Source organism: Salvelinus fontinalis, chromosome 38 (genome assembly GCF_029448725.1).
Source record: "Salvelinus fontinalis isolate EN_2023a chromosome 38, ASM2944872v1, whole genome shotgun sequence".
NCBI lineage: Eukaryota > Metazoa > Chordata > Actinopteri > Salmoniformes > Salmonidae > Salvelinus > Salvelinus fontinalis.
Window position 1 is genome coordinate 26,272,774 of NC_074702.1, and position 285,605 is coordinate 26,558,378.

Genomic DNA, 285,605 nt, shown 5'->3' on the forward strand with positions numbered 1-285,605 from the left:
TGCTTATTGTGTTCAAACCTTGGTGCCAAAGTATGTGTCCGGACAATATGATTTGTTGCATTGGCATTTGAGAGGGTGCATGGACACAAATAGATGGCGGGGGGGAGGAGTGATAATCAGTGTGATAATTTTATAACAGAATACAATAGAATCCGCTTGTTTAAACACAACTGAGTAGTGGCACTTATTGTACAGGAAAGGGAAAGAGGAAATTGCACAGCTTGAAAACAAGGTGACGTCTAAGTACCTAACTGGCTGGACCTCACACAGGGAAGGGCTGAGAGTACAAAGTCCTGCACCAGACTACAATCTATCAGAGCAACTTTTAGTTCACTCCAGCCTCTTTCTTTGGGTTGTCTTTGATGGTTGACATTTTTTCTGTTCCATCTGCGTAAGGATTTTTTTGTTTTTATATTGTAAAACTGCATCCAAGCTTCCTGGCGTGCTGTGCCCTACCCCTTAAAAGTGGGCTTCCTTTTGAATGAATGCACCTCCTGCCACTTCCAGACTCATAATCTCTGACTCATAATCCATTGTACAGCTGGGAAGGTAAGTGCATTTCAAACTGCTGCTGACTTTGATCCAGTGCAGATCATTGTCTATGCACAGATATAGACCGGTTCCTTAAGGCAAGCTACTAAGTTAGACTTTGAAAAGGAAGTGAAACAATGACCTCTTCTTTGGAAAACTGGGTCTCTATCTGTGTCTTATCAGAGAGGTCATGGGAACCATCCAAGACAAACAAGACAAACGTCCTCTGTCTGTTATTCCTCTCTCTCTCTCTTTCTCAGTCTCAGACTCTGTCTGTCAGTCTGTTATTCTCTCTCTCCCTATCTCTCTCAGGTGCCATGAGGCTGCAACACTGTCTCTCCTGGAGCCTCTCTTTGCTACCGCTGCTCTTGTGTAAGTGCTTCTGTGCAACATGATACACTATGTAAAAATGTCACACTACTGTATCTAAGTGTATTGGTGCAACCAGGCGCAGTGTATTTGACTGCTCTATTTGACCATTTGTGTATGTTGTATTTACCACATTAGTATTGGACTGATACATCATCAGTAGTCTCACGCGACAGCCTTAACATGTGGTTCTGTGTGTTGAGATTACATGTTTTCCAGTTTGTGTGTGATATACTGTCTTCAGTGCACAGTACTATTGTATATGTCTAGACCGAGCCAAGGAGCGTGCAGCTCTGGTCATCTGAGGTGATTGAGACAATAGGGTGTGTTTCAATCTGCGTCTTCTGAGGAAATGGTGTCTTTCCCTGTGAGAGATGTAAACTTCCCTTTGTGTTAGACGGAGGTTTCCACAGAGGGTTAGTCAAGTAACAACAAAGCTTGACAAACATCACATCAGGCAGAACTATCATGTGCTCTCAGTTACTGTTTGACTACCCGATGAAAGTCCTCTTCACTTCATACTAAATACAAATGTAAGAAATCATGAGCTAAGTCATGAAAAACATAGAAACCAACCGTATCAGTGGTTAGCAGTGGAGGCTGGTGTCATTTTAAATCGGACGACAGGCTCATTGAAATGGCCATTCACTCCACTCCTGCCATTACAATGAGCCCTTCCTCAAATGTTTCTCTCAATCAGGCTCCAACGAAGGCTGGTAATGTATTGATATCCTATCACCACAGGCGATACAATAACGTATGCTCATGTTTCTGTCTCCAGTGTCTTGTGGGTACCAGTGCGTGTCGGTCCACTTCCAGACCCCGCAGCCGGTCAATGTACTCCCAGCCGGACGTCTAGTTCTCCAGGTCCAGATCGATCGCGGTCCCAAAGAAAAGATCTCCATGATAACCTGGGAACGGGAGCCAGAGAACGCAAAGACTCCAGGGAATCCTGGGAAGGTGACGTTGATTACGTTCCCCGGTCAAGGAAAACGCTTGGACGGGCGTCTGAGTTTGGAGGAGCAGGGGTCAATACTGAAGCTGGAGGGCTTTGGCGTGGCGGACAGCGGGGTGTACATTGTGACCGTCACTGACCAGGCTGGCATCAAGACCGCTGGACAGTGTACCGTCAAGGAGTACGGTACGACGGTCAACATGGTCTAAGTAGAATATATCAATAGTGACATTTAACCGTCGTTCTATGTCACCTATGCTGACGTATTACTTAAAATGTCACTATAATGACGTGTTAGTTATGTGACAACACAGACTGTCTGATTACGTTGCCGTTTTGAATACATTCCAAGATATTCCTTCCTGTCCTCTGGAGTTATGTTCTTATAGACGATTAACTGTTGGGTCAGTTCTGCCTAAGCTCATTCTTTGTCTTTATAATATAAATGTATGCTTCACTGCAGTCCAACACTCAACTTTGAGTCGGTAATATTTCAGTTTATCAGTCCAACGACCGTCTCGTTCTCTGTCAAATGTCTTCTCTCTAAGTTTCTGATCTGTTTTCCTCCTCACAGCCTCATACTTCTCATGTCACTGCCACCAAGCCTCAGTAGACAACACGCTCAACTCACACTGTTACTTCATGACGCAACCACCCTCTGTCTCTCTCTTTCTCCTCTTCGAGACAATTTTCAGTTCCAACTTCCAAATCTCACCTTTCTCACACCTGGTCTCATTCTCTTTTCTCTGTCTCTTGTCTTTCCTCTCAGAGGCTGTGCACCACCCCTCAGTGAGAGTGAACGTGTCCCACTCCTCCCTGTTCTGTGTGGAGACCTGGGGGACAGACCTTAAATTCAGCTGGCTCCACGAGCGGGCAGCCATCACCGATGCTGTGGGACACGTGTCGCCTGATGGGAAGACCCTGTTCGTCTCCTCCGCCCCCATCTGCGGTCACTTCACCTGCATGGTGAGCAACAAGCTGGGCCACAGCTCTGCCACCTACACAGCAGGTATGGAACCCCACGCACTAACTAACTAAGCCCATCTGTCTCTCAGTCTCTACACAAACCCCATCTGTCTCTCATGCCTGATTCACACTACAGGGCCAAACCGAGCCAAGCTGCAGTGGCACGGCCTGGTTTCGCATCCACCATACTGTTTTTGATGGAACCGTGCTAGAAATAATAATGTCGGCCCTATAGTGTGAATCAGCCATCTGTCTGTTAGTCTCTATGCCAGTGGTCACCCACCCTGGTCATGCAGAGCTACAGTGTATGCAGACTGCTCCTCTAGCTAGCTAGCGCAGCTCAAGGCTGAATCGGATGTGGTTGTGCTAGGTTGTAAGAAAGCCCTGCAAACCCTGTAATTCTCCAGGATCAGGGTTGGTGACCAATGTTCTATGTAATAGTACTAAAAAGCATGGGTAAGAAATCTCATATCTCCTTGACAGACAGAACAGGTAGGTAACTTTTCCTCAAAGGCAATGCTGAATGCAGAAACAGTCGAAGCTAGTGCCCACACCATTCATATCCATTGAATGTACAGCCTCTCTGTGAGTGTGAGTGGTATGCCCTATGTATCGTTCATGTTAATACTGTATGTACAGTGTCCATATTTCGAGAGCCAAGTCCGAGTGACTCCGAGGCTGTCCTATGGAGACCATAACATGTCTCCATATTGTTTTGTCGTGACCTTGTCCTGTCTGGTCCGTCAGAGCCGTGTGAGAGAGAGGGCAAGAGGACCACGGTGGCGGTGGTCTCGCTCGTCATCCTGCTGGTCTGTGGAGCAGCGCTCGCTTTTCTACTGTGGAGGTACAACACACACTGACACCCTAGTCACGCGGCGCAGATACACATTTCATTTTGAGCTACGGTACATACTGTAAGATAAAGCCATACATAGCAAGGACACGGAGGTCGCTGATAGACTGCAGAATGGGAAGAGAGAATGGATGGGCACCTCAAAATGGGAAGCTACAATATCACATCAAGGCATTGCACGCTTGACATTCAGTTGATATTACAATTATTTTGTTTATTCTATCAGTACAATATAGGGTGGCAGGTAGCCTAGCGGTTAAGAGCGTTGGGCCAGTAACCAAAAGGCCGCTGGTTCGAATCCCCGAGTCGACTAGGTGCAAAATATGCCGATGTGCCCTTGAGCAAAGCACTTAACCCTAATTGGACCTGTAAGTCACTCTGGATAAGAGTGTCTGCTAAATGACTAAAATGTTAAAAATGCACAGTGTGTTGTTGTATTTACACATATTAGAGTTTCTGTTGGTTTCTGTTTAGGAGACACAGGCGATACAGTAACAGAGGCGAGAGGCTTCAGGAGGATTTTGAGGACAACTTGTAACGGTGAACCATTGATTACAGTACCCAAGTACTTTCGCTACACTCCCCTACTCAAAGATGGACTCATAAAAGGACAGTAAGTGTACAAAACGCTTTGGGAGGAGCTTCCTTCCCTGTGAGCAGCATGACCTTTCAATGCATTGGAACAATGTGGAGAGTGAACTGCTTGTTGGCCAATTGACGAGTTCTAAAAATGGAAAGAGCAACTTTTGCCCAGTGTGTTGCCTGTTTTTGTCGTAGCTATCATTTTTACACCACCTCTCATTGTACTGAACTACACATGCTATTGTTTTTATATAACGCTCTAAAATAATTTGTTTGAAATTAAAAACAATTCCTTGTTTTGTAACTTTTGTATATTATAAACGTATTGTATATTTAGCTGTGTATTCTTTGTAATAAAAAGCAAATTTTAAACTGTGTGAGGCTTTATTTAAATTGATCGCTATTGTAAATCCACAATTCAGTCAGGGAATGGGAGTCAAAGTACAACCGCTCCAGACATAGTGGATTTCAAAATGATTTATGGCCATGAATAAAAGTGTGCGTGTGTGAGTTCATGTGTGTGTCCACCTCATCAGTACATCTCTCTGGTGAAGCCGGGCATGGGGACGGCTGTCTCAGCCTCAGACAGGGCCTCCAGGTGCTGGCGGATGAGGTCGCTGCGCTGCTCCAGCTCCAGGGCCTCCTGCTTCCTGGACAGGTCGTCTCCCATACAGGCTGTTGCTCCCCTAGGGACTGCAGAGAGTGCCTGGTACACAGGGTCACAGAACAGCAACACAGGGTTAGATGGTGTGGGGGGAGTCCTTACATTAAATGCCAATGTGTTATGAAAGTGAACACATCATATGTTCAATAATGCTGTGAAAGAGTCATACGCGGCAGATATATGATGTGCTCACTTTCATAGCAACTCAATAACATATACATTCACATAGACTTGGCTAGATTCTGCTGTAACGCTTCTATGGTGGCTCCCAACTGCTTAGCCTCTTCCACCAGTCCAGAATGCACCTACAGAGATCACAGAGTCAAGGTATGGACACACATTATATACTGAACAAAAATATAAACGCAACATATAACAATTTCAATGATTTTACTGATTTACAGTTCATAGAAGGAAATCAGTCAATTGAAATAAATTCAGTAATTTAAGGATTTCACATGACAGAGCAGGGGCGCAGCCACTGGGAAGCCAGGCCTATCCAATCAGAATGAGTTTTTCCCCACAAAAGGGCTTTAAACACTTTACTCCAGTGTTTAATTGCTAAATTGTAATTACTTCGCCACTACGGCCTATGTATTGCCTTACCTCCCTAATCTTACTCCATTTGCACACACTGTATATAGATTTTGTCCTATTGTGTTATTGACTGTATGTTTGTTTATTCCATGTGTAACTCTGTGTTGTTGTTTGTGTCACACTGCTTTGCTTTATCTTGGCCAGGTTGCAGTTGTAAATGAGAACTTGTTCTCAACTGGCCTACCTGGTTAAATAAAGGTTAAATAAAAAAAAATAGACAAAAATATTCCTCAATTTTATCAGCTGTCCGGGTGGCTGGTCTCAGACGATCCCGCAGGTGAAGAAGCCGGATGTGGAGGTTACACGTGGTCTGCGGTTGTGAGGCCGGGTTGGACGTACTGCCAAATTCTCTAAAACAACATTGGAGGCGACTTATTGTAGAGAAATTAACATAAAAATCTCTGGCAACAGCTCTGGTGGATATTCCTGCAGTCAGCATGCCAATTGCACACTCCCTCAAAACTTGAGACATCTGTGCCATTGTGTTGTGTGACAAAAATACTCATTTTAGAGTGGCGTTTCATTGTCCCCAGCACAAGGTGCACCTGTGTAATGATCATGCTGGTTAACCAACTTCTTGACATGCCACACCTGTCAGGTGGATGGATTAACTTGTCAAAGGAGAAATGCTCACTAATGGGGATGTAAACACATTTGTGCACACAATTTGAGAGAAATAGATTTTTTAGCATATGGAAAATTTATGGCCTCTTTTATTTCAGCTCATGAAACATGGGACCAACACTTCACATATTGCGTTTCGATTTTTGTTCAGTATCATATGACAAAAAGAGACATAGCTCCTTTTCCATGACAAAATCAACCTTTACCACAACTCAGGTCCTCTGAAGGGTCAATCTGTGCAGGCTTTCATAGAACAAACGTCTGAACCTCCAAGACCAAAGAATACCCATTCTTGCTTCACAAGTTAGAATCAACCATAGAAATAGAAGTAGTAAAATAGACATAACCATTCAAGTCAATTTCCCTTGACGTGGGCGTACTGTCAAATTGCCCTGGATTGAGGGGTTTTCCCCCATTCCAGTAATTCTATTATTACGGTTCTACCTGGTCTCTGCAGAGGTCCACTCCGGGCCTCTCGTTCCTATTCTCCAGCCGGGTATGGACCAGCTTCAGGGGGCACTCTGTAGGCAGCAGCTCCTGCTCCAGACAACAGATGCCCCTCAACAGCTCTGATCTCCTCTCTGGTCTGGTGGGACAGACAGAGCCAAAAGAGCACAGAGTCAGCACTGAGAAGCCCGGAGAAACCTCCCGCAGCTAAGAAGGGCCGTCTAGAATTGTCCTCCTTGCTTTCTATGCTAGTCAATACTATCTTATCACCATCTATGCTCTCTATGGTTCTAGCCTCAAGCTCTCACACAATAGCTGATTCATAAATTCCACTTCTTGTTCGGATCTACCGTACTGTATATATGACGTTACTGATCCATAACACATTCATGAGAAACCTAGGCGATCTGCCTTCCCTGCATTGACCCCAGTCTTATCTAATCTCTCCCCATGCATTCCAGACACTGCTATTGTTATTGCCTTTGGAGTGGACTTCCTTACCAGGACTATAGGTATTCATGTCGATGGAGATGGATGGGGCCCAGCGGAGCTCTAACAAAGGAAAAAGGCTGTGCTGCACTGATTAGAAGGGAGATCAGCTTTAGGTCAGTGCGTGTCAGAGAGACGGGGGGAGGGCGGTCTAATGGGTTTAGTGGATGTATAGCATGAGAAGGACCCGGTGTAAGAGCTATGCATGTCATTAATGCTTAACAAGAGCATTTCTAAGGCTTAGCTCTGGATACATGGTAGTCTTCCCCAGGCCTCTATCTACATCTGTCCTCAATATCAATATTTAGTCAAAGCAGAATTGTTCATTTTGCATTGAAATACATTTTCCATTTTGTGCCCTAACGAACAGGACTCTGTACTCACAGCCGTGTGCTGCCAGCGCAGCTGACTGCAGGCCTGCTGGAGCTGGTGGGCCCTCTTGTGCAGGTTGAACCCAGCGTTGATCCGCTGTCCCTCCAGGTCATTCTGGCTCTGAAGGGACATAAGAGATGGGGGCATCAGAGACCACACAGAGGAGAGAGATATAAGTAAGAGTCTTACGGTGCAGTTATAAGGAATATGGGGCACGTATTCAGAAAGTCTCAGAGTAGGTATGCTGATATAGGATCAGTCCTGCCTTTTAGATCCTAATGAATAAGATGATATGGACCTGATCCTACAGTAGATTAGCACTCCTACTCTGAGACACCCTGGGAGAGGATGATGTTGCTATACTAAGTCAGTTACACTTCAGTTCATGGAAATGGCCACTCATGGCAGTTTTTTTGAAGTAACAAGTCCTTAAAGCTTATCCCAAAAACATGCTTATGATGTTTTCAAAGGGGATGACAATGTCCTCTTCAGACTGTGTGAGGGAGAATACCAACAAGCCTCAGGCACACATTACAATCGCCTCGTAAAGATGATATACAGCATTTATAGATCAGACTCCCGTTCCTGTTGAATGCTTCTGTACTGTATATCGATCAGGATGATATTCTTCGGATACAGTTTACACCGCTTCGGCCTGAGCCAAATAAAACAAGTGCTAACGCACGCCTTTAAAATAAACCCATATGTCCTCCTCAGCTTAAACAATCCCCTACACCAGTATTCCAAAACAACAGTTATTAAAGTCCACTTACTAGTGTGTTTGCAATACCTTCTTGTCCATAATTATTGAAGTATTGTTAAAGATGAGCAAAAAAGGCTGTTTAAAATAAATAATACAAATACTGAGCTATGGCGTATATGATATTTGACCATAGCACCGCCTGGAGTTTGATGAACGCCATTGGCACTTGAATTGGAACCGGTGCTATGGTCAGATGACATGAAAATAGAGCTCTTTGGGCACACACACGAGCATATACAGAAGCATACAGTGCATTCGGAAAGTATTCAGACTCCTTGACTTTTGCCATATTTTGTTACGTTAAAGCCTTATTCTAAATTGGATACCAAAAAATAAATCATCAGTCTACTGTACACACAATACCCCATAATGACAAAGCAAAAACATTTTTTTAGAAATCTTTGCAAATGTATTAAAAAAGAAAAGAAAAAATAAAATAATTTCAAAAAATAATTTCAATAGCAATTACAGCCTCGAGTCTTCTTGGGTATGATGCTACAAGCTTGGCACACCTGTATTTGGGGAGTTACTCCCATTCTTCTCTGCAAATCCTCTCAAGCTCTGTCAGGTTGGATGGGGAGCGTCACTGCACAGCTATTTTCAGGTCTCTCCAGAGATGTTAGATCGAGTTCAAGTCCGGGATCTGGCCACTCAAGGACATTCAGAGACTTATCCTGAAGCCCCTCCTGCATTGTCTTGGCTGTGTGCTTAGGGTCGTTGTCCTGTTGGAAGGTGAACCGTCGCCCCAGTCTGAGGTCCTGAGCGCTCTAGAGTAGGTTTTCATCAAGGATCTCTTCTTACTTTTTTCCATTCATCTTTCCCTCAATCCTGACTATTCGGCGTTTTCAGCTGTGCTAACATAATTGCAAAAGGGTTTTCTAATGATCAAAAAGCCTTTTAAAATGATAAACTTGGATTAGCTAACACAACGTGCCATTGAAACACAGGAGTGATGGTTGCTGATAATGGGCCTCTGTACACCTATGTAGATATTCAATAAAACAAATCAACCATTTTCAGCTACAATAGTCATTTACAACATTAACAATGACTACACTGTATTTCTGATCAATTTGATGTTATTTTAATGGACAAAAAAATTGCTTTACTTTAAAAAACAAGGACATTTCTTGGTGACCCCAAACTTTTGAATGGTAGTGTATACAGAAGAATGTGCCTTTCCAAATCATGTCCAATCAATTGAATTTACCACAGGTGGACTCCAATCAAGTTGTAGAAAAATCTCAAGGATGATGAATGGAAACAGGATGCACCTGAGATTAATTTTGAGTCTCATAACAAAGGGTCTGAATACTAATGTAAAATATGGTGGTGGATCTTTGATGTTATGGGGCTATTTTGCTTCCACTGGTACTGGGGCCCTTGTTAAGGTCGATGGCATCATGAACTTTTACCAAGTAATAAGTACCAGGACATTTTAACCGAAAACCTTTTTGCCTCTGCCAAGAGACTGACACTTGGCCGCAAGACAATAACCCCAAGCACTAATCAAAATCCACAAAGCAATGGTTAATTGACCACAAAATCAACATTTTGCAATTGCCATCTCAGTCTATGGACATTTACATTAGTCATTTAGCAGACGGTCTTACAGCGAGTTACAGGAGCAATTAGACTTGAACCCCATTGAAAACCTGTGGTTGATTTGAAGAGGGCAGATGAAGGATATCAAGGATCTGGAAGGATTCTGTATGGAGGAATGGTCTAAGATCCCTCCCAACGTGTTTTCCAATCTCATAAAACATTTTGGAAAAAGGCTCAGTGTCGTTCCCCTCACAAGGGAAAGAGTACTGCTAGAGTACTGAAAACAGAGGTGCCAATAATTTTAAACCCCATTTTAGTTTTTAGTTATTCCTTTTTGAACACAATCTCTTTATCTGAGCAATTGTATTAGTATAAAATAATACAATTTCCACCCCGAAAATGTGCATGCAATATTGCTCAGTACTTGTATTATTCATTTGAAACAGTATTTACTCATCTTAATTAAGACTGACAATAATTATGGACTGTACATTATTCATATTTTTTTGTGGCATATCAAGAACCTGATTAAACAGCATGATATCTACACAGGTGCACCTTGTACTGGGGACAGTAAAAGGCCATTCTAAAATGTGCAGTTATGTTACAGAACACACTGCCACAGATGTCTCAAGTTGAGGGAGCATGCAACTGGGATGCCGACTGCAGGAATGTCCACCAAAGCTGTTGCTAGAGAATTTAATATTCATTTCTATATAATAAGCTTACGTATTGGCCTCACGGCCTTCGTCAGAGCTTTTGTGAGTAAAAATGTATTTTGCACCCTTTTGTAGACCTAGCCCCACTCACATCCGTTCCACGAATCAAAAGGGGTTGGAGACGCAGGAATAACAAAGTGCTACCATAAATAACAATATGCATTTCATAAATATTCAAATAAAGTGTGTAAATAACACGTCTATAAAATCACAATGAGGACATAGACCTACCGAGCAAGTTCTCGTTAATCATTGGGTACATCGTACGAAAAACAGAGTAATCTTAAATAGGAGCATAATTCATGTTCAAATTCACAACATAACATACATAGGCATTTCATAATTAAGACCTTTACGGAAATAATGTCTGGAGGGTGAAAATCCCAAAACATTCTCTTTTACTCAGAGTATTATTAATGTCACCTCCCCTGTCTGATATCTTAACTTTCTCTATGCCACAAAATCTAAAGGTAGAAATGTCATGCTTCATGTCATTAAAATGTCCTGCGACTGGATAATCCCTGTCGTTTCTCCTGATTGAACTTTTATGTTCACTGATTCTCTGTTCGAGAGAATGAGAGTTTTTACCTACATAGCACAGCCCACATGGACATTAATAATGTAAATAACATGGGTGGTGGAACACATAATAATGTAATTTATTTGGAACCGTTTTCCTGTATGTGGGTGGCAGAAATATTCACACTTCATCATATTGTTGCACTGTGCGCATCCTCTGAATGTATAGCTACCATTTGGAAGAGGGCGTGAAAGAGCCTGGCTGATTTTCTTTTGTGGCTGGCAGTTGGCATGAACCAATTTATTGCGTAAATTGCGACCTCTCCTATACACAATAAGTGGTGAATTTTTTAATTCAGCCGGCAAAGCTGGGTCCGACGATAAAATATGCCAGTGTTTCTTGACCACACCTCCCACTTTTCGCGAGTTCAAAGTATTTGTGGTTGTGAACATTACGGAGTATTCTTCAGCTTTAGCGGGTCTTTACTCACTTTATTCAAATATTTATTAAATGCATATTGTTATATTTGGTAGCACTGATTTGTTTTTCCTGCGCCCCCAACACCTTTCGATGCGTGGAACGGATGTGGGTGGGACTAGGTCTACATAAGGGTGCAAAAAAAAATGTTTTACTCACAAAAGCTCTGAAGGCGGTGAGGACGATACGTAAGCTTATTAAAGATCAGTGAAACTATCAAGAGCAGTGTGCGGTTTTTCCTTCATATTGTTCAACTGTTACCATGCACCTACAAAAACGATTGCTCAGATGTGTGAGTGCCTTCTGAATTTTGAATATTCATTTCTCTACTATAAGCCAAAGTAATTTCTCTATTGGAGGCCAACATCATTTTAGAGAATTTGGCAGTATGTCCAACCGGCCTCATAACCGTAGACCGCGACACGTTTCCACGACATGTAACCACGCCAGCCCAGGACCTCTACATCCAGCTTCTTCCCCTGAGGGATGGTTTGCGACCAGCCACCTAGACAGCTGATGAAACTGTGGGTTTGCACAACAGAAGAATTTCTGCACAAACTGTCAGAGACCGTCTCAGGGAAGCTCATCTGCATGCTCGTCGTCCTCACCAGGGTCTTGACCTGACTGCAGTTCGGCGTCGTAACCGACTTCAGTGGGCAAATGCTTACCTTCTATGGCCACTGGCACGGTGGAGAAGTGTGCTCTTCACGGATGAATCCCAGTTTCAACTGTACCAGGCAGATGGCAGACAGGGTGTATGGTTTGCTGATGACAACATTGTGGAGGTGGGGTTATGTATGAGCAGGCATAAGCTAAGGACAACGAACACAACTGCATTTTATCGATGGCAATTTGAGATACCGTGACAAGATCCTGAGGCCTATTGTCGTTCCATTCATCCGACGCCATCACCTCCTGCATGATAATGCACAGCCCCATGTCGCAAGGATCTGTACACAATTCCTGTAAGCTGAAAATGTCCCAGTTCTTCCAAGGCCTGCATACTCACCAGACATGGAGCATGTTTGGGATATTCTGGATCGACATGTACTGCACCACAGCGTGTTCCAGTTCCCGCTAATATATAGCAACTTCGCAAAGCCATTGAAGAGGAGTGGGACAACATTCTACAATCAACAGCCTGATCAACTCTATGCAAACGAGATGTGTCACACTGCATGGGGCAAATGGTGGTCACACCAGATACTGACTGGTTTTCTAAGCCAGCCCCTATTCCCAGTCATGTGAAATCCATAGATTAGGGCCTAATGAATTGATTTAAATTGACTGATTACCTTATAAGAACTGTAACTCAGTAAAATCTTAGAAATTGTTGCATGTTGCATTTATATTTTTGTTCAGTGTTATATATATTTATTTTTCAAGTATTTTCTTTTTATTCAAACAGGGCTAGCATGAAATGAGAGGGGAGACAGAGAAGTAGGGAGATGCAGAATAGGGTATGGGCTGGGATTTGTATCCACTCTGGCTAGACCAGCCTCAGGCACGTATAGAGTTTGAAATGGGCAGCAAGCATATTATTAAATTGCTGTCCAAAAACACTTAGAAATACCAAACAACCCATTTTTTTATTAGTTTGTTATGGGAGTTGTCCTATACGCCTAATGAAACCAATTTCCATACTGCATAAAACAGTCTCTGAGTGTACATCCACACATACTCTCTTCATGGTGTCCTCATGAGCCCCCACCTAGCCAGTTTCCCCAGTTTCCATTCCCCGACCCGGCCTTCCTATGCTATTAATAACATATCCCTCTCCTCCTCCCACAATACAGACAGTCCCACCCACACATTATTTTGTAGGAGTAGGTTGAAGTTGCCATTAGACACTGATTTAAGCTCAGTCTTGTGTTTTTACCTCTAATGGTTAATGTTAGTTTGGGGAGGGTAAACCGATCCTAGATCAGTCCTCTGCTACCTGTATCCTTGTATAGGTCATGGTCTCCCTCAGCTGTAGGGAAGCCTGCATCGCCTCCTCAGCCTGGGTCATGTTGTAGTGGGTGAACTGCACCGACTGCTGGTGTGTGGAGGCACTGCAGGGTACAAGACATAAATCAGCCACAGTTATACATCGGTAAGTACAGTACACTATAAGTACTGTGTTATAAATTAGAAAATGTTTTAGGTTTAGAGGATCAGAAGAGGTTTAGTGATACAAAAGACCATACATCTAGATTTAGGTAAAGGCTGAGAATTTGTCTGCCATTGAGTGTTCTGCTATCTGAACACCGAAACAAATTATTTAGTGGTGACAATTATGAAAAACAAAATTCCTAGAAATATGCTAGAACTATACAGTATAATTTCACTCATGATTATCTCATTATCATCTCCTTTATTCTACACATGTTGACAAGGCACTATTCTGCTCCCGTCCTTACCTAGTGGGTACGTGGGTGGGGTCAGGCTTGAAGGATATGTCAGGTGACCTGTCTAAGTGGCAGGCATGATTGGTTCACATCCAGGGCTTCACTCCTGTTGGTTAGGTCAAAGGTCAGCTGTTGGTGGGCTTCCTTGAGACAGCTTAAAATGAAATGGAATAAACTTTATTGATGCTACATTGTTAAGAAGGGAAATTAGATGCATCACCCCCATAGAACTATAGACAAACAAGCATACATTGGTAGAGATTCTATTAAATTACTAGAGGGGATATGTCAAACTCTCAAAGCTCTAGAACGGTATGATAATAGAAGGGAGAAATCCAAATGGACAGTAGAGGAATAGGTGATACTTTCCTGCTTTTACTTATGCAGGAAAATAAAAGAAAGGCATGTGATGTATCAGAAATTGTGTAATAGAATTGTAAACCTAAAATATTGTCATATAATTATGAATACAGTTTCTACGTGTTTTAGACACATTTTCTGTATAAATAGCCTCTAAAATATCATCAACTGATTTCAGCCAGTGTATGGCTGTGGATTGACTGCATTGTTTGTATGGATTATTGGCAGTTAATTTGTAAAAAGATTGGAATCATTCCAATAAAAGTGTCTGGCTAGTTAGCTAATGAAAATACTTTGAAGATAATCTTCAAAATGATTGCTTTCACAATATTTTAATCACAACACTGGCTGCCCAACTCCCTGACCAAAATGGCTGACCTTTTACACCGTCATAAGATAGTTCATGTCTATTCTAGTATTGTAAATACTAATTATAGGCATACATCAGCACACATAGGCTACAGAGCACAGTGGAATTTTAACGTTTCCTGTCAAATTTGCTGCAATACGTCTTCATGAAGCAATGGTGAAATGAAATTTAAGACCTCATACATGCCCCCAATTGTCAGTAGCATCCACCCCTTTCGGTTTCACATCACATTATCCTTTATTTTTAAGAGCAACACAACTGTCTGTTCGATAGAAGCCCTTTATGTTCCATGGATCAATGAAACCATATCCTGAGACACATCCAAAGACCTACGGCAGTTAAATCTCTATCTTGGCTTACCAGAGCTGCTCGAAGGCCTTGTTGATGTGCTGCTGCAGCTCTTGCTGCGTGGTGGCAATCATCTGGGCCTCCCTCTTCAGATGGCCCTGCAGGGGGTCACTGACCAGCTCGCTCTCCCTGCGGGCCCTCTCTTTGGGTCAGACACTCCACTACCACTTCCAGGGGCATGGCCGTGTCAGCCAGGGCCCGCTCCGCCTCTTCCTTCACCTGGGAGGGAGAGAGAGAGAGAGAAAGGGAGAGACAGACAGGGTTGACAATACAGTTTGTACTAAACGCCTGAAATACAGTGCTTTGCAAAAGTATTCATCCCCCTTGATGTTTTTCCTATTTTGTTGCATTACCACCTGTAATTTAAATTGATTTTTATTTGGATTTCATGTAATGGACATACACAAAACAGCAATATCTGCAATATCACTAAGCAAGGGGCACCAGCAAGCAAGCGGCACCATGGTGACCAAGGAGCTCTCCGAACAGGTCAGGGACAAAGTTGTGGAGAAGTACAGATCAGGGTTGGGTTATAAAAAATGATCTGAAACTTTGAACATCCCACGGAGCACCATTGAATCCATTATTAAAAAATGAAAAGAATATGGCACCACAACAAACCTGCCAAGAGAGGGCCGCCCACCAAAACTCACAGACCAGGAAAGGAGGGCATTAATCAGAGAGGCAACAAAGAGACCAAAGATAACCCTGAAGGAGCTGCAAAGCTCCAAGCGGAGATTGGAGTATCTGTTCATAGGACTGCTTTAAGCCGTACACTCCACAGAGTTGGGCTTTACGGAAGAGTGGCCAGAAAAAAAGCCATTGCTTAAAGAAAAAAATAAGCAAACACATTTGGTGTTCGCCAAAAGGCATGTGGGAGACTCCCCAAACATATGGAAGAAGTTACTCTGGTCAGATGAGATCAAAATTGAGCTTTTTGGCCATCAAGGAAAACACTATGTCTGGCGCAAACCCAACACCTCTCATCACCCTGAGAACCAAATCCCCACAGTGAAGCATGGTGGCAGCATCATGCTGTGGAGATGTTTTTTGTCAGCAGGGACTGGGAGACTGGTCAGAATTGAAGGAATGATGGATGGCGCTAAATATAGGGAAATTATTGAAGGTAACCTGTTTCAGTCTTCCAGAGATTTGAGACTGGAACAGAGGTTCACCTTCCAGCAGGACAATGACCCTAAGCATACTGCTAAAGCAACATGTGAGTGGTTTAAGAGGAAACATTTACATGTCTTGGAATGGCCTAGTTAAAGCCCAGACCTCAATCCAATTGAGAATCTGTGGTATGACTTAAAGATTGCTGTACAACAGGGGAATCCATCCAACTTGAAGGAGCTGGAGCAGTTTTGTCTTAAAGAATGGGCAGAAATCCCAGTGGCTAGATGTGCCAAGCTTATAGAGACATACCCCAAGAGACTTGCAGCTGTAATTGTTGCAAAAGGTGGCTCTACAAAGTATTGACTTTGGGAGGTGAATAGTTATGCATGCTCAAGTTCTGTTTTTTGGTCTTATTTCTTGTTTGTTTCACATCTTCAGAATGGTAGGCATGTTGTGTAAATCAAATGATACAACCAGCCCAAAAATCTATTTTAATTCCAGGTTGTAAGGCAACAAAAGAGGAAAAATGCCAAGTGGGTGAATAACCTTCGCAGGCTCCTGTAGATCCTCTAGATGATTAAACATGTGTGCTATAATTCATTGTCAACAAGCACACATACTTCCAGAAAGAACAAAAATAACACCCTCAGGCATAATTAGATTACGATTAGGTTACCTAATAAGGGTAGGATTTAGGTAGAGTAGACTGCACCAGACGACACAACAATGCATACAAATAGCATAGTGGATTGCGGATTCCCAAAGCAATTTGAGAGGTTCCTGAAGTTAACAAATTAGGGACACTGACAGATTGTGTTCTGTGACATTGTCACGCCCTGACCTTAGAGAGCCTTTTTATTTCTCTATTTTGTTAAGTCAGGGTGTGATTTGGGTGGGCATTCTAGTTTTTCTATTTCTTTGTCTATTTCTTTGTATGGTTCCCAATCAGAGGCAGCTGTCTATTGTTGTCTCTGATTGGGGATCATACTTAGGCAGCCTTTTGCCACCTTTAGTTTGTGGGATCTTGTTTTTGTACTGTTGCTTTCCAGCCCTACAGAACTGTGCGTTTCGTTTTTTTTCTTTTTCTCGGCGTCATCAATAAAAGAAAGATGTACGCCTACCACGCTGCACCTTGGTCCAATCCTTCCATCAACGAACGTCACAGACATGCGTACGACAGTATACGTGTTGATTATGTTTTTGGTTAGTAAAGGGAGTTGAACATTAAGTAGTTCTCCCACATTTTCTGCCATATGAAGTATTAGTGACCTGTGTCAGAGCTTCGATCTCTATCTCCATTGCCTGTACGCAGAACTGCAGTCTGTCCTTCTGTTCAGTGACCTCATTGATTTTGTCACCCATCCTGTCTCAGCTGTCACTCTCATCCCAGCGTGTCTGACAGAGAGACGGAGAAGAGCCCACAGTCACACACAGTATTACTTTGTTATTATGGGGTATAGATATGAACATGAGTTGATCATCTCTCTGTCAATGCATCGCCTGCTGCCTGGCATCAGACATCCATAGCAGTCCCTGTACCTTACAGGCTGTCTGGTGCCTCAGGGCCCGCCTCTCCTGCATTGTCTGCTGTGATTGGTGGCGTTGGTGCTCGGCCGTGTCCGTGAGCAGCTTGTTATTGGTCTCCCAGTCTGTCATCCACTAACGCTGACCGGGCTTCCTACTCGTAGTGGCCACTCCTACCAACATAAATAGACAGCTTGAATTGAGTTAGTCAAAGGTTGTATAAACCTGTATGCAGGTCTCGATCCTTCCATCAGCAAAGGGAAATTCCTTTCCACTAAAATTGACATTTTTGCTAGTGTTATGACCCAACCAGAATGGGCACACAGGCTGTTATAGCACTTCCCGATGTTTCTACATTTGTTTTCTTATCATCATATGTCAAATAGTAGGGTATGAAACCTGGCCATGATCAATTGAAAAGGTTCCATAATGCTTTAAAGTAAACCTTTTCTAATCTTTTCCATGGGAGGAACGGGTCGACACAGAATAGGAAGGACGGTAGTAGTCATGACTGCCACGTAAATGTAACTAAAAACCTACCCGTCTATCAAATGATGCATGAACTGTGAAAAACCTGGGGTACAGTTAGCTATGGTGGAAAAGCCATAAACATGCACACCGGAGACCCTGTAGCTACGTGGCACTACCAGAGCACTACACGCCTGCAGAAGTAGCTGGAATGAATTCTGGACAGTAGTTTACATGTTTATGTGATCTCCTGATTACTTTACATTCCAGACAGTTATGTGAGGTTGTTGGCCCACTGTCACAATCCCATCTTTGTGCACTGACTGTTCCACGGCGAGATACGAGTTTCCTTGAGGATTCACTCCGCCATAGACTTAGTAATGGATACATGTGACTATAAATGGGATTTTAGGAGTTTCAATTCAACCCTTCCCATATTTTCCAGGAGGGTTGAACTGGTAAAGTGCACTCGGGTACACTTTCCATTTTCATTATGATCAGTTTGTTATGATTCATTTAATTTGAAATAAAGTTCAGTTGGTAGACTAGATTGTATTCTGCATTCTCGTGGTTCTTAACCTGAAACGGTGACAGTTTCAGATTTCCAAAGTAGGCTAGACTAGTCATACATGCTTATGACAAATCTTACAATGCATTATAACGGCATCATAATGGATTGTACATGAGTATAGTTGCAAAGCTACTGGTAATTTACTAAAGTTACTGTAATCTTAGGTAATTAGCAGGTAATCTATGGTAATTTATACTTGAATAACTTAAAATGTATGTAAGTATGTATATACACTACATGGCTAATTGTATGTGGACACCTGCTTGTCAAACAGCTTATTCCAAAATCATGGGCATGAATATGGAGTTGGTCCCCCCTTTGCTGCTTTAACAGCCTCCACTCTTTTGGGAAGGCTTTCCACTAGATGTAACAATGCTGATGGGACTTGCTTCCATTCAGCCACAAGAGCACTAGCGAGGTTGGGCACTGATTTTGGGCAATTCGGCCTGGCTCGCAGTCAGCGTTCCAATTAATCCCAAAGGTGTTTGATGGGGTTTAGGTCAGGGCTCTGTGCAGGCCAGTCAAGTTCTTCCACGCCGATCTCGACAAGCCATTTCTGTATGGACCTCGCCTTGTGCACGGGGGAATTGTCATGCTAAAACAGGAAAGGGCTTCCCCCAAACTGTTGCCACAAAGTTGGAAGCACAGAATCGTCTAGAATGTCACTGTATGCTGTAGCATTAAGATTTCCCTTCACTGCAACAAAGGGGACTCGTCCAAACCATGAAAAACAGCCCCAGAGCATTATTCCTCCTCCACCAAACTTCACAGTTGGCACTATGCATTTGGGCAGGTAGTGTTCTCCAGGCATCCGCCAAACCCAGATTTGTTTGTCGGACTACCAGATGGTGAAGCGTGATTCCTCACTCCAGAGAATGTATTTTCACTACTCCAGAGTCCAATGGCGGTGAGCTTTACACCACTCCAGCCAACGCTTGGCATTGTGCATGGTGATCTTAGGCTTATGTGCGGCTGCTCGGCCATGGAAACCCATTTCATGAAGCTCCCTACAAACAGTTCCTGTGCTTACGTTGCTTTCAGAGGCAGTTTGGATCTTGGTAGTGAGTGTTGCAAGCAAGGACAGGCAAGGGGCAGCTCCCATTCTGTGAGCTTGTGTGGCCTACCACTTCGCGGCTGAGCCGTTGTTGTTCCTAGACATTTCCACTTCACAATAACAGCACTTACAGGTGACCGGGGCAGCTCTAGCAGGGCAGACATTTGATGAACGGACCTGTTGGAAAGGTGGCATTCTATGACTTTGCCACATTGAGCCACTGAGTTCTTCAGTAAGGCCATTCTAATGCCAATGTTTGTCTATGGAGATTGCATGGCTGTGTGCTCGATTTTATACAACTGTCGGCAAATAGCCAAATCCACAAATTTGAAGGGGTGTCGACGTTTTTGTTTTGTTTCTAGTGGATAAACCATACGGTTTATATGAAAATTGACAAATTAATGAAAAAAAAAGCAACTAGTACACAATGCCATTATTTTCAATTAACTCTGCAATTCTTCCAAATACTGCCACAAAACATTTTCATAACACATAGACAAAGTAAAAAAAAAATAGTGTAAAAAAATAAAGGATCTCATTGTGAAACCCTCATTAATTCACTAAGTTGGTTTATATTTAGGGTTACTGTTGTATACCGTTGTCATTCAATGGTTTTATTTTACAATCTTATTAGATTTTAAAATATATATATATTTTACATGTGATAAGGCCAGAGTGCCAGAGATTAGACACCTGTGATAATCAGATGTACCCAAAACTGCCACTAGGTGTCATCTGATAAAATTCCATATTCCTTGAAAGTTACCAAATTCTCATAGTTTACTTGTAAACTTAGAAATTTTCCAGTAATATACACTCTCTTTGCTACACTATACAGGAGTTACTTACCAAAAAAGATGTTCCGACTACTTCTCAAAACTACTTCTTTACATTCCTTGAAATGAAGACTAAATACCACAATGGGTACAGGCAAATGTCTGGTGCAACAACATAGAATCAGAAGAATAATAGAATAGAATTCGAACACAGTGCAATGACATGTCAATCATTTAGTAACAGTACATCTGTGCTGAACCTACCTTCACTAGTGGCTACAGCCAGCGTGGTCTAGAAACAAATATCATGAAGAGAAAGGTTTTAAAGCAAAGCTTTTTATTACAAGTATTAGTGAAAGATACACTTCAAATTGTAGCAAAGCTAAACTAAAGTCCTAAAAGAAAAAATTATAAGACAAAAGACATTTAAAACTGAAATAAAAAGACCTGTTGGTACAACAGAGAGTTTGAAACATACAGAGTAGTAAGGGAGAGAGATCGAGGCATGGAACTCATGTGGCTACCTTGTTCGTATCATCAAACACCCATTGATTTTAGCTGGTGCCTCAGGACTCAAAATGGTATCACAGCGCACAATCCTAACTGACGCACGTCAAATACAAAAATAACCTCAAGATACCGATGAAACATATAGGAAACTCTTTAAAAGTCCAGCATTCTTGGCCACTGACGAGATCGGTCTTCAAACCAGTGTAACATTGGGAAAACAGCATCCGATAATCTCTCGAGCAAATGTTATTTCAAAATCTTAACATGGACTGCGAACGGACTGAAAACAAGCAGCATCTGCTTACACATCAATCAGATAGCTAAATGGAGTCAACATGTCTTAAACAAAGTATGTGTCTGTGGGTATTAGGTAGAAAAGCCTATTAAACGTTTTGAACAGCTTTGACGACCCCTTCCAAGCGCCATGCCTCTGACCTCTGACCCTAGAATGAGGTGGGAACAACTAACAGACACTGTGGGCAAACAGAACAGCAACTAATTATTACAACACCTTGATTCGTTATACAGGTACAAGTACAGCACACAGAACCCTCGGGCTCCTGTTCTTACATCCATACACGTGGGGAAACAAAACACTTTTGTATGTTGGGGCTCACCAACTACTGTAGCACTATTAGTGGTTTGAAAAGAAACACGAGGATGCCATTTTGGAGTTAGGCCATTTTTTTGTACTCAACTCAGGCATTCCGTAGTCGGAAATAAAACCCAACAACGAAGTAACAACACACTTAAGGCGGAGGCTTGTATTTGAGCGGAACGAGACTTTACACTCCACTCCTTACTGTGTAAAAGTCTCTGGCACAAGGGGGAAAAGTGAAAGGACAGAAGCCACACCTAACCTCCTCTGCCTTAGCACAGTCACCATCATCCTCTCCTTTTCTCCTCTATTCTCACCCACCTGTACTTCACCAGGCCTGGGGAGTTTACATGGCTAACATGTTGGCAGCTCTGGATGAGGATGTGAGGTTTTTAAACAAGGCTCAGCTCAGTCCATGTGGTTCAGTAAAGGTTCCCCAACCCTACAGGAGATGAGACGCAACATGTGGGGGTGGCCTCTTCAAGATGGGAGGAGAGAACCGGGGAGGAGAGAGGGAAGAGAGAGTACAAGAAGGTGGTAAGAGGACATATGAGAAGGCTTCTTCCCTTCACGAGGAACCAAACCGCTAGACGCAGGGGTCTACATAATTAATACCTCATTTAAAAAACAGGTCCCCCTGCTCAACTGTGCCCCTCTGTCCGCCCACCACCACGTTGCTGTGCTTGCGTGTCTGGGGGAGGATAAGGCTTCAACATGGAGAGGGGGGGGGTTTAAGGCCTCGTCCCCTAGCTCCACCTCCACCATGCTGCCAATGAGACTCTAGCTAGCCGCTCGTTTATGCACTCAATAAATACAGCATAAAATATTTTGCAATATACATTTCATATACATATTAAAAATAACGACACATTTAAATAGGACGACAACATAAAACGTTCGGCTCAAGTCAGATAAGTGTTAAGACAAAAAAACTAAAACAAGAATATCTTACAGTTATACTTCTGTCTCTAAAATAGTTATAAGAATATCATAGTCAGGTATTAATCAAGCATTATACTGTAATAACCAAAGCAATATTTGCAGTTTTTCCTCATGTAGTATAACATATGCAGCATACCAAGGTAAGTGAGGCGCATATATATATATATATTTTTAATCGCTTGTAAAGGTATCACCCCCCTGGACTGACGGGTACCCCAAATGACTCATACAGACCCCCTCGGAGTCTTATTCTACACCCAAACTGCCCCAAAACGCCAATGAAAGTGGGCCCACTATCCTTCCAGTAAGGACAAGACAGACACACGGCGAGGCATTGCACTAGGATGAGAGAATGCCATGGGCCAGACAACTGCCGACTTCCTAATATGGATGCCCTGCTTCCTAATATGGATGCCTTACATTGGAACACTTAAAAACCGTTGGTGGTTTCAGATTATTAAGGAGAAACCATATAAATGCAGGCCGACTCAAAACAGAGCCATCATCAGCGAAGTCACATGAGCTGGAGGCACGCTTTTGAAAATGACCACTTAGTAGCGATAGCAACCATTTTGTTTGGTGTCGTAATCCAATTCCCTTTCCCAGAGGAGGAAAATCTCCTCATTCACATAATAAACAATTCTTCGATACTAAACTGTATCTGGGAGGCGGGGATTGGAGGAGGAACAGAGACAGAAAACCTCTTGGTTTCATGTCCGAGAGAGAGTGGCAGTCTATAAAGTGCTGTGCTATGTTTGTCATTCGTGGGCCAGGCTGTGTCACACACACACACCCCGGTTTTAACTGTGACCTCGCTTGTCAACGCAAGTTCCACTGTACCAAGTCCATTGGTCCAGACTCAAAATGCACCACTAAGTGAACGCTCAACCACAATCATATACTCTAATGTCTTTAACAAACAGACTGCGGGTCCTCAGTATCAATCTTGGTGTGTGTGTGTGTGTGTGTGTGTGTGTGTGTACACTGTGCATAAAACGCAGGTGTGTTTTTTCTTCTTCAAAAATGAGACAGATGTCTTTTTGATTTTCCGTTTGACTTTTGTTTTACAGCACCACCATAAAGAAAGGCACTTTCTGTGGACTTCGTCGCTCTGCCATAGATTTACCTTCCACTCCGGAAAGAAAGAATATACAACACAAAATCCAGTATATCTGTGCGTCACAGGCAATGGAATGAAAACACATATAGCTACTGTAAATATAGCTTTTCCATAGAGTATAGCAAACTCTGGGGTGATGTTTTGGACCTAGAAAGGCCTTGCTCATAAATATCCTTATAAACTAAGCAAAAAAACTGATGAAAACAAAACGAACATCTGAAAAACGTTACGGATGACGATGTAGCGAGTTATAATGTTATAAGGATGTTAGGCAAACACATCTGCTATATGTAAACATGTGTTCTTTTGCCCAGGAAAATCTGAATGTTCTATAGTCCTTGACGTTCATCATAATGTCAGCTTAGATGAGAGCTACGCTTGTCGCTTGCTAAACAATGTCCCGATCCATACATGCCACCTCCCTCAAATGGCACTTAGCCCTACTTCTCACTTCACATACACCAGAACCAGCCACATGCACAAAAACCAATCTAACTACAATACCCTACTCTGTACTAACCAACACACACTAGAGGAGTTTGGAGGAGTTTTCAACACACACAGTTAACTTTGTCTGTCCTCTAGTCTTCCATCTTTTCTCCACTTCAGGGGAATCCGATGGCAGATCTACTGGCTATGGAATGTAGTCCTCTGGCAACGGGACGCAAAAGTCAGGAGAAAGTGGGAAAAACAAATGAGATTATAGACTGTCACATTGCAGACTTACTGGAGGCCTATAGGCTTTGTATTTCTGAGCACAAGAAGTGCCCTTGGTTGCGCGTGGAGAAAAGCAACAGTTTCAGGCCAAGTCTCGCTCTATAGGGGCCTCATAACCCACAAGGCTCAACCTAAAACACTGCGGGCCACATCGGTACTAAACGTTCAAGATGACCAGTCAAGGTAACCATCTCATTCTTTAAATCAACTACATCTTTTTAAAAGTGGGTCTACAAACACTTTGACAAGCCCCGGTTTCTCCCGCTCTCCCCTACTCTACAGGCGTCAACTCCCGCCTGAGAAAGACGATCTGGATCAGAACAATTATGCTCTTAAAAAAAGTCTAATGATTCCATTTGGATTCTATGACAACAGGGTAGATCTGACAACAGCTGCCAAGAGTGACAGAAATAGAAGCACCTCTTACTTCTAGAACTCAGAGGAGACAAGTCCACCACATCCCGATCCATAACAGTCTAACAATCCAGACACACGTTACATGTCGAAATACATTCACCGCCACCGTACGCACGCCAAAATAAACAAATTAATGTTATACATTGCCACAGGACACGAGTCAACAACAGTCTATTGCATTATCAACTCTTACATATTTTATTACCGTTTACCTTTAATGATATTATTACTATGATGAATAACTATATATGTTAGATTTTTTTGTTAGCAAAAATAAGTGGTGTGAGCATTACAATAAATGTGAAATGTACATACACACATCTTCCAATCTGGCTTTTTAAAAAGGCTTTTTGGACACTAGTGAAGATCATGAAGGCTCAAACTCATTGGCTTCCAGCCAGGGGAAGGCTAGAGTTGGGAAGGCAGTCAAACGCAACTACAGGGGGACACAGGATTCTACCATTGGAGCACACTACCGTTCACCTATTGGGGCAGTCCTTGCCTTGAGAACTGTGTCCTTGTATCATTGTAACGTCAAAACAAGAGATTCTCAAATGGCAACCGTTTCCACTAACAGTTAGGACGAGAATCCCTACAGTGCCCCACATAACAGACCCTCTCGTTTACCTCATTGGGAGGTTTACTACGGTACCTTTGTACCCCCCCCCACCAAGGGCCCACTCAGACTGCAAATTCTCAAAGGGGTGCGGCAAGGAGGCCACCCCCCCATAGCACCAGAGGCATGTGTTCGGTCTGACACACACTTCTTTTAGTGCAGATTATTGTCTTTCTCTTGAACACCACTAGGCATGCCTCACGTCACAGAGCAGAGGAGCTAAGCAGCGACCACACAAGTCACTCACTCAGTCAGTCTCTCCGACTTCCAAGATTCATCGAATTGTTGACTCTAGAAGACAGCTAGCTACTATTGGTTTGGATGCTCAGTTATATGGCGGGGAAAAAATGAAATGTCGGCTTAGCTCTCCTGCCGCTCATGACTGAGGCATGCCTCGATTCTTAGTCACCTTGAGTACATGTAGATATAGCAGCTAGATCCATGTCTGATGAGGATAGAGAGAGTGCAGCACGACTTGATCTGCTAAAATACTGCTGCTATTAGGCAAAGACAATAGGATAAACTATCAAACTAACACACACACAGAATATATATATTTTCTATCATGAGGATTTCAATGCGATGCAATGTCTGTCAAAAAAAAAAAAGAGGCAAAATGTAGCTTAAAGTCAACTTTCCCCAGCTAAACGTTGCCCTTTAACTTCCTTGTTTGAATACATTTTAAAGGCTAGGATGTCCATGTCATAATCCATCCATACAACTTCCATTTAACTGTTCATTTCCAAAACCAGGCACTTGATTTCTAACCCATGACACACTCACTGGCATAACCATTAGACCTCTGAGCCCCTCTACCCCTCTTCATAAAGAGGAGCAACGGGTAAGTGCCAATTGTGTGAACAGAGTTCTCATAGGAGATCAGGGTTCTGCTACATTCTCGTAACTCACTGCTACAGACTTCCAGATATTCAAAGCGTATCTTCTAGAAGAAGCTTCCTTCTCTCAGCTAAAAGATTATTGCACCAGGGGAAAGCAACACGATCTGTCATTCAATTTAGGATCTCCCACCACAAATTAAAATCCAAGAGAGCGGATAGATCGAAAGAGCAATGAGATTGAAAGAATGCAGAAATAAAAACGCTCGTCTCATGTTAAATTACTATATCTTGAGCGTACTAATAAATACTGGAAAGAATGGTAAAAAAAACAAACAAGCACCTTAAATATCAAAACACATGATGTACAGGAAAGAAAATTCAAAACAGGGTCACATTGCAATGTAGTTAGTTGATGTGATAGCACATTAGACCTATGTCATAGGGAACTGACCTAGGGTGTGATATCATTGTATTACCCTCTACGATGTGTGCCAGTGTATACGCACAGCACTTATTGGTTCAAGTCAAACGATAACGAGTTGGAAATCATATGATTAGCATCATAGCTTATTCCCCAGACAGGTTGGGACTTTTGAAGAGAGCATTTACACCGTTCAGACTCCAGGTGGCACTGTGCTCACAATAATAGCTTGTGTTCGTCTCCTAGTACACAGTGTCCATTGACACGCTCACACTTTTGATAAGTCACCATTGGCTAAAAGAAAAGCTGGAGAGGAAAGGAGAGGAAAATACCAGTGGCAAGCTTGTGCGCCGTGATGGGTCTGCACCGATAGAGATCCACCCTTCACACTCCTGATCCTTTTCTTCTTCTCTCCTCAACCTTTGATAAAGAAAAAGTCAAAACAGAACTAACAAACGAAAAAGGGCAGAAGTGCTGCCGTTAAAAACTGAGCTGACGTAAAAGGCATGATGACGAAAGGGAACGATTTCTGCAACGTTGACCACACACATCCGGAATCTAAACAGATCTCCTTCATGACCGGAGAAAAGGAGGGAGGGACTGGAGGAGGGTGGGGGCGGAGTTGGGGTGCCCTGGAAAAGCAGTTGGCTGGTTTAATATTGCATAATAGTGCCAAGTTCTTCCTCTCTTGTTTTAAAGCAGCGTCTGTCTGCATCCTCAGTCCATTGCGGGGGGCTTCCCTCACCACCCTCTTCACAGTGTCAGGTCCGGATTGACTGGTTGTGGGGGGATGCAACCCTCCTTGACTGGCAGGCGGGGTTTGTGTGTGTGTGTGTGTGCTTTAAGTGCGGTGATGGTGGTGTGGGGTGGTGCTCAGGCGAAGTACATGGTCCTCAGCGTGTCGTGGTGAATCTGCACCGCCTTGGCCAGAGCCTGGGGGTCCCGACCGTTACTCTGCCCAGAGACATGGCTGCCCTCCGCACTGGGAGAAGAGAAGACATTCATCAGGACAGACACATACATGAATGGATCAGAAAGACAGGTCAACTATCATACACACACTTCATTGAAGCTACAATTTTTTACGTAGAAAGCTAGCTTTCTGGGGCAGTATACTACCTAGCGCTGTTTTAGGGGGGGGGGGGGGCAGTATACTACCTAGCGCTGCTTTGGGGGGGGGCAGTATACTACCTAGCGCTGTTTTAGGGGGGGGGGGGGCAGTATACTACCTAGCGCTGCTTTGGGGGGGGCAGTATACTACCTAGCGCTGCTTGGGGGGGGGGGGGGGGGGGGCAGTATACTACCTAGCGCTGCTTGGGGGGCAGTATACTACCTAGCGCTGCTTGGTGGGGGCAGCATACTACCTAGCACTGCTTGGGGGGGGGGGGGGAGCAGTATACTACCTAGCGCTGCTTGGGGGGCAGTATACTACCTAGCGCTGCTTGGTGGGGGCAGCATACTACCTAGCACTGCTTGGGGGGGGGGGGGGGCAGTATACTACCTAGCGCTGCTTGGGGGGGCAGTATACTACCTAGCGCTGCTTGGGGGGGCAGTATACTACCTAGCGCTGCTTGGGGGGGGGGCAGTATACTACCTAGTGGCGCTTCTAGTGGCCGGGGACTTTATTGCAGGAAAACTTAAAACCGTTTTACCCAATTTCTATCAGCATGTTTAATGTAGACCCGAGGGAGAAAAATTCTAGACCACCTTTACTCCACATACAGAGACATGTACAAAGCTCTCCCTCGCCCTCCATTTGGCAAATATGACCATAATTCTATCCTCCTGATTCCTGCTTACAAGCTAAAATTAAAGCAGGAAGCACCAGTGACCCAGTCAATAAAAAAAAGTGATCAGATGAAGCAGATGCTAACCTGTTGAGGCTGGGGGCGCTGTTGTCACTATTTATGGTAATCTTGTAATTTTTGAAACGGCTTCCTACAAAACTCTTGATCGTACAATATGCATATTATTATTATTATTGGATAGAAAACAGTCTATAGTTTCTATAGGAGTTGAAATTTTGTCTCTAAGTGGAACAGAACCCATTCTACAGCAATTTCCCTGACATGGAGTCAGATTTCAGAAATTTTGGCCCCTGATCTGGAGTCAGTTAAAAGGCCACTGTTATTGCTATGAGTATACGGACACTGCTTACGTCTTCCCCTGGATGCCTTTACGTGATGACGATTTGAATGGGGTCGATTGCGCGTTCACAGGCACTATAAATTAAAAAACCCTGTAGCTAGTAAGACTTTTGGAGCTGCGTTATGCGCGTGGAGGACACCGACCCGCACCTGTTCCAAGCATTAGTGTTGGGAGTAATCTTTCTCCGGTCATGTTAAGACTCGTTATAGGAGTTAAAAACATCATAAGGTAGTTAATTTAAAGCGTTTTATAGCAATTTATATCCGTTTAGTGCGATTTTGGGACATTTATTTCTGAAACGCTGTGAATCGCCGGGCACGCTTCCAGTTCATGCTGAACGCAGTTGGCATTTCCACATGGCAAGAGGACAGCTTTCCACCAAAAGACGATTAGACCCAAGAAAGGATCCTTTGCCCAAGATACTGATGGAAGAACAGCTCAAAGTAGGACATTTTTATTATGATAAATCGTGTTTCTGTCGAAAAATGTTAGTGGCTTAGGACGCCATGTTTTTTGACGTAGCTTCGCTTGGCGCAAACTGTATTGAAAAGTAAGGATAATTTAAAAAATGTAATTCCGCGATTGTATTAAGAATTAAATTGTCTATCAATCGATGTCCACCCTATATTTTTTAGTCACGTTTATGAGTATTTATGTATAAGAGTAGATCACTGTCTAATATGGCGCACGGACATTTTCTCACCAGCTGGGCTACTTTCCCCATTGTCTAACCATGATTTTGGTGGCTAAATATGCACATTTTCGAACAAACTGTATATGCATGTTGTAATGTGATGTTACAGGGGTGTCATCTGAAGAATTCTGAGAAGGTTAGTGAAAAAAATAATATATTTTGGCGATGTTGACGTTATCGCTCACTTTGGCTAGAATTAATGCTGGGGTAATGTTTGCACCTGTGCTATGCTAATATAACGATTTATTGTGTTTTCGCTGTAAGACACTTAGAAAATCTGAAATATTGTCTGTATTCACAGGATCTGTGTCTTTCGATTAGTGTATGCTGTGTATTTTTACGAAATGTTTGATGATTAGTAAGTAGGTAAACACGTTGCTCTATGTAGTTATTCTAGTCCATTTGTGACGGTGGGTGCAATTGTAACTTATGCCATCTACCTGAAATATGCACATTTTTCTAACAAAACCTATCCCATACCATAAATATGTTATCAGACTGTCATCTGATGAGTTTTTTTCTTGGTTAGGGGCTATAAATATCTTAGTTTAGCCGAATTGGTGATAGCTACTGGTGTTGGTGGACAAATAAAAGATGGTGGATTATGCTAATGTGTTTTTAGGTAATAGATGTACATCTTTACATATTGTGTCTTCCCTGTAAAACATTTTAAAAATCGGACATGTTGGCTGGATTCACAAGATCTGTGTCTTTCATTAGCTGTATTGGACTTTAATGTGTGAAAGTTAAATATTTAAAAAAAATATTTTATTTGAATTTCGCGGCTCTGCCTTTTCAGTGGGGGTGGGGGGGGAGTGCCGCTAGCGGCACCCTCAGCCTAGACAGGCTAAGCTACAGAACTGTTTTGCTAGCACAGACTGGAATTTGTTCCGGGATTCTTCATATGGCATTGAGGAGTACACCACATCAGTCATTGGCTTCATCAATAAGTACATCGATGACGTCATCCCCACAGTGACCGTACGTACATACCCCAACCAGAAGCCATGGATTACAGGCAACATCCACACCGAGCTAAAGGCTAGAGCTGCTGCTTTCAAGGAGAGGGACTCTAACCCGGAAGCTTATGAGAAATCCCACGATGTCCTCCAACGAACCATCAAAGTATCAATACAGGACTAAGATCGAATCCTACTACACCGTCTCCGACGCTCAACGGATTTGGCAGGGCTTGCAAACTATTACAGACTACAAAAGGGAAGCACAACCGAGAGCTGCCCAGTGACACAAGCCTACAGAAGAGCTGAACCACTTCTACGCTCGCTTCGAGGCAAGTAACACTAAAACATGCATGAGAGCACCAGCTGTTCCGGACGACTGTGTGATCACGCTCTCCGCAGCCAATGTAAGACCTTTAAACAGGTCAACATTCACAAGGCCACAGGGCCAGACGGATTACCAGGACGTGTACTGCGAGCATGCGCTGACCCACTGGCAAGTGTCTTCACGGACATTTTCAACCTCTCCCTGTCCGAGTCTGTAATACCAACATGTTTTAAGCCGACCACCATAGTCCCTGTGCCCAAGAACACTAAGGTAACCTGCCTAAATGACTACTGTCCAAATGCACTCACGTCTATAGCCATGAAGTGCTTTGAAATGCTGATCATGGTTCACATCAACACCATTATCCCAGAAACCCTAGACTCACTCCAATTTGCATAACAGATCCACAGATCCACAGATGCAACCTCTATTACACTCCACACTGCCCTTTCCCACCTGGACAAAAGGAACACCTATGTAAGAATGCTATGCATTGACTACAGCTCAGAGATCAACACCATAGTGCCCTCAAAGCTCATCAATAAGCTAAGGAACCTGGGACTAAACACCTCCCTCTGCAACTGGATCCTGGACATCCTGACGGGCCACCCCCAGGTGGTAAGGGTAGGTCACAACACATCCACCACGCTGATCCTTAACACAGGGGACCCTCAGGGGTGCGTGCTCAGTCCCCTCCTGTACTCCCTGTTCACTCATGATTGCACAGCCAGGCACGACTCCAACACCATCATTAAGTTTGCCGATCACAACAGTGGTAGACCTGATCAACGACGAGACAGCCTATAGGGAGGAGGTCAGAGACCTGGCCGTGTGGTGCCAGGACAACAATCTCTCCCTCAATGTGATCAAGACAAAGGAGACGATTATGGACTACAGGAAAAGGAGGACCGAGCATGCCCCTATTCTCATCGACGGGGCTGTAGTGGAGCAGGTTGAGAGCGTCAAGTTCCTTGGTGTCCACATCACCAACAAACTAACATGGTTCAAGCACACAAAGACAGTCGTGAAGAGGGCACGACAGAACCTATTACCCCTCAGGAGACTGAAAAGATTTGGCCTGGGTCCTCAGATTCTCAAAAGGTTCTACAGCTGTACCATCGAGAGCATCCTGCCTGGTATGGTACCTGCTCGGCCTCCGATCGCAAGGCACTACAGAGGGTAGTGTTTACAGCCCAGTATATGACTGGGGCCAAGCTTCCTGCCATCCAGGAAGACTCCAGCCACCCTAGTCAGACTGTTCTCTCTGCTACCGCACGTCAAGCAGTACCGCACGTCAAGCAGAGGCTTCTAAACAGCTTCTACCCACAAGCCATAAGACTCCTGAATATCTAATCAAATGGCTACACAGACTATTGCCATTGCTGCCCCCCCCCTTTTACACCACAGCTACTCTGTTAATATCTATGCATAGTCAGTTTAATAACTCTACCTACATGTACATATTACCTCAATTAACCGGTGCCCCCGCACATTGACTCTGTACCGGTACCTTCTGTATATAGCCTGGCTATTGTTATTTTACTGCTGCTCTTTAACTACTTGTTACTTTTTTCCCTTAACTCTATGTTCTTAAAACGGCATTGTTGGTTAAGGGCTTGTAAGTAAGCATTTCACTGTAAGGTCTACCTACACCTGTTGTATTCGGCACATATGACGAATACAATTTGATTTGGGGGCAGTATACTATCTAGTGCTGCTTTGGGGCAGTAGAAAAATAAAAAATAAACAGTATTGCAGTGCTGTACATTTCACCCAAAATAGATAGGAAATATGAAACGTTATGTTGAGCACAACAGAGGCGAAGCATGCAGAAAGACTAAACTAGCCCAGATTGTTTTGTGCAGTGATAGAGTAACACCCAGCCCCATCCCTGCCAATCACCTGTCGTGCTCCTTGTCCACCAGATGGTAGCGGGCACGGAAGGCCACCAGGTGGGCGTAGTAGGCTGGCGCGGGGATGGAGACGGAGCGGGTACAGCGCACGTAGGTGTGGCACAGCTGGTAGGTGAGCAGCTGGAACTCATCGGCCGTGAAGCAGTTGTCGTCCCACAGGACGTGGTAGTGGGAGGGCCGACTGGTCCCCTGGGGAAAGCAGACGGCAGACGTTACACATATTACACAAGCTCTATTATTGGATTTAATGGAGCTGTGGTATAAAAAGTTATGTAGAAAGACAATGACAATTGGGTTTTAGAATGAGGTATAGGCCCCTTTGCAAATTTAGTCAAATTTTTTTCAACTTCAAAACCAAAGAGTATTTGGTAGTTTAGCTTCAGTAAAGAACTGTTTACCTTCCAAAAACCAAAACACGCAGTGTGAAAAAAGTGCGTTTAAATTCTAAAAAGACAGCGTATTTCCTGAGAGTAAGGTGCAGTGAGGCAGCAGGCTAGATGAACAGATAAATGCTGCAGTACCTGTATTCCAGCGTGACTGCAGAGGTAAAAGTCAAACTCGTAGGGGTGCGTGATGTCCGTGTCCACCGTGGTGCCAGCAGGAATGTTTCCACTACGTCCAACCTGAACCAAGAGAAGATGTCGAGTTGGGGTTATTATTAATAACTGCCAATGTTAAAAACATCCTTCCATCAGTCCTGTTCTACTTCAACACCAGACACACACATCCATTCATTGAACTTTCCCCTTGGACTCATTTAATGACGTAAGAAAGTGAACGAACGGAGGGAGGTGTAGTGTTTAGTTTTGATATTTACCTTTATTTAACTAGGCAAGTCGGTTCAGAACAAATTCTTATTTACAATGACAGCCTACCCCGACCAAACCGTAACGACGCTGGGCCAATCGTGCGCCGCCTTATTTCCACAGCTCTGAATGATGTAGTCTACAAATGACCAGAATAATGACTAAATTGATTTCTCCCTGTCCGTCAAAGTTCACTTCACTTGTAAACAAGGTGATAACTCCAAAAGCCCTGCTCTCCCAGGCCTTGAGTGGCACTCCAGGTCCATCAATTCACATCAGGCCTAATGCTATAATGGAATATAATTACCAGGGGTGAGGAGAGCAGGCCCATTGACAACAGTCTAATTGGATAATTAGGACAACCATTTAGAGCGGTAAATAAAGACCACGGACCAACTCTGTAACACACAGTTCCCCCCCCTAATCTATAAAGGGCTTATCACACTGCTGTGCCAAACAGAGTTGAGTCAAACTGTAGTGAGCTGGCCTGGTTACGCATCTACTGAAGCTGTTGGAACGGTGTTAGAAGAAAATGTAAGAGTCAGCACAGTTTGGGTGTGATTTGGCCCCATAGTGTGACTCAGGCATGGGCATTATCTCAGAATGACTCTAAGGTAGCTGGGAGGGTGGCCGGAAGGAAAAGTGGGCCCACTCACCCTTTCGTTGCGGTCGGCACAGAAGAGGCGGGTGTGGTGGCGTTTCTGGACCACGATGTAGGTGATGCCGGGCTGGTACTCCTTCTCTAAGCCAATGCAGGCCTCGCGGATGGCCAGCAGCTCGTAGTACAACACCTGGGGTGGGCAGAGGGATAAAACGGGGTTAAAAACATTCATTATTGACAATATGACTTTGAATGTCCTCCATCTCCGTTATGGGCAAGTTTTTCCTAGTTCGCACCTGTTGAGGCGGATGATATAGGCCTCAACATTGCACCCTTTAACCACCATCTGACTAAGGGGCAGGTAAATAAGTGTTTACACTTACACACAGGTCACAGCCCATGCATGTTATTCTAATGTCCTCTTAGTGGATCTTCATGATGTGCATCAATGGTTTACTTACACAGATAGGTAGATGTCCTAACTTTAACAGCTTATTTAAAGAGGGACAACATTTGACATGCAACCTTTGACCCTCTGGTTTCTGAAGTTCTGGAGGTGGAGAGAGACTTACATTTTTTTTGTCCCCAGGATAGTCACTCGGTCTTTACTCACCTGTCTGAACTGGCCCTCTGACACTCCGTCCCTGTAGAAGATGATCCTGGTGGGCTTGTAGCGGGTCGACTTGTAGAACTGGATCAGCAGCTCTCGGACCATAGAGGCCAGATCCTGGATCACCTCCTGCCTGGGCCTCTGGACCCTCACTGTGGCACAGTACCTGCTGGGGTGGGCGTCCATACTGCCTACCACCTGGAGAAAGAGAGAGATGTATAGAGAGAAACAGGGTGGGGGAGAGAGAGAGAGACGTAATAGAGAGAAACAGGTTGGGAGAGAGAGAAATGTATAGAGAGAAACAGGGTGAGAGTGTGTGTGTGTGTGTGAGAAACAAACCAGCGCTGCACAAATTGATTAGCTCGGCACAAACATTATGAACTTGAATGCAGTGGCGATACAGTATAGACCAGGCCACAGAAGTCTCAAACATGTAGTCCTCACGCCAGATGAGGCCCGCGAGCCTATTTAATGCAGCCTGCCGGTTGTCTTAGTAAATGTGGACCATGGTTGTAATAGTAAGAAAATATATAAATGTGGCCCCTGGGCAAAATGAGTTTGAGACTCCTGGTATAGGCCAATAGGAGTTAAGTGAACTCACTGCAGCAATGGAGGGCTTCTTCCCGTCTCCAGCAGGGGGGTGTGTAACGTCCGCCCCCAGGAAGATGATAGGCTGCTGGAATACTGAGGGTCTGGGTGGAGGAAGAGAGAAGGACAACTGAGGAGAGTTCAAAGAAAGGGCCTCTAATATGATTAAGGGTTTAGATTTCACACAATATGTACAATCATAAATTGAAAGATACTTGATTGGGAGATTGAAATTGATGGAATTTGTGTACAAATAAAATAAACATTCTCAAGACCAATACACACAGTATTTGAAAACAGATATTGACTATTGTAGTAAGGGCTAAGGCCTAAAAAAGTGAATTTACTGTTTAAACGGATGCCCCGCTTCACAGGTCTCAAAAAATAAATACATTTGAACAATTAATTTGATTCATATGAATGATTCTTTGACAAAACAAACGATTCACTACGTGATTATAGTAGTTGGGATTCGGTTTAATCGCAGTGATCGAATCATGTGAATAAAATGTTTTATTTGTGAATTGCAAACAGTAATTTTAGGAAAAAATATTAGCTGTAGCCTCCCTTTTGGATTATGTGGCGACAAAACTTGTTTTCTAGCTACTTCAAGCTGATTTATGCACACTTCTAAAGGAAGATAAATATGACTAAATTAAAAAAGGTAAATACATTTCCAAAAGAAAATGTGCTTGCTTTAGCTGAATAAAAATATTTGTTTGGTCATTCCACAGTCCTTCTATCCTCTAGCCACAGTGGCCACATACCGTTGGTGGGGCACCAGGATATTGTTGATTCCCCCCAGCTTGACGTTGATCTTGAGGCAGAGGTTGGAGAGGGTCTGGGGGGACGTCTTCACCACGTTCTTCACCTGGACACACTGAGTGGCCATTCCTAGGAGAGTGTCTCCCACCCTCTTCACCTCCGCTACACAGGACCAGTAACAGGAAGTGATCAATCAATCTCTGTGCAATTAACAGTCAGATTAGGGAAGTAAAGATTAAAGTACCACCTATGCTTTAAAGGGAAAGTATTGATAGATACCAGACAGATGTACAATATCTGTTATTAACACACAACAGCACGCATCCCTTATCAAAGCTGCTTCAGCAACACAAGAGTTTCAAAGAATAGCAAATGCTTTGGTAGAAGTATTATATAGATACAGAAAATGTTAGACCGTGAATCAGCACGGATAAGGTGATTCCAATGAACATCATGTGAATATGTACAGTTGAAGTCGGAAGTTTACATACACTTAGGTTGGAGTCATAACTCATTGTTCAACCACTCCACAATTGTCTTCTTAACAAACTATAGTTTTGGCAAGTCAGTTAGGACATCTACCTTGTGCATGACACAAATAATTTTTCCAACAATTGTTTACAGACAGATTATTTCACTTATAATTCACTGTATCACAATTCCAGTGGGTCAGAAGTTTACATACACTAAGTTGACTGTGCCTTTAAACAGCTTGGAAAATTCCAGAAAATAATGTCATGGCTTTAGAAGCTTCTGATAGGCGAATTGACATCATTTGAGTCAATTGGAGGTGTACCTGTGGATGTATTTCAAGGCCTACCTTCAAACTCAGTGCCTCTTTGCTTGACATCAATGGAAAACCAAAAGAAATCAACCAAGACCTCAGAAAATAATTGTAGACCTCCACAAGTCTGGTTCATCCTTGGGAGCAATTTCCAAACGACTGGAGGTACCACGTTCATCTGTACAAACAATAGTACGCAAGTATAAACACCATGGGACCACGCAGCCGTCATACCGCTCAGGAAGGAGACGCGTTCTGTCTCCTAGAGATGAACATAATTTGGTGCAAAAAGTGCAAATCAATCCCAGAACAGCAGCAAAGGACCTTGTAAAAGATGCTGGAGGAAACAGATACAAAAGTATCTATAGCCACAGTAAAACAAGTCCTATATCGACATAACCTGAAAGGCCACTCAGCAAGGAAGAAGCCATTGCTCCAAAACCGCCAAATAAAGCCAGACTACGGTTTGCAACTGCACATGGGGACAAAGATGATACTTTTTGGAGAACTATTCTATGGTCTGATGAAACAAAAATAGAACTGTTTGGCCATAATGACCATCGTTATGTTTGGAGGAAAAAGGGGGAGGCTTGCAAGCCAAAGAACACCATCCCAACCGTGAAGCACACAGGTGGCAGCATCATGTTGTGGGAGTGCTTTGCTGCAGGAGGGACTGGTGCACTTCACAAAATAGATGACATCATGAGGAAGTAAAATTATGTGGATATTTTGAAGCAACATATCAAGACATCAGTCAGGAAGTTAAAGTTTGGTCGCAAATGGGTCTTCCAAATGGATAATGACCCCAAGCATACTTCCAAAGTTGTGGCAAAATGCAGGGACAACAAAGTCAAGGTATTGGAGTGGCCATCACAAAGCCCTGACCTCAATCGTATAGAATATTTGTTGGCAGAACTGAAAAAGTGTGTGCGAGCACAGAGGCCTACAAACCTGACTCAGTTACACCAGCTCTATCAGGAGGAATGGGCCAAAATTCACCCAACTTATTGTGGGAAGCTTGTGGAAGGCTACCTGAAATGTTTGACTCAAGTTAAACAATTTAAAGTCAATGCTACCAAATACTAATTGAGTGTAAGCAAACTTATGACCCACTGGGAATGTGATGAAAGAAATAAAGCTGAAATAAATCATTCTCTCTACGATTATTCTGACATTTCACATTCTTAAAATAAAGTGGTGATCCTAACTAACCTAAGACAGGGCATTTTTGCTGGGATTAAATGCCAGGAATTGTGAAAAACTGAGTTTAAATGCATTTGGCTAACGTGTATGTACACTTCCGACTTCAACTGTACAATACCGTTCAAAAGTTTGGGGTCACTTAGAAATGTCCTTGTTTTTGAAAGAAACGCAAATTTTTGGTCCATTAAAATAACATCAAATTGATCAGAAATACAGAGTTAATGTTGTAAATGACTATTGTAGCTGGAAACGGCAGATTTTATGGAATATCTACATAGGCGTACAGAGGACCATGATCAGCAACCATCACTCCTGTGTTCCAATGGCACGTTGTGTTAGCTAATCCAAGTTTATCATTTAAAAAAAGGGTAATTGAGCATTAGAAAACCCTTTTGCAATTATGTTAGCACAGCTGAACACTGTTGTGCTGATTAAAGAAGCAATACAACTGGCCTTCTTTAGACTAGTTGAGTATCTGGAGCATCAGCATTTTTGGGTTCGATTACAGGCTCAAAATGGCCAGAAACAAATAACTTTCTTCTGAAACTCGTCAGTCTATTCTTGTTCTGAGAAATGAAGGCTATTCCATGCGAGAAATTGCCAAGAAACTTAAGATCTCGTACAACGCTGTGTACTACTCCCTTCACAGAACAGCGCAAACTGGCTCTAACCAGAATAGGAAGAGGAGTGGGAGGCCCCGGTGCACAACTGAGCAAGAGGACAAGTAAATTAGTGTCTAGTTTGAGAAACAAATGCATCACAAGTTCTCAACTGGCAGCTTCATTAAACAGTACCCGCAAAACACCAGTCTCAACGTTACCAGTGAAGAGGCAGAGTTCCTCTGTCCAGTGTCGGTGTTATTTTGCCTATCTTTTCTATTTATTGGCCAGTCTGAGATATGTCTTTTTCTTTGCAACTCTGCCTAGAAGCCCAGCATCCCGGAGTCACCTCTTCACTGTTGACGTTGAGACTGGTGTTTTGCGGGTACTGTTTAATGAAGCTGCCAGTTGAAGACTTGTGAGGCGTCTGTTTCTAAAACTAGACACTAATGTACTTGTCCTCTTACTCAGTTGTGCACTGGGGCCTCCCACTCCTCTTTCTATTCTGTGCTTTTCTTTCTTTCTTTCAAAAACAAGGACTTTGCTAAGTGACCCCAAACTTTTGAACGGTAGTGTATGTCTATGGGTGCCGCCTACCGTAGACTGGGGTCTTTCCAGGCAGGATGACGATGATGAGCTGCAGTCCAGAGTAGGTGTTCTTCAGGTGCCTGAACATAGGCTCCACACTGTCGGCTCCCTGGGCGTATTTACAGAAACACGGCTGGCCCTGGATGGGCATCCCAGCATCCTTGGAGATCTTACGCAGCTGGTCTGTGAAACCCCTATAGAAGGAGGTAGGTAATGGATGGAGGAAGATAGAGGGATGCAGAAGAAAGTGATGGAGGAATGAGGGAGGGAAAGATGAATGAGGGAGGGAAAGACAGTAATGGAGAAATGAGGGAGGGGGAGGAGGGAAAAAGGAAGGGTTGTAAAGACCAAATATAATCTGGTTGGTTAGGGAATGGTTTAGTAATGTAATCCTTGAGAGTCACTGTGTAAATTCTAAGGTTGTATCAGAGGCGTAGAGGACAAACTAATTACACAAGGATCACGTTCTTATCTGGAAGGCCATCTCCAACAACACAGGGAGGGATTCCTTTCCATATATCCCTGTGGGTATGTGAGAAGCTGCTTCATGAATAGGAGGGGGGTATGTTTATTAGGCACCAAATGGAAGAAAATGTACTGACACAGGGCAGGACTACAGTTGAACATTTTGCCACGGTGTGCCATAACGAGCATAACCCAGTTGTACACATAGTAAGTGGGTGAAACAGATAAGACTGGTTGGTTCTTACTTGAGGATCTCCTCGCGACACTGCCTCTGTGTGGCGAAACATGCGATGGCCCACATCTTGATCTCCACTCCCGTGTGGAACTGTTTGCCCCTCATGTCCCACACCCCGTGACTTGGGGTGGCCACCGTCCGGTTCTGAAACCACAGTGTAGTACGGTTGATCTGCTGCGTGGTGTACACACACACACACACACACACACTTCTGCATGCACACACACTTGTTTTTCTATCCTTGTGGGGACCTAAAATGTATTACCATTAAAAAGAAAATCCCTAACCCTTACTCCAACCTTAACACCTAACCTCCAAGTTTAAAATAGCCTTCGTTCTCAGAGGGATCATTTTCCATATTGTACAATCTTTGGAGACATTCGAGGATTTCAGGTCCCCACGAGGATAGAAAAACAGTGCACAGTAATCACATACACCCAATGGAGTAAGACACGCTGTACAGATTCAACAGGCAAGACACTTCAGAAAGTCATGCAGGCACACATGTAGAAATTACACAGGAAATAATTGTGCGTAGACACCAACACTTATTGGATACATTTAAAGCAAAACACACACGAAAAAGTATGTGAACCCTTTGGAATGACCTGGATTTCTGAATAAATTAGTCATAAAATTTGATCTGATCTTCGTCTGTCACAACAATAGACAAACAGTGTGCTTAAACTAATTACTACAAATGATTGTATTTTTCTTGTCTATATTGAATACATAATTTAAACATTCGTAGTTTAGGTTGGGAAAAGTATGTGAACCCCTACGCTAATGACTTTTCCAAATGATAATTGGTGTCAGGAGTCAGCTAACTAAGCTTTTTAATAATAATAAATAAAACACCTCACAAAATTTCAGTTTGCTATTCACAAGAAGCATTTCCTGATGTGAACCATGCCTCAAACAAGAGATATCTCAGAAGACCTAAGATTAAGAATTGTTGACTTGCATAAAGCTGGAAAGGTTACAAAAGTAACTCCCAAAGCCTTGAAGTTCATCAGTCCACGGTAAGACAAATTGTCTATAAATGGAAAAAGTTCAGCACTGTTGCTACTCTCCCTAGGAGTGGCCGTCCTGCAAAGATGACTTAGCATTCTGCACCTTGCTCTTGCAATGAGGTTAAGAAGAATCCTAGAGTGTCAGCTAAAGACTGACAGAAATCTCTGGAAACTGCTAACATCTCTGTTGACGAGTCCACAATACGTAAAACACTAAACAAGAACGGTGTTCATGGGAGGACACCACAGAAGAAGTCACTGCTGTCAAAAAAACAAACATTTCTGCACGTCTGAAGTTCGCAAAAGAGCATCTGGATGTTCCACAGCGCTACTGGCAAAATATTCTGTGGACATATTAAACAAAAATTCAGGTGTTTAGAAGGAACACACAACACTATGTGTGGAGGAAAAAAAAAGACACAGCACATCAACATCTTGGGGCGGCAGGTAGCCTAGTGGTTGGACTTGTAACCGAAAGGTTAAACAGAAGAAAATATGCCTTCTGGAGTGGCCCAGTCAGTCCTGACCTTAACCCGATCGAGATGCTGTGGCATGACCTCAAGAGAGCAGTTCACACCAGACATCCCAAGAATATTGCTGAACAGTTTTTTAAAGAGGAATGGGCAAAAATTCCTCCTGACCGTTGTACAGGTCTGTTCCCCAACTACAGAAAACATTTGGCTGAGGTTATTGCTGCCAAAGGAGGGTCAACCAGTTACATACTTTTCCCACCCTACACTGAATGTTTACACGGTGTGTTCAATAAAAACATTAACATATAATTGTTTGTTTTATTAGTTTAAGCAGACTGTTTGTCTATTGTTGTAATTTAAATTGAGATCAAATCACATTTTATTACCACTTTATGCAGAAATCCAGGTAACTCCAAAGGGTTTCCATACTTTTTCTTGCCACCGTATTTAGGCCTAACATGTATAGACTGAAAGACACAGGTGCAGTGTTGTTAAAAAAAAATATATCTTTATTTTTCAAAACAGCTTATAAAAAGGTCAAATTTGAGCATATCTTTTATTTTTTATTTTTTTTATTTAAAATAAATTGTATCCCATTTTCTCCCTAATTTTCGTGGTATCCAATCGCTAGTAATTACTATCTTCTCTCATCGCTACAACTCCCGTACGGGCTCGGGAGAGACGAAGGTCGAAAGCCATGCGTCCTCCGAAGCACAACCCAACCAAGCCGCACTGCTTCTTAACACAGCGCGCCTCCAACCCGGAAGCCATCCGCACCAATGTGTCGGAGGAAACACCGTGTACCTGGCCCCCCTTGGTTAGCGTGCACTGCGCCCGGCCCACCACAGGAGTCACTGGAGCGCGATGAGACAAGGATATCCCTACCGGCCAAACCCTCCCTAACCCGGACGACGCTATGCCAATTGTGTGTCGCCCCACGGACCTCCCGGTCGCGGCCGGCTGCGGCAGAGCCTGGGCGCAAACCCAGAAACTCTGGTGGCGCAGCTAGCACTGCGATGCAGTGCCCTAGACCACTGCGCCACCCGGGAGGCCCAAATTTGAGCATTTCAACACTGAAACTGTCAAAATTGTATTGGCCTTAACCTTTACATTAACCCTTCAAGGTGAGGCAACAGAGGCTGAAATTACATTTTTGCTTCTACTTTTTGGTATTTAATATTAGTACTTTCAAAAAGTAAACAAAAATGTCAAACTATGTAAATATATATTTTGTTTGTTTATCACACGACCATCAAAATGTCATGAATATTAACCACATTCAAAAAATGGACATAAATACATAATTTCAAAGCTCACATTTAAAAAGGCCATTACAAACGGGACTACAGAGCCTTTGGAAAGTATTCAGACCCCTTGACCTTTCCACTTTGTTACATTATAGCCTTGTTCTAAAATTGACAACATAAAAAAAAAATCCCCAGCAATTGACACACGATACCCCATAATGACAAAACGAAAACGGGTTTAGAAATGTTTGCATAAATATTCAAACCCTTTGCTATGAGACTCAAAATTGATTTCAGGTGCATCCTGTTTCCATTGATCATCCTTGAGCTGTTCCTACAACTTGATTGGAGTCCACCTGTGGTAAATTCAATTGATTGGAAATAATTTGGAATGGCACGAACGCACATGTCTATATAAGGTCCCACAGTTGACAGTGCATGTCAGAGCAAAAACCAAGCCATGAGGTCGAAGGAATTGTCCGTAGAGACACGATTGTGTCGAAGTACAAATCTGGGGAAGGGTACCAAACTATTTCTGCAGCATTGAAGATCCCCTGGAACACAGTGGCCTCCATTTTTCTTAAATGGAAGAAGTTTGGAACCACCAAGACTCTTCCTAAAGCTGGCCGCCAGGCCAAATGAGCAATCAGGGGAGAAGGGCCTTGGTCAGGGAGGTGACCAACCTGATGGTCACTGACAGAGCTCCAGAGTTCCTCTGTGGAGATGGGAGAACCTTCCAGAAGGACAACCATTTCTGCAGCACTCCACCAATCAGGCCTTTATGGTAGAGTGGCCAGACGGAAGCCACTCCTCAGTAAAAAACACATGACAGCCCGCTTGGAGTTGGCCAAAAGGCACCTAAAGACTCTGACCATGAGAAACAATATTCTCTGGTCTGATGAAACCAAGATTGAACTATTTGGCCAGAATGCCAAGCGTCACGTCTGGAGAAAGCCTGGCACTATCCGTACGGTGAAGGATGGTGGTGTCAGCATCATGCTGTGGGGATGTTTTTCAGCTGCAGGGACTGGGAGACTAGTCAGGATCGAGACAACTCTCGCAAAGTACAGAGAGATCCTTGATGAAAACCTGTTCCAGAGAGCTCAAGACCTCAGACTGAGGGCGAAGGTTCACCTTCCAACAGGACAACGACCCTAAGCACACAGCCAAGACCATGCAGGAGTGGCTTCGGGACAAGCCTCTGAATATCCTTGAGTGTCCCAGCCAGGGCCCAGACTTGAACCCGATCAAACTTCTCTGGCGAGACCTGAAAATAGCTGTGCAGCAACGCACCCCATCCAACCTGACAGAGCTTGAGAGGATCTGTAGAGAAGAATGAAAGAAACTCCCCAAATACAGGTGTGCCAAGCATGTAGCGTCATACCCAAGAAGACACAAGGCTGTAATAACTGCCAAAGGTGCATCAACAAAGTACTTAAAAGGGTCTGAATACTTATGTAAATGTATTTTAAAAATATATACATTTGCAAAAGATTCAAATAACCTGTTTTTCCTTTTGTCACTATGGGGTATTGTATGTAGATTGGATTCAATTGGTGTTTTTTCCTCATTTTAGAATAAGGCTGTAACAAAATGTGGGAAAAGTCAAGGGGTCTGAATACTTTCCAAAAGCCCGGTATATGTAGTAACTTCATTTGAAGAGATTGTGATTTGGTCTCAATAGAGGTATTTTGCAATTGGTAAGCTAAATTCATTGTACTTTGCTTTAATGGCCATTTATTTCCTGAAAGTCAGACTCTTCCCACACGCCAACTCATTTCTCAGCTTCAGAATCTGCATTCTCCAAATGTAGCTTTCACAAAATTGATCATAGTTAAAATCAAAATTTGATAACATTTCATTTGAAAATATGCACCAAAAATGCTGTTTACGTACATGGTGTAGTAACTTAGACAGGGTAGAAAGATGAAAAGTCAGGTCCTGCAGTGTCTTAACAAAATTAAACCAGAAGGCTGACCTCATCCAGTGTCCAGAAAAACTGTTTTTGTTTTCCTTCCTAATCAATTTAAATGTTTGAATGCAAAACTGGGTCTGGGATTAAGGCTTAAATTTGATTTGACTGTTTCCAGTAAAATCCCGCTAATGTGACATCTACTCTTACAAATCGCAAAAAGTGAAATTGCAAACCAAAGTGAGTGGGCTAAAAAAAAAAAAAAAAAAAGGGAGGAAAAAGCATAAACACCACAAAAGGAAGCTTAATTGAGTCATAGCATAATGTCATCACGATCTGTACTATGCATTCTCAAAAAAAAAGCAGTAATGAAAAATGATGTAGCCGTGTTAGCATTGAGCAAAGACTACGGGCTTAAATTAATCCACACAGACAGGCCTGTACTCAAAGTGTCTTCGAGTAGCCGTGCCAACCTAGGATCAATTTTGTCTTTGAAATCACTATGAATAAGAGGTGGACCAGATCCTAGATCAGCACACCTACTCCTGGATGATTCACAGAGAGAAAAGACAAACAGATCAAGTCAAACCAAAGCAAGGGGGTTAGTTCCCTCATATAGCAAGGGTAGGTAGCGTGTCAAACAGAGTATGGAGCGTGATTTAAAGGAAGGGTACCATAAAGTGCTCTGTGCTCACCCTGCCGCCGTATTGCAGCATGGGGGCAGGCAGCACACGCCCCGTCACGTGGGCCATCTCGTCGCGCACCTTGAACTGGAACTCCTGCACAAAGGGGTCAGACTCGTAGTTGGCACTGCGCACCTGCAGGGGTCACACACAGAGAGACAGAGAGAGGGCGAGAAAGGGGTGTTTAGGGTGGTGAGGTAAGATGGTATCCAGTCGGACAAAACAGAGATGCTTGTTCTAGGTCCCAAGAAACAACGAGATCTTCTGTTGAATCTGACAATCTTGATGGTTGTACAGTCGTCCCAAATAAAACTGAAGGGCCTCGGCGTTACTCTGGACCCTGATCTCTATTTTGACGAACATATCAAGACTATTTCAAGAACAGCTTTTTTCCATCTATGTAACATTGCAAAAATCTGAAACTTTGTCCAAACATGATGCAGAAAAATTCATCCATGCTTTTGTCACTTCTAGATTAGACTACTGCAATGCTCTACTTTCCGGCTACATGGATAAAGACCAAAATAAACTTCAGTTAGTGCTAAACACGGCTGCTAGAATCTTGACAAGAACCAAAAAATTTGATCATATTATTCCAGTGCTGGCCTCTACACTGGCTTCTTGTTAAGGCAAGGGCTGATTTCAAGGTTTTACTGCTAACCTACAAAGCATTTCATGGGCTTGCTCCTACCTACCTTTCCGATTTGGTCCTGCCCTACATACCTACACGTACGCTACAGTCACAAGACACAGGCCTCATAATTGTCCCTAGAATTTCTAAGCAAACGGCTGGAGGCAGGGCTGTCTCCTATAGAGCTCCATTTTTATGGAATGGTCTGCCTACCCATGTGAGAGACGCAGACTTGGTTCTCAACCTTTAAGTCTTTACTGAAGACTCATCTCTTCAGTAAGTCCTATGATTGAGTGTAGTCTGGCCCAGGAGTGTGAAGGTGAGCGGAAAGGCTCTGGAGCAACGAACCGTCCTTGCTGTCTCTGCCTGGCTGGTTCCCCTCTCTCCACTGGGATTCTCTGCCTCTAACCCTATTACAGGGGCTGAGTCACTGGCTTACTGGTGCTCTTCCATGCCGTCCCTAGGAGGGGTACGTCACTTGAGTGGGTTGAGTCACTGACGTGGTCTTCCTGTTCGGGTTGGCACCCTCCCTTGGGTTGTGCCGTGGCGGAGATCTTTGTGGGCTATACGCGACCTTGTCTCAGGATGGTAAGTTGGTGGTTGAAGACATCCCTCAAGTGGTGTGAGGGCTGTGCTTTGGCAAAGTGGGTGGGGTTATATTCTGCCTGTATGGCCCTGTCCGGGAGTATCGTCGGACGGGGCCACAGTGTCTTCCGACCCCTCCTGTCTCAGCCTCCAGTATTTATGCTGCAGTAGTTTATGTGTCGGGGGGCTAGGGTCAGTCTGTTATATCTGGAGTATTTCTCCCGTCTTAACCGGTGTCCTGTGTGAATTTAAGTACGCTCTCTCTAATTCTCTCTCGGAGGACCTGAGCCCTAGGACCATGCCTCAGGTCTACCTGGCCTGATGACTCCTTGTTTCCCCAGTCCACCTGGCCGTGCTGCTGCTCCAGTTTCAACTGTTCTGCCTGCGGCTATGGAACCCTGACCTGTTCACCGGTTGTGCTACCTTGTCCTAAGACCTGCTGTTTTCAACTCTAGAGATAGCAGGAGTGGTAGAGATACTCTGAATGATCGGCGATGATAAGCCAACTGACATGTACTCCTGAGGTGCTGACCTGTTGCACCCTCGACAACCACTGTGATTATTATTTGACCCTGCTGGTAATCTATGAACATCTTGGCCATGTTCTGTTATAATCTCCACCCGGCACAGCCAGAAGAGGACTGGCCACCCCTCATACCCTGGTTCCTCTCTAGGTTTCTTCCTAGGTTTTGGCTTTTCTAGGGAGTTTTTCCTAGCCACTGTGCTTCTACACCTGCATTGCTTGCTGTTTGGGGTTTTAGGCTGTGTTTCTGTACAGCACTTTGTGACATCACAAAGCAGCAGAGGCTGAATGAGATGCCGTCTGATGGAGTCTAATGGCGTCGATGGCAGCCTATCTCATCCTCCAGAAAACACCATGGCCAGGCAGTGTGCTGGTGACAGCTAGCCACCATGCCGCAACAATGCCATCTCCGACCTGGCATTTCACTGACCTTAATTAACACTGACCTGGGCCCGTATTCATTAAGCGTCTCAGAGTAGGAGTGCCGATCTAAGATCAGTATAGCCTTTTAGATCACAATGAACAAGACAGGTGACCTGATCCTAGATTAGCACTCCTACTCAGACGTTTTGGCAAAGCGTAGTAATATATCCTCCAAACACCGGTTGAGGGCATTACGAACATATTCAAATAATGATTGACATAGTATGAATAAATTAATAAAAATACATTTTTTTATGACAATTTTATCCTTCCACAAGATATAGTCCCGACAAAAATCTATGGTTGCTACCCAAGCCGGCTGGTCATTTGTTCTATCGGTTTGGTTGCCAGCGACCCAGTCGTTAAGTCTTTTGTTCTAAATCTATGGATGCAACAGTCGTTTGTTCTAAATGTTCCGTTGCCATGATGGCTAGCAACATTTTAAAAGTTTTAGCTAGCCAGCCTACTATGACTAACACAGTCACGTCAAACAGTGCAGCAAACTAGCTGCATTTCCTTTCTTTTCTATTGACCTCATATACAGTACCAGTCAAAAGTTTTAGAACACCTACTCATTCAAAGGTTTTTCTTTATTTTACTATTTTCTACATTGTAGAATAATAGTGAAGACATCAAAAGTATGAAATAACACATATGGAATCATGTAGTAACCAAAAAAGTAGTAACTAAAAACAAATCAAAATATATTTTATATTTGAGATTTTACAATGTTGCCACCCTTTGCCTTGACAGCTTTGCACACTCTTGGCATTCTCTCAACCAGCTTCATGAGGTAGTCACCTGGAATACATTTCAATTAACAAGTGAGCCTTTTAAAAGATAAAAAGGAAAGAAATTCCACTAATTAATGCGTTTGAGCCAATCAGTTGTGTTGTGACAAGGTAGGGTTGCTATACAGAAAAAAGCCCTATTTGGTAAAAGACCAAGTCCATATTATGGCAAGAACAGCTCAAATAAGAAAAGAGAAACGACTGTCCATCATTACGTTAAGACATGAAGGTCAGTCAATCCGGAAAATGCCTTTGGTCTGATGAGTCCAAATTTGAGATTTTTGGTTCCAACCGCCGTGTCTTTGTGAGACACAGTGTAAGTGAACGGATGATCTCCGCATGCGTGGTCCCCACCGTGAAGAATGGAGGAGGAGGTGTGATGGTGCTTTGCTGGTGACACTGATTTATTTAGAATTCAAGACACACTTTACCAGCATGGATACCACAGCATTCTGCAGCGAGACGTCATCCCATCTGGTTTGTTTTTCAACAGGACAATGACCTAAAACACACCTCCAGGCTGACCAAGAAGGAGAGTGATGAAGTGCTGCAACAGATGACCTGGCCTCCACAATCACCCGACCTCAACCCAATGAGATGGTTTGGGATGAGTCGGACTGCAGAGTGAAGGAAAAGCAGCCAACAACCGCTCAGCATATGTGGGAATTCCTTCTAGACTGCTGGAAAAGCATTTTTGTGGTTACTACATGATTCCATGTGTCATTTCATAGTTTTGATGTCTTCACTATTATTTCTACAATGTAGAAAATAGTAATAATAAAGAAAATCCCCTTGAATGAGTAGGTGTCCAAACTTTTGACTGGTACTGTATATATCCATAAAAACAATGCTGATTCATGATTGACTGGCTGAGAAAAGTTGCCAGCTTGTCTCGCCCCGACACGTTCATTACCAAAGGACAACTGGAGATCGAATTTCAATATTGAAACAATGTTGCAAATGTCGGAGAGACAGAAAGGTTATTACAAATATCCGCTGTTGAAAACTAAATGCTAGTCCAAAAGAAAATGGGAGATAATGTCTAGATGCTTTTTAATAGTGGAGATCAAGTTTAAGCCTGGCTGAACTGACGAGACAGTGGATTCCACAGTCAGATGGAACAGAGTAAATAGGCATTTCAACTCCGTAGATTTAGCCGGTGTTAACTTCTGGAATAGACAACGCCTGGAATGGGGTTAACCAATCAGCATCCAGGATTACACCCACCTGTTGTATAAAAGTAAACAAGCCTTCGTGCCACCAGGCGACACCACTGACTCACCAGCCGGCTGATTTCCTCCTGTCTGTCAGGTGCAGAGCGAGCCGTGGCTTTGATCATAGTGGACGTCTGATTATCTGTCAGTTTCTTGATGCAGCGCTGCCCTGCTACTATGTTACACACCTGCAAGGACACAGCACCAAAGCATTGAGTATATTGCAAAGCATTTTATTCACCAATGCCTGAATCACACTATTTGACTAAACTGAAGCCACGCTAAAAAGGACAACGTGAAAAGACAATATCCGAGCCATCACAGTAAGGTTTGGGGGTCAGCCCTGTAGTGTGAATCAGGCAAAGAAATGAATATTTCTCACCTCCAGGGGCAGGTAGGTGTGCTTCTGCTCCTGCCCCACCTGGAGGCAGGGCAGGTGGGGATATTTGAGCTGCAGGCTGTACTTCTCTCTGAAGTACTGGGCCACCGTGCGTTCCACCGTTTGACCATTCTCCAGCTGCAGAGGGAACCTGACCACAACAGGTAGATGGAACGGCAAAGGTTAAGAACATCTTTAACATTGAAAGGGGCTGTGCAAGAGGGGCTTGTCTGGAGCTCGAGTCTTCAATTTCTAGTTAAGATCAATACAGTGAAGATACAGAAACGGCCTCACAAAGCTATCAAAATGTTGAGCATCAGTAGATACTGGAAAACAAAGTAGCAGCAGATAAACAGCTGCATGTAATAGCATATTGGCCAACGATGACTAACACCCATTGACCTCGAGACAAGGATCTGACTCAGACATTTTGTGGTTCTGGTGAATTCTTGTGAATTGGTCATCCTACATTTAAGTGCTTACTCCCCTCTCATCCCATCCCATCCCGCCCCACCCCACCACACCACACCCCACACATACAAACAGACCCCAGGCTCCATGCTCGTCTCCCAGTCTCTCTGGCCTCTCCTTAATCCCACTCCACCTCATCTACGTCTAGTCCCACCCCACCATCTCTTTGGGGCGCTCTTGACTCACGTTTGATGGCTGGCGGGCCGACGGGTCACATTGCAAACACGGTACTTCCTCCGCATGGTGCCACAGTGTGTGACCTCCACCTTCAGACCTGGACAGGACAGTGACAGCTTTTATGACCTCAGGGACGTGGGAATGACACAAACGTGTGTACAAAGGCACCCCCAAATCCTAGTTTACATCCGCATTCACGCACACAGACAAAACGCACTACCTTTTATTTCTTTGGTGAATTTGACCCGGTGGGAGTCTGTGAGAGGTCGGGGCTGCTCGTCTATGTTGTGGATGTCCAGGACCTCACACATGAACTGGATCACTGGCTGGGCTTTGTAGAAGGCCGTGGCAGACACTGCAGGACAGGCAGGGCCATCAAACACAAGACTCGATCCCACTCATTCAGATTTACTCATCACTGGCACTACCTGCCAAAACCGAGAGTAATCTCACTAGCTATTTACTGTAGATGCAAAATGTGAATTGATATTAGTCTGTCAAATACAGTTGAAGTCAGACGTTTACACACACACGTTAGCCAAATACATTTAAACTCAGTTTTCCACAATCCCTGACAATTAATCCTAGTAAAAATGTCCTGTCTTAGGTCAGTTAGGATCACCACTTTATTTTAAGAACAAGAAATGTCAGAATAATAGGAGAGAGAATTATTTATTTCAGCTTTTGTTTCCTTCATCACATTCCCAGTGGGTCAGAAGTTTACATATACTCAATTAGTATTTGGTAGCACTGACTTTAAATTGTTTAACTTGGGTCAAACGTTTTGGGTAGCCTTCCACAAGCTTCCCACAATAAGTTGGGTAAATTTTGGCCCATTCCTCCTGACAGAGCTGGTGCAACTGAGTCAGGTTTGTAGGCCTCCTTGCTCGCACATGCTTTTTCAGTTCTGCCTACAACATTTCTATAGGATTGAGGTCAGGGTTTTGTGATGGCCACTCCAATACCTTGACTTCGTTGTCTTTAAGCCATTTTGCCACAACTTTGGAAGTATGCTTGGGGTCATTGTCCATTTGGAAGACCCATTTGCGACCAAGCTTTAACTTCCTGACTGATGTCTTGAGATGTTGCTTCAATATATCCACAATTTTCCATCCTCATGATGCAATCTATTTTGTGAAGTGCACCAGTCCCTCCGGCAGCCAAGCACCGCCACAACATGATGCTGCCACCCTCGTGCTTCACGGTTGGAATGGTGTTCTTCGGCTTGCAAGCATCCCCCTTTTTCCTCCAAACATAACGATGGTCATTATGGCAAACAGTTCTATTTTTGTTTCATCAGACCATAGGACATTTCTCCAAAAAGTACAATCTTTGTCCACATGTGCAGTTGCAACCCGTAGTCTGGCTTTTTTGTGGCGGTTTTGGAGCAGTGGCTTCTTCCTTGCTGAGCAGCCTTTCAGGGCATGTCAATATAGGACTCGTTTTACTGTGGATATAGATACTTTTGTACCCGTTTCCTCCAGCATCTTCACAAGGTCTTTTGCTGTTGTTCTGGGATTGACTTGCACTTTTCGTACCAAAGTGCGTTCATCTCTGGGAGACGGAACGCGTCTTCTTCCTGAGCGGTATGACGGCTGGTCCCATGGTGTTTATACTTGCGTACTATTGTTTGTACAGATGAACGTGGTACCCTCAGGCGTTTGGAAATTGCTCCCAAGGATGAACCAGACTTGTGGAGGTCTACAATTTGTTTTCTGAGGTCTTGGCTGATTTTTCCATGATGTCAAGCAAAGAGGCACTGAGTTTGAAGGTAGGCCTTGAAATACATCCACAGGTACACCTCCAATTGACTCAAATTATGTCAATTAGCCTATCAGACAGAAGCTTCTAAAGCCATGACATCATTTTCTGGAATTTTCCAAGCTGTTTAAAGGCACAGTCAACTTAGTGTATGTAAACTTCTGACCCACTGGAATTGTGATACAATGAATTATAAGTGAAATAATCCATCTGTTTACAATTGTTGGAAGAATTACTTGTGTCATTCACAAAGTAGATGTCCTAACTGACTTGCCAAAACTATAGTTTGTTGAGATGAAATTTGTGGAGTGGATGAAAAACGAGTTTTAATGACTCAGTAAACTTCCGACTTCAACTGTACATCACGCCAGAAACAGCCATTTGTCATCAATTATCAACCATCATCATTTTTTGCTATTTAGGCTTATATCTCAAATCAGACCAAGTACAGCAGCACAAGGTCTGTTTCATAGCCAGGGACACCACCTAAGTACCTCAGGGAAGGGACATGCCAATATGGCTCTCAAACATGAAATAAAACCTAGGAGGAACATCCACATCCCTCTGGTTTTATGTGCCGTTAGAGGAAGTTGGCGCCTAGATGAAGGCCCTAATGCTTTTTCCACCTGAATGGAGAGATGAGTAGAGAGGAAACAGATGCTTCACTGACACTGGGATAACTTCACAGTGACGTCAGGGCCACATCTGACAGCGACAATCGGAGCATACATGCAATTATAAATGATGTGGAGTGCAGGTGACGGTCACTCTCCCCGGAGACGGTAGGGTTGTCATCCCCATAAACAGAAATGTCATGTATGTTTTGATGCTTGTGATAGTGGTGATACACTACTCTTGGGAGTATGAAAATGAAAGGGTTTTTTGTTTGTTGCTTACACACACACACACTTTCTCAGTGTTGCTGTATCTTCAGCTAGGATGTGTGTGTGTGTGTGTGTGTGTGTGTGTGTGTGTGTGTGTGTGTGTGTGTGTGTGTGTGTGTGTGTGTGTGTGTGTGTGTCCGTCCCCTGGTGAGATAAAACAGATCATTGGCGCCTATTTGCTTTCGCGCTCTTTCAGGGCCTATTCTCCTCATTGCTTGAGCACACAATGACTAATGAAAAAGAGAATAATTTGCAGACGCCTGGACTTTTTCTGCCTTTTGGTGACGAATGGGCGATGGGCTAGACGAAGCCAAATGATTTGCGAGAGAGGGAGAGCGGGAAAACCGCCTGAGAGAGAGGCACTAAGACAGAGAGAGCAGTCAAACACTCCCCAAAACAAAAGCAGCCCACCAAAATCGCTCCCAAACACAAAGCGCCCCTCAGATCCCTGCACCTCCGTCTCCACAGCAACCGCCTAGGCAGTTCCCACAAAGCAAGAGACACACCCCCCACCACCTTCTACAAAGGCTATGGCCAGCCCACCCACCTATAACCAGAACCTTCCTTCCAAACCACCCTGTTGCCAGCATGCGGCACAACACCCACTATGGAGTCCTCCCATATTAGGTAGAAGTTGCCCCAAACACCGATACAGGTTCAGGGCCTGTATTCATAAAGCCTCTCAGAGTAGGAGTGATGATCTAAGATCAGTTTAGCCCTTTAGATCACATTGAATAAGATTACATGGACAGGGGGACTTGATCCTAGATAACAACTCCTACTCTGATCCATATGGCCCCAGATTTGTTTTTTTCCTCCCACTAATGGTTAAGGTTAGGATTGGTGGCAACGTGATGTGCGTCGTCCTCACCGTCAATATTGAGCATCATCTTCCACATGGCGGGGCGTACAGACTGGTGGAAACCAAACCACACCTCTCTCCCCCCTCCCAGGGGATGGTCGTAGCCCTCTGGGGCTGAGAAGAAGGAGCGACCCACTGGAGTGTACCTGGAGAGGGGGAGGAGAAATAGAGAGATAGTGAGGGGGGAGAAGAGTGAGAGAAGAGAAACAAAAACAAGGGAAGAGAGATAGAAGGGGGACATACAGGAGAATGGGGAGGTTAGTTTCCACAACCTGGACAAGAATCTTGGTCAATAGCACTTTGCACAGTGACAGTCTGACAACAATCTATTTTTCAATTGACACTGAACATCAATGAAACGAGAGGGTGAAAACTCCACACGACCTTATCGACATCCTATCACTGAGCGGCAAAGACTAATTAATAACAACATTTGCGTTTCCTAGCAAGTCCTGGACACATTCTGTCAATGCAGTAGCCTGAAGCTATAGCAAACATATCCTTATGGCAGGTGTTTTTATTTAAGACTTAGGTTTTATTCAGTATTGGTAGGCATGCTGATAACACATTGTTTTTGAGTGGAGGAGGCTACGAGTGAAGTCTGGTATGAAGGCATAGGTAGTCACTATGAACTTGATTTCCTGACTGATTATCGTCAGGCCATGAAAACAACCACATTTTGTTTTGCAAGGGCATACATTCACGCGTTTCATTACCAATGTGGCACTAATCGGAAGTGAGTCCTCACTGAAATTCAGTACTTGATTTGTCATTCAGAAATGATCTTGGAATAAAATCAAGTCTCTCGGGCCAGCAAATTAAATACCATATGGGTTTATTAGGCCTACATCTCCAGTAAATAAATCTGCCTCAAAAGTAAAAAGAACGTGTAGCAGAGTTGCGTCGTTTGCTTTTAAATCAGTTTACTGAGGTTTCCAGGAATAAATGGTCAACTTTTCAGAAATGCATCCATCCTGTTTATCAAATAATTAACCCAATCACAGTTCTAACAGTCCCTATTATGACCACTTGGTTGGCGACTGTCTAACTCACTTCATGGAGGGCAGGTGTCGCAGCACCACGTCCACAGCGTGTACTGGGTTGGTGCTGATGGGCTTGTCCAGCTCCAGGGGCTCAGGCACGCTGCGGCCCGTTAGCACCTCGTGCAGCATGTGCCAGCTCACCAGAGACACAAACTTGATTGAGACCTTAAAGGGCCGGTCCTTGCCCCCCTCACCCGGTAGAGTGACATCCAGATCCACCTGTGTGTGTGTGGGGGTTGGGGGGGGGGGGGGTTAGAGGTGTGTGCGTGCATTAACACATCAAGAAGTGTGGGAGCGTGAGTGAGAGTGTGTTTTCGGTCTTGTAGGAGCGCCAGGTAGGTTTGACTGTGTGTGTGTGGCTGGGTGTCAGTCCACATCCATCTTACCCCTGCGGTTGCCACAGGCAGCGGGTTGGCTGTGTACAAGCTCCTCTTCCCATCGTAGACTGGCCGACGATCCCCAAAGATGGTAACCTTGAAGTGCTGCACCATGGAGTCCACCACCTCCCTACAGAACACAAGACCAAAACAAGTTGACCTCTTTAGACTTGTCCAATGGTCTGCAACCTGTGGCTCTTTATCTGCCCATATGTGGCTCTATAATTAGTGTTCAAAGTAATAATAATAAATAAAACACAAGTCGAATAAAACATCAAATTACCTCTAGTCACACTTCAACAACCACATGAACAACCCATGATCTGATACCATGTGAAACAATTTGGAGATCCTAGCAAAAGGCAAACTCCGTCATTCTAGGCGTACCTGTTGACGCGGCGCGGGCACTTCTCGGGCTTGATGTCCACCTCATAGAGGTAGACGTCTATCTTTGGGATATCCACCTGGAAGCAGTTGGCCAGCAGCTTGATGGGCTTTCCCATGGTGCCATAGCCAGGCCGCCGAGGCACAGTGAACAGGGGCTGGGCTCCAACGGCTCCTAGAGACGGAAGGAGGGGGGAGAGAGGGAGAATGGAAAAAGGGAACAATCATTCAATTTCCATTACAACAGACCAGTTCTTTGAGGAACAGGCTTAGATTAGTAAATTGCTAAATCGGCTTTGTAGTGGCCACTTTGACGAAAAAGTTAGGTCTCAATCACCTGCTGCCTGTGTGTCAAGAAGATAGAGATGTTGGCTGAAAGAATCTACTGGAAGGAACCATTTTAGAAAGTACAGAGACAGCGAGGAATACTATGGGGGGGGGGGGGGGGGAATACAAAGGTTTGGTTTCACTATGAAAAATTAAACCGAAACAAAACACCCAGACGTGTGTGTGTGTGTGTGCACACAGCGGTGCGTCCCACACATTGCCACCCCCAGGCACAGGATGTCTTACACAGTAATCACTTTAACCCAGTAGACAGAGTTATTTTAAAAACACCCCGATGTGCCACACTCATCCCAGTGCCATTTTGGGTCTGCCGTCTCGTGGCCTGCCCATCAACATCAGCTGATGTAGAAAAAAATAAAAATAAACAATTCGCCTTTTGAAACGTCGCGCTGGTTTAGCCGAACATTTGCTTTGACGCTGTTGTTCAGATGGCCTACGTGAGACGCTGAACTATTGAGCAACACTCAGTCTAACAACTGAGTTCAGATGAGTCAGTATATTGTTTTTACATCCTAAACTATACTGAACAAAAATATCAAACGGAACATGTAAAGTGTTGGTACCATGTTTCATGAGCTGAAATAAAGATACCAGACATTTTGCAGATGCACAAAAAGCTTTTGTTAACATTCTTGTTAGTGAGCATTTCTCCTTTGCCAAAATAATGCATCCACTTGACAGATGTGGCATATCAAGGAGCTGATTAAACAGCCTCATTACACAGGTGCACCTGGTGCTGGGAACAATAAAAGGCCACTCTGAAATGTGCCGTTTTGTCACACAACACAATGCCACAGATGTTGAGGGTTGAGGGAGCGTGCAATTGGCATGCTGACTGCAGGAATGTCCACCAGAGCTGTTGCCAGATATGGTAATTGAATGTTGATTTCTCTTAGCCGCCTCCAACATAGTTTTAGAGAATTTGGCCGAATTATATAAAAAAACATAATAATTTGGTGAAATTGTTGCATGTTGCATTTAAATGTTTGTTCCATATACATATCACCCCTATTCAACACTCCCATCTCCATCTCGCAACTCAAGAAGACAAGCAGAAAGTAAACCATGGGAGTTTCCCCCTCAGCCTCTCTCTGGTACTCTCCACCGCCAAAACCAAACTGCCCCAACGTGTCATTAATAAATGAGTGTCAGGGCTATGAATGATTCACCTCCTATTGAGTCATGATGAGCATACGAGTGGGTGTCAGTTCATTCGGAGCCCCAGCGCAGGTGGGGGGGGGGGGGGGAAATGGAAGAAAAAACATTACAGAACCCTCTCTCAGGTGCTGCCAGCTCATGGGCCTAGAGCATGAGCAAAAATGTTTGTTTAGGGCTGTCTTTCAGAAGCTGGAGCGTTCATGGTTCTCTCCCCTTCTGTTTCTCTCGCCTGGTGGACCTTGAGGGGTGGGTACAGGGGTGACAGATGCAGGTTGGGTGTAGGCTAAGGCTAGACCTTGGGTGGGTCACAATGACAGCAGAGAAAGGGGGAGAGAGAAGTCTGGAATTCCAGCCATAACTGTCCCACGGACACACACCAGCCCTTTGTGATGGAAATTATCCAGGGGGCCGAGGGGAGACTAGTGCAGGTCTCAGACAAACAGAGAGAGCGAGAGAGACACATGGGTTTACTCATACCGCCACACAAAAACACAATCAGACCGTGAGAGACACAGGCGCTCTCTGACACACAGATTGCTTTTCCTGTGCTGCGGTGGGGGTGAGTAAGCCAAGGAGGAGAAGAGGGAGGAGTAGGATGGCTGGGGGAATGGGCAGGGAGGGCTGGTATTCCTCTCAGGCACGCATATTGTACTACTAGCCTCCACGCTGCATGAGTCACTGGGCCAACGCAGAGAGAGAAACACAGGAGGAGCAGCATCCTGCCTCTGGACATTGTGCCAGGCATTCTATATAAAAAGACTAATTTTAAAACACTTTCCTTCTAGTCCTGATGTTCTTTTACACACACACACCTAACAAGATATTGCGCGCGCACACACACACACTCTCTCACGCACGCATACACGTCCTGCTGATGTGCGTGTGTGTGTAAGCATTTCACGGTAAGGTCCCCACCTGTTGTATTCGGCGCATGTGACGAATACAATTTGCTGCTGTCTTACAGATACACGCACGCACAGGTGCCTTCTGACACGCCCTTACCGAAACACGCAAGCAAGCTCGACCAACCATACACACAGGAAAGCAGCTGCAGCGTCATCATCCCACCATGCAGCGAGCGAGACACAAAGAAACACCAAGGCCACAAAGAGAAAAGGAAAACACACACCCACAAACAGCGGATCAGAAATGCAGAACACTGCAACAAACTACTCAACATTTCCAAGCTTCCGGTTATTAAACCTAACCCTCCTGGCCATTTCTCCCTCAGACGTTCAAAGAAATGGATTCAAAACACACTCGTGTGCAGAACTCAACTTGATCGCAAAAATCCTTTCCAAGGCATGTTAGCCTATTTTCTGTCACTGATCATTCAGAATGCTTCTCAAGCACACACACGCCTAGTATCTCTCAATTCTCCCCCCCCCTTCTAAACTATTTGAGCCCCTTGCAGACAAAACAAGTACAAGCACGCCCCTGGGAACTGTAGAGGGGAACGTTGTGGAGGGATGCGGCTGTCCGGGGCCAGGGCAGGGAGGTAAGTAGAGGGGGGAGCTGACTACTCTAGTCTGAGGTTTCTCTGACACTGTGTAGGCCAATGGCCCCGAGCTGGCACTGTCCTCAGGTCACCCACTGCCCATATAAGGCATGCTCAGTACCAAGCAAGCAACATAGCAGAGACCAGTGGCTCAATGGAACACACACACAAAGGAGTGCGAAGCTGAACTAACTGCTCATATGACCTCATTGACCTGAGATACACATCAATGGATCAACCAAAAATGTTGAAGTCTACAAAACTACAAAGTTGATGCCTAAAATGCACAACATGATTAGTACTCAACTATCCTGGAATACCATGACCTGTGACCTATAGGCCTTCCCATAGACATAACGAGATTACTGACAATGAGAGATGGCCTACTCAAAAGCCCATGTGGAGGCATCAAAGGCTTGTGGTCTGCGTCATTGAGCGGTGAGAGGGAGCAGGTTCAAGGAAACCTCCCCCTCGTGCGTTTACTCTGAAAGTGTGTGTGTGTGTGTGGTCAGAAGAGTCGTAAAAGGAAGTACGTGTTTTCCAAACAGAAAGATTCTAGGTACTTTCAACGCTGTGTCTCGTTTTCTTTCCTGACCGCATGTTACGGACTACAGTACAGACACCAACTAACAGGCGGTAAACTGGGTAGTATTCGTTAGGGCATACCGTAGGAAAACAGTGTACAACAGAAAACTAGCGTTATTGGACAAAGTCAGATAGCGGTCAGAAACAGGGAAGAACTTTCTTCAGTTTGATGCCTAATGAATATGTCCCTGATATTAGAAAGGACAAGTCAGTGGGTATGTGGAGAGATAAGGAGGCATCACAGAACTGACCTTGTAATGACAATTTCTCAGTCAAACTGTAACAGAAGTGGATGTGCCAAAATGGGACCCAAGCGATAAACTCGACAAGGTTGGCTTTGTGCAATTGTTCCATCATTTATTTTATTTAAGTGTCTTATGAGCAAGCCGGCATTGGATCTCAGGCGACCTCAGCTTGCTACACTCAGACTGGATGCTGTGAGGTGAAAAATTACTAGGCTATATCATCACAGGCTAGGAGAGAAACCAGTAACATCATCCCTGAAAAGCAGCGGATATCTACACTGATTGGGGTCTTGTTCAGTAGGCATGGAATGGATGCAAACACTCCGAAACAGACTCAAACAGAGATGCATTCTACTACCTGAACTCAATCAACTCCAACAAGAAACTCTTAAAACATATTGCAACGCTGTGCCCTAATGAACATTACCTAGTTACCATTACACATCAAGTCTGGGCTCTCCCCTCTTCGGTCCCGCTGCCTTCCACAATGATTGTCTGAAAACGTACTCACACAGACGCAGGGCAGGCCCACACACACAATACAGCTGTTGTATGTCTAATCCGGATAGGCCTGGGCTGTGGGAACAGGGCTAGTGCTCCGATGCGGGGCACAAAGGCGTCAGTCACAGCAGGCAGCGGCCCAGGCACACGAGGACGGACGGACGCACACAGTGACAGAGCGCCGCGGGCTGAGAGGGACTGATGCGTGTCAAACTAGTTTATTCCCCCCCCCTCTGTCACTTTTCCCATCTACCTCAGTGCTCAGAGAGTGTCGGGCACCAACCGGAGCCACCACAGCTGAGGCCACTCACTCCACAAACAAACACAAGCCAAAGCTGTACAGGGAGACCAAGGAGGGAGAGGCAACATGAAGTACCCTGAGGATGGATGGCAGGGGGGGGGAAACGAAAAGGCAGGCTGGACCTTGAGCGGATACGCACACCAACACCTGAATGAGCTAGCTCTGTTAGCCTGGTCAGAACATCAGGGTACTAGCGGAGGGGAGGGGACGATAAAACATGTTTAGTGGTCAGGAAGAACCTCTGACTCTGTGATTAGGACTAGGAAGGAGGGAGAGATATGGACTGGCATTAGGCCAGGGGTCGCGTTAAAGCAGAATTGTGTGTTTGTAACGACAAAACATTAAAAACGCAGAACAAATCTCTTGCTGTGTTTTGTAAACGCAGATCTAAAATGCTTCTTATTGGAGTTTCTGCTGGGCATTGGACTCATTTTGTGCTTCAGCTGCACTCATGAAAGGGCATTCTATCAGCTGACAGCGCTCTGACTGATGTGCAGCTGCTTTTCTCCGCTAAATTGCAAGATGAACTTCTAGCAAAACATTAGGAAATGTAGCTGGCTACATTCTTTCCATGATAAACATTAGAAATATAATGGCCATGCATCGTTACACTTATGAAAATTATGCTATTTTCTGACAAATGTGTTGCACTAATGTATTTTCTGTGAAGGAAAACTACAGTTGCAGGCCCCTGATCACTCGCAGGTGAAATGGTTTGAAAACACAGGTTGATGGTCTGTGGGCTCATCTCAATGAAGTCAGTGACATAAAAAAATACCTACTAGTGCCAGCCAATCAAATGCGTTGTTTCAGGGCAGCACACACAACAACAATAAAACTTTTCTGGGATAATTTCTCACTTTCAACAATATCAGGCTCTGTCTTCTCTCCCTCAGTTCTCCCACAAAACAAGTTTGGTTACCCCCTTAAGATACTCCCCTCACATCAGTCCTGGGTCCCTCACTTCTTGTCTGAACCCACCCTCCTGAACTGTGCCACTCCATGTTGTGTTCCCCCCCCATAGATTTAGGCTAAATGGTCCTCACTAAACAGAGCTCAGGAAGGAGAGAAGAGTGCCCAATCCAGGCCTCCTCCTCCTCCCACAGAGCTGAGACAGACATCCCCCAGCCTTTACAGCCCACTCCTACTGACTCTTTCAGTCCTCTCCATCTATCCCCACGCACTCTCCCTCCCTCTCTGGCTCTGTGAGTCACTCGCTCTCTGGCTCTCCCACTGATGTAGCTCCCTCCCCCTCCAGCTCTCACACAAAGCCCACCCACATGAGCTCAATACTAGCCACACTCACAACATGTGAAGGTCGACACAGACAGAGATGCTTCTCAATCTAGCACACATGCATATGGGCTGTTTTAATTTACTTCACTTGTTAGAAGTGAAAAATAACATTCCTTTCTAGGCTATGGGGACACAGGCTGCAAGATCCTAACGAACACATGGCTCAGCAGGGTTGTGTTCAGCAGGCGCGCAATGAAAAACGCTTTGTAACGGAAAGAGAAATGTAGTATTTCCTCATCGGACAACTCCAGGTTGTCCCTCCCTGTTGTCTGTTTTCTTCCGGTCGGTGCCTAATGAATACTACTCAGGCCTAGCCTGTGTGTGAATATTCTAGCTGATTGACCCACTCACAATCTTGTGATGTTGACTATGTGTCCTAGCTTTGGACAAGGATTTGAAAATCAAAGGGGGTTATCGACTTCGCCTTTTTTTACTCAAATAAAGTGAGGCGCTACAGAGGCAGGAGAAAGAGAGAGAGAGAGATCAAGGAGGGAGGATAAGAAAGGTGGTGGGCAGGGGGGTTAGGTGAAACAAAACAGAGCGGGAAGAACAAGAAGAAGGAGAACAGAAGGAGCGGGAGGGTGTGAATCAGAAAGACAAAGAAAACTACCATATATGCCTATTCAAACATAGCTACTGCTAACAAACTTTAAGTACCTCAACCACATTTACCTAGAAGACCCCCTTGATAGTTAGTAACTGAGTCAATCACCCTTGGGAGGGGGGGGGGGGGTCACCTGTACTGCCTGTGTGGTGTCCCCTTTTCTTTCGGTAAGCCCCACACAGGTGTGTGCAGATGACTGTGTGTATGTCACGGGCGTATCCATTACAACAGGAAGCAGCTGCACTTCTCATGCACTATTAAGCGTGCTAGGTTACACACCCAAAACCCCAACTGACAGTAGAACTCATCTTAACATCACATACTGAACAAAAATAGAAAACTTTTGGCACAAATGTTTGTTTGTTTTTTAAAAATGGGGAAAAAACAGTAAAAAGGGCCTCAGGATCTCGTTACGGTATTTTTGTACATTCAAATTGCCATCGATAAAATGCAATTGTGTTCGTTGGCTGTAACTTATGCCTGCCCATACCATAACCTCACCATTGGGCACTCCGTTCACAACGTTGCCATCAGCAAACCGCTCGCCTACTCGACACCATACACATGGCCTGCGTTTGTGAGGTCGGTTGGACATACTGACACATTCTCTAAAAACGACTGGAGGCAGCTTATGGTAAAGACATTAACATTAAATTCTCTGGAAACAGCTCTGGTGGACATTCTTGCAGTCAGCATGCCAATTGCACACAAACTACTCATTTTAGAGTGGCCTTTTATTGTCCCCCGCACAAGGTGCACCTGTGTAATGATCATGCTGTTTAATCAGCTTCTTGACATGCCACAACTGTCAGGTGGATAGATTATCTTGGCAAATGAGAAATGCTCACTAACAGGGATGTAAACAAATTTGTGCACAAAATTTGAGAGATTAGGTTTTTGTGCGTATGGAACATTTCTGGGATCTTTTATTTCAACACATGAAACACGGGACCAACACTTTACATGTTGCATTGATATTGTTGTTCAGTGTAATATCCAACCTCATAAGAACAACGTTTTATGATCATGTGTTGCCTTTCAAATACCATACAGAGCTACAACATGTACTGTGTGATGGATGTGATTTTAAGGTTTAAAAGGTCAAGTCATATCCAATGAGCACTAGCTAATCTGGTCTGTTTCTCCAACGGCACAAACGTTGCATGCTGCCAGACTACCATTGGAATGAACAGTGTGTTAATAAGCAGGCCAGGCAATCAATTAGCATTTTCTCACGCCACACTTTTCTTAGCAACGAGGGCCCCCTTTCAATCATTCACTGAGGAATCAAGTCCACTGTTCTGTTCCCCCTCACGGGTACGCAGCTGACGGAGAGAAAACACCTGCCCTGTTCAGGTTTGTTTTTTAGGGCACACTGTAGCAAAATGTTTGGAAACAGAAAAGCAAAAATGAGCGTTTCTTATCAGTCGAAGTCCAGATAGTCCCACCCTGTTGTAGCCCGCAGTCTACCATTTGGTGCATAATGAACATGGCCCAGTTATCCCCCTTTTAAAACCTCTACAACCTGAGGAGGCGTGGAGGTCAGTTGCCAGGGGGGACCTCCTCTGGAGGGAATGAATATAGCTCTGTCTGGCCTGGCCATATCAGGTGTCACTCACTGGGTCTACCTGCTAGGGTATTGTTGCAGGAGAAGTGGAAAGTTTCCGTTACGACTACAGACAATGCAAACTGTAAAGACGGTTTCCCTGGCTGTCATTGTAAAAGACAAGGAGGAACAGTCTGACCTAGGCTACCATCTAGGTTATACAGGGTCTACTCTATTATGGATGCTTCCCTTTTTGATTTAGGCCTAGCCTACACGTCACCACTGTTCTGCAGTCTACTCATGAGAAAACATGACCAACAGGACCATGCAGTACCACTTACTATTCAAACTAAAACGTGTTGAATAAGGAATAGTCAGTAATTTTGCCTCTCCTGAACTAGAACCCTATAAAATCTAAATCAAACTTTTTTAATAGAAACAAAAACAGAAATGTATGTTCTAAGTCCATAACAATGCTTAGATATCAGGAGACCACTTTTGAGGTCTGGGGGGGAAAAAATCTAAGAAATGTTGGTGTAGTTACCCTTTAATGCAAGTGTGCACCAGCTAGAGACAGTTGTTTGGCTTGCGGTGTTTCTGTAGCGCTAATGTGCATGCAATTAGCTAAACAAATTGTCACTGGATTGATGCAAATAATGATATAATTCTGCCAGGTAAGCACAGGCTACTTTGTGGTTAACATTTAGTTGAGACGGTTTTTGGGAAAGCCTTTCCATCTACCAGCAAACGGTTATCATTAGCATTATCACAAACGCTAGACTAGACATATGTGCGCACCGCCCACGGTATGTAAGCCAGCGACATACCACCCTGCATCCCACTGCTGGCTTGCTTCTGAAGCTAAGCAGGGAAGGTCCTGGTCAGTCCCTGGATGGGAGACCAGATGCTGCTGGAAGTGGTATTGGAGGGCCAGTAGGAGGCACCCTTTCCCTAAAAAAAATATCCCAATGCCCCAGGGCAGTGATTGGGGATTTCACCCTGTGTAGGGTGCCATCTTTCAGGTGGGACATTAAGCAGGTGTCCTGACTCTGTGGTCATTAAAGAGCCCATGGCACTTGTAAGGGTGTTAACCCAGTTGTCCTGGCTAACTTCCCAATCTGGCCCTCATACAGTCACCTAATCATCCCCAGTTTACAATTGGTTCATTCATTCCCTGTAACTATTCCCCAGTTCATTGCTGTAAATAAGACTGTTCTCTGACAAAATGAAGGATAAATAAAAAAGCAAACACAAGTGCATTTCTATACCATTTCAGAAAGTTGAAGGAAAATACAAATCATTTTGTTCACATCTTACAATTAACTTGGGCTGTTGGATTTCTTGATTCTGTCCACATGTTCTGTAACTGATTTCTTTGGGCCCTACTGACCTCTGATAAACAGCATGGCACATGACTGCTGTGACAAACAAGATGAGCCTATTGCTGAACCACAGGAGGCTGCTGAGGGGAGAACAACTAGTAATAATGTCCAGAACGGCACAAATGGCATCAAACACTGGGAGACCATGTGGTTGATACTATTCCACTCATTACCACAAGTCTGTTCTCCCCAATTAAGATGCCACCAATCACCTGTGTGCTGAACGTTTCATCATGCATATCCATGTGGACTTTTCTATGACTAACGATTGAGTGTCATGAGTAGGAAGATACCCATAATGGCTGAAGTGTGAAATATGATGCCACAAAACTTTTGTTAAGTCTCCATTTCATTGCATTCTTCCACTTATGACTAGCCCAACTTTACAAGACTTCAAAGACACTGTACTACCACGTGGTGTGTATAGAATTACATTTCAACTGTGACTCACACATGGCCAACAGACAACTGTTGAGGAACTCCCCTAGCTACAGTTAAACAAAAAGTAGCTGGCCATTCATGAATTTACCTAGGTGCTTTTACATACACTAGCATTGTTACGTTAACGTTAAATACAATTCCATTTCAACTTACTGTGCCTGTGGGCAGGACGGTTGGTCATTATGATGGGGAATCGTATTAATATCTAAAGGATCGGGTTAATAAACAGACTTTCCAGACGTATGTTGTAGACCCACTTCCCCTCTGCTTACCTCACGTCAAAATAAAAGCCCCCCCAAAAATGATTCCTCTTTTGTCCACTTAAGGCACACGTGCAGCACTTATTTTAACATGAAGACAGCAGAAAACAGACCCAAGTTAGGGAAGTATGTTTAAATTTGTTATTTGATGTTTTTTCTCAATTTCCCCCCTGCATAAGGACAATCGGCAGGGTAAATTGAAATGACATTTGATTTAACTTCTGGCATCCAGCGGACTATTCAGTTTTTTTTGCAAGCTAATTTACTAGCAATTCTAGAGTGTAAATATTAGCGTAGTTAAAAGCAGCTAGCCACGAACGAGACACCTCAACTAACACCTGTGGGTTGGCGTTGTGTCTAAAGGAAATTGACATGGACCAAAAAAAACACTCACATTGGTTGGCTAACTAGGAATCAAATACGTAATTTTTTTGGCTGGTAATACTTTTTTTTCTGCTTGTGTTGCAATGTCAGTGTTGGGAAACATGCAACAATTTAGTAAATCATTTTGGCATGACATGAGCAATGACAGCAAATTACCTGTCGTTCCGATTTCCATTCATGAGGTCCCTGCCCGGTTCACTCCCCGGATCACAGATGTCAAATGTCAGGAACTCTTGCTTGGTTCAATCTGGTTTATCGGCAGTTCACAACACCGCACAGGCGATGCAACCGAGTTGTTACGGGTTCCCCCTAATTCTCTTCTCTGCTCACTGTCAAACGGGCCCCTTTTCCAGTCCCTTTGGATGAGTGTCTTCCGTGTCCCGGTGTCTGCAAGTCGATCAAGGTATCCAATCAGAATTCACTGCCACGGCGATACTTGCTCGAGCCTCAACGACGATGATAAACTAGCCAGCTGTTAGATTAGCAAATGGATTGAGACAAGCATAGCTAACAGACAATGTCAAGATATCATAATTGCAGATTCACTGGGCTCTTTAGTTTATTACCAGTTTACTGAATAAAAATCTTATAAATTCAGTTTTACATCCAGAAGAAATCGAGTTTAAGGCTTGCTAGTTGGCGATAATTAGCTATCTAGCCATCTAGCTACCTACGACTACTAGTTCGAATTCTCATCCGACAATAGACAGCTACTTATCACTCAAAGTCTGCTAACGATAGGCAGCTTGCACCCGTTTTGATGTGCAGCCTTGTTTCCACTGATGTCACTTTCCAACAGCGGCCAGTCTCGCTGTTTCTAGGCTGTCAACTCCCGGTTGCATTCGCCGATATGACCAAGATTTTCATCCCGGTTGCCTGTGCTCAACTCTGTAGGGCTCTGACCAACTAAATATGGTGAAGTTACTACTCTGACACCGACAGGAAGAGGTGGGTTCTATCTCAAATAGGAAACGCCAAACGTCAAAATGAAGCACTTCGCCCAAAGACAGTACAGTATGAAGATAGGCAGAAACTGCTTCTCCACTAGAAATCCCCGATCACGTTAGCTAGCTAAGCTCATGCGCAGAAACACGTCATCGGGTCTAACGGTTGTCTCGCGCATGTGCACGCCGTCAATCAAAGGCACCCCCCTCAATGTTATTTTGGACGAAAATGAAAACGAATCAGTTTGTCACTTTCACGAGGTCTGAATAAAAACATGTTCAATTACTTAAGCCATTGAATCGAATCTAGGTTGTGTCTTTAGATTTCGAAAAATTAACAACTAAGGAAGCCCGGCCTGGTCTGCCTGACCAGTTTCGCAAGCGTTCCTGCAAGTCTCGCGATGTTGAGCCTCAGTTTACAAACTCTGTGCTTTGACTTTAGCCAATGGGAATAAATCATATTCCAGTAACACAGAGAACATCTCAGTTCTTACGTCAAAATGTTTCCCTTTTCCTCTCTGTAGACTGACATACATTTTTTTTTTTTTTTTATCTATTAAGGTTTCAGAGATAGTGTTTGGAGCTTTCTGATGTGATTTAGGCTACAGATATGTCACAATAAAAAATTAAAACCTGCATACAATTGGGTTTTCCAGGACTGACCATAAATACATTACGTTTGTCTGTATGCAACAAAAATCAACAAGAGTAATAAAAAAACAAATGTATTTTCTTTAAAAAATAGCCCTCCCCAACAGAGTCCCCATACTATTACATCATACAGAGCCAAAATAAGTTGCTTCCATGTCCTTTCATTCAACCAATTGAGAAGTGCTATGACAAGGACTGTTCTTGATCAGTGGCTTTTATATTGCTTAGTCAGTGAGGCTGGGTGGAGCGGATTCGCTTGTGTCCTCATGATGCTTTCCCCAGGGTAATTCCATGTTCTCCCCTGTTGCAAGGTGCTTTGTGTCTTCAGTGAGTGAAGATAAGAACTGCATCTGGATCAGTGTTGCTGGGCTTACCCAAGCTGAATTTGAACACAGAGGGGCCGGGGACTAACCCCAACTGCAAAGGCCCCGCTACATTGGTAAGCCCAAATTCATTACAGGTTATATACAAATCACCTTGGACACGTGGGGTCAGTAAAATGGTGTACAAAAGCATTTTGAGTGCGTAAGTCCATAAACATGAATCCCCCAAAAATTGGCATATCATTAAATCTCTATCGTCATTCCCTTCCAAAATAAAAGGTGCTCTACCACCCATCAGACATGATTGGTGGCGCTTGAAGGCCAAGAAGTGAAAGTTGTCAGACTACTTTTCGCATAGTACCCCCTTGAGGATACACTCTGACACTACTCATCACAACAATACCGAAAACAGCCTTTCAGTTCACCGTTTACACAACTGAAGCTATGACTGACAGGCAAAAGTGAGCGTAATAAGCTCCTATCTCTAGGAAAACAGAAAGAAGGTGGCTCAGAATATCCAGTCATAATAAAAATGTGTTACATGCGTTTCATAAAGTCAGAAAGTGATCAGAAGTGAAGGCAGGGCATATTGAGTAAGTACCCCCCAATAACCTGTGTAGCAAACCCCTATCTGTGTTGTCCATGCACACAGCGCACCAATGGGGGATCATACACTAGGCTGGGAGGAGGGGAGCTGAGGCAGAGGGTTGAGCGGGGAATGGATAGGGGGAAAAAGGGTGTTGGTGTTGGAAGGAGGGGGTAAGTATTCATGTGGGGGTTTTAAGGGGGGCAAGTGCATGCGTGGAGGCAGCTCGGTACACACTCAGTAGGAGAATGTGAGGGGGCATGAGTGTGCTTGTGTTGATCGACGCTGTGGTCGATGTTTGTAGGTAGGACAAGCTATGTACAAAATGTTTAAAAAAAGAGGCGCTATGTGTGCGTACAGTGTGTGTGTGTAGGTGTATGTCAACGTAGTGTATTGGTGTGTACGTCGTCCCCATTGACATAGGTTGGAATGTGTAGCTAGAATGTGTTGAATGATCATATAGCCAAGGTCAAGTGCTAAAAGTGAGGGAGAAACACTTTTCATTCAGTGTTCTCTGGCCCACAAGACAAGATAAAGACCTTGTATTGCTACTGTTACTCTTGGTTCAGCAAGCTTAGAGAGGTTGTAGGTGTGAGAATATGTATTATGTAGGTAGATGTAGGGGGTGTAGACCTGTGTGTGAAGGCTGAGGGAAGACAAATCTCCCCATTCTGAAGTAACATAAACCAATCAGGTAAAGAAAGTGCCTCGTAATCCCTTTCGCAGAGTAAATGCATTCTGACACAAAGATTATCTTCCTGTTTACATAAGTGCCCCTTTTCCATTGATAGGCATCACATTAGGCTGGTTAATAATATTAATGCTGGTTTAGGTGCATGGGGTGTGAGTATATTCAAGTATTTTCAATACACTCAATGCAATGGTCCCTCTAACTTCTACATTGGCCTCTCTCTACTGGCTAATTTTAAGAGGAGACTCCCCAACCTGCGCAGATACAGTGAAGGACTTAAGTCTCATGTATCTACGATATAATACACCTGCTCTTACTATCTCTGCTCTATTTCCACTATTACGAGCAGAGGGCTAGCCTCACACAGACACTTCATATTAGGTGCAGGGTGGGCGGCATTGACTACATGCTAATCTCTAAGTGCTAAGTGCTAAAGTACCATACGTCCCGTAGCGCGCCTCAAGGCCATAAAAAAATACAACCGCAACATAAGAATGGAGTTCATGATAAAAAAAAATGTAAACGATTATAAGTGTGTCCTTTGTCGCCCTTCCCTCGCCCAGGGGTCCCATGACTCCTGTTGTACCAGGGCTTGGAACAGAACACTGGCATCCGCCATGCGGATAGGTAAGAGGCAGCATTGTGGTGGCAGTCAAAAGTCTCGGGGCAGCTCAGCGCCCGTTTTCCTCCCCTCCGTATTGCATACATAGGAGTGTGGAAGGTCGCATACAATAATACCCCCCCCCCCCCTTCTTTTTTAAAAAGTCAACATAAAAACACACAATCCTGGTAAAGTAAATACAAATAAACACTTAATAATATCAACAATGATAATAATAACCGTTGTGCAGGACGCTGCAGAGTCTGCCTGGGTTGATCAGGTGAGGGATGTATAGTTCTGGTACTGGGGTGGTTTGGCTGTGGTGGGTCAGTCAAGAGAGGTTATGTGGAGTGTGTGGGTGGTCACAGCCATGGAGGGAGGAGGAGAGGTGGAAGGCTTCCAGTGGGCTCCCGGGTCCCTCACCGAGGGATGGTGAGTCTTAAGGACAGTGGTGGTGATGGTGGTGTGGGGTGGTGCTCATGCGAAGTACATGGTCCTCAGCGTGTCGTGGTGAATCTGCACCGCCTTGGCCAGAGCCTGGGGGTCCCGACCGTTACTCTGCCCAGAGACATGGCTGCCCTCCCCACTACAGTAAGGACAGAAAGACACAGGACGCAATAAGTACCGAATAGGATCTGGAAATGATATGGTGCTTATCTTCTTCATTCATTTTAGGTTGAGGCATACAGCTGGATCTACACAACGGATGGCATGGAACTTGAATTCATCATAACATTAGACTACATTTGAAATCTTAAACATCTGACAACAGATTTAAGTGGAATGTCCCTTTAAACGTTAACTAGACCACCATGCTCACCTGTCGTGCTCCTTGTCCACCAGATGGTAGCGGGCACGGAAGGCCACGAGGCGGGCGTAGTAGGCTGGCGCGGGGATGGAGACGGAGCGGGTACAGCGCACGTAGGTGTGGCACAGCTGGTAGGTGAGGATTTGCAGCTCGTCTGCGGTGAAACGATTGTCGTCCCACAGGACGTAGTAATGCGAGGGCCGACTAGTCCCCTGCAGAGTGGGCAGACCATTTCAACACTCAAGAGGGGGAGGATAACTTGAAAACATGAATAACTAGTATTAGGGCCCTGTGTTGCCTGGATTTGAACCCTTTGTTTAAAGCTTTAACTTCAAACTGTTCCCTTGTCCTGTCAGATGGTCCAGCATCATCCTCAGACAATTGTTTAATCTTTGGTGTAATTCTCATTCCTGAATAAGGCTTAAAATACAGAATCAAATATTGCTATGTCACATGATTGTGCCAATCACAGGGCCCTAACTATATGTTTTTAAACCTGCTCTTTTAAAGTTTTTCATATGCACTGTTTTAACTTACATTCATTGTTATGTTTTATGTTGTGTATCGTGTAAATATATGCATGCTGCTTTGTTGGAGATGTAACTCTCAATGTGATTTCTATGGTTAAATAAATAATAAAATAAAAGTATACAAATTAAATAGCCATGGAGCCACAAAGGAGCATTAAAGAGCTGTTTGTGACTCAAGAGCCAAGAGGTTTAGAATGTCTCAGGTTAGACAAACACAGCTGGACAGCAGCAGGAAGCTCCTCCCCACTCACCTGTATACCCGCGTGACTGCAAAGGTAGAAGTCAAACTCAAACGGGTGAGTGATGCTGGTGTCCACTGTGGTCCCTGCAGGAATGTTACCACTCTTCCCGATCTACAGAAAAAGACAATACAGGACAACGATATTTCATTACAAACGCTTATCCTAACATTACAACCGCAGACCACATCAAATAAGCTCACAGGCCGCAATTGTCCCGCGTGCCGATAGTTTGAGACCCCTGTTCTAGAGTGAAACCTATAAAGCATGATATAGTTATGGTTAGTATAGCTCTGACTGTTGACTCACTCTCTCAGACTTGTCGGCACAGAAGAGGCGTGTGTGGTGGCGCTTCTGGACCACGATGTAGGTGATACCAGGCTGGTAGTCTTTCTCCAGCTTGATGCACGCATCCCTGATGGCCAGAAGCTCATAGTGGAGTATCTATGCAAAAAATATATATAATTTACTCGTTATCTGTCCAAATTATATCTTTAGAGGTAGTTGCATTGCTCCTCTCTTTCTATAACTCTTCCCAGTATTGTGTATTATTGTCACGCTATACTACATCAAATCATACTTATTCAGAGATGAACTACGTACCATTATTTTACTGCTATAAACTACTAGGCCTATTGGTCAAAGTGATGGAAAATATAGTGATCTGGCCAATCCAACACTGTCACTTATAAATAATGAAAAATGGATCCCCATCTCTATTGACAACCATATATAACCCCCAGCGACAGAGACCAGTAAGTACCTGTGGCAGCTGCCCCTCAGGCACTCCGTCCCTGTAGAAGATGATCCTGGTCGGCTTGAAGCGGGTCGACTTGTAGAACTGGATCAGCAGCTCTCGCACCATGTAAGAAAGGTCTTCGATAATCTCCTGCCTGGGCCTCTGGACCCTGACTGTGGCACAGTACCTGCTGGGGTGGGCGTCCATACTGCCTACCACCTGGAGGGAGAGAAAATTGTAAAAAAAAATAGGAGGGATGAGAATAAAAGAGAAATGAGGGGACTATCCATACAGACACAGACTAGGGCCTGTATTCAGAAAGCATCTCAGAGTAAGAGTGATGATCTATGATCTGGTTCCCCCTGTCCACGTAATCTTATTTACTATTAGCCAAAAGGCAACTGATCCTATATCAGCACTACTACTCAGACTCTTTATGAATCCTGGCCCAAAACTCAGAAACCACTCCTAAAAAGCAAAAACTTAGAAAATACAGAGATGAGCTGAAAAATACAACCCAAAACATAAATATTTAATTCAGTGTTCTATGATTCACCTCTAGCCAATGATACAACGTGAGCACTAGCATCCTCTAGAGGCACAGGATAGGCGGTGTGGGAAGCTCTGTGTCGTCAGTATCTATAACAGTAACCTTGTAGCCTTACGCCTTGTTATTGTGAGAAAAATGGTCATCCTTCCTGACCGCCTCTGTAAGCGCAGACACACACCCACAGAAGCACATACAGAGGCACACAGAGGGCTGTGTGACTCAACAGCCTGTCATGATCGCTTGGCAACCACACAGCCAACCACAGCCATGCCCGGGTTGCGAGGATCTGGGTGACGTCATTTCTTCCCTGTCTGAGTCAGTGCTGAGCCATTCTCTTCCCCTTCTCCACCTCTTCTTCTCTTCCTCATCCATCCCTCTTAAAATGTGATGTACTCTAAATACATAATAATTTGTGTTAACATGGTGTAGTGGTAGTATTGGAGAAGCAGCCTACAGCGGTAATGGAGGGTTTCTTCCCATCTCCAGCAGGGGGGTGTGTTACATCGGCCCCCAGGAAGATGACAGGCTCCTGGAACACTGCTGACCTGTGAGACAGGAAGGGAGAAGGGACAAATGTCTGATTTTAAAGAGTGCTCATATACATGAATGCGTTTTCACCCAGAGCACATTAAGACCAAGTTCGTTTCCATTAGGTACCAAACGCAACAAAACGAACTGACAGAGGAAGGGACTTTGCATGCCATAATGAACCCAACCCAGTGGAGAGAGTTGGTGAAAGTTTACCGTTGGTGGGGCACCAGGATATTGTTGATTCCCCCTAGCTTGACGTTGATCTTGAGGCAGAGGTTGGAGAGGGTCTGGGGAGACGTCTTCACCACGTTCTTCACCTGGACACACTGAGTGGCCATTCCTAGGAGAGTGTCTCCCACCCTCTTCACCTCCGCTACACAGGACCAGTAACAGGTAGAAATTAAGTACAGATCCATAAATGCTAAACGGAAGCTATTATACACGAAGTACAAAACATGAAGAACACCTTCCTAATATCGAGATGGCTGGATGTCTTTTCGGTGGTGGACCATTCTTGATACACACGGGAAAGTAACTGCAATGATGAGATAGATCTTATTTGTTTTATTATCTTGCTGTCATACTGCGTTCAACAGTGTTCGATCTTGCCTAGCTATCTTGTGTCAAGAGGACCACAATGGAAATAAGTCCCAGACTTTGTGTGTTATCCTCCATGATTTTACTCATGTGCACGTATGATTTTTTCAAGTTTTGTGTGTGCTTGTTTTCTTTTTAAATGGTCAAATACATTATTTATTTTTAAATAAAAAAAATGTAAAGTGCTGAGCATGGAAAACCCAGCAGCTTTGCAGTTCTTGACACAAACCGGCACGCCTGACACCTACTACCATACCCCGTTCAAAGGAACTCTTTTGTCTTGCTCATTCACACTGAACAGCACACATACAAGGCATACAAGGCATTAAGGCTTAAAAATCCTTCTTTAACCGGTCTCCTCCCCATCATCTACCTACACTGATTTATGAAAAATGTCCAGTAATATTTTCAATTGTTCAATATTCTATGTCACGTATGTGTTATGCATTTGAAATTATATGCAATTATTAGTCATGTAAATCCTGCATTTCTTCAGTTTTTTCTGTGAACAAGAATAGATCAACTCAAACTCAGCATGAATAAGGCCAATCTTACCGTAGACTGGGGTCTTTCCAGGCAGGATGACGATGATAAGTTGCAGTCCAGAGTAGGTGTTCTTCAGGTGCCTGAACATAGGCTCCACACTGTCGGCTCCCTGGGCGTATTTACAGAAACACGGCTGACCCTGGATGGGCATCCCAGCATCCTTGGAGATCTTACGCAGCTGGTCTGTGAAGTTCCTGAGGAGTGGTGAACATTTTTTGTTAGGAAAGGAACCTGGTTCACATGGTGGTGCTTTCTGCGGAGTCCAGGACTGTGTTTATTAAGCACCAAACGGAAGACAGTGGACTGAAACAGGGATGTATTATCTGGATTTCTCCAACAGAATGCTCATATCCAATTGCAAAACATTTTAGAACGTTTCCCATAGTGTGCACTAATGAACACAACCCATACATACCACAGCAAGTAAATCTTGAAATATAAAACAAATAACACTATTCTAACACACAAAACTACCTAGAAAAGCAAATATGTTATCTTTAGATAAATATTGTTGCACTGACAGGAATCTCTAATACGATGCCTGAAGATACCCACACTAACCCGACTCCCAGAAGGGTACTTACTTGAGCACCTCCTCCCGACACTGTTTCTGGGGGGCGAAGCAGGCGATGGCCCACACCTTGATCTCAATACCGTTGTAGAACTGCTTGCCCCTCATGTCCCACACCCCTTGGTTGGGCGTGGCGATGGCCCGGTTCTGTGAGGTGGAACAGGTGGGAGACAAAAGCTTCAGAACCAGATCAATGTCAGGGCTGTTTGCACTCTGTGAAATCCCTAACTACTGTAGTGGGGACTGACTTCTGAAGCCTGGTTTGATATAGAGTGGTGAGCAGGAACTCTGTGGACCCTTTGTGTCCGGAAGTAATTTAGTCATTCATCGTAGCCGTTGGTGCTCTGTCGAGTTGCTATTTTCTTGGGTTTTCCCGTGTCAATTAACTTGTGGCATTCCTGGATTACTCATAAAACTAATAAGGTCTGATTTAAATCAACAGTATTCAGTTTATAAAAAGGTTAAAGGTACAAGACTGTGTACATGGCTGTGTTGGCAAAATCACTACATATCCCCTCAAGCAAAGCGGGGAAAGGCTACCCGTTGTCACAGTTCCAAGACCTGTCAGAAACGTCCAGCTAAACCTACACCAATGACGCCGGTGGATCTCAAAACTGAACTTGGATCCGCGTTAAGTAGAAATGATATACTTCACCACAGTTGTCTTACGGCAGATCGAACCAGCCATGACTATTCAACAACACAATAAATAATTGTCTTTTTTTCTCAAATTTCTTTCCAGCGAATTTCTTAAGTTGAGGGCACAGTATTTATGAAGTTTGGCAATGAGGGCGAAAACTAACAGGATATAGCTGGGCGCACATGCACACGACATTAATTCAGGAGATGAATTAATTTATACCCTGATATCAGGAAATGGCAGCGAAAAGTTTGATTAAACAATTCAGAGACTAAAACGAATACGTCAGATGACATATTTAAGGAAAACGAATCGATATACAATCCCGAAATCAGCAGTAACTGTCAATCGTAAAACAAATCTTAAAAAACGATGTTTGAGTGAACATGAATCCAGAAAATGAATGGTGAAGTCCTCCTCACCACTCTATAGCCTACTGGTGAGTAGCTGTGTGGGCTACTCCTGCTGTTACTGTCATATACACTACTGTTCAAAAGTTTGGGGTCACTTAGAAAATGTCCTTGTTTTTGAAAGAAAAGCACATTTTCGGTCCATTAAAATAACATCAAATTGATCAGAAATACAGTGTAGACATTGTTAATGTTGTCACTGACTATTGTAGCTGGAAATGGCTGATTTTTAATGGAATATCTACATAGGCGTACAGAGGCGCATTATCAGCAACCATCACTCCTGTGTTCCAATGGCACGTTGTGCACCGGGGCCTCCCACTCCTCTTTCTATTCTGGTTAGAGCCAGTTTGCGCTGTTCTCTGAAGGGTAGTAGTACACCGTGTTGTACGAAATCTTCAGTTTCTTGGCAATTTCTCGCATGGAATAGCCTTCATTTCTCAGAACAAGAATAGACTGACGAGTTTCATAAGAAAGTCTTTGTTTATGGCCATTTTGAGCCTGTAATTAAACCCACAAATAGTGATGCTCCAGATACTCAATTAGTCTAAAGAAGGCCAGTTTTATTGATTCTTTAATTAGAACAACAGTTTTCAGCTGTGCTAACATAATTGCAAAAGGGTTTTCTAATGATCAATTAGCCTTTTAAAATTATAAACTTGGATTAGCTAACACAACATGCCATTGGAACACAGGAGTGATGGTTGCTGATAATGGGTCTCTGTACGCCTATGTAGATATTCCGTTGAATATGAATATTCCGTCATTGACAACATTAACAATGTTTACACCGTATTTCTGATCAATTTGATGTTATTTTAAAAATGGACAATTTTTTTTTTGCTTTTCTTTAAAAAACAACGACATTTCTAAGTGACCCCAAACTTTTGAACGGTAGTGTGTATATATCTGGACAGTAAATTGTGCTAAAAAAAAAAACTGAGTCCAATGCGAGTAGCAAATTAATTACTCCTCCATTTAGCCTGCTGGACCAAGTACACAGCATATTTTTTTGTTGCACTAAGTACACAGAATTGAAAGGATGCTTAATGTGGCTGTACTAGAAGCGTGATGTCTCTTACCCGTCCTCCATACTGTAGGATAGGGGCAGGCAGCACCCTTCCCGTCACCTCTGCCATCTCATCCTTCACCTTGATCCCAAACTCCTGGATGTACGGGTCCAGGTTAAAGTTGGCATTTTTCATCTGTGGACAGACGGGGACAACAGATAGGATATGTGTTATTCATTCTCTCGTGTCACATTCACACTGCACAATGCTGTGCTGTTAATTCACATCTAATCTGTGGAGAAAATAATAGGAAGTAATTTACTATGTACAGTCTTTTCCCTCAAGTCTAGTAGTAGTATGTGTTCATCTGTGTTGGATGGTCTGTTAAATTCATTAATGCCAATTCTCATGCTCATAGCTGGTAGTTTCGCATTGCAGCCTCCAGCCACCAGGCGACACCACTGACTCACCAGCCGGCTGATCTCCTCCTGTCTGTCAGGTGCAGAGCGAGCCGTGGCTTTGATCATAGTGGACGTCTGATTATCTGTCAGTTTCTTGATGCAGCGCTGCCCTGCTACTATGTTACACACCTGCAGGGACACAAAACCAAAAACCATTGAGCATATTATATAAGCAGGAATTTCCTTCTCAAGTACAGAAAGCAACTGGATTGGATTGAATGTTTCTCACCTCCAGGGGCAGGTAGGTGTGCTTCTGCTCCTGTCCCACCTGGAGGCAGGGCAGGTGGGGATACTTGAGCTGCAGATTGTACTTCTGCTTGAAGTACTGAGCTACCGTACATTCTACTGTCTGTCCACTCTCAAGCTGCAGGGGAAATCTGGTAGGGAATGTGTGATAAAGGTGTTAACACAGCTACCTGAGAATAGTCACCCCATGCCTCACATTGATGCAAGCGCCTCGAGAAAACCCACTGGTGTCTTCGCTAAATGCTAGAAAAAAATGTGGATAATAAAAAAAACATCCATCCTTGTCACAGACCATATCTGTACTCAGAATCCCAAAGTCCAATATCCCAACTGACACAGGTGATTTATGGGTCATGACTTTTATTGGAATTCTCTCAGACATATCATCTACCCAAAACATCCCTTCTCCGGGGAGCATCAGTAGGGTCAACCGTGTGACGCTACTCACGTCTGGTGGCTGGCGGGGCGTCGCGTGACGTTGCAGACGCGGTACTTCCTCTTCATCTGACCGCAGTGGGTCACCTCCACCTTCAGACCTGGTAACGCCCACCGACAGCAGGGCACAGACACACACAAAGATAAGAGCCAGCAGTAGTGACGACACGGGGACAGACGTAGATGGGCAGAGGGTGGAGGAGAAGGGAAGGACATCAGAGTTCTCCCCATAGGCTGTGTGCACAGAGGCGCTGCTGCACCAGTCTTTCAGTCGTTCACGCTTTACTCTTTAGCGCCATCATGTGGCCTTTCAAATGTATTTCTTTAGGAAAACTCATACAAAACGTATAATAGTGCTTTCAATCACGCTGTTTTATAGAAATTGAAAACATTCTGGGGAGACTCCTGGGGTAGAAAATAACAGGGGGCGTGGTGGAGAGAAGGATGCATTAGGATGAACGTCAAAGAGAAGGCGGAGAAAAGGAAATGGAGGAGTGAGTGAGTGAGTCAGAAGATAAGATAAGAGAATGAGTGAAGTGAGTGGTGTATGAGTGGAGTGATGGGAGAAGGAGTGAGTGGTGGGAGAAGGAGTGAGTGGGGAAGGAATGAGTGATGGAGAAGGAGTGAGTGGGGAAGGAAGGAGTGATGGAGAAGGAGTGAGTGGTGGGAGAAGGAGTGAGTGGGGAAGGAGTGAGTGGTGGGAGAAGGAGTGAGTGGTGGGAGAAGGAGTGAGTGGGGAAGGAATGAGTGGTGGGAGAAGGAGTGAGTGGTGGGAGAAGGAGTGAGTGGTGGGAGAAGGAATGAGTGGGGAAGGAAGGAGTGGTGGGAGAAGGAGTGAGTGGTGGGAGAAGGAGTGAGTGGTGGGAGAAGGAGTGAGTGGTGGGAGAAGGAGTGAGTGGTGGGAGAAGGAGTGAGTGGTGGGAGAAGGAGTGAGTGGTGGGAGAAGGAGTGAGTGGTGGGAGAAGGAGTGAGTGGTGGGAGAAGGAGTGAGTGGTGGGAGAAGGAGTGAGTGGTGGGAGAAGGAGTGAGTGGTGGGAGAAGGAGTGAGTGGTGGGAGAAGGAGTGAGTGGTGGGAGAAGGAGTGAGTGGTGGGAGAAGGAGTGAGTGGTGGGAGAAGGAGTGAGTGGTGGGAGAAGGAGTGAGTGGTGGGAGAAGGAGTGAGTGGTGGGAGAAGGAGTGAGTGGTGGGAGAAGGAGTGAGTGGTGGGAGAAGGAGTGAGTGGAGAAGGAGTGAGTGGTGGGAGAAGGAGTGAGTGGGGAAGGAAGGAGTGATGGAGAAGGAGTGAGTGGTGGGAGAAGGAGTGAGTGGTGGGAGAAGGAGTGAGTGGGGAAGGAATGAGTGATGGAGAAGGAATGAGTGGTGGGAGAAGGAGTGAGTGGGGAAGGAATGAGTGGTGGGAGAAGGAGTGAGTGGAGAAGGAATGAGTGGGGAAGGAAAGAGTGGTGGGAGAAGGAGTGAGTGGTGGGAGAAGGAGTGAGTGGTGGGAGAAGGAGTGAGTGGTGGGAGAAGGAGTGAGTGGTGGGAGAAGGAGTGAGTGGAGAAGGAGTGAGTGGAGAAGGAGTGAGTGGAGAAGGAAGGAGTGATGGAGAAGGAGTGAGTGGGGAAGGAATGAGTGGTGGGAGAAGGAGTGAGTGGGGAAGGAAGGAGTGGTGAGCTGAGTGGTGGAGTGGGGAGTGACGTGAGGGGATCGTCTGAGGGGGTATTGGTGAGAGGCAGGCGGCATGGCGTGTGGAAGGTACTCACTCACTGTTCAACGGCCCACCTTTGATCTCCTTGGTGAAGCGGACCCTCTGTGAGTCGGTCAGGGTCTTGGGCTGCTCGTCTATGTTGCGGATGTCCAGAACTTCACACATGAACTCGATCACCGGCTGGGCTTTGTAGAAGGCCGTGGCCGACACTAGAGGGAGAGAGAGAGCAGTAAGTAATGCATCCAGTCTGAATGGAAGTGAAGTGCAGCGGAGACAGAAGCCCAGTGGTATAGGATTATGTTATTCCTAAGCATTGGGTTGTGTTCGCTAGGGCATGCAAGGGAAAACATATCTGAAAATGTTTCAGCGGAAAAGGAAAATGAGAGTTTCTTATAGGACAAATCCACTTAGTTCCTGCCTGTTTCGGTCCGTTTTCTTCTATTTGGTACCTAATGAACACAACCCAATACTATAGAATGAATTTGTTTCTAAGCATTGATCTGCAGTGAATTTTTACACCACACAAAACGGATGTTAAATCATAGACCACTGTGAATGTAACTTTAGAGCAAACATAACATATAACCTCGTGATCAGATTTCCATTCCATCATGTAGATGCAACTTTTTATGCAACAAAGTCTATGACTTCATACCCTCGAGTATATCTTGCCTGGTGGGACTCAGCCGACTCACCATCAATATTGAGCATCATTTTCCACATGGCGGGGCGTACAGACTGATGGAAACCAAACCACACCTCTCTCCCCCCTCCCAGAGGATGGTAGTATCCTTCAGGTGGGGAGAAGAATGATCGTCCCACCGGAGTGTACCTAGATGACAAAAATGACATTATGGAGAATGACTCATTTGAGTCTCAGCACCAGAGCATGACTCAATGTCCAGTAATTCTGTGTCACCTATAAGGCTTCGCAGACATAAGCTCAGAATGAATCAACAGCTTGTGTCTGATCTAGTCAAGCCTCCAAGTCAATGTCTGATTATTAGATTTAGTTCATGTGACACCTTTACACAGTTCTCAGCGATCAGGCATCTGTTGTTCCTGTCATCTCCTCTAGATATGTAAATATAACAGAATCTAAAACTAAATCGCTGTTCAACAAGTTTGATAGGAATGTCTTGCTATTATTAGAGATTTTTTTAAATCCAAAATAACAAAATATTCACACCTCAAGGCAAACATATGCCTTTCAATCAGTTTGAAGACAACATGCACACAGAGGTGTGTCCTGTGGCGAGTGTGCTGTGTGTTCTGACTGTTTGTGCATCATAGATCCTAGCTTTGCAATTAGCTACACACTTCTCTGCCCTTGCTTTCATAGTGTGTGCATTTGTGTGTGTGTGTGTGTGTGTGTGTGTGTGTGTGTGTGTGTGTGTGTGTGTGTGTGTGTGTGTGTGTGTGTGTGTGTGTGTGTGTGTACACTGGTGGATGTGCTTAGTGTACACAGTGTATCGTACCTCATGGAGGCTAGGTGGCGCATGGCCACATCCAGGGCTTGGACAGAGTCCAGGGGGACCTGCAGGCGCCCGCTGACCAGTGTCTCCTGGAGCAGACGCCATGACACCGTGGCCAGGAAGCGGATAGACACCTTGAAGATACGATCCTTCCCCTCCCCGGGGATAGTCACCTCAAAGTCCACCTTCAGGGAGAAAGAGGGGGGATGAGCAAGAGCAGAAAATGGAGCGATGGAGGAGAGTGTAGGCGGAGGGGAGATGGGAGGGGGGGTTACAGGATAAAGAAATGGAATGGACAGACGGGAGTAGAAGCGGACTTGCTCAAAATGTATAGTACACACTTATCTCTCCTTTATGCCTACCTTCTCACTTCCGATAGGAAGCGCTAGCACTGTATATATATTCTTCTTGCCGTCGTACACCGGCTTCCTGTCGCCAAAGAGCTGGGGCTTGAAGTGCTGCACCATGTATTCCACCACTTCCCTGCAGGGGGCGACACAGAGTCAAACACACCATGTTCACCATCATGGCCATCAGAGGTGACAAAACCACAAAAGACTACCATCTGTCAACAAATGTAGTGGTCCAAATTAAACCCAACATCCTATCAGAAATCTGGATTTAGGATGGGTGTTTTTTGGGGGAGCAGGGAAGACCCGATTGGATATGGATCAAGCAGGATACAGCTGGTGAGAGGTGATGGTCTCATGGTCGTGGGGGAATCCCTAGGACAAAGGGAGGTAGCTGTGGGGCCACAGCACCCCTGAATACATGGTGCCTTGGCTTTCGTCTAAGTGTGGGGGTAGAGTGGACGGGTTTGAAAAGGAGAGGTCATGTGGGGTTGACCTTTCGCATGCCTGCATGGACCCTTTGTTTGAGAAAAAAAAAGTAAGTAAGAACGAAGCAGGAAGCTCTAAGATGTGTTCGGTGTGTGTACTTCGTATGGAACATTTTCATCAGGCAAAGTAAAACTTCGGATTTGACTCAGCTTTTCTGTTAATCAAGTAAAAGAGAGTGAAAGAGAGAGTGAGATGCTTTTTTGTTGTGGTTCGATATAAAACAGTTGAGTTACACTCTATGAGGTTGTACAAAGGCTGAAATCCTCAGTCAAATCAAAGGAAAGAAACGCAGGAGGCTCAATTGGCCAACCATTGAAATGAATGGAATGGATTGGCCAATGAAGACCACCCTACAATGGGGATCTCTCGAAGACCATTAATCATATCCTGGTTAGATAACGATGGATACTGGACTAGAGAGTCATAGTCATGGTGTACTAATGAACTGTGAGTCTCTCTCTGAATCATCTTGAGAAGTTGTTTGACCTCTACAGACTTCTACATAGAGTGTGGTCCTCCGAGTTCTGGCTATGGCTCAGTTCTACAGTCCATATTCTGTGGTTCTTAAAAACATTGGGGAAATGTTAGCGATCAAGTGGACCACTGCTTCACTTATAGTTGGGGACACCTGGGAGACAGGTGTTGAGTTGGGTAACCTCAATCCCCAGGCTATTTCCCCCAGGGGACGAGGTGTGGTACACGAGACTATGTAGGGTGTCACGTTACTCTACCTGTTGACCCGTCGGGGGCACTTGTCAGGCTTGATGTCCACCTCGTAGTGGAACACGTCCATCTTGGGGATCTCCACCTCAAAGTAGTTGGCCAGCAGCTTGATGGGCTTGCCCACCGTGCCCATGCCCGGCCGGCGGGGTGCCTGGAACACCTGCTGCAGGGGTGGGGGGAAGGGCCCCATGGGCACTGGAGGGGCAGAGGTGTCGGATGGTTAGGCAAGGGCAGAAACGGTAGGGATGTGGGTATGGGAAATGAGGAAATAAATGGAGTAATGAGGAAAGAAAAGTGAGCATGGGCATGTGATGATGGGCAGAGAATAGGGGGCATGGGCATGTAATGATGGACAGAGAGAGGGGGGCATGGGCATGTAATGATGGACAGAGAGTGGGGGCATGGGCAGAGAGGGGGCATGTGATGATGGGCAGAGAGGGGGCATGAGTGGGATGACGAGTCAGGAAGAGACAGGAAGACATAGAGAGGAAGAAAAGAGCAACAGACGGACAGGAAGGAAAAGTTTGAGCAGCAAAATATGGGGAAAAAGAATGAAGGAATGGGTGTACATGGGAGAGAGAGGGGGTGAGAGGGTGACACGAGACGAGGATATTGACGAGGGATAATAGCGGGAGAGGGGGGAGAGGGAACAAAGCGATTAGGGTGAGAGGAGGGAGGGTGTGAACGAAAGAGAAGGGGAGAGGGGTGGTTGGTGGTTCAATGAGAATTAAGGGTGAGAGAGAAAAAGAATACATTAGGGCGACGCTGGATACACCAAGCCAGACAGACACTGAAAGAAAGATAGACATTTCCTTAAACACGCAGGCAGGGTGAGAAACTGCTAGCAGAGGAGTAGGCTAGCCTCACAAGGGCTTCTAGTTTGATTTTGTATTGAAAATAATCAAAATGACCTCAGCCTACATGAGATGGAACGATCACAAATTTGCCTTAGTTAGAGATAGTAGCATAGGTATACAATCCAACGGTCACGGAAAGACGACGAAAAGTCTGCATTTGAGATGTTTTCGTTTGACATGAATTCTACTGCTAGCCTCTTTTCAAACATAATTTGAAACTTTGGTACTGAGCAGAGAGTGAATACAATACAAACTGCATGTGCACTAACTAGTGCATTGCAGTGAGGAACACAAGTATGTGAAGTTCAACAGGTGTAGGCCTGGTAAAATGTGAGCCTCCTGCCTTCCTCCCTGCATGAGGGGGCCCAGCCCAGCCCCGTCCAGCCCAAGTATTAACCTCTGCTTCCCCAGAGAACAGCCCTCTCACAATCACAACAAAGACCCCAGCTGCCCTCCTCCTCCATCACACAGACAGGGGGGCGAGGGAGAGCCCCCACTACCACACACACAAACACAGGGGTCCCCCCCAACATTCCCAGCCTTACCATGGCGACTCCACAGCAACACTGGCATTGTCATGGAGATCAGGAAACCTGGAGGGGTGGTGGGTGGAGTGGTTGTGTGTGTGTGTGTGTGTGTGTGTGTGGGACCTTGGCCTTTTTCATCCTGAAGCAGCGTTAGTGTTTCCACATTAGGTCTGAGCGGCCTCCTCCCCAGTCATTAACCTCTCTCACATGCGAGGCCTATAGCTGAGCGGAGAGCTTGTGGTTTGAAAGGCAAGCATTGAAAATCCTGTAGTCAAGCATAGCAGTCAGTCAAGGATGTATACGCTCACTAGGCCTTGAAAAAGCAGCCAACTACAGACTGGCAATCTGGCATGATAAACAACTTAAGACTAGGTAGATTCTACTGAAGGTGCGTTTGTTACGCCTACGGCATAAGTCTCAACAGTCTTGACACAAAGTAGACTAAACACACTGACACACACGGACAATTGCAGACACACACACACACGTCACCGGCAGCCCGCCCCACCCCAGTGTAGGCAGATGGTGAGAAGTGGAGCCAGGGATCACACATCCCCAGACAATAGCAGTCTTTCCCTGGCACTGGGGCCCATTCCACGTCAACTGTGTGTGTGTTTTTCCCTGGAGTCTGGTTTAGGTCGGGTTCCTTTATCATTGAAACATGGAATTACACACACTATTCCCACATCCATTTCCTGCTGACATCACCAGAGATGATCCCGTGTCTAATAGTTGTCTGGAATGGTGATATAGCCAAGAGTTATCTATTTATAGGTTTAGGTTCAGATAAGTATTCAAACGCTGTCCTGAGGGACAGGTATAAAACATTCTAGTAGCTTAACTCTAGTCTTGAGGACAGAGTCAGTGTTAAATGGGGCAGTGCAGTCAAACACCTGATTTTCCTGTGTTTTTTTTATATTTCCTCACTGAGGTTGGAAAAATTCCATGAAAATTCTGATAATGCATTTTAGTGTAAGAATATGTAGCTTTGTTCAGAGAAGAAGACTTCTGGAGATGGGCGGGTCTGGGTGGTCATTAGGTGTTTGTCCTGTCCCCCCCCCCTCTAAAAACAAACAACTCCACACTTCTTAAGTGTCAACAAGTTGTCAAACGATAGGCCTACTCCATTTGAATGACAGTAAATTTTTGCAAACATAACTGTGATTTACACTAATACCTGGGGACCATTGATTATGCACAGACTGGACTTCAGACCAGACTAAAGCGCAGCATCATAATATCACAGGCCATCATAATATTTAGAGTTGTATGGCTGTCTGCCCACTTTAACTAAGTAACAAAAGTGAAACACCACGTGCTTTTTGATTTGCCATAACTAGCCTTTCGCGAACTAACACTGACACTTGACCCCCCCCACCACTACTAGCATGGACTTTGCTAAGAACTACTTTGAGGAAAAATGTACGTACTATGACTAAGATATGTGGATGTCCCACCTAGCTATTTTAAGATGAATACATTAACTGTAAGTCGCTCTGGATAAGAGGGTCTGCTAAATTACTAAAATGTAAATAACTCTAGCATTACCCAATATGAACATTAAATTGGAATGACCTTGATGTAAAAATGTTGGCACCGAAGGTTCCATGGAGGTGTGGTTTAATTTCTATAGCATGTACTAATCTAAATAATAATAATAATAATAATGGGGCGGCAGGTAGGCTAGTGGTTAGATCGTTGGACTAGTAACCGAAAGGTTGCAAGATCGAATCCCCGAGCTGACAAGGTAAAAATCTGTTGTTCTGCCCCTGAACAAGGCAGTTAACCCGCTGTTCCTATGCCGTCATTGAAAATAATAATTGGTTCTTAACTGACCTACCTAGTTAATTAAATAAATGTAAAAAATATATTTTTATTTTAAAAAAAAATCACAACGTAAGTCCAATAGCCACTCATTGCAGTATTCAAATACATAACTAATTGTGGTGTTCACATAGACTTGAGTTAGTTCATTGTGGATTCATGTTGGTGGCGTGTGAATACATAACATTTCGATCAGTGCACTTTTCTATCATTCTAAAAATGTATGTAGAACAGACTGCCAAAACAGACAGTCTCGTATTTGGGGTGTGTGAGTGAGAGGGGTGCTGACTAGTGAAGGCGGGCTGTACCTCGTGTCTCCACGCCAGAGATTCCCACGGCCCCCTGCCCCCGCCCCTGACCCTGGACATTGTCAGTGCACCAAAAGACCCGTCTCTCGCTATGATAAGTAATTTCGTATAGTGCATGAGCTATGGTTGAAAAAGACCCACAATCGTTGTGATGGACGGGGTTTTCAGCCTGCCAGCTAGCATAAGAGAATGCTGCACCAGATATGACGCCCGTTTTCAAAAATGTGGGCAATTGCATGTTACCATCTGCTGCTATAGCTGAAGTTAAGCAACAATTCAACCCTTGACAGAGAAAAGAGAGAGACCTACCAGCGCCAGACGGTCCCGGCTCCATCCCATCCACTTAACCGCGCGGGCACTAGACAGTCCAGGGTTCTATGGCCACAGCGCCGGCCCTTTCAGGCTGGAAGAGTTTCAGACTTCCAGCCCCCTCCTCTCGGCGTATAGTCTTCTCCGTACTCGCTAAACCCCCACCCCTTCCAGTACCCCCAGACACACAGTTGTAACGACAAAAGCTGCCTGTCTGATAACCCAAGAACCGCTGCTGAACGGCTCTTTGTGTGATACCTTGCGTCGGTCTTCTTTCCACCGGGTTGAACGCTCTTTGCCTGGCCTGATAAGATTGTCCGTGCTTTCTTATCGGTCTGTTATGCTCCTGCTCACCGTTCAAGCACGATTCTCCAGCGGAACAAAAAAGGGTCAGCCCCCCCTTCTGTAACCTCTTCTTTGACGTCCCAAGGATGATGCATTCTGTATACGAATTGTTGTAGTCGCCCTCTACTGGAGGCGGCTGTACGGGTTATCTTGGTGTAACAGCTGAGCTGTACATGGTTAGTGCTATCCGGAATTATTGGGACGTCCTTACCCTACCAGCTTTTCCCAAACTTGGTCCTGGGGACCCAAAGGGGTGCACGTTTTGGGATTTGCCCTAGCACTACACTGGAAATTCAAATAATCAAAGCTGGATGATTAGTTGAATCAACTGTGTAGTGCTCGGGCAAACGCTAAAACGTGCCCCCCTTGGGGTCCCCAGGAACAAGTTTGGGAAACCCCTAACCATAACCCTTACCTGACCTTAATAACTATTTTAAATCCCACTTCAGTGGGGAGTCGGGACGTCACAAGATCCCGGATAGCACTGAGTCCAATTTGAAACCTATCCAGTAAATGTTTAAATATTATATTCGAAACCCAGAACACCAATTTACCTGAACAAGGTTCCTGTCAATCCACATGCAGAGAAATCTGTACAAACAGTTCCAGGCGGAAGTGGTCGGTCTTTTGATTACGTCACTCCATCGAATAAGGAACGGGACGTCATCTTAAACTGTGAGTTGGAAGGTATGTGAAATATGTTAAAATACGGCTAATAATATTGATAATTCATGATCTCTTTCAACAATATGAATGAAATCGACCATTTTGGTGAAAGTGCAATTGCTTTGTACATTTCAAACAGTGTTCATCATTGGTTATTGCTCCCTGTCCGGTTTGTGTTAGCTAGCTAGCTACAGTAGCTATGATAACGTTATCTAGCTATCCAAGACCTGATCCACATGAATCAGAGATGCATAATCATATAGCTAGTTATCAGAATATGATTTGGTTAATATGTCCCGTTTATGCATGCATGTAGACTAGTGGCGTATGTATCAGAACTAATCAGATACAGTGGAGTCCGAAATCATTAACACCCATAAAGATCAGCAGAAATGACTATAAAATAAATCATTTAAATACTGAGCAATTGTATGCTCAACATGTTTTGTAAGTTATATTATACGAATACAATTGCTCAGAGAAAGAAATGTTGTTTAACAAGTAATACATGATTTTCCCCAAAAGCTAAGGGTCAAAATTATTGACACCCTTGTTTTGGTAGCCTGGTGGTTAGAGCGTTGGGCCAGTAACCGAAATGTTGCTGGATTGAATCCCAGGGCTGACAAGGTTCAAATCTGTCGTTCTGCCCCTGAGCAAGGCAGTTAACCTCCAACAAAAACTGCCGATGACGTGGATGTCTACCAACATATTTTACAAGTAGGTATGGGGTTATTTACTGCGCATGTATTCTCATTGACGCCTAACTAGTGTTGCACGGTAAACCGAAACGTCAGTACTTTTTTAAAACTAGAACATGAAAAAAGTTTCGGTACTTATATAAATTGTGTCACGTCATCTACTGATTGAGAGAGGATCAAGTCTATGTCTGTCTATCAGCACAGCAGCCTCGTCCCTGCTTCACTTACTCATTGCCATTGCTAACTCTAGCCTGTCCTGAGGAACCACTGCACTCACTGGGAGTCTTGGCTGCGTCATGTTAGCTCCACACTTATGGTGCACAAAAGTTAACACACTTGAATAATGCAACATGGCATGTAGAGATATTGCAACTGTTAGCAAAACAATGTTCATTACAGGCTACAACACTTTACAATGCAAGAAGATACCAGTAGCTCAGACTGGTCTCATACACTAGATGTAAATCCGAGACACTCAAATAGTATGATATGTTTGGTATGGTTACATAAGATAGAAAAAAAACAAAAGTAAGGTGGTTGGTTGAGGTGGATGGGTGTTCGAATCGCATCATGGACAACTTTAGCAACTACTTATTACTTAACTACTTTGCATGTTAGCTAAGCCTAACCTTAACCCTTTTAGCAAACCCTAACCCTTTAACCTAACCTTAACCCTCAATAACTCAATGCATGCACACACTCCTATTGAATATGCATTCACCTGTATTGTGAATAGGCCTAGACTACATCTTGATTTACCCAGTTTATCAATAGTGATTTACAATTCAAATAAATGATTATCGTTATGTAGTTAGATTGGTAAAAACAAAGTCAAATTGATTGTATGACTATCATTGATCCATTAATGCAGGGTTCTCCAACCCTGTTCCTGGAGAGCTACTGTCCTGTAGGTTTTCAGTCCAACACCAGTTGTAAGTAACCTGATTCAGCTTATCAACCAGCTAAATATTAGATTCAGGTACGCTAGATTAAGGTTGGAGCAAAAACCTAGTTCAAAATTCTGGTACCGTGACAACATTACGCCAAACCCACCACTGGTGGGTGCGTGACCACATAGCTCTATTTTCATGTCATCGGACCAATGCACCGGTTCCAATCCAAATTCCAGTGCTGTTTAGCAAACTCCAGGATTTTACATTTGTTGGGTGACATGAAAACAGTGCTCTTTGGTCACACACACTAGTGGTGGATTTGGTGTCTAAATGAGAATGCATGAGCAGAAAATAACACACTACGGTAAAATATGGTGGTGGATCTTTGATGTTATGGGGCTATTTTGCTTCCCTCTTAAGGTCAACAGCATCTTGAACTTTACCAAGTACCAGGACATTTTAGCCCAAAACCTGGTTGCCTCTGCCAGGAGGTTAAAACTTGGCTGCAAGTGAATCTTCCAGCAAGACAATAATCCCAACCACACTTCAAAATCCACAAAGAAATGGTTAATTGACCAGAGAATCTATATTTTGCAATGGCCATCTCAGTCTCTGGACTTAAACCCCATTTGAAAACCTGTGGTTTGAATAGAGTATCACAGTATGAGTCATAATAACCAAAACCCTAGCGGTCAAACATTGAAATGGTTCCAATCGTTTTTCTCAGAATCATTTCCCTGTTTGACCGCTAGGTTTTATGGGTATTATGACACCTCCACTGTGGGGCTCTATTGAAGAGGGCAGTCCATATGCACAGACAAAGGATATCAAGGATCTGGAAGGATTATTTATGGAGGAATGGTCTAAGATGCCTCCCAATGTGTTCTCCGAAAAGGGCTCCGTGCCATTATCCTTGCAAGTTGAGGTATTGAAAGGTATTCAAAACTGGGGTGTCAATCATTTTGACCCCTACCTTTTTTGAGAAAAAAAATATTACTTGTTAAACTAAATCTCTTTCTCTGAGCAATTGTATTAGTATAAAATTATATAATTGTTTTGGAGCATACAATATAGCTCATATTTGAATTATTTATTTTATACAGTCAGTTCTGCTCATCTTTATCAAGGGTGTCAATAATTTCAGACCTCCCTGTACGTCTGGTATGTGGTAAAAGGCCCCTGTAGCACAGCTCAAGACTAGAAAGTAGTGGCCTCTGAAGACCTTATCCTACTAACTGTCAATGAATGCACTGCTGTTACGTTTGTTGAAGCACCCCACTGAACTAGGCCTGTGCTCTATATGTAACTATGCTACATACCCCTCACTACTGTGTCTAATGCAGCCCAGGGACTGCTGAATTTGTCAAACAAGCCTAACGGCTAACCGTGTTCATAAATTGCTTGTTTATAGGTATCTGTTTATATGTATCTCTAATGTATGTAATAAGATGTAATGCATGCATCTATGATGTATCTCCACAGGGGTGTCAGAGTTTTTCAATATGTCGTGGATAAGGGAAGGTGAATTGAACTTCATTGAGAAGCTCTCAGCCAACATACTGAAGGTATGGTTATCTATTTGCAAATGCATCCCTTCTGAGGATATTTGAATTAATGAATCACAACCACATTTTTATGATATGTAATATGGTTCTATCTGTATGGAATCCATCCACCCCTCCTTGCTCTCTCCCAGGCTGGCCCGATGCCCAAACATGTGGCCTTTATCATGGATGGCAACCGGCGCTACGCCCGCAAGCGTCAGGTGGAGCGCCAAGAGGGACACACACAGGGTTTTGACAAACTGGCAGAGGTGAGGTTCCCAGGGGACATCGGTGTCATGTCATGATGTCGTCATTGTTCTTTCTATCATAGTTGTTCTCATTCATACTTTCCCTTTTGCATGAGCTTTCACATTGTCTTAGAAAAGTAGGTAACTGCACTTCACCATTACCATCATAACATGTATTTGTATAGGGCTGTCACCAAATACATTAGAAATACATACTACTCTAATGTTGGCTTTACTGATGATCAACCTTGGTGGCTCCTTCCTTTTTAGACACTACGCTGGTGCCTGAACCTGAGCATCCATGAGGTCACCGTGTACGCCTTCAGCATCGAGAACTTCAAGCGGTCTAAAGACGAGGTGGACGGCCTGATGGAGCTGGCCAAGCAGAAGTTCATCAGACTGCTAGAAGAACAGTGAGTGTCAGAACAGAGGAGCCAGAGTGCTTCCATTAAAGATGCATAGGTGTGGGAGTCCCAGCGAGTGGGAGAGAAAGCAGCATAGCTACCTGCTAAATGATGGGTTATCTTTCCACAGAAAATCTAAAAGGGCTCCAGGCAGATGTTTTACAGACACTTTAATTAAAAACTCGACAAGGAGGATGTTTCAGTAATTCACTTGGCCCAGGGTTTCACTTGGGCCAGACAACGGAAAATGTAAATTTACCGGCCATTTGAGAAATTTACCGGATCCATATGCATTGGGTGCGTAAACCATTAGGGAATCCACCCATGGTGCTCAGAATAACAGAAATCACATTTAGATTATGATCATTCATCTTAACAGGACATGCAACTCCTGTAATGAAGCAGCCAATAAAACGTCATTTTGAAACATTTGCCAAAATGGAATTTGCAGGAAAACACCATTCTAAACAGCGCAGCTATTGAGTGGTTCCAAAGTGTGCCAAAATGTTATAACTACTCCTGTCTATACAGAAATTCATAAAATCATTCAAAATACTTCACCAGAAAGCATGACTTAGCCACAGAGAAATTGAAGATCATTATCTTCTTTAAAAAATTGCTGTGGATTGTTTCAAATCACAGGCTAGTAGGCCTATGCCTATTTGCAATTTGGGCAGCGTGTGTTGGATTAGGCTTAGCTGATTATTGAGTTGCGGTTGTCAGTGAATAGCATTTAAAATATGTGTCAAGATAAAGTGTCTTATGTATAATTTAAAATGTTGAGACAAGAAGAATGGGTGGGGTATTTGTCGAAGATAAAGGAGTCTCTTACTAGAATGGCTGCGCTGTCTCACGTAAATTCGTAAGCATTTATTGTGTGAATTGTTTGCCCTTTGATTGTTTATTTTGATCAATTGCCCATTACATATGTGTACACCGAGAACACCAAACATTAGAATCACCTTCCTAATATTGAGTTGCAAAAAAAAATCATTCTTTAACCTGTCTCATCCCCTTCATCTACACTGATTGAAGCGGATTTAACAAGTGACATCAATAAGGGATCATAACTTTAATCTGGATTCACCTGGTCAGTCTGTCATGGAAAGAGCAGGTGTCCACAATGTTTTGTATAAGCTGTGTATGTTACCAGTAGTAAATATACCGTTGATCATTGTCATGTGGTTACATATCTTTCTGTTACTGCATGTATTAATTAGTCATTTACCGTTCTCATTCTCGAAGTGGAAACGCGATTTGCTGAGTTGACAACCTGCTACACACTTGTGAGAAACATGCTTTGGTTCATTTCATGAACATAATTTCGGAGTAAAAAAAATAAAGTCATGTTCTTTTGTTTGCTCCATGTGAGCGATGAGCATGTGTCTGGTTTCTTTGTCCTGTTAATGAACGCATACAAGTACGGAAATACAGGAAAGTCAACGAAGTCGTTTTTTAAACATCCATTGCGAATGATAATGATTACTATTAAAAATATAGTTCCTCACAGTAGGCTATTTGATCAATCTTTCCTACAATCTCCCCCTCGATAATCACCAAGCGTCGTGGTGAAAGAGTAAAATATAATCATCTGATGAGCCCCATATATCCACCCATATATCCAGTGGAAACTTCATAAAATACCTGAACACTTTTCTCTTAGGCAAAAACAGCTGTCTGGGCCGAGCTCACTAGCGCCTGGAATTGGCTAAGATGTTGCAAGTTCACTAGCGAAATCTTCAGGCCAGACAAGGTTGATTGATTTGATACAAATGTTGCACTTTACAATGGCTCAAGTCAAGAAGATAGAAAGGGAGGCTGAGTTGAGAGATTAATTTGATTTGAAAGAACATGAATGTATCATATTGTATGTTTTATTTTGTAAATTATAGGCGATGAGTTCAATGCGCTCATTTCTTTAGCCGCCAATGGATCATCAATGTGTCCATATGGCAGAGGATGGTGCTCTCGTATTAGTAGAATTTTAACTCAGATTTGTATGATTTAACCACGTGACTGATTTTGATAAACGAAAACGTTATTATTGAAATGAAACTGTTTCACGAAAATGCGCATATGAAAATTAGAATTGGTAGAAATGTTTGCATAAATTGTAAGCTTCCCCAAACTTGAAAATCGCGCGCTGTCAATTAAGTATTTGTAAAATAATTGCGTCCACGTTTCAATGGTCGGATTTTGCCTATAGGCTACATTGCAGCAATCTTTTATTTATAATTATTTTGTTACCTTGATTTAACTAGGCAAGTCAGATAAGTATTCTTATTTACAATGACGGCCAAACGCGGACGATGCAGGGCCAATTGTGCGCGGTTCAAACAATTGAAGTATGTTTTCAAAATGCGTACTGCCTCCCGCTTACATGTTGAAGCGCTGATATCCCTTTGCCTGCACTTAAACGCTGAATGGGAGACGCGCTTCAATTATAAATTGAGAAATGTATATATATATATTTGACATGGGAATGAATTTAGAATTGTTGTGCAATGAATGGGCTTATAAATACACCAACCAGCTGAGTAGCTGCAGGAGACATCCCTCTCAAAATAGCATCTTTATGCTGTGTGCATGTGATAGTCGTCATGTATTTTATAAATCCAACAACTAACGAAAATACACACCAATTTATTTCCACTAAATTATGCAAATTAACCTATAGACCGACTGGTATTTCCATAAATTATTTTACAATAGGATTTTTTTTCTACTATTCATTTTGACCAGCAACAGTTTTATTTATCAGAATTTATTTTAAAAAAAGCTACCCTGACTTGGTCATGTCTGCTCTCTTCCAATCCAGAGAGAATCTGGAGAAGCATGGGGTATGCATTCGGGTGTTGGGAGACCTGACTCTACTGCCTCTGGACCTGCAGCAGCACATAGCCCGGGCTGTGGTGGCCACCAGGACTCATAACAAGTAGGCATCGCCACCTCATCATCCTGCTGCTCCTCCACAAGCTGTGAGCTTGTGTGCAGCCACCTGAAAAACATTGCAGTTTTGACATGCACCAAGGTTTATTGCAGATGCTGGACTGCAGTTGTTTATAATGCAATGCAATTTCTCTATGCATAAAACAACACATGGGCTTCTGTTCAGTCATCTAAGATGTCTTCTCGAGTGGCTTGTTATAGCTGTAATAACTAATTTAATAACAGCCCACCCTCTTTTGCCAACAGATGCTTTCTGAACGTGTGCTTTGCCTACACCTCAAGACATGAAATCGCTAATGCTGTCAGAGAGATGGCTTGGGGCGTGGAGCAAGGACTTATCAAATCCAGGTAAACTACTTCAACAGAGATTCAGAAGATTAATATTACATAAGAGTGCATTCATGGCCCTCTCAAATATAATTGTTCAATTTGCATTATCAGAGATCTAGAGTTGTTTTCTGCGCGTTTCTATTGTTTCTCAAATTAATGCATCGCCTGGATCACCAACTACTTCTCAGATAGAGTTCAGTGTGTCAAATCGGAGGGCCGGTTGTCTGGACCTCTGCCAGTCTCTATGGGGGTACCACAGCGTTCAATTCTCGGGCCGACTCTTTTCTCTGTATATATCAACGATGTCGCTCTTGCTGCGGGTGAATCCTTGATCCACCTCTACGCAGACGACACCATTCTGTATACATCTGGCCCTTCTTTGGACACTGTGTTAACAAACCTCCAAATGAGCTTCAATGCTATACAACACTCCTTCCGTGGCCTCCAACTGCTCTTAAATGCTAGTAAAACTAAATGCATGCTCTTCAACTGATCACTGCCCGCACCTGCACGCCCGTCTAGCATCACTACTCTGGACGGCTCTGACTTAGAATACGTAAATACAACTATAAATACCTAGGTGTCTGGTTAGACTGTAAACTCTCCTTCCAGACTCACATTAAGCATCTCCAATCCAAAATTAAATCTAGAATCGGCTTCCTATTTCACAACAAAGCCTCCTTCACTCACGCTGCCAAACATACCCTTGTAAAACTGACTATCCTACCGATCCTTGACTTCGGCGATGTCATTTACAAAATAGCCTCCAACACTCTACTCAGCAAACTGGATGCAGTCGATCACCATGCCATCCGTTTTGTCACCAAAGCTTCATATACCACCCACAACTGCGACCTGTATGCTCTCGTTGGCTGGCCCTCGCTACATATTCGTCACCACAAACCCACTGGCTCCAGGTCATCTATAAGTCTTTGCTAGGTAAAGCTCCGCCTTATCTCAGCTCACTGGTCACCATAGCAACACCCACCTGTAGCACTCGCTCCAACAGGTATATCTCACTGGTCACCCCCAAAGCCAACGCCACCTTTCCTTACAGTTCTCTGCTGCCAATGACTGGAACGAATTGCAAAAATCGCTGAAGTTGGAGACTTATATCTCTCTCACTAACTTTAAGCATCAGCTATCTGAGCAGCTTACCGATCGCTGCAGCTGTACACAGCCCATCTGTAAATAGCCCATACAACTACCTATCTCATCCCCATATTGTTTTTTTTTACTTTTTTTGCCCTTTTGCACACCAGTATTTCTACTTGCACATCATCATCTGCACATCTATCACTCCAGTGTTAATTTTCTAAATTGTAATTACTTCGCTACTATGGCCTATTTATTGCCTTACCTCCTTACTCCATTTGCACACACTGTATATAGATTTTTCTATTGTGTTATTGACTGTACTTTTGTTTATCCCACGTGTAACTCTGTGTTGTTTTTTGTCGCACTGCTTTGCTTTATCTTGGCCAGGTCGCAGCTGTAAAAGAGAACTTGTTCTCAACTGGCCTACCTGGTTAAATGAAGGTGAAATAAAATAAATATTGTCTTGTCTTGGTTGTTGTGTCCAGTGATGTGTCGGAGGCCCTGCTGGGTCATTGTCTGTACAGCAGTAACTCCCCCAATCCTGATCTGCTCATTCGCACGTCTGGAGAGGTGCGACTCAGTGACTTCCTGCTGTGGCAGGTAAGGACAAAGGACACTCCTTACTAGCTGTTTCCAGTGTGATGTTGAATGCTAATGAGAATAGCCTCTTGCCTAGCATCCTCTTTGGTAAGGACAAGACCTACTTCCTGTTCAGTGACTTCAGTGACAGACAATTGAGCCTATGGTTTAGCTGCCTCTCCCACTACCTCGTGACTTGTTCTTTGTAAATGTAGGATGCCTGGTGTTACCCATGGGGTTTATTCAGTGGGGTGCCATGTTTATAGAATGTTGCAGGCAGAAATGTAATATTTTTTTTGTCTGCGCTATCCTGTAGACATCCCACTCCTGCTTAGTGTTCCAGTCAGTCCTGTGGCCAGAGTACTCCTTCTGGAATCTGTGTGATGCCATTCTGCAGTATCAGCTCAATCACAGACCTCTTCAGGTATGAACTCTCTCTCTTTCCTTCATTCATCCCCCACATACATTCCACCGTACGATATTTACCCAACCTTTAAACGTGTGTGCACTTTTGCCACAAATGTTTGGCACATTATTTCAAGTTGTATTTCCAGCATTGAGCGAGAATTCATTAGCAGGATCATCTGGAAACCTGTAGGAAACTACTGTGTTGTGTGGAACACTGTGATCTGCTTGAATGACTGATCCCTATGTATGTTGTAGAAAGCCAGAGATCAACACAGAGAGGGACAGGCCCTACAGCAGCATGAGGCAGACCGGGCCTGTGTAGCAGACCTCCTACAGCACCACGGCAATGGAAAGCCCCTGGATGCCCAGAGGAGACAGGAAGCACTGCTCAACTACACTGCCAGCCGAGAGGAACGGGTTCAGGACTTCCTTGGTGCACTCCAGCACAAGAGAGACTCCTTCCTTACTGACTTAACCAGCCAAGCTGCTCTGGCATAAAGAGGGGATGAGGGGAACACAATGCTCCCCATCTTGAATTGGGGGAGCAATCCCATCTCTCCATCTCTTCCCTAAAGGGCTGAATGGTTTGAAACTTCTTATTTTGTATGAGTGATTTTACCCCTATGGGGCTGTATGTGGGATATTTATGTGTGTATTCTAAGTCTGATCAAAGTCTAATAAAAAGATAAGTCTGGTAAAGAGCTAATGATTCTATAAGTTGTTCTGTAAAATCTGTGCGTCAAATGCATTCCTTAGATATTCTCTTTGGATTGATATTCACAATGGAATTGGAGTACTCGCTCCCAGAGAAGATACACATCGGAGACCACCATTTACCACAGCACCAGCTACACTACACGACCAAAAGTATGTGGACACCTGATCGTTGAACATCTCATTCCAAACTCATGGGCATTAATATGGAGTTGGTCCCCAACTTTGCTGCTATAACAGCTTCCAATCCTCTGGGAAGGCTTTCCACTAGATTTTGGAACATTGCTGCGGCGATTTGCTTCCATTCAGCCACAAGAGCATTAGTGAGCTCGGGTACTGATGTTGGGCGATTAGGCCTGGCTTGCAGTCAGCGTTCAATGGGGTTAAGGTCAGGGCTTTGTCCAGTCAAGTTATTCCACCCTGATCTCGACAAACCATTTCTGTATGGACCTCCTCTTTGTGCACGGGGGCATTGTCATGCTGAAACAGTAAAGAGGCTTCCCCCAAACTGTTGCTACAAAGTTGTAAGCACAGACTCGTTTAGAATGTCATGCTGTAGTGTTAAGACTTCATTTCACTTCACTGGAACTAAGGGGCCTAGCCCGAACCATGAAAAACTATTTCTCCAAACTTTACAGTTGGCACGATCTTTTGGGGCTGGTAGCTTACTCCTGGCATCTGCCAAACCCAGATTCGTTCGTCCGACTGCCAGATGGTGAAGTGTGATTTGTGAGCCGTTGTTGCTCCTAGACGTTTCCACTTCACAAGAACAGCAGATCAGGGCAGCTCTAACAGGGTAGAAAGTTGACGAACTGACTTGTACAACGTTGCATGTAACTGAGCTCTTCAGTAAGGCCATTCTACTACCAGTGGTGATCTATGGTGATCGCGTGGCTGTGTGCTCCATTTTTATACACCTGTTAGCAATGGTTGTGGCTGAAATAGCCAAATCCAATTTTGAAGGAGCGTCCACATACTTTTGTATATATTGTAACGACCCTGGGCTTAAAGGCGCGGAAATCGACCCTGCCGAATGAGCATGCTTTTGCGGCAGTCATAGCGCGCCGGACCTCGGGCTAGAAGGTCTAGGGTTCGAGACCTGCTCCCTGTTGTTTCATTACAATATAGTGTATGTGTGCTGGACTGGTCAAGTAAATTTGTCAATGAATGTCATTGTGTAATAACTTTTATGGTCATGGATGCCCATATTTGACATGTAGAACATGCAAACGATATTTTTTTACCAGGTTTCTTTATCTTGCAGAATAAACGTGATTATGTTCATTTAGTTTAATGTACATTATGCTACTTATATTCATAACAAATTGTACATCCAAATGGATGATTTGTAACATAGGTAACTTTTTATATTGTATCTTGGATCATTGACGGGGTGATGTACACTGCAGGCATAAAGTTTCTAAACCCAGAGGCTCAACATCGCGAGACTGCCGGGAACGTTTGCGAAGCAGATCAAGCAGACAAGGCCGGGGTTTGTCAATGACAGAAGTGAAACATTCTTCCTTGGTTGTGAATTTTCTCGAAATGTAGATACAACTCAATGTATTAAGTAGTTGAAAATATTATTACTCTAACTTCGTGAAATTTACCAACTGACACGTTTTCATTTCCGTCAAAAACAACTGAATTGAAGGGGTACCTTTGATTTGATGGCCTGCAAATGCGCAGTTCTACGCGAGACGAACCTTAGACCCGATTACGTGTTTCGGCGCCTGAGTTTAGCTACCCGCGGTCGCCTACAAGCGTGATCGCGAATTTTTATTGGAGAAGCAGTTTCTCCATATCTTCATACTGTACTGTCTTTGCTGCAGTCTGTAGATCCCGCAGAAACCACGCCACCTTGTTACAGCGGTGGTATTTTTCATGCACTCTCTCTTTAAGAACATGGAGACGCCCACAAACACGTGATTTGTTTTCATCCAATGTCTGACTTCAAAATATAAAAACTGGTTCAAACCGGTTTCTATCTTATATTTTACATTCGGTCATTATTTTACATTCACCATTGTTGCATTGCTAACGTGGCTAGAAGAGCTTAGTGAGATAACCTACAACTTCAATTTTTAAAAAAATATTTGGAATTGTGTTGCAATTCTCGAACAATCATCAATATGCCTAAAAGAAAGGTAAGGAATGCTTAATATTCCAGCTAACAAATATATTTGTATTTTTTTTGCTTGCATCTTTCCGTTTTAAAATTGCATTTGGTCTCCATCAGTACTGTATGTCGTCGTTTAGAAATGGCGGCAAAATGGGTCATCCTCTCAACGCAGTCATCAATATATCAAATAAACCGTATAAAAAAAAGACAATTACATAAGAAATAAAGTGTAAAGATATTAACCATATTTATTAAGGTTATTCGTCCTACATTGAGCATACCTATGACGAGTTCATCCACTCAAGCTAAGTATGATTTGCGCATCACACGCTAGGTGTTTCTTGGAAGTTGTGAAGAAGGTCGCGGGGCTCAACTGCTGTATTTCATACATATAACGATTTAACTATTAATTTATGTAGTTCAATGTGCTGCCTGCGAGCTTCTCGGTGTCTAGTTTTCTAGTCATGTTTGAGGCAGGCTTGAATCGGTGAGCCACAAAAATTGGTGGGAAAAGATGCTTGGTCGTTTTTCAATCATTTGCACCCGACTCAACGCTTAAATGCAATCTTATGAATCCGCTACTTTACCAGTAAATACTAATTCCTTGCTAATGCATTTTTTCAACAAACATTATCTAGAGTTGTTAGCGTTAACTTCCTATCATTTTCCCCAGCCCTGCTAATTTCAACGTCAGGCTGCCATCTTTGCATAGCCAACATTAGCTAGCATCTTTGTGAACGCAGAAACAGCATATGTGCTTTTCAATTACCTTTTCTATTGGGTTTATCGTTGAACCTCAAAGTTATAAAAAATAATAATAATTAAAAAAAACACATCACTGCATCTTTTGCCGCTTTAACTTCGTCGAAATAATGTTGATAGGTAAATTTATTGAGCGCGAACTTCATCTTGTTGACGGCTGTCGAGCGCGAATTGACGCAAAACAAAGGAAGTGCCAAGCGCGCCCGACTGTTGTGACAGGACAGATTTGAATTTGAATATGCGCGGGAATTCCTTCGAAGTAAGAAGTAGCCAAGAACAGTGGAAATGTATGTCATCAAAATGTGTGGCTAAGTCGCACACTGTGGTGTATGTAATCCGTTATGCAAAATATATATTATACAAAAGCCCAGCATGTTCTCTGGGGATGTGATGCTTCATTTTGATCAAAATGGCCCTACATAGAATAAGAGAGGGCAACAATGGACATAACATCCGCTCCAGTTACCTTACTTTTTGAAAAGGACCTATGCTCTACTACCCAGGCATATGCAGTACTGTCTGATACATTAGCTGGATTTATTATTCAACGTATTTAAAATGTGCTTTAGGAATTCCATTTCCACGGTTTCTAAACATTTTTCTATTGCTTTTTTCTTCTGCTTTCAGAGTGCTACCAAGGGCGATGAGGTATGCATACAAGTATTCACAATGTTAATTCTAAACTAGTGTATTTGTTTAATTTTTTTTAACTGACCTACAGCTTACAAATGCTGTATAGGATGTTCATAAAGTCTTGAGAAATTTGGTCTACATAAATGCTTCACAGATAATTTGTAAACACAATTTTATACATAAAGGTTAGTGCTTTTTCAAATGTGGCATTACTCATTTGAAACCCTTTATAAAGCATGACATTTGCTTATGAATGATAATTTGTTGATACATCTGTGCAATCATTATTCATGAAGGCTTCCGTATGCTTTAAAAGTTGTAGTTAAAGTGGGATCGTTATAGTAGTAGTTGAGTCATGGTTAGATATGTAAAATGTGTTTCTTTCTTTAGCCTGCAAGACGTTCCGCGCGTTTGTCATCTGTAAGTATTACCATTGAAATAGGCTACTTTAGGATCTGTACATTTCTTTGTATTGGAAACTCATGTGTACCGTACCCTTATTACCGTATTATTTTTTGGCAGAGACCTGTGCCAAAACCGGCGGCCAAACCCAAAAAAGCGGCAGCACCCAAAGTATGTTAAGTATTTGTTTCATCTGTCTTTTATTAATAAAGTTAAACTTGTTGGAGTTCTTCAATGTGCTGTTTTTGCATCTAGAGTTTATTAGCAGTTGTGTTAACCCTTAGCCTAAGCGTTATTGATTTGTGACCTTTGGCATCAATTCAGAAGTTGTCCTGTTACATTTTTTTAGCAGCCACGTGAGGGAAAGCCTCATAAAAAGAATCTCAAGTATTTGGCACTGCTGAGCATTTGACAAGATGCATAACATCTTGAAGGAAGTGAGAGGGGAGAGAATACACTTACTCTTTCAGTAGTCACCAGTGGCTAACGTGTTTTTTCTTCTTCAGAAGCCAGTCAAAGGAAAGAAGGCAGCTGAGAACGGTGATGCCAAGGCTGAGGTTTGTTTCCTGAAAAGATCTGTTTGCTATCTCTATTCAATGTGATTCTTCCCCCCGCCCCTTAGGGTTTAGATTTGGTTTCACTTTGGGCTGTACGTGACTTTGTCTGCAATCCATCAGTTACCCTTACCAGAAACAAACAACACTGCCCCTTGATGGGGATTCAACCTCTTAGGGGATGTGATTCATTCAGCCCACCTGTACATACATGCATTATATATTTGATGGGCACTCAACTCAATTATGTGTGAATTGTGGAATGATATTAACCAAGCAGTTCTGTGGAAATTGATATTACACTGTTATTATAGTGTTAGGCTTCTATGTAATTTATTTGCTTCTTGGCCTTTATTTGCTTCTTGCCCTTCTGGCATAAGTTAGTGCATGTAATTGAATTGATTTGCACAAAATAACTGGTTTCTAGAAAATATATTATTTTCACTGCAACAATACAGTAGGCCTACAGGGTTAGATGCACTTCAATATACGTAAATAGTTGGTTTCTTATTTTCTATTCTTTTGAAAATAACAAAGTTGACTTTTTCCCCAAGGTTATTCATTGCATATAAACTTCTTCTTTTTTGTATGTCTGAAATAAGTCCATTCTTCATTTCTAGGCGAAAGTTGAGGCCGCTGGAGACGCCAAATGAAGAACTGTTGAAGTTGTGATTATTCTGTGTACTTGGTGACTGTACAGTTTAAAATAAGTATTTTTTACCAAGTTTTTTTTATATTAAAAGATATCATTTATAGTTCATTGTGGGCTTACATTTGAGGTAATGAAGCTGTTCCAAGGGGTTCTCATGTTCATTACCATTTTTATGCCTTGTTTAAATGAATACCGTCCATATCCTGTCCAAGTAAAACAAAAACAAACAAAAAAACTTCTAAACCTGTTTTTAACTGCTGAATGTTATTTTCCTACATAAATCCAAACATTAAAGGCAGCTAAAGTGTGTTTCTAAAATGTTTTAAGAGGAATAGGGTTTTTGCCACTCCTTTTTAGTTTTTTAATATTAATTACTTACCAAATGTTTTGAATCAACATCAGCTCTTCTCATTCAGGAGACATAAGACAGTTTGAAAGTAATCACTAACTTGTATTAGGTCAACACACAAAATCACCACACAAAATTAATAATGTGAACTTAATCATTTGTTCTATTGTTTATTTTATTAAATTGTTCTGTAAAAACAGTGGAAAGAGCTATTGTGACTCCTATGAAATTTAAATGTTCTTGAATAAAATGATAAAAAGGCTGTTTTTGTTTGATTTGGTTACATATCATTATCAAACATTCTTTGTTAGTTGTTGACATGCTAGCTTGTGCAGATCCACACGTTTTCTAGACCTTTCACTAGCCAATTGGGCAGGGACATCAACTGCTTCCTCTCAATCTGTAGATGGGGGACCCCAAACCTGCTCGGCTGGTGCTCCTTCCTGTGAGAAAAATACATTGGGTGGATTTTATTATTCTCTTGGATTATAATACTGAGGCCATTTCTCTATGCTGCCATAAAAATGCATTGCATACCATTTCCCCCTCTAGAGCATCTGCTACTGTGTCAGCAAAAGTTTGTTGTCTCTGTAATGTGGCAGTTCTGTGTTACAATTTTTCTACCACCAATCCATCCCTTTGTCCATAAATGTAATGCATGGCTGAGGGGTATACAGGTCATTAGGAAAGTATTCAGACCACTTGACTTTCCACAGTTACATTACAGCCTATTCTAAAATGGATTACATTGTTTTTTCCCCATCAATGTACACAATACCCATAATGACAAAGCAAAAACAGATTTTTAGACATGTATATATATTTTTGAATTTACATAAGTATTCAGACCCTTTACTCAGTACCTTGTTGAAGTACCTTTGCTGCGATTACAGCCTAGAGTCTTCTTGGGTATGACGCTACAAGCTTGGCACACCTGTATTTGGCGAGTTTTTCCCATTCTTCTCTGCAGACCCTCAAGCTCTATCATGTTGGATGGGGAGCGTTGCTGCACAGCTATTTTCAGGTCTCCGGAGATGTTCAATTGGGTTCATGTTCGGCCTTTGGCTGGGCCACTCAAGGACATTCAGAAACTTGTCCCGAAGCCACTCCTGCGTTGTCTTGGCTGTGTGCTTAGGGTCATCGCCCTGAAACGTCGCCACAGTCTGAGGTCCTGAGCGCTTTGGAAAAGGTTTTCATCAAGGATCTCTGTACTTTGCTCCGTTCATCTTTCCCTCGATCCTGACTAGTCTCCCAGTCCCTGCCACACCATGATTCACCGTAGGAATGGTGCCAGGTTTCCTCCAGACGTGACATTTGGCATTCAGCCCAAAGAATTTAATCTTGGTTTCATCAGCCCAGATAATATTTTTTCTCATGGTCTGAGAGTCCTTTAGGTACCTTTTGGCAAACTCAAAGCGGGCTGTCATGTGCCTTCCGTCTGGCCACTACCATAAAGGCCAGATTAGTGGAGTGCTGCAGAGATGGTTGTCCTTCTGGAAGGTTCTCCCATCTCCACAGAGGAACTCTGGAGATCTGTCAGAGTGACCATCAGGTTCTTTGTCACCTCCCTGACCAAGGCCCTTCTACCCTGATTGCTCAGTTTGGCCTGGCGGACATCTCTAGGAAAAGTCTTGGTGGTTCCAAACTTCTTCCATTTAAGAATGATGGAGGCCACTGTGTTCTTGGGTACCTCCAACGCTGCAGACATTTTTTGGTACCTTTCAGCAGATCTGTGCCTCGATACAATCCTGTCTTGGAGCGCTACGGACAATTCCTTGGACCTCATGGCTTGGTTTTTGCTGTGACATGCACTGTCAACTGTGGGACCTTAAATAGACAGGTGTGTGCCTTTCCAAATCATGTCCAATCAATTGAATTTACCACAGGTGGACTCCAATCAAGTTGTAGGAACATCTCAAGGATGATCAATTGAAACAGGATGCACCTGAGCTCAATTTTGAGTCTCATAGCAAAGGGTTTGAATATTTATGTAAATAAGGTAAATCTCTTTTTTATTCCTTGTACATTTGCTAAAATTTCTCAAAACTTTTTTCTTTGTCATTATTGGGTATTGTGTTTTTGAATAAGGCTGTAATGTAACAAAATGTAGAAAAGGGGAAGAGGTCTGAATACTTCCCGAATGCACCGTAGAATCTGACTTGATTTCAATTTGACATTACACCTCAGTGTGATACCTTTTAGTCTCCAATAGAGGGCAGTGTCTGACCAGAATTAAGGGACTTTAATCATTGGCTTGCCTATCCATCAGATGGCTTTCTTATCGCCAGCACTTTAGAATTGACATAAGGAGAGACCTGTTAGTGTTTTCAATTTACATACATTGTACTTAGAGTTTATATATAGACATTTTATGGGGGTTAAAAAATACATCCAACCATTTGCCTACCAAACTTTTCAACATCAGCATGGCTAGGCCCTAACACATTTTGGTAAATTAGAAGGATATCCTCTCCAACCGAACGTGGGAATTAGGAAAAATAGTGAGGCAAGTGACTATATTTTCAACCAAATAGGAGAGTGTATGATGTGCCTCTCCCTACAGTGGGATGTCACACACAGACACAACACTCGCTCCACAAACCAGGGGGCCAATATGACTGGCAAATAGATGTAAACCTGTGAGTGTCCCTATCCAAAACACAAGCCTACAAAGTACAGTATACAGTACAAATCCGAGTCAGTGGAGGACTGTACAAACAGTCAGCAGAGAAGCAAAACATAGAAACATGTGCCCCTGACGCTGCCTATACGAGAGGGGTTGGACCTAAATGTGGGATTGGCCTGTATGTCATGTATCAAAATGAACAGATGAGGATTTCACACTCCACCGTCATTCGGGTAAGGGATAGTGAATGTGCTGTCCTCTACCGCGCAGGTCTCACACATTGGACTGGTGCGCCTTTTTCAAATAGTGTAGGCCTAATGGAATTCCCTATAGTCAGGTTGCACTTAATGGACAATAAACGGGAATTAACGAATGAAAACAAAGTGAAAGCAACCTGTTCAACTGAAAAGAAACAGAGCCACCGTAAATCTGTTATGAAACAACTGAACTACAGAGACACCACAAGGGATGGCTGTCCATCTCCACCCTGCAAACTTCATACATTCCGCTGAGTTCATGTGACTAGCACGAAGGGGGAGGGGATGGCAAATGTTAAGCTATAAGCATAGGCCTACTAGCAGTTATTTGAGGGTAACTACCCAAATGGGGACTAGCTGGGAAGAGGAGGGAGTGGGAAAGTTTCACACAAGGAGAACAAATTATGGAGAGGGTAAAGCAACCAAAAAGGAAAGAGGAAGATGGGGGTTGCTGAGAGTTCTGCTATTTGTTCTAGGATAGTGATGACAAGAGGAATAGATATGAACAATCAACATTTCTTTAGGTCTATTTAAGCAATTGTAGTTGTATTTAAGACACAACGCAGAGTACCTGGATACAGCCCTTAGCCGTGGAAATGGCCATATACCACAAACCCCTGAGGTGCCATATTGCTATTATAAACTGGTTACATAATACACTGGCTAACATAATTATAGCAGTAAAAATACATGTTTTGTCATACCCGTGGTATACCCTGATGAAGACAGCTTGTCTGTCGAAACGATGGTTTTTATTTTATTGCATCTGAGCTCCTAGAGTGTGCGGCTGTCCTTTTCTTTTTCATACGGTCTGGTATACCGTGGCTGTCAGCCAATCAGCACCCAGTTTATAATAATGTATAGCTTCTGTCTTTCATTACCATGGCATTAGACCAGGGGCCAAAGGTATAACACCAATCAGGCTCCCGAGAACTGGAGTTGCCCATCCCTGCTTTAGACCAGAGTTCAACTACGTACAACTAGCCTACACAGCAGAGCGCAAACTAACCAGTTGTGTGCTAAATGTCTGTCTGTTGCGCGTTGGCCCAATAACATATTTTCAGTCAACGAAAGAAATACGATACTTTCATGTATAGGACAAATGACCAATAAAGAAACATTCTTTCTCCGACTAGAAATACGTGTTATCGATCACACTCGGCGATCATATTCTATTCGGAAGGGTGTGCGCTCATGGCTAAGATTGCCCCACCCACCTCATGTATCTATAGGCTGGCCTGGCTTCCTATATAGCTTGATACGTGAACATCGTGTGCTTGTACTCCCTCAATAGTTTGGGCACATTTCAACCAGCTCAATCCGAGCACAGTTGCAGGTCAGTTCAAACTACAGCTTTGTAAATGACACTTTTGCGCGACAATTAGTTTTTGTTAAATATATTTTAAATATGTCCAAAAATGATTTCCAATAGTTTGTAATTGGTTGACTCCATGATTAATTAGCTAACAATGGAAAAGAGCACGTACTGGAGGTGTAGAACATTTGTTGAATTGTGTTATATTACATTTGGAGGGAAAGAGAACAGATTTTTTACGCCCCAATATGACTTGGTTGGTTAACAATATGGATGGAGCCGCTAGGCAAAGTTTTTATTTTTACTTTATAGATTTTTATTAACCGATTTTTAAGTAATTCGAACGTATAACTGCTCAATTGGATAGATATTCTTGATAAATTAATCGATTGTTAAAGAAATAATTGTACTTATAATTTGGAATTAATAGGTGTGGGTTTTAAATTGGGAATGGAAACACTTAGGCTGCTTAGACAGGCAGCCCAATATCACAATTCTTTCCCCACAATTGATCTTTTGACCAATCAGATCAGCTCTAAAAAGATCTAATTTGATTGGTCGAAAGACCAATTTAGTGGGGGGAAAAAACGTTTATCAACTTTGAGAGCAATTGCCCTGTAGCACTACTTATCTAAAAGTATTCATTGTATTTTTATTTTTTTCATTTTGTTGGATGTCTGCTAAAATGGAAAGCATCTTGATTCAACTGCTTATGAAATATGGTGTACATTTTTATGAGAAACTGCTGGATCTGTGCACTATATTTATTAGGTAACGATTTGATGGGAATTGATGCATTGCATTTCATGAGATTATTTAACTCTTGTGTAAAATATCTTCAGAAAGCATGGGACATGAGACTTATGTGGCAGGGTCTACAGGAAATCACGGACTACAAGAAGAAAACCAGCCACGTCACGGACACCGACATTACGCTTCCAGACAAACTAAACACCTTCTTTGCCCGCTTTGAGGATAAAACAGTTCCATGATCCTCCATTAACAAATGGATTATTAGTCACTTTAAACAATGCCACTTTAAATAATGCCACTTGAATAATGTTTACATATCTTACATTACTCATATATGTATATACTGTATTTTCTAACATCTACTGCACCTTGTCTTTGCCGCTCGGCCATCACCCATCCATATATTTATATGTACATATTCTCATTCACCCCTTTTTTAGTTTTGTGTGTGTTAGGTAGTTGGGGATTTGATAGATGACTTGTTAGATATTACTGTGCTGTCTGAACCAGAAGCACAAGCATTTTGCTACTTTTGCATTAACATCTGCTAACCATGTGTATGTGACCCATACATTTTTATTTTATTTGGTAAATTAATAAGGTTTTACTACATTTTGTTAGTTTAACTGAGAAAAGTACTACTATATGTGTAAATACTGTAACTGTAATGGTAGTTGTTCACACATGCAAGAGGCAGGTGGCAGCAGCGATCCTTCATTCCAGGTTTGAGGCAGTGGTATAGGGGCTTTGACTGGGAAAAGCTAGGAGAACAATTGGGGGATTTAAAATGGCAGTGGCATGTCTGGAGGGGAGGGGTCATAGGGGGTTGAGGGGTGACATGGTATGTGAAATTCTGCAACACTGTTTCTGGTTAATTACTTGCCAGGGATTGGCATAACTTCACACGTGGGGGTTTGTCATGGGAATTTGCTGTTTTGTTGTTTTTAAAAAGCACAAAAGGCCTATATGTTCACCTCTCACCAAGTACTAGCTATGTTGGTTAAAAGTAGCTATTTGGGTCTTGTTTAGAATGCCTCTAGGCCTATATGCATGGACTGTATGCATTAACTATACAATCTAGTCATGCAATAGTTTGACCTTTTTCCGGACTAACCTGATACCTTGAAGGGTTAGCTGATAGCTAACCTTTCACATGTTAACTCCTGGTGCTGTATCTCCGATCAGACTATACGTCCCCCATCCACCCCTCCCACACGAGTCGAGTGTATGACATGGTGATAATGTATTGATATGTGAGATTCCTAGAAGCATTTTTTCTTTACATTTCACCTTTATTCAACCAGGTAGGCTCATTGAGAACAAGTTCTCATTTGCAACTGCGACCTGGCCAAGATAAAGCAAAGCAATTCGACATATACAACAACACAGAGTTACACATGGAATAAACAAAACATACAGTCAATAATACAGTAGAAAAATAAGTCTATATGCAATGTGAGCAAATGAGGTGAGATAAAGGGAGGTAAAGGCAAAAAAAGGCCATGGTGGCGAGGTAAATACAATTATATCAAGTAAAACACTGGAATGGTAGATTTGCAGTGGAAGAATGTGCAACATAGAAATAATGGGGTGCAAAGGAGCTACATAAATAAATACAGTAGGGGAAGAGGTAGTTGTTTGTGCTAAAATATAGATGGGCTATGTACAGGTGCAGTAATCTGTGAGCTGCTCTGACAGCTGGTGCTTAAAGCTAGTGAGGGAGATAAGTGTCATCCGTTTTGTATCCCCTTCCAGAGCCGTCCAGAGTAGTGATGCTAGACGGGCGAGCAGGTGCGGGCAGTGATCGGTTGAATAGCATGCATTTAGTTTGACTTGCGTTTAAGAGCAGTTGGAGGCCACGGAAGGAGAGTTGTATGTCATTGAAGCTCGTCTGGAGGTTAGTTAACACAATGTTCAAAGAGGGGCCAGAAGTATACAGAATGGTGTCGTCTGCGTAGAGGTGTATCAGAGAATCACCAGCAGCAAGAGCAACATCATTGATGTATACAGAGAAGATAGTCGGCCCGAGGATTGAACCCTGTGGCACCCCCATAGACTGCCAGAGGTCCGGACAACAGGCCCTCCGATTTGACACACTGAACTCTATCAGAGAAGTAGTTGGTAAACCAGGCGAGGCAATCATTTGAGAAACCAAGGCTGTCAAGCATTATGTGATCTTTACATTCATTCATTAAGCAACGTAATCAATGTCTCAATGCCAACTGATGATTGATTGTCATCACACTCCCCCCTTCCTACTTTTTTCCCACTGACATGTCAAATCTGGGTGATAGGAGTTCTAAGCTGCTTTCAAATTGGCCTGTTTACACTTTTATGGCCAGCCCAGTTGGTTCCCATTTACTTCGAATGGCTTGTGCTAATGGTCTTGATTGTCCAGAAGCCTTGTTTACAAGCCACACTACAAAGATGTGACGGAAATGGTGGCCCTCCTATTTCCAAGAAAATCTCTCACCAGCCCCCCCCTTTCATTTTGAGCCTGGGACTCCTTCACACACAGCTGATGGCTTGCCTGTGAATCAAGACAATCAAAGACATAGGGAGCTTGGCTGGGGGGATTGTGGTGATGCTTTCCCCTCTTGATGAAAGAGTCAATTATTCTGACCATATGCAAGCCCCTTGACCAGGTCTGATTTCCACTCTACGCCACAGAAACAAAGAGAAGCCAGTCAATGCGAGCATGCTCTACGTCTATATGTCGGCATGGCTTACCGCTACTCATCTTGCTGCTCGAATGAGGAAATATGGAAACGGTAGTGCACACACTACGGTCATGTGACGTGGAGGGTAGGTCTTTAAGCCCGGTAAGCGCTGGGGAGAATGGAGATTACACAACTTTTAAATCGATCAGATTTATGATGTGACGTAATGCTGCTGTGGAGTCGTTGCTGTCAGATCGGTGGCTCTGAGGAGAGATTGAAGCTCTGACAGTAGCACCGTCTCAGCTGCTGATGCCTCCAGCTCTCACCATTTATCAGGCCACATCACTCAGTGGAGAAACCCCCGAGTTGTTTTAGATGGGAACAGTAGGGAGTGAGGATGCAGGAAGATGGGAGGGAGGAAGGAGCTATGGAAGGCTGTCATTGGCTGTGAGTTTGGGGGCTTGCTGTATGTGCTCACGAGACTGGTGCAGCAGAAACATGAGGCTAATGACAGTTTTACTGCTCCTGTGTCTGAGAGAGATTTGAATACTGCAAAAATATCCTCTGTTTACAACGTAAAACACCAAATAATGCATGCAAAGCAGAATTAGGCTAATACCCGCTATTTATCAAAATCCAGAAAAGAGACGTTAAATTCTACAACCACCAAAATGGAAGCGATTCCCAAACCTTCCATAACAAAGATCACCTACAGAGAGATGAACCTGGAGAAGAGTCCCTTAAGCAAGCTGGTCCTGGGGTTCTGTTCACAAACTGAGCCCCAGGACAGCAACACAATTGAACCCAACCAAATCATGAGAAAACAAAAAGATAATTACTTGACACATTGGAAAGAATTGACAAACTGAGCAAACTAGAATGCTATATGTCCCTAAACAGAGAGTACACAGTGGCAGATTACCTGACCATTGTGACTGACCCAAACTTAAAGAAAGCTTTGACTATGTACAGACTCCGTGAGCATAGCCTTGCTATTGAGAGAGGCCACCGTAGGAAGACTTGGCTCTCCAGAGAAGACAGACTGTGTACACTGCCCACAATATGAGGTGGAAACTGAGCTGCACTTCCTAACCTCCTGCCAAATGTATGACCATATTAGAGACACATATTTCCCTCAGATTACACAGATCAGCAAAGATTTTAAAAACAAAACCAGTTTTGGTAAACTCCCATATCTACTGGGTGCAATACCACAGTGTGCCATCACAGCAGCAATATTTGTGACCTGTTGCCATAAGAAAAGGGCAACCAGTGAAGAACAAACACCATTGTAAATACAACCCAAATTTGTTTATTTTCCCTTTTGTACTTTAACGATTTGCACATCGTTACAACACTGTATATAGACATTTGAAAGGTCTTTTATTCTTTGGGAACTTCTGTGAGTAATGTTTACTGTCAATTTGTATTGTTTATTTCACTTTTAGTTTTTTATCTACTTCACTTGCTTTGGCAATGTTAACATATATTTCCCATGCCAATAAAGCTCTTAAATTGAATTGAGCGAGAGATTAGATATTTTTGGAGGGCTGCTGCTCTCGCTCGCTCTCTCTCCCCAACCCATCTCCTTTGTGTGTTTCCATAGCCTCTCTGTCCCTCTCTTCCTGGTCTGAAAGCAGCTCTTAGGCAGGCATTTTATAGCTTGATCTGAAAGCTATGTTCCCATGTCATTTGAGAGGATGTATTGACGAGGGTGGATGTCTTCTTCACTGTACTCACATTTTTAATAGATTTAGCCTATATCCGAACCTCGACCTCAACATTCCAGAGCTACAATTCCCCAACTTGGTTTACCAGACAAGTGTCCCTGATTTGTAAATGAAATTACATTGGATAAATTGATATGGGTCTGTTCTTTTATTAGCTTTGAGAATGTTGACAGAGAACCTGTTCAAAGCCAAAGATTGACTTAATTTAATCTCCTCATCGGATTATTTGAAAGGAAACCCAACAATCAGATTACTTTATTTTAAGGTTGTTTATCGGACCCCTGCTTTGCTGACAGATTTAAAGAAAGCTTTGGATTGGTCTACTGTGTGATCTTGGCCAAAAGGTGATTGGCCATGAATCCCTGTAGTAACACATTTTTGATAGTTGAGTAGTGAAGGAACCCTTCAAATATATAGACGCATCAAATAGCATTGCCCAAAAGGACATTGATCTAGCATGGCATGATGGGATACTACTACAAGGTTGTGAGGTCATTATCCATCAACAGTATGGATGTCAAGCAATGGCATAATTTGGCCTGAAGCCATGGACATAATTAAACGTAAGATTCTGGTGAAGTCAACATTGGTTTGGAAGATTTCTGGAAGAGAAACTGCAACTCTTAGCCCAGTGAAATGGAAGGAGTTTATGTAACACCAAAACAAACTCCATGACTCCACGATCATAAAGGCGAAATTACCCACTAATGTGACCGACGCTTCCAAGTCAACATGAACAAGGAGTGGTCAGTTCTGGAAGGCAAATCCTGATATTTCTCACATATCATTTCTGAGGGCAGGTCAACGTTGTTACATAATCCAACGCGTTGGCACGCATGTTCCCTTAGACGTGTGCTGTTAAGCTTATGAACACTTTATAAAATAAAATAAAATCTCTCTCTTTCCACTTTGTTGGCTGGATGAGCAAATACCATCTGACAGGTCGCAAAGGGTTTTTACACTAAGGGGAGGTGGGTTGGGCTTATGTGTGTTAGAGCGCAAGCCACAGAGATTGATGCATTTCGACAGCTGTGTCTGTGTGTGTTGGGCAAGTCTGCAGATCTGGTTGGGTGAGACCGGCTATATAAAAGGGCGGATCACAAAGCAGAAGCTTTCTCCGTAGTTCCAGTCTCCCGTCACACTGTTGGGTACCCAAACTTCCAGGTGCTCTTTGGTTGGCTGGGCGCTAGATGGTTGGAGTTTAGACTGGCCAGTTGGAGTAGCAGCCACAGGATCTTTACCACCACAGAGCCTGTGGAAGGTGTGGAGGTTCCAACCGTTTTTTTTACGACTGCATTCCGGACCACTTTTTGCCCTGGAGCAAGTCGGAAACCCTGAATTTCTTGTCATTTTTTTTGCCGAGTTCCTCCTTTTTGCCTGAACAAAAGGGTGTAATCGCAACCAGGTTGGCAGATGAATCCCTCACGTTTCTACCTTCCCTGCACACTGCCAGCTTTTCCCCTTGCCTCCCCAGTGAAATTATTGTTATTAATGCAATGTTCACGGATTGGTGAACTTCGACATAAGACCCATGTTATTGGTCATGGAGAGAGATGCATTTAGATGGTGGCATAATGAGTTAATTAGGATGGTGGTGGTGGTGTTGGTGTCCCCCCCCCACACAGCTGGTCCTGTTTACTTGACTTGTGAGTTGGAGCACTATCGCTCAGTCTTCCGCATCTCGCAGGAATGTACTTCAAAGCAAGCCACTCGAGCAGTTGGAAGTAAAGAAAAAATACAATTGAACACTTTTTTTAAAGGATAGAACTAGGCTCTTTCCAATTATGGTTGTCACTTTTGAATAAGATCTGGAATATTGTCCCGAATTTAGTGTTTGGAGGGAATTCCTTAAATTGGCATGATAACAATCAAGATGACCACTCATTGACGTGATTATTTTTAGAGGCTGAATGAATTTAATGTTTTTCGACTCGAGTTCAAGTTCACGGCTTCGGGAATAGCAGCATTGTTTCCCTCGTCAGATCTAGTTCAGACATGCTGATTGGAGATTATTATTTGAAAAAATTAAAGGTTCTGAGAAATGGTGTCAGGTCCAAAATCAGACCAAATGTTAGTTCTGACGATGGCACTCTTTTCTGGATGGGTTTGTCTGAGACTAGACTGCACTGGACATAACCGGATCAGGGAGACTGGGTTTGTTCATAGTCCTCGCCTCAGGCAAGAACTGTTCCCTTCCTCAAAGCCGTTCAGATGGTTTGAGTTTATTTGCAAGCATAGAAAACTGCCTCGTTTCTCATTATGCCAGTCTGTCGCCGGTATCAAACTAGAAGATAGGCTTTGGTTTAATTTGTAAGCACACTTTTGTCTTCCTCGGTGTTCAACAAAGTTTAGTTTGATGCTATTGTCTTCTATTTGGATGGTTCTAAAAACACTTTTTTTTATTGAGGCATCCGTATGCCTCTACACATGGGATGCATTATGGTTTCCTATTGGCTTAGTGGGCCGATGGAGTGACTTCCTTATCTCTTTCTCTTCAGGTCTCCAGACCAGAGCTGCATCAACACACCACTGCACAAAGAAACCAACCCCAGATCCACTATAGACATGATCATCAGACTGGGCAGACTGACCCCTGGATACTTCCGCCTCCTACAGGTTTGTAAACTATTGACAGCCTTTCATTGGGGTTTTGTGTGTGCCAAATACTGTATGAATTCATGTGCAAGGAAATATATTGGCATTTCTCTTGTCTACTTACTGGTATGACTTGTTACAGTGAGTCAGCACTGAATCGTGTAAAGATGCAGTCCATATGGAATCGTCAACACTTGAGAAAATAAAAAAAAACATTCCATTTCCGAAAAAGTGATTAACAGTTTTGTGTTCTAGAGTTGCAGATGCATTAGAAAAGAGGCATATGGGCACCATATCCACTCCCACCCAGTCAATGAAATTCTTATTCTCCTTGCCACAGTTTGGTATTTGCTGATCTTTACGCTTGAATAACAATGGCCATGAACGATTTTTGAATAGAGTCCTTGTTGACTTAGGAAATGTCAGCTAAGATGTATCTCTTATGAGGGAGTTATGATTCACTTGACTTGAAATGTAAGAGTAGCGTGACAAGGTTTAACTTCCCCCTTGGCTCAGATGTGGATGTAAGCCAAATGAAAAATGGACCACTTCTCAGAGTATTTGAGCATTACTCCAATGCCATGGTTTCTCTCCTCACATTCAGTAGCTAAAAGCTAATGAAAACTGCTTCTAATCCTTTTAAGATTAAGTAGTGTTTCCCTCCTTTTGCCTGAGTTCTACTGTAGACTCTAAACAGTGCAAGTGACCAGTTGTTAAAACGGCATGACCAACACTAACTTGTCAGTCCATGTTGAAGTCAGCCACGCGGGAATCTGGGCCTGGTGTATAATAGTAGCCGCTTTCCCCAGGACCCCCCATCTGCGACGCACAATCTGCTTTCATCAACAAAGTCACTGATATGATTATCATTGACGCTAATGCTAGTGATTATTATTTCCTCCCCCTTTCTTTTGTTCCTCCTCTGCCGCAATAATCCTTTACAGTCATGAATGTGATGCATGTCATCATTTGTGTAAAGTGTTTTCTCTGATATTTTTACTAATTGGAAAACAAATACAGACTTTAGGAGAAAGTGACTCGCTGTTACATAAAATTCCACATGTTGCTGTGATATTTGCTTTGTGGTTGGAGGATTTGAATATGTGTGATGGTAGTGAGGACTACTCTGCATTCTGGTTTGAATTTCTGGTTGTATTTATGATGGTTAAAATGCTTTCAGATACAATAACTTATACAGTTGAAGTCGGAAGTTTACATGCACTTAGGTTGGAGTCATTAAAACTCGTTTTAATGACAAATTATTTCACTGTGTCACAATTCCAGTGGGTCAGAAGTTTACATACACTAAGTTGACTGTGCCTTTTTAAACAGCTTGGAAAATTCCAGAAAATAATGTCATGGCTTTAGAAGCTTCTGAAAGACTAATTGACATCATTTGAGTCAATTAGAGGTGTACCTGTGGATGTATTTCAAGGCCTACGTTCAAACCCAGTGCCCCTTTGTTTGACATCATGGGAAAATCAAAAGAAATCAGCCAAGACCTCAGGGGGAAAAATGGTAGATCTCTAGAAGTCTGGTTCATCCTTGGGAGCAGTTTCCAAATGCCTGAAGGTACCACGTTCATCTGTACAAACAATAGTACGCAAGTATAAACACCATGGGACCACGCAGCCGTCATACCGCTCAGGAAGGAGATGTGTTCTGTCTCCTAGAGATGAACGTACTTTGGTGAGAAAAGTGCAAATCAATCCCAGAACAACAGCAAAAGACCTTGTGAAGATGCTAGAAGAAACAGGTACAAAAGCATCTATATCCACAGTAAAACAAGTCCTATATCGACATAACCTGAAAGGCCACTCCGCAAGGAAGAAGCCACTGCTCCAAAACCGCCATAGAAAAGCCAGACTACGGTTTGCAACTGCACATGGGGACAAAGATCGTATTGATCTGATGAAACAAAAATATAACTGTTTGGTCATAATGACCATGCTTATGTTTGGAGGAAAAAGTGGGAGGCTTGCAAGCTGAAGAACACCATCCCAACTGTGAAGCACGAGGGTGGCAGCATCATGTTGTGGGGCTGCTTTGCTGAAGGAGGGACTGGTGCACTTCACAAAATAGATGGCATCATGAAGAAGGGAAATTATGTGGATATATTGAAGCAACATCTCAAGACCCCAGTCAGGAAGTTAAAGCTTGGTCACAAATGGGCCTTCCAAATGGGGCAATGACCCCAAGCATACTTCCAAAGTTGTGGCAAAATGGCTTAAGGACAACAAAGTCAAAGTATTGGAGTGGCCATCACAAAGCCCTGACCTCAATCCTGTAGAAAATTTGTGGGCAGAACTGAAAAAGTGTGCGTGAGCAAGGAGGCCTACAAACCTGACTCAGTTACACCAGCTCTGTCAGGAGGAATGGGCCAAGTTAAACAATTTAAAGGCAATGCTACCAAATACTAATTGAGTGTATGTAAACTTCTGACACACTGGGAATGTGATGAAAGAAATAAAAGCTGAAATAAATCATTCTCTCTACTATCATTCTGACATTTCACATTCTTAAAATAAAGTGGTGATCCTAACTAACCTAAAACAGGGATTTTTTACTAGAATTAAATGTCAGGAATTGTGAAAAACTGTACATCAACTGTACATCTGGTTAATAAATCAATATTCTCAATTTTTTTTAATATATATTTTTTATTGTACCTTTTTATTTAACTAGGCAAGTCAAAAAGAACAAATTCTTATTTACAATGACGGCCTAGGAACAGTGGGTTAACTGCCTTGTTCAGGGGCAGAACGACAGATTTTTACCTTGTCAGCTCGGGGATTCGATCTAGCAACCTTTCGGTTACTGGCCCAACACACTAACCACTAGGCTACCTGGCCCAGGTAGCGGGATTGCCTATGTCCACCTGAAAGCAATCAAAGATGTCTCTAAAATCCTAATTTTGAAAGGAAAGGGAGAAACCTAGTCAGTTGTAGAACAAAATACATTCCACTGAAATGTGTCTTCCGCATTTAACCCATCCCCTCTGAACCCCAGACCTCTCCAATACCACTTCCATATATACACTATAAATACAAAAGTATGCGGACACCCCTTCAAATTAGTGGATTCAACTATTGAGTGAGATGTTCGACGAGCAGGTGTCCACATACTTTTGGTCATGTAGTTGTAATCTCGCGGGTGTGTCTAGAGGCCTTTTTCACTAAAGATATGGCAGTGCTCTCTAAACTCCTGAGCTTTAAAATGGAGTCTTATCTTATTTGCTTTGAGGCCCTCCAGGGATAATGGAGGGCAAAGAAGGGGGCTGTATTGTACGGAGTCCACATACCCTCCCGATGTCCAGGGACCTTCTGCATCTGCCCTTTGGTCTGTTCTAGACTCTTTGCATGCTATACCATTCTCGTGTACCAAGAACATTGTGCCCCCTTCTTGCTAAAATATTTCCTTGCCCTCTCTAAATGTTTAATAACTGTTCTAACCACAAGCCTGGGCACATGACCGGGCACTGTGGAAATGTGGAACACTGGTGTTGTTGGGGAAATTGGGTTTTAGGAATCATTTTTGAAAGGGAGAAGCTTTATTGCATTTTTTTTTCTGTACATTTTCATGTTTCGTCACATTCAATTATCTTTTTATAGAATCTTTGACTTAGGCTAAATTTAAGGCATTGGCTTTGTTTTTCCAGAATTGGTTCAGATATGTTCTCCGACCCATATGTTGATGACTCAACTTTTGCCTTTTGTGTGTTCTCTCTACAGAGACAGGTGGCCGGTGAGGTGCAGACCCAGCCACAGGACCGCGCGGTCAACCAGATAGCCATGATGCTGGCCATCATGGGCCTGAGCCTGTCCTACTACAGTGCCAAACGGATGACCGAGAAGGTCCAGAGGCTCCAGAAGAGAGGAGATCCCCATACACCCTGAAGAGACCCCCCCCCCCCCCAGTGCGGACCTCAACCTGGAGAGAAGACGAACCAACGCGGAAATGAGGAGAGGAGACATGGAGATGACAGTGTTGGTGTCCAGAACAACACCTTTTCACAACCAATCAGTCGTAGTCACGTCATTCAGACACTGGAGTTTTTTTTACTGGGATCACTCTCAATGCGAGGAGAATTCGGGAGCTGCTGCTGTTAAGGGTATCTTAATCTTTCACTCCAATGGCTGTTGGGAGGACCTTGTGGGTGGATTTTGGGGGGGGATATGGGGAGTGTATGTGGGAAAGGCCCATGGTGGGTTTCGTGTGGTCCTGATAAAGTTTGGGAGGTAAAAAGTACAACCAGCTGTCTATGGTCAGGCTGGGCCCGTGCTTCAGTCGTTGCCAAGGTAAATGCGTGCAGGATGCTGTCAATACTGTTCTGAGCTAAAAAGGGATAGAGAAATGCTTAACTAATTATTCTAATGTACTGTGAATCTTGCCAGTGCTCCAAGTATATGACAGTTTGTCTAAAATAACTGAACAGTAATAATTTTTTAATGGAAGGCTATCTGCATTTGAGATGTATCTAGTAATGACTGAAGGCGGGCCCGTAGTGTGGCTGAAAGTGGGGAGAAAGGAACTCTCTTAGGTTTTTGTAATTCCTTATTGTTAAAAAAAATAAAAGTGAGCTATGTGAACTAGATGTGGAGGAGTCTCAAACTGGTCAATAATTCCACACATGTTCAATATCTGTTAATGTCAGACACAAACAACTGTACATTACTGGTGAAATTAAGTATTTTAACGTTTTGGGAACTTGCTTATCCAAATCTACGAGAGAAAAAAAGGCACTTAAATCACAACTTTTTCACAATGTTTCTAGATTAAAGTCCTGATAAAAATGTGTGTCTTTCTTTTAAGAACTCGATCTGTAATAGCTACTAGGTGTTACCACAAATATTCTAACTTTAGTAAACGTTGCATGGGTGTGCAGCTTTTAATCTCTTCGTTAATACTGTCACGTTAAGTTTTTTAAAGAATGATAACCACGAATGTATATTTCTGTGATGTTTTGTAGAAATCGAATAAAGCTGTGACTTGAAAAATAAGAACCGTGGCAGTTTAGTAATGATATTAAGGTGTTAGGGAATTTTGGAAAAACCGACGTGAACAAGCATTTTATCACTATTTAGTTTAGGGGAACTTCTTTAATCAACATTTTTCTGTGAAATGATGATATTGCCCCACCATTTCAGCTCAATAGCTGCTTGGCTGGATATGGCATATTAGACTCTGTAGCACCACTTCCTGTATCGTAGGGTGTCTGGTGTCCGCAGGAGCGTGCCGTCTGCACGCAACAGGAAGTGTTCAGGCCTTCAGACAGCCGTTGTCTTCATCATAACTGGGGCATCTGTATCTGTCTGTAGTCTCTGTACCAGTCTGCCCTCAAATCCGTAGCCCCTCCTGCACCAATTTAACAGTGGTGGCAAAATCACAGGGCAATGTTTTAATCTATACCGAACAAAAATATAAATGCAATAATTTCAACGATCTTACTGAGTTACAGTTCATATAAGGAAATCGGTTTATTGAAAAAAATGTGCCCCTAATCTATGGATTTCACATGACTGGGCAGGGGTGCAGCCATGAGTGGGCCTGGGAGAGCATAGGCCTACCCACTTGGGAGACTGGCTCACCCACTGGCAGCCAGGCCCAGCCAATCGGAATGAGTTTTTCAACACAAAGGGCTTTAATGCATACAGAAATACTCCTCAGTTTCATCAGCTGTCCGAGTGGCTGGTCTCAGACGATCCCGCAGGTGAAGCCAGATGTGGAGGTCCTGGGCTGGCGTTGTTATACATGGTCTGCGGTTGTGAGGTCGGTTGGATGTACTGCTCATTCTCTAAAATGACGTTGGAGGCAGCTTATAGTAGAGAAATGAACATTAATTTATCTGGCAACAACTCTGGTGGACATTCTTGCAGTCAGCATGCCAATTGCACGCTCCCTCAAAACTTGAGACATCTGTGTGACAAAACTGCACATTTTAGAGTGGCCTTTTATTGTCCCCAGCACAAGCTGCACCTGCGTAATGATCATGTTGTTTAATCAGGTTCTTGATATGCCACACCTGTCAGGTGGATGGATTATCTTGGCAAAGGACAAATGCTCACTAACAGGGATGTAAACAAATTTGTCCCCAAAATTTGAGGTAAATATGCTTTCTGTGCATTTGGAAAACTTCTGGGATATTTTATTTCAGCTCATGAAACATGGGGGACCATCACTTTACATGCTGTGTTTATATTTTTGTTCAGTATGTTTTGCTTTTACTGTCAGACAGTTTGTTAATACAGAAAAGCAGTCAAATCTGAATTGTTACTATGTGTTCTCAAATGGCACTCATTTTAGAACGTGTGCAGATTATAAATCCTGAGGGTTGGAGGAAGACTCATGCACCGGTTAAACATCAGCCATTCTGAGGCCTCTCCTTGTCTGTTCCATGTTATCTCTACAGAATGTTCTCTTCTATACCTGGGTAGACTGTATAGAAGCTATGCATCTGAGGTACTTATAGCATGACCATGTTAGGGAGGGTGAGAGGATAGGGAAGTGGTGACTGTTGAGGACTTCAGATAAGAGGGACGGGGGTTGAAAGCTGTTTGTTTTGGTTAGCTTTTGGAAACCAGTCTGATAGATTAGCCCCAAACCACCAATAGCAATAATGAAACTGTTAGCACTTTTAGCAGTAGACAAAATATTGTCGATTTTCCTCCGAATTATCTTCAGTCAGGCGGATAGCTTGATCAACTGGGGATCACACCAAAATCGCTTTGTTTATTCATCGCTTGCCCAGAGAAGGCAGATTGGAGCCTGCTATTCTCCATGTTTCCTCTTCAACTAACGAGTCAGGGGACTAAAGCTAGAGAATGCATGCTCATTGCTCGCTCAGATGCTCACTTGCAGATGTGATGCTCTGTGACAGGCCAGGGACGGGGCCTCGTTGGGTGACACGTGTCCCTCTGCCCATGGCCCTAGCCCCCCCCCCTCTCTCCACCCTACCGTTCTGTCTCGCCCATCACTGGGCAAAAACATCACTTTGGTGTCTCCATGATGCATGCCTGGGACAACAAACCTAAAAGAAGCGTTCTCATTGGCTATCCAGTGATGCGTCACAGAAATCGGCCCAGATATGAGCCACAGAGACAAAGGGATGAGGTTCAGGTTGGTGGGGGAGAAATTCAGGGCTGGGGAAATGTCTACTGCTATGATGCTCCAACATGCTTCCCTTTTAACCATAAGGGAGGGAGGAGGTCAAAGAATAGCACTTAGGAGAGAAGTGAGAACAAAGTGGCCTTCCAAGTCTAAACATAACAATTCTTGAGTGAGAGGATTTGTAAGAGAAGGTTACAGAAATGTGTGTTTTCTGCAAATGCTATATTACTTTGTGGTGCCTGAGTGTTGGGCAACCCCCCTGTCCCTTTCCCTACGAAATGATTTGTTGAATTGCTAGTCCTCTGTATCTGTGATCATTGATTCTAGTCCTTAGTTTCTGTTATTTACAATAAAAAAAATTACATGGCTAAAACAAATGGATGAAGTAAATGAATGGCTACTGGGACAGTGGAAAGGCTTGCAAAATGAATACCACTCAAAAGGACACAGTATCTGCTCACAGACATGTACTTATTAACTCTATAAGTGTTTTATAGGACCTTTATTTTCACAAATATGCACCCACACCCCATCCGGTCAGTCTCTAGCATCCACAGTAGGTTGATGGCACCTTAATTGGGGAGAATGGGCTCGTGGTAATGACTGGAGCGGAATCAGTGGAATAGTATCAAACACATGGTTTCCACCACATTTGCTCCGTTCCGGACATTATTATGAGCCGTTCTCCCCTCAGCAGCCTTCGCTGCTTGCATCAGTGTAGTGGAGCTAAAGAGACGGCGAGATGCATGTGTTAGGCTGGTGCATGTGATGAGTTGGGGTAGAAGTGGGGCTAGTCCGTGCCCGGGTGACAGTTGACCAGTGTTTTGACTGCCGTCTGCCACTCTGTATGGAACATGCTGAACTGAGCCCCTCTTTGTCCATAAAGGATGCTATTATTTAGGCATCAGGTGGAAGAAGAGGGACAGAAAAGGGGAGGGACTACCTAAACTAGTCCAATAAGAAATGCTCCTTTTGATTTTCCGTTGCTAAATGTTTTGCTACAGTGGACCCTAATGAATACGACACTGGTGGCATCCCCACCACTGTTACTCCGTTACCAAGACACAGATCGAGGATCAGTGCACCCTGCCCAAATCTTGACATTAGCTGGTGAAATACAAAAACGGACCTTAGATCATTTCCACCGTCTGCCATGGCAGCCTTTGGCCTGGTGAGCCATTAATGTAGGGCAGCATGTTCCCCCTCATAATCTAGCTGTTTTTTTACCATCTGTCTATCGCTACTTTTTTAATCAGGATTTTGTGAAAGCTGCTTAACTCTATGATTATCTCTCCGGACTCAAACATTGTTTACTTATGGCCTGTTATGTTTTTCCCGTGGTTTTATTAGAACCATATATGTAAATGTATACATATACAGTGCCTTGCAAAAGTATTCATCCCCCTTGGCGTTTTTCCTATTTTGTTGCATTACAGCCTGTAATTTAAATAGATTTTTATTTGGATTTCATGTAATGGACCTACACAAAATAGTCCAAATTGGTGAACTGAAATGAAATAAATTACTTGTTTCAAAAAATTCTAAAATGTAAATAAAACGGTGGTGCATGCATATGTATTCACCCCCTTTGCTATGAAGCACCTAAGTAAGATCTGGTGCAACCAATTACCTTCAGAAGTCACATAATTACTTAAACAAAGTCCACCTGTGTGCAATCTGTGTCACATGATCTGTCACATGATCTCAGTATATATACACCTGTTCTGAAAGGCCCCAGAGTCTGCAACACAACTAAGCAAGGGGCACCACCAAGCAAGCGGCACCCTGAAGATGAAGGAGCTCTCCAAACAGGTCAGGGACAAAGTTGTGGAGAAGTACAGATCAGGGTTGGGTTATAAAAAAATATCAAAATCTTTGAACATCCCACAGAGCACCATTAAATCCATTATTTAAAATGGAAAGAATATGGCAACACAAGAAACCTGCCAAGCGAGAGCCGCCCACCAGAACTCACGGACCAGACAAGGAGGACATTAATCAGAGAGGCAACAAAGAGACCAAAGATAACCCTGAAGGAGCTGCAAAGCTCCACAGCGGAGATTGGAGTATCTGTCCATAGGACCACTTTAAGCCGTACACTCCACAGAGCTGGGCTTTATAGAAGAGTGGCCAGAAAAAGCCATTGCTTAAAGAAAAAAATAAGCAAACACGTTCGCCAAAAGGCATGTGGGAGACTACCCAACCATATGGAAGAAGGTACTCTGGTCAGATGAGACTAAAATTGAGCTTTTTGGCCATCAAGGAAAACACTATGTCTGGCGCAAACCCAACACCTCCCATCACCCAGAGAACACCATCCCCACAGTGAAGCATGGTGGTGGCAGCATCATGCTGTGGAGATGTTTTTCATAGGCAGGGACTGGGAATACAGGGAAATTCTTGAGGGATACCTGTTTCAGTCTTCCAGAGATTTGAGACTGGGACGGAGGTTGACCTTCCAACAGGACAATGACCCTAAGTATACTGCTAAAGCAACACTTGAGTGGTTTAAGGGGAAACATTTAAATGTCTTGGAATGGCCTAGTCAAAGCCCAGACCTCAATCCAATTGAGAATCTGTGGTATGACTTAAAGATTGCTGTACACCAGTGGAAACCATCCAACTTGAAGGAGCTGGAGCAGTTTTGCCTTGAAGAGTGGGCAAAAATCCCAGTGGCTAGATGTGCCAAGTTGATAGAGACATACCCCAAGACACTTGCAGCTGTAATTGTTGCAAAAGGTGGCTCTACAAAGTATTGACTTTGGGGGGGTGAATAGTTATGCATGCTCAAGTTTTCAATTTGTTTGTCTTATTTCTTGTTTGTTTCACAATAAAAAATATTTTGCATCTTCAAAGTGGTAGACATATTGTGTATATAAAATGATACAAACCCCCCAAATATACATTTTAATATTAGGATGTAAGGCAAAAAATAGGAAAATGCCAAAGGGGTGAATAGTTTCGCAAGCCACAGTATCTCTGTTTTTTGTGGTAATCTTTTTAGCTTTTTCTATTTAGACTTGTTCCCTACTGTCTGGTACTTGTTACTGTTCGCTACTGTCTGGTACCTATTACTGTTAGCTACTTCCGAGTGGACTCCCGAGTGGCGCGGCGGTCTAAGGCACTGCATATCAGTGCAAGACTACATCACTACAGTCCCTGGTTTGAATCCAGGGTGTATCCCATCCGTCCGTGATCGGGAGTCCCATAGGGTGGCACACAATTGGCCCAGCGTCGTCCGGGTTTGGCCAGAGTAGGCCGTCATTGTAAATAAGAATTTGTTCTTAATTGAATTGCCTAGTTAAATAAAGGTTAATAAATAAATAAATAATTTCTGGTACCTGTTACTATTAGCTACTGTCTGGTACCTGTTACTGTTAGTTACTGTCTGGTACCTGTTACTGTTAGTTACTGTCTGGTACCTGTTACTGTTAGCTACTGTCTGGTACCTGTTACTATTAGCTACTGTCTGGTACCTGTTACTATTAGTTACTGTCTGGTACCTGTTACTGTTAGTTACTGTCTGGTACCTGTTACTGTTAGCTACTGTCTGGTACCTGTTACTGTTAGCTACTGTCTGGTACCTGTTACTATTAGTTACTGTCTGGTACCTGTTACTGTTAGTTACTGTCTAGTACCTGTTACTGTTAGTTACTGTCTGGTACCTGTTACTATTAGTTACTGGCTGGTACCTGTTACTGTTAGTTACTGTCTGGTACCTGTTACTGTTAGTTACTGTCTGGTACCTGTTACTGTTAGTTACTGTCTGGTACCTGTTACTGTCTGGTACCTGTTACTGTTAGCTACTGTCTGGTACCTGTTACTATTAGTTACTGTCTGGTACCTGTTACTGTTAGTTACTGTCTGGTACCTGTTACTGTTAGTTACTGTCTGGTACCTGTTACTATTAGTTACTGTCTGGTACCTGTTACTGTTAGTTACTGTCTAGTACCTGTTACTGTTAGTTACTGTCTGGTACCTGTTACTGTTAGTTACTGGCTGGTACCTGTTACTGTTAGTTACTGTCTGGTACCTGTTACTGTTAGTTACTGTCTGGTACCTGTTACTGTTAGTTACTGTCTGGTACCTGTTACTGTTAGTTACGGTACCTGTTACTGCTAGTTACTGTCTGGTACCTGTTACTGTTAGTTACTGTTTGGTACCTGCTACTGTTAGCTACTGTCTGGTACCTGTTACTATTAGCTACTGTCTGGTACCTGTTACTATTAGTTACTGTCTGGTACCTGTTACTGTTAGTTACTGTCTGGTACCTGTTACTGTTAGTTACGGTACCTGTTACTGCTAGTTACTGTCTGGTACCTGTTACTGTTAGCTAGTGTCTGGTACCTGTTACTGTTAGTTACTAGCTGGTACCTGTTACTGTTAGTTACTGTCTGGTACCTGTTACTATTAGCTACTGTCTGGTACCTGTTACTATTAGTTACTGTCTGGTACCTGTTACTGTTAGTTACTGTCTGGTACCTGTTACTGTTAGTTACTGTCTGGTACCTGTTACTGTTAGTTACTGTCTGGTACCTGTTACTGTTAGTTACTGTCTGGTACCTGTTACTGTTAGCTACTGTCTGGTACCTGTTACTGTTAGTTACTGACTGGTACCTGTTACTGTTAGTTACTGTCTGGTACCTGTTACTATTAGCTACTGTCTGGTACCTGTTACTATTAGTTACTGTCTGGTACCTGTTACTGTTAGTTACTGTCTGGTACCTGTTACTGTTAGCTACTGTCTGGTACCTGTTACTGTTAGTTACTGTCTGGTACCTGTTACTGTTAGCTACTGTCTGGTACCTGTTACTGTTAGTTACTGTCTGGTACCTGTTACTGTTAGTTACTGTCTGGTACCTGTTACTGTTAGCTACTGTCTGGTACCTGTTACTGTTAGTTACTGTCTAGTACCTGTTACTGTTAGTTACTGTCTGGTACTTGTTACTGTTAGTTACTGTCTGGTACCTGTTACTGTTAGTTACTGTCAGGTACCTTTTACTGTTAGTTACTGTCTGGTACCTTTTACTGTTAGTTACTGTCTGGTACCTGTTACTGTTAGTTACTGTCAGGTACCTGTTACTGTTAGTTACTGTCTGGTCCCTGTTGCTGTTAGTTACTGTCTGGTACCTGTTACTATTAGTTACTGTCTGGTACCTGTTACTGTTAGTTACTGTCTAGTACCTGTTACTGTTAGTTACTGTCTGGTACCTGTTACTGTTAGTTACTGGCTGGTACCTGTTACTGTTAGTTACTGTCTGGTACCTGTTACTGTTAGTTACTGTCTGGTACCTGTTACTGTTAGTTACTGTCTGGTACCTGTTACTGTTAGTTACGGTACCTGTTACTGCTAGTTACTGTCTGGTACCTGTTACTGTTAGTTACTGTTTGGTACCTGCTACTGTTAGCTACTGTCTGGTACCTGTTACTATTAGCTACTGTCTGGTACCTGTTACTATTAGTTACTGTCTGGTACCTGTTACTGTTAGTTACTGTCTGGTACCTGTTACTGTTAGTTACGGTACCTGTTACTGCTAGTTACTGTCTGGTACCTGTTACTGTTAGCTACTGTCTGGTACCTGTTACTGTTAGTTACTGGCTGGTACCTGTTACTGTTAGTTACTGTCTGGTACCTGTTACTATTAGCTACTGTCTGGTACCTGTTACTATTAGTTACTGTCTGGTACCTGTTACTGTTAGTTACTGTCTGGTACCTGTTACTGTTAGTTACTGTCTGGTACCTGTTACTGTTAGTTACTGTCTGGTACCTGTTACTGTTAGTTACTGTCTGGTACCTGTTACTGTTAGCTACTGTCTGGTACCTGTTACTGTTAGTTACTGACTGGTACCTGTTACTGTTAGTTACTGTCTGGTACCTGTTACTATTAGCTACTGTCTGGTACCTGTTACTATTAGTTACTGTCTGGTACCTGTTACTGTTAGTTACTGTCTGGTACCTGTTACTGTTAGCTACTGTCTGGTACCTGTTACTGTTAGTTACTGTCTGGTACCTGTTACTGTTAGCTACTGTCTGGTACCTGTTACTGTTAGTTACTGCCTGGTACCTGTTACTGTTAGTTACTGTCTGGTACCTGTTACTGTTAGCTACTGTCTGGTACCTGTTACTGTTAGTTACTGTCTAGTACCTGTTACTGTTAGTTACTGTCTGGTACTTGTTACTGTTAGTTACTGTCTGGTACCTGTTACTGTTAGTTACTGTCAGGTACCTTTTACTGTTAGTTACTGTCTGGTACCTTTTACTGTTAGTTACTGTCTGGTACCTGTTACTGTTAGTTACTGTCAGGTACCTGTTACTGTTAGTTACTGTCTGGTCCCTGTTGCTGTTAGTTACTGTCTGGTACCTGTTACTGTTAGTTACTGTCTGGTACCTGTTACTGTTAGTTAATGTCTGGTACCGGTTACTGTCTGGTACCTGTTACTGTTAGTTACTGTCTGGTACCTGTTACTGTTAGTTACTGTCTGGTACCTGTTACTGTTAGTTACTGTCTGGTACCTGTTACTGTTAGTTACTGTCTGGTACCTGCTACTGTTAGTTACTGTCTGGTACCTGTTACTGTTAGTTACGGTACCTGTTACTGTTAGTTACTGTCTGGTACCTGTTACTATTAGTTACTGTCAGGTACCTGTTACTGTTAGTTACTGTCTGGTACCTGTTACTGTTAGTTACTGTCAGGTACCTGTTACTGTTAGTTACTGTCTGGTCCCTGTTGCTGTTAGTTACTGTCTGGTACCTGTTACTGTTAGTTACTGTCTGGTACCTGTTACTGTTAGTTACTGTCTGGTACCTGTTACTGTTAGTTACTGTCAGGTACCTGTTACTGTTAGTTACGGTACCTGTTACTGCTAGTTACTGTCTTGTACCTGTTACTGTTAGCTACTGTCTGGTACCTGTTACTATTAGTTACTGTCTGGTACCTGTTACTGTTAGTTACTGTCTGGTACCTGTTACTGTTAGTTACTGTCTGGTACCTGTTACTGTTAGTTACTGTCTGGTACCTGTTACTGTTAGTTACTGTCTGGTACCTGTTACTGTTAGTTACTGTCTGGTACCTGCTACTGTTAGTTACGGTGCTTGTTACTGCTAGTTACTGTCTGGTACCTGTTACTGTTAGTTACTGTCTGGTACCTGTTACTGTTAGTTACTGTCTGGTACCTGCTACTGTTAGTTACTGTTTAGTACCTGCTACTGCCTGGTACCTGTTACTATTAGTTACTGTCTGGTACCTGTTACTATTAGTTACTGTCTGGTACCTGTTACTGTTAGTTACTGTCTGGTACCTGTTACAGTTAGTTACTGTCCGGTACCTGTTACTGTTAGTTACTGTCAGGTACCTGTTACTGTTAGTTACTGTCAGGTACCTGTTACTGCTAGTTAATGTCTGGTACCGGTTACTGTCTGGTATCTGTTACTGCTAGTTACTGTCTGGTACCTGTTACTGTTAGTTACTGTCTGGTACCTGTTACTGTTAGTTACTGTCTGGTACCTGTTACTGTTAGTTACTGTCTGGTACCTGTTACTGTTAGTTACTGTCTGGTACCTGCTACTGTTAGTTACTGTCTGGTACCTGTTACTGTTAGTTACGGTACCTGTTACTGTTAGTTACTGTCTGGTACCTGTTACTGTCTGGTACCTGTTACTGTTAGTTACTGTCTAGTACCTGTTACTATTAGTTACTGTCTAGTACCTGTTACTGCTAGCTACTGTCTGGTACCTGTTACTGTTAGTTACTGTCTGGTACCTGTTACTGTTAGTTACTGTCAGGTACCTGTTACTGTTAGTTACTGTCTGGTACCTGTTACTGTTAGTTACTGTCTGGTACCTTTTACTGTTAGTTACTGTCTGGTACCTGTTACTGTTAGTTACTGTCTGGTACCTGTTACTGTTAGTTACTGTCTGGTACCTGTTACTATTAGTTACTGTCTGGTACCTGTTGCTGTTAGTTACTGTCTGGTACCTGTTACTGTTAGTTACTGTCTGGTACCTGTTACTGTTAGTTACTGTCTGGTACCTGTTACTGTTAGTTACTGTCTGGTACCTGTTACTGTTAGTTACTGTCTGGTACCTGTTACTGTTAGTTACTGTCTGGTACCTGTTACTGTTAGTTACTGTCTGGTACCTGTTACTGTTAGTTACTGTCTGGTACCTGTTACTGTTAGTTACTGTCTGGTACCTGTTACTGTTAGTTACTGTCTGGTACCTGTTACTGTTAGTTACGGTACCTGTTACTGCTAGTTACTGTCTGGTACCTGTTACTGTTAGTTACTGTCTGGTACCTGTTACTGTTAGTTACGGTACCTGTTACTGTTAGTTACTGTCTGGTACCTGTTACTGTTAGCTACTGTCTGGTACCTGTTACTGTTAGTTACTGTCAGGTACCTGTTACTGTTAGTTACTGTCTGGTACCTGTTACTGTTAGTTACTGTCTGGTACCTGTTACTGTTAGTTACGGTACCTGTTACTGCTAGTTACTGTCTGGTACCTGTTACTGTTAGTTACTGTTTGGTACCTGCTACTGTTAGTTACGGTACATGTTACTGTTAGTTACTGTCTGGTACCTGTTACTGTTAGCTACTGTCTGGTACCTGTTACTGTTAGTTACTGTCTGGTACCTGTTACTGTTAGTTACTGTCTGGTACCTGTTACTGTTAGTTACTGTCTGGTACCTGCTACTGTTAGTTACTGTCTGGTACCTGTTACTGTTAGTTACGGTACCTGTTACTGTTAGTTACTGTCTGGTACCTGTTACTATTAGTTACTGTCAGGTACCTGTTACTGTTAGTTACTGTCTGGTACCTGTTACTGTTAGTTACTGTCAGGTACCTGTTACTGTTAGTTACTGTCTGGTCCCTGTTGCTGTTAGTTACTGTCTGGTACCTGTTACTGTTAGTTACTGTCTGGTACCTGTTACTGTTAGTTACTGTCTGGTACCTGTTACTGTTAGTTACTGTCAGGTACCTGTTACTGTTAGTTACGGTACCTGTTACTGCTAGTTACTGTCTTGTACCTGTTACTGTTAGCTACTGTCTGGTACCTGTTACTATTAGTTACTGTCTGGTACCTGTTACTGTTAGTTACTGTCTGGTACCTGTTACTGTTAGTTACTGTCTGGTACCTGTTACTGTTAGTTACTGTCTGGTACCTGTTACTGTTAGTTACTGTCTGGTACCTGTTACTGTTAGTTACTGTCTGGTACCTGTTACTGTTAGTTACTGTCTGGTACCTGCTACTGTTAGTTACGGTGCTTGTTACTGCTAGTTACTGTCTGGTACCTGTTACTGTTAGTTACTGTCTGGTACCTGTTACTGTTAGTTACTGTCTGGTACCTGCTACTGTTAGTTACTGTTTAGTACCTGCTACTGCCTGGTACCTGTTACTATTAGTTACTGTCTGGTACCTGTTACTATTAGTTACTGTCTGGTACCTGTTACTGTTAGTTACTGTCTGGTACCTGTTACAGTTAGTTACTGTCCGGTACCTGTTACTGTTAGTTACTGTCAGGTACCTGTTACTGTTAGTTACTGTCAGGTACCTGTTACTGCTAGTTAATGTCTGGTACCGGTTACTGTCTGGTATCTGTTACTGCTAGTTACTGTCTGGTACCTGTTACTGTTAGTTACTGTCTGGTACCTGTTACTGTTAGTTACTGTCTGGTACCTGTTACTGTTAGTTACTGTCTGGTACCTGTTACTGTTAGTTACTGTCTGGTACCTGCTACTGTTAGTTACTGTCTGGTACCTGTTACTGTTAGTTACGGTACCTGTTACTGTTAGTTACTGTCTGGTACCTGTTACTGTCTGGTACCTGTTACTGTTAGTTACTGTCTAGTACCTGTTACTATTAGTTACTGTCTAGTACCTGTTACTGCTAGCTACTGTCTGGTACCTGTTACTGTTAGTTACTGTCTGGTACCTGTTACTGTTAGTTACTGTCAGGTACCTGTTACTGTTAGTTACTGTCTGGTACCTGTTACTGTTAGTTACTGTCTGGTACCTTTTACTGTTAGTTACTGTCTGGTACCTGTTACTGTTAGTTACTGTCTGGTACCTGTTACTGTTAGTTACTGTCTGGTACCTGTTACTATTAGTTACTGTCTGGTACCTGTTGCTGTTAGTTACTGTCTGGTACCTGTTACTGTTAGTTACTGTCTGGTACCTGTTACTGTTAGTTACTGTCTGGTACCTGTTACTGTTAGTTACTGTCTGGTACCTGTTACTGTTAGTTACTGTCTGGTACCTGTTACTGTTAGTTACTGTCTGGTACCTGTTACTGTTAGTTACTGTCTGGTACCTGTTACTGTTAGTTACTGTCTGGTACCTGTTACTGTTAGTTACTGTCTGGTACCTGTTACTGTTAGTTACTGTCTGGTACCTGTTACTGTTAGTTACGGTACCTGTTACTGCTAGTTACTGTCTGGTACCTGTTACTGTTAGTTACTGTCTGGTACCTGTTACTGTTAGTTACGGTACCTGTTACTGTTAGTTACTGTCTGGTACCTGTTACTGTTAGCTACTGTCTGGTACCTGTTACTGTTAGTTACTGTCAGGTACCTGTTACTGTTAGTTACTGTCTGGTACCTGTTACTGTTAGTTACTGTCTGGTACCTGTTACTGTTAGTTCCGGTACCTGTTACTGCTAGTTACTGTCTGGTACCTGTTACTGTTAGTTACTGTTTGGTACCTGCTACTGTTAGTTACGGTACATGTTACTGTTAGTTACTGTCTGGTACCTGTTACTGTTAGCTACTGTCTGGTACCTGTTACTGTTAGTTACTGTCTGGTACCTGTTACTGTTAGTTACTGTTTGGTACCTGCTACTGTTAGTTACGGTACATGTTACTGTTAGTTACTGTCTGGTACCTGTTACTGTTAGCTACTGTCTGGTACCTGTTACTGTTAGTTACTGTCTGGTACCTGTTACTGTTAGTTACTGTCTGGTACCTGTTACTGTTAGCTACTGTCTGGTACCTGTTACTGTTAGTTACTGTCTGGTACCTGTTACTGTTAGTTACTGTCTGGTACCTGTTACTGTTAGTTACTGTCTGGTACCTGTTACTGTTAGTTACTGTCTGGTACCTGTTACTGTTAGTTACTGTCTGGTACCTGTTACTGTTAGTTACTGTCTGGTACCTGTTACTGTTAGTTACGGTACCTGTTACTGTTAGTTACTGTCTGGTACCTGTTACTGTTAGTTACGGTACCTGTTACTGTTAGTTACTGTTTGGTACCTGCTACTGTTAGTTACGGTACCTGTTACTGTTAGTTACTGTCTGGTACCTGTTACTGTTAGTTACTGTCTGGTACCTGTTACTGTTAGTTACTGTCTGGTACCTGTTACTGTTAGTTACTGTCTGGTACCTGTTACTGTTAGTTACTGTCTGGTACCTGTTACTGTTAGTTACTGTCTGGTACCTGTTACTGTTAGTTACTGTCTGGTACCTGTTACTGTTAGTTACTGTCTGGTACCTGTTACTGTTAGTTACTGTCTGGTACCTGTTACTGGAAAACAGAAAAAGAAAGCACCCTCTACTGGGCATCAAGATCACAGTTCTAAAAGGGATCCTTTGTTAGATGTAAATCTACCCCTACAATAAACTAATTCCAAATTGAACTAAGGACAGAATAGGATCTTGCCAGTTGTCATCTTTGTGCAGATAACCTCATCGTTGTTCAAATTATTTTTAAACAAAGATTACACAAGGCAAACATCTTATGTCAATGTTGAGCTGGGAAATGTCCTTACAATGTTCCCTGTTTCTTTGTGAGAATTCATGCACTGAGCGATTTAAGTATGAGCATACTAAAAGTGGACATCTGGGTTACCCTCCCATAACATAGCTAACCTTAGACAAATCCTTCACCACAGACATTTCATGAGCAGAACTACGTTTGTGAGAGAAAACACAAGGGGCAGAGAGGCATTGCCAAGAGATGTTGCTAAACCCGATCAGGAAGTGCTCTGACATAACAGACCACAACCAGCTGACACCCTACAAGCTGATTCAACAGCTCTTAATTCTGGCCCAAGAACAAGGCTGAAGTTCCTCTCAACAGGAGAGCTAAATAAAAACACTGTGGGACATCTTAGACTGCTCATTTATAAACAAGTGATACAGTATATATCATTCATTCATTATTCAATCATTCATTATTTGATGCTGTTCTCAGATGTCTACAAACACGTGTCTACAAATTACCCTAAATAGGTGACATGTAACATTTTACTGGGGGGGGGGGGGGGGGCTTATGAATGATGTTGAATAAATACATTATGAGGGTTGTTCTAATGATACTGAAACACTAATAAAGGTGCTATGACTGGTGTCATAAAAGTGTTATGAATGCCTTACGTATACCCTCTTCAAGTAAAGTGTTACCAATATCATCTATCAGGTACACACTGTCTATTCTCTTAAACTTTGGCTCACACCTTAATTCATACTAAAACCTCTTCATAATAATAACAACCATACAAGGAAATGTAGGTCAATTATACGTTTTCTACAGGCCCTGTCATTGCACAGCTGGAAGCGACGGGAGCCAAAGCAATAGGAGCTAAAGCAACAGTTGATTGGCTCGCAGGCCAGATTTTAAGGGAATACTGTTTGTCAGAACTTGTGGCTGTAGACGCCGGGGCCAATTATACTCTCCACAAATTCCCAGTGGAGGGATGTTAAGTATAGCAGCAAAACAGTCTTATCATTGTGGCTTACAGTCATATTAAGATTCCGTTTAATTTGGACATGCTTGTTAAGTCAAATTATATTCCTGTTTCTAAGTAGGGTCATTAGCATTGCACTGTAGATAGGAATGTTGGAGGCTTTGTGTGAATCTCAATGGGTTTGTGTAAGAAGCCTCTTCACTTTTTATGTGGTCCATAAGGGGAGACTAGGTCGCCAGAAGCATTTAAAAAAATGTTCTCCCTATCCCCCCTCTCTCTCTATCTCTTTCTAACAAACACACATTTGATATACAGTACCAGTCAAAAGTTTGGACACACCTACTCATTCAATGGTTTTTCCTTATTTTGACTATTTTCTACATTGTAAAATAATAGTCAAGACATCAAAAATATGAAATAAGACATATTTAATAATGCAGTAACCAAAAAAGTGTTAAACAAATCAACATATATTTTAGATTCTTCTAAAATAAAGTAGCAACCTTTTGCATTGATGACAGCTTTGCAAACTCTTGACATTCTCTCAACCAGCTTACCTGGAATGCTTTTCCAACAGTCTTGAAGGAGTTCCCACATATGCTGAGCACAAGTTGGCTGCTTTTCCTTCACGCTGTGGTCCAACTCATCCAAAACCATTTCTATTGGGTTGAGGGCAGGTGTTTGTGGAGGTCAGGTCATCTGATGCAGCACTCCATCACTCTCCTTCTTTGTCAAATAGCCCTTACACAGCCTGGAGGTGTGTTGGGTCATTGTCCTGTTGAAAAACTGAAAAACAAATGACAGTCCCACTAAGCGCAAACCAGATGGGATGGCGTATCGCTGCAGATTGATGTGGTAGCCATGCTGGTTAAGTGTGCCTTGAATTCTTATTGAATCACTGACAGGGTCACCAGCAAAGCACCCCCACACCATTACACCTCCTCCTCCATTCTTCACGGTGGGAACCACACGTGCGGAGATCATCCTTCACCTACTCTGCGTTTCACAAAGACACGGCGGTTGGAACCAAAAATCTCCAATTTGGACTCATCAGACCAAAAGACAGATGTTCACCGGTCTATTGTCCATTGCTAGTGTTTCTTCTTATTGGTGTCCATTAGTAGTGGTTTCTTTGCGGCTATTCGACCACGAAGGCCTGATTCACGCAGTCTCCTCTGAACAGTTGATGTTGAGATGTGTCTGTTACTTGAGCTCTGTGAAGAACTGATTTGGGCAGCAATTTCTGAGGCTGGTAACTCTAATGAACTTATCCTCTGCAGCAGAGGTAACTCTGGGTCTTCCTTTCCTGTGGTGGTTCTCATGAGAGCCAGTTTCATCATAGCGCTTGATTGTTTTTGCGACTGCACTTGAAGAAACTTTCAAAGTTCTTGAAATTTTCTGGATTGACTGACCTTCGTGTCTTAAAGTAATGATGGACTGTCGTTTCTCTTTGCTTATTTGAGCTGTTCTTGCCATAATATGGGGCTATCTTCTGTATACCACCCCTACCTTGTCACAACACAACTGATTGGCTCAAACGCATTAAGAAGGAAATAAATTTCACAAATTGACTTTTAACAAGGCACACCTGTTAATTAAAATGCATTCCAGGTGACTACCTCATGAAGCTGGTTGAGAGAATGCCAAGAGTGTGCAAAGCTGTCATCAAGGTAAAGGGTGGATACTTTGAAGAATCTCAAATATAAAATATATTTTGATTTGTATAACACTTTTTTGTTTACTACATGATTCCATATGTGTTATTTCATAGTTTTGATGTCGTCACCAGTCCAAACTTTTGACAAGTACTGTACATGAAAACGTACTGTAAGAACATAGCTACATTCACCAGTTTCTCTGCCTGTTTAGGTTTCTAGTCTACAGCAGAAACATTTTGCTTTGTCCAGCCCAGTTCAAAGAGTTGACTGAAAAGTCTCTGCAAAGTGAGAGGAGGGCGTGGCTTGCCAGGGAGATAAACAAAGCCATTTTAAAGGCCTTTTTTTTAACCTTTATTTAACTAGGCAAGTCAGTTTAGAACAAATTCTTATTTACAATGACGGCCAACACCGGCCAAACACGGGCGACGCTGGACCAATTGTGCGCCACCCTATGGTACTCCCAATCACAGCTGGTTATGATACAGCCTGGATATTTCCCCCTTGAGTAAAACATATCATTTTCACTAACTGACACATACAGTACCTAGATAGCCCACATACCCTTTAGGAAGGCAGCCTAGTTTCTCCAGTAGGGTAAAAATAATCTGGATCCAGTTGATTTGGTTATGACATGACAGTAGCACTCACTCACACCTGCTACATATGACCTATATTTGTTTTAATGCGATCAAATGGAACCACACCCTATACTTCTTGTCGGGCCTAGTAACAGTAAGGTTTACATTATACTTTCAGGACCTATACTTAAACTGTACATTCTATCTGGATCATGAGCAAAGGCATGCAAAAGATGAAGCTCAGAGGAGTCTAAAGTAAAAGTATAACTTCACCTGTATATACTGTACATGTGGTAGAGTCTAACATACTGCTAAACTGCAGATTCAGGGACTCATTAGTCTCTACTAATGGTACTAGAACCTTTTCACCACCTGGGAGGCTGAGCCTATTAGGGCTGTGGCACCATTGCCTGTTATTACTGTATGGCTGAGGTGGTTGTGATAAACCCTCATTATGCAAATACAGTCTTTCATCGGGGTGGCAAACAGAGGATTTTTCTCACTTAACAACAGCCATCGCTACAACAACATTCCCCTCTATATAAAAATGAAGGACAGCAGTGAGCAGTGACCATTGTGCAGTGTATAGCACTCCCCAGGCCAGTCAGTCTTTTCCCCAGTGTGAGGGACATAGACTGACATTGCTGAGTACTCTGGTTTCCTCACTGCTGACGAAGGAGAAAACAAAGGCACATAGTCCGCTAGGATTGGGTGGCTTTTGTATTGTGGAGTGTAATTACTACAGCGTATTGTGTAGGGGGTAGATCTTTAACTTCTCTCTCTCTCTGTGTGTGTGTGTGTGTGTGTGTGTGTGTGTGTGTGTGTGTGTGTGTGTGTGTGTGTGTGTGTGTGTGCTTGCTTGCATATTATTTCCCACAATTTCCTATCATGTTGTCCACTTCCATAGCACCTGGTCATTCTACAGACCTGAATATGCAACACAGTAACCCCCTCCTGAAAAAACTGCAGATGCAGGTACAATGATGAGGAGGAAGAGCTCAAAGGTACATATTAGCCCTTTCTCCACCCTGGCACTTATTCCTTGAGTGATTTATTCCACACTAAACCAGCGCTGGTTTATTTAAGAAAGCACAGTTGAAGGGGACAGGTGCAGATGGCCATTTGAGCGACGACGAATCAGACCCGTGTGTAGGGATGTCGAGGGAGAGTAGCCAAATGTGACAGCCAGCAGTAGCAGCAGCAGGGATCTCTAAAAGTGGGCCCAAAGGATTTACAGCCATTCACTGGATGCCGATACCTTTGTTGTGGGCCGAGTTGCCTTCTTATTGGTCCAGAAAGCTGTCATTCATTAATATGTCAGGATAGGCTGGCTGGGAATGCAAGGGAATTGGTGTTTGCATGTGTTCCGTTGTGCCAACAACAGTTGAAACATGCAGTGTGACTGGAGAGGAGGTCTTTGATTGGTTGAGTTGAATCACATGGTTGTGTTGCTTAATCTGATCTATGGCTCTGTCTTGTATGTAAATAATGATGTTGAATTGTCTGCACCGGTTTGTCTCTTTATCACGGCTCTGCTCTCTCTCTCTCTCTCTCTCTCTCTCTCTCTCTCTCTCTCTCTCTCTTCTCTCTCTCTCTCTCTCTCTCTCTCTCTCTCTCTCTCTCTCTCTCTCTCTCTCTCTCTCTCTCTCTCTCTCTCTCTCTCTCTCTCTCTCTCAAATGTTTTGTGCAATCCCTTCAAAGGATCAAAGTGAATAACGTGATGATAATACAAGCACAAACCAGTGCCGTCAGGCATACCAACATAGCAAAAGGGCTTGGATGGTTTCAAGGAACTCTCGCTTTAAGTGTGTCACCCAAATGTCAAAGGTCACAAGCCTTACATAATGTGAATTAGGTTGAATTTTACCGTACCGTAAAGTTGTTGCAGTATATAGCCATTTTGGTGCTCTGCAATGTCAAGAGGGCTGGTCACATGATCATTTTCTGGAATTGGATATCAAGACATTCAATCCAATTCATCTTTTGTGCATGCAGTCCTGTAATATAACATCTGTCACTGCCCGCCTGTACGACCCTTATTCAACAGCCTAGTGACAGGGTACTATTACTCTCAGACACGTATGTATGTAGAGGAAAGGTTCTACATGGACAGGGGAGACAGGCTCATTTGCGGTATGCGTGCTGTGTGTCACGTATGGAGAGCACCTTTATTCAGCTGGCATTGGACACCTTGAAACATACATTACTGTCAAGGCTACGGTCATAACTCACTGCACACATATTTGTTTGTGTGTGTATCTGCACGTCTGTACAGTCCAATGCAGTATGTATGTGTTATTTCCAATAACGCCCACTGAGACGTTAACTGTGCTGAGACATAGACATATGGTCCGGTGTAGGTTATGTACGTGTAACTACACAGGAAAACTTGCTGTGTAACCCACTCCTCCTCAGCCAGTTTGAACGAGTTATCCCAAAAGTGAAAAACTGAGCGAGGGAGGGTGGGGGGGTGGGGGGGGGGTGTGCCAACACAGAGCCTCTCAGTTTAGAGTGGGCTATTTTGCAACTGTGACCCCCGAATCTCCCCCCGTTGTTTCCATCAACAAGCTGGCAAAGTAGCGCAAAGGTCATTCCAGCTTGCCCAGGAACACAGGAACACAGGAACACGCGTGTGCACCCCAGTAAACTCCACCGAAATAAACACCCCCACAAAGTGCTGAGCTGCTTTCCCCAGCCAAACCTGACGCCAATGTTCTCTTGTGACCTGCCAGAAGCATTATGATGATATGAATGAATGCCAGTTGTGACAGAGGAGCAATCCTTGAAGGACTATTAATAATCCTTGAAGGCCAACGAGGGAACTTCTATTGCATCTAGAAAGAGAGTATGGTAGAAAAATACATCGATATAGTGCTTTTTACAAGCACTCCAAGTGTTGGTAGTTTTATGTAAGAGGGGTGAAAGTTACTCAGGAGCTTGACTTTAAGTGACGGAATGTTACCAGGCATATGAGAAATGCTCCAGCTTGCAGCCTCGACTAGAGGAGGTTAAGGGGCGAGTCGCTGCATGCCTCATGCCTATGGAGACTGGCTAGGATTTTATTACGCAGACTTTTCCCTTGCATGTCAACAAGTTCACGTATAGGCTACATACCCACAAGGTGGACGAGATGGGGGGGACGGTTGGTTATGCAACTCACGAGGGCACTAAAGGGGGAGGGGCAGGAAGGCTGGCCAGTGTTTGAGTATACCTCCACAGATCAGCAGCTGGGGTCTGGAGGAATGCATCCTGTGTTTATAGTGACTCTGTGATAGGTCATTATTGTGATGAAAAGGGCACTAATGTCAGCCATTTAGGCTCTCACCCAGAATGCTCCGTTGTTTACTCCCTCAGCCTCTGTACCTTTCGTCCAGGCTTATTTTTGCCTCCTGATTTATGGATTGTGGGTGTGCTTTGGGGTAAACACAAGGGTTGGAAATATGGAGGTATGTTACCTATGGGCTATATGGGACGAGTGTTGGAAATGGCATTATGGTCATGGGTGGTAAGCCGGGTTCTCAAACAGGTTTGGAATGACAACAACAAAGGAGTTGGCTAAAGTTTATACAAATTGGAAAACAGGCCAGGTGGGTGGGTAGGTGCCCGGTCCACTATGCAAGGGTTGTTGACCACAGTAGTCTTATCCAGCGTGTGTGTGTGTGTGCGTGTGCGTGCGTGTCTGTGATTGAGCAAACACAAGCGTGTGCTTGTGTCCTATAAACAGGTTTGCACACACACACACACACACACACACACACACACACACACACACACACACACACACACACACACACACACACACACACACACACACACACACACACACACACACACACACACACACACACACACACACACACACACACACACACACACACACACACTCTTCAGTAGTATGCTGTGTGGCTACTCATGTTTTAAGTGCCTGTTGGGAATGGCAGTAGAATGAGGTATATTCCTAGCTACTACTATTCCAACTGTTGCGTAACAAACTATGAAGTGCCCATTCACCTCTCATCGTCTTACAACAGACATTCGTTGTTATGTTTCCACTAAGGTTTGGGATTTCAGATTACATAAACCTGTACTATGATGCCAAAATCATGTTTGCTGAGCGAATGTATAGGTTTGTATAAATTCTTCCGATTCTAAATATACAGAACATACTCTGTTCATGTACTGTGATACATGATACACTCCCCTACATATGTATTTGGATAGTGATGCTAAAATGTTTAATTTGTCATTATACTCCAGGATTTTGGATTTGAGCTCAAATGTTTTATATGATGTGACAGTACAGAATGTCACCTTTTATTTGAGGGTTTTTTCATGCATATGTTTTACCGTTTCGAAATGAAAGCTTTACATATCTAGTCTCCCCATTTGGACAAATTTAACTTATAGTGTATTAAAGTAGTCAAAAGTGTAGTATTTGGTTCCATAGTCCTTGCACACTGTCACGTTCCTGACCTGTTTTCTGTTATTTTTGTATGTGTTTAGTTGGTCAGGACGTGAGTTGGGGTGGGCATTCTATGTTTTGTGTATCTATGTTAAGAGTCAGTGTTAATTGACCTTGTATGGCTCTCAATCAGAGGCAGGTGGTTTACGTTTTCCTCTGATTGAGAACCATATATAGGTAGGTTGTTTCACATTGTTTGTGGTGGGTGGTTGTCTCCTGTGTCCGTATATGTTACCACACGGGACTGTATCGTTTGTTTGTAGTCTGTACCTGTTCGTGCGTTCTTCGTTATATGTAAGTTCACATGTTTTAGGTCAGTCTACGTTCGTTTGTTATTTTGTAGTTTGTTGAAGTGTTTTCGGTTTTCGTTCTTTACTTTAATAAACTTCATTATGTCAAATTATCACGCTGCGCTTTGGTCCAATCCCTACTCCTCCTCTTCTTCTGAAGAGGAGGAGGACGACCGTTACAGAACCACCCACCAACCATGGATAAAGCAGCGTGAGAGGGACCAGCAGCAGCGACCTAAAAACCAGGACTCGTGGACTTGCGAGGAAATATTGGCTGGAAAAGGACCCTGGGCTCAGATAGGAGAGAATCGCCGCTCTCGGGAAGAGAGGGAGGCAGCTAAAGCCCAGGAGCGGTGGTATGAGGAGGCAGCAAGGAGATGTGGCTGGAAACCCGAAAAGAAACCCCAAAAATTTCTTGGGGGGGGAGCTAAAAGGGAGAGTGGCGAAGTCAGGTAGGAGACCTGCGCCTACTCCCTGTACTTACCGTGGAGAGCGAGAGTACGGGCAGACACCGTGTTACGCAGTAGAGCGCAGGGTGTCTCCTGTAGGTGTGCATAGCCCGGTGCGGTACATACCAGCTCCTCGTATCGGCCGGGCCAGATTGAGCATTGAGCCAAGTGCCATGAAGCCGGCTCTACATGTCTGGCCACCAGTGCGTCTCCTCGGGCCGGCTTACATGGCACCAGCCTTACGCATGGTGTCCCCGGTTCGCCTACATAGCCCGGTGCGGGTTATTCCACCTCCCCGCACTGGTCGGGGGGAGTATACAACCAGGTAAGGTTGGGCAGGCTCAGTGCTCAAGGGAGCCAGTGCGCCTGCACGGTCCGGTATTTCCGGAGCCACCTCCCCGCTCCAGCCCAGTACCACCAGTGCCTACACCACGCACCAGGCTTCCAGTGCGTCTCCAGAGCCCTGTTCCTCCTCAGCGCACTCTCCCTGTGGTGCGTGTATCCAGCCCAGTGCCTCCAGTTCCGGAGCCACGCATCAAGCCTCCTGTGCGTCTCCAGAGCCCTGTACGCACTGTTCCTTCTCCCCGTACTCACCTTGATGTGCGTGCCCTCAGCCCGGTACCACCGGTGGCGGTACCACGCACCAGGCCTATAGTACGCCTTGAGAGTCCAGTGTGCCCTGTTGCTGCTCCCCGCACTAGCCTGAAGGTGCGTGTCTTTAGCCCGGTACCTCCAGTTCCGGTACCACGCACCAGGCCTACAGTGCGTCTCAGCCGGCCAGAATCTGCCGTCTGCCCAGCGGCGCCTGAACGGCCCGTCTGCCCAACGGCGCCTGAACTGCCCGTCTGCCAAGCGGCGCCTGAACTGCCCGTCTGCCCAACGGTGCCTGAACTGCCCGTCTGCCCAACGGCGCCTGAACTGCCCGTCTGCCTAACGCGGTCTGAACTGTCCATCTGCCAAGCGCCGCATGAACTGCCCATCTGTACTGAGCTTTCAAAGCCGCCCGTCTGTATTGAGCCTGCAAAGCCGCCCGTCTGCCATGAGCCTTCAGAGCCGTCCGCCAGACAGGAGCCGCTAGAGCCTTCCGCCAGACAGGAGCCGCTAGAGCCTTCCGCCAGACAGGAGCAGCCAAAGCCTTCCGCCAGACAGGATCAGCCAGAGCCTTCTGCCAGACAGGATCAGCCAGAGCCTTCCGCCAGACAGGACCAGCCAGAGCCGTCATCCAGCCATGACCAGCCAGAGCCGTCTTCCAGCCATGACCAGCCAGAGCCGTCATCCAGCCATGACCAGCCAGAGCCGTCATCCAGCCATGACCAGCCAGAGCCGTCATCCAGCAATGACCAGCCAGAGCCGTCATCCAGCCATGACCAGCCAGAGCCGTCATCCAGCCAGGATCCGCCAGAGCCGTCATCCAGCCAGGATCCGCCAGAGCCAGCCAGCCAGGATCCGCCAGAGCCAGCCAGCCAGGATCCGCCAGAGCCAGCCAGCCAGGATCCGCCAGAGCTAGCCAGCCAGGATCCGCCATCCAGTCCGGAGCTGCCGTCCCTCAGTCCGGAGCTGCCGTCCCTCAGTCCGGAGCTGCCGTCCCTCAGTCCGGAGCTGCCCCTTATCCCGGTGCTGCTCCTTATCCCGGTGATGCCCCTTAATTTAGGTGGGTTTATTTGGAGGGTGGTCATTGAGAGGGGGATACGGAAGCAGGGAGTGATTATGGTGGGATGGGGACCACGCCCAGAGCCTGAGCCGCCACCGTGGACAGATGCCCACCCAGACCCTCCCCTAGACTTTTGGTGGTGCGTCCGGAGTTCGCACCTTGAGGGGGGGGGGGTTCTGTCACGTTCCTGACCTGTTTTCTGTTATTTTTGTATGTGTTTAGTTGGTCAGGATGTGAGTTGGGGTGGGCATTCTATGTTTTGTGTATCTATGTTAAGTGTCAGTGTTAATTGACCTTGTATGGCTCTCAATCAGAGGCAGGTGGTTTACGTTTTCCTCTGATTGAGAACCATATATAGGTAGGTTGTTTCACATTGTTTGTGGTGGGTGGTTGTCTCCTGTGTCCGTATATGTTACCACACGGGACTGTATCGTTTGTTTGTAGTCTGTACCTGTTCGTGCGTTCTTCGTTATATGTAAGTTCACATGTTTTAGGTCAGTCTACGTTCGTTTGTTATTTTGTAGTTTGTTCTAGTGTTTTCGGTTTTCGTTCTTTACTTTAATAAACTTCATTATGTCAAATTATCACGCTGCGCTTTGGTCCAATCCCTACTCCTCCTCTTCTTCTGAAGAGGAGGAGGACGACCGTTACACACACGATGACTGCATCAAGCTTGTGAATCTACTACAAACTTGTTGGATGCATTTACAGCTTGTTTTCGTTGTTTTTCTCATGTTTTGTCCAATAGGAAGTGAATGGTGAATAATGTCATCCGGGGGTCATTTGTATTGTAAATAAGAAAATAAGATGTTTGATCACCCTGTTGCAGGAGAATTTTCCTGCAGTACAGGATGTTTTACTTGTAGTGTAAAAACGCTTCTGAAGTTTGTAATTTCCACTTAGAAAGTTCAGATCGATTTTTCCCAACTGGCTCAAATTAAGATCCTACATGTGTACATGAATGTGGATGCTACCGTGATTATGGATAATCACGAACGAATTGTGAATGATGAGTGAGAAAGTTACAGAGTGACGAAGATCATTAGAGTACTAAATAGGGAGAGAACATTGAACAGAACAAGGCTATGTCAATAACTACATTTTGACAAAAACACAAGTAGAACCTCATAGTCTCAAGCTCTCCATTGGGCGAAACGTAACACAAAACAACCAAATGCAAATGGATCCAATAGGTTTGTAGAGTCACAAGCTTGATGTTGTCATTGTGTGCTAGGATTATTAGAACAGATACTAAACTTTGGACTACCGTGTGCAAGAATATTTTGAAGATAAATTCTCCCCCTGATTAGCTTTGGGGTCTGTGTTATTGAAGAGTAGCATCAACTGCTAACACTTGGTACACTATAAGTGAAATTTGTCCACATACTTGTGACGTCAAATGATCTATAAAGTGCTTTCATTTCTAAACTGTAAATCAGATATGTATGAATGTCCTCAAATAAAAGGTGACATTCTGGACTGTCACCTCATATGAAACATTTGATCTCAAATCCAAAATTCTGGAGTTTAGAGGCATCACTGTCCAAAAACATACGTATGGGTCTGTATGTTTATAGAACCCCTATCACAGTGTTCCAATCATTCTTAATGAGTCATGATCTATGACATAGCTGGGCTACGCAGGTTAAAGAATCAACACTATCTTTGTATGGGAACACCACAATACAAGTTCAAATACAAGGGATAACACAAGTGACAATCCTCACGGTCATTGAGGACCACTAGCTACAATGCTCCTCTATCAGTCCATTTCTTGGCATCCCGTGTGGAGCATTACGCAAACACACGGAAGAGTGTGAGTATCTAACACACAGAAGAGTGTCTAATAATGGCAGCACTCCCCCGAAGCAGTTACTTAAAACTCTCTGCTGAACCAGGGAGGGTTTGGAGAACTTGGACCCTGCAAACTCTCCTCTATGTTGTGTGTGCTCACAGCAAACATGTTACTGGGCGCCACAGGAGGATGGTGGCACCTTAATTGGGGAGGACGGGCTCGTGGTAATGGCTGGAGCGGAATCAGTGGAATGGTATCAAATACATCAAACACATGGTTTCTATGTGTTCGATGCCAATCCATTCGCTCCGTTCCATACATTATTATGAGCCGTCCTCCCCTCAGCAGCCTCCTGTGCTGGGTGTATTTTTGTCTCTACGTGTTTGTAAAGATGAGTAGAGCATAGATGCATGTAAAAAAATCTATCTTTGAAATATATCAGGAGTGGTGTCCTACTCCTATTTTATGGATCATAGTTACATGGCATGTGACTTGTTTGTGTAAAATGCATTGCCTGAGGAGGTAGTGTCATATATAGATGGTAGTGTCATATATAGATGGCAAACTAATGGTCATTTTGTGCAGAATAAACCCACCATTGCTTTGGCATCTATATTTGTCTTTAGCATCAACATGTTGATGGGGAAGATGTCACTGGACACACTGGACGACCCAAGGGTGAGTACCAAATGGCATACTATTCTCTAGTGCACTACTTTTTGTTTCATAGTCCTATGGGCCCTGTTTAAAAGCAATGCACTATAAAAAGATTAGGGTGCAATGTGGGACTCAGCCTGTCATAAAGGACACCCTAGGAAGATATCAGTCCAGTCCAATCCAGCCACTAGGCCTTGACTATAGGAACCATACTGTGTTTGGCATGGAGAGGAGAGTCAACCAGTTGGAATCCTCCCAGGGTTGATCTCTTTACATAAGGTGCTATTTCGATGGGGAACATTCTGTGCACGTACTGTATGTACATCACAGTGACAGCCAGACGCATAATACTAAATACGGGTCCGTGTGGTGTGTGTGTGTGCGTGTCCTAGCTCCCCCAATCCCAACCTTATCCGTTAATTGGAAAATGCAAAACTGACTCAAGATCTAGGGGAAACTTCACCCCACACCCGTGCTTCACCTTATTAGACTGTGTGGAATTTGGCCATATTGCTTACACCTATCCAATCCCTTCAGATCCCCATTAGGACCTAGAGACTAGAAAGGAGGAGCTGGAGTTTGATTTGCGATTCAGATAACGAAAGGTCAAAAAGAAAAGGGACGAGCGCAGATGTATTGACATCTGCCAAGATCCTCATACCAATATAGCAATTCTATGAGGTGTATGGAAGTGGATACTTTTGCGCTAATGCATTCTGGGTAGTGGAACATGGTGTATGTGAGTGCACGGTGAAGAGTCATCAGATGACTTCAGTTTGGTTGGAGTTCTTTGGTTTCGAGGTGATGAGCGAAACACACCATACATCGGTAGTCTGAGGATCCACGTGTTGATGGGTTTGGGATAAAGTACCTCAAAGATGTGTTGATCTGTTACTCATTATTCTCCATGGACACATCAGGTGTTCGAGAGATGATACCAACACAAAAATGGGCTTATAAATCACTTAACCTACAAATATCAATGTACTCTTCATGTAACATATTTAAGGCGATAATGTGCTTTTCTCAAGGCTATACAGTACATTGTCCTAGTGGGGATTTCTAACCTCAACCCAGGACCCTAACACTCTTAAATTGTCTCACTGTCTCTTCAGTCTACAAACCGTTAGTCACATTCATCATGGGGTGACTGTGTACCTTCCTGAATAAAACCTAATGCAGAGAGAAACAGAGACACCCTAATGTCCAGGGTCACGGACCCACATGCAGACTAATGTGACCCACCACAGACCACCAAGGACCGCCATCAGTCACCAACATGCCACCCATTCTGTTTGGTTTCTTGAGCAGACTCACTTTCCTCTGTAAGCATTTTTTGTCCTGTCTTGATAAAGAATCCAAATACAAGATACCTATTATCTATATACACTGAGTGTACAAAACATTAGGAAGACCATCCTAATATTGAGTTACACCCCCCCCCCCCACCCCCCCCCCTTTTCCCTCAGAACAGCATCAATTCGTTGAGGCATGAACTCTACAAGGTGTCGAAAGCGTACCACAGGGATGCTGGCCCATGTTGACTCCAATGCTTCTCACAGTTGTGTCAAGTTGGCTGGATGTCCATTGGGTGGTGGACCATTCTAGATACACCCAGGAAACTGTTGAGCATGAAAAACCCAGCAGCGTTGTGTAACAATGACGCTGGGAGTCAGGAAGCAGGTGTAGTTGGTGAGTATAATAATAAAGAACATTGAGCGATACAAAACAAGAGAAGCGTCTGGACATAAACACAGAACCAATACTGTCTGAAGAGTAATGCTAGGGAGTGCTAGATCAAGGGGGAGTAATCAGGGTAGTGTTGAAGTCCAGGTGTGCTTCATGACTGGGCGCAGGTGTGCGTAATGAGGGTTGACATGGGTGTGTAATGGCGGGTTGCCAGGACCAGTGGTTAGCAAACTGGCAACGTCGATCGCCGGAGTGGGAGTAGATGTGACTGTACCCCCCCGACTCGCGGCTCCAGCTGCAGGACGACGCCGGCCAGGATGACGGCCTAGAGGTTGAGGAGCGGGCCGGTCTGGAAGGCGAAGGTAGAAATCTCGGATGAAGTTGGGATCTAGAATGTCGTCCACCAGGTACTGAAGCCCACCCCCATGACGTTGGGAGTGCAGGAGGGATCTGATGGCATAGGCGGGGCTTCCCTCAATGTCCAGGGGAGGCGGAGGAGGGTTGTGGGGGATGACTTCAGCCAGGGGACCAGGAACCACCGGCCTGAGGAGGGAAACATGAAAAGAGGGTGAGATCTGGTAGTTAGTGGGGAGCTGTAATCTATATGTCACCTCGTTGACCCTCTGGAGGAACTTGAACGGCCCCACAAACCCAGGGGCTCAGCTTCTTACATGGCAGGCAGAGGGGAAGGTTCCTGGTGGAGAGCCAGCTGCGATCACCAGGATGGAACATGGAGGCCTCACTGCAGTGGCGAATCAGTCTGCTCTTTCTGATGGAGGATGGCGCGCTGGAGCCTCACGTAGGCATTGTTCCAAACGTATTCTTCACGCCTGCACCACTCGTCCACCGCAGGAGCTTCAGTCTAGTTTTGGGTCCACAGAGCCAGGGCTGGCTGATAACCCAGAACACACTGGAAGGGAGTCAGCCCGGTGGAGGAGTGACGCAATGAATTTTGGGCATGCTCTGCCCAGGAAAGGAATCGGGCCCACTCCCCCTGCCGGTCCTAGCAGTGACTCCTCAGGAACCTCCCCAGCTCCTGGTTCATCCTCTCCACCTGCCCGTTAGACTGAGGCCAGTACCCATAAGTGAGGCTGACCGTGACCCCCAGCGTCTCCATGGAGGCTTTCTATACCCTTGACATGTATTGGGGATAGCGGTCAGAGACAATGTCTTCCAGAAGGCCATAGTGCCAGAAGACCTGCTGGAACAGTGCTTCAGCAACCTGGGGAGTGGTAGGGAGACCAGAGAGAGGGATAAAACGGCAGGATATAAAGAACCTGTCCCCTACCACTAAAATGGTGGTGAAACCATCAGAGGAGGGAAGATCAGTGACAAAATCAGTGGACAGATGAGACCAGGGATGTTGAGGCACAGGAAGGGGAAGGAGTTTCCCTGCTGGATCGTGCCGGGGAGATTTAGTTTAGGCACATACGGAACAGGCGTTGATGTAGCGAGTGACGACCTGCGCTAATGTGTGCCACCAGTACTTTCCAGAGATGGATTGAATAGTGCGAGTGATACCTGGATGTCCAGTAACGACAGCTGTGTGTGCCCAGGTCAGCAGCCGATCCCTTATCTCCGTGGGAACGAAGGTGCGCTCAGGAGGACAGGTAGCAGGTTCCCTCTCCAGGGCCTGGCGAATGTTCACAACTACGTCCAGGAGCACAGGGCCAAGACTCGAGAGGGCGGAACTATGGGTATACTCAGGACAGGAACATCTCCCGAGTCGTAGAGACTGAACAGGACATCGGCTTTGTCAGATTAAAACCCAATCTATTTCTCGTATTTCTCCGGGGGAGGACAAACGGCCATCGCTGACCTGGGTGGACTGCTGGATGGGTTTGGGTGCTGGCTCGCTGGGTTGACTTGTGGCAGAGAATCCTCCGCTCGTTGGAGGTGACGCCTCTTGGGTAATATCGAGACATTGAAGAACACGGAGGACCTCATACATAGATATTCCCAGTTGCGCCAGCTCGTTGTGGCGTTGGCGAAGTAGGCGTCCCTGTTCGCCGACCATCTGGGAGATGTTTTGATTCCCTAGTGCTTCTATTTGTAGAGGCAGTATTCTGTAACAATGACGCTGGGAGTCAGGAAGCAGGTGCAGTTGGTGAGTATAATAATAAAGAACATTGAGCGATACAAAACAAGAGAAGCGTCTGGACATAAACACAGAACCAATACTGCCTGAAGAGTAATGCTAGATAAAACCGAAGTGCATGGCACCTACTACCATACCCCATTCAAAGGCACATACATTTTTTGTGTTGCCCATTTGGTTACAAACACTGTGCCTTTTTGAGACACAGAGCAGATGAACGGATGATCTCGGCATGTGTGGTTCCCACCGTGAAGCATGGAGGAGGAGGTGTGATGGTGTGGGTGTGATTTATTTAGAACTGGTGGCTCTGCCTGCCATGATGAGAGCAGAGGCCAGAGGCTTTCTCCCTCTCTGTGATTACATTGAACACATCCACATCCACACTGTGACATGTGTGTGTCTGGAGGAAGACGAGGTAGGAGGGAGGCTCTGGGACGTGTGTGTGTGGATGGAACACTGTGTTCTGTACATTTTGTTCTACATTTCGGGTAGTGCTTCATGCTCAGAGCTGAGAGTAGTGACATGTCTCCCTGTCGCCACCTGGTGGTGTGTTGTGGAAATGCATCTGCCCTTAGCCCTCACGGCTAAAATGTAGTCACTGTACATACATACATACATACATACATACATACATACATACATACATACATACATACATACATACATGCATGCATGCATGCATGCATGCATGCATGCATACACAAAAAGGCAGGCAGGCAGGCGGGTAGGCGGTCAGGCACACACAAACACACACGCATACAATGTATGTTATACATTTACTGATGTTCCTAGTCCCAGGAATTAGGTGACCGATAATGATTACTGCTATGTTGTTGGACTTTACTTGTCTACATATGGAGAGGAAAGCATTGTTCCATAATCATTGATTTGTGAACATCTACTCACAAAGCTTGATATGATACTCCCCATACTAATAATGTCACCCCAACACTCTTCCTTCAGTTACTCAATGCTTTTCCTTAGAGGCAATCAGCAGTTGCTACATTTTTGGGCTTATAAATTAATATGTACCTACTGATTCTTGAAGAATATCACTTATATGAGCTTAGTTCAACTGTCGAAATATAAGCTTTGTTTGTAAACAAAGTAAATGTAAACAAACACTATATAGCCGCAAAAGATGGTTAAAACTAAACTCTGTCTATGAATTTGAGAGTGGTTACATTTCTCCAGCCCCACAGCTTTTTAGCGAAACAGGGGCAGGGGAAGTGCTTTGTTATTGTTTCAACTGCTGATTTCCATTTTAAACATGTACCAGGAAGTAACCGACTGTCAAGGTGTATCACACTTCATAGATGCAAGATGATTTCTGACTTCATTTTAGCCAACATACACATACAACACCCCCTTAAACAATCATTAAAAAGAGCATTTGGTGTTTCTTCTCCTCAAATTTCCTAGCCCACCACAATTGATTTTTGTTTGGTAGCCTCATACAGATACACCGGTTTCAACTGGTTTCATGCCCCATATGTAATAACATAAAGGGTAAATCAATCCTGAGTCAAGGAGCAAAGGTAAAACAGGACAAGGTAAATCAATACATTCTTATCCACAAAGTCAAACACAAAAAAAACAAGTGTGAAATATAAACGTTAAGACTTCCTGAGTCATCTAGTGGCCATGAAAGGCAATGCACAAAGGATGTACTACACATGCCAGAGCCTTCCTATGTTCCTTGTTAACACAGATCTAAATTGTTTGGATTGGTCAAAGTAATAAGATAGTAACCTTGCCTACACCAATCCAATCACTTAAAGATCAGCGATTACTTCAAGGAAGGGAAGAAGGAATGATGCATTGTAGAATAGGACACATGTGAGATTGAGGGCAAGGTAAAGGAAAACCCAATGCTGTTTCTTTCACCTCCAGATGGCCAGTGCTGTCAGATCAGTCTGGCCTCTTAGGATTGATTGAGGATGGAGCTAAGTGGAGGGTTATGGTCTATGGTCTATAAGGAGAAAATGCATGCAATAGAAGGCCCATATAGCCTACAATACATAGCTTAGGCTACATGCCTACAATATTAGTGAGTTTGATCATTCCTTGACTAGAACTAGGTACAGGGTGAAGTTGTCTCTAGATACGTTAACTGAATTATGTTTGAGCTGATCTGCACAGCATTTACCATGAATGTGATCTCTGCTCACATCAGGGAAAAAGGCCTTTGAAAGGCAGCATTGTTGGCTGTATAGTGCACTGCTCTATAACGCACCTTTGGATTGAATCCCAACCTTAGTCCATAATAACTGCAAGAGTTGATTTGCTGGGCCAGTAGACTTCCTGTTGAATAATGCAGATGGAACTTTAATGTAGAAGGACACAACCGTTCAGCAGACAGAGGCACTATGATCAGGTGCAGCAAACATTAACAACACACTGTGAGTGAAGGGGATCAGGGAGTTTTAGGCCTGTACAACATGCACTGGTTTGCAGTGAAAAACCTTGTTCCCTAATGAATACGACTCAGATAAATATTTTGGATATCTCCATCTGAGGAGGAAATCCAATCCCGGGCAGCCATGAACAGTGGCTGGAAACAGGAAACATCCATCAGCTGTCAAGCCTAATGTGTGTGTGTGTGTGTGTGTGTGTGTGTGTGTGTGTGTGTGTGTGTGTGTGTGTGTGTGTGTGTGTGTGTGTGTGTGTGTGTGTGTGTGTGTGTGTGTGTGTGTGTGTGTGTGTAGATGCCTCTCTCATACAAGCCCATATATTATTGAAGTTAATCTTATAGGTATACAACCCCTCATTAAGTGGAACTCTACATGGTCATCAAAACCGGCAAAATGAGAACTACAGGCATGCTAAGATTACACCATCGTGTAGTATAATCAAGATTATCGTCAAGGCTGCCAATATTACATTGGTAAAACACCACCAATGCATTTAGGATTGAGGCAATATTTACCATGGTTATGATTGGTGTACGCAAAACTATATAACACTTTTTTTGCAATAAATAAAGTCAGATAACAAATCATGAAACTTTGTAAAACTGTTTCCAAGAGTTTATAAAAATCTGGCAGAAACGTATTTTCTTTAAATATCTGGTTGTATTGTGCTCAGTAGTCAATGAAACCGTATAGGTCATCAAAACTTTATGATATCTGTCTCCATCTACATTACACTGGCAAGCCCTCCTCAGGTTGCCAACAAACCAGAACTTGGAATCCAGCTCTCCAAGGAAGTGAACAGGTAAGGATTGGAGTTTGCAGTGTACAAATGCACTAAAAGTAAATTAGGTAGATGATAAAAAAAATAAACAAGACAGACATGATACAGTGTTGTCACTCAACACTTTTCAAATGTATCTGGAGTCTATGAAGTACTCTACTCTTTAGTCACCCGACCCTAAACAAAACTATAAGTGTATCGACGTACATGTTGTGATGGTACAACTTCATTTGTTAGCAGTAGTCTGCCCTGATGTCACGCCCTGACCTTAGAGATCCTTTTTATGTCTCTTTTTGGCTTGGTCAGGGTGTGATTTGGGGTGGGCATTCTATGTTTTGATTTTCTATTTCTATGTTTGGGCCGGGTATGGTTCTCCAACAGGGACAGCTGTCTATCGTTGTCTCTGATTGAGAACCATACTTAGGTAGCCCTTTTCCACCTGTCATTGTGGGAAGTTGTCTTTGTTTAGGGCACATAGCCTTTGAGCGTCACGGTTTCTTTCTTTTTTTGTAGTGTTTATTGTTTTGCTCGCCGTCATTTTGATTTAATAAAGAAAATGTACGCTCACCACGCTGCACCTTGGTCCAGTTCCTTCAACAGCCGTGACACCTGAAGTTTCTGCCATAATTGTGCCACATTTTATAAAGAGCTGATCTTGCTTGTAGTCTACCACATGACAACGTGTGACAGAAATGAACAACTACCAATGAGGAGGAAGATTAAGCCCTGTGTACTGATCTACTGAACAGGAGCATCATTGGGCTTTGGGCCTGACTTCTCATAATGTTGGCCAAATGGGACATATACTCTAATCAGTATCTGAGTGTAACGGGCATCTAAACATGGCACCAGTGTGGAGCCCACTGGGTTAGGGTTACAGCGGCCAGACTAGCGGTGCCAGTCGACAATGGCCCACTACCTCTGGAAAAGAGCCCTGCTGAAAAATACATGAGGAAACCCATACCTGTTTCCAGGTAACCGATGCAGCCTGAATCAAGAACCGTGACGGTGTGTGTGTGTGTGTGTGACGGTGTGTGTTTGTGTGTGTGGTTGCGTACATGCATGGGGTTGTGTGTGTGTGTGCTCACATCGGCAACTGTTTGATTCCTCTAGCTGATCAGATGCTTCATAGGGATGTTACCAGCAACCTGTGTTCCTGACAAGAGACATTGACAATCTAATCGGGATACAACATGAAACAGCACAGGCCTACAACACACCTAGAGTGAGTCAGGTCAAAGGTTCCGTCGAGGCTGAGTCGTTGTCTAATAGCTGGAAGTGTACGAATGGGAAAAGGGCATTAGTCAAACTGAGAAGACCTGCAGAGGGGACTTTGGTGGAGGGTGGTCTGCCTCAAGAAGCTTTGAGGCCTTACTGAGAGTTGTTTCAACAGTTCTAGAGGTCCTCTAGGGTGAACAAGCATGAATCCCATATGGAAAGTGTACAAGAGCAAAGTGCTGAAGACCCTGAACCCGGACCTAGAGGAGTACACGGAGGAAGAGGTAGGGAATAAAAAGCGTATCTTTCATCTGCAGATGTCCCCTGCAGATGTCTTGCTCTCCCTGATTCGAGTTTGTGTTCCACAAATTCAAGTTTGTGTTTGTCAGGTGTGGGCACTGATGTCAGATCAGGTAAAGAGAAAGCAAGCAGGTAAGAGCCCTGATCTAGGATCAATTCCCCACCGCCACTAACGTAGTCTTATTCACTGTGATCTAAAAGATACAGCAAATCCTAAAATCAGCACTCCTACTCTGAGACGCTTGATACACACAACCTCTCATTTAGGATCGCCTCACAGCGACAGATCTGTTGGTTTGCTTATTCGTTGTTGTTGAAGTTTGACCTATATCATTTTGTTCCGCTCACAAAGGCTTATTTCTGCTGGAGCTTTGAGGAAACTGCAGAGCAGTTCCTCTTGTGCTTTGTTATAGTTTTGGCTAAAACAGGCTAATCACTGTAGCATAGGCTTTCAATTGCAAAATCGAAACCCAAATCGTTGCTATAGTACTCTGTCTGCAGTAGCTGCTGGTTTATTCATATGAACCTTCACCCAACCCTCATACTGTAAATTATGTTAGCACTCATAGCTTGTCCATCATATTAGCTATCAGACATACTATCAGTGATGCCCGATATTGAATGGTTTTTAAAAAATCCAAGGGTCTTCCGATGATTGAGTTCACAGGATTTTTTTCTTGTCTCTCGACACCCCTGATGTGTCCGGGATTGGAACGTGCTGTAGGAACAAGGATGACCCAGTTCTTCGGTACATCGGAAACCTGATCTCGAACTGGAGCTGCGTACACGGATTTGATGGCATTCCAGTGACAGGGGATGAGACGGATACAGACAGAAAGTCCCGTATTCAAGCCCCCGTATTCAAGTCTCAGAGTAGGAGCGCTGATCTAGGATCAGTTTAGCCTATTAGATAATAATGAATAATATTATATGGATAGGATTGGGGGCTGATCCTAGATCCCCCCCTGAGACGCTGAGGTATGTTCAGACCAACCTCCCTCCCTGTGTCCTTGACATGGTGACAGTGCCTATGTGAACGATACTGCATTAGAATGATGTTTGAATACATAGTTTCCTTAGAGATCTTTGAGTTATGGGGGGAGTTTAGCTGTCATCGTTCTTACTGTATGTCTGAGAAAAGCAAAGTATATTTACCCTCTTGGAAATTAACTCTGTGGCAGCTTTTTCTATTCCTAAAGTGGATACAGAAATAAAGTAGGCTGTATATTCTCCCTCAGTTACTTATCTTTGGCATAATGGATTCAAAGGGATCCACAGGGATGACTCCGATCTCACTTCCTCAATACAGCAAACGATGCTGCTAGAAATTAAGATTTTGCTGTTGATGTGGATTATGTGTTACATTTGGGCACTGTCCAGCATTTTCAATGACAGACTTTTTCTTTACATTTTCTGTGTATTTATTTTTCCGGAGAGTGCTTGTAGTGTCTATATTAACGCACTAGAGGGCAACCACTACCAATAAATCGAATGCACTGAAAAGCAGGGTAGCCGAGTACAGCATGTGTTTTTACACAGAGCTCAATACTTCACTACCAACACTGCTGTGCTGAGGCTGACAATACAAATGTGTCATGATCATTGCTGGGCTTGTGTTCCCAGGTCAATAATGCAGAGATTGACATGAGCCCTGTCCAGGAGGATGAGGGGCCCAATGCAGTGTCTCAGCTGGCCAAGAGAGTAAGCGCACCCCCCCCCCCCCCCCACACACACACACAGCATGGAACTTAATGTGGACTTTACACGTTCATCTTACATTAATCATATTCCGAAGGATTGGCATTGGACAGTGCTCCAGTGCACACACACACCTTTGACACACACCTTGTGTGTGTGTGTGTGTGTGTGTGTGTGTGTGTGTGTGTGTGTGTGTGTGTGTGTGTGTGTGTGTGTGTGTGTGTGTGTGTGTGTGTGTGTGTGTGTGTGTGTGTGTTCAGATGCAGGGTGCCGGGGCTAAAGGCTGGAACAGGATGTCAGCACTCTTCAATAAAGAGGATGAGCACCAGCTATTGGAGGAGACTGAGAGCCCGCCTGTCCCAGACCAGTCAGTGGGACTCTACTCTTCTACACAGCTCTCTATTCCCCCCTCCTCTTCCTCCTCCTCCTACTGAACATGGGAATATTAGCCATGTCTGATGAACTAATGCTTAATTCAATAAGTACATAAATAATGTCATTTATATTAATTGAGTTAAACATATAATGATACACAAAATGATGGTCCTCCTCCCTTCCTTGTATCACCAGTCCACTAGCAGTGATGCCTGAGGAGCCGCAGAGACCGGCCAGAGCCTCAGGATTCTGGGGTAGCTTCGCCACTAACTGGAAACAAATGGCCACCTCGAAACAGGCTGAAGCCGCAGCAAACGAGACGGGCACGGTGGAGGAGGGTCAGGAGGCGGTGGGAGAGGGAGGTGGTGAGGGAGGAGGGGGGGAGAGTTACCAGGGGGAGAACGTGGAGGGAGAGCAGAGTCAAGATGGAGGAGGTGGGAGCAACACTAGCTTCTCCAAATACGCCATGCTGGGAGGAGGGAGCGAGAACACGCCCTTCAAGTGGAACTTTGTCACAGACAAGCTGGCTGAGTTGAAGACCAAGAGCATGTCTGGCCAGCAAGACTAACAAGCCAGCTGTAAGGAGGTGGGATGGGGTCTGGGGCAGGGGTTGAGCGGGGTCAGGGGGATGAGGGGGTACATGGGGCAGAATGCCCTCCTAGTCTATCCTGGTCCCAGATTGGTGCACGACAGTGACCATAGGAGTTGGCAAAGCAGCGTGAACAGATCTGGGACCAGGCTACTCGTAACCCGTTATCATCTTCATTCTACTTGCTCTGGTGTAGATTGTACCCATCACACCAACACCAGTAGCAAGGATGCCAATCTGTTGCTGCTGTAGCTGACTTGTCTCTTGGCAAAATAATGATAAAGCCAGTTAGTTTTAGCAGAAACAGACTGGCATTCAGGCTAACCTGAGCCACATCAAATCATTCCCAATCCCAAAAAGGACTTTCCAGATCTAAGGGAGTCTATAGGGAATTGGGACTAGGGGTCGATTTGAACTTTAGCACCTTTCCATACCTTCTCAATAGTGTTGAACTGTACAGCATATGAACCAGCGCTGGCACCCACAGATGGCATTTAGTTCATATCAGAGGACTCATACCTGAAAATGACATCAACTAACAGGCTGGATTAGATCAATTAACCAACAAAAACAGATTAGGAGATTACAGATTACAGAGGGGTAGTGGGATTAAGTGTTGGGTTATGGCACCAATTTGGAAAGGGATTTCATAGCCGATAAGATTATGCTTTCACTGTAAAACCATTTTGCAATGTACACAGGAAATATTGAATGTTTACTTGTGAAGTTAAGAATGGGGGAAATAGGATGTGCAAAATTTGAATGATTGGGACTACATGGCCTTTCAGGACATAATATTTGTCTAACTGTTTTTGGCTGACTGGTTCGTGGAGGTCATGGTTTGAGTGTCTTGGGTTTAACGTATTTGGGCATGAGACTGGTAACTTATTCTATTGCCCCTACAAAACACAATTGCAGCGTGACCCTACTGCAGTCATTTTGTAACACTTGTCTGTAAGAAAGTCATGTGTCCAAATTGCTATTTTCTGGCTGTCTTTTCTGTTTTCAATACGCGTTTTCAAATGTTTTGTTCTGATGTGTTGCTACCTCTTGTGCTCGAATAAACACTATTGCACTAATAATTCACCATAAAGAATGACAGGTCACTGAGGCAGAGCACATGCAAGGGCGTAGGTCTGACTTCAACATTGGGGTGGGACAATATCGCCTCTTGTTTCATATTGACCTTGTAAGATACACGCTTGCACGTGAGCCCAAAGCACATATGAGCCAATACACACGGGAGAACATGACAGAGGACGTAGACAAATGACAGCCAGACCTTTCTCCCAATCGCGACAGGAGGAGGGCGTTTGCAGCTGGGAGGGTCATTGACTTACGTGTGAACTCCAATACGTGCTAAGAACACATGAGGTCTATGGGACTAGCGTGGGAAGATCTAAGACACCCCTTGAGCCTTGTTGTCATGTGTGCATGTCTGTGTGAGCCTGGTCATGCTGTGCGTCTGTCTGTCTGTCATCATGGCCTGGTTACTATGGCACGGGTCCAACCGTTGTCTCATACCGCTCACCCTCAGGGTCAGTGAAGTCACAACCTATCTTGTTGTTGGACAGAAGATAAGTGGGGATATGAGAGGAGAGCATGGGGTTAGTTTGAAGAGTTTACAAGGTTGCCCTTTATAGGGAAGTCTTCTGCAGTCAACAGCAGGGGGCGATCTTTGCCAAGTCATGGGTCAACTTCACAGTGAGTATGGTACTACTGGAAAGTACCCAGGATGGTTCTCACTTACAGTCAGTCATCTGTTATAGAACAGCATATCTCTCAGTTACTCTTCATTTAACATTAGATAAGTTCAGACAGACAGACAGACAGACAGACAGACAGACAGACAGACCTCTCCCTTCCTCTCTCTGTCTTTTTCTTTCCCCTCTTTTATTTCCTCTCTCGGCATTCTGTTTCCTCCATGTCCTCTCTGTCAGCTCTCAATCCAATTTCCTGTCTAACCAACACACTTCCTGTCTCAAAACATTAGTTAGTTATGCTGAAAGCACTTCAATCGACTGGGTAAGTAGAAGTAACGGTACCTTCCAACTGGAGAATTGATTTTGAACCATCAGTGAGTTGGCTGAGTTGTGTCCCAAATGCCCCCCTATTCCCTGTATTGTGCATTCTTTTTGACCAGAGACCTGTCCCACTGGGCACACACTGGTTGAATCAACGTTGTTTCAACATCATGATGGTGAACCAACATGGAATAGTCGTTGAACTGACGTCTGTGCCCAGTGTGATGGGCCCTGGTCAAAAGTAGTACACTATATAGGGACTGCCACATCCTAAATCAACCCCTAGTTATTTCCCCTATGGACTTCACTCTATTTCTCGACAGTGAAAAGAGAATCCATTTATATTGATCGTCACTGGGCTATTCGACACTCCCTCTGTAGTGTGCGGCAGTGGGACAGCTGACAGAGAAAGGGTGATGCCACAGCTGTCAGCCTATGTTTGAATCGCAACAAGGCATTCCCCTTCCCACCCTTCAAGCCCCCTTCCTTCCCATCATGCCTCCTTCCCTCCCATCATGCCCCCTTCCTTCCCATCATGCCTCCTTCCCTCCCCTTCATGATCTCCGGTGTGCTGAAGTTTACTGGATGTCTAGGCTTCAAACATGTGTCGGTGAGCATTGGGTCACAAAGGTATGTTTAGTCCCTCAATTGGATAAACAAATGTGTTTGGTTGAGCTAATGTGTAATGTGCATCAAAGACAAGTCCACAGTGATTTTATACAATACACAATGTACACAAGAATAGTGGTCCCTGAATTTTAGTACATGTTCAAGTGGAGGGTTACTCATTTGAGAAATTGTAAAGAGAGAGAGAGAGAGAGAGAGAGAGAGAGAGAGAGAGAGAGAGCAACAGTGACTGAGATAGACTGCGAGAAAGAGACAGAGATACAGAGGAAGTGACAGAAAGAAAGAGATAAAAAAGAGAGCAACCTGAATCAGAAGGGTGTTGAAGGTTGTAACAGAGTGAGCCACAACAAGCCCAACCCCTAGATTAGGATGTTTAGGTTGAAGTACTCAATCTTATCTTGACATTGCTTGACTCCCAGATGCCCAGGCATACAGGTTGTCTTGTCTGGCGCCCTGCCCTGTTGAGAGATGTACATCCCCGTTTAAATATGTAACCCGAACCACACGGTCATTTCATAGGGGTGTATGGAGACACTTGAAAACCCTCTGTATCTCTCTTCACTCTCGTTCTCTCTCTGACGCTCCGTCTGTCTCGCTCTTTCTCTCGAAACCTGACCCTACCAACTCTGCGTCCTGTGCCAAACGGCCCATGTATGTTCTGTCCCCTTGTGTTTCCTGCTCTGTTCCCTCTGGGCCTCCCGTGCCTGCAGGTGTGTCTCTACCGCTACCTCCCTACTACATTCCAAGACATGATCTCAGATCAGCAGAGGACGGGTCTTTTTTCCCCCCGTTTTTAACCGCTGAATGACTGAACAATGACGACTTAACAGTAACACTCCTGTGCACAACACTGCCTGAGTTCTTCCATAAAGTAAGAACAGTCAACAAAAGCAGGCCACAAACGCTGTGTGAGCATGTGTTAATTGTTGCACTAAGCCCACACTATTTGACCACTCTTTCCTGGATCAGGAGAAGAAGGGAGCCGATAGTTTTGAAGTTTAATGAGCAGTGTTTGTAAGGGATTCTTTCTCACCCAAAATGCCCTATTGTGGTGAGGATACCTTTGTAATTATTGTGATGTGTAAAATTACACCTTGTTAATTATAGCATCAATCTAATGAGAAGACATGTGAATGTAATTATTAATCTAATGCTACTAACCTTAGCTGCATTTAACTAAGTACAGTTTGTAATGCTACTGGCACATAGACCAATGCAGGAGACACAATGCATGTTTGAGATTAACACATTTGCAGTCAGACTGTGCATAATCACTGGTCCACAAATCCCCTTGCATCCCAAAAAACTGCTCATTATGTGATGAAGATTAGTAATACTGTGCCTCACCGTGCTCAAACTGATCCACTCAAACACAATGGCAGACAAATGAAGAGGATATTACCCATAAGCCCTTTCATTGGTCAGCTATTTAAATCCATCATACAAACAGGATGAGCTCAGCAGGAGACTGTTCCGTCTGTGGTCATTTTTAGAACATATTTCAAAATGATTGGTTTGAATCAAATTGCTATGTGATTATAGCTGTGAGTTGACAATGCATTTTCATCCTGTCCAGTCTGTAAGTCGTCCTGGTCAGTTTGAGTCACACCTCAAACATAGGCAACCAGGCTGTCTGTTTTATCCCCGACAAGATCCAACTAGGCTACCCTATGTATGAAACAGACCTTGAAAATGACCAAAGCTTTCATGTCTTTGTCTCACATGGAAAAATAGTGAAATTATATTGCCCATACTTATGCCAACATTTTGAATTTGGCTCTAATGTCTCTCCTTTTACAAGCGTAGTAAAAACAAACAGTAAAGCCAGTGTTTTACTCACACAGTTCTTCCACAAGGAGCTTTCCTCCCTCAGCCAGACAGACATCCCCAGAAGCACCCACAGGTGACAGTCAGACTAGAGGTGGGACGTCTCTGTAGACCTGATCACAGACACAGGCAGCAGTACCATCTGGAAACCTACCTGTGTGAACAAGGTGTGTGAAACAACACACACGCACGTACACGCTCATGCACGCACACACACACACACGCACGCACGCACGCACGCACGCACGCACGCACGCACGCACGCACGCACGCACACACACACACACACACACACACACACACACACACACACACACACACACACACACACACACACACACACACACACACACACACACACTTAGGGAAAACAGATGTGAGGTGGACAGGGTATGTTATTGACCTGTCCACCTGGGTTTCCCCTGTGGATGTCTACCTGGCCTGCTGTCAGGGCCAATCAGGGGAATAATCTCTTCACAGCTTGGAGAGGACAAAGCACTCCAGTTCACAAGAGGTCACCTTTGAATACCTCTGATTTTTCTTTTTAATTGAACTTTTATTAAACATTTCCATCTTCAATGGAAACACAGAACAAAGTGTCAGAATCCATAGGTTAGTCATGGGATTCACTCTTGGATTCAGAGGTTTTCCTATTTGACAGTTTATAGTTATAAAATATTATTGATGTTACAGTTATTTCAGCTATGGGGTAAAGGACCTGCCAGATGTGCAGAATCAGCTCATTAACGCTCTTATCAAAGAAAAACAGCAGATAGCCAAAGTAGTCTGAGCCAGAACACTCATACTCCCAATCAAAGTGTTCTGCCGAGATTCGAGAGAGGGTTTACTTGATTTTCCCTTTTCGTTTGAGTTCCGTCTCACTCAGATGAACTCTGTCACGTACCCATAATCCAGAAGTGATAATGTGTTGATGATCCAGTCAGCGTGTGTGTGTGTGTGGGTGTGTGACTTTGTGTGTGTGTTAAAGAGTTGGACATGCTCACAGCGCAGTCATATGAAAAAACATAGAGTTGACAGCTTTTGCTTTTCCTGTCTTTCTTTTAAACCCAGAGAGCTGATCTGAAATCTGTGGCCGAATGTGAGGATTTAGGAAGTCTCCAAGGTTTTTCACCGGAAGAGAAAAAGAAGGCGGAAAGGGGTTCAATTATTCACACACACCCTCTTCTGTTCCTTCTAACCCATTCACGTTGCCTTGGGATTCTCACAGGAACTGGAGTGGCCGAGTTTTCAGCTCTCAGTTCGTAATCTGCCAACTCAATGTCAGCCGCTGTAATCTCCTGGGTCTTTAGGGGTGGATTTGGGACACCCCCTATATCCCTCCCCTTTTCGCTATCTCCCCCACTATCCCCATCAGAGGGGTCATCTGCCATTAAGTTCCCTTCCACCATCATCTCATACCCCTCAGCCTCCCCCAAAACTCCCAGAACACACACACAAGTCTTTAGAAGCCCCCCAGCCTCTCCACCCTTCCAACCCCCATCACCCACCTCTCCTTCTCTCTCTTTCCTCCTCCACTCTTAAACTGCAGGACATTTTATCCCACCTCCCAAACTTGGGACCGTTGCCTCAGTGCTCTGTAAATAGACTGATTTGTCTATGGTGATTATTATTAGTCTGTAACAAGGGTTGAGGTGTTGAGGGACTGACTGTTAAATGTCCAGGGAGTCAATAAGTTCTCAGTCAATTACGTACACCTTCATCTGTGCCGTCTTGAAGCCTGCTGCCTGCTTAAACACGGTTATATTGATTTTCCCTCAGCCATGATGTTTTACAGAAAGAGTTAGAGCAGAGAACTGCTATCTAATAAGTGAAAGAACGTAAGGATGATTGAAAACTTTATACAATCCACAGTGAAACCATTTTTGGACTTCAACTGACATCTTTCTCTGACAGTTAGTAACGACACTTAAGACACGTTGTATACTTTTCTTTTTGTCCATTTTATTCAAATTCAATCATTCAATTAAAACCAAAACAGTGTCATGGTTGTTGTTGGACAAAGTGACCCTCATAAAGTGGTGTTATGAGCTTTGTCTTTGCTTTGTATATTTGTGGTGGCTCTGAATGCAGGATGAGTTCAACAACCCCTCACCAAAATCCCTGTCCGTGTCACATTTCTGTTTCTACAGCTGTTTGGGATGTTGTTCTTTGCCCTGCTCCTGTGTTGCAGCTAGACCCCCCCCCCCCCCACCCACCATCACCCACTCACCCACTCCCTTTCAAACCCAGCCCTCTCCCCTTCCTAAACCCCACAGGGGGAAGGAACCACCACAGCTAGTTGAAAAAAGGCTCAGTCCTACCATCAGATACGGCAATATCAAACAAATAGCTAAGTCATCATCTTCGAGATAGCAAGCCAAGGAGGAAATGTCATATTGGTCATCCGAATGGTAGAACCCGAAGACAATATCCATACTTCAATACTTCATATCTTGTCTGAGATCAGTGCCTTAGAACAGCCAAAGGATGGCGGGGGCAGATAGGCTTATATATCCATTCTGGTCCCATGGGCCAGTCTTCCACCCCTTCCACCCCTTCCACTCCTCACACTCCCCCTTACTCCTGCAGTGGCTATGCATACCCCCGTCCGTCCCGACTGTCATCAAGGTGTCATTAAAAGCCCTGGTCTGCGTGTCTGCTAGTCGTTCCTCCATGGGCCCTGACAGGAATTCCTAATCATGCCGCCCAGCTCCTCCGTCTCTATTTCGGACCGACCTGGGAATCTGTGTGTGTCGCTGGGTACTGGGGGGGGGGGGGGGGTTGATAGGGAGTTGATAGAGGTTGTCAGGAGGCAGCGCTATTGTGGGATAGAGAGGATTGGAGGCTTTAACCTTGACCTGTATGGACTCAATTGACCATAAAACTGAAAATGTTTTAAACGGGATAATACACAATACAAAGGGATAACTCAGATATGACAGTCGTCTTTGGATGTCGCAAGAGCTATTGAATGATTGAATCATATTTGTGGTTTATTAGTATATCAGATGGACCCCATTGGCGGCAGGTAGCCTAGTGGTTAGAGCATTGGACCAGTAACCAAAAGGTTGCTGGATCGAATCCCCGAGCTGACGCGAGAGCATCCTGACTGGTATGGCAACTGCTCGGCCTCCGACGCAAGGCACTACAGAGAGTAGTGTGAACGGCCCAGTACATCACTGGGGCAAAGCTCCCTGCCATCCAGGACCTCTATACCTGGCGGTGTCAGAGGAAGGCCCCCAAAATTGTCAAAGACTCCAGCCACCCTAGTCATACACTGTTCTATCAGCTACCACACGGCAAGCGGTACCGTAGCGTACGTCTAGGTCCAAGAAGCTTCTTAACAGCTTCTACCCCCAAGCCATAAGACTCCTGAACATCTAGTCAAATGGCTACCCACACTATTTGCATTGCCCCCCCTCTCCACACCACTGCCACTCACTGTTGTCATCTATGCATAGTCACTTTAATTAACTCTACCTACATGTACATATTACCTCAACTAACCGGTGCCCCCACACATTGACTTGTACTGGCACCCCCCTGTATATATAGTTATTTTTTACTGCTCCTCTTTAATTACTTGTTACTTTTATCTCTTATTTTTATCCGTATTTTTTTAAACTGCAATGTTGGTTAAGGGCTCGTAAAGTAAGCATTTCACTGTAAGTTGTATTCAGCACATGTGACTAATAACATTTGATTTGATTTGATTTTGAATTCTACGACCCCTTTAGGTATATAAAATAAATTTGGGATAAAATATTGATTCAGGCCTTTAGAGAAACGCATTGAATAACATATTCATAAATGGCAAAAAAGAAATCAAAAGCAACAAGGTTTTGAGGTGTTTGTCCTTATATATGAGATATAAGAAAACTCAGGAAATGTTTGAGTTGGAACAAAACTACCTTCATACTCCCATTCATAAAAAAACAAAACAGGTACTGGTTACCTTCAGACGAGTCCTGTGATACTTGTGGGGGTCGTAGAGCAGCACGGATACCACCATCGTGCTCATGAGAGTCTCCCCTTTCCATAGAGTGGAAGTGTGGATGTGGTGGATTGACGCGGCAGCAATGCAAAAAAGATATCTCTAGTTTAAACTGACGGATTTTGATGGGGATTTTTGTATTATGTTACTTAGATTAACGCACCGCTGCGTCAATCGACTCTAAGGGGAACACCTTCCATGACCTAGACTGACCAGGTGAAAGCTATGATCCCTTATTGATGTCACTTGTTAAATCCACTTCAATCAGTGTAGATTAAGGGGAGGAGACAGGTTAAAGAAGAAATTGAGACATGGATTGTGTATTATGTGTGCCATTCAGAGGGTGAATGGGCAAGACAAATATTTAAGTGCCTTTGAACGGGGTATGGCACACCTGTTTGTGTCAAGAACTGCAACACTGCAGAATTTTTCACGCTTAACAGTTTCCTGTGTGTATCAAGCATGGTCCAAAGGACAACCAGCTAACTTGACACAACTGTGGGAAGCATTGGAGTCAACATGGGCCAGCATCCCTGTGGAACATCTTGTAGAGTCCATGCCCCAACTGACTTGAGGCTGTTCTGAAGGCAAATGGGGGGGTGCAACTCAATATTAGGATGGTGTTCCCAATGTCTGGTATTCTCGGTGTATATTGTTCTTAACCAGACTGTAAACCCAGTTTGACTGGGCCAAACATTGGATAGAGCGACTGCTCAGAGTTAAAAGGCCTGGATTAATGCTGTGCAAATCCCTTCAGTCAACATCCTTAGGTGACATCATGCAGGTGACTTGCTTTGAGGAAGGCCTAATTGAGTCACTCAAGAACTTTACACCTGTCTGAGTGACAGGTTAATTGACCAATTAGACACCTGGGTTAAGCTCTGGCCCCTCAGGGCGGTCTCTAGCCCAGCCCTCCATGTCATTTGAGTACACCACAGGACCACACAGAGCCCAGCCTGTCCGTACTGTGCCTGAGGGTCAGTTGCAGAAAGGCCTATATTAAGACAAAGACAAAGTCATCTCCTGTCTGCAATTTGAAGAATTAAATGTCCTATATTCATTTTAGAGGGAATAACTATCTTTGGACCACTTTGCACAGTTGTTGGCTCATTTGGGTTTGCCATGATGCACGAATATCACAGGCAATACATTACTTTTGATTGAATAAACATTTGCTCTCCAATTCAAATGAACGATTCTCCTGCAAGAGGAATGTTTGTTGTTATTTACACGTTAATGAGGGATATTTCTCAGCTAAGCAAACAAAATTGCTCAGAGGGTTGCATATAAATAGACTTCCCTGCAAAGCGCTATGCATCTCTTTTTCCTATCCTCTCTGTGCTGGAGATTCGGGGTGTACAGTTCTCCTAGAGTACATGTTCTCCTGCTGATCATTGTATAAGTACTGTATTTAAATGTAGAAATCAAAATGATCTGATGTGGTTACTCTGAAAAACTTGATAATTATACAGCTACCCTCTACGTGACACCGTAGAACAGTCTTCACTGGCCATCCAGGAAAATAAAAAGTAAAAAATGTTGACTTATAATCACCGATATACAGTAATTAGAGAGAAGACTTGACTCCGCTCTATATCAGGGTCCTACTCCTCCCTGTCAGTGCCTGCAGATGTTCAGATTGTGCATCCCTATACATCACTCATTTACACGTATCTCTTGGTCATCAATGACTTATGACGGACAATTGGAGTTTTGCCTGAGAACTGATGACTTCCTACTATGCCATATAGCAACTCTAGCTAGTTTCAACAGTGGACAGAGTGGTGAGCAGATATCCTCTAATATTATGGTCACCATATTCGGCTGCTATCTCAGGGGAGGTCCTGAGCAGCATGGCGCCGTGGTGGAGGACCGTTCCTCTCCCTGCCAACCAGGCGGGGGTTAAATAAGGAACAGCAAAACCCCGCAGCAGTGGGCGACTTTGGGCGAGGTCACACACACAAACACTGGTCTGGTCTGGTCTGTTTTGATGTTGGTCAGTCGGCGCTGGAGCACAGCAGGCAATCCCACAGGAGCCTAAGGAGAAACCCCATAGGGAGTGACATCTATACTCTTACTCTCTTACCCATGGGGATCATACGCAGAGCCATCTCCACTTCCTGTCTCTAAGTACATCTTATTAAAGGGATACCTTGGGATTTTGGCAATGGGAACCTTTATCTACTTCCCCAGAGTCGGATGAACTCATGGATACCATTTTTCTGTATCTGTGTTCAGTGTGAAGGACGTTAGAGGTTGTTTTGCGAGCCAATGCTAACTAGCGTTAGCGCAATGCCTGGACGTCTATGGCATCTACTAGCATGCTAGCAGATACCCATAGACTACCAGCCATTGCGCTAACGCTAGTTAGCATTGGCTCGCTAGTAACCCTTTAACACATAGCCTAGATTTCGAGGCTTCCTCACGTTCGTTTGCTCCAGAAGCTGAGTAATTCACTTAAATTGGACAGTGGGCAACAGATCTACTTCCCTGTAAAAAGCCTGGGAGTTGTATGTTTTTAGTCCGACTCTCTACCCCCTATCCTGGGCACTAATTTGGTCTAGCTTCCTGCTTCGTGGGAATATGTGCCAACTCGTCCCATGCAGATAAACAGTCGACAATTAGAGGGAGAAAGACAGAAGACAGTAAATTACTACCAAATCCTCCCTGCCGGCCAGTCCCCTGAGTCTGGCTGCTTTCTAATCAGGACGTTTCAGAGTGGTTGACCTCCTTTCTCTCTCACACACACTGCCCCAAGGTCACAGTCTTAAAGAGATATTTGGGGGTTTTGGCAATGAGTCACTTTATCTACTTCCCCAGAGTCAGATGAACTCGTGGATATCATTTTTATGTTTCTGCGTGCAGTTTGAAGGACGTTGTTATATCAGAGTAGTGCTAACTAGCGTTAGCGTAACGGCTGGAAGTCTATGGTATCTGCTAGCATGCATCGCAAAACTACTATCGAACTTCCTTCATACTGGACACAGAGACATAAAAACGGTATCCACGAGTTCAGTTGCCAAAATACCAAAGTATCCATGTAGACGGATTCTCCGCTTACGAGCAGAAATATTGTTGCCCCCCCCCCCCCCTTTTTTTAATAGGGAGATGTTATACTACAGTTTCTCAATCAGACCTGTTTCATCTTTGTACATTTCACAAACAAATTGAACGGCTTGGGTAACACATCAAAGCTCAAACCAAGAAAAGGAGCAAGTCACTCACTAGTTATAGCTGGCCCATATTGTGAACACATGGGGATAAGAGACAGTTTAACCCGGCTCTGAGAAAACATCAAGAACTGGAAGTGAAATAGAGTAAACGAAAACAGCGGGGATACAATACAATGGGCAATAAGGAAGATTGTATTGTGAGGGTTTTAGTATGACCTTTAAACTCCCTAGGAGTCGAATGTCAAAGCATGAAACGTCTAGTTGAATGTTTCTACTAACCCATCTACAGCAGCTGTCTGCCTGATGTTTGCTCCACGTTAGTTCCCACATGACTAGGAATAGATCAGAACATATGATTAGCCAACTCTCCTCACCATAGATCCTCTTTTATAAACAATTAGGTTGCTGTATATTTTAGCATTATACTGTATAGTAAACCCAAGTTGCAATGACTATAATTGTTTTTTATGTCTCATAAAGAAAATGTATATTATTGCTGACAATTTATGAGTGATATAACCCGAACATAGCAAGATTTGGTACATTTAAATAATATTGTTTTTTTCTTCAGAAAATTCAGTTGTTCATGTTTCATAACCAATCAATCAAATGTATTTATAAAGCCCTTCTTACATCAGCTGATGTCACAAAGTGCTATACAGAAACACAGCCTAGAACCCCAAACAGTAAGCATTGAAGCACGGTGGCTTGGAAAAACTCCCTAGAAAGGCAGGATCCTAGGAAGAAACCTAGAGAGGAACCAGGCTATGAGGGGTGGCCAGTCCTCTTCTGGCTGTGCCGGGTGGAGATTATAACAGAACATGGCCAAGATGTTCAAATGTTCATAGATGACCAGCACGGTCAGATAATAATTACAGTGGTTGTAGAGGGTGCAACAGGTCAGCACCTCAGGAGTAAATGTCAGTTGGCTTTTCATAGCCGATCATGCAGAGTATCTCTACCGCACCTGCTGTCTCTAGAGAGTTGAAAACAGCAGGTCTGGGACAGGTAGCACGTCCAGTGAACAGGTCAGGGTTCCATAGCCGCAGGCAGAACAGTTGAAACTGGAACAGCAGCAGAACCAGGTGGACTGGGGACAGCAAGGAGTCATCAGGCCAGGTTGTCACGCCCTGACCTTAGAGAGCGGTTTTATTTCTCTATTTGGTTAGGTTTTTTCTAGGCTTCTGTATTTCTATGTTTTGCCCATGTATGGTTCTCAATCAGGGACAGCTGTCTATTGTTGTCTCTGATTGACAATCATATTTAGGCAGCCTTTTTCCCACCTAATGTTGTGGGTAATTATTATTTTTCTGTGTGTGTTTGTGTGCACCTCAGTTGCGTCACGTTCTTTGCTGTTTACCTGTTTGTTTTGTTGGTTAAGTTTGTCACTTCGATTAAAAGATGTGGAACGACATGCACGCTGCGCCTTGGTTGTTTTATGACAGGGAGTTTGAGGAAAGCGAGTGTGACACAGGTAGTCCTGAGGCATAAGTGTTGTCATATAAGGTTCCCGTCTTAAAAAATCCCTTTTGAGTTCACTGTACATTCACAGAGCCGATAAACCCAACACACCCAGGCTACCCCAGGTTAGATCCACGGTTGGTTCCAGCATTGTGTTTCCACTGACCCTCTCCCTACCCTGTATCAATATGCTTTAATCTGCCATGATCCTTGGGTCTTCTCAGTCACAGTAAAAACATCACTGAAACAACATGGAATTAGATGAAATTAGTCAATATCAGGCCGCTTTTTATATGACATGTTTTGGATGACTAAGTAAACTGTTTGTATTGTAATTTGCCACTTCGACTCTTGAGGCTTTGCAGCTGTCACTAATGACATTATCAACTTTTCACAGCTGACGCAAAGCAGCGAGTGTGAGGGGGTGTTACTGAGTCTGAGTGGGACATTTTAACTAAGGAAGTCTGTAGCATATTAAAGTTCCAAAACTCCTGACCGCAACCAAGCCAACACCACCAGCATCTCAATAACCGTAGGCTTCGGTTTCGGTTCAACAAGAACTAGTCAAACCTTGCCCCACAATGGGCTCCATTGACCTCGCCACCACATACAGAAAATAAAACACATGCAACTCGTCTGCTCTTCCTGGAAGTTTCTACCCGAACCAACCCAAACCCCCTCCCTCCCCATCGTTGTTGTCTTTCCTGACGTCAATCCGTCTTGTGGAGAGGAGCTAGCCGTGTGTGCTGGTGTCTCCTGGTCAGGTTTCCCACAGGGGCGCACTATACCTCTTCTCCCTGACCCCAGGGAGCGAAGGTCGCATGAGAGAGGGGCGTGAAAAGGGCTATCTTCTGATTTATGGCCCGGTGGAGCCATTGGATCCCCCTGGTTTCTCCAGCATCCCGTGGTTTTTGTTAGGGGAGGGGGCACACTGAAACTGAACCACCACCCACCCCCACTCACACCCCATCTACGGGTTTAGGGTATAAGGTTTCAAACCTCCATAGAGACAGGGTTGGGTATGGGGAACGGGTGGGTGGGTGGATGGGTGGATGGTAGGTGTGTTTCTTACTTTCTCTGTAGGTGTACAATGTAGAGTAGATTGGGGTGTTGGAATCAATCTGATCAGGTTCTGGGAGCTACATTATATAACCCTAGGAATATACTGTAGCCTACATCACAGCATGACTCATTACATACTCAATTACATAAATCCAGGGCCGTGCACAGACCTTTCAGGGGGCAGGTGCTCAAAATGAAAAAGCTGGCTCACCCAATGACGCGCAGCTCACTTGCTGGCTGGCCCGATGTGCTCGTGCCAAAAGCCTCCCACTGGGCACAGACGTCAATTCAACGTCTATTTCACGTTGGTTTAACGTCATTTTGTTGAAACGTGGAAACAACGTTGATTCAACCAGTGTTTGCCCACTGGGCTATCTCTCTGTTGTAAACAATGTTTGCTCAATAGGCCTATTTGGAAGGTAATAAAATATATTTTTTTACAGCAGACAGATTAGAGTCCTTTCTTTCAGCAGGGTCCATTTGCTTTCCAACATGTGTTTTCCAGCAATTTTATTAAATATTGTGAAAGGCCTGTTTGTCTCCATGCTGTTCACTGACAGATGTTCCGTGCGTTCCCGACTCTAGGCTATGCCTTGTTATTGGGTCACTCACAATCCACAGCTAGGCAATAAAAAATAAAAAGCTATTGATCCTTACAAGCCATGCATGTTTGGATACCGGTTCACACAAATTCTACATAAAGGGCACACACGGAAAAAGGTATAACCCGGGCTCACGTGAGCTCCGTACAGGGCAGACAAACAGACGGGGTGGGGGGGTGAACTTGACGACGTCACAACGACTTGGGGGCAGTGGGTTTACTATACCACCACCCAAAGTGCCACTTAGTGAGTGGGAGGGCAAAGGGGCAGGTAGACCCCTATCTGTGCACGTGCCAGCATAAATCCCAGATAAATCATTGCATGAAGTCATCATATGTTTGAGTTGTTTTTCCCCCCTGTTATGGAGTAGTTTTGAGTCAGTCGGAGGTTTGTCCCAGGTTTGTGTCACCGGGTACTCGGACCTGAGCTATACCAGACTGTGTGGGCATGTGTCGACCCCTCTGTTCCCAAGCTCTCTGACCGCAAGGACACACACACACACACACACACACACACACAACCATTTGAGGCCTCCAACTAACTTCCCCCATTAGTTTGTTGTTGTCACTGACTAAGACATCCCTTAGGAAAACGTGCGTCAGGAATGCCTCTGGTCTCTGTGCCATGTGCTAGCACTATCATCATGATCCTGTGCCCCTGTGTGTGTGTGTGTGTGTGTGTGTGTGTGTGTGTGTGTGTGTGTGTGTGTGTGTGTGTGTGTGTGTGTGTGTGTGTGTGTGTGTGTGTGTGTGCACGTGTGTGTGTGTGTGCACGTGTGTGTGTGTGTGTGCGTGCGTGTGTGCGTCCGTGCGTACGTACGTGCGCGTGTTTGCATGCTCTGGTGTAAGTGTGTGTGTGTGTGTGTGTGTATGTGTGTGTGTGTGTGTGTGTGTGTGTGTGTGTGTGTGTGTGTGTGTGTGTGTGTGTGTGCACGTGTGTGTGTGTGTGCACGTGTGTGTGTGTGTGTGTGCGTGCGTGCGTCCGTGCGTACGTACGTGCGCGTGTTTGCATGCTCTGGTGTAAGTGTGTGTGTGTGTGTGTGTGCATGTGTGTGTGTGTTCGTATGCTCTGGTTTAAGTGTGTGTGTGTGTGTGCGTGTGTGTGTGTGTTCATCCCCCTTTCCCTATATCTCTCTATGAGTCATGGATCGGGCTTCACTCCAGCGTGCTGGACGGTTGCAGCACGCTGGAGCTGCTGGCCCAGAAGAACTAGGCCAGATTTGACACACTTCACATCCCCTGCTAACCCTGACACACATTTCTATTCAGAGTGCAGGGAGGGAAAACAGAGCACGAATTGCTATCCAACAGCGCAAGAACACACACTAATAATATCGGCAGCAGTAAAATACAGTATGTCTTTTTGAGGGGGAATACTGTACGATGTAAACCTGCCCGAGCAACTTGTGACAATGCCTTGGCGCCCCCCCTCGGGTTCGTGCCGTGGGGGAGATCTTCATGGGCTATACGTAGCCTTGTCTCAAGGTAGTAGGTTGGTGGTTTGTGGATATCCCTCTAGTGGTGTGGGGGCTGTGCTTTGGCAAAGTGAGTGGGGTTACATCCTGCCTGGTTGGCTCTGTCCGTGGGGTATCGTCGGACGGGGCCACAGTGTCTCCTGACCCCTCCTGTCTCAGCCTCCAGTATCTATGCTGCGATAGTTTATGTGTCGGGGGCTAGGGTCTGTCTGTTATCTCTGGTGTTATTCTCCTGTGTTATCCGGTGTCCTGTGTGAATTTACGCATGCTCCCTCTAATTCTCTCCTTCTACCACCCTTCCCGGAGGACCTGAGCCCTAGGACCATGCCTCAGGACTACCTGGCCGGATGACTCCTTGCTGTCCCCAGTCCACCTGGTCGTGTCAACTGTTCTGCCTGCGGCTATGGAACCCTGACCTGTTCACCGAGCGTGTTACCTTGTCCCAGACCTGCTGTTTTCGACTTGCTCTCTCCACCGCACCTGCTGTCTCTAACTCTGAATGATCAACTATAAAAAGCCGACTGACATTTACTCCTGAGGTGCTGACCTGTTGCACCCTTTACAACCACTGTGATTATTATTATTTGACCCTGCTGGTCATCTATGAACATTTGAACATCTTGGCCATGTACTGTTATAATCTCCACCCGGCACAGCCAGAAGAGGACTGGCCACCCTTCAGAGCCTGGTTCCTCTCTAGGTTCCTGCATTTCTAGGGAGTCCTTCCTAGCTATCGTGCTTCTACATCTGCATTGCTAGCTGTGGGGTTTTAGCCTGCTTTTCTGTATAGCATTTTGTGACATCAGCTGACGTAAGAAAGGCTTTATGAATACATTTGATTGATTGATTGATACGGTGTCCATATTAGGACAGCCTCAGTCTCAGCAGGACTTCTGCAGATAGATAGAGACGGGTGCTGGAGACTACATTTTTAGAGGTCTCCCATTTCGAGGCAAAAGGGATTTCTCAGGGATTTCGGATCTAGCCTGGTCCCAGATCTGCTTGTGTCATCTTCCCAATTCCTATGGTCATTGGCATGACAATGACCAAAGAAGTTGCCAAGACAGCACAAACAGATCTGGGACCATGCTACCTCTGAACCAGTCCTCAAATAAAAAATTAGGGCAGCTAACAGAAAGGATTTTGGTGGTGCTGGGTAAACACATGGAGGTCTGGTCTGGTTCTCTGAAAGGCCCCCTGAAGTTTAACGTTAGGAAAAACACATCAGCATCAAAGCCGTGGATGGTAGATCCCTGCCAGGTTATCGCCTACTTTCCACAGGCCAGCCACATTTTTTAGAAACCCTTTGATGTCTAACAGGTAAAAACCTTTCTTTTGTAGTGTTGTACATTTGGAAAAGGAACATTTTGTGGCAGTGCCTTCCCATCAATGTAACTGGATATCATCATATTCAAACGGACTGCAACTAGGTGTTTGGTCTGTTTATCCCGGAAAGGAGAGGAGCAACCGAAAACGTGAACATGTGTTGAAAACCTGGTCCTACGAACCAATAACAGGATGTAACAGCAGGCTCTGTAGCCCTGACTGACACACACAGACAGACAGGATACCAATTGTTCTCCTCAGAGAGAGAGAGAGAGAGAGAGAGAGAGAGAGAGAGAGAGAGAGAGAGAGAGAGAGAGAGAGAGAGAGAGAGAGAGATAGAGAGAGAGTTTGTGTGTGTGTTGGATGGGAGAAGGGTTTGGAGGAAAGAGACAGTTTGGAGGAGAGAGCCAGGCCAGAAAGACAGAGAGAGGGGGCAGAAAGGTAGAGAGAGAGAGAGAGAGAGAGAGAGAGAGGGAGAAAAGGAAGCAGTTGTCCATGGACGTCTCAACCTGACCACCCAGACATAGCATCAGGCCACAGTCTCCTTTGTGTTGTCTGTAAACAGGACCTGTTGCAACTCCCTCAGGGGTTCTATATGCTCAGGATGCTAAAATGATTACCACAGGCAGCCTCTTGAGCTGATGTGAAAAATGAGATGTCTGTCAAAGGCCAGACAACATCAAAACACTGACACACTCACTCTTTTCCATCAGACATTCCTAAAACAACTATTTACAGAGGGTTTCTTTCTTCTCAAAAGTAGTTGTTAGCCTACTGTAAACAACAGGTTGCCTGTACCCATGTAATGGCTAGCTAAGTTTGTAAGAATTAAGACTGCACTTATGATTGCAATGTTAAAGAGTGGATGAAGTCATCATGTACTGTTTCTGTGAGACAGAAATGTGTGCTGCTTAATGGTTTTTGTCTACTTGTTTATGTCTATTGTAGCAGGAGCCAAAAAACAATTTAAAATAAAAAAAATTGTTGCACAAATATTACTTTATTCTTAACATTTTCTGTGTACAACATCATACACATTTCTCTTTGGAATAAAAACGGAACGGCTCATATATGGAAAATAAAACAGAGATCGAAAAATGTACAGAGCCGTTTTGTAAACATGCAAGAAAACAGTTTTGTCAGAGGAGTTTCCAACACAAATCCAGCTTAAAGGGGGGGTCCCGTTGGTTTGGGCGCCATGCTACATACAGAGAGAAAATACCATGGCTCTAAAAGGGGATTGATTTATTACATAGCCTATCATGTGACCTTCCTCGGGTTCAATATTACTCCACCCAATGCCTCTCTCTGTCTCTCCGGGTCACATTCTAACCCGTACATACCACCCGTGGACCTTCAGTGAATTTTTCAGGGGTATCCCTGGGAGAACTCTGATCAAAGTGACATTTTCATTTAGATAAAAGGGGCATCAATGACAGATTGATGAAGTGAGGTAGGATCTATGGCTATTAGAGGTAGAGGGGGAGAGAGGGAGTTCTCACCCCCTTTACCGTCCCCCCTCAGGCCTGGGGGCTCCTGTGGGCGAGAGCCAGATTACCATTGGCCCCAGGGGGGAGATGAACCCCAACCCCCACCCTCGAGGGAGTCTGGGGGACTCTGTAAACGTCAGCTCTGTGAAGGTGTCACTCTCAAATATTTGGCAACCTGATAGCTCATGGTCCCTTACACTTTGAACACCTACTATGGTGAAATCTGTTACATGAAAATAGAACCAAAATAATCTTTGTTTGGTGAGGAATTTAAAATGCCCTTGAAGTGAATATTTTGTGGTAGCGAAGTAAAAAGTTACTTTCTTCCACAAGGAATTGACCAGTTATCCAGTAAAATAACATATCACACTTTAATTCCTACCTGCAATGGCAACAGGGTAGCTTACACAGTAGCAACAGGTGTAAAGGTAATGCAGAGTTTGCTGCCAGCCAGTTACATAGCTGTAGCTGTCAAAATCAATAACAATTGTATCACAACGAACGTATCAGTGGTCAGTAGCTGCTGTGTAAGAGTTAGCTCTCTCTGGGGTAAGGTTCAGAGGTGCTGTAGGATCAAGATAACCCCGCGTCCCTCCTTGTCTAATACTACCGTCCCGGTAGTACTGCCTCTATAGAGTATTATGCTCAGTGTTTAATAGGTGAGGATTCTCTCTTAAAAAGTCAATGCTGTTTCTCTTTCTCTCTCTCACTCGTTTCCTCTCTCTCTCACATATTGTCCAGTTCAGTGCATTACCGACCCCACAGGGGTCCCTCGCGTGCCTGTTCCTACGCCTGCGTTTAAGAAGGGAAAAAGCAATACACAAACTCAACTGGCACAGTTCGGAATGAGGTACTCACGGTTCACTCCAGTTTCGAAAAAAAAACCTCTGTGGTTTTCCATTCTAAATGATTCATATGTTCGAGAGAAGAGTGTAGGGTTGTGTTGTTGTGCGTCCACGACGCTAAATACAGCCTCATCTGTGCCTGTTGTTTTCTCACTGATGCGCCTTATTGTTGGTTGTAGAGTCAGAGCGGAGCTTAGGGGAGGCTGTCAGTCACTATAGATCCGACAATACCTATTGGTTAGGACAGGGAGTGGGTGGGACAGGCATATCCAACACAACCACACACTCACTGACACAAACATATATGCAGAGGTAAATGATTCCACTTGAAAATAAGATGTAGCTCATACACACCCCTCACACTTTCCGTAGGACATATAAATACAGCATATCAACCTGGGAGAAGACTAAGGATTACAATACAGTAACAAAGTCTCTGTCCTTCAGTCATAGGGGAACATGTCTTCTTTTAGAGAAGTGGTGTCTAAACAGTGGACTCTTTGGGCCCCTCCTGTGCTGCGTTCTTGCAGCTGTAGAGCCACTTGATGACACGGGCGTTCCTCTCGATGATTGACACTCCCGTGGTCAGCTTCTCGGCCACCTCCTCCTGGAAAAGCCCCGCCTCTCCTGAGTGGCGGGAGAACTCGCTGGGCTCCGAGCCACCGCCCCCTCCCCCTATGCTCCTCAGCACCAATGAGAGCGTGTCTACGTCGCTGGCCCCACCCAGGAAGTTCTCAGGCCCCAGCCGGTCCACCATGTCCAGGTCCAGCCCGCAGTAGTCAAAGAAATGCTCCTGGTCAGACAACGCCACTGAGCATCGCAGAAGCAGATCTGACTTGGAGCGTTGTAGTCCCGAACGCCACCGCGGAGGCGGTGGCGGCGGCACCCGCTTCCAGACGTCCGCCTCGTTGTCGGTGTGGTCACTTACGTCATTGCTCTTGGTGATGCCATTGCCGTTTCTGGTACCATTGGTAGTGCCATTGCTAACACAGCTAACACCATTCTTAGTCCGCTCCGGTGTATAGCTGAAGCCAGGGCTGAGGCCAGGGCTGGGAAGCGGTGAGCGCTCGTGGTCCGTCTTACTGGATCTCCGGCTACCTGGCCCTACCTGTCCCCCGTCCACGGTGTCCTTGTCATTGGTCCAGGACATGCGTGAGTCACCATCCCGCGACAAAGCTTTCTCCTCGCTGATCACCATCTTCTGGGTGCCCCCCTCGCCCCCGCCACACTTCTCCCGCATGGAGCCCTGGAAGAGGCGGCGGACAAAGTTGTACCCCTTTATCTCCATGTTGGAGTTCCCCAATACGATGCCACCACTAGGCAGGCTTTTGCACTCTTTCTTCTGCCGATAGATGACCAGGGAGTCAGGCCGCAGCATGCGCTTACCGGTGCTCCTCCTCAGGATGGGGGCACTGTGAGGGGCTACCAGGGGTATGGAGTGTGGAGTCCTGGGAGTCCTGGGGCTGGGTGGGGTAACCTTGTTGGCGTTACTCCTGTTCCGTGCTTCCACATCCACCGACGTCCTCCGATTCTCCTTCCTCGAGTCATCATTCTCATTCTCATCTCGTATGGTGAGGGGACCGGTCAGGGTGGTGAAAGGGGCAGAGGATCGGCGGGGTGGCAGTCGTGGTGTGAGGCTCCCAGGCACGGTGTGGGGACGACGGTGTGGAGCAGGTGGTGTGCAAGGCACCAGGACGGGCTCCTGTTTGGTGTTAATGACCTGCTGGCTCTTAACGTACTTGGCCTTGTCTGCCTCTAGTCTCTCTACAGCGCTGATGGAACGGCCCTGGCCCCCACCCTCCATCTGCCTACGCAGGTAGTCCGGGCCCTTGTTGAGGAGCCTCAGAGGTGAGGGGGATCCTATGGGTGTTAGCGGCTTCATGGTGCTCCACCCTTCTGGGTAAAGACATCAAAACAGCAGCCCCAAAATGGCTGCCTTCTCCTGCAGCTGGTTGCGAAAGGTGTTCCCCCTGGATCTATTGTTGTACCTTTCGAGTTCTAGTCTGGTGTGAACTTTTCAGTAAGCTTTCCGCTTCAGAACTAAAGCATATCAGCTCCCATTCTCACTCACAGTTCCTGAATCTCTCTACTGAGGAAATAACTAGGTGGCAATTCTGTGACCACAGAGGCCAAGTTTGTTGCGGAGCTTTCTATAGATAGCTTATAGTCTCTTTTTGGGCACTATTGGAGCCCAGACAAATTGATATCTCTATCCAGTATTTACACAGGCATTTGGATAAATAGGCAGGGTGCAGGGAAATTCTTTTGCCACTGGCCAACAGCACTCCCAAATGGGACGTTCTCCTGCCCACAGCGCAGCAGAAATAGTTCACTTTGAAAGGGTTACTATTTTTCACCCTCCCCCTTACTTTCTTTTTCTCTCTGTCCGTCTCTCCCTGAGCGATCCCTCCTTTTCCGTTGATCTTTTCACTGAAGGTTAGCCCTGGGAAATGAGATATAATGGCCACAAATATTTGCTTTGTGAAGGCAGGCAGTCTGAGGGACGCTGGGTCGAGAGACGCCTATTTGTTCGGCCGCCGTCGCGGTTGAGGTGACCTGAGGGTGGGCGGTGGGCACCGGGACACTTCTGACGTTGACGGACGGATGAAGGACTTGTCCTTGTCCTCACCTGCACTCACAGTCCCTGGGAGAAAAACATAAAAAAGAGAGGTGTTAGCACGGCCTACTTTTCTCCAGGGCCGCAGAGACGGAGAAACAGAGAGAGACCATATGGCAGAGAGTGACAGTGGTCTCTAAAGCTCACACTGAGCTCATATCACACTCTTTAGAGCTGGAATGAGTCCTGTGTCTGCCAGGAAAGAGCTGGGCCAAGCTCCCACGCATGCACTGAGCTGACTGCTTTTGGGAATACACAAAACATGCCAATCCAAGTTTTACGAGGAATTGAATATCTTGGCGGCTACGATAATAATAGGAATCCTACTTCTGCATTGATATTCACAACAGCCTGTAGCTGTGAGAGTGTGTCTGTGTGTCTATGTTGAGAGTGTGTCTGTGTGTCTATGTTGAGAGTGTGTCTGTGTGTCTATGTTGCGAGTGTGTCTGTGTGTCTATGTTGAGAGTGTGTCTGTGTGTCTATGTTGAGAGTGTGTCTGTGTGTCAATGTGCACAATGGGAAGGAGCTCAACACATCTCCCTGAACGATTTCTCCTCAACATGCGAGGTTCACAGAAAAGAGGCATGGCTCCTAATATAAAATTGCATAACTAGCTGTGATGAGTTGAACAAAGTTTCTGCACACCACATTTGCATTCCTAAACGGCTGTACGGAACGCTTCGCTAACGCAAGACCATCAATATTTTAAAACGCTGCAAAAATCAAACTGCTAAGTAAACCAATACACTTCCAACGCAATAACTCTCTCACAGTGCAGTGAGGCAGCTTGTTCTCCAAATTAGCAAACCCCAATGAAAGATGAATTCAACTTTAAAACCAAAAGTAACTGGAGTTGTTTGAAATGGTACATATCTCAGTTACATGGTGCATAGAAAGAGAAGAGCGTTATTTTTAGGGGAACGCATTGCGATGAGTTGGGAGTAAGGAAGGGAGGGGGCAAGGTTGCATGTCTATAACGGGATAGTGTACCTAAACCAAGGAGGATGCTCTCTAGCTATTTATAGCTAGAGAGCATCCCAACATGATTATCCTGTGTGCGTGTGTGTGTCAGCACGTGTCAATAAGGCCCTGCGCAGTAAATTAAATTGTTTGTCTGCAGAATTGGTTTGCAGATTATCAGGCCTTTTGGAGAGCCCACATTCTGTTATTTTTCATGTGTAAATACAGAAGGCCAATTTTTTTTGTACCTTTATTTAACTAGGAAAGTCAGTTAAGAACAAATTCTTATTTCACAATGACGGCCTACCCCTCCTCTAACCCAGACGATGCTGGGTTAATTGTGCACCGCCCTATGGGACTCCCGATTACAGCCAGTTGCGATACAGCCCGGGATTGAACCAGGGTCTGTAGTGACACCTCCAGCATTGAGATGCAGTGCCTTAGACCGCTGCGCCACTCGGGAGCCTACACGGGCTACCATGTGGGGTATAGCAGTAGAAAGACCTCGTCTGTAAACCCCAGAACTGCTACAAAAACCTGGGGGCACAGGTGGTGGCTGTATTTCATTTACTTTCCTTCAAAAAGTATTAAGAAACTGGCCCAGAGAACCAAACATGCTCCTTCTGCTGTGTGACAGCTGAAGAGTCAGAGTGGTATTGTTCTCAGAGTGGCCTGAGGTGCGATACAAATAAGTCTATTTTGGCACTTCGTTTTTATGAGGCAAAACAATGGGTGACCTCCTGGCAGGAAAAGGATCTATGTCTGTGGTGTTTCTAAAGGGTTTTGTGTACACATTACATAATAGTATACGGTTAGTATGTTGGTACGGTTCAATAGCAAAGAAACAGAGGCACTTTGCAAATAGCAAGTACTGTCCATATCCTAGCCCCAATGATCACGAAACAAACCCCCAAGACTTTAAACAAAGTCCTACGGATTTGTGAAAAAGCTAACTACTGGCAGCATGACATAAAAACGGGGCTTACCTCCCTACCTCCGTCGTTTAAGTTGGCTCTCTACCGTTCAACCTCCACACCTCTCTCGCGTCAGCCCCCCCCCCCCCCTGCCCTGCTGTCGAAAGGCCTACTTCTATAAATTCCGTTTAGAGAGGAGGGGGGACGACTACACTTTCCAGATGTCAAGCAGGCAATGCCGGGAAAGGTACCCATTGTTTGGAATAAGACAAACATCAACAGGTGTCAGAGGAAAGAGTCTAGACAGGGATAAAAACAGAAAGGATAACTCTTTATTTGGATGGTCCACCTCTAGCTGCTCTACAGACTGTCAGTAACATTTCAACCAACTACTGTATCTACTAACCTTAACCCTTATCCTAACTCTAAATTGAACCCTTACCCTAACCCATTTTCTAAATCTAACCCTAACATTAGCACCCAGTTGCCTACTTTGTTGATAGCTTGACCATCTGTATCTACAGATGGACTATCCAGACCGTCCAATAAAGTGTGACTACAGAAAGAAAGAAAGAGGGGATGAAAAATGTAGCGGAACTAAGGGTAGCGGTGGTGGAGGTGGCGGGGCATCATATTTACGACACACCGTTCTTCCGGAGCATATGTGCTCCATCAGACAGTAGGATTGCCGTTTCAAGTGGAAGGATTATGCCACTGGAGCGTAAAGCAAGATTAGCGCCTGGCCTATGAACTCAAACATGGGGTACTGATGACAGGCAGCCTCTACCCCTCCATGGAAGTGTGAGTTTTTCAATTCAATCTGAATAGGACTTCTATAGAGTTTGTGGCATGTAGTAGATGCTGGTTTAAGTAATGACCAATGGAGGACAAAACGGGTGACCACAGGATGTTGGAGTCAAGAATTAAACAAATAGTAATAGTTACACGTTATATGACAAAGCAAGGGAGAATGTTCAGAACATGAAAGTATAACTCCAGAGACCATACGTCTTTTGAAAACCACTGCCTTTTCGCTAAGACCAAGTTCAAAAACCATGTTCCCCGCTGAGATTGACCGTGTTCATAAGAATGCCTTTTGTTCTTTGAAATGTAAATGTCTTCTGAAGGCATTGTATTCATTGGATGGGACACCAGCCACTTGAAGAGAGCCAGCCAGTCTCTGATTAGAGTTTATCTCTCGCTCTGAGCACTGTGAGTACTATCACTGAGAACAATGCATAGATCAGTGTGAATCACAACGCTAGCCGTTGGTCGTTTGGGACACTATTTATTACTTACAAACCAGACAGTCGCCCAAATTGAAGTTTGCTCATATTTCTTCTGGACACACATGGTGATTGATAACTGAGAGAAGATGTAGAAATAGACCGGTTTCAAGCCACAAGGTAAGAAAACAGGTTGGATCTGAAAACACAGGGTGAGGTCAGTAGACCAGGTTGACGCGTATGCACGTGCGCACACATACACAATGAGAGCGAGGGGGGGATCCCAACCTGGATTTACACACAGACAATAGCCTCCAGTAACTCCATTGACTCTAATGAGACTAATTAGTACCCAGCACCCTTTGTGATCTTCTCTCTTTTGAAAAGCGTGTGATGGCCACAGTAGAACATTTCCCCTATTACACTGCATGGTCCCTGATCTCACCCTGACTTCCCCCTTCTTTCACAATGGGTAAATATTAACTGACTTGCCTCGTTAAATAAAGGTTCATAAAAAAAAAAAAAAATGATACAGAGCAGGACAGATTGCTTTCGTCTGTACAGGATGTCTCTATTTTGCACTTATAGGCTTCGACGCTCCACTCACTGTCTTCCAGTGATTAGCTTCGAATGACAAAAGAGCCACATTCAGTGAGTTAAGTGGCCATCTCATCTATTTTATGGTTGGGAGGAGGTCTATTGAGGTGGCGGTCCCTTAACTCGTCCCCCTTGTGACCTGATGCCCCCCTGCATGACAGTGGAGGGGTCTGAGGTACCCCCCGTCCCCACCCCACCCTGCAACATCCCCCAGCTCCTGCCCCCCAACCATACATCAAGTAGCTAATGGCCTGATGGCACTCGAAGCCTCACAATTGTGATGGGATTTACAGTGTGTCACTGGCTTTGTCTGTTGGGCCAGTGGAGGGGTGTTTGTCCCCCTGGCTCCATCTCTGTTATTTTTTATTGTCATGTTGTTGTTTTTGTCCTCCCCCAACTAATGAGATGGAGTGGTCCAGGTCTTTCCCTTCTTATCTACCAGACCCAGAGAGAGCCATTGTTTAGAGCCATTAATAATGCAATGTCTGTGGCCCTAGAAGAGCCAATTCTCTGTCCATCCTCAGAACAGACCCTCTAGAGATGTTTCTGTAGTGCTGGTTAATGACCGAACAGGATTGAACCGTTAATTTGGACCATTAATGGTCATCGTCTTTATGTTCACACATGGCGCTGTCAACCTGGGCGTGTTGTGCGTCCATAGAATCTACAGATGCCGCAAGAAAATCCTGAATAGGTCCTGGTTAAAACGTTGGAGTCCAATGGTGATGGTCTTCCAGCTTCTGCCTGTGTCATCCTACAGAGAGGAGACAGATGTACCTCTAGCACCATTTGTATTTGAAACAGTAGCTAAATTAACAATCAATTGAATTAGTTGGTTTTTGAATTAGGTCTGTCCTCTGAGCTCTGAAGTGGGAAACATATAGGCATGACCTTTGCTTTTGGTTTATCAAACCTGGGTCATACTCATCAACCAAGTAGCCCAAATAATACCATTGATTAAAAGCAAAATTGATTGAGCCGAATCCATTTGTTGTGCACACAACCCGCAATGCGACCCTGGTGATCACGGGATGTCGCCCCTTTTCGCGCTCGCACTTCGCTACCCAGTTGTCTGTATGGCCCAGAGGTCCTGATGCAGCATGACACAAAACATCTGCTTCCTCTTATGGGCTACATGGGGGCGCCTGGTTAAGCCTTCCCTGCAGGCGGGCTAGCAGCTTCACAGAGAGTGAGAGGGAGAGGGGACAGACAGAGGGGGGGAAATGACAGGGTGGGAGGGACAAACAGAGAGAAAGAAAGCAGGAGAGGGGGGGGGGTGAGACAAATACAGCGAGAGCGAGAGAGTGCGAGTGGGGTAGAAAAAGAGAGATGGACAGTGACGAATGAAAGCCAGGGAGATGAGAGGGGTACAGAAGAGGTTATTAAGAACAAATTCTTATTTACAATGACGACAGTGGGTTTAACTGCCTTGTTCAGGGGCAGAACAACAGATTTTTATCTTGTCAGCTCGGGGGTTTGATCCAGCCATCTTACTGGCCCAACACTCTAACCACTAGGCTACCTGCCGCCTCCTCATTACCACTTTACAGTATCTAAGTCAGATATTTATATTAGCCTAGTCCAAGCATATTCAAGGTTGGGAAAGTCCTACAAGTCTGAGGCCAATCACAAAAACCTGAAGTACAGAACGTCACTTAAAACAAGCACCCTTGATTAGCTACTCAAAGGACACATGGACTACCTGATTGGAGGCGCAAGACCGCAGGCCCTGGTCAACCTCTTATCAGCTCTCACACCCCTGCAGAGCTAATAAAGGTTGAAACGGTTGAGATAAGACGGCCAGACTTCCTAGACTATTCTAACTTGTAACTTTTTTGTCCGACAGCAGGAGCAGGCACCCTCCTGGTTGAGCTGATAACCACAGCACAGTTGACCTACAGTATGTAACCCAATGACTCAATACGGACTGTTTGTCTTACACATTTTAGGCCTAATGCATGGAAAAACACAATGAAGCATGCTTTTTGCCCACATAGACAATTCTACTGATGCAGAAAAAACATAGCTCTATTCACTGGCCTTTCAGTATTATATTCATTCAGATATCTTTCTACGTAACTTTGATTTGTGGTGAGGGACACGTCCCCCCCTGTCCTTAGTGGAAGTTACTGCCATGGACGCAACCTGTGTTCCACTCAGGAACCAGCCCCAGCCCCGGACTCCCTGGTAACCCATGCCACATTATAGTGACACCTGATCCACCCTCTGTCTACAGCTCAAGTGGTGGAATGTTAAGCCTCTGCTATGATGACTCGCTGTCGACGAGTGAACTAATGAAGGGTGAGCTCATACACATGGAAGGAGAACATGTATACTGGGAACCTATCAAGAAAATGTTGGAAAAATGCATTACATATTACAATAGTCCTTCTGGTCAGGAATTTGGGGAATGCAGCTGAGGTCAAAAGGGAGATGGGAGAGGTTGGTGGTGGATTGGAGGGGGGGGGGGGGGGGGGGGGCATGCTTGCTTGGGGGTATGTGGTGCCTCCATCCCAGGTCTGGATAGTTTGGTGTACATATTCTGAGCAATGACCACCACTGTTACACCTATAAATGCCAACATGTCTTTATGTGACTAAACAAAACAAACCCTCTGTCAAATATACTGCTGAATGCTGTGTGTGAGAAAGAACCTTGTTGTGTACCAGAGAGTACCCCCCAAACCTCCCAAATACACCATCCTGGGGTTGTATACACAGTACTGTACACACACGTACATCTGGGCACATCCCCTGGAGTGTTAAATTATGAAGGCTGTTCTGCCGGAGTAAGCCCTCATTAAGCTCTCAGCTGGTGTGAAAGCTCTTGCTGGAGACGAGCCAGATGTTTGATTTCAATAAGTCGGAAGAATTCGCCCTCTCTGAAGCAGCAAATGCCAGTTTCTAGTGGTGTTAAAAGAGAGTTTGAGGCATGCGGCCCATTTGCAGAACCCGTAAGGGAATGTCCAACAAGATGAGAGGTTTCATGTATTTTCTCTTTCTACTTTGTGTCAGTACACAAAATACATTTTGTCAGTGCTGCAGTTTTTCACTAAGTTTAGCACAGCTGGGCAACTTGTGTGTTAGTTCTGTCGAAACGTGAGGGTGTCTGCATTTACAGCCTCTTAGCACTCTAAATAGAAAATAATGGGAACCACAAACCATTCTCACAGAAGTCTTACAACGTTGCAGGGATGTTCCGACGAGACCTTTTGTCTGTTATAGCATCATCCAAGTGTTGGAGGGGGGACTCCTCCAGCTATGCCTCCCTCCCCAAACATCATGTCATCTCTGAACACACTGATCCATCCTAGCCAACCACTGTGCCAGAGGGCACCCCCTACCACCACTCACAGTCTCACCCTTTCCATTGATTAGCTATCTGTCCCAGTATGGATGAACCATGGCCTGAATACGATGTACCAACCTACAATGTAGGCTACCAGTCACTTATCACCAACTCACCACCAATGTGACGGCCACAGTTATCAACTGAACGGAAAAACCAATACGACTCTATTAGCTTACCTTTCAACTTACCCTGAGGAAAAGAGAGAAAGTCAGCTAATGTGTTTTTCATATTTCCCTGCGAAAACATGCCACATTTACAGAGGCCCACCAAGCACTGACCACTTACGACTTGCCCTACTTTTTTGTATTTTTCGGATATTTACGAACCGAATAAAGGAGTCAACCATGGGGAAAACTAGATGAGGGGAAAACCTCTCAAACACAGTCCCAGAACAAGGCCCGGTGTTTTCCTTCCTGTCATATGTACTCTTAGTGTGTCACCTCTACTGAACCTGCCAGCTGTCTTCACTCATTACCCAGTCGTCAGCCTACGTCTCCACAAACAGGCCCCAAGTACCACAGAAATAGACCCCTCGTTCCTCCTCCTTGCCCTGTCAGAGTCACCAAGACTCCCCATAGTGAGTCGGATGGAGAGGACGGATGGAATGGACAGCAGTCTCGGAGGCTGCCGGGCCCAGCACTGCCGTGTCCAGCACTGTCTTGTCCTCTTAATTGAAGGGCCCAGACTGTCATGCGACAGCGACTGAGTGGATATTACGGCTCTATGGGTGATTCTGATTGGATGTGGCAGAGCCACCGAGGTAACCAGCAGGGCTGTGAACAATTACATGGATGTGAGAGGGAGAGGAGCTCCCACAGCTGTCATCACGACACAGGGGACCAGTAGGAGATGGAGGGGCGGACCTCCTTTCATGATTTAGTTATCGATGATTCATTATTTATTGGGTTAGGGGCTGATAGAGATGGGTGCTACAGTGGGAGGATAGTTGACTAGATTCATAGGGATAATTATCTGATTTGTTGTGCCTCCGATGAAGATTCTGGAGGGGAACTTTTAGCTAATGTACTTAGAAAAAAGGGTACCCATAGTAGAACCCTTTTTGGTTCCAGGTAGAACTCTTTTGGGTTCCATGTAGAACCCTCTGTGGAAAGGGTTTTACATGGACCCCAAAAGGGTTCTACCTGGAACCAAAAGGGTTCTATCTGGAACCAAAAAGGGTTCTTCAAAGAGTTATTCTATGGGGACAGCCAAAGAACCGTTTTAGGTTATAGATAGCACCTTTAATTTTTAAGAGTGATGGGCTGGGAATTGCCAGGGATAGGATATTTATCGCGATTCTCAGGATTCTATATGTATTGTAATTAGATACTGCGATTTTACTGCGATTCGATGATCCAAACATATTGCTCATCATATATCTGCTGTAGGGGGACAAGAGATAGCCACGAGTGATTTGTTTGAAGAGAGATGTTTGAGGAGATGGAGAACAAGCCATGAAGGAAAAATACAGGAGTTTTGGTACAGGTACAGCCCAAACACCAATGTCGTTTTTGAATAATAGATTTTTACCTGTTGTGGAAATTACTTACTGAAAGAAACTACAATACATAAGTATCCTCAAGGAAAGATGAAGCCCTTGATGAAACTTTGTACACTAAGTTCTCTGTTCGGTGCATTTCCAGTTTAGCTTTGGATGAAGCTAGGTATCTCAAAAGCACCTCCTCGAACACAACACATTTAAAGGAACAATAAAGTCAAATTATAAGCTCCGATTCTGACAGTTTGTGTGAAGACTGAGGATGTTTGAAGTCTCACACAGCAGTGATGATTGTCAAATGTCTCACACCAGCTGCCTCTCATTCTCTCATACACACTCTCTCTCCCCCCCACACACAGACACAGACACACACACACACACACACACACTCATAGTGCCAGGGGGAAGGTGATGTCACTTACAGGACCCTTTACCCTCTAATTAGGAACCTGAACTTCCTTCCGTAACTAGGGGGCTTCACCTTCTGTAACTAGTGGGCTGTACATGGCAACCATGCAACAGGAAAGGGATTTGCCCCCCCCAAAAATTAGATTTTCATTTTGGAGAATACAATATGACACACACAAACCAATGATTTTCATTTGGGGAAATGACTGATTACAAGACTGGTCTGTGAGAGAAAACACAAGAATTCAGTGGAAAGTGACTGTGGGTTTCATGAACTTTAAGTGATAAGAAACACACGAGGGGCCTATTGTGAACTAAAACCATGAAAGGCCCTGTGGCGTCCACTATATTTCAGCAGTTCAGATTGATGTGGGTAAACACCAATGAGATTATACATGTGGAGAGTCTCAAAAAAGAGAGTGTAAAGATAAATGACAGAGAGAAATGAAGAATGAGACTGAAAGAATGCAGACATAACAAGAGCATGTGTCCCATAAGTGGCTCAGCCCGGTCCTACACCAGGGCAAACATGGGTCAATGGCATACCGCTGGTAAGTTTAAACTGCTATTTGTCAGTCTAGTACGCGATGTGTGTATTTCTACGGAATGTGTGTGTGTGTGTGTGTTGCTGGATGAACACGTGGCTATGTATTCACACACACAAACCTCCAGAAAAGGTCACTGTGTGTGACATTTTGGGCCCTGACTCGACCGCCGCTGTGAGTCCTCGCTTGGTCAGTCAGAGACCCGGACCTCACCGCTGCCACCAACACCGCGGGTAATCTGAGCCGTTTAACCGCGGAGGCCCGGCCCATGTTACATTTAATTTTAGTCATCCAAATGATGTCAGTGCTCCTGTCATCACCAGACCGGGCTGCTGTTGGAGGTTGGCTTTGCCTGCTCTCTGCTCTGTTTGTGCCACTGGGCCTGCCGTAGCAGAGCACATCTTCCTGCCTGTCTGCTCTGGTGGGATCAACTCCAAAGACAGACAGCCTTATTACAGCAGCTAAATTAGCAGTGTGTGAACGCACTGCCATAGGTGAAAAATACACTACAGATGTTTACAACTTTTCCATGATGCCAGACTGTTAATTTGCAGGTAGTGTCGGTCAGATCACTGCTGGTTCCCGCAGACTGGAAGCCATGAGCATAGGAAGAGATGACGCATACTTGTGTTCTCACACATGACAGATCTCAAAGCTTGTTTCATAAGGAGGATCTTTAAAGGCCAAATACATCAAGGAACTACACAGTTATCTGTATGATGGTTGTCTATTATTTAACTAGGCAAGTCAGTTAAGAACAAATTCTTATTTTCAATGACAGCGGGTTAACTGCCTTGTACAGGGGCAGAACGACAGATTTGTACCTTGTCAACTTGGGGATTCGAACTTGCAACCTTTCGGTTACTAGTCCAACACTGTAACCACTAGGCTACGCTGCCGCCCCTATGGGTTATAACCTTCCACAAAACACTGGTGGATGTCCTAAATCTGCCAGGCTCCTGTCCTCACAGCCAAAGATCACCTCTTCTCATCTCCAAAGAGCGACCGGGAGTAGAAAAGGCCACTGAACGTGAGAGACTACTGCCGTGACTGTGTGTACAACTGCTGAGGAATCACATTGAGCTTCATCTCTCAGCAATGTCACACAAAATCAAACTAACTGCATTGTGGTGGGGGAGATCATGTCGGTTCACTGGCTAGGAAGTAAGAGCACATCAGCATCATCCCTACTGCTTGATATGCTAGCACAGCTGTCCATGTCCGCATCTTAAAACATGCAACGGCCTGTCAAAATGTAACAACATCACAAAGTTACCACAGTGCATGATTAAAAAATACCTCTGCTGCTTTTCTTTATAATCGGAAGGGGAAACAGACTGCTCTATGGACACCACAGCACGTGGTGTTTGTGGTTGCAAGATAAAAGAGTGCCCTTTGTTTGGTCTAGTACTCCAGGTTATATGGACTGACCTTCAGTGGTATATGCTAGTGACTCCACACTAATAATCTACTATCTCCAAATATCAGAAAGAGATGGTAGGGGATGAGTAGAACGTGGGCCACACAATGCTCTGGCCCAACCCTGGTCTAAGGGAACTTGAGCATCACCCAAGACTGACTGTGAGATACAATAGGTTTTGACTTGTGGTTGTGAGATCTCAGGTAGCGCAGTCTTCTGCCCCATGTCTCACTTTTTAGGGCACTTACTTGGCTCATCAGTGTCTAATATATTCCCTATAGGTTTATTGCCATTGGCCTAATGTCTAAACCAGGTTAGACTACAACCTGAGGCCACATAAAATGTTGCCATTGCAGGAAACAGATTGCCACACAATGGCTTCAAGGCAACATACACAGAACAAAAATATAAATGCAACATGTAAAGTGTTGGTCCCATGTTTCATGTGTTGAAATAAAAGATCCCAGAAATGTTCCATATGCACATTTCTCTCAAATTTTGTGCACAAATTTGTTTACATCCCTGTTAGTGAACATTTCTCATTTGCCAAGATAATCCATCCATCTGACAGGTGTGGCATATCAAAAAGCTGATTAAACAGTATGATCATTACACATGTGCACCTTGGGCTGGGGACAATAAAAGGCCACCCTAAAATGTGCAGTTTTGTCACACAACACAATGCCACAGACGTCTCAAGTTTTGAGGGAGCGTGCAATTGGCATACTGACTGCAGAAATGTCCACCAGAGCTGCTGCCAGAGAATTTAATGTTAATTTCTCTACCATAAGCCACCTCCAACGTCGTTTTAGAGAATTTGGCAGTACGTCTAACTGGCCTCACAAAAGCAGACCACATGTATGGCGTCATGTGGGCGAGCAGTTTGCTGATGTCAAAGTTGTGAACAGGGTTCCCCATGGTGTTGGTGGGGTTATGATATGGGCATGCATAAGCTACGGACAACAAACACAATTGCATTTTATCAATAGTAATTTGAATGCACAAAAACACAGTGACGAGATCCCGAGGCCCATTGTGAGGCCTATTTTTTTTTAAAGGTATCTGTGACCAACAGATGCATATCTGCATTCCCAGTCATGTGAAAGCCATAGATTAGGGCCTAATGAATTGATTTAAAATGAATGATTTCCTCATATGAACTGTAACTCAGTAAAAATCTATGGAAACATTGCACTCACTCATGGAAAATTCAAGGCCCTTACAAGGAGATCAGATGTTTTGAAGCTCATCCATAATTTCTTCTCATGCTTTAGTTTTTATCGGGAGGAAAATATGATGGTCCAGGGTAGTATGTATCCCTCTTGTCCAATCAGCGCGCGGATGTTCAATCTTATCAGGAAGCCATTTCACCAGATCTCCCTTTTATCTTGACCGTAGTCACAAGCAGTCGGGAAACGGCAGTCTTAACGACTAGAACAGTTCACGGTCGAGTCAGAGGGGCCTTCATGTATAGGTTTCATGTCATATGATGAATTATAGTACATGTCAACTTCTCCAACAGCGCTGGCCTCCGAGGCTGACAGTTAAACTTTAAAATGCCATGTAGCACTACACAATCCACTTTATGCACAAAAATACATTACTGGTGCTTGCAGTTTATATAAGGCATATTACATGTGAGGGTATAGCCTATCCATCTGGAATCACAAACTGACTGGCACACTGCCTAAAATAAATGCACAGTTATGCTTATTCAAGAATACCAACAGGCAGTGCACCCGGCTTGAAAGTAGCCTACTTTGCGTTAAGTTATGGTGAGGACAACACTAGCATGCGTGCATTATGTTGATTACCCCCGTTTCCAACATGATAAAACAGGCATAAATAAAATGTTCCTCTCAGTGAGGCATTGCTGACCCGTTAGCAAAATAACCTCTCAACCCGAATAACACACCGCCAAGACGCACTGAATGCACCTTGTCACATTGCCTAGGGTTTATTTGTGGTGTACTTGTTACTCACACGTGTCCAGAGTGCGCTCCAGCACCATTCAGTAAACCTGCTCTCGACAATTACCCGTAATATTCAGTAACATATATAATAGTCTACAACAGAGTTATAAACAAGCTAAGTTCGAATCTACTCCCCCATTTATCCACATATGATCAGGCATAATATATTGAATTATTTACAGCTCAGATCATAGTTGATTAAACCATACATAATACGGAAATAATTATTGTCAATGCTCAATGCAGAAGGCTATTAATTCACGACACTGATGGAAAGCACACCTCAAAACGATGGAGCATCTTTTGTATTTCATTTACCTAGTAATACGATCTACAGTAGGCTATTAAAAGGGCATTATAACTTTGTGCTACCCAATCAGTTTAAAAATACATTTCATGCTCACCTTGTGTTGTGTTGCTCTTCATGCATGTGAAGGTGTCCTCTCGTTTCTTTCTGTTCTTTTAACCGCTGGGACGGGACATGGATCTGTCGGAGTGGTTCTGCTCAGCTTCTTGTGTAGCCTAGTTTATTCGGCAGATAGTCGGACTGACGCTAGTGCTCCACGCTTCTTGTCTGCTGTGCTTCGTCCGCTCCCTGCGCAGACAGCCAGTTTACGTTGTAGCAGCGGTGCGACTCCGTGGCACAATGGTGAGTGGGCAGGTAGGGCGCTGTGCAAACTGACTCATGTTCAGCCTTTATGTGGGGGTGGGTGATTAGAGGGGGAGGAGATAGACCTTGAGTTCATTTTTCAGGGCCAGGTAAGTTTTAATCAGAATCAAGATGTTTAGTTAAAGTACTGTACATACATAATCACTGATGATGGTCAGGAGAACGATGATAGGCTTTACCTTACCTAATGTACTTCAGAACAATATTGAAGACGAAACAGAACTTGGTATCAGACATTTTTAGATTTGTATGGCTAAAATAGATTTGTGTATGGATGGGCTACTCATTATACATTTAGTATTTTTCAGAAAGATACATGATTCACAATTTTGTACTTTACATGTTTCACTTAATAGATTTTTGATTAAAGCCACATCCTTGGGTTTGTGTTGGCTGGGAAACCCAAATTCAAAGATAATTGCAGTCATGCAATTTAGGGTGGTAGCAGACAGTCTAGACGGCTTCAGAAGATTATATTAAATTAACAAAAGTCACTTGGGACTGGGACATTTACTAGGCAAACAACAATAACGATATCAAGGGATGTCCTGAATCTCTAGTCTCACTATCTTTAATTAATTTGGGGTTTGAGTGAAGTCTCCTCAAAGGACTCCTGTGGTGGATTTTTGTCTATATCTGATGATGATTGGCTTATTAGCTTATCATGTGATTAATTGTTGTATAACAAAAGGCTTGCTGGGACTTATCACTGCACTGTTGTTCTGGACACTCAGATCTGACTGTAGGGGACAGTTAAGAGTTAATCCAGGGTGTTGGATGAGGTGAAGTTTGCCACAATCTGAAATCATCATTGTTGTTTTTTCTCTCCTTCTGTGCTAGTGCTCCATCCGCCTGTGCCTGTCCCCCCTTCCTCCCTTTCTCCCCCCAAAAAACAGGCAAACGTGCCAGACTCCAAAAGGTCGGATGACCGGGGGAGGAAAGGAGAGAGATAAAGAAAGGATCCACACATTTCACACACACCTGTTTTTCATTCCCGTGCTCTCATCACTCTTGACAGGGCGAGTGAGGTAGCACAGCACATTGTAACTGGAAATACTCTGCACGCAGAGGCGTCATGCCCATAAGGGGCACAGGGGCACATGCCCCCTCAGATCTGGCCTGTTTCAATAAAAAATGTATATATATTGTACCAGTCAAATGTTTGGACACACCTACTCATTCCAGGGTTTTTCTTTATTTTTTTTAAAACTATTTTCTACTTTGTAGAATAATAGTGAAGACATCAAAACTATGAAATAACACATATGGAATCATGTAGTAAGCAAAAAAGTGTTAAACAAATCAAAATATATTTTATAATGGAGATTCTACAAAGAAGCCACCCTTTGCTAGCTTTGTACACTATTGGCATTCTCTTAACCAGCTTCATGAGGTAGTCACCTGGAATGCATTTTAATTAAAAGGTGTGCCTTGTTAAAAGTTAATTTGTGGAATTTCTTTCCTTCTTAATGCGTTTGAGCCAATCGTTGTGTTGCAACAAGGTAGGGGTGGTATACAGAAGAGAGCCCTATTTGGTAAAATACCAAATCAATATTATGGCAAGAACAGCTCAAACAAGCAAAGAGAAATGACAGTCCATTACTTCAAGACATGAAGGTCAGTCAATGCGGAACATTTCAAAAACTTTGAAAGTTTCTTCAAGTGCAGTTGCAAAAACCATCAAGCGCTATGATGAAACTAGCTCTCATGAGGACACGCCACAGGAAAAGAAGACCCAGAGTTACTTCTGCTGCAGAGGATAAGTTCATTAGAGTTAACTGCACCTCAGATTGCAGCCCAAATAAATGCTTCACAGAGTTCAAGTAACAGACACATCTCAACATCTACTGTTCAGAGGAGACTGCGTGAATCAGGCCTTTGTGTTAGAATTGCTGGAAAGAAATCACTACTAAAGGACACCAATAAGAAGAAGAGACTTGCTTGGGCCAAGAAACACAAGCAACGGACTTTAGACCGGTGGAAATCTGTCCTTTGGTCTGATGAGTTCAAATTTGAGATTTTTGGTTCCAGCCGCCGTGTCTTTGTGAGACGCAGAGTAGGTGAACGGATGATCTCTATCGGGTATGAAGGTAAGACCCAGTTGCAGACCACGTTGAATAAACAATAGTTGAATATTCCAACAGGGGCAGGCAAAAGACAGGTCAAGGCAGGCAGGGGTCAGAAAACCAGAGGTGGGGCAACGGTAATGGGCGGCAGGAAGGCTCAGGGTCAGGGTAAGGCAGAGGTTGGTAATCCAGAGGTGGGGCAAAGATACAGGTCGGCAGGCAGGCTCAGGAACAGGCAGAGTGATCAGGCAGGCGGGCACGGAGTCAGGACAGGCAAGGGTCAAAACCAGGAGGGTGAGAAAAGAGAGACTGGAAAAAGCAGGAGCTGAGACACAAATCGCTGGTTCACTTCAACAAACAAGACGAACTGGCAACAGACAAACAGAGAACACAGGTATAAATACATGGATAATGGGGAAGATGGGCGACACCTGGAGGGGGGTGGAGACAATCACAAAGACAGGTGAAACAGATCAGGGTGTTATAATCTCCACATGTGTGGTTCCCACCGTGAAGCATGGAAGAGGAGGTGTGATGTTGTGGGGGTGCTTTGCTGGTGACACTTTCTGTTATTTATTTAGAATTCAATGCACACTTACCCAGCATCGCTATCACAGCATTCTGCAGCGATACGCCATCCCATCTGGTTTGCGCTCAGTGGGACTATCATTTGTTTTTCAACAGGACAATGATCCAACACACATCCAGGCTGTGTAAGGGCTATTTGATCAAGAAGGATAGTGATGGAGTGCTGCATCAGATGACCTGGCCTCCACAATTACCCGACCTCAACCTAATTGAGACGGTCTGGGATGAGTTGGACCGCAGAATAAAGGAAAAGCAGCATACAAGTGCTCAGCATATGTGGGAACTCCTTCAAGACTGTTGGAAAAGCATTCCTCATGAAGCTGGTTGAGAGAATGCCAAGAGTGTGCAAAGCTGTCATCAAGGCAAAGGGTGGCTACTTTGAAGAATCTCAAATATAAAATATATTTTGATTTGTTTAACACTTTTTTGGTTACTACATGATTCTATATGTGTTAATTTCATAGTTTTGATTTCTTCCCTATTATTCCACAAAGTAGAAAATAGTAAAAAAATAAAGAAAAACCCTTAAATGAGTAGGTGTGTCCAAACTTTTGACTGGTACTATATATATATATATATATATATATATATATATATATATATATATATATATATATATATATATATATATATATATATATATATATATATATATATATGTGTGTGTGTGTGTTCATTTTGTTATTGTTGTTTCTCTGTAATAATACTAGCCACCTAGCAAGTTTATGAAGTTGTAACGGCTTTCTTCCTGGGATGAAGGAGAGGACCAAAACGCAGCGCGGCTAGTGTTCAACATGATTTAATAAAGATAATAACGTGAACACTACAAGCAACAAAACAATACATGTGAAAACCGAAAACAGTCCTATCTGGTGCAGAACACAAAGACAGGAAACAATCACCCACAAACCAACAGTGCAAACAGGCTACCTTAATATGGTTCCCAATCAGAGACAATGACAAACATCTGCCTCTGATTGAGAACCATATCAGGCATACATAGAAATGGACAAACTAGACACACAACATAGAATGCCCGCCCAGCTCACGTCCTGACCAACACTAAAACAAGTAAAACACACAAGAACTATGGTCAGAACGTGACAGAAGTTGACTTCCCAACCTCATAACCAGCTACCAAGAAGCCTTCAGGCTATCAATTAATTTAGAGTAGCTAGCTTGTCTAACAATTTTAGCTGGCATGCCTCCAGTCAGGAGGATACAGACAGCTCAAGAGATATGCTTAGATATGCAGAAAAATAAACATACTTTAGACATAGAATGAAGCATAATGACTATGGTTCTAGGAAATTGCAGGGGAAAAATCCTCACATACATTGTGCCCCCTCAGATTTTGGGGTTGCATGACACCCTTGCTCTGCAGAGAGTATAAACACACTCAAAGATACACACATGCACTCGCACGTACAGAAAACAGAAACACAAACTCACTGACATGTTCAATTTCACAGTTATCTTCACTCGTTCCTCTTTTCTTTTTTTAATTGAACCTTTATTTAATCTTTATTTTACTTCTCCAGCGTGTGAAGAAACTAATTGAGTAAAAGAGATTCCCTTTCCGGTTTTCTCTAATCAGAGGTTGACCTGTCAGTCACACTGCATTTTGGGTACCTCCGGACCGGTGCCACTGCTCCTCTCTCACATCTGTGTGCTGTAACATGATCTGCTGATCCCATTGGCTGACCTCTGGCCCCAAACCCCGGCTCAAGGAAGCCCCACTTCCTGCTGTGGGCACGGTGTGTGAGCTAGCAAAAGACACCAACCTTGTTTAACGCCATCTTTTCCCCCATGAGGGAGTTAGTGCACATCCTGCGAAATGCAAATCACCCCTCATTGTTCCTCACTATGCTCGCCACCTCACTTGTGAGACGCCATTATAGCAGGTGGCTAAATCCTAGCATGATTCCTGGAGCCAGTCAGCTGTTTGAGCTCCTATTAACGTATGGTGATGATCCCTGGAAAGCTGTGAACAATCACGTATCGAGGGGCAGGGGCGCTGGGGAGACAACAGGGTCGCCCTGGGGCTCCAACAAAGTTGTTCAGATCCCACTGCTGCCACCAAAGACGCCCAAATGTAAAGTAATCCGGCCAGGATCTGGGCTGTGGAGTCCACTGTCTGACAGTGATTGGCTCACACAGACAGGATGTGAGTGCTCCAACTCAGACCTGTCTGCCCTATCTTTACCAACCTAAGCGCAGGGCTTACCCAGTGTTAAGGTTCCTAAAAGTCAGTATAGAGTACACAGTGTCTTTACGAAGTGCCTATTGGAGATAGCTCTGACTTTCTCTTTGCACAGGTTTTATTTCACTAAAACACCGGATACACAGGAAAGAAGCAAAGAACAATGACTTATACTGTATGTCGGGTTGTCAGAATTTTTATTTGAAACCTACCAGAAGTAGTTTTTACCTCTAGTCCTTGCACAAAGGTAATCATGTAAATGCATGAGGCCCGTTGATGTTTAGTTGGTTTGTCTTTCGTAAGAAGTGAGATTGCACGCGAATCAACAGAAAAGAGGCGCCATGGCCCATGGATCTGTCTTTTGTGGCAGTTGTTGTCCAGTTGTTGTCCAGAATCACTCAATCTACCCAGCAAACCAAATGAAGGCTGCTGTACATTTTCATTGAGTTGTAGGTGATGGGGAATATGGGCGAATTAAGGAGAAACAAAGTTGACTTCGCCTTCAGGGCATTTTCTGGATGCAGACCCCTTCCCTTTCACTGACACAGATACGATGTGAAAGGATATATGGCCTGGCATCAGGGCTTTCCTGATATGCATCTCTCTTGGTCTGTCTCCAACTGAAAATCTCCACCCTACTGTACACTATATCCTCCCTCTTGAAACACAACTCTGATCTGCAAACCCATAACACTAAGCACAGAGTATAGATCGTATCCGACCCATTGTTTTATGTATGGGAACTTATCCCACTGTATACATCTAGGCCTAATGGTCATAACCACCATTCTCTCTGTGTCCTCTATTTTTCAGAACTTTGAATCGTTTGGTTCCACCAGCATGACCTGGCTATTAATTCCTCTCATAGCATGTGTACATAGTCCAGGCTGCCAGGCTCCAGAGCCCAGACCCGGTGGCATTCTGTCCGACCCTAGCATGCCCCAGATACCTCCACTCTGTACTCCTACTCTGACCTCTACTCCCGTCCCTTGCCCTCTCCTCCCAGTCACAACACCCTTTTTTTGTTTACATCTGCTGAGGAACACCATGCCTCCACGTTGTTTTGTTAAACACACGTAATCTCACCAAGAAAAAGAGAGAGGGAGTGAAAAAAAGAGACAAAAAAGGAGGGAGAAGAGGGTGAGAGTTCCCAGAGCCCTAAAGATGTCGGGAATTGTTGACGCTAGTGGCAAGGTTGTTTTGGCTCACCTGGGATAGCGACAGGGGGTGGAGATCTGATTGATGGTTGGGGCTGTGGCTGAGGCCTATCGAGATGCTAAGCTCTGTGTTGTGGGTCAGAGCCATCCTCTCACTGACTCATCTCTAGACACTTCACTGTTTCAGCCCCATTGCTCGGCTGAGGAAAACAGTCACAAGATGCTGGGAATCCAAAGCGTGCGATGAGAAAGACAGGAATGTGCCATGTGTAATATTTTATCTTATTAAAGAACAATATTATTGTAAGAAGTGAAGAAAAAAGGAGTCGAAGCATGGCAGAGGATGGAGGATAACATTCTCTGAAGGCATTTCCAGTTGGCTCAGGGAGGCGTAGCCTCTGGGTGAACAACTGAATGTCTTTGTCTCCTTAAAACAATGCCAGACATGGCTGGGCTGAGCCAGAGGACATGCCATCGTAATGAAAAGTGTGTTGGAGTCAAGCAAGAGAAGTCATGCGGCCTACAGCTCAATACACAAACAACTGGAAGCAACACACTCAGGCGTTCTGCGAAAACAAACAGTGGAAACTTCAGGATAAGTGTCCGTTTTGTAGGTCAATGTGATAGCTGAATAGCAAGTGTCAATACGGCCAACTGCAATAATATTGAGAACCGTCAACGTGGGAGTGTTTGTTGGAACAGTCATGAAAATTAGGCCCTTTTGCTTTGACGGCCCCTCCCGCCATAGTTTACATTATCATAATGAAAGTGGATTTAACCCTCACGTTTTTCATAACCAACATAACCAGCTGCTACCTACTGCAAATATTCTCCTTTTCCATGGTTATGATATCATTTTTCTTTAGTAGCTTTTGTAAAAGATGCCTTTCTCTGTCAAGGGAAGCTATATTGACTTTTGGTCGGAAGTTAGTACCTGTGGATTATACAGTCCAATGTGACTGACTTCTCCCTCAGTGGCACACAACAACCCCAAACTTCGACTTAGTACCCTGGCATAACTTATTCAGTGTATTCACTGAAGAGTGTTCAATTCAATTAACAATTTTTGGAAATAATATCACTTTCCATATCTGCACTTTGTTCCGGCTGTATTTATACACTCGTGGAAGGAACCTTGAAGGCCCGTGGGCGTGTTTTTCTTCCTGCATTAGCTACCTTTGCCAACAGAGGGTCTGGGGAGTTCTACAATGGAGGACGAAACTGGACGGAGCTTGTGGGAAGTGGCAGACATCAAAGGTGTCTTGATCACAAAGGGGAAGGCAGCCAAGAACGCTGCCCATGGACATGAGGAGGAATCTGTCAAACCCCTGGCTCTGGACGGATGTCGAGAAAGATCCAAGCGAATTCACTCACACGCGAGGGAAGCCTCATCTAGGCCTATATTAAGTCTACTGCTCTCCCTTCAGAAGTTCATAAAATTCTCCAATTTCACCTTGGTTCTTCTAATCTTCACCATCAATTAGTCCATATGGTGGAGGTTTTCCCGCATAAGCCACTTCTACTCTATATACCCTTTGGCAACATGCTTAGCCAAAATAGATTCCATATGTAGCCTATACTGGTTTACAGATGATACAGTATATGACCCTCTGTATACAATGTAATGACCATAGAAATAGACTGAATAAAACATCATTCAAGTCAATGATGACATAATGGGTGGACTGGCAGACATAGTGAGTGTACCCAATCAACCACCTTGCCTTAGGAGAGGTGGTATCAACCACCTTGCCTTAGGAGACTCAATGACATGCATCAATGCTCCCCCTAGCTTTTTCTGTTCAAATTCACTCTCTACAGTACCTACAATGAACTCGACAAAGGGAGGACTGCTTGTCTGTCCGTGGTGCACCAGTTCCCACTCCAACCCAGCCCCCACCCTCATCCTCATCTCCTAGAGGAAGACACCGGAAGGCGAACGTGCGATGGGGCGTCACTTACCACCTGTCCCGTGGCGTTGAGTGTTGAGGACAGCGAGTGGCTCTCTGACAGGCTCTATTGTCCCCACGCGGCCTAGGCGGTCTGGCTCCCATTTGTCTGAGTCCTTCACCTGGAGACATGGTCCTCTAACTCTCCATTATCCTCCACCATTTCCTACCTGCAGTAACATGCTTGGGTCTACGCTTCCTTTCTGTGGCGGTTTGCTCTGTTGTTATTTCTTGAACAGTGGGATGGTCGGATGTGGCTACACAGAGGCCTTGTCAGCACTTACCTTGTCCCACAACATGGGACTAAGTGGACATGGCTTGTAGGGACAGGAGATGTGGAGATATGTGTTCGCAGCTCGACTCAACCTTTCTTTCATTCTAACACGGGTAGTTCTGTGAAACCATTGCGTATTGAGATGGTCAAAAGTACAGATTTAAGAGTGGCAGTATGCTTTAAAAGATTTGCCATGAATAATTTAGTGCAGAGGCCAAAGATCTTCATCTTTAGCATTAATCTTTAACATTACAGAACTATTATAATTCTGACATACCTCCTTAGGCTCAGAACAAACATTTACTGTACATGGAGATCTCTCAGTGGAGGCCTGCAGGCATCTAGTCAACATGTGCAGGGGAAACAGCACTCAAAACACCAGAGTGGGTAACCAACATCAGTGCCAAAACACCAGTTACAACCTGACTAGTGTTTAAACGACGATGAAACCACAAAGGAGAGAAGACATGGTATAATGCCAGGGGAAAGGATGTTGGCTTCTGGATTCATTCAACTATGTTTTTCTATTAGGCAATGTTTGATATACGCAGCCTTTTAATTCACAACACTGTATTTACTGTGTTACCTGATCGCAATTTAATCGAGAAGTGTTTGATGGTTTGTAATGAGATTGCCGCTGTGGGGAAACTAATTCACGGATGCTTGCGAGAAGTGTCCCCACCCTGAAAATCTTGTGTACTTCCTAAGGCCCAAATGTGTTGAGAAAGAGAGAGGGCAATGAGTCTTGATTATTCCGTGCTTGAGCAAACGCTGCACTTATGGGTAGCTGTTCAAAAGGAACCTTGTTCCCTGGCTAGCCTGTCAGTCACAGAGGTGGCCTTAGTGTGGAGCCTTGTGAGGTTTCAAAGCGCAGAAACTCTCCCTGGTCCCTGACTGCTCAACCTAAATTAAAATTGTCTGTAGTCCTCGCCCATGGCGATACCTAGAGGCTTTACCCTGAATGAAAAGTTGATTAGTCAGGCTCTTTTTAGATTGAGTTGCCCATATACCGCAGCGCTGTTTGATCTGATTGTGCTCCTACTGGAAACTTTAATCCCCCATAAGCAGCAGTATGTGGACCGGTCCAGAGCTTCCGTGAGGGGTGTCTGGTGCGGAATGACCCATATCGTGAACACAGAGTGGTAGGTATAAGCTGAGGTAAATAGGGGCCACATAGGCAGCCACTAGCTCCACTCTTGTATAACCCCAGGCTATTCTAAAGTATAATGTCACACTTTCATTAAAATAAGGAGCCTCCGTCCATCTTGCTTGCTTTCGATGCCACAGTCCAAAACACTGACACATTTTATGTGACCATTACAGGCACCGTTAGCCAGAATAGAGCTGTTGACACAAAGAGACCCTTTAAAGTGCTAAAATGTACAACCTTCCCTGGTCCACTTGGTCTGACCACAGTCTGACCACTGGTGTTAATGGTACCAAACCATGCCACCATTTTATGTGGACTTTTTCTCGTAACCCTTTCATTTCTGAACAGCCTGGATTGATCATCTACCTAGCCCTGAGCATGGATTTTTAGAGCCAGGTTTAAGTTAAGCATTGGTAAAGAACTGTTGGTCTCTTTATGACCTTAAAACAATGTCAAATAGGCTTGACCCTGTCTTGACCTTTGCCACGGATCTCCCAGTAACATGTTGTTGTCCAGGGCAGAGGTGCGGCCACGCTAATGCTATGGTCAGTGTCTGCTGTTATTTTATGGGAGATAGTTGGTCAGGCTTCACCCACGTCAGCCATGGAGTTTGGCGGCCTGTAGGTATTGTTTTCCTCCGTTTCTTACCAGATACATTCCCAATGTTTACAAGATGAATTGTCCGATTAACATTTTACCCTGTAATGTCTGTATTCTTTGTCATTGCAATACGCATTTGGAAATACTTTGATATAACCAACCGAGCTCAGAAATACAGTGGCAATGTATACCAATGGCAACAGGTGGTCACCATTTTATTTATCTTAAAATTGTGTAGCATCGCTGTGAGAGATCCATATAAACAATTACCCAAAACTCACCTAAAATAGGCAATCAGAGACACCTGGTTTACAAGTAGCCCCATGTCTTCAGATATCAGAACAGGCCTAGTGTTCTGATACCACTAGTAACAGATGACCTCTTGTCTAATTATGCCACACAAGCCTAAATTCTGTTTATCTCGGCCTGTCTATTCATCCTTAACCCCTTTCTATCCTTATCTCTCCATGCTTTCTGTGTGTGTTAACAAGGCGGTTGCTATAAACAGGAAGAAGAGGCCTATTACAGTTTCCTCTCATTTCTCCCAGGAAGAAACAATCCCTTATCAACGAGTAACACAAAACAGAACAGGCACGCTTGCACACACGCTTGCACACACACACACACACACACACACACACACACACACACACACACACACACACACACACACACACACACACACACACACACACACACACACACACACACACACACACACACACACACACACACACACACACACACACACACACACACACACACACACACACACACACACACACACACACACACATGACAGCTCGAGTCCAGCTTTAGTCTCAAGTATCAGTGTTTATTTAGTATCAGCATTTATTAACTGTATTGCCCACTCTTCACTGTGTAAGGAGTTGGGAGTGGGACACTCTATATGATGGTATTTGTTAAATGCTCAAGATCTGATAGGAAAACAGTTCCAATTCTGACGCCAAAACTGTGGAAATCCAGTCCATTGATTCATGACTGGAAGAAAATAACACTAATACAGACAGGCCCCGCCCCTTGGTGAGCTCACTTCCTCCCTGCCATTCCCAATTTGTCAGTTACTGGAATAACACTTTCATTCAATTCCCTGAATCTGGTATCAACAGAGTGAGTTGCCAAACAATAACGGCAAATTCACCGAATTAATGTGAGTACCGACAAGTGGACAAAGCATGTGAATCACTAGACAACGTTCCCACAAACATTTTGAGGAAGGATATGATGGAGTTCCACTGTAACTCCTACAGTAGTGTTGGGGAAGTTCATTTGAGCTCACTGATGCGTTTTGCCCCCATTGAAACGGAAGTGGATATGAGTCATTGAGTATCGGTGTTCAGTTGTTCACTGTGTGCAAGACTATTGCATTCCTCACCAATCTCTTGCACACAAACACAAAACCACGTACAGATGAAGTTTGAAGTTTGTCAGAGAGGGGGTCGAGTCTCACAGACGTGCAGCTGTGTCAGCTAGCGAGGTGAAAAAATCTAGGAGAAAATGAGTGCGGGATGAAAAGAGATAAGGAAGAGAAAATGCTATGTACACGAGGGGGTTGTGTTTGTGTTGGCCTGCCTCTTCTCTTCCTCCCCCTATCACCTCATCCTCCACACCCTGCTCCTCTGGGGCTTCATAGGCCAGTTTGAAGTATCTGTTTGTGTGTGTGAGACTGCGTTTCTATGTGTGTGTGTGTGTATGTATGTGTATACATGTGTGTGTGCATGTGATTTTTTGTGTGTCTTTGCCATTTTGAAGTGTGTGTGGCTGTACCTGCATGTGATCTTGTGTGTGTGTCCGTGTGCACCCAACAAGCTCTCATAAACGTCACATTTCGAAGGTTAAGTTTATGCATTCATTCCGAATGGTTAAGTTAAGGGTTAGGGTTTGGGATAGGGTTAAAACGAGTGCCTCCCACTGGGATTGAACATGCAACCCTCTGAGCCAGAGCTCACAGCTTACACCCATTCGCCATCCTCGAGTGGCGCAGCGGTCTAAGGGACTGCATCTCAGTGTTAGAGGTGTCACTACAGACCCTGGTTTGATTCCAGGCTGTATCACAACCGGCCGTGATTGGGAGTCGCATAGGGCGGCGCACAATTGGCCCAGCGTCGTCTGGGTTAGGGTTTGGCTGGGGTAGGCCGTCGTTGTAAATAAGAATTTGTTCTTAATTAACTGACTTGCCTAGTTAAATTAAGGTTAAATAAAAAACACCTTAGATGGTAATAGCAATCACCGTTGCCCCTAGTGGCCGGCTTTGAAGTAATCTCCTGACGTTTTGCTTACCTGGTGGAATGTTGAATTTCAGTGGATATTGAGCAAACTGGCTGGTGCAGGAGTGGGATCATGTGTATGTGACAGGCGCGTAGTCCTGGGTGAGGTCCGGGTGGAGCCCACCCAGTGGGAGCAAGGCCCGCCCAATCAGATTGAGCAACAAACGGGACGTTATTTGTCTTTTGACCTAAACATGCGAACACCATCAGATAGAATTCATAGCAAGCAGTTTGCTGGAATGGCATTCAGATTAACTGGAATGACATTCACTCTGAAGGGATGGTTGGCCCAAAATAACTAATTTAAAGCCACACCCTCAATAAGCTACAAATATGACTGCATTTAGGCATATGTCACTGTGCTTCTATGGCTATATGCACCATGGGTTTACCTACTTAATTTGTTCATTAAGCAAATACGACAGATCATAATCCAGTGCCTTCTTCTCCGTCAACACACCTATATGTTAGCTATAATTAGCTTTAAAACAACAAAATGTTCTCTCAGCCTCATGGCAAAATGTGTAGAATAGCATGACATTAGCAATAAAACTGTTATTTTTTCTCTTTGACCAATGGTGAAATGTGTAGCATTGCAGGAAGTTAGCTGCACCTCCCCCCCAAAAAATACTTTCTACAGATATTTATTTTTTTGACCACAAAAATGTCTGCAGGCCCACCCATAGAAATAGAACGAATATAACGGGCGTCCCCATTGAAGTAAATAATGGCATAATGGGCAGCCATTGCAAGTGTACCCATAGGAGAAAAGCAGGAAGTAAAAGCAGGAAGTGTACCCATCAATTATGTGCTGTGAGTTGTTGATTCAACTCAACTGACGTAAAAAATAAATACACTATATGTACAAAAGTATGTGGACACCCCTTCAAATTAGTGGATTCGGCTATTTCAGCCACTATTTCAAGCACACAGTCATGCAATCTCCATAGACAAACATTGACAGTAGAATGGTTTTACTAAAGAGCTCAGTGACTATCAGTGTGGCACCGTCATAGGATGCCACCTTTCCAACAAGTCAGTTCGATACACTTCTGCTCTGCTAGAGCTGCCCGGTCAACTGTAAGTGCGGTTATTGTGAAGTGGGAAGGCCTGAACCATGAAGGGAAATCTTAGCGCTACAGCAGACGATGACATTCTAGATGATTCTGTGCTTCCAACTTTGTAGCAACATTTTGGGGAAGGCCTTTTCCTGTTTCAGCATGACAATGCCCCCGTGCACAAAGTGAAGTCCATACAGAAATGAAATGTCAAGATCGGTGTGGAATAAATTGACTAGCCTGCACAAAGCCCTGACCTCAACCCCATCGAACACCTTTGGGATGAATTGGAACGCCGACTCTGATCCAGGCCTATTCGCCCAGCATCAGCACCCGACCTCACTAACGCTCTTGTGGCTGAATTGAAGCAAGTCCCCGCAGCAATGTTCCAACATCTAGTGGAAAGTATTCCCAGAAGAGTGTAGGCTGTTATACCAGAAAGGGGGGACCAACTCCATATTAATGCTTATGATTTTGGAATGGGATGTCAGACAAGCAGGTGTCCACATACCTTTGGTCATGTAGTGGATTTTCCGTTGCATGAGCCACACATTACCATGGAAATGATTGCATCATAGTACCAGGCAGCCATTGTGAGTGTACCCATGACTTTACCGGTCAAATTGCCAGGGTTAGAGGTTCCGAGCCCATTCTATTCCTTCTATTTCTATGGGCCCAACCACCAACGAATTTATGGCCACGCTACTGGTGTGTGATCATAGATGTGTGTTGATGAGTAAGATGACTGATGGAGTGTGCTGCTCTGGCAGTTCCCCGAGGGCCTATGATGTGAGCAGGAAAAGTGAGCCATGTAGGCATCATGGGGCTGTGGAGTGAAGGGAGCCGGCCTCACCTCTTCAGATTGGCGTTAAGCTGTCTGAGCCTCTTTCTGTGCTCTCTCTGTCTCACTGACTTTATCCTGGCATTCAGCTGTGGCGATGACTACAATGAACCAGGGCATTTAGAGGAGGTGCTTGTGTATACCCCATATCACAAGCCTGGATATACAGGTATTATTGAGATAAGAATACTGTCGTATTCAGGACAAGTTCATTGCAATTCCTCCCCTCAGTGTAGGTACAGTAATAATCCACTTCTATCCTTGTTAGCATTTATTCCAAACTCCACTCTTACATGCCTCTGTGTCCGCTGGTCACATGACAATGGTCATAGGAACAGGCAAGGTAGCACATATAGATTGGGGACCAGGCTGATGTCTGTCTGGCCAGGTGTTTGGCCTGCATGATCTAAGTTTGATGCCCTTCAGCCGTTTAAGCCTGTTGCGTCACTCCACAAACTCCTCCGCTGTGAATGACTGGCACAGGCACACTAGTAGGGTTAGTTTACACTATGGGAGGAGGAGAAGCTTTGGCATGGAGTCAATGTGAAATAAAGCCGGACAGATAGTCTATCTGGAATGATTATAACAAGTCAGTAGGTCTGGCACATGAAACCAAGACAGCTCACAACCTCACTCTAAAGCTGGACCTGAGCTGGCATGAATGTGTGTGTGTGTGTGTTCCTATTTGTTAACCTGACTTACACCTCAGAAGAACACTACAGCAGTAGCCAGTTTGACAATCAGCTTAGATCTCAAATGAAATTACAATTTAAAAGTTCAAGGAAATAAGATGTCAATATGAGAGCAACAGAAGCAAGACTGGCAAAGTGATATTCTGTCAGCAAAACAGGTACGTACTGTAACCAATGAGGCGATTCGATTAGGCTGCCCCAGGTTGAACTGGGGTAATGGCATGTCAAGTGACTGGGCGAAGCCGGTGAGGGAGTCGTGTACTGCTCAAATCGAACGCTAATTTGTGTTTTTTTGGCTTCTAGAGCTGCTGAGGCATCACCCAAGTGGGAGCTACAGAGAGTGGAAGAGGAGAAGTCTAGTGGATATAACTCAGGCTGGTTCCCAGACTTGTTTAATAACTTATTATTATTCTAATAATTTAAACCAGTCGTAAGTATGTTTGTATATGCCTATCAACTCACAACAGTAATTGACAGTCTCTTGTGGAATCTAATCCCAAAATCATGCAATACTTAATTAATGTCAAAGGAAAAGTATTACCCACTCTAGATTAAACTGCACTGAATGTTTCAAAAGCCATGGTGGACAAATAAGTTAATATCGAATGGCAGGTTGGAATTCCATCAGTCACTAATAAGAGACAGAGCTGGCACGAAGACAAGTTCTTTAGCAGTTCTACATGTAGACAGGCTTGTCAATCATTTTGATCTGTCACCATGGAAACTACCCAGAACTTTGTCTAACACTTTATAGCCTGGTCCCAAATCTGTGTGTGTTGTATTGCCAACTCCAATGGTCGTTATGCATGACAATGATCATAGGAGTTGGCTATATAGCACAAACAAATCTGCGAACAGGCTAGGAAAGTTACTGTTTAGCACAGTAGACTGTGTTAGCCTCACATTACATATGTTATGGTTATTATTAGTAACAATATCCATAAAAATATACAACGAGTCATGATAGTTGATAGCATGATAACAACTATCTACGGTATGGTAGGCCGTCATTGTAAATACGAATTTGTTCTTAACTTACTTTCCTAGTTAGATAAAGGTGAAATAAAATAAGAATATGTTTGCCTTATGCTAAGGACATGTCGAATACTACACAGATACAGACTAGTGCACCGCAAAACGTTCTACCATATGTTTCATACTATACTGTACATGAATGCTTCAGTACATGTGATATTCAGCTACTGTACAACCTTTCCAGATTTTCATGTATTCTGTAGTGTAGGCTAATGTCTGAGTATATACAGACTTAAATACATCATCATGAAGAGAGAGCTCTAATCTTGGCTGGCCTACTCCACACTAACATGCAATGTTCCCATGATGCAGTCTGCTGGCTAAGCCTAATCTCTCTCCTCTCTCTCTCTCTCTCTCTCTCTCTCTCTCTCTCTCTCTCTCTCTCTCTCTCTCTCTCTCTCTCTCTCTCTCTCTCTCTCTCTCTCTCTCTCTCTCTCTCTCTCTCTCTCTCTCTCTCTCTCTCTCTCTCTCTCTCTCTCTCTCTCTCTCTCTCTCTCTCTCTCTCTCTCTCTCTCTCTCTCTCTCTCTCCTCTCTCTCTCTCTCTCTCTCTCTCTCTCCTCTCTCTCCTCTCTCTCTCTCTCTCTCTCTCTGTCTCTACCTACTCCTTCTCTCTCTTTCTGATTACTTCAGACAAACCGGTGCACAGAGGTCCTGAGCAGCTAGCCACTGAGCTGAGACCATCAGATTCCAACATTAACACAATGGGTAAAAAGGTCATGGAATACAATCATTAGAAGAAACACACTGTATTAGGATAGCTTTAGTTGTCTAAATGTTGATATCACTGTCCAAGTAGATACATAACGCAAACTGAGATTAATTAGAAACTGGAATTGTTATGGAGCGTCACTTCAAAGGGATGCCTGTGTATTTAGAGCTACACAAACGCACACAGACACACACACTTCATACACGCACACACACACACACACGCACACGCACACGCACACACACACACGCACACATGCACACATGCACCGGCCCACTCCTCTCTCAGAGATGAGGGGAGGCGGCATTATCACTAGTGTCTTTGTTTCTCCCCCTCCTCTCCTTATGATCGCTGACGTGGAGAAACTTCACAATCGCCCACTTCTTCCTTCCATCCCAAAAAACGAGTACAATTGTTATTTGTTTCGCTCATCTTTCCTGGTGATGTTATTTTATTGTGCAGTTCAGTCAGACAAAGGCTTATTGAGAGGAGGCCTTATGAGTGCATTCTCTTGTACTATCTTAGAAGATGTCTGTTACAAATGCCAATGTCCACAACCCCACATAGAGGAGGAAGGGTCTATGCTGTGTGCACTCCCAGCAGAGAGTCAGTCTGGTGCGGACCTTGACCCTAAACTACCCTTTGGGTCCACTTCTATATATCCATCCATACCATAACCTCCTAATAATTCACTCAATAGTCTCTCTTATAGTAGAACTCAATAGTAATCTTGAAACAGACGATTTCAAACATTAATATCTCTAGATTCTACGACGATTGCAGTCTACCACAGAGATTTGCATGTTTTGCACTGGAGAGGCTGATAGCGGTGAACCTATCCCTTCTTGCATCGTTCCTTTGGTAGTTAAACAGAATGTGTCTTGGTTTAGCTACTGATAACACACTGGGGTCGGTGTATTATCAGTGCGGGCCAATCTACTGTACGTGTCCGATGAGTACACAGCTTGGTATTGTTTCACACGAGTCCTGCTTAGCCTTTCTGTATGGGTGTGTAGTCAGGTCTCTTACTCAGCCCACTGTTGTTCTAACACAGTTCACTGATAGTCTGGTTAGAGCTCTGCTCTGGTGTAAACAGGGCCAGTGACTCATGCCCTTTGTGTCCAGTCAGATCAAGTGCGGCCGCAACTCAACCAGGAAGCCAGATGTGCCTTATAAATTCATTTCAGTTCACTTCTCGTTTACCTTTTCAGAGTCGGTCAGGCCTGCACAACACCACATGTTAAGCATAACTCTCTCTCTCTCTCTCTCTCGTCTTTTCCTCTTTTATACATTTACATGCATTTCTACTGTACTTTCTCAAAGGCTCATTATGCACTTTCTAAAACCATTTTCCTACTATCTCTCTTTTGGCCTGTGCGTTTTCCCTTTCTCTCTGTAATACGGTTTATATTTACAATTGACTCAGTTAAAGGATCAGTTTATTTTCTTCTTTGACAGTCCTTCTAAACTCCCATTCACTTGCACTTTCTCCTTGGTGCTAATTCCATTTCCCCCAACTCCTTTGGTAGTCTATATTTATCTCCTGCTTGTGCTTGCCCCAACCTCCCTACACCGGCCCTGTGGTTTGGGTCCAGAATGAGTGTTTGTGGTCAGGCTCACCTCAGTCAGCCATAGAACAGCAGGAGTCCAGTTTCCTCAACCCTGCGGTAGCAGCTAGTTAATCCTGTCATCACGTTTACACCGACACACATCCGTTGCCTGGGGCTAGCAGCCCTTAGTCATGGGAAAAGATGAATCATTTGATCGTTATAATAATAAACGGCGTGTTAGAATTGTTAGAATCAACTCAAGCTCCCTCCACAAGCTCCAAATGGTTCAAAGCACTGCAGCCTGACTCACCCACTCTAAGTCCTGGCAGCACTCAACCCCTGCCCTCAGGGAACTCCATTGGCTCCCGGTCTCCCAGAGCATTGATTACAAGGTCCTCATTTTGACCAACTTGTCTCCCTTACTTCTCAGGCCTTCTTCTCCCCTATCACTACATTCCACCACAGCAGGACACCTTGTCATCCCCAGGTCCAAGCTCCAGAGCTTATGTGACAGGGGCTTCTCCAGGGTTGCTCCAAGTCTCTGTAACGCCCTCCAGTCATCACCATCTTTCAGTCTACCCTTACACTTACTCCCACCCCCACATACAAGCAAAGCAATAAACTATTCTAAAAAAAAAAGGTGCTCACTTGAACCAAAAAAGTTTCTTCGAACCCTTTTGGTTCCAGGTAGAACAGAGGGTTCTACATGGAACCCAAAAGAGCTCTACCTGGAACCAAAAGGGGTTCATCAAAGGGTTCTCCTATGGGGACAGCCGCAGAACCCTTTTGGAACCCTTTTTTCTAAGCGTGAACACTACAAAGACACTCCTCTCCACCATACTGAGCACCACCTAACACAAACCCTTACCCTAAACCGGGTTCCTTCCTAACCCCAATCCCGCACTTACCCTAAACCGGGTTCGTATCCTAACCCCAATCCCGCCCTTACCCTAGACCGGGTTCGTATCCTAACCCCATTCCCACCCTTACCCTAAACCGGGTTCGTATCCAAACCCCATTCCCGCCCTTACCCTAAACCGGGTTCGTATTCAAACCCCATTCCCGCCCTTACCCTAAACCTGGTTCGTATCCCATTCCCGCCCTTACCCTAAACCGGGTTCGTATCCTAACCCTTACCCTACCCCTTACCCTAAACCGGGTTCGTATTCAAACCCCGTTCCCGCCCTTACCCTAAACCAGGTTCGTATCCAAACCCCAACCTTACCCTCCCCATACACTGATACATCACACTCTTTCCCTTCCTTGAGCTCACCCCTCTCTTTGTTCATGTTTTTGTTAAGTCTGATGTTGTTTTGTTTGGATTCCTGTTTTATGTTTAATTTCTACAATTGTAAAGCAACTTTGGGTCCTTGAAAAGCTCTATATTAGTCCCATGTATTATTATTATTACGTTACATGTTACACATTTTTAATACCGGTATATCGTTTCACCAAACACATTTTACAGAACATGATTTTATGGTTACATTGATTCAAAATAAACATTCTGGTTCTGGTAGGCTGGAGACGAGGGCAACAAGAGAATGGCCATAACCTAGTCTCAACAAGTCAGACAATTGTTTCTGAAATACAACCTACAACTATGTGAAAGACTGGAAATTGAGACTAGTCATAACCCAGATGGTGTATATTCTCTCCCTGAGCTCCACAGGTTCCAGGCTCAGGCTGCACCACACGGTGTCTTCCCCCAGTGAGAGAGAGAGGGATTGGGCAGGGAAGGGCAGGAGCTCTGCTGCAGAGCCTGCAGGGTCCTGGATGTTCTAATGCAATATTCAAATGTTGCCTTGGTCTGATGTTGCAGTGCCCTGCTGGCTGTCGTAAACCTGTCCGCTCTCATATCCATCCATATTGACTCACACATTCTCAGCTCTGCTCGGGGCGTTGTGGAAAGAACTATGACACATGCAAATATGGAGATGTATGTGGTGTGTACAAATACACACTGAGTGTACAAAACCAGGTGAATCCAGGTGAAAGCTATGATCCCTTATTGATGTCACCTGTTAAAGTCACTTCAATAAGTGTAGAGCATACCAGCAGCATACCACCCTGCATACCACTGCTGGCTTGCTTCTGAAGCTAAGCAGGGTTGGTCCTGGTCAGTCCCTGGATGGGAGACCAGATGCTGCTGGAAGTGGTGTTGGAGGGCCAGTAGGAGGCACTCTTTCCTCTGGTCTAAAAAATATCCCAATGCCCCAGGGCAGTGATTGGGGACACTGCCCTGTGTAGGGTGCCGTCTTTCGGATGGGACGTTAAACGGGTGTCCTGACTCTCTGAGGTCATTAAAGATCCCATGGCACTTATCGTAAGAGTAGGGGTGTTAACCCCGGTGTCCTGGCTAAATTCCCAATCTGGCCCTCAAACCATCATGGTCACCTAATAATCCCCAGTTTACAATTGGCTCATTCATCCCCCTCCTCTCCCCTGTAACTACTCCCCAGGTCGTTGCTGCAAATGAGAATGTGTTCTCAGTCAACTTACCTGGTAAAATAACGGTAAAATAAAAAAAATTTAAAAAAAGATGAAGGGAAGGAGACAGGTTAAAGAAGGATGTTTGAGAGAATTGAGACATGGATTGTGTATGTGTGCCATTCAGACGGTGAATGGGCAAGACAAAATATTTAAGTGCCTTTGAACGGGGTATGGTAGTAGGTGCCAGGCACACCTGATTTGAGTGTGTCAAGAACTGCAGCCCTCTGGGTTTTTCACAGTTTCCCATGTGTATCAAGAATGGTCCACCACCAAAAAGGACATCTAGCCAACTTGACACAATTGTGGGAAGCATTGGAGTCCACATGGGCCAGCATCCCTGTGGAACGCTTTCAACACCTTGTAGAGTCCATGCCCCGAACAAATTGAGGCTGTTCTGAGGGTGAAAGGGGGTACAACTCAAAATAAGGAAGGTGTTCCTAATGTTTCGTACACTCAGTGTATGTGTGTCTGTGTGTGTTCTTGAGATTGTGAGAGACTTTCTAATTGGTGATGTCAGAAGCTCATGTTTTCTGAAGAAAATATCCAGAGGAGTGGTGATATACAGCTCATATCAAAACTGACCTGGGAGCAGGGCGACTGAGGTAAGCTGTCTCCTCCTCATCCTTGGCCTAGAGCAGGGGTGTCAAACTCATTCCACGGAGGGCCTAGTGTCTGCAGGTTTTTGGTTTTTCCTTTCAATAAAGCCCTAGACAACCAGGTGTGGGGAGTTCCTAACTAATTAGTGATGTTAATTCATCAATCAAGTACAAGGGAGGAGCGAAAACCCGCAGACACTCGGCCCCCCATGGAATGAGTTTGACACCTGTGGCCTAGAGGATGAATTCAGAACTCCAGGAGATGTTCCTAAGCGAGCCCATCATGACAACAAGGGGGTCAACGAGGCCCTCTAGTGGATATTAGTAAAGTTACACGTCTCAACGTCAAGTTGGCTGGAAAACTTTCCGCATAGAGATCACTGAGAAATAATCTCTATTTTATTCTCTATATCCTTGGGGGCAGAATGAATACACACCTATATATCCCAAGATTTAGAGTGAGAGTCCAATACTTTCAAGTGCCAACTTACATGGAATAGAATGTGATGCATACAGGGCTACAATGGCTCTCAGCACTTCTTAGCCTACCTCCCGTTTAAAACTTCAAAGCCTAAGCTCCCTCCCTCATCTCTGTAGGGATACCAGATGTGGCCTTATAGCAGAATCGCTGAGCGAGCACACCTCTCACGGTACTGAGGAAAGAGTTATGGGTCACCCCCGTAGGCAGAGGTCAGCCTGGAGCATAAACTGAACAGAGGAACACACTGGGAACTGCTGCTTTACGGTATCCATATTAGCAATATTTCATTTTCAGTTGGGCCACACATCTGAAACTTGTTTGCACAATTAAGATATACAGCACGCTTAAATGGTCTTTCTCAGCAAATTGAGTCCCCCACTGTTACATCCTCGGTTTGAGTTTTTGAAAATGAGCTGTAAATGTACACTACAGGTCAAACGTTTTAGAACACCTACTCATTCAAGGGTTTTTCTTTATTTTTACTATGTTCTACATTGTAGAATTATAGGGACTCCAGACCAAAGGACAAATTTCCTCAGGTCTAATGTCCGTTGCTCGTGTTTCTTGGCCCAAGCAAGTCTCTTCTTCTTATTGGTGTCCTTTAGTAATGGTTTCTTTGCAGCAATTTGACCATGAAGGCCTGATTCACGCAGTCTCCTCTGAACAGTAGATGTTGAGATGTGTCTGTTACTTGAACTCTGTGAAGCATTTATTTGGGCTGCAATTTCTGAGCCTGGTAACTCTAATGAACTTATCCTCTGCAGCAGAGGGAATTCTGGGTCTTCCATTCCTGCTGCGGTCCTCATGAGAGCCAGTTTCATCATAGCGCTTGATGGTTTTTGCGATTGCACTTGACGAAACGTTTAAAGTTCTTGAAATGTTCCGTATTGACTGACCTTCATGTCTTAAAGTAATGATGAACTATCGTCTCTCTTTGCTTATTTGAGCTGTTCTTGCCATAATATGGACTTGGTCTTTTACCAAATAGGGCTATCTTCTGTATACCATCCCTACCTTGTCACCACACAACTGATTGGCTCAAACGCATTAAGAAGGAAAGAAATTCCACAAATGAACTATTAAGAAGGAACACCTGTTAATTGAAATGCATTCCAGGTGACTACCTCATGAAGCTGGTTGAGAGAATGCCAAGAGTGTGCAAAGCTGTCATCAAGGCAAGGGGTGGCTATTTGAAGAATCTCAAATATAAAATATATTTTGATTTGTTTAACACTTTTTTGGTTACTACTTGATTCCATATGTGTTATTTCATAGTGTTGATGTCTTCACTATTATTCTACAATGTAGAACATAGTAAAAGTTCTAAAACTTTTGACCTGTAGTGTATACTTCACTTGATCTCTTGCAGGGGACAGATATGATGATAATTTAAAAAATGACTACACACACTATAACAATATAAATATAACTTAACTAGAAAGCTTTCAGTCTTTGCTTTTAGTAAAAAGACAGTTTTGAAGTCACAGATGAGAAGTGTAGCCTGCTTGGGCAGGTAGTGCCATCTTCAGGTAGAAATATGCAAATGTACATATTCACATTGACATTTATTGGATTTAGAGACGCAGTGTTAATACACCAGTAACAACCATTGACATTTGAACTGTATTGGATTAGAAAATGCCCTTTTTGGGCCTTGAGAATTTGAGAATCCACACCATAGTACTTCTTGTTTAATTGTGTGCATGATGTGTGGTCATGCATTTTTTTGTGTGTCTGTATATGTATATGTGTAAGTGTCTGTGTGTGTGTGTGTGTGTGTGTCTGTGTGTGTGTGTGTGTGAGAGAGAGAGAGAGAGAGAGAGAGAGAGAGAGAGAGAGAGAGAGAGAGAGAGAGAGAGAGAGAGAGAGAGAGAGAGAGAGAGAGAGAGAGAGAGAGAGAGAGAGAGAGAGAGAGAGAGAGAGAGAGAGAGAGAGAGAGAGAGAGAGAGAGAGAGAGAGAGAGAGAGAGAGAGAGTGAATAGATGTGTATGAGATTAGAAATGGGGTGTTGAATCGAGTCTCTAACAGCTGTATTACATGCTGCAGTGGAGAGCAGAGCCAGTGGGCGTGTGACACACCTCTCAAACAAATTAACGCCAGAAAGCATCAGAATCTGGCTCATTCAGTTAGGGGCTTATGCAAATTTCATTGTCTTTCGATCTGTTGCCACTGTCTTGTATAACCTGCATTTCTAGTTACCCAGTCAGTGCAGTGCAGTATTGAGATAGCTCTTGATATGAAGAACAAGGAGATAATAATTTACATTAATTGGTTTCAGTGAAAGGAAAAAGGTGGGTAAAACAACATACAGAAATTTCCCCAAGCTGTCCAAATTTGTGCTTTATTGACAGACAATGATCATTCTGGCTGTGCCGGGTGGAGATTATAACAGTACATGGCCAAGATGTTCAAACGTTCATAGATGACCAGCAGGGTCAAATAATAAAAATCACAGTGTTTGTAGAGGGTGCAACAGGTCAGCACCTCAGGAGTAAATGTCAGTTGGCTTTTTATAGGTGATCATTCAGAGATCGAGACAGCAGGTGCGGTAGAAAGAGAGAGTCGAAAACAGCAGGTCTGGGACAAGGTAGCACGTCCGGTGAACAGGTCAGGGTTCCATAGCTGCAGGCAGAACAGTTGAAACTGGAGCAGTAGCACGACCAGGTGGACTGGGGACAGCAAGGAATCATCAGGCCAGGTAGTCCCGAGGCATGGTCCTAGGGCTCAGGTCCTCTGAGAGAAGAGAAGAGAGAGAGAAATTCACACAGGACACTGGATAAGACAGGATAAATACTCCAGATATAACAGACTGACCCTAGCCCCCAACACATAAACTATTGCAGCATAAATACTGGAGGCTGAGACAGGAGGGGTCGGGAGACACTGTGGCCCCTTTCGACGATACCCCCGGACAGGGCCAACCAGGCAGGATATAACCCCACCCACTTTGCCAGAGCACAGCCCCCACACCACGAGAAGGATATCTTCAACCACCAACTTACTACCGTGAGACAAGGCCGAGTATAGCCCAGAAAGATCTCCACCACGGCACGAACCCGAGGGGGGCGCCAAACCTGGGCAGGAAGATCGTGTCAGTGACTCAACCCACTCAAGTGACGCACCCCACCTAGGGACGGCATGGAAGAGCACCAGTAAGCCAGTGACTCAGCCCCCGTAATAGGGTTACAGGCAGAGAATCCCGGTGGAGAGAGGGGAACCGGCCAAGCAGAGACAGCAAGGGTGGTTCGTCGCTCCAGTGCCTTTCCGTTCACCTTCACACCCCTGGGCCAGACTACATTCAATCATAGGACCTACTGAAGAGATGAGTTTTCAATAAAGACTTAAAGGTTGAGACTGAGTCCACATCTTTCACATAGATAGGCAGACCATTCCATAATAATAAAGCTCTATAGGAGAAAGCCCTGCCTCCAGCTGTTTGCTTAGAAATTCTAGGGACAATAAGGAGGCCTGCGTCTTGTGACCGTAGCGTACGTGTAGGTATGTATGGCAGGACCAAATCGGAGAGACAGGTAGAAGCAAGCCCATGTAATGCTTTGTAGGTTAGCAGTAGAACCTTGAAAACAGCCCTAGCCTTAACAGGAAGCCAGTGTAGAGAGGCTAGCACTGGAGTAATATGATCAAATGTTTGGGTTCTAGTCAAGATTCTGACAGCCGTGTTTAGCACTAACTGAAGTTTATTTAGTGCTTTATCCGGGTAGCCGGAAAGTAGACCATTGAGGTAGTCTAATCTAGAAGTGACAAAAGCATGGATTAACTTCCTGCATCATTTTTGGACAGAAAGTTTCAGATTTTTGCAATGTTACGAAGATGGAAAAAAGCTGTCCTTGAAATAGTCTTGATATGTTCGTCAAAAGAGAGATCAGAGTCCAGAGTAACGTAGAGGTCCTTCACAGTTTTACTTGAGACAACTGTACAACCACCAAGATTAATTGTCAGATCCAACAGAAGATCTCTTTGTTTCTTGGGACCAGAACTAACATCTATGTTTTGTCCAAAAAAAGTAAAAGTAAAAAATGTGCCGCCATCCACTTCCTTATGAAACACCATGTTTCATCGAAATGTACAGCTGTGTGTCGTCTGCATACAGTAGCAGTGAAAGTTAACATTATGTTTCCGAATGACATCACCAAGAGGTAAAATATATAGTGAAAACAATAGTGGTCCTAAAATGGAACCTTGAAGAACACCGAAACTTACAGTTGATTTGTCAGAGGACAAACCATCCACAGAGACAAACTGATATCTTTCTGGCAGATAAGATCTAAACCAGGCCAGAACTTGTCCGTGTAGACCAATTTTGGTTTCCAATCTCTCCAAAAGAATGTGGTGATCGATGGTGTCAAAAGCAGCACTAAGGTCTAGGAGCACGAGGACAGATGCAGAGCCTTGGTCTGACGCCATTAAAAGGTAATTCACCACCATCACGAGTGCAGTCTCAGTGCTAAGATGGGGTCTAAAACCAGACTGAAGTGTTTCGTATACATTGTTTGTCTTCAGGCAAGCAGTGAGTTGCTGCCCAACAGCTTTTTCAAAACATTTAGAGAGGAATGGGAGATTCGATATAGGCCAATCGTTTTTCATCTTTTCTGGGTCAATGTTTGGCTTTTTCAAGAGAGGCTTTATTACTGCCACTTTTAGTGAGTTTGGTACACATCCGGTGGATAGGGAGCCGTTTATTATGTTCAACATAGGAGGGCCAAGCACAGGAAGCAGCTCTTTCAGTAGTTTAGTTGGAATAGGGTCCAGTATGCAGCTTGAGGGTTTAGAGACCATTACTATTTTCATGAATGTGTCAAGAGATATAGGATAAAAAAACTTGAGTGTCTACCTTGATCCTAGGTCCTGGCAGTGTTGTGCAGACTCAGGACAACTGAGCTTTGGAGAAATATGCAGATTTAAAGAGGAGTCCGTCATTTTCTTTCTAATGATCATGATCTTTTCGTCAAAGAAGAAGAATTTATCACTGCTGAAGTGAAAGCCATCCTCTCTTGGGGAATGCTGCTTTTTAGATAGCTTTACGACCGTATTAAAAATCCATTTTGGATTGTTCTTATTCTCCTCAATTAAGTTGGAAAAATAGGATGATCGAGCAGCAATGAGGGCTCTTTGATACTGCACAGTACTGTCTTTCCAAGCTAGTCGGAATACTTCATGCTGTTTAGTCAGCTTCTTGATATGCCACACCTATCAGGTGGATGCGTTATCTTGGCAAAGGAGAAATGCTCACTAACAGGGATTTAACCAAATTTGTGCACAAAATTTGAGGGAAATAAGCTTTTTGTGCATATGAAAAGTGTCTGGGATATTTTATTTAATCTCATGAAAACATGGGACCAACACTTTACATGTTGTGTTTATATGTCTGTTCAGTATACATTAACTGTGCTCGGTGGTCATGGGAAAAATACCAGGAGGCATCTATTACTCTCTAAGAACAATCCCTGTGAATCTTCATGGGAAATTATATGAACTGGTATTAATGGTTATATTCCTGAACAGATATAATAGGTTCATGAGGAAATGTATTCTACATTGGAAGACCAACTCTGACTCTTAATTAAGAGACAATTCGAACTTCCAAAATGTTCCCTTAGTCAGGCATTGATGTCAATGGGAGACTAAGTGAAAATGCAACTTAAATGGAACTTAAGATACATTACTCTGAAATGCACTGAAGTGTAGACTGCTGTTTGAGCATCTCGACAAACCAACATGGTTATCTCCACAGTCTATTTTCCTTTCATGCTGTCACAATATTATGGTGACTGACATTCTTTTAGACATGTTGTCAGGGCTTGTCAGTGAGCACAGTGCTTACATCAGGAGACAATGACAACGTGGCATGACATGACAGCATTTGTTTTTCAAATTGAACACAGTCTTAGGGGTCATGATTACTAGGCTGCATGTTGTGGATAGGATGAGACGGTACCAGTCTGCTAGCCTGGTTAAACCAATTTGAATACTACGCTCACCATTCTTTAACTTGAGCACAGTTTTCAGTCCGGTTTTACCAGGCTAGCAGTTTGCCAGGGATCTTGTGGTTTGCCACTAATGAAAAGGTCTGTTGACGTAGCCCAGTCAAATTCACATTAGTGCTTAGACGGTATCTAAGCATGATCTCACAACAACCCTGCCAAGTGGAGTAAATAAAGCAGGCAACACATTGAATACAGTATTGTTGTCATTATTTCATCAGGCTTTACAAAACAGCACACTGTCTACTCAAGGTTACGATTATTATCATTTTTTTAGTTGCTGACCTATTTTCAATGACGTAGGCTTAGGGCATAGGCTATTTGTATGAGTACAGTGTGCATTTATTTGTTTGTGTCGAAGTGTGTGAGTTGTTCATTTTTTCACGAGTGTGTGAGCATGGTCCTACAGTGCTGTTTAGAATGAATGTTTTCCATATCGACGCCACATACACCGTGGGGGGTATAGAAACAGTGGCTTTGGTAGCTACAACAAAAAAAATGGTCTGAACATAGAGATAGATAGAGGACTCTAGAGCCCAAAAGCATGTTTAAGCATGGGCAGTGCTGCAGGTTGACATAAAGTTGTCAGCTTTGTTCCAAGGGTAGAAAGAATCAGATTGTTTTAGTGCAAAACAAATCCGATTGGTTTCTAAAAGGTCAAAGAGCGGAGTTTAACAGATGCACAACTTTTAAAAACATGGTGGAGGTTTGAACTGAAAATCTTGTAAAAACTTTGAGTTAAAAGTTGTAACATTTTGAAATCATTATTATGTTACAGTAGTCAGACAAATTTGACAGTATCTCTAAGATACAACTGGTCTCCGGTAGCAAGCTAGCAGCAACATACTAAGCTAAACAGAGAAAGCTAGCTAAACATTTAGCAACCTCTTAGCTACTCATTTTGAAGTAATAGAGCTACCTAGTGTCATGTCTTTGGCATCAATAAAAGTGAAGACTGCTATTTTGTCAAATCGATTCTCTGTAATTATTATTATGCGATTAAACTAATCATGTAAATTGAATTAACTAGGAAGTCGGGGCACCAAGGAAAATCTTCAGATTACAAAGTTATAATTTTCCTAATATAACTCTTCAGATATTTTAATATCTGATCAATTACACTTCTTATTAATGAATTATTATTTACCTCACGTCAGTCTCATTCCAAACTTCATAAATTGTTGGTTATCTACACGAACCCAACCTTTACTATAAATCATCCATGCACCAATTGGCTTAATCATTTATTTACTAACATACTAAATAATCACAGAAATGCATAAACAAACAAACAGTAGATATTTTACTAACAAATGATAGGGAAGATTCCCTAGTGTGCTAAGCCGATATGACGTCTTGGTGGACTAAGGGAAGTAGGTGTGGACTGAGACAGAGCGGGAAAGACAAAAAAGATCACTACACACTATACTACTATAATTATATTAATTGAAATGCTAATCCTTTGCACATGAACGCTCACTCATTCGGGAATAATTGCAATCAATATATATATTTACGCCCATGTGTCGTGATCTCTGTTGGAATCGTCAGTCCGTCTGCTGGAGAGTTCATCCGAGTTTCTTTCTGTTTCCCTGAAGATTAAAGTCTTTCGTGGTTAGAATGGGTACTTCAGAGTACCATTTAGAAATGTTCTCATAAATTTGTTGTTTCGGCGGTTGTCGGTAATCGCATCCCAGGTTTACATAATTTCTAGCCGCAGACTAGTAATTAGTATTTAAGATTTGCTCTTATTCTGTAGGGATCGATAGTCTCAGAGTGTAAACATTTCCAGCCGTGTAGCCAATGCTCCACGTAGTATGGTTAGGAATTCAATAACTATTCGCAACCAAAGCTCAGGCTGTGGGTTTGCTTAGTCTAAACTCAAACCTGTGCCACCTCAGTTTCCACCGAGGTATGCGTGGTCTGAAAAGGATATCCTCAGGAGGGGGTTTCATTCATAACAATAGAAAATGATACCTGATCATGTCTGAGCTCATGGGGGCGGGCCAATGACTTAGTTAAACTTTAAAAGGGAATACAATTCTCTCACATTAAGGGTTTTACATCACATTACATCATTTCACAAATAGTTTCATCTTTACCCATTCACTTTATACAAGAATTAGATGCAAACTCCATAATTGAGAAATTACGCAATGTACACAATTATGTGTGTTTCCTGTCCTCTCTGAGGTCACCAAATGAAACACCCTTGTCATACCCGTCCCTTTAGTGTCCAAGGACCATTCCCACAAGTCGACATTTTGTTTCATATTCTCATTTTGGGGATTTAGGAGTTCGCCACGTGAAATCCTTTGTTCTCTCTGTGTCTCTCTTTCTGCATGGCCAGGGGGAGATAGTCTCCTCCAGGAATTTACGACCTGAGAGTGGGAAGACATGATCCATACCCAGAAAGGGCCACGTCATAACACTAGCTAGCTAGCTAGGTGTCAAATATACAAGTAAGTCAGCTAACGTTTGCTTTATTGAAATGTTAAGTTGTATAAGCTATATGAAAAAGAAAATGGGATGGACAGTTATACTGTCCCGGGGGAAGCAATGTAAAATGCTCAGCTAAACAGAGCTGATTCGCTAGCAGATAGCTATATTAATGTTGCCTCATAGCTAGCTAGGTCTCAAATATACCAGTAAGTCAGCTTGTCACTTAAAATATTTAGTTGAATAAGCCCCCCACACCCCACGCCAATTTCACCCCAACGAGTATATAGTATCAGTTCTCTGTTTGACAAGTAGTATGGAGCTGCGCTTGGAGTATTGTTTCCTCATCCTATGTAATGTATTCCCAGTGAATTTGGTGGGGTTTTTCTCCATTCAGAGAAATCAGTCATTAAAGTTGGAAGGTTTATGTCCCATCATACGTTCTGATATTACCAGGCTCTGACCACTATATAGAAACCAAACAAATTGTTCTGTCCCCTAAACCAATCAGATTCTTTCTTCCCTTAAAACAAAGTTGACTTCTATACTTTATATCAATCTGCGGCAGCGCCATTGAGGAATTTCACCATTTTGAAGTAGTCAACTGCGTGGGTTTTCCTATGGGTTAACCTCTAACGCCTACCAAACCCGGATCCGGGAGCCCCCCCATCACAAAAGCTGACTAGCATAGCCTAGCCTAAAGCCACAGGGATATCATATAATAAAATGTTCATGAAATCACAAGTCCAAAGCACCAAATGAAAGATACAGATCTTGTGAATAAAGCCATCATTTCTGATTTTTAAAATGTTTTACAGGGAAGACAAAATATGTAAATCTATTAGCTAACCACGTTAGCAAAAGACAACTTTTTTTTTACTCCACCATTTTCTTACTGCATCAGTAGCTATCACAAATTCGGTCAAATAAAGATATAAATAGCCACTAACCAAGAAACAACGTCATCAGATGACAGTCTGATAACATATTTATTGTATAGCATATGTTTTGTTAGAAAAATGTGCATATTTCAGGTATAAATCATAGTTTACCATTGCAGCCACCATCACAAATCGACTAAAATAACTACAGAGAGCAACGTGTATTACCTAATTACTCATCATAAAACATTTCTTAAAAATACACAGCGTACAGCAATTGAAAGACACAGATCTTGTGAATCCAGACAATATTTCAGATGTTCTAAGTGTTTTACAGCGAAAACACAATATAACGTTACATTAGCTTAGCACAGTAGCAAACCAAACAACAGCATTGATTCCAGCCAAACATAGCGATAACGTATTCACCACCAAAATAATAATTTTTTCACTAACCTTCTCAGAATTCTTCAGATGACAGTCCTGTAACATCATATTACACAATGCATATAGAGTTTGTTCGAAAATGTCCATATTTAGCGGCACAAATAGTGCTTATACAATGAGAAAAGTTGCCAAGCTCCCCAGAAAATTTCGGCGCCATCTTGGAGAGTCACCTAGTCTAATCAATAAATAATCATAAACTTGACTAAAAAATACAGGGTGGACAGCATATGAAAGACAAATTAGTTCTTAATGCAATCGCTGAATTACATTTTTAAAATTAACCTTACTGCGCAATACTGGGTGCAATACAGGGTGCGATAGCGCAAGGCTACATGGAAAATAATGTCGTCTTATGCATTTTACTTTTTCAACAGAACAACGAATTATCAGCATAAATAGTACTTACTATTAGCTGAACTCCCATCAGAATCTTGGGAAAGGTGTCCGTTGGCCAAAAGAATCGTTGCTGGGTGGGAGAATGTTTCCTTCGACGTTTTCCTTCGACTGCAATTAGCAGTACACAATGGCATTCGAGAGAGAGACACCCAACTCAATACAACGTCAGAAAATGAAATGCCCGAAAATCGCAATATACTGACATAAACTGAAATAAATCGGTTTAAAATAACAAGATTATGATGTCTTTAAAGCCTATATCGAATAAAAACAGAGCCGGATATTTCTAGTTTCTAAAACCAGAGCTTCTAAAAAGACATTCCAAGACCCTTTTTGCGTCAGCGTGAAGGACCAAATGGCTGGACACCTCGATTCCAACCAATTTATCAACTTTCTGAACTGCGTTGAAACTCCATTTCAACTCTCCCTATTCGCTAACAACCAGGGGAAGGCGTATGCAGTGCATCTCAACCAATAGAAGACAGTCAGGGTTATCTACAGGTCTGGGAACAGCGTGGAGATTTCACCATTTTCAAATCCTCATAGGAGAATTGCTCTAAGTCGAGTTCTGTTTCACTTACAGACATAATTCAAACGGTTTTAGAAACTAGAGAGTGTTTTCTATCCAATAGTAATAATAATATGCATATTGTACGAGCAAGAATTGAGTACGAGGCAGTTTAATTTGGAGACGAATTTGTGCTGTCGAAATGGCACCCCCTAGTGGCAAGAAGTTGGATCACACAATTCCATCTAGGTCACCAGGAGGAATCAGCCAATGAATTATACTTGTGAGAAGTTAATCGCCAACCTAGGATTTATACCTGTTCAAACAACACACTCCAGGTGGCAGTATGCACCCTTTCAGTTTGTTTGCTAACTCATAGAAGAATAGTAGAAGAAAATTGACTACTTCAAAATGGAGATGGCCTCAATGGCGCTGCCCATCCTCTCACAGACGCCATAATGGGTCAGATACAATGATGTCTATCTATGTCTACGGGTCTGAATCACACGGTCTGTCCCACCTGTTTTTCTTCCATTGGAACATGTTAGAAATCACACCCAGTCGCCATCTGCAGGTTGAAATGCTGCCTGGGTGTAATCGGCTTGTTTTGTTCCACATGATGTGGCTGGAGGAGAAGACATGGTGACCTGTTAACTACATGAAGAGACAGGCAAAAAATAAACACTTTAAAGCTATCATGTGACCCCAAACAGGCTTCATGCTATACAGTCTTTGGTTTCGGTAACCTGAATGCTTTCTTTTAGTGAAGTTCTTTGCAATTTTGGAGTCATTTGGTTTCTAAAATAATCATGTGATGTTTGTGACAAAATTTAGTTTATTGAGTTAGGGTTGTAAAACAAGGCTCAAAAGGTACAAAATGTCATCCAAAAAGACATCAAACAATCATATTTGTCTTGGGGTTGTCTTGATTCCAATGCACATTAGATTTCAGAATTGAGCCCCGAGGCCTTTGGGTTAATGTGCCTTTTGAAACACACAATGTACATATCTGCACTAACCAAGCTGAAAGAATACACAAGACAAACCAAACATGTGTTTAACTTAAGCGTCCTGGGTAATTTGGTTCATATCCACGGACCAAAACGACATGTCTCTTTTTATTTCCTCAAAGTGTTTGATGTAGTTTGGAGTCATGTTGTAGCAATTTGAGTCCTTGAAGCAAACACTGGAAACCATGACCTTAGCCACAATAGAGAGGACAGAATAAATGTACACATTTATGTGTACAGATATAGACCAGACTTGCCAAAATGTTGGCTTCGCTATCCATGATTGAAATGAGAGCAAACCTTAATGAACTTTCCAAACTATGCAAATGAGAGCATCATGCCATGACTGAAGCGCCTTGCATAAAGGTCGTTCCATTTGATTTCAATTACCTTTTTCAAAGTTTACCCATTTTACATACCCCACCCTACCATGAGACATCAATGTCTTCATCACTGGAGTTCAATATCAAGCTTACAAACAGGATTGTCAAACTATTTTATAATTTCTTTCTTTACATTTAACGTAAATGATCTAAAAACACATCAACTCAGATTTTTTTCTCTCACATATGTTGTATTTTATACCCTATTTTACATAATCTGAGGTGTTTGTGTTGTGCCCGCCATCGGTTGAGACACAGCTTACTCTTGAATACAGGGTGGGTGTCATTTCAATCATAGAAATACAATTAATAGAATGGAAATATCCCTTCGGACCAATGTCATTGAGCTGGTACACCATTTTAACTGCCAATTACTACCTCAAAGATGGCCGCCGGTCCACCCACCTTCGAATTTTGACTTAAATGGAAATGCATGTTATTCACATTCAAGTCAACAACACTCTCTGATGTGTGGACCTCCAACCATCTTTGTGCTACCATTTGAAAGTTACATTTTCAAATATATTCCCATTTTAATACATTTATAAGCTAAAACATGACACACTGTATTCAAGAGCATGCTGTGTCTAGATAATTGACATTTAAGGATAAACAATTGAAAGAAAATAGATTTAAAAATAAACTTTACATTACTTGAAGAACTATTTAAAAAAATAGGCACATCAAACCTCTGTGTGTGTGTGTGTGTCTCACTATCGTGCTGCACTTCAATATTTTATGGCATTGCAGGAACAGAGTGCAAGGGTGCATGCAGGGACACTTGGTTCCCCATGCCAATGTGTGTGCCCAAGCCCCAGAGGCATGAAGTGCAGCAACACAGGCATTTGATTGGTATTCATCATAACTTATTAATGCAGCTATTATCTTTGTGATAGACTGCATACAGGTGCTGGCAGGTCAGACAGAGGCTACACTACTTAATCCCCTTTGAATAATTACAACTTTTACAGTACACTATACAATACTGTAAATGAATAAGAATATTCCCATTAATCAGTGTGTGCTTCAAAATGCTTCCTATAAAAAGCACTTTTTCAACTACCGTCACCTCCTTTAAATACTTTATGACACCCAAAATGATCATCAGCAGCAGCATCCGATCTACACATCCTCATATGTGTTATTACACTAATTGTTGTGAGCAGTTCATTTTTTTAGGTGCAAACAGCTCTCAATGACCATACCATTTCCCACCACAGTAATTACAAGCCAGACACCTTCAGTGGTATGGTACAACTGTATTTGGTAAGTTGTGGGGGTTAAAGCGCTACTGGGAGACACTAAACACAATGACAGACTACCCTAAAGGTCAAAGTAAACAAACAAAAATAGGTTGTGTACAGTATGCTATTCGTGACATAGTGTCACCACCCAAGACATCGCCCTACTGTAATTACGAAATGGATGACAAAATGTTTTGGGTGTACTCGCAAGAAAACACACCCATCTTCATATAACACCCATTTGATATTGAAGGGATGGTAAAATGTTTTTGGCTGGACTCACACAAAAACACACACCATTTCCATAACAAAATGTTGATATGGAATTGAAAATCATAAAAAATCTTTTCAAACAATGTATTTACAACAAGATATTCTCATCCTAGACGTACAATTTCAGTTAGCCTACACTGAAGACTTAAATAACATGGAGTTTATGGTGTAATCAGCTCCAACAGATGCCAGATACTAGGATAGCCATGGCTTTGTTCTGCCCAGCAATCCAGGTAGATCAGCCATAGCAGTTCACACCCTCGAAGCCTCCTGTGACAGAATGTGATGGGCGCAACTACCCACTGGGCCTAGTCAGACTATTGAACAGGAAATGCATGGTTTTTCCATACGTGAATATAAAATATAAGATATCTAAGACATCCTCTCCAATAGATGTCACTGTGGTCGAAAATAAAAAGGGCTCCCTCCCCATTCTCCTCCCTCCGCGAAAGGGTGTGCGTTTTGAACGTTGTATTTATCTCGCTAACATCACATTACAAGGAGTACATTTGCGGAGGGATAACATTAGAAGTCACTGTTGGAGCTAGAAAAGGTGTGATGGAGCCACAGATCCTCATACTGACTGAGTTCAAGTAAGGTATTGTCGGGACAGGGTACGGCGCATACACGGATGCGAAAGCATGGAATGCAGTTCAAATATCTATAATCCCCCACAATTGCAACGTGACAGTTCTAAACGTTTCATTCAAGGTCAACATTGGACTTCGGTCAGCTGTAACCGCAGACATTATCGATGATATTTATCTTCGTGTGGAACAGGAATTGTATGAGCAGCATCTTTTTACCGGTCGGCGGTGAGCAATGACATCTTTCACCGAAGAGATTAACCTACGCTGTCAGTATCTGAAACAAGATTTCGGACCAAGTTTTCAATTCAAAGTTGTGGTATTTAGGAGTGGGTATGTAACTTGCTAACTAACACTGTAGCCGTGTCTTGAGCTCTCGGTGCCTGGAAGGATAGCTAGCTCAGGCACCTTCTACGTTTCCTGCTTTCACGAATGTTGTTAGCCCGCTTGCGACAGTACCTGGAACTGCTGCACCCATCTCAAATAGCTAACTAAAGTTGGCTAGCTAGCCAGCCAATTGTCGAACATGGATATTTTGTCGGTCCTTTGGAAAACCAGTTGCTAGTGAGGAAAGTGTGTTCATGACACGCTAACTCCACGATTTCCAGCTCACTTTCCCCCCCCAAATTCTTTAAGTTATAAAAACTAATTTCAACATGTCTGTTCGCGTAGCCTTACACTCACCCAGTGGCTCCAGAAGTTTTCTGGAGCGGGGACTCCTACTTCTGGTGATCTTGATCTTACTGGAGGGCACCGTACTGACGCTTGGAGCTGCCAGCTCACCGGACATCGGCGCTCAGGACAACACTGGAGGACACGACCACCGGGACGACCACAGAGGGATAGAAGGCAGTCGCGGCAATACTAACTACACGTACACAAAAAAGGCCTTTCCAGTCCTGTCTCTAGATTACCATCACATACAGGTGCCTTTCGAGATCTCGTTGTGGGTGTTGCTGGCCTCATTAATGAAATTAGGTGAGTTGCACTGTCAGGCTGGTTCATTTGGTTTGAGTTTTATTCTCATAGCCTATACAGAGAAAAAGTAAAGCACCCATGTTTCTCTTACCTGTTCATTGAGGTGAGCAGGCAATCTAGGTGTTTGAAGAATGCCATTGATTGCCATTTAATTTCAGCATTATCAAGAGGAATGATGTCTTTCCTGATACTCTGAGTATATATATACCTTTTGAACCCCAATCAAATGTTAACGTTTGAAAAATATGTGGTTTGTTCCCTAGCAGGGAATTATGCCATGTGAGATGGGAAAATACTACATATTGAAGTCAATAGGTGATTATGGAGTGGTAGTCCATAATGTGACATTCCCTTGTACTCTGTATAAAGATGTCACAGATAAACTGACTCAACAAGCTAGGATATACTCATTGTTAGTCTTAGGTGACTCTTGTATTGGTTGGACTTGTTTTCCTGTATTCTGCATAGTAAGTGATCTTCCTGGGAATGATGACCATACGCTTAGGTTAGGTTTTGAAGTGGGAAGGCGCAGTCAGTGCTCCTTGACACAATGTGATGCGTGACTAAGCACATTTTTGTTGCACTTTTAGGCATAGGCTAGACTGAAATCATTGCAAGTTCTCATCAAGGGGACATCTTTGCCCATTGTTCCTGTTGAAAGCTGTTTTGTTGACACAGGATGTTTGGCAATGGGAAACACACTCATGTGTAGCCTAACTTCTATCCTCTTCCCTTTTCCTTGTCACTGGTTGTGGTCCCCTTGCCGCTCCCTGTCTTTCTCCTTACTGCAATCATTTCATCTCGCACTGCTACTTCTCACCTCCTTTACTTGTTTATTGCTCTTCATGCAGTGGTCGTCCCATCTCCACTCCCTCATTCTCATCATGACACTCCTCCCCTTCTCTCTCCTCTCTCTCGCGCCCTCATCTCCCACTCACTCCCTCTCTCTGTTTCTCCTCTTCCTGTATGCGGTGTGCTCTCATGCCCCTGCAGTGTTCCCTGCTGTGTCCCCTGCTGCCATTTGCTAAGAGCCAGCAGCCTGCCATTTTCTCCGCAACATAATATTGAGTCTAGGTGAGTGCCAGCCTGTGGCCAGGCCAGAGAGGGACTGTCCCACTTACCCAGGGGGGGAAGCGCACTGTCCTGGGGGAAGATGGGGAGAGCGCCCAGCTGGGTGCAGTGGTTTGGAGGGAGGGAGAGAGGATGAGGCAAGGTGACAGTCTAGATGGAGAGGAACAGGGAGGAAATTGTAGAGGTGAGTGAAAGAAAGACAGGGAAATAGGTAGAAAGGAGAATGCAGGATAGCAGGGAAAGGAGGAGAGAGGCAGATGTGAAAGATTGAGTGAGCGTGAGCGAAACAAACAGGAACAGCAGTGGTGACCTTCAGCTTCTGATTATGCTGAAACCCCTGTGTTTAATCTGCTGTGGCAGCTGCAATGCTCAGCCCCAGGTTCCTGCCTGTGTCCTGCTCAGAGATCTCATTCTCTTTTTTTAAGCCTAAAGCTGCATCAATTGTCTATTTAAATGTTCTTTTGCTGCCCTGTCAGACTGGCTTTGCTTGCTCTGGTCTTTTTCTCCAAGACTAAACTTCCTTCATTTGATAAGGACCTACAATCAATGTCCCTTATTCCCCTAAGCAATAGTTCTTCCTATGTGTCAATATAGCTTTGGGATAAATGTGATTTATTGTTGCAGAGAGTGTGGTGATAGAGAGATCCTCAGATTATTAAATGTTCTAGCAAGTGTGCCAACACTGATATAGGTCTAAAGAGTACAGACCATATTTACTGATAACAATGTATTGGCCTAGCTACACTTAACATTGAAGTCCTCAATACAAACATTGTTCACATGAGTTGTGGCCCACATTCAGGACTAGCCTATGGTTTTACCTCAACAATCTGTACTGTAGATCTTTTGTTTCTCGTAAAGTCTGTCAAATCAAATTTAGTTTGTCACATGCGCCGAATACAACCGGCGTAGACCTTTTATAGTGAAATACTTACTTACAAGCCCTTAACCAACAATGCCATTTTAAGAAAAAATACACACAAAAAAAGAAGAAAATAAATTAAAGTAATAATTAAGAGCAGCAGTAAAATAACAATAGCGAGTCTATATACAGGGGGTACTGGTACAGAGTCAATGTGCGGGAGCACCGGTTAGCACCGGTTAATGTCTAACCATAAATTAAAGTAATAATTAAGAGCAGCAGTAAAATAACAATAGCGAGTCTATATACAGGGGGTACTGGTACAGAGTCAATGTGCGGGAGCACCGGTTAGCACCGGTTAATGTCTAACCATTAACAGAGGGATTGTGTGTTAACAAGCTATTTAACACACTGCTGTAAATGACCCTGTTTCACATTTGAATGTGTAATGCATCAAAGCACATGTAGTTTGGCGTTCAGGTCAACTAGTAGACGATTTATATGCTAGGTAGAACCCTGCGTCTCCGAAGGGTCATGGCGGTAGTACTATACAACACTAATAAAGATAGGATAGGCTGTAGGGTTGATATGATAAGGCCTAAATCTGAAGAGTTAGGCTGAAGACTAGAAGACTATACATTGGTAGGCCTACATGGCTTTGCAGCTCGGTTAGGTCTACTCCGACAGTATGTTTAGGCAACAGGTGACCAGATAGGTACAATAACTAACCTCTGATATATGCCTGGCGACTCAAGTTTGTCACACTTCCATTTGTAATGCAAACATGGCAGATCAAACTAAAATGGCATGCGGCAGTGTCCTGTTCTGTTCTCCTGAGAGCCCGAGTCCTACTCACCCACCTTCTGGGCCGTTGGTCTAATCTGTGGTCAATATTTGTCTGGGGTAAACCAACTGCCACCTGGAACAGAGGTGCTTTGAATGGAAATGGAAGAAAAATAGATGGAGAGCATCTGTGCTAAGTTCTTTTCCACTCGGCTCACTCTTACAACACTCACAATGCATAAGGTTGCGTAGTTGGCCCTTCAATGCACCTTTTGACTCAACATATCCATTCACGTCACACAATGACATGCTGATGCTACTGTGTAAATGCATTTGCATAGACAATTGTACTGCAATAAATAAAGCCAAGGACACTGTTGTTGATAGACAATTAATTTGGAAAAAGAATTGGCCCTAGTCAAATATTCAATTGATTGGTGGCAACCATGCTCACCTTGAATGACCCAATATACAAGCCAAAAATATCTATCCTTTCCCCATCTAATGCAAGTCATGGCACAGAGTTGTTTTGTATTGTCCTATTATACATTGTTCAGCTTCTACTGTGGCTCTGCATCGACTGTCAAACAGAGGAACAACCGCAGCAAGAGTAGCAGAGGGCTGTTTCGGGCTGTATTCATTATTGATACACAGGCCATACTAAGCTCACATTGAGGGCACGTACATAGTGAGCGTTTCCCAAAGCTATTATTGGATGTTGTAATTCCACAACAATGCTTAAAGTACACCGGGAGACCACTTTCAAGGTCTTTCAAAAAATGTGTCTAATCTATGCCTTTAGAAAGTATTCACACCCCTTGACTTATTCCACATTTTGTTGTGTTACAGCCTGAATTCAAATGGATTGGACACCCATTGGCACACAATAACACAAGTGAAAACATGTTTTTTGAAATCTGCAAAGTTATTGAAAATGGAATATATCTCCTTTTCATAAGTATTCACACCCCTGAGTCAATACGTGTTAGAATCCGCTTTGGCAGCAATTACAGCTTTGAGTCTTTCCAGGTAAGACTCTAAGAGCTTTGCACACCTGGATTGTACAATATTATTTTTTAAGTTCTTCAAACTCTTGTCTAGTTGGTTGTTTATCATTGCTAGACAGCCATTTTCATGTCGATGGATTTAAGCCGTTTCATATATATTTTTTTTTATTATTTTACCCCTTTTTCTCCCCAATTTCGTGGTATCAGTCTTGTCCCATCGCTGCAACTCTTGTACGGACTCGGGAGAGGTGAAGGTCGACACCGTGCCTCCTCCAAAACACAACCCAGCCAAGCTTCTTCTTGACACAATGCCCGCTTAGCCTGGAAGCCAGCCGCACCAATGTGTGGGAGGAAACACCGTACACCTGGTGACGGTGTCAGCGTGCACTGCACCCGGCCCGCCACAGGAGTCGCTAGTGAGCGATGGGTCAAGAACATCCCTGCCGGCCAAACCCTCCCCTAACCCGGATGACGCTGGGCCAATTGTGCACCGCCCCATGGGTCTCCCTGTCGTGGCCGGCTGCGAAAATATGAACAGTGATGTTGTCTTGGATTTTCCCCAAACATAATGCTTTGTATTCAGAACATAAAGTTAATTTCTTTACTACATTTCTTGCTGTTTTACTTTTATTTTTTAAATATATTTTTTTACCATCTACAAATTGATGCCCTTCTTTGCTAGGCATTGGAAAACCTCCCTGGTCTTTGTGGTTGAATTTGTTTGAAATTCAGTGCTCAACTGAGGGACCTTACAGACAACTGTACATGTGGGCTACGGAGATGACGTAGTCATTCAGGAATCATGTTAAAGACTATTGTTGCACACAGAGTAAGTCCATGCAACCTATTATGTGACTTGTTAAGCACATTTTTACTCCTGAACTTATTTAGGCTCGCCATAACAAAGGGGTTGAATACTTAACTGAAGACATTTAGGCTTTTCATTTTTAATTAGTTTGTACATTATTCCACTTTGACATCATGGGGTATTGTGTTTAGGCAAGTGACATAATCTTAATTGAATCCATTTAAAATTCTGACTATAACACAACAAATTGTGGGAAAAGGAATACTTTCTGAAGGCACGGTTGGCTACTCCATGTGATCACCAATTGTTTGAGAGCTGCTCGTTGTTTCTGCCCGACAGATGCTATTCTGCTCAAGCTAGGCTATTTGTGTGGCGTGTGTGTGATAAATAATCTACATAACAAACTAACAGCTTAGTTAAAGTAATAGTGAAGACATCAAGACTATGAAATGACACACGGAATCATGTCACCAAAAAATTGTGAAACAAAGTAGCCACCTTTTGCCTTGACAGCTTTGCAGACTCTTGGCATTCTCTCAACCAGCTTCATGAGGAATGCTTTCCCAACAGTCTTGAAGGAGTTCCCACGTATGCTGAACACTTGTTGCCTGCTTTTCCTTCACTCTGCGGTCCAACTCATCCCAAATCGTCTCAATTGGGTTGAGGGCAGGTGATTGTGGAGGCCAGGTCATCTGATGCATCACTCCATCACTCTCCTTCTTGGTCAAATAGCCATTACACAGCCTGGAGGAATGTTGGGTCATTGTCCTGTAAAAAAACAAATGATCGTCCCACTAAGTGCAAACCAGATGAGATGGTGTATCGCTGCAGAATGTTGTGGTAGCCATGCTGGTTAAGTGTGCCTTTTTTGAATTCTAAATAAATCACAGACAGTGTCACCAGCGAAGCACCATCACACCTACTCCCTGCTTCATGGTGGGAACAACACATGCGGAGATCATCCGTTCACCTGCTCTGCATCTCACAAAGACACGCCTGTTGGAACCAAAAAGGACAGATTTCCATCGGTCTAAGGTCCATTGCTCGTGTTTCTTGGCCCAAGCAAGTCTCTTCTTCTTATTATTGGTGTACTTTAGTAGTGGTTTCTTTGCAGCAATTCGACCATGAAGGCCTGATATGACACAGTCTCTGAACAGTTGATGATGTGTCTGTTACTTGAATTCAAGCATTGATTTGGGCTGCAATCTGAGTCTGGTAACTCTAAAGAACTTATCCTCTGCAGCAGAGGTAACTCTGGGTCTTCCATTCCTGTGATGGTCCTCATGAGAGCCAGTTTAATCATAGCGCTTAATGGTTTTTGCGATTTCACTTGAAGAAACGTTCAGTTATAAAAAAAAAAATCCAGAGTTTGACTGACCTTAATGTCTTAAAGTAATGATGGACTGTCGTTTCTCTTTGCTTATTTGAGCAGTTCTTGCCATAATATGGACTTAATCTTTTACCAAATAGGGCTATCTTCTGTATACCACCCCTACCATGTCACAACACATCTTATTGGCTCAAACGCACTAAGAAGGAAATTCCACAAATACATTTTTAACAAAGCACACCTGTAAATAGAAATGCATTACAGGTGACTACCTCATGAAGCTGGCTGAGAGTGCCAGGAGTGTGCAAATCTGTAATCAAGGCAAAGGGTGGCTACTTGAAAGAATCTCAACTTTTGGTTACTACTGTACATGATTTCATAGTTTTGATGTCTTCACTATTATTCTACAATGTAGAAAATAGTAAAAAAAAATAAATAAGAACTTAAATGACGAGGTGTGTCCAAACTTTTAATGTGTGTGTGTGTGTATGTACATACATAAATTCATAAATACAGTGCATTTGGAAATTATTCAGACCCCTTGACCTAGCACTATATCTATTTTTCACTGGCCTATTGACATAGATTGACTGGCATGGATGATTTCCAAAACGTCCCCGGGCCAGCGGGCAGCCCTGTAAGTCCAGCCCTATTTGTTTCTTTTCAAGAGTTTACACTTGGAGCCTGCATCTCTCGTTAAATTGTTTCTACCACAAATGGTTCACTGAAAGATCAAGGCGCTCTTTCAGAAGGTTTAAGAGGCCCTTATCTACACTAAACATACAACTGAGATGGATGATAAACCTGAAAGGCGGTCGGCACAACTGCTGGGCATACTGTAACAATACGGAGATGTTGTACGTCACAAAGCAGTATATTCTATTACTACTGGCACCGTGGCCTGCCTATGGAAACCATAATTAGATTAGGCCTAATTTTACAACATCAAACCCAGTCACCTTGTTACAATCACCTAGAGTTGTCAGGAACAAGGAGTGGTCTGAAAGTAGAGCTAATAGGATAAATGGCTCCTGTGGGCTCAAATACCAGGTTTGTCATTTTATCTGAGTTTGTTCTCGGTTGGTTTTCTGCGTAGACATGAGGAAATTTATGCCTTCCAAATGAGTAGGCTGTAATGAGAAACCTGGCCTACGTAATCCGTTTATCTAAGCACTGCTTCTGGTGCGAGTATTTAAAAGCTTAATTACCAGACACGACTCCAGTGTACGAAGTGTAAAAGATTGCACATTGGGCTCTGCAAGCCCAGCACTGAACCGTTTAGTTGGTCTTTAGCCCATAGCTGAGTAATGTGACAGTGGATTCAGAAGATGCAACCGTTGCCTTATTTGAAACAGTGGCCTTCAGACCTAATATTTAATGACTGTGTGGAAGTCTGGGAGAGATAACAAGTAGGCCTATATCATTAACTAAAACACTACTCCCCTATCCTGCCAAAGTGTTACAACTTCAAAGCTTTTCCCATTATTTGCTTATATGGTTCTTTAACTTTTTACATCCCATCGACATAGATAAAAAACTTGACTAGTCTATGTGTTACCAGGGTATTCATTGGTTGATTGTCCATATGAACAAATATCCTAATTTAATAGGTTTCATCATTGTTGTCTTGGGGATACAGACCTACAATTATTGCAGTGAATAGTGTTGGATAGCCTACGCTTTAGTTTTTGTCTCAGACTTGGGCTTGACATTATCTTTTCCATTCTTCTCATCCCTACGGCTCACTGTAATCTGTCACCGATAGCAGAGGGGACGAAAGTGATCCACCTTAATCTGATGGATTAGGCCATATAACCGCTCCTTACCATGAATACAATGGAACCCTTGTGGGGGACACGCTGATGGCTTCACATGTCAACATTTAAAATGTATCTTCACAGTTTAGCCATGCCTCAGTGACAATCTTCAGAGGGCAATAGGCTAATGCTCCGGTATCTTAAACATCGATGGAGATCTGTAAACATCAATTAGTTTGCCGTTGAGCTTTGATTAGAATTCTAAATGATTTGAATCTTCTCGGACAGATCTCATCAATTGGTTGCAGCATCGGGTGGATGTATGTGACAGTCGAAGTTGGAATGTGTCGACAGGGCAACAATTATTTTTCTCACTGATGTTTGACATTGCAGAGTATCGGAGTCCTGCCAAAAATCATTATGAAAACAAACCTCTGGTGCAGAAATATGTGGAATGAGTATAAGAAGTGTAAAGGAAACAAACTATTTCTGAACCAGTTCCTTCAGAATTGACTTCCAGTAAGATGTGTGTTGCATAAGATCCCACCAGTGTTGCACGGTATACAGAAATTGCTAGCCAGCCTGTCCTGAGGAACCACTGAGTCTAGCCTGCAACATGTTCACTCCCAACTCATGCTGCACAAGTTAAGACACTTGAATAATGCAACATGAAATGTTGAAAACGTTAATTACTGTTCGCATTTACAATGCAAGAAGATAACGGTAATGTTAGGCTTATTTTTCAAATTGGCATGTTTTGTTTCTAAATGTCTGTGTAAGAGTGAAGGTTTCATTGAGCTGTGTGAGAGTACTTTTGCACATATAACACACTCTGACTGAGGAAAGGTACTACTCCCAGTATAAGTGAACCCCAAATAAATGTAGTTCTCATCATATTTGCGCCACTTCGATGGTCCAACGTCCCTGTCTGTTGTTCGATGCTTTCCCGGGTAAGGGGGCAGTAGCTCTTCGGCTGCATCAGATTCACAACTGTTAGTGTTCATGCTAGCTGGGCTAACAACAAATGTAGAATCACTGATGCTAGCATTGGATGTGCTCGTGGAAGCAGAATAACTTGTGTCATCGACAGGTGCAGGTGTAGTACTGCTTTTAGTAGCAGTACTACCATGTGGTAGTAGCAGTAGTAGCATGGTATGTGTATCTATGGATGCGAGCCTTACTAAATGGACTGTTTGAAAATGTGAAACATTTTATTTTATTGTTTTAAAAAACATATCTTTAAAAAAAATGTACCCCTGACGGCAGAGAATACTTGCATTAATGCATACATGGCTGTCAAATTGATTGATATTTAACTCAAAAGATGCCCGACAATTGTACAGAGCAGTAGCTACATTTTATCTTTCTTGATTAAGAGTCATTCTGTGAATGGCTAATACGGCTTCTTTTTTTGCCGTGGTATAATTTTGGAATCGTGATGGCATTGAGTATCGAAGTCAAATTTCTGTATTGTGACAACACTAAAGACTGTCTCAATAGACTTCTGCCACAGAAGATCTTGATTTTACATCAGTCTAAAAGGCATGCACCTCATTGGCAAGAAAAATAATAATGAATTGTCCATCTGAAATTTCAGAGGTCGACCGATTATGATTTTTTTTTTTGACGACCCAAAAAAGCCGATACCGATTAATCGGCCATTTTTTAAATATTTTTTATATATAATTTGTAATAATGACAATTACAACAATACTGAATGAACAATGAACACTTATTTTAACTTAATATAAATAATAATAACAAATAAATAATGAAACGTGTTCAATTTGGTTTAAATAATGCAAAAACAAAGTGTTGGAGAAGAAAGGAAAAGTGCAATATGTGTCATGTAAAAAAGCTAAAGTTTAAGTTCCTTGCTCAGAACATGAGAACATATGAAAGTTGTGGTTCAATATTCCCAGTTAAGAAGTTTTAGGTTGTTATTTATTATAGGAATTATGATGCATCGACTATTTCTCTCTATACCATTTGTATTTCATATACCTTTTGATTATTGGATGTTCTTATAGGGACTTTAGTATTGCCAGCCTAATCTCTTGAGTTGATAGGCTTGAAGTCATAAACAGCGCTGTGCTTCAAGCATTGCTAAGAACTGCTGGCAAACGCAGTAAAGTGTTTGAATGAATGCTTACTAGCCTGCTGCTGCCTACCACCGCTCAGTCAGACTGCTATATCAAATCATACTTCATTTTAATATAATAAACACAGAAATACGAGCCTTTGGTCATTAATATGGCCTAATCCGGAAACTATCATTTCGAAACAAAATGTTTGTTCTTTATCGAACAGATGGCAAACTTAAGTCTACATATTGCTGTTACATTGCACAACCTTCAATGTTATGTCATAATTATGTAAAATTATGGCAAATTTAATTACGGTTTTCACACAGTTCGCAATGAGTTAGGCGGCCCAAACTGTTGCATATACCCTGACTCTGCTTGCATTGAATGCAAGAGAAGTGACACAATTTTCCTAGTTAATTTTGCCTGCTAACATGAATTTCTTTTAACTAAATATGCAGGTAAAAAAATATATACTTCTGTGTATTGATTTTAAGAAAGGCATTGATGTTTATGGTTAGGTACATTTGTGCAACGATTGTGCTTTTTTTCGCGAATGCGCTTTTGTTAAATCATCACACGTTTGGTGAATTTGAAGTAGGCTGTTGCCAGTTAAAGAAAAATTAACAGACACCACATTGATTATATGCAATGCAGGACAAGCTAGTTAACCTAGTAATATCATCAACCATGTGTAGTTAACTAGTGATTATGTGAAGATTGATAGTTTTTTTTATAAGATAAGTTTAATGCTAGCTAGCAACTTACCTTGGCTCCTTGCAGCCACAAGGTCCTTCTGATGCTGCACTCTCGTAACAGGTGGTCAGCCTGCCACGCAGTCACCTCATGGATTGCAATGTAATCGGCCATAATCAATGTCCTAAAAGGCAGAATACCGATTGTTAATGAAAACTTGAAATCGGCCCTAATTAATCGGCCATGCCGATTTAATCTGTCGACCTCTAATCAAGAATGTCTGGCTTCGAAATACCACCATTGCCAATTACTCCAGGATGAGATCTTTGTTTAATGACAAGGTTGTTTAAAAAATAAAATAATAATAATACCCACTTTCACAAAGAGCACTCGTGTGCACTCGTGTGTTTATTTCAGCCTGTGCATCGGGGTAGCATTGTGGATTTGGTCACTGACCCTGACAGGATGATGTTTTGGCACGATGGCTTGGAAATGTCTTATTTTAATAAAGTAGTCAGATGTTATTCTTGGTACTTTGATCAAATATGGACTGAATTAATATCGCCGCGGGTTTTTATTTCAGTTCAGAAATATGGACAGAGACGGCCTACATCATCACGGTTCAAAACAGGGTGAGTAAAGAGAGAAACATGAAGGGAGGTGGAGTGTGAGTAGCAGCTACATAGAGAAATCTGTGTGAGTAAAATAACACAGATCCAGATCCGTAGCTTTGAGAAAGAAGTTTCCAGAGGAGCGGGGTCAAAAAATCTGTCATTGCAGCCCTGACCTATTTAAATTAAATAAAATATATCCAACATGGTGTCAGTTTGAGGCACAGTAATGATAGAGACCAAATGTGATAAACACCAGAAAGGAAATAAGGTTTAGAAGGGACATTCCATTGACGCCACCATGGCTTATCAGTACCATGCTGCTCACTGAAGTGCACTTATCCATAACATCCATACATATGGCGAGCCTGTGTCATAGGTGTCGGCGGTGGGATACCAGCAATCGGTCACTGGAAGCTGTCTTTGATCCCAATGTTCCCCCATGTACCACCTTATCTCCAGATGTGATATGTACTTGCCACTGAAGAGGGTGAATACTACTGGAGGCCATGACTGGAGTGAGCTGCTAGAGCAGAGGAGTGGTCAAACACGTTTTTCCACATGGACTGCATTCGCTCTTCAAGGTCCAGAGAGCCACACTGAAAATGTTTTTTTCCGCTCAATTTGTAAATTGTCCTCTATCGTTTTTGGAATGTCCGATCCTCCCTTATTGTCTAGCTTTCATTTCGGTAATCAAAAATGTTAAATACATTTTTTTTTCTCATACCACGTGGGCTGTGTGTTGCCCCCCCCCCCACGCTAGAGAACGTGTGAGCTGCCATCCATCTGGCTAGGAGCTTCAGGCACATCAAAAGTGCCTCCAGTGTTTAGGCCTAGCCATTTTATGAAAGACGCTCAACAATATGGAATACAGTATACCTTTGTTTTTCAGCTCTGCTTGCTACCTGCCCTCTCTTGTGTTTGTATTGTCTTAAGCCCTTGGGTGTGACCTAGCTAGGAGGACTAACACAGACCATTGGAGGTGAAAGAGCTCCTTGTCCAGGAGCGATGAGCCATTCCCTTCCTCGTCAGCCAGTCTTCACACAAACCCTTGTCCCCCACAGTCACACATGAGGGATAATGGGTCATTTAGCATTCCAGTCCTGAATTGACAGTTTGATATCTGGCGGTTTAGCGGTTGCAGTCGTAACCACTTTAGTCCATCCAACTATGACCGGTCTGCCCTTTTCCTGCAGGCTACGTCTTAAGCATGAAACGCACAGAGAATCTCACTGCCGATAGATTTCCGATAGGTACTTATCACAGTGGGAGGCCGTTCCTTCTCTTGCTAGAACAAGTTGAACCTGCTGCGTTCTGACCCGGTAGAGACAAACCTACCGCAACATTCGTCAGTGGCCAAGAACTTGACTTTGAGCCAGTCAGAGAGCACAGACCTTCACATGGGGGAGCCAACAAATGTATTTTTAAAAGAGGGCATTTCCTCCATTCATCCACGGATGAGCCAGTCACTCTTCATATGCAATGTAGGCTATGGGTTGGTAGCTAGCTAGATAGCTAAGTGCACAGACAGTAAATGGTAAATGCTTCCTCCAAGCTAGCTAACCTCTAGCTAGTTTTGACATTATACTTAAATCACAATGGAATAGCTAGTTTCCATGAAACAGCTGCTATGTTGTGCTAGCCAGCGAATATGCTAACGTTAGCTAGCTAGCTAAACATTTGGCTATGGGCTGGCACTGGCAGTATGGGATTATGGAGAGTGAATTAAATTGTTTCTTCATTGTCTTGCTAGGTAGTTATCTAGCTGTGGCCATCTGGCTAGTACCAACAAGCAGGGGCGAAAATCTGATATCAACCTTGGAGGGGACAGTTACATGAAATTTTCTCAGGAGCAATTCCTGAGGGGGACAACAAAAGTAGTGCTGTAACACATAGCCTACGTTGTAATATGTTAAATGTATATTGAGGGACCATAATCACTACTACTGGATAATTGTTAGGTACAGTAGTTAACTGAAGGGTTGTCCCAACTTGTTTAAATCATTATAATACTACTACTAATAATAGTTATAGCAGTGTTCCTTATCAGTCCAGTATGTATGCAGGTATTCGTACTTACAACCAGCAATATCAAGAAAGGCCATTAGGCGGCAATGGTACTGTACACTGTATGGGAGCAGTTTTCATAAATACAATGAACATGGTGTGATCTCATCGTAAAGAATCTCCATTGAGAACCATCACAAAGTTGGTCTCCGTATTGAATTGACCTTTTAATTTGACTTTGTGATACATTTATATAGTCATTAAATATGTGCACCTGGCCTGAGTCTACTACAATATCTTTACAAGAACAAAAAGCTTAAAATAAGTACAGTTCTAAAAGCAAAATAACTACTTCAATGAAAAACCCAAATAAATCAAACAAATATCCTTCAGTCAGTGTCTCAACTCTTCAAACAGCAGCTATGGACAAGTATGTCACACAAAGTATGCAATTTTAAATAAAATAACATGAAATAATAATAATAATTTGTAAGTGTACTGTCATGTACTAAAAACTGAAAACTACTAAACAACATAACAAATATCAATTACACCAGGGGTTCTCAAACAGGGTTCCATGGACTAATTGCAAGGTGTCCGTGAAATAAAATAAAGTGTAATGAACGTATTCAGTACCACAAGGTTTCCAGTAAGTTTACATATAATATAGAGGGGGTGGAGGTCCCTGAGGACCGCTCAAAACCTTGCCTGCCTTGCCTCAAAATATGCAGGGGTTCCAGTACCCAAAAAAGGTTGAGAACCACTGCTATACACACTACTGAACAAAAGAACCGAACATATGTTTGCGGGTTTCAATGGATCCAACAAATTGCTGGCAGATATTTTCCCTCTTGAGACTGTCCAGCCTGTCTTTATGTACATTACAGACAACTACGCCGTTCAGTCTCTCTTGGTCCATGCTGGCCCGTAGCCAAGTCTTTAACCTGCGGAGTGCACTGAAACTCCTCTCAGCCTCACATGAACACACTGGCACCACAAACAAAATTCTGATCAGCACCTCAACTTGGTCAAACAACCCCCGCACCTCCACTGGAAGCCTCCTGAGGACCTCTGCTGCCTCTCAACTGCTGCTACAGGGGTATTTGTTGTGAAAGAGAGGGATCTGCACTGAAAGAGAATCTATGTTCAGCTCAGGGTACTGATCTAGAGACTCATCCAACTCGCCCGTGAGAAGCGCTCTTTCCAACTTTTGCAGGACGTTTAGACTGTCCTGGTCAAAACGGTCGCCAAACTGAACCTCCACACCATCCAACACTTAAAAACATTCTGCCGTATAGTGATCCAATGCTTTGCCAGCAAATCGTCTTGAGTGCGTCTCAATGGATTCAATGGATTCAATAGAGTCAATCAAAGTTGTTGCTTTCTCCTACAGTGCAAGGTAGCTTTCGTCATTTCTCTTGCCCCTAAGAGATGACCGCACACACTCGACTGCAGCCTGCATACCAGAGACAGGGTGTCGGAGACAACAGGCGAGTCCTCGTGAGGGACAAGGTCATGGTCAACATAACGCAGACAGACACTCTCCTGTTCAGCACCAGAGACATCTTGAGTACCATCAACAATTAATGAAAATTGTACAATCGGAAGAGACCTAATCTCAGCTGCAATGCCTCGAATGACTGTATTGGCCATGTTCAGAATTTCATTCTGTGCTTTGGGGCCTGTGTACATTGTGGTACGCTCTGTTAACCACTTCAGTAAAATGGGATCATCCTCTTCTGCCCTGAGTTTCAAAAGCTGGTATAAATTCCCACTGTCATCCGTGTGGCCTCTAAAGGCTTGTCCCTGTCTTACTACATGCCGCACCGAACTAACAATTTTCATCAAGCAATGCCTTGCGTCCTCCTGCTGTTTACCCCACGCGCTGGATAACTGGACACTGATTGGATTTAGCTGGTGTGCTGTTACAGTTACAAAGTGGCGGTGGGTTTGGCAGTTTTGATGTGCTGTGAATTTTTCAATGGCTTTTCTCCAGTTCCTAAATCCTGCACTAATGAAGGCAGCATCTGCTCTTTGGCCAAAAGATGGCTGGCTTGAAAACCCTTGGCTACAGTGAAAACACAACACTCCTTTTATTGATGGATTATAATGTAGCCAGGGGAAATCGCGAAACCATCTCTCTTGAAACGTCAACACTCTGTTGGCAAGAGTTTGCGGTTCTATAAATTGTGGGTGTGGCTGATATGGTTTTGTGCCATCACTGAGGTAACTGGACGATGCTGTGCCACTGTCCCCTATACTGGTGCTGCTGGCAACAAGGGTGACACCTGGTCCTGCCGTGGCTGTGACACTGTCCTCTGAAGTCTCTCTCCTTGGCTCTTTCCCTTTCACCACCCTCACTGACTCACAGTCTGACTCCTAGAAAAGAAATAAGGTGTTTGCTGTATTCCTAACTACCGGTACCCAAAACTACACAATTAATCACAACAGCAATACCATTGCCTTTAACAAATCTTAGTTTAGTCACCAGTTTAAGTTGAGTGGGGGTATCCATGGCATTTTCCAATTATGTCCCTATTTTACAAATCAAAAAAATTGAGAACCTTTCATAATGTTGCCAAACAAAGACTCAACAAACTTACCTGAGACTCCCTGTCTCTGCCAGTCTGTCCCTGCATATCTGTCCCCAACTCAGCTGTCTGTGTGCCATCTGTTGCCTGCTCTGCCTAATGACATCATTGTGAAACATTTCCATTAGCATTTCACTTCTTTCTTATGAACATTTTATCAACTCGTCTTTGAGATATTAGGCTACTAGAGTTCTTACTTTGCGTTTTGGTGTACTGAAAAATACTCTGATGTCCGTCTTTTTACTTTTTTCTGACATTTTTCTACCTGACTGGCTGGCTGGCCGGTCTAGCTGCACACACACACATTTACACAACACATGCTGCAACCTTTTGTCATTTTAACATAGTTTGTTTCATATTGGCTAGCTTCCAACAATAGCTGAATTTGCAAAGCTAGCGAGCACCAATTCCGTTTCTGTGGTGTTTGCTATAATCTTTGCTACCTGGTTAAATAAAGGTGAAAAAAAATAAAAAATCACTAGCGACAATTTAGCTTTTGCAACGAGACCATTAAATATATTTAAGACAATGGTATAAGAGAGTGTAGTTCTGTTCAGTTTGGACTTCAGTTTATCGCTAACCTTATCACAGGGACTTTGAAGCACTACAGCTGCATGCTAATCTTGGAATAAACTGACGATAGCAAATATTCCAAATCGTTGACGACGCCACATAAATGGAATAGGTACTAGCTAGCTTGATAGTTAATGTTTGCTTTAGTTTGCGCGTTAGCTCTGCAAATTCAGCTAGTGTGTGAACCCTGCAACATTAGAAAAATATATACATTGCTATGGCGCAATTGACTGAATTACCTCACGTCAGTTACGTACATCGAGTGCCTTTCGGACAGTAGATACGAACCCTCTATTACCTTGCAAGCTAAAGAACTGGCAGTGGATCAAACCATCGTGAGGCAAAGGGCGGGGGGGTCGCAATCTTGTGAAACTTAAAAACGCGCTATTAAGTGTCTATAATCAGCACAAGTGCTTTCATTGCGTATTATTAATATTATTGAAATTACATAGTTATGTTTACAGTGATATATTGGGGGGGACAAGTCATATTTTTCCCAGGATGGGGGGGTCGTGTCCCCCCCGTCCCCCCTGGGATTTCCGCCTATGCCAACAAGGGGTTTCTACTAAATAGGAACATTAGCGCAGATGGCTTGGCATCTAGACCATAAGCAATACGCACGTACAGTTGAAGTCGGAAGTTAACATACACTTAGGTTGGAGTCATTAACTCGTTTTTCAACCACTCAACAATTTTCTTGTTAACAAACTATAGTTTTGGCAAGTCGGTTAGGACATCTACTTTGTGCATGACACAAGTCATTTTTCCAACAATAGTTTAGACAGATTAGTTCACTTACAATTCACTGTATCACAATTCCAATGGGTCAGAAATTTACATACACTAAGTTGACTGTGCCTTTAAACAGCTTGGAAATTTCCCGAAAATTATTTCATAGCTTTAGAAGCTTCTGATAGGCTAATTGACAATTGTGGATTGACATACCTGTGGATGTATTTCAAGGCCTACCTTCAAACTCAGTGCCTCTTTGCTTGACATCATGGGAAAATCAAAAGAAATCAGCCAAGACCTCAGATAAATAATTGTAGACCTTCACAAGTCTGGTTCATCCTTAGGAGCAATTTCCAAATGTCTGTAGGTACCTCGTTCATCTGCACAAACGAAAGCACGCAAGTATAAACACCATGGGACCACGCAGCCGTCATACCGCTCAGGAAGGAGACGTGTTCTGTCTCCTAGAGATGAACGTACTTTGGTGCTAAAAGTGCAAATCAATCCCAGAACAACAGCAAAGGACCTTGTGAAGATGCTAGAAGAAACAGGTACAAAAGTATCTATATCCACAGGAAGACGAGTCCTATATCAACATGACCTGAAAGGCCGCTCAGCAAGGAAGAAGCCACTGCTCCAAAACCGCCATAGAAAAGCCAGACTATGGGTTACAACTGCACATGGTGACAAAGATGGTACTTTTTGAAGAAATGTCTTTTGGTCTGATGAAATAAAAATAGATCTGTTTGGCCATTGTTATGTTTGGAGGAAAAAGGGGGACGCTTGCAAGCTGAAGAACACCATCCCAACCATGAAGCATGGGGGATGCATCATTTAGCATCATGTTGTGGGGGTGCTTTGCTGCAGGAGGGACTGGTGCACTTCACAAAATAGATGGCATCATGAAGGAGGGAAATTATGTGGATATATTGAAGCAACATCTCAAGACAGTCAGGAAGTTAAAGCTTGGTCGCAAATGGGTCTTCTAAATGGACAATGACCCCAAGCATACTTCCAAAGTTGTGGCAAAATGGCTTAAGGACAACAAAGTCTAGGTATTGGAGTGTCCATCACAAAGCCCTGACCTCCAGCCTATGGAAAATTTGTGGGTATACCTCAAAAAGTGTGTGCGAGCAAGAAGGCCTACAAACCTGACTCAGTTACACCAGCTCAATCAGGAGGAATGGGCCAAAATTCACCCAACTTATTGTGTGAAGCTTGTGGAAGACTACCTGAAATGTTTGACCCAAGTTAAACAATTTTTAAAGGCAATGCTACCAAATACTAATTGAGTGTATGGAAACTTCTGACCCACTGGGAATGTGATGAAAGAAATAAAAGCTGAAATAAATAATTCTCTCTCCTATTATTCTGACATTTCACATTCTTAAAATAAAGTGGTGATCCTAACTGACCCAAGACAGGGAATTTTTACTAGGATTAAATGTCAGGAATTGTGAACATCTGAGTTTAAATGTATTTGGCTAAGGTGTATGTAACCTTCTGACTTCAACTGTATACATTACCAAACAACGCTACGGCCACCTTCTGGTTTGGTCTATTTTAGCAAGGCTGAGTGGCTGACTACTTCCAAGGTTTTTGCTGTGTGAACACAAAGAGACTGATGGCCGACACCCAAGTAAACATTTGACAATCCTACCGGTGTGTTTGAGCTTTTATTTCCATGAAAGTATCTGTAATTAATGTCTCAAGACTTTGGCATTTTTCCTTGAGATAAATTCTTTGCGATGTCATTGCAAGAGGTTGGAATAGCCTGGCAACATGAACCTGCTGCTCTTTTAGTAATGTATATACTGTATGCCTATATTCAGGGTTGGGTAGGTTACTTTTTATAAATGTAATCTGCTACCTTAGTTACCTGTCCAGAATTGTAATCAGGTTACTTTCAGATTAGTTTCCCCTTAAGAGACATTAGAAGAAGACAAAAATGAGTATTACCAATTGAACGACATCTATTTCAGGATAAATCGATGTAAGATTTTATATAGCTGGCCATAAATGGATGTTGCATTTGACTTTATGGGTTAGTTATGTAGGCTTCTACTAGTCCATTGCTTTCTACTACATATAATATGATTAGGTTATATCTTTCTATTAAAAACCAGTCTATCAGATTTCCAGTCATTTAAAAATAATGTAATACCCCTTGATCTTCAAGAACAGGATTTGAAATTATGGAAGAATAGATTAGCCAAATTTTTTTACATGAGCATAACCCAAAAACGAAGGACTTATTAGCCTACTCTTTTGTTTATGATATTGTTGTTTTGGAGGACTGATTGGGCTCATTGATTCAAGTTGTTATGGAATGGCGTGCTTTGAGCACTACTGAAAAGTGCTATTTACACGTGAAAAATGAATATCATATGCTGCATTTGCTATAGGCCTATTATTTACCTTTTGTTGGTGACACTGATATCGCGATAATTTGAAGCTGTTTAAAGGGTGAATCCACAGTTGAAACAATAACAAAGTAGGCACCCCGCCTCTATTTTAGTAAAAAGCTGAGGAATGGGCCTGGAGAAATGTAACCACTCTCAGATGAATAGACAGAGCTATGGGTGACCATCCAAATGATTGTTTTAACCATGTTTTGATGCTGTACAGTGTTTGTTTACATCTACAATGTTTACAAACATTGGAGAAAAACAAGCTTATATTTGAGGTTCTCATTGGGTGTGACAGTTGAACTAGGCTCATGAGGCTTATATCTCTTTCTCTCTCTCTAATTTGTAAGTCCAAATATGGATGTAGCAACTACAGATTTCCCATTTTAAGTCTATTCAAAGTAGGCGAGTTTGAGTGTTAAGCCTATGGACTTTTCTTTTTTATATATCAGCAGGCATTAGAATGCGCATTGAAATCCCCACTCGTGGTCTTCTTAAATGAAACTTGTTTTTGACAGTATGGAGCACAATGCTCCTGAGGTGTTTAAAAGGGATGAACTTCATAGGCTGGGATCTGCACTATGCAGCTGTTGCAAGAACAATGGTTTGATAGGCAGCTTAAACTTCTTCAACCATTAAGTTAAAATACACACACATTTGTGAACAGCCATCCGCATCAACCACAATCTGTAAGGCGCAAATAGCTAAATGAGAGAGCGGCAACGTGAGTCACATCGTGTAGATCTCACTGCTGTCATCTTTACCTTCAAGCGTTTATTGAAGTTGGACAAGCTTTGGATGCCGACAGCAGTCGCAACATTGGAAGACATAGCTTTGGACTGTAGCCTACAAAAGCCTATTTCTGTTCTTTTCCAGTGATCCATCAAATGCATTTGGTGTGTCATTATAGTGGTCTGACTTTTAGTCAGACTCGCTCAGGCGGAACAAACTTAAACTTGCGCCATTTTTCAATGCTGATTGGAATGTCATTGAGAAAACAGAAAGGTGTCAAGGATTTCTTTCACAAACATCCAGTCTGAATTTAGAAGTAATAATGTTGTTTTTCAAAAGTATCTCTAATCTGAGTACAATATTTTTTAGCTGGTAACGGATTACAGTTCGTTTTTTGTAATCCGTTACATGTAATCAATTACTCTCCAACTCTGCCTATATTTGAACAATGTGTTTAAAACACTAATTAGATCACAACTACCCAAAAGCAAGATGTGTGACCTTAAGTGGGAAACCTTGCTGTCAAAGAACAGACTTGTATTCTCAAACAGTCTTTTGACTGACACCATAGACTGAAAAAAACATTGCATTGAGAAATGTCATGATATAGTGACAACTTTAGATAGCAGAAAATGCATTGAGGAGATGCATCAGACCTAGTGCTGACAGCTCAAACCTTTCCAAACACGTGCAGTCACTGACACGCATACAACCTTGGTGTCCTGTTCCCTGTCGAAGCTCTGGGATTTGACAACTTGCAGCAGCCAGGTTATTTATGGGTTGTGATTTAGAAGTCTGGGAACCCGAAGTCCCTCTGGATCAGATTCACTACTCAAAGGAAATAGAAGGCACACTTCCCTTAGGGACCGAAACTATGTTTTGCAGGATATGCATCAGGGTTGGGGTCAATTCCACTTCAATTTTAGTCAATTCTGGAAGGACACAGATTCCAATTCTCGTTATTGCTTTTCAGGAAATGTCCAGAGGAAATGCTGTGTCCCACTGTTTTCTTTCAGCCGGCAACACATCCAACAAGCTCTTATGTCGGGGTCGCGACAGGGGAACTGCAATGAGGTCAACTATTTATTTATCTTTCATTTAAAAAAAAATTGTGAACAAAAAATGTTGAGTACAAATTATTGTATGGGGCAATATACAAAAGATAAATATAAAAAATATTGATTGTATTGAAAATGAATGACAGTGCAATGAATGCAAGGTTATTTGTTGATGTGAAAATCGAAATGTATCTTTTAGTCATGGGAAATTCTTGGGTAAAAAAAAAATGGGGTCCCCAGAAATTCTGCCGTGACAAAATAGGATCTTGGCTGAAAAAGTTTGAATACCACACTGTCTTGTGTACTAGTACCAGCATTTTCCACTGGTCATGGTTGCTCGTATGTTGAAGGGTGTGCTTTTAATGGATTTTGACAAGGATTTCGTAAACTCTTGCATCGCAGTTATCTGCTGTGAGGAAATAATTATAGTCAGTTGACTTAGGCATTCCGACAGCTCCTCAGAAGTAGTTAGGCACAAGTCGTTTCTCAAGCTTATATTCAGTCACCACTTACTTAAGCCTAACTCTGTAATGTTGTTGGCTCGGGCTGAGATGTAAGCTTCTGTCTGTTTAATTAAAACAGCCCGTGCTCTATTAAATCAGTTAGGGGTTAATTATTTTCTCTGCATATTGTGCATGAACACTAGTCTGAGTGAACACGGTAGGCTACACATCAAGCTCACAAACCCCTCTTCGCAAGAGTGATGCTCATATCTCCACAGAAAAGGCTGAGCCAGGTGGCCTGAGCCTTTTGTAAGTGCCCTCCAATTAGTCAGTGTTATCTTAACTCTTTTGTTTTCCCACATGGAGAAGATGCTTCCTGTGAATTGTGGAACGGTGCCAGTTTCCTGACGAGGCCGGTTGAAAGGAGAAGAGTGCCCCTAGCACCACACATCTCTTTCTGGGAAGATTAGGCCTCTTTGGGCCGTTTCTCACTGGACCTTCCTCTGTGCTAGAGCGGTAGTGCTTTAAAACAGCAGCAGTGCGTGGAAGTGTTCTGGACTCCATAAATGGCTTTGTTTAGCCCGTGAAAGAGTGTGTCCAACACTGAAAGTGTTGCCTTCCAGCTGACTGAGTTGATGAAAAACATCAGATGCCCTGTATACCCGGGAGATTGCAGTTTTTTTTGTATGTTCAAGAAGGCATCATCTGGGAAATCTGAGGTTTGTAGGTTTGCCTATTCAATATACAGTGGGATATTGGTCATTTTGCACTTCCTACGGCTTCCACTAGATGTCAACAGTCTTTAGAACCTTGTTTGATGCTTCTACTGTGAAGAATGAGGGAAGGAGAGCTCTTTGAGTCAGGTGTCTGGCACGAGCTGAACATGCACGCTCACGTGAGAGCGACCTGCTTTCCATTGCATTTCTGAAGACAAAGGAATTCTCCGGTTGAAACATTATTGAAGATTTATGTTAAAAACATCCTTAAGATTGATTCTATACATCGTTTGACATGTTTCTACGAACTGTAATGGAATTGTTTGACTTTTCGTCTGACCTGCGCGTCATAAATGTGGATTACTGGACTGAACGTGCGAACAAAATGAAGGTATTTGGACATAAATGAGGTACTATATCGAACAAAACAAACTTTTATTGTGGAACTGGGATTCCTGGGAGTGCATTCTGATGAAGATCATCAAAGGTAAGTGAATATTTATAATCTTATTTCTGACTTCTGTTGACTCCAAAACATGGCGGATATCTTTATTGCTTATTTGGGCTCTGAGCGCTGTACTCAGATTATAGCATGGTGTGCTTTTTCCGTTAAGTTTTTTCGAAATCTGACATAGCGGTTGCATTAAGGAGAAGTTTATCTAAAGTTCCATGTTTAATACTTGTATCTTTTATTAATGTCTATTATGAGTATTTCTGTAAATTGAAGTGGCTGTCTGCAAAATCACTGGATGTTTTTTTTGAGGCAAAACATTACTGAACATAACGCGCCAATGTAAACTAAGATTTTTGGATATAAATATGAACTTTATCGAACAAAACATACATGTATTGTGTAACATGAAGTCCTATAAGTGTCATCTGTCAAAGGTTAGTGATTCATTTTACTTCTATTTATGTTTTTAGTGACTCCTCTCTTTGGCTGGAAAAATGGCTGGGTTTTTCTGTGACTAGGTGCAGACCTAACATAATCGTTTGGTGTGCTTTCGTCGTAAAGTCTTTTTGAAATAAGACACTGTGGTGGGGTTAACAACAAGTTTATTTTTAAAATGGTGTAAAATACTTGTATGTCTGAGGAATTTTAATTATGAGATTTCTGTTGTTTTTAATTTGGGGCCCTGCACTTTCACTGGCTGTTGTCATATCGATCCCGTTAACGGGATCTCAGTCATAAGATTAAGACAAAGTTTGTTGTTTTTATAATTTGCAGGCTCTTACTGTTTTCCACCATAAGCGCTAGACTCCTACTGTTTACACATTCCTCTCCTGACCCCTTATCCTTGAAAAACTCTGACGGTGATAAAGAACACGGACCGTTACGTGACTAACAGTACAGTCTGCGAATGATGACATGCTAATTAGCTATGCTCAGCGCGTGAGGTGTGAGCGTTGAAGGGCAGTTTACTTACTTGCATGCCTGCCTCTCATCTCCTCTCTATGTCCCAGTGGGATCACACCCTGTGCTAGCCAGGCCAGATGGTGCTGCCAAAGTGCCACCCCTACCCTCATGCGGCAGCAATGTAAATATACACTGTGTTGATTCTGTGTCAGGGTTTTGTGTCAGACTACAGAAAGGCTTTCGGAGTAATGGGATTTGATGGGTCACAGATTCAGATGCCCTCCATTGATGGGCTAGCCTGTCAGAACGAGACATTTTAACTATTTCCCCCCCTTGAAAACATTTGTCAGGTAGTTTCCACTTAAGGCTTAAAAAGGCATTCGTTTAGCAGTTTCCCAGGCCCAGTTTTTCAAAAGTTATCTGATCTGATTTCTGCAATCAGATAGGATGAAATGTTAGAATTGGGTTTTTCAAAACTATAAAAACAAGTGGTTCTGATCCTCTGTATAGGGATAAGGATTTGGTAGTCCAATCTGACCTTGAATCGGGTTTGAATGTCGTTTTTGCACTCAAAGATAGTGATTACGATAGTTTTGATGCCGAAAATCTGGAATTATCTTGATCCCACTGGAAAGGTGGATTCACTTTGGGTCTAGAAAGGTGAAATGCACTACAACCAAGACAATTCAATGTAACTAAAGTAAGGATGTTTAAAAAAACATTCTTATATCTGAAAACCAAAGTTTCATTGTGTTAAATTGACCACAGTTTGGGTTGGCCTAAGTGGTCATTTTGTTATTGAGAAGTGTCAAATAAATGCATCTACTTACTTTATGTGATATTCAGGCTCTCTTCTTTTTAATCAAGATCCCTTTTATTATTAATGTGGTTTACTCATCTGTTTCCTTATGACAGTTTAGAGGTAGGACCACAACCTGTCTAGTAGATGGCAAGGTATAGGCCTGTTCAAAGCACTGAAAATCCTGATTCTGTGGTATCCGGATCAGAAAGATCCTATCCGATTTATTGTCTCAAACTATTTCAAAAACAGCCAGATCAATCTGATCCTGGATAGCAAGAAAATAGGATTATAGAATCCGGATCGTTCTGATCCAGATTAAGCGTTTTGAAAAACTGGACCATGGGACTATGCTAGCCTGTCTGAGCCTGCATTAGCCAATGTTGAGACAATCAAACTGTGTTGCCATGGCAGCTAATTGTAATAGCTTACTTGAAAAAATAAAATTGGATTAGGAAATAAACTATCAGGGGGGGAAATGACCATCTTTTTCTGTTATACTGTTACTAGTTCAAAATAAAAATATTACCCCTTTTTTCGTGGTATTCAATTGGTAGTTAGTCTCGTCTCCATTGCTACAATTCCCGTACGGACTCAGGAGAGGTGTGCGTCCACCGTACACCTGGCGACCGTGTCAGCGTGCACGGTGGGACAAGGACATCCCTGCCAGCCAAACCCTCCCCTAACCCGGACGACGCTGGGCCAATTGTGCGCCACCCCATGGGTCTCCCGGTCACAGGCCAGCTGCGACAGAGCCTGGACTCAAACCCAGAATCTCCCTTGGCACAGCCTTAGGCCACTGCGCCACTTGGGAGGCCCCATACTAAGCCTAGTTAACGTCTTGTTGAAGTTAACCTTTTTCAGTCAAGTTTTCCTCAGTGACAATGTCATATGATCACTATGAGAATGGTCTGTGTGTGGTTTCTCTCTGAAAGGAGTCATGTGATTCATATTATGAGGAATTTGCTTTGCAAAACTATTTCCACCTGACAAAATACATGTGATACTGTGGGTGTGTGACATTGAAAATGCGGCAGACTCTTCTCGTGTTCTGACTTGCAGATTCTGGCCAGATATCAAGTTTGTTTTCTCTGTGCATTTTCACACCCACCAGCCATATCTACGAGGCTCAGATATGTTCTGGTCTTTTGAAATGGCACTTGTGCAGGCAAGCACTGGTATGTTAAATTAGCTCTGAAAAAGAGAACAAATAATGTGATTCTGTTCCACTTAAGTCTATTCTGAATATGCGTTTGGTGGGGCTTGCAACTCAACAGGTTCAGTGAGTCACTGGTGATTGTTTTTATGGTCCTTATCTTCAATGAGTTTGAAGTGTCAGGTGACTGGTACATTCCAGATCCCGCCTAGAAAGTGTAAACCTTGAGAACAATGAACGAGAACAATGCATCTAATCACCTTCTCCCTCCCTCAGGGTTCCACCTGATCCCCCGGCTGTCCAGCATCGTGCCCGAGTCCTGTCTGCTCATTGTGGTGGGCCTCCTGGTCGGCGGACTCATCAAGCTGGTGGGCGAGGAGGTACCCCCCGTGCTGGACTCCAAGCTCTTCTTCCTGTGCCTCCTCCCCCCGATCATCCTGGATGCGGGCTACTTCCTGCCCATCCGGCCCTTCATGGAGAACATCGGCACCATCCTGATGTTCGCCGTGGTCGGCACCCTGTGGAACGCCTTTTTCGTAGGGGGTCTCCTCTACGCCGTGTGCCAGATCGAGGGCACGTACCTGAGCCAGGTGGAGCTGCTGCCCTGCCTGCTGTTCGGGAGCATCATCTCGGCCGTGGACCCGGTGGCCGTGCTGGCTGTGTTTGAGGAGATCCACATCAACGAGCTGCTGCACATTCTGGTGTTCGGAGAGTCGCTGCTCAATGATGCCGTCACTGTGGTGAGTGGTGGATGGGGTGGTATGCAGTGTTATGCAGGGCAATACAGTACAATGCAATTCTAGACAATCAATTAATGAATTACAGTCAGGGTTTCCCCCCAAAATAGATAATGCCATGCAGTACAATATAATATAACCAAACTATATTTTCAGAAGGAGGCCAAATCTATTTTCAATTATTTTCTCTCATGACTTCCTTCTCTTTCCTCTGCTGAAACAGTTGTGAGATGGACCATCTCTCTCTTATGGGTTGGTCATTGAAAATATAAAGTAGAAAAAACATTTGGAGTTTTTTTCTTTTACTGTTTGCGTCCTTGCATGAAGCAGGCATTGCATAGGCCTACTAAAAATACACTAATGTTCTGTAAGTTGCTTTGGTTAAAGTCGTGTGCTAAGTGTGGCGTATATTCTGAATATATTGTGAGGCACAGTGGTTCCTGTTGCTATATTTACTGATTACACTGTCCTCACACACTGGCTGTTTTGAGAGGACCAGTTCACTTAAAATAGCCTTGGAGTCATGAGACTTAAATTAACGGTAGTTCAGCCGAACCATTTTAATATTGTGGGGCAGACGGGCGCAAGTGTGCAGAATTGTTCTGCTATGTTCAGTTTATATGCAATACCAGGACAACATGTATCTCGGAAACCCAGAACAAAAACCTCACCTTTTTGCATCATATACTTGATTAAGTTCTGAGGGCAGATGTGTTGGAAAAGTCTGTGCCATATGCCCCCCCCCCCAAAAAAAAAATATATGCAAGCACCTGTGAAATTGTGATTTGTCCAAATGATCAGTGAAGAAAAATCAGGGCCCCCTGAATAAAGTTCCTTGTTAGTTGTCGCATCCCACAGTCTGTTGCTATGATACCATTTATGTTAAGTGCGTCTGTCCACGAGAGATTGAGAACATGTATTTTTTCTGTAGTGACTATACCGACACTTTAGACCATATAATATCACTGGTTTATATGCCACTCAGCAGACACTTTTATCCACAGTATAGGGAGTGTATGCATTTTATTCGGGCCCCAGTGGTATCAAACCCATGACCCTGGCGTGCTAGCACCATGCTTTTACCAACAGTATCCAAACCAGTTGTTTATTTTCGATTATTTTCAAACCCCCGTCCATTCTCTCTAGGTCTTATACCACCTGTTTGAGGAGCACTCGGGCGTGGGCTCTGTTATTCTCTGTACACTTGAGCCATGTCTCGAAGGTCTCTCTCTCTCTCTCTCGCCATCCCTTCCACTCTAGGTCTTATACCACCTGTTTGAGGAGTACTCTGGGGCAGGCGAGGTAACGCCAATGGACGTGGTCCTCGGGGTCATCTGCTTCCTGATTGTGTCGCTGGGCGGCATCGCCGTGGGCGCCATCTACGGTATCCTGGCGGCCTTCACCTCCCGGTTCACCTCGCACACCCGCGTCATCGAGCCCCTCTTCGTGTTCGTTTACAGCTACATGGCCTACCTCTCGGCTGAGATGTTCCACCTGTCTGGAATTATGGCGTAAGTAGGGGGTGTGGGGTACACACACGTTCACAGACACACGCTCACAGACAGGCATACGCTCACAGACAGACACACACTCACACATACACACAATCTTTCTAGTGGCCAAGGTTTTTTGAGTTTCTGTCTGTCATGAATCATAGATATTGTTGATAATAAAAAAAGGTTTCCGTGGGAGTTATGGTTAGGCTGAGGCTAAGTGGAGTTTTAGTGTTTATAATGCATTGACAGAGTGGCTGTGATACGTGACCTTTCGAACCTGTCCGGCTGGTCCAGCAACACCATTGATTCTGTGTTTAGCTAAAGGAAAACTATGATTCCTGCATTATCTTCTACGTTTCCTTGGGGAAAGATCTCACTCATAAGTGTACACTGAATTAGATTCTTATCTTCTTAGCAATATTCCTGACTAAATGGTCAAATAAATAAAATGTCACCGGGTCTGTCCCGGCCAAGGACGTCCATACGAGTTCTATCAAAACGGCAGTAACTCACTTACATGTCGTGACAGGCCAACGGATGTGAAGCCCAGAGCAGGGATACAACGCTCAATTTACAGCCCCCTCTGGCCCTAACACCTCTTGTGATGCATATCATTCTCACCTCCCTTCCTCTCCTCTCTTCCGCTTTCGTCTCCTGCTTTTTTCTAAAAGGTGGTGAGTTATGGAATATGGATCATAAACATAGGTGCTGCTGATGAATTGAGTTTCCTATCGGTGGGTTTTACAGGTGCAATGGTAGAACGGTAGGAAAGTCTGTTCCCAGGCCTGTTGGCACTCTGTCTGTGCCTTCCATCGTAAATAGGATTTGGATTAGTATGTGGTGCTTTTTGTCCAGTGCTTGTATATGAGATCTCGCCCCGGAGTGAAATTGAGCGGAATGATGGACAGCTGCAGTGTGTTATGTAAGGGAATGAGGTAGCTAGCTGCCCTTAAAGTCACTGAGGAGGGTTGCCTCACGCTAGACACTAGGAATAGAGAAGTGGTTGCAATGCTATACAGGGGAGTGGATGTAGACATCTTTACTCGGGTCCCATATGTCCAATCACAGTGAGTCATTGGTTCACTCGTAGAACAAGCTGAGGAAATGGAGCCCTTGTTTCATAAGCTCTTACACCACAGTTTCCAAAACAAACGGTATCCTTGTTGCAATGGTTCTATTGTACGTGAAATACTTGTTCTCTTAGCATGTAAATACTTTCAAAATATATATACTTTATTGTTTTTTTTAAACCAGTTTAATTGATGTGACTACTTTCTATGCCATGTCAATGAAGTACGAGACTTTAACTTTGTCATTAGCATTAACTTGAATGTGATGTAGCCTATATTTACAATGTAGGTAGTTGGATTCATGTAGTAACATGGGGCCTCATTTATCAAAAGTGTGCGCAGAGTTTTCCCAGAAAGGTTGACGGGAAAGTGTGCGTTTCTCCACGTACAGCTCAGACCATGCTTATGCACAACTTCTCGTGGTTGATTAATTGTATTGCAAGCAAATGTTGTTTTTTTGTTTGGAGGAAATGGAAGTGTTTGATGCACAGGAATTATTATACTGGTAGGGTAGTAGAAATCAGTAAAACGTAGGCCTAATGATAAAGCAGATTCATTTGCTGTTGCTAAGGCGATCACATAGCATCGTGTAGTCTTAACTTATTTATTTTACATTTGTTATATAGGCCTAAGTCATAATCCTATGGCAGGACATGTCTCTCCTTTTCTGACATCTGGTTTATTCCTGCTACACAACAAATAGTATACTACCATTTACCAACTGCTAATTCAATAGCAAGGAATGTTCGAAAGTAAATGGACCGGTAGCCTATTTGACAGTGTGTGTAGGCTACAGTGCTGTGCGATAGGAGTACGACGATATAGCCTATATAATCTGAGCCAATACAAAGGCAGGAGATAGAAACACAATCACGTATTGATAGGATATGTCTTGCGATTCTCACGATTCTATATGTATTGCATGTCGGTACGGCAATTGGATGTTCCCAAACATATTGCTCACTATATGTCTGCTGCAGAGAGACAAGTGAGGGCATGAGAACTAGTTTCGAACAGTCAGGGACATAAAAGTTCAAAAAACATGTTGGCTCACTATTTGGTGCAAGTACAACTGACTAGCGCCATCTAACGCTACCTACAGTAGCAAAAATCGATACTTAGAGTCAAATATTGATATAATATCGTCCCAAAATTATTTTGCGACGTCTAACTGTAGCACAATCACTATATTGCATCAATATCAAATCCAATCAAAATGTATTGGTCACGTAGACACTTTAGCACGTCTTATAGCAGGTGTAGCAAAATGCGTATGTTACTATATAGAGTTTGCTTTCTGATATCCTCAGCCCTATAAATAACTGCCATATTTCCTTGCTCAGGGAACCTCGGGTAGCTTACGCCAGGTGCAGCCAGTAAATGAATAGTTTGAAATACAATGAAATACTAAAACGTACTTATGTGTCTGGAGTTTTCATTCTAAGATGCTACAATTCAGAATAGAGATTAAATGACTGGAAGTTGTTTAGACAAGAAAAGGTTTCTTTCTCAGAGAACTCATTTATAATCATCCTCTCTCTCTCTCTGTCTCTCTCTCCCCTCCCCAGGCTGATTGCGTGCGGCGCTGTGATGCGACCCTACGTGGAGGCCAACATATCCCACAAGTCCCACACCACCGTCAAGTACTTCCTGAAGATGTGGAGCAGCGTGAGCGAGACCCTCATCTTCATATTCCTGGGCGTGGCCACGGTGGCCGGGCCGCACTCCTGGAACTGGACCTTTGTTTCCGTCACCGTCATCCTCTGTCTGGTGTCACGTGTCATTGGTGAGTCGGACACGGATACCTTCTCCACGGTACTGTAAAAGTCTCTACATCAGATTCCGAAAGATAGTGAGAGAAATGACGTGACAGGCCCAACTTTCTCATAGTTTGTTATAATTTGATCAAGTTGTTTCAGTAGAGGATGCGATACAGATTTTTAACATCCTCAATTTGACAAGGGCTAGTTATTCTTGGAGCCAGACTGAAATACCAGTCACTACATTTCAGTTAGGTAATGAGACAACTATTAGAGGAAGTGCCCTTTGTTTTTTCTGCATGGTCCTCACATCGAGGAACCCCAGATTTCAAAACCCGTCAGATACACGTCCCTAAAAAAAGGAAGCATAAATATTTCTGCAAGTATTATGTCATTTCTGCAGTTATAGATAGACCCAAAGCAGACCTCCATCTGACTTTACTTGCTAGTTTGAAACCTGGTGACTTGACATTGCACTAACCCCATTGACCATTCTCTATTCTCACCAAACATCCTATAGTTTCTGGTTCTTATAATCTGCTAGTTTCACAATGTGTGTTCCAATGTTTCCAATGTAGTGTGTGGCCTCTACTCCTCTTTCTCAGAAGCTTTTGATCAACTTTCTTAGGTTCAAATGAGGCTGGTATTGGCTGTGTGTAAGGAGGGAGCAAACATGGACTCAGTCAGATAAAAGGCCTTGAAGGTTGACTCGCTTCTGCTCTCCCTCTCTCTCCCCCTCCCTCTCTCTTCCTCTCTCTCTCCCCCAGGCGTGGTGGGCCTTACCTTCATCATCAACAAGTTCCGCATCGTCAAGCTGACCACCAAGGACCAGTTCATTGTGGCCTACGGTGGCCTGCGAGGGGCCATCGCCTTCTCCCTGGGCTACCTGCTAGACAAGGACCTCTTCCCCACGAAGACCATGTTCCTCACTGCCATCATCACCGAAATCTTCTTCACCGTGTTTGTACAGGTGGGTACTGGGCCAGTCCTTTAACCTGGTCCCAGATCTGATTTGTGCTGTCTAAGCACCTCGTCACGCCAATGACCACAGTTGTCACGCCAATGACCACAGTTGTCACGCCAGTGACCACAGTTGTCACGACCACAGTTGTCATGCCAGCCATGGTTGCCACGCCAATGACCATAGGAGTTGGCAAGATGGCACAAAAAGAGCTGGTACCTGGCTAGCAACCCTCTAATTCTGCTTATGTCTTCAGATTTATAATGAAATCGAAGGCACTCTTTAAATTATGGCAAGTTAAAAAGACTATCAGATAAAATGTGTCACTGAGTGAACACTAAATATAGGAAGTAGGGATGGGCGATATGGCCAAAATCTCATGTCCTGATATAGGTCATTTCAAATCCCGATAACGATACATATGACGATACATTTCGATGAATAAATAGTTTATATAAAATGACCACATGTAAAAGCCTATTACTTATTACATTTAGAATTATACTCAACAAATAAAAGGTATTTGGGTCGAGTGTTAGCACCAACTCACGAAACCCCCGTTTCTCGACCGTGTAAATTGGGGCCATGTCTTTGCAGATGTAAGTAACGGCAGCTGTTATCTCCTTCCATCGTCGTGATTCTTTTCCATATGGTGAGCCGCGGGCAAAAGCCTCTTGCAACGTCTGAGTCGGGGGTTTGTTTGAGCACTTGACTGTACTTTTTGGGGTCTCATCGGTAGATTCTCTCCGTACTGTTTCACATGATTCTTACGTATGTGGTATAAGAGGTTAGTGGTGTTTGAGCCTGTTGTCGGTACCGGCATGTGGCATATTATGCAGAGGACGGTTTTCTGGTCCGTGTCAGACTTTTCATACCCAAACCATGTCCATGCGACCGAAGTAGCCCCTCTTTTAGGTACGAGCTCCGTGTCTCCGTGCTCTGTGTCACGTTCACTCTCCTCCATGTTTGTTTGTGTTGCAAATTTCCTTCCACACGCAAAGCGACGTCCAATTGACGAAAAATATTGCCGTGAAGAGTGTGATTTCCGACACAACGAAAAAAACGACAGAGCATAATATTAAACGACAGACATTTTTCTACCGTCGCACGATATATATCGCCCAGCCCTAATAGGAAGTTGACTATATTAGAGTGCTTTTGGGTCAAAATGGGTTGCTTTGCTACTACATTGTGCAGTTGCTCTCTTGTCCCTAGTATATTTTAAGGCCTAAAGTGTTCAATGATTTTCATGGTTTGTTTGCACCCATTGCTACTGTATGCTAGTGTGACAAAAGGCCACTGCAGCTACTACTTTGAAGCACACACACACGCTCGCGATCCATTTGAAGCTCCGTGCGTCAGATATTCCCCAGTCCTGCTGAGCAAACCCATCTTACAGTGAAGCTGTTGATGCATGCTGAAGTTCTAGGACACTCGTCATCTGGAGAGTATCCCCAAAGTGGCAGCTACTAAAATAAAGCCTTCTATAAACCTTTTGTGAAACAAATGTCTTCAGTAAATGTTTCACTCAGTGCTGGCAGTCTGGGATGGATTGGGTGTGTGCGTGCGTGCTGGCAGTCTGGGATAGATTGGGTGTGTGCTCGCAGTCTGGGATGGATTGGGTGTGTGCGTGCGGGCTGGCAGTCTGGGATGGATTGGGTGTGTGCGTGCTGGCAGTCGGGGATGGATTGGGTGTGTGCGTGCTGGCAGGGGTATTTTTTAAGGGCCAGAGTCTGTTGTCATCCACTTAGGGTATAATAGTTAACCAGATAGACTTAATCTCCTTATGAGAGAGAATGATACGCTAAAGCCATCACACACACACACACACACACACACACACACACACACACACACACACACACACACACACACACAGTAGAATAGGATCAAAGAGATTGATAGAACCAGTATGCCAAATGGTATATTAACCAGCACTGATGAATCCTTTTCCCAGCACGCCTCAGTTGTAGACGGAACGGCCTTGTGCACAATCCACCAACCGCCTGCGCATAACTTCATTTAATGCAAATGTTGCTTGACTGTCTAAATACACAAAATGGATGCAGAATACAGTAGCTCTGGAAATAAATAACATGAAAGTCTCCCCTCAGCCAGTGCTTCTCTGTGCAGTGACTTTGAAAGGAAGAGTAAACACCATGCACACGAGTGGAAGGTGTTGAAATGGACATTACAGGCTTCTGTTGGGTCGCTGGTGTCTCGTAGATTTTAAAGATGGACATTTATCATTTGTTCGTCAGGATCACAAATGTTACCGTAGTAACCTCTCCCTTCTCTCTCTCTCTCTTCTCCTCCTCACCCTCTCAGGGCATGACTATCAAACCCCTGGTGGACCTGTTGGCCGTGAAGAAGAAGCAGGAGGCCAAGCGCTCCATCAATGAGGAGATCCACACCCAGGTGACCTTTAACCACCATCAACCCCCTCACATCCTGGCCTGTCCTTCTCTAACTGCTCCTCTGTAGCCGGACCACCCATCAGACAAGTTCATTTCCTCCTGGGATATACGAGCTCTGGGCCCGTATTCATAAAGCGTCTCTTAGTAAGAGTGCTGATATTTTAGATCTACATGGCTAAACTGATCCTACATCTGCACTGCTACTCTGAGACACTTTATAAATACAGGCCCACAGGCCCTGGTCAGGTTATGACATTTTCAGTACAAGAGCAAGAAACTCACTGAAGCTACACTGCAAGGCTGGTCTTGTTCACCTTAATTGTCTAACCAGCTTGTCATGTAAAATGGGCTATTGCATTAATGGCTGTGGTTAAATGAATGATTTGGTTATTTCAATCTGAGGGATGTCCATTTAACTTTGAAGTGAAGTATCTGTCCAGACTACAGTACTGTCATTATATGTTGCGTGCCAAATATTGCTCTGCACTTTCCCCCCTTATCTGCCATTAATGGAATGAACTTCTTCTAATGTATTTTGCCTTGCTGGGTGGTTTTAATAATGGAACGCAGCATTCCCCTGCTTCCTCTTAACTCAGACTAATTAAACTTCCTGCATTGCTCCATGGCTCCCAATGGACCATCCTCTCATTCTCCACTGTCTCCACTGACTCATCCACCATGGTTGCCAGATTGGCAAGTGAAATCCCCCTGCGTAGGCCTGGCTTCCTCTGATGCTACTGATCATTCGCTCTCTGCCCTCGAGTGGCCACTGAGCAGCACGGCACACCGTCACTCGGTAGCTCCTGTTGCTAATAATAGCCACAGAATAACGGCACGGCACCTACTTTACACATACACACACACACACACACACACACACACACAGTGTCTCTCTACGGGGCTCTGTTGGTTCTCTGGTGCACAGAGGAGCGATGAGTCACCGGCGCTCTAGGCTAGATGCCCCGGTTACCAGCTTATAGCTTCTTCTCCAGTGTAAATGGCAGTGATGAAAATGAACAGAGCGGTGGATATTTGTGATTGTAGTTGTTTTGCTCTAAAAAGTCTATCTCTTGCCTAGTTGGCACCTGGGGCTGACCCTGACGTACTGTGTGTCACCTCGCCTGAGGCTTTCATTCATCTATTGTGAGAAATTGTGAAGTTTTCTTCTACCAGAGGTAGAACTGATGCAGAAACGACTGTCGGGAAAGTCCCTTCGCTGCCCGAAAATATTGCTATGCATGTCGATTTTGATGCGAATTGAAGTAAATTCAGTGGCACGGCCAAACAGCGTGTTCCCATAGCAACTCTGCATGTCAAACTGTCCCTGTGCAGAACTGTCACAGCAGTGGCCATAATCAAAATACAGGAACAAAACTGACCACCGACTGAACGTCTCTGCTTCAATCTGTGAGTGTGATGGACATCATCTAGGCCTAATGCGCTCTCTATTGGCCAGATTGTGGCTAATTCCTGTTGCAAGTGGGAGAATCTCCGTGGGGAAAAGGCTACTTAAGCTATAATCCAAAATGACAAAATGGTGGCCTGTGTGATGTGGAAAATAGACTTTTCTGGACTATTTACCTGTAATAGAAACACAGAAAGTAGTAACAGATTAGGCTTGGTTACACTTTTCACTTCCCATTTTCAAAGCTTTTCAACTATCTGTTTGGCTTGTTGGTTAGCGTAGATACAATATTTGGACGTAAATGTTATTTTCTCCCCCCTAGTTCCTGGACCATCTGCTGACTGGCATTGAGGACATCTGTGGACACTATGGCCATCACCACTGGAAAGACAAGTACGTAGCAAAGGATGGACTTACAGCGCTTGTCACCGTGACACTTTATCTATTTTTTTCACTTTTGATGACCTCTTCTTAGGTTTGATGACCTCTTCTTAGGTTGAAGATCCTTAACGTGACAACTTTCTATTACACAGTTCAGTCATCTCAGTTTGTAGTCTATTTCCCTTCTGTTTGACTTGAACAAAGATCCCAAGGCTATCTCCGTAACGTGGCGGTGAAGCTGCGATCCACCAGGCGTAGTAGCAGCTAGCACCTTAAGTGGATTATCTTTCAGAACAGATGGTTGTCCTTCAATGAAACCGTCCTGAACCCAATAATGTGATGGGGATCATAAAGCATCGCCATACCTAACCGAGTGAACCTCAGTCGTTTTGTGCGTTTTCCTTCCCTGTGCAGTATTTACCCACAACAGTATTACGTTTGAACAGCCTTGGGCGTTTTATGTGGCAGTTACTCTCTCAAGAGAACCACGTGTAAGATTTGTTCAGACATCTCTGTAAGCCGATTTTTTTTTTTTAATCACCCGACAGTTGTCATATTTCACCTTCAGATCCAGTTTCCAAACAGACTTTAGAGCTTTGAGATAACACAATGTCGAACTGGAGCGATCTCTGGTGTAGAGTCCCTCCTCGGTTTAGAGCATTATGATGAAAACACTGGGCTCATCCTACAGCGGTCCGTTTTCACAGTGTGTGTTCCTGCCAGTGACAACACTGTCTCCAATGTTGTGTGTGTGTGTGTGGGTGTGTGTGTGTGTGTGTGCTCTACTCATATTCAAGAGCTTTTCATCAATTCACCTTTGTAAGGTTTTAATGAGGCTGGTAATGGCTGTGTAATATAGAGGGGCAAGACATGGAGGCAATGGAATAAAAGGGCTCGAAGGATGACTTGTTTTCTTGTCTCTCTCGATCTCTCCCTCTCTCCCCTTCAGGCTAAACCGCTTCAACAAGAAGTACATAAAGAAGTGCCTGATAGCGGGCGAGCGCTACAAGGAGCCGCAGCTCATCGCCTTCTACCACAAGATGGAGTTCAAGCAGGCCATCGAGCTGGTGGAGAGCGGCGGGGGCGTCAAGCTGCCCTCCGCCATGCCCTCGCAGGTCTCCATGCAGTGAGTGCTCCACCCTCTCTCCCTCTCCAGCTCCTTTTAGCTCACCAGCTCCACACTTGATAGCCATTTCCACATTGTTGCGTTAGCCTACATCCGCGCAAGCCTATGTGTGTGTCGAGCGCCAGAGAGGTTTGAAAGTCAAGAGGCTGAACTAGCAATTACTTCCTGTAAATAACTGGTATGGGAGAAAGTGCCTGAAATCTTTCTCGTGGGTGTTACAGGAAGTAATTTCTAAGTGAGTTAGAGCTTGGTAGTGGCCAGAAACAAGCATAGTTATCCGCAGAGCCGCAGTCGACATGTTTCTTGATTTTCTCCATCCTCTCTCCCAGGAACATCCAGCCCAAGAAGCTGCCGCCCGCTGTAGCAGAGCGGGCCCTGCCTCAGTTCACCAAGGGCCGTGAGGAGGAGATCAGGAAGATCCTCAGGAGTAACCTGCAGAAGACCCGCCAGAGGGTGAGCGCTGATTATAGGATCAGATTTCCCCTCTGCTAATCTGAGGGGTAACATTAGGAGGGCAACTGCAAAGCTGATCCGAGATCTGTTTTGTTTTTTTGCGATTTGGGGTTTGCTCTCAGCTAGTAATGTAGGAATTCAGATGCTCACTCTGTTTGTAAAGAGAGAAGACAATTTTACATAATATAATATATGCCATTTAGCAGACGATTTTTATCCATAGCGTCTCAGTCATGCTTGCATACATTTTACATACATCACATTGCTTTGTTTGCCATTTCCTCATTAGTATTGTCAAACGTTAAATCTCTTAAGATTATAGTACTAAAGTAGTCATAAGCCTGCATCATCATGAATACAAGTGTGCATTGTTGCTGTGTGGTCCTAGCTTAGACCTCCCTGTCCCGTGGTGTGAGTTGAATGAATGTGTTTTGTCTCTCCTTCCTCCAAGCTGCGCTCCTACAACAGATCCACTCTGGTGCCTGAAAAGTGTATTATTATTATTATTATTATTATTATTGTGTGATCCTAGCTCTATCTTATTCCTGTCCCATAGTGTGTGTTGTGTGTGTCGTCTCTCCCTCCAGCTGCGCTCCTACAACCGACACACTCTCATGGCCGATCCTTTCGAGGATGGATGGAATGACTTCCTCCTGAAGAAGCAGAGGATGATCGAGCTAGAGAAGAAGGTAAGACTAGCAGACTCTCCTAGCCTGGTTAAACCAGATTGAACGCTGCGTTCACCATTGTTGTGCTCACTTAGTCTGGAATTCCACTAATTCAGTTCAATAAAACTATATTTATCCCCTCAAGGGCAAAAGATACATAAATAGACGGATACATGGGATCCTCCCAAAAGTAACCGGTCCAAACAGCCTATTCTCTGAAAGAGGGTGGATTAAGGATGGAAGCCCACGTGGCCAAACTCTGCACTTTGGATTTGGTCAAAACATTTATTCTACTGGATGAAACAATGAAATGTAGCAAAATAAGTTTTGGAAGCCATGCTAAGACTCCCCCAGACATAGAGAGAACTTCAACAGACAACCAGACACAAAGTTCTCTCATTACTCACAGTTCTAAACTTTTTTTTAAACAATCGCATTAATTTAGCCTAACTATTATGGATTTAGTCAAAGTGTTCCATAAATTGCCCCCCCCTCCACTCAATTAATTTGCCTGACACAATCAGTTCCTGATTAATTTATGCAGCTTTGTGGCCCGAAGGCCAACTTGCATTTAATCAGTCTTTAATTATGTAATGAAAATGGAAGTAACATCTTGATTAAATAGAACTGTTTGATTAAAAAGGACACTGTAGACTGAGGACTCTGCAGATACTAGCAGAATTGTTTATTTGGAAATGAAGTAACATTTTAACTGAATATAACTTTTTAAAAGGACACTGTAGAGTGGAGGAAAACGCTGATCCCAACAGACCAGTAAACACAATTTACTGACCTGTCAAACTTTAATCGCACTTTTGTATTCAAGATGTGTTTTGGTTGGGCTTTATGATATTGGCCTATCTAGTGTTTGGAAGTATTGCTGTAATGCATTGATTTCTGTATTGCTGACCTCACTAAAAGAATTTCCATTAAAATGGACAATAAAGTATCCTATTGTATCGTAAATAATATGGCTGTATGGCACTATGCTTTAATCTAAAGTGACTGGCAATCGCCGACAATTCATATACAGTATTCACTACGTGTGTCTGATGCGGGAATCGAACCCACAACCCTTGTATATTGAAAGGGTTGCTTGTGTGTGCCTGTGAACAGATGACAGAGATGAGTAACTACCTCACAGTCCCTGCCGCACCTCCCGACTCCCCCACCATGTGCAGAGCCAGACTGGCCTCAGGTGAGTCCATCCTACACCCACATCACACCCTGGCGCTCCCTTTTTTTAGACTATCGTGCCAACCCATCCCATTACTGGTCTGGCGCTGATATTTCTTTTCAAATGGTCCTTTCCAGCATGGTTCCAGGAACTATGGTGGTTGTGTAACCAGGCTGGCTTGGCTCGGTAGTGTGAATCAACACTTGCTGTAAGGTTGCTTTTGAAGCAACAGGAAAGATGATGGAAACAGACTTGTTCCATCGCAGACCTTTTGGGCACCTTTGCACTTTCGACTCAAAAAATATATTTAAGTGATAAAGGAATGCATTTGGCCCATACAGGAATGCATGTAGTATACTTAGTTTGGCCAGATTGCTACAGTTTATAACGTTTAAATGGCGGCCAGTGATTCTATCTACAGAATGTAATTACATTACTCTGTTATACAGTAGGCTGCTCCACCTTTTATTGTATTTCTACTGGAGATATGTTTACATGTGTAAGTTGGCATGTAAACAGCTTGGTTTTATTTTAGACAGTGATTTCAAAGCTGAGAAGGGAGGGGCCAAAGTCATTCCAGGTATGTAGTACAGTTCTAGTGAGTGTAGAAGGTGATGGGCTGTGGCGGCCAATAGCCTCGGCTACAAACTTACTGTATACACATGTAACTGTTGCTTGCTTCCGTTTGTAAATGCAATATGCATAATTCTAGCGTGCATTTTTCATGTGGTTGACATGATCAGGTTACGGAATGATCCAGCACCACAGCTGTGGTGTAATTGTTAGTGTTTGATTGTGTATATAAAAAGAGTGTAATGTGAGTGATTTTGTGACTTTGTGAATGTGTATTGTATATCTATTTTTGTTCGGGAAACAGTTTAAGTATTTGCTCTAGTCAGGGTTGGCCAATCCTAGTCGTAGAGAGGCACAGTGTGGGAGCTGCTGTTCTAGGCCAGCTCAGCACTAGCACACCTGCTTTTACTAAACAAGCCATGCCATGACACTGTGGAATGTTCAGAAATACAGATATATGGAACAAACATACACCTGACGTGTAGAAAAGGAATCAGGTAAGCTCTATTCATGACATTTCTATCTGCGACGTTACACAGCATTTGCCTACTCAACGTGCCCTTTGGTTGGCCTCCCCTGTTTTGGAGTAATGTACAGTACGCTAACCCTTTCCTTGCCTGCCCCGCGCAGACCCCAACGCCTTCTACAACATCAAGGCGTCTTCAGACGGTGTCCCCACCATCCAGGTGGACCTAGCCTCCCCCCAGTCCCCGGACTCTGTCAACATGCTGAACGAGTTCTCCAAGCGGGGTGCCACGGACCAGGGCCTGGGTCAGAGGGAGGGGGCCGACCGGGATGAGGACCAAGGCCTGATGATGAAGCCGTCCTCGGGCGGAAAAGAGGAGAAGGGAGAGGAAGAGGGGGACAACAAGAACCCAGGGCTGATGAGGTGTCTGAGTGACCCGGGCCCTAGTAATGAGGATGAGGAGGATGAACCATTCCTTCCCTAAAAAAAACAACTAGCTCCTCCCATTGTGAGGAATAGGGAGCGGTGTGGTTGCAGCAGCTCCTCTCCCTGAGCGGGACACTACAGGGGAAAGGTCCACCTCCTCTCACTCCACCACCACCTCATTTGAGTTTGCTATCCCATTGGTTGAGGAACCAATGAAGCCAAAACTGTTAAGAAAGGACTTAGGACATAACTTGTTTTATGAACCAAAAGAGAAAAGGAGACTATAGCCATCTATAGCCATCTTTTTTCAATAGTTGTCATTGCTCTTTTTTCATTTTTTTAAGTGATAGGAAGGCAGTCGCCGCCTTGGGTGATCTTGGGTTTGGTGGGAATTAGCCCGAGAGACGGGGGAACATAATTATGCGTTACCAAAGGTTTGGATTGGTGACAAAGTTCCACATTTGTTTTCATAACCTTTACGATCGTTCTTCTACTTTTAAGAAAAGTCAGACACTTAGAGTAAACCCCTTTTCACTAGGTGCATTTTTATCACACAATTAACCACTTAACTGCTTCTTTTGAATTTCAGGGTTAATATGAGACTGTTGTTTATGTGGTTGTCTTTTGTCATCGTTTGTCATTCAGCTGGTCAGGGTTTTACTTGGTGTTGTACACAGGATGTACTCCACGCTGGATGTAATGTTTTCACTGTGCTAAACTCGATGGACCTCTTTCTTCAAGGTCTCGCCTATGGAGACCCTAAAGCTAAGGAATGTGCCAAGCGCAGACTTGGATTTGTTGATATGCAAACCCTGGCATCGCCGCTTCAAGCATCGCCTCTCTATTTGAATCGAACGTACAACATCGGCAGCGTCGCATGCTGTGCAGTATAAGCTCTATTTACATAAAAGAAGGATTGTGATGCAACACCAAGAGATGTGTTGATCTTGAATGGACTTAACTCCCCTATATAAGCCGATCCCTAAAATCACACCAAATACTGTTATCCTCCTGACACCCAGCCAAAAAAGATTTTGGAATGTCTTCATTTTGTGTTTTGAGTTAAAATAATTTACAAAGACAAATTTGTTTTGCGCTGTAGTGGACATAAAGAAACGGTTGATAGTAAATATTAAAAATGTATATTACAGTAGGTAAACATAGTTGTCACATCCTGATGTCCTCTACAAAGGACATTTTATAAATGTGAAAAAAGGATTACACTGCTCTGATAACTCACCAAATTATTTCTAAGTTATTTACTAGAAGAAATTTGATTATCAAACTCACAAAAATGTTATTACACCAATACACACACTTATCTTCTTACCACAACATATGCTAATTGTGTTGGCAGCCATTTTGAAAATCCAGGAAGAGAAAGTTATCCAGGTCACACCCCCACTCATGTGATATCACTGAAAACCCCAGAATGTCCTCTCAGGTACAACGGGACTTAATACAGTGGCATGTCAAAGAGAGTGTACAAAAATGAATTGGTGGGTCTCAGGATGATATGTTCCCTTTAAGAAAATGCTCTAGTATGGGCCATTTCAGAACCATTTTGTGGTGTTTTCTCCATATTCTCTTGCCGGTAGTCGCATCTTACAATTCATCTTACATCTTATGGGTTTGATCTGTTCTTTACTCTCTTGCACCTTATTTACATCAACTGCTTTGACATTTTCAAAAGACCTTGTTGCCAGTTTAACTTTCCCCATTGGTTTTTAGCACTCCCCTTTTGAAAATCTAGTGACATTTTGGGTTTTAGGCATCACTGTAAAGGATATGAGGTGTGAGGGGACTATGGATCTTTATCGTCTAACCACCTCAATGGGCCAAGAATATATAATTCATTTAACCTTTTATTTATCCAGGTGAGTCAATTAAAAACGAATTCTTACACTCTGACTACACCGGCTGTGCATGCGTCCACCATCGCGCGTATGTCGAGTTTGTCGATCCACACCAGACATGACACGCGGGTTAAAATATAAAAAACAACTATGTTCATTTGGGGCAAGTCGAAACACACATGGAACATTTAGCCAGCTAGCTCTTGCTAGGTAGTTTGTCCTAGGAGATGGACCATTGGGTTGTAATTGTACCTGACATGCATATTGTCCTTTTATTAGCTGGTTCTTTGTATAATTTTTGACCCGGTGTGTTTCTCTACTCCGACGTTTAATCCATCGATTAAAAAGGGAAACCTAGTTTGTTATCTTTAGTGAATCTCTCCTCGTTTTGTGTCTCAAGCTTTCGCGTGGGTTTGTATCTTCCTGATATCCAATAAGGAGGGGACTTGCAGCGCAACTCTAATAGAACAAAGTTGTATTTTAGCACTTGGCTACGCAGACCCTTCGTCACACGAGTGAGCACCACATGGCCGGTGAGGTTTCCATGTTATTTATCATGATGGCCTGGAGATACAGGCATGAGGACATAGGCAAAACTAGCTATTCAATGCATTATATTGGTGTAAAATGTGCATAGCGATTATATTGATTATAACCATTTTAATCGAACGATGCCCTTTAAAGCAAATGCCATGCTGTAATGTCGACGCAAACGAAGAGGTCATCGCTCCTCTGCTAACATTGAGGTCTATAACCATCACGGGCAGTGCGCTAGCTAGTTGTAAGCAAATTCACATCCGAATGCAAGAGCCAACACCTATTCTGCTCGCACAACAGTGTAAAGCTAATCTAGGGTTTGTGTAAGACAATGAAAACCTTGACATGTACAGTATATGCTTGTATTATGTATACAGTACATTGCTTCTCTTTTCTACACAAAGCCATACGATCAATAGGAACAATTGAGTAATTTATTTCAAAAGACCGTTAGCTATATGGTCAATGTGATTACTGTTGCCCCTCAACCCACCTACTGTATAACCATCTTAGATTTGTAGCATGAGTGACAACTTTAGCTGGAGTCTGTCTCAACTAGAGAAGCCTAAGATGTCCAAGACCGTGGCCTAGTTTGCTGATTGTCACCTTCCTCTCTGACCTCCGTGTGCTGTCACTTTACGCCCAGAAAGAGAGAGAGTCTCGTTACAGCTGAGGAGAGAAGGGAGGTGAGAGAGGGGTCTCGTTACAGCTTAGGGGAGGAGAGCGAGAGGGAGGAAGAGGTGCACGGTGGTTACTGAGGTTACAGTAGAGAGGGGAACATGAGGACGGTGTGACGACGTAATGGCGTGCTTCTAAGAAACTGTGGCCACTCGCGCACATAAAGTACTACATTGTGTGTGTGTGTGGGTGGTGTTCTCCTTTCATGTTCCCATTCCCTCACATGGGCATTGCAGTGGCGGGTACTTGTAGGTTGAGTCCAGGAAAGTAAAATATATCAAGCGTCTCACTTTCTTTACTGAAACCAAATTGAATGATGTGTTGAAATGTCAAGGACAGGCTGCTTCGGCTGTGAGAGTAGACGAGGACAAAGTCTTATTGATCAGAGAGGGGATTAAAATGAAGCTTTACGGAATGATTGACATTTGATACTTCCCTGGCAGATATTTCTCTCCATTGTATTGTTATTTAAACAACACCAGAAATCTAGTATAGTATGAACATGACATTTACAAGGTTTCTGAAACGGGTTATGTAAGGGCAGCCATAGAAAGTCAACTTTAGCTTGGAAACTAGCCCTGGAAACTGTTTCTAAAAATTTGCCTTAGTGCTAGTGGAAGAGCAGTTTACTTCGAAGCTTTCCCATCGCACTTTTATTTGGCCACCACTTAAAGACCGTCAATGGTTTCCTGCTGGAAAGGAGGAACTACTGTTATTGTTAGTGTTCAGAAGACCGATCTTTAAATTTATACTTAACAAAAATATAAATGCCACTTGCAACAATTTCAAAGATTTTACAGAGTTACAGTTCACATGAGGAAATCAGTCAATTGAAATCAATTCATTAGGCCCTAATCTATGGATTTCAAATGACTGGGAATACAGATATGCATCTGTTGGTCACAGATAACTAAAAAAAAAATGGTCCTCACGATGGGCCTCAGGAATTTGTCACCGTATTTTTGAGCATTCAAATTGCCATTGATAAAATGCAATTGTGTTCGTTGTCCGTAGCTTATGCCTGCCCATATCATAACCCCACCAACACCATGGGACACTGTTAACAACATTGACGTCAGCAAACCACTCGCCCACACAACACCCTACATATGATGTGTGGTTGTGAGGCTGGTTGGACGTACTGTGAGAAATTCTCTAAAACGACATTGGAGGTGGGTTATGGTAGAGAAATGAACATTCAATTCACTGGCAAAAGCTCTGGTGGACATTCCTGCAAGTCAGCATGACAATTGCACACTCCCTCAACTTGAGACATCTGTGGCATTGTGCAGTTTTGTCACACAACACCTTTTAGAGTGGCCTTTTATTGTCCCCAGCACAAGGTGCACTTGTGTAATGATCATGCTGTTTAATCACCTTCTGGATATGCCACACCTGTCAGGTGGATGGATTATCTTGGCAAAGGAGAAGTGCTCACTAAAAGGGATGTAAACTAATTTGTGCACAAAATCTTTGGCAAAATAACATGTTTTGTGCGTATATAACATTTCTGGGATCTTTTATTTCAGCTCAAGACTTTAAACCAACACTTTACATGTTGCGTTTATATTTTTGTTCAGTGTAGTTGCCCAGTACATGTAGGCTATCTTAAAATCAAATTCAGGGTGTTTCTCACCAACCATATTGTGCACCAATGGTTTAAACACAGATTTTCCCATCCAAATCGTTTTTGTATCGAAGCAAGCCCTGGTTGGTGTCTGAAAATCGTCCAGTGTGTTTGTAACACTCTCGGCATCGTTGTGTTTTCGTTCCTTGCAGACAACTAAATCTCAAGCCATACAACCACTCTAGGGACTTTAATATTAATTTGTGAATGACAATGCTATGTCTATCACGTTGCAGCAGCCTTTTGTTTAATACTTCCTGTAGGGAAGGAGGGTGAAGTGGCTTCAATGTCTTGCTTCACTCATTTCCTTAATTGTTCAAATGCAAATGGATTTTTGTTTCCTTTCTCAGCTCCACGCTGAATAATTTTTCGCATTTAATGGATTGTTGAAGCTATGTCTGTATAAATTCTCTGGCCTCGTTTGGAAGTGGGTTCATGGAATCGCAAGGAGGAGGGTATTTGTTACCCAGGACTAAGTTTGGCCATGCTTGTGGTTCTGTCTGCGTTATGCGTGCTTTACATGTGTTTATTTACATTTGTATAATTGCTGCTACATGTGATTTTACCATTCGGTTCACATGCTTTATTTGGGTTCCTTTGCATTGTATTTCTTCATGTGTTCTACGATGTGTTGCGATGTGCTTCATTTGGTTCATATGCTTTATATTGCTTCGAGTACTTTATATTCGGTTCACATGCTTTATTTGGTTTCATACACTTTTTACATTGGCTCCATGTGCTTTATATTGCTTCATGTGCTTGACATGGGTCTATGTGCTTTTTAAAGTCACTCCATCTTATGGTTGGCTGCCTTACTGGAACCGAACCAGACTGACATTAGAGACCAAACGCTTCTTTCATCCAAACGAGTGTCGTTACAAAGTGATTGTTCTCCTTACATTGATAGGTGGGAGCAGTAGATCATGGGTATAAAATCAACCTTGATAGGACTATGATGGTTGACAATCTGTCAGAGGGTCATGTTTATTATGGCCTGACCCGTTACTGGCCGTAGTGGAAAAGAGCTTTCTTGTTTTCTTTTCTCCTGCTGAGACTCGACAGGTGGTTGGACTTGAATAATTATTCCACAGTCATCATTTGCATATGTCCAAAGGGATTTGATTGTCTAAAAAAACAACTTCTCAGAGTGATCTCACTCCTGAAGTGCACATGTGACACATGATATAACATCTTGATTAAACATACTGCAGCCTGGTACATTTATAAGCGATGAACAATGTATGTAGACTTCCTTTCCTTACCCCTGAGTCTTTAACAATTTGCCACGCCATATTGATAAAAGCACTTTAACCGATACCTTTAACTCAAAACACTCACGTTAAAGCAAGAGCAATAAGTACGGGTATTTTGGTCACACAGGCTTTGCATGGCTAGTGTAACACAGGGGATGTATGTGTGGTATACTAGTTTACGGTAAGGTCAGGTGCGAATTTGGATCCGTCTATGCCACATGCAAGACAGAGAAGCAGGGAAGCAGTCTAAGTTTGACTTAAATCTGACTAGGATGAATGCTTTTCTTCATGAATTCCCTTTGCTCTGCTACAGATGCGTCCACAGCATGGCGATTGTATTGCCCACCAGCCACTCATCTGTTTGTTTGTTTACCTAGATCTCTTGTTTTCTGTGTTAATGTCGGCTAATTGATCTCCAGTGATTTGCAATGTGTACTTCGCAATAATACAAATGTTTTATTTTCTATACAAGTGAATTCAAATCTATAAGTCAATATGTTATATAAATATATAATGTTACTGTAAAACATGAAACTGTATGATAAATGACACTAGTGACAACTGTGCACTGTATTGTTGGTTAGCCTAGCTTAAGCATTCCAAACCTTGGATTACGAAAACAAACTAATGCAGTAATGTTGAAATGAAACAATATACCAAATTAAAGTTGTAATTTATCAAAATAAATGTTTCTCTGATGCAATGTTTCTTTCTGCAACACAATTACTACTGATTCTCCAGTAAAAGTAGGCCTAATTTGCTTCAAAGGTCAGCTATAAAGAAAAAGGGCTGGGATTCAATGCAAGAGGTGTTAAAGCGTGCAGCAATATACAGCCAACAATGACTTTTTAAAGTCCTTTCCATAACATTTGCGGAGATCACATTTATGGTAAACGCGGCCCATTTCCTCTCAAGCGTAAATTGCGGACTAAAGTTGTTGTAGTGTGCAGCGACATGACGCGCCTTGCACTGAGTCCCGGCCAACTTACTCTACAACTACAGTACCAGTCAAAAGTTTGGACACACCTACTCATTCAATGTTTTTTCCTTATTTTTAAATAATAGGGAGAGTAGCAACAGTGCTGAACTTTCTCCATTTGTAGACAATTTGTCTTACCATGGACTGATGAACATCAAGGCTTTTAGAGATACTTTTGTAACCCTTTCCAGCTTTATGGAAGTGCAACAATTCTTAATCTTAGGTCTTCTGATATCTCTTTTGTTTGAGGCATGGTTCACATTACGCAATGCTTCTTGTGAATTGCAAACTCAAATTTTGTGAGTTTTTTTATAAGGCAAGGCAGCTCTAACCAACATCTCCAATCTCGTCTCATTGATTGTACTCCAGATTAGCTGACTCCAATTTAGCTTTTGGAAAAGTCATTAGCCTAGGGGTTCACATACTTTCCCCAACCTACACTGTGAATGTTTAAAGTATGTATTCAATATAGACAAGAAAAATACAATTTGTGTTATTAGTTTAAGCACACTGTTTGTCTATTGTTGTGACAGACGAAGATCAGATAACATTGTATGACCAATTTATGCAGAAATCCAGGTAATTCCAAAGGGTTCACATACTTTTTCTTCCCACTTCACTTCTGTATACTTTCCCAGTACATTATTAACATGTCATTCTTAATCTTTGCAGAAGGGGGAGTGATGTACCATCATATTACAGCAAACCTGTACAATAACTTTAGACAAAGTAAACACAGCACTTTGATGCATTTTCTCTCAAGGGTTTTGACAATTTTGTGAGTCATTTCTTACTTTTGGAACACAATACAGCACTGTGAATGCTTGGCCTACTCTAATTGGATGTGCTCCATTTGTTTTTGACCCTCCTAGAATGAATTGGCTGCCTCTGACAAGATTTAAATTAGCCTACATTCTCTGGCGTTGCAGCGAATTCGCAGTCATCGAGACTGCTAAATATGCAATACTAGCAACACATTTGACACTGTCAATTTATCCTGTCTATTTAGTCCTATTTAGTCCTCTTTTGCTTGCCAAACGCCTTGCGTGAGGACCCACAATACTCTCCCGAATATGATGGGACAAGATAAATGTGCTCTATTACCATGAATACACCCTGTTTATTTTCTCTTGATCACATTTTAATGTTGGATTAGCTGGAATAATACATGTGACTGTTTGTCATATTTGATTATTTTTACATTCAGAAGAGCCAGGGAAAATAGTTTTAAAGGCAGCGTTTATCTGTCCAGCCTGAGAGACATCGGCAGGAACAGCCAGAAGATGGTGCTGTGCAACCAAAAATGCACTTGGGTTTTGCTGATGGGTGAGCACTATCCAAGTATCACAGAGCAGGCGTTTACCATTTTAGATTGTATCCCATTGATATTTTATAACTACCTAGCAAACACGGACATTTAATCACTGCAGTTGATATGGAAAAAGGTTTACAGTGTTCTAATTGCATCGGGGTAATGGTCTGTTTATTGCATTCTATTCTAATTTCTATGGTCCACATACCTGCTGTAAAGTATGGCTAATTGTTGTTTTAGCCATTAAAAAGCCATTGCTTGAATGTTCCTATCAAGAGTGTTTTGGAATTGAATTGAGCGTACCAAACAGCCTCTAGAGGTCTACTAAAGGAGTGTGTGGGTGCAAAATGTCTCTTCTCCACTATTAGAGGATTATTTCCGCAGTTATCTTATTCCAACGCATGAGGACTAAACATTAGAGAAGGCTGAGAGAAACCTGTAAGGGGCTGTTAGCCCCTGGTCGATAACCATCACTCAGCCAAAATGATCGCCTTGGTCAGTTGTGCATCCGAAATGAAGACCAGAAGCAAAGGAACAGGGCACTAAACTGACGCCCTGCAACAAAGCAGTTGGCCATCTAATTTGCCTGAATATTCTGAAATAATAACTTCTTTGTTTTCAGAATCATAAGCTGAAATGGGTATGGTCTAATTTATTCATCAACTAAAAACAAAAATATCTATGTTTAGCTTTTTAAATTAACCAGAAAATCAACTGTTATTCCTGGTTGTTTATCAAAGTTAGCTGACTAACTAATTGATCCTGCTTTAATGCCCCTCTGGTTCCAACAATAACCGTAATTAAATTGGACTGGGGTAGACACCAATGTCAATGATGGATTATTGATTTGCTGTGGATTACATTTACAAACATGCAAACATGTCACACACAAGCCACACTTCTAAACAATGGGATTCAGAATCCCCCAACTGCCCCTGCTAAATAGATTTCTTGCCAGAAGGGTCACCATCCCTTTGGAAAACTCAATGTTCTTAATTGAAATAGAAATGGATTCCATTGAAAAAGAAGAGTTGGATAATCTGTTAATGGGAAAATGGACTGAGACTCATGTTAGTCGGTCGTTGTTCTGGGCTAGTTTTTCATATGCGTCTCGAAGGACCATGACAAAGAGAGGGGGCAACAGACACATGCTTTACCAGGTCTGGTCCTTAAGAAGTTAGTGATGATCATTAGAAACCATGAGAGTTCAAGGATCACAGGAGTAATACCCCTTCAGTCATCACCAACGCACAGAAGACAGACGGCACCATACGTGTACAGCCACAACAGCCCTAGCACGTCACCCCCGAGGCAACCTTTGGGTGGAAATAGATGGGGGGGATGCTCACTGGGGTAAATAAGATCTAAATAAAACAGGATGGGGTAAATAAGATCTAAATAAAACAGGATGGGGTAAATAAGATCTAAATAAACAGGATGGGGTAAATAAGATCTAAATAAAACAGGATGGGGTAAATAAGATCTAAATAAAACAGGATGGGGTAAATAAGATCTAAATAAACCAGGATGGGGTAAATAAGATCTAAATAAACCAGGATGGGGTAAATAAGATCTAAATAAACCAGGATGGGGTAAATAAGATCTAAATAAACCAGGATGGGGTAAATAAGATCTAAATAAACCAGGATGGGGTAAATAAGATCTAAATAAACCAGGATGGGGTAAATAAGATCTAAATAAACCAGGATGGGGTAAATAAGATCTAAATAAACCAGGATGGGGTAAATAAGATCTAAATAAACCAGGATGGGGTAAATAAGATCTAAATAAAACAGGATGGGGTAAATAAGATATAATTAAACAGGATCCCATTGGATGTTCTTTGTATCTAATTGGCTGTTCGTGGGGGAAAAATTGGTCAATATCATAGTAATTACCAGCGGTTAAAGCAAATCAGGGATCGATCATGATGCAACTTGGAAGTTCCATCCCCCGAAGTCAGAAGTCAAAGCTGCTAATGTGGCTCTCGAGGATCAAGGCACGACAACTGCCAGGATGAAAAACAAACAACAATTGACAGTGAGTATTTTAGTGACTATTTACAAGTTATAGCAACATATGAGTCTATTGAAATCTCCAGGGAAAAACACAACACCCTTCCTTTTGATCTTACCAAATACAACATGATGAGCAAAGAAAATCATTCCAGGCAGTTTGTTTTCCTTCCGTTAATGAGACCTCGCAACCGTCGGATCTTCTGTTGAAAGGCTCTCAGAGACATTAGCTACTCCACATCAAACTAGCTGAAGATAACTCTTCCTGAAGCGTCCAATACAGCAACTATAACATCGATGCATCAACCCCTGGGTCACAACAAGCCTCTCCGCTGTAAAGGTTTAAAAGAGCAGAATATTGACCAGCAAGAAATACAACAAGCCCCTAGTGTGTAAACCACTAACCCTGGACCAGATTAAAATAAGGGGCAGCCATTAATAACTGGCTGCTTGTCCACTTCAGCCTATCAACCAGACATGCCTGCCACACAGACAGGCCTGCCGCTACACAGCTCAGGACAGACGGCAGCACAACATGCTGGGAGGAACTATCTGGGCCTACCTATCATGATGGAGAACGTTCAACCTATGGCGTTGCCTGCACTTGCTTCACAAAGGAGGGACAATACATTTGTAAAAGGATTGTGTTTCTGGGATGCAATGTCAATGAGTGTATTTCTTACAGCATTACACAATAGAGATTGTGGCTATAAGCCAAGTTCTGTTGTTTTTAACCCTGTATATTTGAGAGTGTAGAGGGAGCGGTCAAAAAGAGAGAGGGGTGAATATGATGGGATGTAGCCCAGTCACTCATAGTGACTTTTGTGAACTTTTTGAGTTTTGGAAACATTTTAAACAAACTGTGGATGTGTGACTTAGTCTAATTTGATGTGCCCTATATTTGTTTTTGACACTCAGAATTAAACCCAGATTGTGTTGACTGCCTTGCTAAAATGTAACTGGCATCCTGGCATAGCACTGCCAATTCACATTTGGAGTGTGAGATGGGTCATTCCACCGATTCTGTGCTTTTTTGAGAAGTGTAACTTGAAGAAAAAAAAAAAAGATTTTTATTTCATATTTAACATTCTGTGATAAAGAGCTCATGTTCAACTTCCTAATTATTTTTTTCCCATCTCAAGAGGTTAAATAAAAAAGGACTATAGTAAGTGCCGAATAAAATCCACTCAGAATTTTTGTTAAACAGAAAACCCAAACGTGGCAGCAGATCCACAAGGTCTGCCATGAGAGGTGACGGTATAGTTCCCTTAAGGAAAAGCACCTTTAGTAAATCCGCTTTCTCTGTCTATGTCTGGAATACACTGCCATCAGACACACATAACTGCACCACATATCACACTTTCACAAAATGCATGAAGACATGGCTAAAGGTCAATCAGATTTGTGAACATAATCCCTAGCTGTGTATTGCCGCTCTCCATGTTGTCTGTTGTCTGTAGCTTGTGAGGTGTGGAAACACTTTGTTGCGTTTATGAATTTTGTCTTGCTGCTTTTTGTTCTATGTTGCTCTGTCTGTATGCTACGTCTTGCTTGTCCTATGTTGCTCTGCATGTGCTCAATGATTGTCTATATTGTAATTGTTTTTAATAACCTGACCAGGGACTGCGGTTGAATATTAGCCGGCTGGCTAAAACCGGCACTTTTACTGAAACGTTGATTCATGTGCACTGTCCCTGTAAAAATAAACTCAACTCAAACTCAAAAATTAATAAACTCCAATAACAGGGTTGACGATTCCATCTTAAATCAGCCCAAAATTCCCGTATGACAGAGGGAATCAAAATCAAATCAAATTTCATTGGTCACATATTTAGCAGATGTTATTGCGGGTATTGCGAAATACTTGAGTTTCTAACTCCAACTGCAGTAATATCTAACAATTTCACAACAATACACACACACATCTAAGTAAAGGAATGGAATTAAGAATATATAAATATTTGGACGAGCAATGTCAGTGCGGCACAGACTAAGATAGAATACAGTATATACATATGAGTTGGCTAATGCAAAATATGTAAACATTAAAGTGACTAGTGTTCTATTATTAAAGTCGCCAGTGATTTCAAGTCTATGTATATTGTCACGACTTCCTCCGAAGTCGGTCCCTCTCCTTGTTGGGCGGCATTCGGTGGTCGACGTCACTGGCCTTCTAGCCATCGCCGATCCATTTTTCATTTGTTTTGTCTTTGTTTTACGCACCTGGTTTCAATTCCCCAATTACATGTTCATTATTTAACCCTCTGTTTTCCCCATGGTTTTTGTGCGTGTTTGTTTTATGTATTTCGGTCCTTTTGTGTGGGCTTGGTATTACTACATGTATTTAGTAATTTTGAGTAAAGTTACTTTTATTACTTATCTGTGCTGTCCTGCGCCTAACTCCTCTGCACCAGCTACACCCAGGCCATTACATGTATAGGGCAGCAACCTCTAATGTGTTAGTTATGGCTTTTTAACAGTCTGATGACCTTGAGATAGAAGCTGTTTTTCAGTTTCGGCCCCAGCTTTGATGCACCTGTACTGACCTCGCCTTCTGGATGATAGTGGGGTGAACAGGCAGTGGCTCAGTTGGTTGTTGTCCTTGATGATCTTTTTGGCCTTTTTCTTTTCTTTTTTCTTTTAGTTTATTTAGTAAATATTTTCTTAATTCTATTTCTTGAACTAGATTGTTGGTTAAGGGCTTGTAAGTAAGCATTTAACGATAAGGTTTACACCTGTTGTATTCTGCGCATGTGACAAATAAAATGTGATTTGATGTGTTGTGTGCAACAGGGAGGGGCAATTGAATGCAAGCCGAAAAGTTTAAATTGTTAAGACATTTCTTGCATGTCTATGGGTGACAGGGTTGACGTGTTCTGCTCGTCCCGCTCAGTTTTCCAACATGGAAATAGCCAAAAAGAGTAGATCCAGCTCACCTGCTTGTACACTATGATCTGACTATTAGATGTTCGATGTTTCTTTAAAATAATATATATTTGAAAAGGAATAGTTTCACCATATTAAAACGGGAGTTCAGTTCCCATAACAGGGTTGACTTTAAAATGAGGGACAGCTGTAAATGAATCACTAATCACAAAGGAATAATAATCTCCAGAAATGACTTTGTGAAAGCAACGAAATAACCAGGGCTCTACAATTATGGTGAAAACTTGGAGACATTTTGGGAATAAGTGGGTTCAAATGTTCCTAGAATTCACAGAGGGTGCATGGAGGGACATTTTTTTTAAACTTTAGCAAGTCTTTATTCATATTGAAAATCAGATGTATTGAGTTATCCTTGTGGTCTATTTTACACATATAGACCATATAACAGGCTTTTAAAATTAAATATTGGTGCACAATTTCTACTTAAAATATCAAATATTTAAAAGGCACTCATTTCGCGGAATGACCAAAATATGCATAAGGGGCCTAGACCGAAAGCAGCGACACATTTAGGCTCCATCAATCTGTTTATTCATAATGCCGCAGTTAAATCGCTGTGACTCATTTGCCTGTCAAACGGCTTGCCGTGAGGACCCACAATGCTCTCTAATATAGTGGGACAAGATAAATGTGCACTATTTGCATGAATACTTCTGTTTATTTCCTCTTGATCACCTTTTAATGTTGGGAGTAGGTGTCCTTCATGTGGAATAAAACCGTAGGCTGTTGAAGTCATTTTTATTTCCCATCATTTCCAAACATGGCCGAAGGGATGGAGTAAAAATAATTTTGAGGGTTTTATTTGTCATTCCTGGAATACCCCTCTGGCTGCTACTTTGGAACCAGTTAAATTTTATTGTACTTTTGGATATAAAAACAAATAAACATTTTTGTAGGGCAGTCGGGGGCAGAGCAAGCACATTCTCTGAATAATACACATTGATGCGCAGTGAGGTTGCAAGGTCAGTGAGTCTAGAGGAAGCCAGGCCAACAAAGTGATGTCCAATGAGATAG

At 43.5% G+C, this 285,605-nt stretch overlaps 8 protein-coding genes, 2 long non-coding RNA genes and 1 pseudogene across 23 annotated transcripts; 6 read left to right on the top strand and 5 right to left on the bottom strand.

Moving 5' to 3' along the window:
* Positions 1 to 267: 267 nt before the first annotated feature.
* si:dkeyp-97a10.2 (uncharacterized) lies at positions 268 to 4,628 on the top strand. Of its 3 annotated transcripts, none has more exons than XM_055904042.1 (6): positions 268 to 549; positions 792 to 903; positions 1,682 to 2,041; positions 2,625 to 2,864; positions 3,569 to 3,665; positions 4,126 to 4,628. In XM_055904042.1, the coding sequence occupies exons 2-6, from the start codon at positions 849 to 851 to the stop codon at positions 4,289 to 4,291; spliced, it is 918 nt and encodes a 305-aa protein (XP_055760017.1). In that variant the 5' UTR covers positions 268 to 549; positions 792 to 848; the 3' UTR covers positions 4,292 to 4,628. The 3 variants fall into 3 exon arrangements, with proteins under 3 accessions (XP_055760017.1, XP_055760018.1, XP_055760019.1); XM_055904043.1 differs by having other exon boundaries at positions 844 to 903; XM_055904044.1 differs by having other exon boundaries at positions 270 to 549; positions 4,149 to 4,628.
* LOC129837569 (tektin-2-like) lies at positions 4,603 to 17,764 on the bottom strand (annotated as a pseudogene).
* Positions 17,765 to 20,770: 3,006 nt separating this feature from the next.
* On the bottom strand, positions 20,771 to 67,850 carry LOC129837769 (protein argonaute-3). 2 transcript variants are annotated; one of them, XM_055904205.1, is made up of 19 exons: positions 66,455 to 67,850; positions 55,753 to 55,924; positions 55,375 to 55,495; positions 54,999 to 55,207; positions 53,955 to 54,091; positions 50,659 to 50,793; positions 50,448 to 50,535; positions 49,794 to 49,941; positions 49,480 to 49,599; positions 45,257 to 45,379; positions 39,927 to 40,060; positions 39,226 to 39,410; positions 36,045 to 36,204; positions 35,291 to 35,381; positions 34,693 to 34,887; positions 34,135 to 34,269; positions 33,194 to 33,295; positions 32,662 to 32,861; positions 20,771 to 27,612 (listed from the first exon to the last, which is right to left on the bottom strand). In XM_055904205.1, the coding sequence occupies exons 1-19, from the start codon at positions 66,471 to 66,473 to the stop codon at positions 27,504 to 27,506; spliced, it is 2,583 nt and encodes an 860-aa protein (XP_055760180.1). In that variant the 5' UTR covers positions 66,474 to 67,850; the 3' UTR covers positions 20,771 to 27,503. The 2 variants fall into 2 exon arrangements, with proteins under 2 accessions (XP_055760180.1, XP_055760179.1); XM_055904204.1 differs by having other exon boundaries at positions 45,236 to 45,379.
* Positions 67,851 to 67,951: 101 nt separating this feature from the next.
* On the bottom strand, positions 67,952 to 87,376 carry LOC129837768 (protein argonaute-1). 5 transcript variants are annotated; one of them, XM_055904203.1, is made up of 19 exons: positions 86,958 to 87,376; positions 83,141 to 83,327; positions 81,933 to 82,053; positions 81,574 to 81,755; positions 80,791 to 80,927; positions 80,170 to 80,304; positions 78,421 to 78,508; positions 77,956 to 78,103; positions 77,736 to 77,855; positions 77,338 to 77,460; positions 75,219 to 75,352; positions 74,644 to 74,828; positions 73,705 to 73,864; positions 73,415 to 73,505; positions 72,435 to 72,629; positions 71,981 to 72,115; positions 71,684 to 71,785; positions 70,915 to 71,114; positions 67,952 to 70,680 (listed from the first exon to the last, which is right to left on the bottom strand). In XM_055904203.1, the coding sequence occupies exons 1-19, from the start codon at positions 86,980 to 86,982 to the stop codon at positions 70,572 to 70,574; spliced, it is 2,577 nt and encodes an 858-aa protein (XP_055760178.1). In that variant the 5' UTR covers positions 86,983 to 87,376; the 3' UTR covers positions 67,952 to 70,571. The 5 variants fall into 5 exon arrangements, with proteins under 5 accessions (XP_055760178.1, XP_055760177.1, XP_055760176.1 ...); XM_055904202.1 differs by having other exon boundaries at positions 67,952 to 70,683; XM_055904201.1 differs by having other exon boundaries at positions 67,952 to 70,683; positions 80,155 to 80,304.
* A 505-nt stretch (positions 87,377 to 87,881) lies between these two features.
* LOC129837770 (dehydrodolichyl diphosphate synthase complex subunit DHDDS-like) lies at positions 87,882 to 97,836 on the top strand. 4 transcript variants are annotated; one of them, XM_055904206.1, is made up of 10 exons: positions 87,931 to 87,989; positions 88,531 to 88,685; positions 91,042 to 91,124; positions 91,256 to 91,372; positions 91,622 to 91,764; positions 94,574 to 94,690; positions 94,951 to 95,052; positions 96,618 to 96,732; positions 97,028 to 97,135; positions 97,375 to 97,836. In XM_055904206.1, exons 3-10 carry the CDS (start codon positions 91,062 to 91,064, stop codon positions 97,615 to 97,617), a joined length of 1,008 nt encoding a protein of 335 aa, XP_055760181.1. In that variant the 5' UTR covers positions 87,931 to 87,989; positions 88,531 to 88,685; positions 91,042 to 91,061; the 3' UTR covers positions 97,618 to 97,836. The 4 variants fall into 4 exon arrangements, with proteins under 4 accessions (XP_055760185.1, XP_055760183.1, XP_055760181.1 ...); XM_055904209.1 differs by having other exon boundaries at positions 87,963 to 87,989; positions 88,586 to 88,685; XM_055904210.1 differs by lacking the exon at positions 88,531 to 88,685 and having other exon boundaries at positions 87,882 to 87,989.
* Positions 97,837 to 99,817: 1,981 nt separating this feature from the next.
* Positions 99,818 to 103,569, top strand: LOC129837399 (uncharacterized). Its single transcript, XR_008756709.1, has 6 exons — positions 99,818 to 99,980; positions 101,345 to 101,365; positions 101,741 to 101,770; positions 101,873 to 101,923; positions 102,259 to 102,309; positions 102,927 to 103,569. It is a non-coding gene; the product is annotated as an uncharacterized LOC129837399 (long non-coding RNA).
* Positions 103,570 to 107,445: 3,876 nt separating this feature from the next.
* On the top strand, positions 107,446 to 121,780 carry LOC129837901 (uncharacterized). Of its 2 annotated transcripts, none has more exons than XR_008756780.1 (3): positions 107,446 to 107,526; positions 115,147 to 115,264; positions 118,975 to 121,780. It is a non-coding gene; the product is annotated as an uncharacterized LOC129837901 (long non-coding RNA). The 2 variants fall into 2 exon arrangements; XR_008756779.1 differs by lacking the exon at positions 107,446 to 107,526 and adding an exon at positions 113,700 to 114,053.
* A 32,818-nt stretch (positions 121,781 to 154,598) lies between these two features.
* On the top strand, positions 154,599 to 157,722 carry LOC129837961 (uncharacterized protein C1orf232-like). The gene is made up of 4 exons (XM_055904558.1): positions 154,599 to 155,053; positions 156,693 to 156,770; positions 157,028 to 157,134; positions 157,338 to 157,722. The coding sequence occupies exons 1-4, from the start codon at positions 154,973 to 154,975 to the stop codon at positions 157,708 to 157,710; spliced, it is 639 nt and encodes a 212-aa protein (XP_055760533.1). The 5' UTR covers positions 154,599 to 154,972; the 3' UTR covers positions 157,711 to 157,722.
* An 18,560-nt stretch (positions 157,723 to 176,282) lies between these two features.
* LOC129837660 (protein FAM110C-like) lies at positions 176,283 to 193,806 on the bottom strand. The gene is made up of 2 exons (XM_055903996.1): positions 193,550 to 193,806; positions 176,283 to 180,280 (listed from the first exon to the last, which is right to left on the bottom strand). The coding sequence occupies exon 2, from the start codon at positions 179,516 to 179,518 to the stop codon at positions 178,121 to 178,123; it is 1,398 nt and encodes a 465-aa protein (XP_055759971.1). The 5' UTR covers positions 179,519 to 180,280; positions 193,550 to 193,806; the 3' UTR covers positions 176,283 to 178,120.
* A 35,739-nt stretch (positions 193,807 to 229,545) lies between these two features.
* LOC129838099 (Na(+)/H(+) exchanger beta-like) lies at positions 229,546 to 278,026 on the top strand. Of its 2 annotated transcripts, XM_055904819.1 has the most exons (12): positions 229,546 to 230,691; positions 256,549 to 257,012; positions 258,270 to 258,520; positions 261,144 to 261,361; positions 262,103 to 262,305; positions 264,625 to 264,714; positions 266,441 to 266,511; positions 267,449 to 267,625; positions 267,955 to 268,078; positions 268,666 to 268,767; positions 269,863 to 269,944; positions 271,127 to 278,026. In XM_055904819.1, exons 1-12 carry the CDS (start codon positions 230,370 to 230,372, stop codon positions 271,444 to 271,446), a joined length of 2,424 nt encoding a protein of 807 aa, XP_055760794.1. In that variant the 5' UTR covers positions 229,546 to 230,369; the 3' UTR covers positions 271,447 to 278,026. The 2 variants fall into 2 exon arrangements, with proteins under 2 accessions (XP_055760794.1, XP_055760795.1); XM_055904820.1 differs by lacking the exons at positions 268,666 to 268,767; positions 269,863 to 269,944; positions 271,127 to 278,026 and adding an exon at positions 268,530 to 268,619.
* Positions 245,062 to 247,423, bottom strand: LOC129838100 (zinc finger MYM-type protein 1-like). 2 transcript variants are annotated; one of them, XM_055904822.1, is made up of 3 exons: positions 247,111 to 247,423; positions 246,311 to 246,394; positions 245,062 to 246,086 (listed from the first exon to the last, which is right to left on the bottom strand). In XM_055904822.1, the coding sequence occupies exons 2-3, from the start codon at positions 246,344 to 246,346 to the stop codon at positions 245,076 to 245,078; spliced, it is 1,047 nt and encodes a 348-aa protein (XP_055760797.1). In that variant the 5' UTR covers positions 246,347 to 246,394; positions 247,111 to 247,423; the 3' UTR covers positions 245,062 to 245,075. The 2 variants fall into 2 exon arrangements, with proteins under 2 accessions (XP_055760797.1, XP_055760796.1); XM_055904821.1 differs by lacking the exon at positions 247,111 to 247,423 and having other exon boundaries at positions 246,311 to 246,625.
* Positions 278,027 to 285,605: the final 7,579 nt, after the last annotated feature.

What these genes read in the sequence shown, in the direction of transcription:
- si:dkeyp-97a10.2 (XM_055904042.1), top strand. Translation starts at nt 849, where the DNA reads ATGAGGCTGCAACACTGTCTCTCCTGGAGCCTCTCTTTGCTACCGCTG. An exon ending in GTGTACCGTCAAGGAGTACG is followed by an intron (nt 2,042 to 2,624) that starts GTACGACGGTCA and finishes CTTTCCTCTCAG; the next exon opens with AGGCTGTGCACCACCCCTCA. An exon ending in CTCTGCCACCTACACAGCAG is followed by an intron (nt 2,865 to 3,568) that starts GTATGGAACCCC and finishes CTGGTCCGTCAG; the next exon opens with AGCCGTGTGAGAGAGAGGGC.
- LOC129837769 (XM_055904204.1), bottom strand. An exon ending in TGAGCACAGAGCACTTTATG is followed by an intron (nt 40,061 to 45,235) that starts GTACCCTTCCTT and finishes CTGTGGTTTCAG; the next exon opens with AACCGGACGGTGGCCACCCC. An exon ending in TGTCGCGAGGAGATCCTCAA is followed by an intron (nt 39,411 to 39,926) that starts GTAAGAACCAAC and finishes CTCCTTCTATAG; the next exon opens with GGGTTTCACAGACCAGCTGC.
- LOC129837768 (XM_055904199.1), bottom strand. Translation starts at nt 86,982, where the DNA reads ATGGAGCCGGGACCGTCTGGCGCTG. An exon ending in AATGATGCTCAATATTGATG is followed by an intron (nt 80,305 to 80,790) that starts GTGAGTCGGCTG and finishes CTCTCCCTCTAG; the next exon opens with TGTCGGCCACGGCCTTCTAC. An exon ending in AGGAGGAGATCAGCCGGCTG is followed by an intron (nt 77,461 to 77,735) that starts GTGAGTCAGTGG and finishes GTCTGTCCACAG; the next exon opens with ATGAAAAATGCCAACTTTAA.
- LOC129837770 (XM_055904210.1), top strand. Translation starts at nt 91,062, where the DNA reads ATGTCGTGGATAAGGGAAGGTGAATTGAACTTCATTGAGAAGCTCTCA. An exon ending in ATCAGACTGCTAGAAGAACA is followed by an intron (nt 91,765 to 94,573) that starts GTGAGTGTCAGA and finishes CTTCCAATCCAG; the next exon opens with AGAGAATCTGGAGAAGCATG. An exon ending in TCAATCACAGACCTCTTCAG is followed by an intron (nt 97,136 to 97,374) that starts GTATGAACTCTC and finishes TGTATGTTGTAG; the next exon opens with AAAGCCAGAGATCAACACAG.
- LOC129837961 (XM_055904558.1), top strand. Translation starts at nt 154,973, where the DNA reads ATGAATCCCATATGGAAAGTGTACAAGAGCAAAGTGCTGAAGACCCTG. An exon ending in TGTCTCAGCTGGCCAAGAGA is followed by an intron (nt 156,771 to 157,027) that starts GTAAGCGCACCC and finishes GTGTGTGTTCAG; the next exon opens with ATGCAGGGTGCCGGGGCTAA. An exon ending in AGCCCGCCTGTCCCAGACCA is followed by an intron (nt 157,135 to 157,337) that starts GTCAGTGGGACT and finishes TTGTATCACCAG; the next exon opens with TCCACTAGCAGTGATGCCTG.
- LOC129837660 (XM_055903996.1), bottom strand. Translation starts at nt 179,518, where the DNA reads ATGAAGCCGCTAACACCCATAGGATCCCCCTCACCTCTGAGGCTCCTC.
- LOC129838099 (XM_055904819.1), top strand. Translation starts at nt 230,370, where the DNA reads ATGTCTGTTCGCGTAGCCTTACACTCACCCAGTGGCTCCAGAAGTTTT. An exon ending in ATGAGGAGATCCACACCCAG is followed by an intron (nt 264,715 to 266,440) that starts GTGACCTTTAAC and finishes TCTCCCCCCTAG; the next exon opens with TTCCTGGACCATCTGCTGAC. An exon ending in CATCACCACTGGAAAGACAA is followed by an intron (nt 266,512 to 267,448) that starts GTACGTAGCAAA and finishes TCTCCCCTTCAG; the next exon opens with GCTAAACCGCTTCAACAAGA.
- LOC129838100 (XM_055904822.1), bottom strand. Translation starts at nt 246,346, where the DNA reads ATGCAGGGACAGACTGGCAGAGACAGGGAGTCTCAG. An exon ending in GCAGAGACAGGGAGTCTCAG is followed by an intron (nt 246,087 to 246,310) that starts GTAAGTTTGTTG and finishes TTTCTTTTCTAG; the next exon opens with GAGTCAGACTGTGAGTCAGT.